General features: G+C 40.5%; 11 protein-coding genes and 1 long non-coding RNA gene across 22 annotated transcripts; 8 read left to right on the forward strand and 4 right to left on the reverse strand.

Moving 5' to 3' along the window:
• Positions 1-25296: 25296 nt before the first annotated feature.
• On the reverse strand, positions 25297-100876 carry mettl15 (methyltransferase like 15). The gene is made up of 6 exons (XM_049595790.1): positions 100814-100876; positions 94527-94760; positions 57277-57413; positions 41975-42166; positions 37154-37332; positions 25297-26304 (listed from the first exon to the last, which is right to left on the reverse strand). The coding sequence occupies exons 2-6, from the start codon at positions 94758-94760 to the stop codon at positions 25874-25876; spliced, it is 1173 nt and encodes a 390-aa protein (XP_049451747.1). The 5' UTR covers positions 100814-100876; the 3' UTR covers positions 25297-25873.
• Positions 100877-100906: 30 nt separating this feature from the next.
• On the forward strand, positions 100907-135070 carry kif18a (kinesin family member 18A). 2 transcript variants are annotated; one of them, XM_049595639.1, is made up of 18 exons: positions 100907-101088; positions 102866-103211; positions 105218-105375; positions 105586-105690; positions 106239-106349; positions 106634-106831; positions 110720-110896; positions 111003-111077; positions 111191-111291; positions 116200-116362; positions 116966-117130; positions 118151-118272; positions 118416-118693; positions 121182-121238; positions 127751-128132; positions 132587-132679; positions 132886-132983; positions 134281-135070. In XM_049595639.1, exons 2-18 carry the CDS (start codon positions 102896-102898, stop codon positions 134415-134417), a joined length of 2736 nt encoding a protein of 911 aa, XP_049451596.1. In that variant the 5' UTR covers positions 100907-101088; positions 102866-102895; the 3' UTR covers positions 134418-135070. The 2 variants fall into 2 exon arrangements, with proteins under 2 accessions (XP_049451596.1, XP_049451587.1); XM_049595630.1 differs by having other exon boundaries at positions 100908-101088; positions 132883-132983.
• A 1045-nt stretch (positions 135071-136115) lies between these two features.
• bdnf (brain-derived neurotrophic factor) lies at positions 136116-180943 on the forward strand. 10 transcript variants are annotated; one of them, XM_049595862.1, is made up of 4 exons: positions 136116-136235; positions 136804-136910; positions 161731-161818; positions 179523-180943. In XM_049595862.1, the coding sequence occupies exons 3-4, from the start codon at positions 161765-161767 to the stop codon at positions 180351-180353; spliced, it is 885 nt and encodes a 294-aa protein (XP_049451819.1). In that variant the 5' UTR covers positions 136116-136235; positions 136804-136910; positions 161731-161764; the 3' UTR covers positions 180354-180943. The 10 variants fall into 10 exon arrangements, with proteins under 10 accessions (XP_049451819.1, XP_049451828.1, XP_049451836.1 ...); XM_049595871.1 differs by lacking the exons at positions 136116-136235; positions 136804-136910 and adding an exon at positions 150413-150428; XM_049595879.1 differs by lacking the exons at positions 136116-136235; positions 136804-136910 and adding an exon at positions 162246-162362 and having other exon boundaries at positions 161732-161818.
• Positions 180944-183977: 3034 nt separating this feature from the next.
• lin7c (lin-7 homolog C (C. elegans)) lies at positions 183978-192875 on the forward strand. Its single transcript, XM_049595962.1, has 5 exons — positions 183978-184180; positions 185482-185600; positions 185719-185790; positions 185934-186143; positions 188024-192875. Exons 1-5 carry the CDS (start codon positions 184144-184146, stop codon positions 188189-188191), a joined length of 606 nt encoding a protein of 201 aa, XP_049451919.1. The 5' UTR covers positions 183978-184143; the 3' UTR covers positions 188192-192875.
• A 4059-nt stretch (positions 192876-196934) lies between these two features.
• On the forward strand, positions 196935-199611 carry rplp2l (ribosomal protein, large P2, like). The gene is made up of 5 exons (XM_049596000.1): positions 196935-197001; positions 198279-198402; positions 198510-198558; positions 198933-199025; positions 199494-199611. Exons 2-5 carry the CDS (start codon positions 198280-198282, stop codon positions 199568-199570), a joined length of 342 nt encoding a protein of 113 aa, XP_049451957.1. The 5' UTR covers positions 196935-197001; position 198279; the 3' UTR covers positions 199571-199611.
• A 5257-nt stretch (positions 199612-204868) lies between these two features.
• Positions 204869-209101, forward strand: fth1a (ferritin, heavy polypeptide 1a). Its single transcript, XM_049595976.1, has 5 exons — positions 204869-205163; positions 206451-206556; positions 207401-207547; positions 207871-207996; positions 208618-209101. The coding sequence occupies exons 2-5, from the start codon at positions 206455-206457 to the stop codon at positions 208774-208776; spliced, it is 534 nt and encodes a 177-aa protein (XP_049451933.1). The 5' UTR covers positions 204869-205163; positions 206451-206454; the 3' UTR covers positions 208777-209101.
• Positions 209102-210888: 1787 nt separating this feature from the next.
• mcee (methylmalonyl CoA epimerase) lies at positions 210889-216114 on the reverse strand. Its single transcript, XM_049595990.1, has 3 exons — positions 216027-216114; positions 213534-213874; positions 210889-211249 (listed from the first exon to the last, which is right to left on the reverse strand). Exons 1-3 carry the CDS (start codon positions 216052-216054, stop codon positions 211097-211099), a joined length of 522 nt encoding a protein of 173 aa, XP_049451947.1. The 5' UTR covers positions 216055-216114; the 3' UTR covers positions 210889-211096.
• Positions 216082-222353, forward strand: mphosph10 (M-phase phosphoprotein 10 (U3 small nucleolar ribonucleoprotein)). The gene is made up of 11 exons (XM_049595672.1): positions 216082-216229; positions 217620-218274; positions 218353-218534; positions 218628-218793; positions 220314-220455; positions 220640-220707; positions 220813-220950; positions 221032-221142; positions 221347-221454; positions 221540-221770; positions 222069-222353. The coding sequence occupies exons 1-11, from the start codon at positions 216144-216146 to the stop codon at positions 222216-222218; spliced, it is 2037 nt and encodes a 678-aa protein (XP_049451629.1). The 5' UTR covers positions 216082-216143; the 3' UTR covers positions 222219-222353.
• A 1647-nt stretch (positions 222354-224000) lies between these two features.
• ist1 (IST1 factor associated with ESCRT-III) lies at positions 224001-231620 on the forward strand. The gene is made up of 10 exons (XM_049595802.1): positions 224001-224093; positions 224694-224794; positions 224917-225097; positions 225227-225314; positions 225436-225519; positions 225628-225738; positions 225832-226014; positions 227540-227641; positions 228166-228211; positions 229667-231620. The coding sequence occupies exons 2-10, from the start codon at positions 224704-224706 to the stop codon at positions 229837-229839; spliced, it is 1059 nt and encodes a 352-aa protein (XP_049451759.1). The 5' UTR covers positions 224001-224093; positions 224694-224703; the 3' UTR covers positions 229840-231620.
• Positions 231621-235843: 4223 nt separating this feature from the next.
• LOC125900794 (uncharacterized) lies at positions 235844-241125 on the reverse strand. Its single transcript, XR_007450879.1, has 3 exons — positions 240923-241125; positions 240688-240772; positions 235844-238244 (listed from the first exon to the last, which is right to left on the reverse strand). It is a non-coding gene; the product is annotated as an uncharacterized LOC125900794 (long non-coding RNA).
• A 4945-nt stretch (positions 241126-246070) lies between these two features.
• pkd1l3 (polycystic kidney disease 1-like 3) lies at positions 246071-260970 on the reverse strand. Its single transcript, XM_049562601.1, has 14 exons — positions 260856-260970; positions 258863-258921; positions 257741-257803; positions 256727-256885; positions 256527-256639; positions 256270-256393; positions 256058-256180; positions 253775-253994; positions 253353-253534; positions 252998-253228; positions 252279-252380; positions 250805-250983; positions 246361-246507; positions 246071-246200 (listed from the first exon to the last, which is right to left on the reverse strand). The coding sequence occupies exons 1-14, from the start codon at positions 260968-260970 to the stop codon at positions 246071-246073; spliced, it is 1947 nt and encodes a 648-aa protein (XP_049418558.1).
• A 1680-nt stretch (positions 260971-262650) lies between these two features.
• dhodh (dihydroorotate dehydrogenase) lies at positions 262651-281996 on the forward strand. The gene is made up of 9 exons (XM_049595765.1): positions 262651-262767; positions 264745-264957; positions 265052-265251; positions 271884-271966; positions 272391-272578; positions 274633-274746; positions 277046-277199; positions 277294-277453; positions 279550-281996. Exons 1-9 carry the CDS (start codon positions 262750-262752, stop codon positions 279707-279709), a joined length of 1290 nt encoding a protein of 429 aa, XP_049451722.1. The 5' UTR covers positions 262651-262749; the 3' UTR covers positions 279710-281996.
• The last annotated feature ends 6362 nt before the right edge of the window (positions 281997-288358 follow it).

The following is a 288358-nucleotide window of genomic DNA, read 5'->3' on the forward strand; positions in this document are numbered from 1 at the left end:
AGATTACGTGTGGTCATATGCCTACAAAGTTGCGTGGTGATTGGTGAAACCCTTGAGATGTTATACACCTTTATGTGATGAACCACGCCCTCCGCAATATTCATTGCCTTATAGAAGCTCAGTTTTAGTTAAGTTTTCCAACTTTTGCCAAGAGGGAACTTTAGATATTGGTCCCTAGATTATGTTCACTGAGTTTCATGCAGATCGGTCAAACTTCCTAGGAAGAGATCAATTTTAAGTGTTTCTCAAAAAAATAAAAATGGCGGAAAATCTGTATAACTGGAAGTTATGGGTTCTTGAGGCGTGTGTTCCTCATGAGGAGAGGCATCTCTGTGCAAAGTTTCATGTCTCTACGACATACGGGGCATGAGATATGCCCATTCAAAGTTTGCAATTTCAATCGGTTGCTATAGCGCCCCCCTTTGGCCAATTGATGTAATATTGCTTCATTCACATCCTCCCATGACCCTCTACCACTGTGCCAAATTTCACATGGATTGACCAAGTCAGTGAGGAGAAAAACGTGGAACAGACACACAGACAGAATTTTCGTCATTATATAGTAAGATGCTATTGACTATTTTACAAGGGCATACATTTTTCTAGGGCATACATAGCAAATGGCACCGTTTTTAATTTAATGAGAGTTCTTCTTTGATCACAGGCATATTTTTAAGGTGGCAATTGCTCACAAGGACCCATTCTCTCTGACGTTGATACCTTTTACCCCCATTTACAGATTTGTTAAGCGTGTATAGCATTTTTCTAATCGTATTATGCTGACAAAGTTTGCTCTGAGTGGTTGTTTAATTGCTATTGTATTTTACCTTAGCCCTATAATAGTTCCTTTAGGTGTGATTTCAGAAAGTTGATTAGGACAACCTGCTTTTTTTAGTGCTTATCTTTCATTTTATCTGTTTACTTGTACAAGTGCACTTTCCTTTTACAAAACAAAGCCATATAAAGCTAAACAGTTGAGTTGATGTGTCTGCCTTAAACCGGTGTTCATGTCAGAGAGCCACATATGCTCAAATCTAAATACAAAAGTGTGAATATTCCCAGACGGCGTACAATACATGAAATACAAATGAGGAAGTTGCCATGTCAGAGCTTGATAGATGGGATAAATACAATGGTTGAATGCATCTTAAAACCAATCAGCAAGCAAGGGCAGACAGAGAAAAGAAGTGAGTCACGATTTCTATGCCTGTCTTTGCCATATATTGGGGAGTGCATCCTAAATAACATGGAAGCTATAAATAGAAAAATGTGTAAATGGCATCTCACACACACACACACACACACACAAACACACAGACACACACAAACACACATGTTGTGCATTTTAATTGTCTCACCGTTTGAAGTAACTCAAAGTGAATATGTGATTTGTCAATTGATTCTTTTTCTCCCAGGCTATGAATAAAATGCTTTAATTATTGATGCTCTGACGTCAGATGTCCGCTTGAATGTTGTATGTGGTGCAGACCTCTTTCTCCGGGCAAGCTACTTCCCCCACCTCGCTCTCAACCCACCACCACCACCACCACCGACGCCACCGCCACCACCCCTCCCCCAGCAGACACCCTCATGCTCCGCCTAGCTGAGCATGCTCTACCTGGCATGAATGGAACTTGAACACGTTGCAGGCAGCTTGCAGACAGGCATCAACCAATTGGAAGGAAGTTAATATAAAAATTAAGTTCTCCATATCTGCCACCCCTCCCCTCCATCCACTGCAATCCTCCCCACCAGAGGCTTGTCTGTGCCGTGCCACCGTAGCAACTGGTATCTCTAGTAAATTGCATTTCCAAAGAGCTGGCTATGTGTGGTCAACACAGGCTTTTATATTCAGCTTTTTTTTTAAATGCTGTGAAAGTTTTTCGCAGAAATTCTGACAAGTCAGATTCTGACAGTTGCTGATTTTGCCAAGATTAAAATCTCTAGTCCAGACATGTCCAGAAAAAAGAGGTGTCGTATTGATATTCTTTTCAGTTCTGCTGTGTGCTATTAGATGTAGAGAAGGAAGAGGAGAAATACAGACATCTCATATCAATAACCTCATGTCCACCCTGTTAAGAACACCACTTTTAAGACGAATTTTTATGTTAAAGGTCCACTTTGCGGGATTCAGTGGCATCTTGGGGTAAGGATGCAGAACTGAACCTTCTAGCGTGTGCCATGTGTGTAAGGGAACTGGTGGCCAAGACAAAAATGAGAATAGCCCACTTATGTGCAGCTGTGGAACATCTCAAGAATAGGAGTCTCATATATATTTTGTGCAGGACATGTGCAGTCTTCAGCCAAAACAGACAGTGAAAATGAAAATAGTCTTTTGATTATCAGATCGTCATGATGCCAGCTTTTACTGCAATAAAAAAATATAATATAATATATATATATATATATAGATATAGATATATTTAACTCAACACTTTTTTTGTTGACTGACTCCCTCCATTTGTTAACACAAGGCTTTTCTTTTTATTTATTCTTTTTTTTTTTTTGTTTATTTTTTTATTTGATAGGGATGATGCAGTTTAACATAGTTCCAAAGCAAAGTATGGGACTGATGTGTTGCACAGAGCGTTTATAGCTATTGTGAATTTTCAGCTATTATCCCTGGTTGGGCCTTTACATGTAGACCTAAAATGTGTTTTAAAAATGTAGTTTTTATGAAGTATTTGCAGGACCATGTTGTTGGCAATGCAGTGGCTTGCAGGCTCCATAAATTAGCTGAGCTTTTAATTGGGGGAATACAGTACTCATAGCAGCGCCACAGCCCTTCAACATCTCCGCTGTCTGTATGAACACTGCACGTGTGCAAACCACAGCACTTCAGTGAGGCTGCCATCACGTACTGCCCACGCAGACAGTGTGACCCAGGTGACAGAGCCAGTGTTAGATTTGTCCGTTTTGGGCTACTGTAGAGACAACATGGTGGACTTCTTGGAAAGGACCCACTCTGTACTCTACATAAATATAAATTACTCATTCTAAGGTAAAGAAAACACAATTATTTTTGCAGTTAATTATAAACTAATGAAAACATAGTTTATGTTTTATAGTTTACTACATTTTGGTTATTGTAAGCATATACATAATGAATACATAAAAGGGATTAGGGCTGCATCTAATGGTTATTAATTAATCTGCTGTTTATTTTCCTTAATAATTATTTGGTCAATAAAACATCATAAAATGGTGAAAAATGAGCATTGCAAGTTCCCAGAGCTAAAGATGGTGTCCTCAAATGTCTTGTTTTGCCTGACCGACAGTTCAAACCCAAAGATATTTAATTCAGCAGATGATATGACACATACTGCACAGTAAAGGCAGCGTATTCACACATTTAAAAAAAGCTTAAATAGAGTATGTTTGATTTATTTAGTTTAAAAAATACCTAAAATGGTCAAACAATCAAAATAGTTGCAGATTAATTTTCTGTCGCTCGATAAATCAAAATAATCGACAATTGTTTCAACCCTACTGTGACCTGACACCTGCCTACAATCACACTGAAGTGAAAGATGTAACGTGTACTCCAATACATAGACTGTCATTAAGACTAATTTACCGCTACTTAAAAACAAAACATTGTATTTGTATTTACTAACATCTGGTTCAAATGTTGTCACTCGATTTAGTACAAGCTGAAATAACTGGTGTCGTTCTGATATGTTAATGATTGTGATATTAAAAGCCAGTAGTTCATGTTTGGAGGATCTGTTTATCCTCATTTTTTTTTTTAAAAAAAAGATTCCCAATCAGTGCTGGCTGTTAGTAGGGGCCCTGGGAGGGTTAAGCACTGAAGGTTTTTCGGGGGAACTAAGTGTCTTAGCGGTTCCTCAAAAATATTTCAAGTGTTGTTCTGCTAGTGATGGGTGAATCATCACAGCTCAGATCTGCCAGCCCTGATCCATCACTAGGAGTATATTCTGCATTAATGAGCTCCCTATCAGCATAAACCTACACTGCTAAGATACAGAAGCGTTTGCTCTCTTAACCTGTACATGGTTAGGTCTGGAGGATATTAGAGGATGTTGGTCTGCTGCGCTGTTCTTTGTCTAACTACCAGTGTCAAGCAAAGGTGTGACTCACTGCGTTTGCACCACCAAACTGTGCTGTTGTTTTTACATTATCAATACTAAACAATCACTTTCATAATGTCAAGATATCTAAAAAAAAAAAACTTTCTCACCTAATGACAAACCTCAGGACCTCTCCTGCATGTTACCTATTTCAGTATCCATCTTTAACTACGTTATAAAAAGTGAGAAAGCTTTCACCATCATTAGATATAAAACATTTCATGCTTGATGAGTACCCACCCTAAAGTGTGGAGGGAGACAAAGACAGACAGGCAAAGCTAGGACTGGCGTATGCCATGGATGTGAAGAGATCCTCTTGAGGAGGCGGAGGGATGGAGGGAGGCAGAGGCACATTGAAGCAGATGCAGAGAAATGTGAGAGGGTGTCAGTGAGACTGGTGATGACGCGCTCATGGCTGCGGAGAGCTGGCGAGGCCGCGGCCCTGGCTCTGACTCACCTCATCCCCACGGGGCCTCCTGGTTGACGTCACTCAGCGTGCGCTGTGGCATTTCTCTGCTTCAACTTCTTTGTGAGCAGCAGCCACACTTGAGCCTTTCTCACATCTGAGAGACTCTGAAAAAATGTGCATTTGTCTATCTGTACAGTATCTATCTATCTATCTATCTATCTGGATCTTTAAATCTTTCTGCCTCGTTGTTTATCTCTCCCTGTCTGAACACACTACCACAGCTTTGTCTGTTGTGCAGTTCTTTGTCTAACTACCAGTGTCGAGCAAATGTGTGACTCATTGCGCTTAAACCAAAACACAGTACACTCTGTACATTATCAATACTTGACTATAATTTCACAATGCAAAGGGATCTGACAAATGTATTTTGTCTCGTGTAATGATGACAAACCTCAGAACACTGACTGTATCTTACCTCTTTATTTTAGCATTTATTTCCCTCTTAACACACAGCCAAAGCTTGTCCACAGGTGAAGCAGGTGAAATAATATAAATATTTTTCTTATGGTGAAAAAAACCCCAAACCCTATACATCTTTTATCCATAATGGCGTGAATAATGGAGCAGTTGTTGCTCAGAACCTTCACCTTCTGCTCTCGCTGCAGCAGAGCAGTACATATTTTACAAATTCAAATATGCATGCACAAAAAGAACCATACAACTTACAGATTCCTGCCATGACTTACAAATTGTTATTCAGTCACAGGCGCTCCTTTATGCTTTTCTTCAATGTAAATTGGCGGAGCAAGTTGAAAAAAACCCCCACAAGGATTCTACATGATGGGTGGCTGCAACGAGCAGCACACCTTGCTCTGTTCTGCTCTCACCTCATGGATGTACATGAAGTCCTGTTGGCAGATAAATCACTAAGGTGCAGCTGAGAGCAGTAGGTGGAATGTTGCATCGCTCCAGCAAGTCATTAAAGTGGTCTTTACTTTATTTCTGAAGACCATAGTAAGGCATAAGTCCTGCAGGTAAAGAGAAAAATCTGTTTGCAGAGGCAAGAAGTGCAGGGCTTCAAATTCTAATCTGATTTTAAAGCGTAAATTTGCTTTAGGGCAGTATTCATATGTCATGTTTGTTTTTTGTTTTTGTTATTGTTTTGTTTTGGGTCTGTTTTTCAACTTGGATCATTTCCATGTTTCAACTTCAGGGAAAAAAGGGGCACACAATTCATTTCTGTTGCTATAGCAAGTGTAAAATTCTATCTGGGTGTTTCTTCATGTTATGTTTATGTGTGTCTGAACATGAATCACTACCAAAACAATGAACCAGTCATCCAGAGATTCAGACAGTGAAAATCTGCTCTGCACGCTGACATGGTTTACTGGCCACCACATTTAATTTTAGTACATTTCTGGATCGGACTCCATGTTAAATAATATGTGTAATTAGTGATATAAAGCGCACAGTCATCTGCATATACACATTCACAGAGCTCTGTATAAGGCCACCTGTGTGTTATCAGGGCTGATAACAGAAGACAGTAAGAAGCAGGCACGCATAAGAGCATTAATAAGTCACAGATGTTATTATCAAAATGCAGCACTACTAATGCCAGCTGCTTATGAAAGTTTAAACAATTGAAAACTATTTGTGAACAACATTATTTTTATTGCTGCAGTCACCACAAACTGATATTAGTTTGGGGTGACACAGAAGTCTCAAAACCTGCAGATGCTATTTGCACCTTGGGTGGAGTAGCCAATGGCTATTTGTACCTGGGTGTATATTGCCGGGCATCCTAGCAACTTTGAAATATGACATTGACATAAACCTGTCTATTTAGTTATTCTGCTAACTTTTGTGTACAATGTGTACATTCAGTGCTGCGGCTCGCACACGTGCTGTGTTCACACAGACAGCACTCCCTGCTGCGGCACTGCTTGGTGTTATGAGTATTGTATTTCCACAATTAAAAATCGGAACAATAATTAATGGAGTCGTGCAAGCCACTGCATTGTCAACAACACAGTTCTGCAGATATTTCACAATAAAAAGCCTTGTGTTAACCAATGAAGGGATTCTGTCCATAGAGATGTTGTCAAAGGGCTTTTATCCCTACTACCCAATTACAGCACACAGCAGGATCCATAATAGCACATTGTAGTAATGGGTATAAATAGCCAAATAGCTGCAGTGTGATTATTCTCACCTGGGTGCAAACAGACACCCCATTAAATTAAACCAGAGCTATCTGTTTGTCTCATACCACATAGGGAAAATGAAAAAAAAGTTTTGTTAATATTATTTTATTCAAGTTAAAACATAAAGAGCATAAACATTGAGAAATCATCCCTTTGAACAGAAAAGGAAAAGGACAAAACATAAAAACACTAACATAAATTTAGTTGTAAACAAGCTTATTTTTTAAAATATTTGGTGTTAAGGGGAAACAAATTGTATTTGAATTTTTTTTTTTGAGTTTTAATGCTTTTTCATTACATTTCGGGCAACACAAAATTGTTTGTGGGTCTCAACAACATATAAAATCTGGCAACACTAAACTGAGATCTCATTGATGTGTCTGCCATGTGACCGACATGAATAAAGCATAAATGAGCTGTTCTCATCTGTTGCTGCCCAGAAGCTATAGCCCTGAGCAACACTGACCAAGAGGAGGATGCACCACTTCCTACCCAGCTATGCTGCTGAGGAGAAAGCAAGGGTGGGGGTGAGGGTGGTGGTGGAGGAGAGCCAGCCAACACAATACTGGCTTCAGTGTAAAGCACTGGAAGACACACACCCACAGGTTTATTCCTAGTGTCACGCAACCGTCCAAAGGACTCCAGAAGTGCGTCACCTGTCAAGAATTAGCCACCACACCCTAACAGCAAAGCCCGAGTCAAACGCCTCTCACACCCACAAATTGTTTCATAGTGCGAAGCAAAGACCCAGAAAGACATGGTCACAAACAGACCACACACATCCTTTCTGTCTCTATATGTTATGGCAGTATATCCACCACAGCAAGTCTCACACACTACCTGTTTCTTCCTAGTGGGGAGCTGCAGCAGGATTAGGATCCTACAGGTCTCCAGGGACCCAACACAAATGTTGCAGGAACAGGATGTATTTACTCTAATGCGAGCAGAAGTGGGCGGTCAGCATCATAATTGCAGGATGAAATTTCATATATGGTATAGGAATAAGAGAGGCTGTTATTATCAGGCAAACTTTGCAAGTGAATGTATCATCTTCCAGTAAACTGTACCCACCTAAATGTGATCAATATCCTGTTTTATATGTTGTGTGTAGATGATTTAATTCTGTTAACAGTAACACTATCACTGCAGCTCTGAAGTCTGACACTCAAACATCTGGTTTGTATCTATCACCAGAGGAAACTGCGTTAACTACCAGAGAAGCAGTGAAAACAATCTGTAATGTTTTTATTCTGTTTCAGCTCCTACTGCATTGTTTTGCTTTTTACTTTTACCAAACCCTGCTGTCATTTTATGTCTTTAAAGAGCAACCCGGTCTCACTCCGAGGTTGTTGAAATCTAGGGCCTTTGGCAGTGACTTCCAGCATCAGACATGAACGAAAAAGCTGTCCTTAAACATCTACATGATTGGCGGCCGGTCGCCTTAATACTTTAATGGTGCATAGCGACGTCAGGGGGAAAATTCAAGTACGATGGGTGGGTCTAATAAACACTTATTTTCACCTGGGAGAGCGGTGTTCACGTCCCGTAAGATTATAAAGCCAAACCCTGTTCTTTTTTCCTAAACCTAACCACATGCTTTTGTTGCAGTAAATCCAACCTTGTGCATTAGTTGCTTATGGAAACAAGAAAGGTCAATTCCGGTGTTGTTCTGGCATAGTGTGTTTATTTTGAAAGAGACTTTATGTAAATGGTAAATTTGTTGTGAAAACTGAAATGCATTTTGAAAATGTAACAGGCTAAAAATACCACAGCGTCTCCGAAAGTCAACAACCAACGCACTCAAGGTACCTTGCACGTCATATCTGGACGTGGAAAGTCCTTGACGAGGTCGGGGTGAGAATGTGTTGATTGCAATTCTTCAGATTAAAATATTTTGTTATGTGATGGGGCCCACAGAGTTTTAATATTGATGTTCAGAGAGGAGTGAATCTTTGAAGAAGATGAAGAATGAAGAATCCAAAAATGGCGAACATTTATTGTTCATGCTTATTTGCCAATTTAACTGCAGCGTTGGCGGTGAAAGCAAACAATCCTGCCCGCACACTATTAACTTATCCGTTTTCTTTTTTGGATTTACAGTCCATAGTTAGCCTAGCTAGGGAAACTCAAGACAAGCCACCACCATTGAGGTTTGGCAAAATTTAGAGGAAAAGGTGCCAGGTCATAGATGTATGATGCACATTTTAGTTGAAGAAATGTTAAAACATTTTTTTAATCAGCGCATAGGTTCCGCATTTTTACAACTGGGGAATGTAAAAATCAGAACAATGATTTATGAAATAGAAATGTTTAAAAAAAATAACATTTATTTGTTATGACAAACCCACTGTAGAGGGGATAAAGAGCCACATGTGGCTCTGGCGCCACAGGTTGCCTTCCCTTGGTCTAAAAGGACCAATAAATAAAAACATAAGATCAGTATAAAAATGTATGAAGGAGCCAATCAATGGAGAGCTCTAAAGGTAATTTGAAATTAATTATATTATGATCTGGGAGCTAGGACTGGTGTAAAGGGAGGTCAGTAGCCTTGTGCTGCGTTCTGCACCAACTGCAGCTACACATTTTACTGAACCATTAGGATAGAGAGTTGCAGTTATCAAGGTGAGATGAGATGAAGAGCTGATCTATTGTTGGCAGTATTTCTGAGTTGTAGAAAGCAACAGTGAATAAGGCTCAAGGTTCAAAAACATTTACCAGCATTTCAGTTTTTCCCAACTTTACGGAAGTTAGATGACATTTAGTCTAAATTGCAAAAAATCAGCTTTCAGTTTAAAACAACATATATACCTGGGTGTCATCAGTATAACAGGAGTAGACAACCAAATCACTTTTTGCCCTCGCTGAATCACAAATCTGAAGGGCAGATGCAAAACTATAAATGACACTTTAGGAGTAGGATGATTTCAAAATTTAAATTTGTGAAAAAATGTTGTCCCTTTCAACTTTTTCTAACAGTTGCTTGGCAACCCCTTTTATAAATGCTATAAAGGTGCCCAAACAAAGGGTGGTGTGAACAGCTGAAGGAACATAAAGTTCTTTGACCCATGAGTGTTTGACTTGACTTAAAGGTGCAGTCAGCAATTCTGTTCCAATACATTCTTTATCAGAATCAGCAAATAGCTCATCACAGTCCGCCAGCAATCAGTTCTGTGTCCTTGTAAGTGGCATAGTGGCTTGAACTGAGCCATACAACATTATGTCAGCCTCTCTCCCTCTTTCATGTCCTCGCCCATGATGAACGGAGTGATGCCTTGATAGTAATGAAATGTGAATAACATCTGAAATACAGAGATTCTGAAGGAGCACTGACGAGAGGGGTGCATTTGTTCGCGTTTTGGAATCAGGTATCTTTCTCCAGAATTGCTGATTCCACATTTAAGCCTTTGACTTTGACTTTGCAGCATGCACGTAAACATTGTAGAATGCTACAGATCCAAGCTGTACTCAGGTCCTGGACCATCCATTTCATATGCAATGAAAATACCTGTTGAAGGGATTCTAAAGTCAACACAGTAATATGAAATTTAACTTAAAAAATGAGCATCAGCATTTTGTTCCCTAAGCTGAAGTCAAGCCCCGAGACTAAATCAAGTAAATAAGGCATTGCAGTGGTCCAGACATGACCACACAAAAGCAGAAATTTGTTTTGATGATTTTAAAGAAGGTCAAACAATGGTCATGTATTTCAGAGGGAAAAAAGGGTTGAACTTTGAGTTCTGAATGTTTCTGCAGGCTGCTTTTAGATCAAATACTTTACATGCTGGTATATCAACCTTTCAACAATTCTCAGAGACTGTCCTCCCAAGAAGAACGACTGCTTCGGTGGTTTCAGCACAAAACATCAAACTTAGGCCCAATCCCAATACCCCCCCTTGTCCACTACCCCTAGCCCTTGCCCACTACCCCTTGGCCCAGCAACGAGGGGTATGGGGAAGAAATCTTTCCCTAGGAATTGGGACACCACTCACTACGTCACCACGTCGGTTATGCTCAAGCATATGGAACTATTTTAAACAGGCAACCGGCATCTTCAATGGAGTCTCATTCATCCTACTGATCGCGTTTGCCACATTCATCATGCTTCGTTTGTTGCTAGCTAACTAGCTAACCAGCTAACATTACGAGGCAGCACAGTTACACTAGCTGTGTTATCGTAATGTGAAAAGTCAGACAATTTTGCAGAACAGGACAGATAACAGACACCAGATAGCGCGAGCTAGCTAGCTAGCTAACAAGCAACCTGATGACGGTAACGTTAGCTATGTATGAACTTTTTTCCCCCGTCTCTTGTTCGGTGGTAGCCATGGCGACGTCTGCCCCTTGCTGGCAAGTCAGCATCTGAAATCCCTCGCTCCGAAGGGCTAGTTTCATACCCACTACCCCTCGTTATGCCCCCTACCCCTACACGCAAAAAGGAATTGGGACACCCCTACCCCTCGCGGGAACGCGCAAATGTAGGGGTAGGGCCAAGGGGTAGGGCTAAGGGGAGGTATTGGGACTGGCCCTTTTACACGGAAAGCTGCTGTTCGTTTCCTATTTCTAACTGTCAGTCAACATTGTTTTTTTTGGGGGGGGGGGGGGTTAAGCATGACCACGATTGTTGACCGACTACCATGCCACAGTTATATCGGACGTTTTCTCTCCACACTTATTCCACTGAATATGGAACTATGTTACATACTATTTCAGGGGTGCAACATTACGGTATGAGAAATTATTAACCCTGTTAAACTCTGACAGTCGATGTTATTGTACTGAACTTACAAGCTACTCTCCACCAGCTGCTACAAACTTACAGCAAACAATGTAGAAAGGGACCATGATAGGTTGAAAAGTTGGTCCTGAGTAGAGTACACATCAGGTGTGTACACTAGTGGACCGCTCTTTAATGTGCCTCCAAGGAGCTTTTAACTGGTTATAAACCAGTCTCAACTTACTTTTGCTTCTACATAGACAGCAACGAAGCCTGCCGCAGACAGCCACAGATCCAGCTTCGCTGCCATCTTTGGCCCACAGTTGGAGCTCCAGCCCTGACAGCAGCAGCTCCTCCTCCAGCCAGGAGCAGAGTTTCACCTCGCTGCTCCACCAGTCCCTGCTGATAGTGGTCCCAGGGGCATCAGTGTCCATCTGCTGCACCATTTTCTACACTGTAGCACAACAAAAATATCATGAAGATGATGTTGTAAGAGTACTGCCGCATATGGAACAACATTACTAATGTTAAAGCTGAATGGGTGGTGGTGGTGGTGGTGGGGGGGGGGGGGACAGGCAGTTGTGCTCAGGAACAGAACATCAATCACACCTAATATGAAAACGCCCTAAGTGGACATTGAGTTTACTGTAATTTACTAATGTGTTAATTTTTTGTGAAATTATCTTTCACATTCAACTTGATTATTGACTCTTGATGTTTGACATTCTTCTTTAGAGCAGCTGCTGACGCTCAAATGATCTTAGATAAGGAAAAAGAGTAGAAAGAAATACTACTACAGAATATATCTACAATGCTGTGAGCTGCTCTGCCAGGAAATTACCAAAAAGGCAGAACAGATCTGAGTCTCAGTCGTGTGTTTACATTGTCGCAGCAAAATCCACAAGCCAACAGGGCCCACACTGATAAGATAACTATAAAACAAGACTGGGAAGGTTTCCATTAAAGGCTGGAGTTAAGGTGTCTTGTGTTATAGAGTAATTTACACTTGCACAAACTCTATCATTTTAACCCCAGGGTGACTGTTCGGCGTGTGACCTCTGTTTCACTGTCATTCTAGAGAGTGGTGCTTCTGTAAGAGCCAAATGGACGACTGCTGGGAATATTGCAGGCTTGTACCCAGACAGGCAATTTTCCCTACGGTGGGATAATGGCAGTAAGTGGGGGGGTGGTAAGATTTAGTCATATACTGTACACCTACTTGGAGGGTGGTGATTTTATTCCACTGCCACCATCCAATATATCGCCTCATTGGTGTTGATTACAGACAGCTCCTGGTTTCTTGGTTTTGCCATCTCACCTCCTACAACCTAATTTGAAGGCAGTTGTTTCTTTTTTTTTCTTCTTCCAGTGTAATTTTATCTCTCTCTTATTTTGTTATTTTACCACCATATAGGAAAAATGCCAGTTATTTTCCTGGTGGAGCAGAGCTGCTATGAACCAACTAAACTAAATGTAGGAGAGCACAAAGTAAACCACAGATACTGTACTGAATGCTGACCTGCCTTATCCTAATCACTGACATTTATTTATTATTACCACTTCTAAATATTGAAGGAACTGACAGCAATTAATTTTACTGAGATCGTATTTATGATTTAATGCAACAAATAAATTGAACTGATTAATTGAAATATCCTGACGACATTATAGAGTCAAGTCTTAAACCTGGTCTCTATCTTTTGGTAACAGTTTATGATATTTCTACACATTCATGAAGATTAAGATCTTTTGGTATGTGTTTACATAAAAGCATTTTGAGTATTTAAATACCAAAATCCATCTCATCTCTCTACAAAAGTATTTTACACGATCTATTCTGCAGTCAGGGATATAGACGTCAACATTTGGATGGATTATCTGCATGCCAAAATCTGATATTTACATTTACACCTGGTATTTCTAAGCATTCATCTACATTCTCCCTGCACAGTGATCGCATCATGATATGCAAATTCGCTGGGCAGAGCTGCATCAACAAACATGACGCATGAAGGTCAAGCTTAGTGATGTGGGTTACTCTCGATGGACAGTCATGACCTGCGAGTGGAGGGTTATATGACAGTAGGCGATGGTTACTTATCCTTGGAGAACTTAAAGTTGAAGTATTGCAAAAAAAATCTGGTTTATAAATAAAAACCAACTGCAAGTGAATGAATCGTGCAGGCAGGTCTCATTCACTGTTCTCACTTAAACCTATAAAAAGTAATGCACTATAATTTGTATATAATTCACAGAATGGTGAGCCATGAGGCTTTGATCACAAGACCTCTGTGCTGCAGGCTGTCCTCCCTTTTATGTTGGGAGAAAAGGAGGAAGTCAAGAGATGTACAAGAACAGACAAAGTCCACATAGGGAGACAGTCGTGTTTTCGGAAGGGTCAAACAAACACAGGACTTCGACCCAATGAGACCACTGGTTGTGTTCCTTGTGAAACCAGTAGTCAATGTTATTTTAATACACATAATGTAATGTCAAGTCACAACACCCAACCATACTTTTCCTAAACTAATCTAACTGGTAGGGGCACAAATTAGCAAAATATCATCTGAACAATTATGTGAGGATACGTTGAAGATCACAATGTACACAAACTGTAACTTAAAAATCTTTAAAATATCTCTAAAACTTCTGTTTCACTGGAGGGATGCAAAATGGCAGCGGATAAAAACATCAAATCTCATCAAACTTGGCTTTACATTCACACAGGAAGCAAACTCCGGGCTCTCAGGTGAAAGTCAGGGGTTGTTGGACCCATCCACCACCCCTACCACCCACCCTACTCGGACTTTTGCCGCCTTAACTTTCATTTTTGTTCTGTCGCATTTCTCCCTGATGCCACCAGGCACTGTTGAACAATAATGGCAACCAGTCGTGTATCATGCCAACGTGAAAAGACGGCTTTTCTTGTCAGTGTCTCACGCCGACACTGACCAACGACTGCTTCTGAGTAAGTTAGGTAAAATTGTGGCCAAACTGTAAATTTTATATTCACACTTTGGATTACTTCAAGAAGGTTCTCTCTTCTTTTTGAACAAACAACATGGTTTATACAATTTAGATTTCACCATCTAAAAGATGTGGGGGGAGAAGTACGGTACATTACATATATTGTTTACATTTATGGGGACTCCCTCTTGGCTGTGACAGGGTGTGTTATACAGCAAGACAGAAATGAACAGGTGCAACACTACACCTGTTACAGGAGGCAGCAAAGTTGGTTTTGTGTCTCTTCTGGCTTTAGACTTTGGGGTAGGTGAGCTGACATCAGGTCACCCTGCGCACCACCTGACACAGCAAGTGGTGCTTTGATAATGGGTCAGACATAACGAAGAGGCTGTGATCAGCTCCGGGAAACACTAAACACCTCTGATTTATTTTTGGCAGCTTAAAGGTGATGAATTTGGGTAAACTCTAAAGAGGGTAGGACTTGTAATTAATCCTCTCAATGTCATATTTTAATCCCTTGAACTAAGTTTCAAATTGAAAGTCAGCAAAACGCAGTAGTAGACCCTGGCTGTGCACCATCACGCTATTATCCAACATGGCTGTCTTCTTTCACAGTTGGATCTTCTTCCCATGAGACCTGCAGGCCCTGCGTCAATCACAACAATTATTCAAATAGCCTTGACCTCAGTGTTTTTCAGTGAGAAGTCTTTTTATAGCAGGCGGAGCAGCAGAGATGGGCGGGGAGTGAGAGTAGGAGGGAGGGGAGTAAAGATGTGGATAGAATGAGCTTTCTGTGGCCGCCTCAGTCTGTTCTCCAACATTGTGAAACTCATACATTCTTCAGTCTGTCAGAGGGGGAGCCACAGGCTGACGCATGTCTCTCTCCTCACACAGACAGTTAATGGTCACAGCGCCTGGCTCGCTTCTCTCTGCCAGAAATGGAGACATAACAAAAAGCTACAGTCAGAGGTAGATGAATATCCAGAGGTTGTGCAAAGTCATTTACTTTTTGGGGGAAAAATGAGTTATTGCTTCATGCTTTAGCCTACAGCTCATTTTTCTTCCTTTCTTTTCAGGTGTCTTATTTTTGTCTTTCTCTTTTGTTAGGTTTGCTGCTCATCAAAATCCCCCCAAACAATCCTCAAGAATAAACATGAGCTGGTCCATCAAAAACTACACCAACAACCAATTACTGCAAGAATTAAATGATCATAGTTTTGAATAGTGTTTTAAAGGAATACTTAAGCGACAAAATGGGCATTAGCATAGTAATTAGTCATGACATATAACCTTGAATTTATGAAGAAAACTCACATGCCTCCATTGATTGATTTGGGTCCACATTTAACAACGGCAAAACCTTATCAAAATATCTGTTTGCAAACCCGCACACAACTTGTGCAGTATAATCCAAATCTCATTTATCCAGTTGAATGCTCAGTACTTCCCCAACACATACATTTTTTAGTGACAATGCATGTGCTTGGGAAGTACTGAGCATTCAACTGGATAAATGAGACTTGGACTATACTGCACAGGATGTGTTAGAGTTTGTAAACAGATGTTTTGATATAGTTTTGGTTGATTGATATGTTCGCCGTTTTCTGCGGCAGGAAACGAGACAAACAGCCTGACTGATTGATTTACAAATGGTCATTTTGTGGGTGAGGTTTTCCTTTACACCTCACATTTACGGAATATTCTGAAGCCACAGAGTGTTACATGCAGTGGCATAAGGAAGATACGACGGGCCCCAGTGCACACTATTGTTATGGGCTCTGGTGCATGCCATTGTGCATGTATTGTCTTGACACAAATAGAGACTTGACATTGGACAACATCAACATGCATATTACCCAGCGATCATTACTGCGTATCTGACAAAAATATCAAAGAAAATCAATCTTTTAATTGAACTGACTATTTTAAAAAAGCAAAAAGAAAGAAAGTAAACCATGACATAGAAAGGTTTGCCATTTTGAGGACATATATGGCAAATGGCATCGTTTTTAAATTAGGAACATTCTTTTATATCATTCCTCTTTTAACACAGGAATATATTCAAGGCGACAATCTGAATCACTTGCAAGGGCTCGCTCTCTTGCAAGTGCCCCTCCAGCCCACGGGCCCCACTGCCTGCACTGTCTATATTATGCAATAATCCAAACAAGGTCAACATAAAAGAAAAAAAAAACATTTAAAAACACACAAAAAATCAGGTTTTATATCCAACCTCCTACTAGCAGATCAGCTGCAGATGTAACAGAATTAGGTCTGAAACTTTATTTTCAATATTGATATGATTAATTAATCTACACATTATTTTTTCAATGTTTTTTTAAGTTTATGATATGTCAAAAAATATTAAAAACAAAACAAAAAAACAACAACTGCACATCACAACTCCAGAGTCCAAGGTGATGTCTTCAAACGCTTTGTTTTGTTCAACCAAAAATGTCAAATGAAAGTAACATATCCTCTAATGTGAGAAGCTGGACTTGTTTGTTTGTTTTTGCTTGAGAAATTTCAGTTAGTTGATTATCAAAATAGTTGCAAAATATTTTTTTGTCAATCAATTCATCATTTCCACTCTAAACGACGGTGCTGCCTGGTGTTCCCCTTCATCAGCATATCAGAAAGAATATCGTCATTGTGTGTATTTGCAGAACGTTTACCACCAACATTTTTCCATATATCATATGTATATTCTTATAGTATCCCTGCAAGTCAAGGCCTTGCTTTATAATCACCCACAATACAGATGGAATAATATAGAAATGTTCAACAATGATCAATATTCCTCATGTAAGACCTCTGACATGAAGATAATTAATGAGGGCAAGATGTTAAGAACTGTTTAATTACTTCTGATGACTGAATACATTTACATTCTCAAAAAGGTGGATCAAGTTTCATTTTCTCCACCATATCTTCACAACTATAAGAACAGTGCAGAGATAATTATAGGTTTTTAGTTTTTACAGAATATGGGAAAGATTTTGTTAGTGGTCAAAAAGAAAATTTTACTGTAAAAAAAAATCAGCACAAAACAAAAAACAGTGTTGCCTCCTCTTACATCAAGTTGTACAGTACAAACCATGTGGATTCAGTTGTTGATGGCTGCGTGACACATCATCGTTATCATCACTTACAGTACAGAGTCTTTATCTGCCTTTGTTGTTATTGTTGTGTTTTGTCTTTTCATCTGTTAGTGGGCAGCCGGAGTCTTTGTGTCTGTCAAAACACACCCAGAAGGTTTATCCTGTATGTGGTTCAGACACTGATAAATGACAGTACTTCCTTCTTTTGGCTTTTGTTTCTTATAGATTAATAAAAAAACAACTTAAAACAACTTTGGTAGCTATTTGGACTTTTGATTATCATCTGTTCACAAAACATTATTATAGTTATTGATTAATATGTCAATAATTTAGTAATTTAGTCTGATCAAAAGTCAGGAACAAAAATATATCTGTTCATTACCACATTAAACAACAACAGCAACAACAAAAACTCACATCTGAGAAGCTGGAAGGTCAGATACAGAACCAAAAAACTGTTGTATACACACACAGACACAAAACACTAAATTCCTGTAAGATTCAATGTCAGCAGCCAATTTATTTGTTATTTTTTTCTTACCTTGTATTCATCGACTTCTGACTCAGGCATTTCTTATTTCCCACAATCCTTTTCAATTCTGTCTTGTTGTGGTGACACTGCTCTCTGTAAATACTTGGATTTCACATAGTTCAGAGTGAAATAAAGAGGCACAAATCGAATGCTCAAATACTGACACTTTTCGAGATTAGAGAAAAACATACTGTGCAAGTACATCAGAAAGTGACGGGAGTATGTCACATAACCTGGCCTAAGTACATTAAGTTACGAGAGGTACACACTGACTTTTTGTTTCACTCAGGACACAACCGGAAGTCTCCCAGGTGAAGGTCCTGTGTTTGTTGACCCATTTACCACCCTGACTTTTCCCGCCCTTTATACCATGGCCACAACATCATCCACCACCCACTGTGTGACATCACAGAGCTAGAGAATTTAGGCCCGTTTCCACTGAAGAAGTTCCTGGTACTATTTGGGGGGCAGGAACTATTACAGAATGTCCTCTCTCTCGGCTCTCTCAACCGCCGTGTCTCCACTGAGAGAGTGGAGTCGGAGGAAGGTTCCTGTAAAGTTACGGGCTCTGGATGTGACATAATCGTTGCGCGACCATTTTGACCGGGGTGACGTAGGGACGCCGTTAGCCGATAGAGGTGTCTGTAATAACTCACTAAATGGCCCATGAAAAAAATATTTTTTCCAGCGGATGTCTTAGTTACAACATGATTGAGCTAACTGGAGTAGTTTCATGTCGTATCCGACAACGGGAGGCTTTTAACAGATGACGTCCTGATGTTAGCTTTGCTGCTGCTGTTAGCTGTCCCTGTCAGCTGCAGCCACTGATGTTTTCTAGACATCGTGATTTCCCAAAGCTGAATAAATACCACACATAGCAACACAAAACTGCTTTGCTAGCTCAATCATGTTGTAACTAAGATATCCGCTGGAAAAATATTTTTTTCACGGACCATTTAGTGAGTTTTTTTACATGGCAGTAGAAGCTATATGAATGAGCTAACCCTCGTCTGCTGAGTTTTAAAAATGCTGGCTATTTTGTTGCTTTCTGTTGACACTACATCCCTCCTTGAGTATACCCAATCAGCACCAAGTAATCCCCAAGCCCCAGCCAGGAGTCTTTCGGGGCCCTTCTGACTACCTACTCCGAGGCAGGGACTTGTTTAGCCCCTGTAAAAGTTCCGGAACTCTGTCCTTCGGGGGTGGTTCCTGCGGTGGAGACACGCACCAACGGCTCTGGCCCCGTAAAATTACCCCGAAGTTCCTGCGGTGGAAACGGGCCTTTTGTGTGTCCATCAAAACAGGCATCCTTACTGACTTTCCATTTGCACTGTTTCCATGGTGCCTGCACATAATTTCAACATGGCGTAAATGTCATAAATGTATTAAGAGGTCGTGGTCATTTTTACATTTCTGTGAGACAAGGTTAAGTGGGCTAGGACCAAAGCTAAATTTGGCCAGTCAAGTGAGAGCACCTGAGCTGGTAAGAGGCTCATGGAGGACAGGTGTGTGAGCGTCATACTTGATCTGTGATCACTCCTGTGCACATGCTTGCCTGGGTCCTAACAGTCCAAGGGAAGTGGCAGAGGAAAGGTCTGAGTGTCTTTTAATATTAAACTATTAGTTGTATTTAAGTAAATTGAACTTAATAACGTGTGGTTTTATCTGTTAGTGACTGTAGCAACTGACATGCCGTTTCCGAGCATCCAAAATTGACGCTGAAGGGCTACCTGCAGCATCAGAGCTTGACACATAGGGACACTGACCAAATGTCTGTATTTGATGAGTTTTGAATGAGACTCTTTAAGAGACTGGCTCGTATGTTGAGACAATAATTAGTGTAAGATAAGATTTATTTTCGTGAGGACGTATCCAGTAGATTGTCTTGTCTTTCTCTGTTTATTATTTTAATTTTGCTCTTTACGTTAAATTTGGAACTATTTAATATCGTGCACCTTACATGCAGATGATGAGAGTCATGATTAAGTTTGGTGGAGTGATATATTTAAGATGTGAGATGCAACTATTGTTGTCAATGTTAAGTTGTCCTACGTTCTTTTTCGGACATTAAAAAGTGGATCAAGTTACCCAGAGAAGCTTTGATAGTTAATTCAGTAGCTATTAAGTGTATAGGTAAGACAGCAGAAAGAAACCTGCCTTTCATTAGCATATAACAAAACAAACCAAATTCCAATTTCAATAAGATGTGAGAAAGAGCAACACTTGAGGAGGCAAAAAAAAGAAGAAGACCTGAATGAAACTCCTGAGCCACAGGTTGGCCGTCCCTGGTTATCATCATTCATAATTGTTAAGTGTCATTTGAGGTAATTAGTGAGACTGTGAATGATTGAGTCTTCGCTGATGTACTGAGCGAACACTCGCAAGCTGGATTCATTCACTGTGTCCACCTCTGTGCTCCTAAAGCCTCAGTCACACCTGCTGTTGACACCAGTGCTGTGCACGTCTCTAAAATAAAATAAAGACACCATTGTTGTGTTTTCTGTTGTTGAAATAAAACAGATAGAGATCCGAATGTTTGTTCCTGCATCAGGTGCAGACGCTCGTCCTGTGTCTGCAGGTTTGTTAGCAGCAGGTGAGATGATGCTCAGTGTGTCTGCCTGCAGTTTCAGAGAGACGTGATTCAACAACAGTAGCTATTAGTTACGTACCTGGTAGTCAATTTATGGATTGATCCAAGTCTACAATAATAGCATCGTCTTACAGTATATTTACTGTTATCTGAGGTTACTGTTTCCATGGCGATTGAGAATTTGCAGTCGTAGATAACAATAATTTATAATCACTGATGTTCCTGTCTCACCATCTTCTTCTCCTGCTTCGAGCAACAAACATCAAATGTCTTATATACTGACAACACAGAATTTTAGATGAAAGAGATTAAAGAAAAATTAACAACTTTAAAGAGAGTATTTTGGTATGTTTACATCCCATCAGCCACCCTGACACTGGTTATAGCGGAAACTGCAATTGAGTCTGTCTCTTGCCGCAAATAAACCGTCAAATAAAACATTTGCCTCAAACATGGATGAGACATATTAGAGTTTTAATGCATGTGAGTCTTTTGAACACTGTGTTACGATAAAAAAAAAAAGAATATTTAAACCACAAATTATTCGCTCATCCACAATATCCAACCAGAACATAACTTACATGATATGTAACACAGTAATACCTCGATTAAAAAAATACTCAAACGGGGGTGCCGGTGGCTTAGTGGTAGAGCAGGCGCCCCATGTAAAAGGTTGTTGCCGCAGCGCCCCAGGTTCGACTCCAGCCTGTGGCCCTTTGCTGCATGTTACTATCCATTAAAGGCTAAAAAGCCCCAAAAATATCTTAAAAAATAAAATACAATTAAAAAAGAATCAAACGTAGAAGTCCTGCATTCGTAATATCTTAACTTTTAATGTCTTAACTTTTTTTTTTTTTTAATGACATAAGAATTACTTTCAAAATGTACTTAAAGGTCCAGTGTGTAGGATTTACGGAAACATATTGGCAGGAATGGAATATTATATGATAAGTGTGTTTTCTTTAGTGTATAAACCCTTGACAATATGAACTGTGTTTTCATTACATTAGCTTAGCATTAGCACATTAGCATTAGCATGAGCTGTTTATATCTACATAAGGAGGAGGCCCCTGTCTACAGAGTCCACCTTGTTGTATTGCCATGTTTCTACAGAAACCCAGAATGCAAAAGCCAACACTGGCACCAGAGAGGGCCAATCACGTTTTGGTATTTTTGCATTGCCACTGCAGCTAGCAGCCTCTCCACGACAAGACAAACAACGTTGGAAAAACACTAATTTGTAAAACCCTATATTTGGTGTTTTTACCAGTTGCAAAGCAAATGCAACACATTCTCACTCCGACCTCATCACATATCGACGTTTGGTCATGGACCACATTCAAATATGATGTGTACCCTAGGTATGTTGGTTGTTGACCTGCTGGGACTTTGTGTCAAGTTCTGCCTATTCCATGCGTTGTCTTCTTTTAAGATAAACTCATTCAAAATAAATGCCCTACATCAGTACAACACTGCAAACTGATGTACTTTTTCCTTCAACAACTGACACGTGGTTGGGTTTAGGTTGGCTTTATAGTCTTATGGGACACGAACGCCGCTCTTCCGGTTGAAATTCGGGGTTTCTTGGACCCATCCCTCTCCGTCACCCTTCGGCGCCTTAACGTTCATTCTTGTCCTGACATGCTTTGTTCAGTGGTGTCTGATGCCGGAAGTCACTGCCCAAGTGCTGGATTTCGACGACTTCAGAGTGCGACCTGGTTGTTAAATCACCTGGTGTTATGCTAGGCAGCACCTCCAAGATGTTGCCATGTTGTGATCGCAACACAAATTCAGCCAGTCCCTTTGAATTCTGTGTGACCTTGACATTTTTATCCAATCACAGCAACTTTGCAAATGTGACTGCTGTTAGCGTCATACAGCTAACTTTACCCAATGGCAGGTTAAACAACAGTGTTGAGCTGTTTTGGTGCCAGTGTGAGATTGTGGGGACCCTTAAATGGCTCGGTGTCGATGTTAACTGCTTCAGCACACCTGGATTGGCATCAAGGCGCACTATTTGAGAACCACTGGTATAGCCCATGCAAACTGGACAGAGATAGCAAGAGATTAGCTCATGGAGAGGACCCTTTAGCTATTCTGTGCAGCTTCAAACGGCAGCAGCAGCCAATCATTGGCAACCAGCTGTCAGTCCCCACAGACAACCCTCCGTAAGGGAAACACTGAAAAATTCATAATAATACGCTCTGCAATTTCCTTACAAAAACCATCAGTAAACATCACAACATACATGCCAAAAATTCAGGCATTTCCAGCCGCAATAATCCCCAAAACAGCCAGCAAAATCTTGGCGGGACTGACAGAGGCTAAATGTAGCCTTGATCCGCTATAACTTGAAGCAGACAAGAGGAGCAGATACAAAGTTTTAGTGATCTCACTTCTTTTAAACTCCACACCCCCAGATTTTTTTTTCATTTTCAAACCTGTGTCTTTGTGTAAACGCCTTTAGTTAGATTTCTTCAACATGACGACACTACATTCTGCATACCAGGTAAAATGGTGGCAGTACAAAAGACCACTTATAAATACCAAGGCTAAACCTTTCAGGAAAAAAACATTCCTCATTAAGAAAGATGTCACTAAAAAAAATGAACATCTCCCCCGTGTTTCTTTATTCTTTCCTATTTATATGAACACTTTTACGCATCAGTGTGAGATGAAGTCGTGAGTAACATCTTCTAACCCGTGTTCACCTCCTGGTACATGGTAAACAGTATGATTCAAGATCTCAGGGAAATAAAATAGAAACAAAGTATGCAAAAGATTAAAAGTCACAACATATTCCACATCCACTGATGTCAAAAGGGAGGGGCATTCAAACTCACGATATGGCATCATTTCATATTAGATTAAAGCAGCATATAATTTTAGACACTGTTAAATGTTACTTGCGCCATTTAGTTTCCAAGGTAACAGGGAGGGTATATTTAGAGTGCACTAAACTGAGACAGAAGGAAAAAAGTGTTAATAATCTTGATGGAGCAATTACAATTAGTCAAAGTCAAATAGTAAAGATCAAAACACCTCATCTGCTTACAGCTGAAGGTGAGACAATGCTCAAGAACAACCACTCAGCTCATTCAGCACCACTTCTGACACTTGCGTCATTCAGTATTTAGTGGCATTACTGATTCATATGGTACAGTAGAGGTTTCACTTGAGCGACTCATCAAGGGAGGTTCAGGGGAAATACAGACGTCAATGAGAGAAGGTGTTTTTTTTTTGTGTGTTTGATATGTTGAGATCTTTGGAAGCAATAACCACCCACTGTGCTGCCAAACATCAGCAACGCAATAAAATCAAATTTACTGAAAAAGCACACAGAAATTAAAGTTTTAATTCATCACAGTATCGTCCAGGGTCATAACAGCTTGTAACAGGTTGTAATTTGAAATTGGGGTGTAATGTAATTGTAATGAGAAACTTGTGTGTGGTTTCATGTATATTTTATGACGCAAAAGGAAAACGACACAAAGGTTACACACTTTTATTTGGTTTTTACTTCAAACTTAAAGCTGTCACACAATTTATGGCTCTTACTTTAGTCTGGGTTTCTCTGTGTTAACACAAGGTGAGAGAAAGACAGAATGATGCTGCCCAACAGGATCGGGATTCAGACGTCGTAACTTCATACCTGTAATTCTATTTAAAGTTTTTCCACTGGGAGTGAAACTTTAGTTATATACAGTGTTGGGAAGGTTACAAATGTAATAGGTTACAGATCGTTTCCTTTTTTTTAAAAAAAATGCAATAAGCCATGTAACTATTTCAATTACATCCTCAAAATAATGTCTCTCATGTTTAATGACTTTTTGATGTCTTCTCTTATGTGCCTGATTGTGGTTGCATCAACTCACCTGTAAACATTTCCTCAGGTTTGACGTTGAGCATTTCAGTGTTGACAGCATTTTCCCTGCTGGTAGCTTATGGCCCTGGTCACACAGAAAGCGTTTTAGCAGCTTTACATGCCTTTTTGTAATTGATTTTAATGAGAATGAAGCTTTTTGCTCGCTGTTTTTGCATTGCTACACACCTCGCGTTTCTGCGTTCCAGGTGCCTGGCGTTTTTGCCGGAGCGCTCTGAACTGCTCAAGTTGAAAAAACTTCAACTCGTACCGGAAAAGCGCCCAATGACATCTCTTTTTTCCCATTGTCCAATTGGATGATTTGAGAGGCGGGCCTTCTGTGGTGGTTATGTTGTGAACAATGGACAAGAAACTGGTGGTAGCAGCTGCTGGATACCCAGGGCTATAGGGCACAATGATAGGCAGCAGGTTGTCAAACTGCCCCAGTCATCCTAAAATATGCCTGGAAACAGCCATCATAAGGCGAAGCTCCTGGACCCACTGGTGGTACTCCCCGTGATCCACCCCCTTTTTTAGGGTCTCATGTACCCACACAGATCTCTGTTTCCCTGTGCCCAACAAACTATTTGCTGACAGCCTCTCACCCCCAACCAGAACTACAGCAGGGACCCTCTGCCTGTCCATTTTAGGAACTAGATATTTATTGCTGTGAAATAAATAAAATAAAAAAATAAATGGTAGATTGATTACACAGGAAGGTTAGAGTAAAAAGATGATGGCACGGTTGCCTGGCAACAACAAAAAAGCGCAGCAAGCTTCTTTTTTTTTTTTTTTTTTTTTTTTTTTTAAAAATGTGGCATCCAATTTTTTTTTATTTTTTTTTTAAAGGTAGTGCAACGCGCCTCATGTTTTGCAACCTTCAAAACGCTTTCTGTGTGATCGCGGCCTTACACTGTACAGTAATGTAAAACCCTTTTCAGATTTCAGAAGGGAAATATTGTTGAATGTCTGGCACTGAAAGGCGTTCCTGTCTGACGACGCAGCCAGCTGCCTTGGCGTAGTCGGCTCATTCACACTCAAGGTGCTCACAGCAATGTGTATTGATTTGATTGGCAGATGAATGGTGGTGCAAATTCAAATAAGAAAACCAGCTGAAAACAACACTCAGACCTGGAGTGCAAACTGTTGAACGAATGGAGCCTGTCTGGATGTAGAGACAGCTCATTGTGAGCCATCCTACCCTCAATGGTGTTGCACTTAAATCTGTCCCAACTGCTTGGCTGACCTGCGTTGTCCAGCAAGAAGTCAAAAGAAGGCATCTCTGCACAGTGAAAAAGAATAAATGGTCCACATATAAGCTTTTTACAAAAAATATATTTGGATGTACTAAGTTTTAGTTGTAAAACTCAAATATGTAAGCAAAAATAAAGAATTTCTGTTTAACGTCTCATTGCCACCCTCAGTTTGGCGGAGCGTCCTCGAGGATTGTCTTGTACGTCGTCCTTTTCTGGGGTGACCACCTTTTTTCGCACAGGAAGCCAATAAACACTTCCACCACCTTGTTTTTCAACCATCAGTTTCTCCTTTCGGTTGCCTTGTTTCCTCGGGCTGAAGTGATACTGATCTAGATTGGACAAGTCGTCTCCCTGGAGGAAACGTTTGACCAGTCTGTCTTCTAGCGAATGAAAGGTGATCACACAGAGACGTCCTCCAGGTGTCAGTGCCGCCTGGGCAGCACGCAGGCCTGCGTGTAGCTCGTTCAGCTCATCGTTCACAAAGATACGCAGAGCCTGGAAAGTCTTAGTGGCCACATGTGCAGGTCGGTGGAGTCGGTCCTTACGTGCATAGAGAACAGCTGCAGGAAACGATCCTAGAGACAGAGAGACGGTCAGAGTGAGTGGATCCTGTAAAAACTGGATTATTTAAGTCTAATGCACTACGACATGTTGCTGTTACTGTATTTTTACTGTTGTTTCATTTGAATATAAAATTATTTAAAACAGAAGGCACATAGAGTAATACAAAAAAGGGAAAAGGAAATTCTCAGTGTAAACAGAAAAATATTTGGAAATGTGAAGCTAGAGAATGAAGATTTACAGCTTTAAAGAAACATAAAAAATTAGATCTGAGCACATGCAACACTGCGGGAGACAAGAGGAGCAGATGAATGACGCAAGATGAGCGTGATTACTTTTAACGCTACGACAATAATTCCATTAATTGACTAGGCCATCAACAGAAAGTTAAAACTATTTTGAGAAGCGACTGATTGTTAGTCAACAATCAAACTGATGTTCCGGTAAAAACAATTTGATGACATCACCTTGGACAATAATAAATTCTGAGGAGCATTGTTCTCTATTTCCTGATATTTTACTCACCAAATGACAAACAGAAAAGCTGACAGTGAGCATCTGTCGCTTCAGTTTTGGAGCACTGTTGACTTTTTTCTTCCAATTCAGCATGTTAAATTAGTGGCAGAACCCATTGGTGAATGAAAGCACTTTACTGTGCAGTTCAGCTTAGTGTACGTGAAGAGAAAAGGAAACGAGGAAAGCAAACAAATGGCTAAAGTCAAGAGGGCGTGGGATTTAACAAAATTTTCAAAATTTGTTGTTAATACGCTAACTGGCTAACTAGCATCCTGAATCCATCCTGTCGATCTTCCAGTTTCCCTTTTTGAATGACAAATACAAACTACCACCGCCTCCTGGAATGGGCAGTTATTTCCTCTCACGCAGGCACAGAACGCACATGATAGTTAGCTTTTGGCTAACTGTGGTGTGTTCAGGTGCAACTTTTTGGCCTTGACACGGGAGACATGAGGCGACAGCCTTCATTGCCACTAGTTCTTCAGTGTCTGTTTGGTGTGTCTGGGCCTTTAGGAGCGGTAGTTTGGAATATCTAACTAACTCTGGAGAATCTTCAGTTAATACAGTGTTTTTTTTCTAATCAACATAATGAAGGGGCAGTCATACTGAATTTCGCTACCCGTACCCCATTTCTGTGAGCAACGGAGCAAGACGTATTCGTTTCCAAAAGCAAACTGACCCGTCTTGTTCACTTCGCATCTGTGACTAACGTGCTCATAATCAGTCTGTGCCCAGCACCTTGAATGTTCTCTCACCTTAACCATGTATAGCTGTCTGTATTCCATAACATCAGAGGAGTGATGTAATACAGCGCACAGTGAAGAATGCACAGTGACAGAACAACCATTGAACAAGCTCACGGTTCAAGAGGTTCAACTCTTCAGGTCAAGACTACACAGCCTACATCCATCTGAAGGATGTGAGACACTACAGTGAGATCAGCAACACATACACATTTTGGACAGATGAGAGCAATCATCTGAAGGAGGAGTGAAGGAGGCCATCTGGGTCAAACTGAAACAACCACCCATGAACACAATGGTGGACTGAACCACCACTTATCAGCTACCACACGACCAATCCAAACCTTCTTTCTCTCGTGTGACCTAATAACTCAAATATGACCTCAGTAGCCCACAGATGTTATCAGTGTATGGACAGTCTGACTCACAGGATGCGGGCTGTGCCTACACGCCTGCCATCAGCCACCTGTTTCAGATGGAATTCTCCTATGCTTCCGCTATCTGCATGTTACCGTTTTCAAAATCCCTGTTGCTATATGAAAGTAGTCTAACAAAGCCAAACATACCTCCACAAGAGTCTTAGCACTGTGTGTGAAACAACAAGAACCTCCGAGCACTGCCCATGTAGTTCTATGCGTCCTTTACATTGGCATAGATACATCCACCAAATGGCACGAGAGTCAAAAGTTTCACAACAAACAACAAACAAGGCAACGCTGGACATGGTTATAGTAAATTACCTTTAAACAAAAGAAGCCTGACAAATGGAGGTGGTCTGAGGCCATTATAGACATCATGACATATGGACTGAGAAATCTTTTCATTACATTACCAATTTGTTCCGTTCCACCATTTTACCATTTTTAAAATGGTAGGGAACTGCACTCTCAGAATGGCAGAGCGTTCTCTAAGCAGTCCGTCTTTAGAGATGGAGCAGTACAGCGCCGAGCGGAGTGAATATGGGATTAACTTAATCGATTGTTAGTTCATATAGAAATATAATGCCCAGTTTCTACGATCAACAGGGGTCTCATTTTAGTGTAGAGCGTCAGACTGAATGTACGAACGCACCATGTCAGGTCACTCACTGTCTGGGATGGCGAGTGTTGCTTGAAAAAGTAAAGACCGACCAACGGGACCAGACTGGCCAACCTGTATGCTCTCACTCAGTGGATGGATGATTTGACAGGATTGCTGAAGGTGTTGACGACCGGCTTTGTAATTGATAACTACGCCAATCGTACAAAGGAGGACGACACTCTTTCTTCCAGTTTGTTTTGCGATCCAAGCTAAGGTTAGCTAATGCGCTAAAAAGTTAGCATCAAGGAGAAATCCAATATTCCTCTTAATATCTCCCCAATTTCTGATTAGGTGGACATGATAACCCACATAACGTTATTCATCCCTACAACAGTAAATACTTTTCCCCTAACCTGATATGATGGGAGCATTTTTGATGATCGCCTCCGTCCAGTCCTTTCATCTTATATAGTGGCAGCTACTATGTGTTCAAATACAAGTTGAGAGTTGATTAATTTTAAGACTCCTGTGTAGCTCACAGCCCTGTGGTGTTGAGTCATGTTTTGCCTCCAGCTAACAAACTGACATCATTGTGACGTCGGCCCTAAAGGGTCTATATATACTGCTCAGTTATTTATTGCACCACACTCAGACTGCAGAGTGCTGTCTGGGCACAGACGGAGCAGCAGAATGCCAGACGCAGTGACAGTGAAACCTCACTGTTCATTGCGCTGGGTCCCAAAGTTTGGTTTCAATTTCTTCTGCAGCAGCTGCTCCTCTCATCTATCATTCTGATCTGATCAGCTCTGACCTGATCAACTGATGCAGAGCTAATGCCAGACACAGATTCTGTATATGTATCTAACATTGAGCATAAATGAGCCCCTAATGATCAATGTGGCGTTTTCTTTTTTCTTTTGCAGGGGTTTACTCATTTTCATGCCAGGGCTCACCTCCCACCTAAAAAAGTTCCCGACACTATTTTGCAAGGGCACTATTGCTGCATTCATGGTGTACAGAGATGCAAAAAACCCAGAGCATTTCTTCCCTTAGTGCAGAGTTATGATGGGTTCTGTCAGACCTTTCTCCAGTGCTGGCACAGCGCAAGATAGGTCCAGCTATGTGAGACTAGTGTGTGGATAACACAAAAGAGGATGAGATTCCTGAGAGCTCCACCAATCAGAAAAATAAAAAAAACCTCTTGAATGAAAACATGAAACTGATTTAGCACTTGCAGATATGCTATCTTTGGTGGACTGAGAATCATCAGACATAGTAGGCCAGTTGTGTTATTAATGCAAAAGGAGTCATTAAATTAAACAAACAAACAAAAAAGAGATGAATAGACGTAACAAGATGAAGGACAGAAAATATAGCTTATTGAAAAATACATCCAGGCTGCAGCAGGACTGAGCGGCAGGTCCATCAGAGGCTCCGTGCAGAGCAGATGGAGTGTGGAGATGGTGTTGATATGGCTGATGTGTCACTAAAATACCGAGGTAAATGCGGCCAACTGGCTCTCATGATCTCTCAGTTCACTGAACGCCAAGTTCAAGTTAAATCTGACGGAGCACAAAACGATTACACGACAACACCGTGATCTCTGTTTAAAAATAACAAAATACTGCATTTTTTGTAGTTGTTGCTCTCTTGCTGCTGCACTCAGTCTTGTTTTCTGTAAAATAAAGGGTGATTTATGTTTCTCTCCACCACCACAACCTTCCTCTGTGATACTCCTGAACAATTTTCCATGCAAAACATTTCATATCTCCTCCTGTATACAATGCATGTTCAGTTAAGAGACAGGCATTGCCAACTAACCAAGATATGCAGTAGGGAAATCTGCACGTACAGGCTTGTGCACCTGTTTTATAAGTAACATGCAGGATGCAAAATGCATTAGAATTTATGCACAAAAAGGTGAATGAATGCAGACATTAGAGGCTAGGGCCCAAACTCTGACTAACAAAGGGACTGCAAAAACTTGCTGCAAATTAAAGTTGGGGAAACATTAGCTTTATGTCAATACGTCCAACTCATAACCCCCACACAGACAAAAGAACAATTAGACACTTATATAGACCTAAAGAGAAACTGCAATAAATAGAGAAGTGAGTGATGTGGCATTTCTCTCCTCCTGCACTAAACAGCCCAAGGTGTGACTCACACTGCAATCAATACAATGCCTGCACAGCAAGGACCAGCCCCGGTCTGGCCTCACCAAGCCATATGCTCTCTCTCTAATTCATCTTTCAAAGGTCCTACAGACAGATCCAGGGAGGAATGAAGAGATTAAGATGTGTACATAAAGGGAAAATCAGGTAGTTAAGAGGGAACCACAACATCGAATGTATTAAATAGGAATTAACATTCTCCCTGTATACTTCCTTTTGGTTGAGCCACATCGTAATGTGCTATGTTTGATGCTTGAAGCATGCATCAACAAAGGCAATAGCACAACTACATCCCACAACAAGCTATTTGGACAACAACAACAAGAGTGTTTGATGCTTTGGTGTTACTGGCCCAACAAAACGCAGGAGTTTGTTCACAACAACAGAATAAATGAAACAGCGAGCATTGACACAACTTTGTTTGAGGTGGCACAACACATGGGACGATGTATTTGCTTGAGTTCAATTTTTTCAATTTAAGCCAGACTGAAAAACTGTTTGACTGTTGAGAATGAAGTGGCATCACCACAAATCAGAAGTGCATCAAATCAAAGTGTTTTGTCATACCAGGAAGTTGCTAAGTGTACTCCATTTACACGTCCTTACCAAGTGGATGGTGCTAGATTAGGCCTGCAGACACAGTTACTACTTGCAGGACTAGCTGCTGTAGGTGGTGAACAGATTCATAACATGCTATCTAACTGGGAATGTGCTAGCGCCATACAGGCGCAATCGCCCACTAAGCTGGTCAGTGGTTAGGTAGTCTCTATATACAGACTCTACATTCAGTGAATGTAGAGTCTGTAGGCAAACCCCGGAGATCTCGCCTTCGGAAGAAGAGCGGAAGAGCCCTGGTTTCCGGTTGTAGGCTGTCTGTAGTCCGCGTAATATTGACCAATCAAGTTTGAGCCGGCTGCAGTTGTTGCCAGGTTAAACGCTCCGTGCGGTGAACTAGTGAGGTGGAACATAATTGGCGTCAATGCAAACTCTGAATCCATCGCAATGTTTCAGCATATTTACTTACATATAAACGGAAGTCAAAAACGGAAATTCGCCTTCTCCGCCCAAATCAAACCGGAATGCCAAAAAAATCAGGGATCTGCCCCCAGAGGCTGTATCGCCGTCTGCCAGAAGTCAGACGCTGAATACAGCCGATGGGTTCCGAGAATGGTGGTTAGGTAGCAAGCTAGTAGCTTGTACCACAGGTTCCCGTCTCATGACTGGCACCATTACACCTCTTTTGTAAAGAGCTTTATGTAAAACTGGATGTTGCACCAGAGCTAATATGATAGCTTACTCCACTTTGAGCTTTCTGGCTTTTTGTTCCTTTGATGCAAATTCCATCCATCCATCCATCCATCCATCCATCCATGGACCCCAGACGTCCCTCTCCCCAGCAACATTTTCCAGCTCCTCCTGGGGGACCCAAATGTGTTCCCAGGCCAGATGAGATATGTAATCCCTCCAGCGTGTTTTGGGTCTGCCCTGGGGCCTCCTATCAGTGGGACATGTCCGGAACACCTCCCATGGGAGGTGCCCAGGAGGCATCCGATCAGATGTTCGAACCACATCAACTGACCGCTTTCGATGCAAAGGTGCAGCGGCTCCGAGCTCTCCTCCAGATGTCCAAGCTCCTATCTCTAAAGCTGAGCCCAGCCACCCCACGGACGAAACTCATTTTGGCCGCTTGTAGACGTGATCTCATTCTTTCAATCACTACCCAGAGCTCATGACCACGGATGAGGGTTGGGAAACCAAATTGCCGATCCACCTTTCGCTTCATTCTACCCTCACTTGTGAACAAGACTCTGAGATATGTATGAAAACTCACACAAATCAGATTTGAATATGCGCACCTAACCGACTGATTAAACTTTACAAACCAAGGGGACAAGAAAACAGTACAAAAGTACAAATTAATTATCAATGCACATTAGCTAATAAAAGATATATTGATGTATTGTGCATTCAAATCCAAGTGGGAGACTTTATATTCAAAATGTAAAAACACTTGGTAAATAGGGTGCTTCTGTTGCTCCTTTGTGGAATTTTGCAAATGGTTGAATTCCTCTAAATGCATTTTAAATTAGAAGTGAAAGCTGACGTGCTAATGTTGAATTAATTCAAGTGTTTTACTGTTCTTGCTTTGGGTTGAAATTAACGTTAAACAGCTTGTTGGCATCTCTGCGTCCATGTCCTTCCTACCAGGTACTCAAACACACACACACTTAAATACAGGGTGATTTTGCCATTTATTGGATGGTTGTGCTGAATGCGTTTGGTGCTTTGATGTAGTTAAATTTAGCTCACTTGACTCCTGCTGTCAGCGTTCAGCAAAGTAAACAAACTTTCACTTTAGTTAAATGTTGGATACATTTTCTGATACTTTCACAGCTGCATGACATAGTTATGTCTCCATGGCTGCCTGGGCCAACCATGGAGACATAACATGGAGTTCTGAGTTACATTTTTCAGTCAATTGCATGATTTTTCATCAGCACATTAAAGGAAAGCGCCCCTCCAACCCAGGCGCAAGACACATAAAACTCTTGCGAAAAGGTTCTTGACTAAAACTTGATTGTAAAGCAAAGCTATGTTTCTGTTTAAAGAATCCCGATCAATCATGAAACACGCCGCAATAACACAATGGGACCACTACGCACAGCTGTGGCTATTTGTAGAAACGTTATTATCACATCTATTTGTAAAGCATCCGACATGTATTTCACTCATTATTGCTGAATGTCAGAGAACATGTCAATGATTTATAGAGCTCATATACATACAGACTTAACAAAGTGCCTCATGGTAAATGATAACATGAACATTGGCGCTGAGCACAAATCGTGTCCAATATCAACAGACCTCTCTGGGACACCGGGCTGGTATTTACAACATACTGGATAAACAGTTGATAACAAATGTGCTCAATATAGATAAATCCCAACTAGAGACAGAACGTGACTATAGGAGTCTTTGAAAGTCTACAGATACAAAAAGGTTTGAATTTAATAAAGGAAGGGTTCTGTAGAAAAATAGTTTACAACACATCAGGGATAAATCAGCCTGAACTTCCTGAAATCTGAGTCTGGTCTCCTTCAGCTGTCCTAAATCTACGTGTTGTGCAGAAAAGAAAAGCAGTGACTAAAACTCTGTGTATGAACAAAGATAGGATTCAGCTTTTGTATTATTTCCATCACATATGGATATAAAGTTGTGCATACATATGGCTCTGCTTGCTTTACTACTTCTTAGACCTGTCTACGAATAGATTGGCAAAGAGGGATTGTGTTATGTTGGTGTTGTGTCGGTGTAACCTGACATCGGCAGACCAAATCGCAAATGCGAGTTAGTCTGGAAGGTCTCAGTTCATCTTTGGTTTCCAAGGGGCGTTATCAATAACTGTTGACCAAAATGCCACTGGGCATAACTGGATAGACCTACATCCAATAACAGCAACGAAAACAAGTGACGTAGTGCTGGATCACGGAGTGATGGATTAATGTAAACAGAATAAAGGGTGCAAACATGTCATTTTGCCATCAAAATTTGACTTCAGAAAGTTCCACATTAGATCCAGCCATCTTGGTTGTTTTTGAAAATGCCTCATTTGCACTCCTCTATAAGGGGCCGTACACGTGCCACATCTCTAACCGCCTGGAAAATCCAAGGTCGGCGGTGGGTGCTTCTCTTGTGCCTACTCTGTGCCAGCTTTCAAGAGGACATAGGCAGGTTGCATCTGAGGTTGCAAAACAACCATAACCAGCACCATATCATAGCCTATTTACCAGAAATCCAGAGTTCAGAGCTAATTTTCTTCCAGGCGCTGTTTTTAAGTGTGTATTAGGTCTAAAATATTGTCCCTGGGACGGATGTAAAGCTCTGGGTGGCCCTGCACTACAATGATCTGCCTCTTCTCTATATTTGTCACAGCTTGATATCTGCGGAAGAAGGCAAAGATATCTGCTGGCTGTGATTTGTTGTTCCTCATCTCATGACATGCAGTGCACGGAGCTGTGTTCCACAAGTTGAACTCTGTTCATAGTGGGACGGCTGCGTCCTTGCAAGTTGCAATTGAGCATGCCTGACGCTAGTCTACACTGAAATCAATGGATTTAAAGGTGCAATTTGTTTTTGTCATTTGTTTTTTGGCCCCTAAGAGACAAACTGCACAAGCTCAAAATGACGTGTAAAACGCCAGGGCTCTGCAAGCTGTTAGTCACACCCCATATCAGAACGTCTGAATGGGAGGGCGACCAAATGCATCTGTTTAAGCAAAAAAAACATAAGCACGCAGATTTGTCTGGTTCCATAGCTAGCTTCTGTGAAGCTCATATTAAACTAGACTTTACAAAGTGCTTCAAAGCACAATCAATGAAATTGGCTAACAACCTAAACAAAGATATGCTCCAGATATGTCTCATTTAAATTTGGCTCCAGATGTGTATACTACAGCTGTTGCAATAACAGCAGCACTGCATTACCACACTATTGACAAGCCAACCACAGGGGATGACAAGCAACCACCACTACTGCTATGTTCATTGTTTCTTTTTATAAGAGAGTGACGCACATTTACACTAGGCTAGGTGTCTATTCGGCACTGAAAAACATGACCGATTGAAAAATATTCAGCTTTGGGTAAAATGCTGCAACTGCTTCTCACAGCCGCTTTTTTCCCAGCTGGCCAATCACAGTGGAGGAGGGGTGGGACAAAAACAACAATGACCAACCGTCACATTGCGGAACAACAGGAGAAATGAGCACAAAACCCACACAGACCTGTGGGTCCGTGCTCTCCCCCTACAAGCCTTCCCTTCATCCAGCGCAAGTATTCTACCATGGATATTCTGTATCATAGCAACCCAACCTAACACCAGGTACTCCAGCTCCCCCCCCCCAGTCCAAAGACATGCTGGTTAATTGGTGACTAAATTGGCTGTAGGTGTGAATGTGAGTATGAATGGTTGCTATCTCTATGTGTCAGCCCTGTGATAGTCTGGTGACCTGTCCAGGGTTTACCCTGCCTCTCGCCCAATGTCAGCTGGGATAGGCTCCAGCCCCCCCGCGACCCGTAACAGGAGACGCGGTTACAGAAAATGAATACATGAATGAACGAATCCTAATGAAAGCTTATTTATAAAGCACTAACAAAACAAAAAAGAAACAAAATGGCGGTAATACCACATATCGTGCTGTTGAGCCACCCTTAATCGCCACAGGCAGCCACCTGTGGGCAAACAAATCAGTCTCCAGCGTGCCGCTGTCCAGCAACCTCGAATCTGTAGGAGAGGGGGGGCGGACACGACTCGCGGCAGTATTTTGAATTGGAGTTCAGTAACCGTTTTGGCCACATTCTTACATACAGCGCCTTTAAAGCCCAACTCATTCACAAACTCATGCTTCTGGATGCAATATTTTTATATTCCTCTCCAATTTAATTCAAACAATGAATCAAATACCAAAGCAACCAGTGGGTGCTGATGCAAACAAATATGCTAATTATCCACCACATTATTTGTAATTTTCATCTAGAAAATTCACCATTTTGAATAAATTTTTACTGCTGCGCAATGTGTAGGAGAACAACCTACACTACTAAAAAAACTAAGTGAGAAGAAAAAGACAGCATGACCAAAAGACCTTTTTTATATGATGCCTCAATGCCACCAAGTCCCGAAAGTGGTTCCCTCCCACCTTCGTTATTTCTCCTGTGATCTTTAAGTTTATCCTGTCAGCGTGAGTGTCACAGTTGTTCATAGAGCCCCCCTGGAACTTTCTGAAATCAAAACCTCTTGGATTGTTCCAAATAAACATTGATGGTGACTCGCTTTGCTCTTCAAAAAAGATCAAACAGCTGCTCTTACTCACACCTGTTCTCCCAGGGTGACACTGACGCACATACTGCTCTGTGCAATAACTACTGAAACGACATCTCACTCGTTCAGCAGCTCAAATGTGGAAGCATACGACAGACAAAAAAAAAAAAAAAAAAAGAAAACAATCAGTGAGGACAAACAATGTAATCTCGGCTTTATGCACAAATGTGTCAGGTGTGTGTGCATATTTGTGAGCAGGGAAACGGGGGAAAAGGGGGGAAAATAAAGCAGCATGGAAGGAGAGAGGGAGAGAGAAGGGTTAGTGTGTGTGAAATACTGTTTGTTTTAGCCACATTCTGTTGCAGCCACCTTCAGCTCTGTCTTTGTCTCAGCTCTCTCAAAGGAAGGTGCAGAAGAAAAGCACCCAAAACAGAGACAGGAGAGAGGATGATGACTGAGGTCACAGTCCACGTAATTTTCTGAGACAAATACGTCCCACTGGGAGACAGCCTTAATAACTCCACTCGTGTTTTATTTCCCTCGCAGCCTCCAGAATGCTGCGGGGAATTAATCAGGATAGTGTCTAGCTACCTGCCACCACGCTGGCCAGCTGCTGTGTCCGGGTGATGGGGTTGACACGGCGTGCCTCCACAATGGCTGAAGCTATTTTCCTGGCATGTCTTTCTTCCCCATATGCAGTGAGGATGGATGCAAGAGCCTGTTGATCTAAGGTATTCACAACGTCAGCAGCGCAGGGCATGTCGGGGTACCTACGCACAAAGAGAAGCCCAATTAAGCTGCTTGACGTCACGTCCTTGCTGACAGTGGCGAATCCTGACAACTCTGAGCTACAGCTGAAAAGCTTTACGGCTGACAGTTATGAATAGAATGATTGTGAGGGGATGAAAAGAGAAATGCAGCTTGTGCAATAGCTTATAATGGGGTTATCTTAGCTGGTAGCTTTGCACATTATACTGACCTTGTAAAGTGATTCATATATATTTATGAATTCAGTCAAGAAGCTATAAATTGCAATGCATATATGCCTATACATACCTATCTATCCATCCATCATCTATCTATCCATCCAGCCATCTTATATATTGCTCATATATTGCTCATATAAACATGCATCGCATACACGTGCATATACATAAACACGTGCATGCACAGAGAGATTTAGGATGATGCTGTCATGATTCAAATATAATGAAAATTAGCCACATGCTTTTTGTTCTCTTTTTATTGCTGCAAAAATAATATTCACATTAAATTGTGGAAGCACTTTTGCATTTTTGCACACTTATTACCAAGATTAAAATGCAACTTAAAGGTAAAGCTCGACTGATACAGGATTTTTGAGGCAAACACCTACAGCGATAATTCAGTTTAAAGGTCCAGTGTGTAGGATTTAGGGGCATGTATTGGCAGAAATTAAGTGTTTAATATTCATAACTGCTTTTTTCCCGGTAAATAATACCTTAAAAATAAAAATTGTTGTGTTTTTGTGACCTTGGAATGAGCCGTTTATATCTACATACTGTGACGGCCCTTTACTACAGTTTCCCGTGTCCTGGTAGTGCTGTTTTCTGATTGTGTTTTGCAGGTACTAAATGAAGGTGTCGTTAGCTGGACGAGCTCCACCTGAGCCCAGTGTGCGCCGCCCTTAACGACCTCCATTCTTTTGCAGTCCCTCTCTCTTCCCTCACAGGCACAGCTGCTGTTCTTTTGGTTACTACAGACGTTTCCACACACCCATACATGCCTACATTTCACATGAATTCTGTTCTTTATGTTACTTTATATAAATCAAAAATGTTTTAACTCTTTTGTAAACATGCCTTTGAGCCGGGTTGTAACAACTGGGTCCTCTTCTACAGAGTCCACCATGTTGTTTCTACAGTAGCCCAAAATGGACAAACCAAACACTGTGTCTAGATAGGGCCATTTGCATTTTACTGTTAGCTATTGTAGTTCTCCTTAATGTTTGGCACAGAGGAGTTTGTTCTTTCAGTTCTGCAGCCATACTGCAAAATGCCACTAAATCCTACACGCTAGACCTTTAAAAAAAAATCTGTTACTAATATATCAGCCGAAATGTATTCATCTAAATACACACAGAACAAAAACTTTTTGATGAGGATCCATTAAACAAAATCAAAGCAGGACATTTTACAGTTGAAAAATAAACTTGCCAGTGCACTCTGGTGGACAAAGTTTTAACTTTATATATCTACACCTTTTCTTTTTATATATGGACCAGTATATACACCAATATGGATGGATGGATGGATGGATGGATATAAACTTACATATACATACATACAAATTTGCAGCATTTGTAGCATTGTATTATCATTTTTGTGGTCATGCATCCTCTGTCATTAATTCAATTTCTCATTAGCATTTTAAAGGAACACTTCAGCTGTGTTTCTCTGAATTTGTGAGGAAAACTTGGTTTTTCTCGCATGTCTGCACAGTGAATGAAGAATCCAAAAAACGAGCTGGTAGGCGGGATTTCAATGTAGTGCAGAGCAGAGTTCAAACACACATGCTTCTTCTTATGTGCTACTGGTACGTGCATGGGACTGTTTATGCAGAACTCTTTTAAATAAGATAGGACGTTTTAGTGAGCATACCTGTGTTATAGAAGAACTTACCATATGACTGGATATATGAAACTTGGATAATACTGCACGAGTTTGTAATTGCATGAGTATATACTGATTTTGATATGGTCTTGCTATTGTTAAATGCCGCTCCCCATGACTTCAGTTCCTGAAGAATTTTCTCTGTTTTTAGATTCTTTGTTCACCGTAGAGGAATGCGAGAAAAAGTGTTTTCTTCATGAATTCAAGGTAACCCGGGGTGTTGGAGGTGAAGTGCTCCAAAATCACCCATATTCAGGATTTCCTTCTGTTATCCCATTGGGTAAGGTATGATTGAGAAAAGAATGTGGTCAAGGCCGAATGTCAGGAGGAGGTGGGTAACCATTTGTGGTCTTTGATGTCAAACTCACAAATTTTGTATACCTAACCATGAACCTGATGTCCTCCTTTCTGCTTTTCCAGCAATACAACATCATTTTTTTCTTTGCTACTGTAACGTGAGGGTTTGATTTTGTGGTGACTGGAAACAGCAGGATGGTGATGGATAACTCTCTCAAGCAACATTTTACAAAAGCTTCACAAGAACAACACTTCCTTGTTCCTGACTCACATGTCACTGAGCGAACCAATCAGAGGCTACGAGGGCTTAAGCTGGCTAAATCAAATGAAAAAACACAGACGTAGATTCTGCAGATTATTCTAACTGTTTTAATGTCACTGATGAGAGTATTCAAACGTAAATAATTCACTGTGTAGACATACAGTACAGGCCAAAAGTTTGGACACACCTTCTCATTCAATGCGTTTTCTTTATTTTCATGACTATTTACATTGTAGATTCTCACTGAAGGCATCAAAACTATGAATGAACACATGTGGAGTTATGTACTTAACAAAAAAAGGTGAAATAACTGAAAACATGTTTTATATTCTAGTTTCTTCAAAATAGCCACCCTTTGCTCTGATTACTGCTTTGCACACTCTTGGCATTCTCTCCATGAGCTTCAAGAGGTAGTCACCTGAGATGGTTTTCCAACAGTCTTGAAGGAGTTCCCAGAGGTGTTTAGCACTTGTTGGCCCCTTTGCCTTCACTCTGCGGTCCAGCTCACCCCAAACCATCTCGATTGGGTTCAGGTCCAGTGACTGTGGAGGCCAGGTCATCTGCCGCAGCACTCCATCACTCTCCTTCTTGGTCAAATAGCCCTTACACAGCCTGGAGGTGTGTTTGGGGTCATTGTCCTGTTGAAAAATAAATGATCGTCCAACTAAACGCAAACCGGATGGGATGGCATGTCGCTGCAGGATGCTGTGGTAGCCATGCTGGTTCAGTGTGCCTTCAATTTTGAATAAATCCCCAACAGTGTCACCAGCAAAACACCCCCACACCATCACACCTCCTCCTCCATGCTTCACAGTGGGAACCAGGCATGTGGAATCCATCCGTTCACCTTTTCTGCGTCTCACAAAGACAAACCAAAGATCTCAAATTTGGACTCATCAGACCAAAGCACAGATTTCCACTGGTCTAATGTCCATTCCTTGTGTTTCTTGGCCCAAACAAATCTCTTCTGCTTGTTGCCTCTCCTTAGCAGTGGTTTCCTAGCAGCTATTTGACCATGAAGGCCTGATTCGCGCAGTCTCCTCTTAACAGTTGTTCTAGAGATGGGTCTGCTGCTAGAACTCTGTGTGGCATTCATCTGGTCTCTGATCTGAGCTGCTGTTAACTTGCGATTTCTGAGGCTGGTGACTTATCGGAGGCGGATGAACTTATCCTCAGAAGCAGAGGTGACTCTTGGTCTTCCTTTCCTGGGTCGGTCCTCATGTGTGCCAGTTTCGTTGTAGCGCTTGATGGTTTTTGCGACTCCACTTGGGGACACATTTAAAGTTTTGTAATTTTCCGGACTGACTGACCTTCATTTCTTAAAGTAATGATGGCCACTCGTTTTTCTTTAGTTAGCTGATTGGTTCTTGCCATAATATGAATTTTAACAGTTGTCCAATAGGGCTGTTGGCTGTGTATTAACCTGACTTCTGCACAACACAACTGATGGTCCCAACCCCATTGATAAAGCAAGAAATTCCACTAATTAACCCTGATAAGGCACACCTGTGAAGTGGAAACCATTTCAGGTGACTACCTCTTGAAGCTCATGGAGAGAATGCCAAGAGTGTGCAAAGCAGTAATCAGAGCAAAGGGTGGCTATTTTGAAGAAACTAGAATATAAAACATGTTTTCAGTTATTTCACCTTTTTTTGTTAAGTACATAACTCCACATGTGTTCATTCATAGTTTTGATGCCTTCAGTGAGAATCTACAATGTAAATAGTCATGAAAATAAAGAAAACGCATTGAATGAGAAGGTGTGTCCAAACTTTTGGCCTGTACTGTAGATATGTAAATAGTTCACAGCATAGCTCACCAATAACTCAAATATATAAACTTCACCTCTGAACATTACAGCACTAAGGTTAACATTAAAAAAACAAAAATATTCGGGTGTTTTTTTTTGTTTTGTTTTGCTTTGCTTTTTACTTATTTAACAAATCAGTCATAGAATTTTTCACTTATTGAATTTTTATAAACAAATTTAGGGGACAAAAAATTGCTGCACTTCAACGCCACTGCTTCAGTGAGTTCTGAAGCAATTTCAAGGCACCAGTAATTCTAAATATCCAGCACTTCCCAACATTATTTATAGGGAAAATTTTGCTTTTTTAATGTCCAGTTTTGTTAACACAGCACAATTAATGAAACAGCAACCCACCAGTCAGTCACACCTACTGCATGTTGCAAATTTCTTACCTCTCTCCATCCATTCTCATATCCAAAGGCCCATCCTTGCTGAGGGCGAAGCCTCTCTCCGCCTGATCCATCTGCATGGAGGAGCAGCCAGCATCCAACAGGACAGCATCAATGCTGCCTGGCTTAATGTTCATGTTGGATAGCAGGGCGTCGAGCTCACTGAATCGGCCAAGCAATGGTTTCACGCGGCCACTGGAGAAAGAATTAGGCAAAGGAATAACGCAATTTGATATTTGTGTGTCAATTCATATGGCTGCTGTCAAAACACTGTTGTTACATGATGGATTTGGAAAATCAATGCTGAATTATTTCAGTGATGTTGAGTATTTTAAAGGTTCAGTGAATTCAGCCCACTGGCAACATTTGGGAGGTTGTATTAAACTAATGATAACATGAGAAGACGGGGAAAATACTACACTTCGTTGTGATGTCTGTGTGACTACGAGCTAGATGTTTTTAGTTCAGCAGTTTATCAGTTGAATAAAACACAATTTAATACAATAAAATATCAAAACAGTTTCAAAGGCATGTCAGTGATTACAAGTTTGACTCTGGAGTAGAAAACGCCTTTATAAATGTTTAAATTGTGGAGAAAGTATTTCTAGTATTCAGTTCCATATCTTACAAAAAAAAAAACCAAGATCTTAAGCCCAAACATGAGCTGAGTTCCTGAGTGATTTCTCTGGTAACAAGCTCAAATCTTACAGAATTAGTCCTTGACCAAATAATGCAGTGCGGGAGGAAGAAGGGAGTTATGTAGCTGATAATAAAAAGTGGCTATCTTTCAGTGATCATACAGGAAGATGGTTCCACAACTGACTCAGTGAGTTCTGTAATAAGAAGAGAACACGTTGGCAACTTCATGACTGCAAGATAATAAAGAGGATTACGATGCTTTTTCATATTTTCTGTCCTACATTTAATATTGGAATGATTGGTGTTTATACTGAACATCTGCAAAGTTTCAAGTAATGAGGTAAACCAACACATTCTCACTCCGATCTCGTCACATATCGACGTTTGGCCATGGAACGTTCACGTCCAGATACGACATGAGAGGTACCCTGGGTGCGTTGGTTGTTGACGTTCTGGGACACTGTGTCGAGTTCTGCCTGTTACATGCATCGTCTTCTTTCAAAATACACTTCCGTTTTCACAGGAAATTTACCTTTTACCTACAGTCTATTTCAAAATAAAAGCACTACGTCAGTACAACAGCCTGAATTGACGATTTTTTTTCCTTCCACCCACCCTACTCTACTTTTGCCGCCTTAACTTTCATTCTTGTCCCGCTGCGTTTGCTCTGACGCCGCCAAGCCCCACTAAACTATAACGGCGATCGGCAGTGTATTATGCTGATATTAAAGGACGGCTTTTTTCGGCAGCGTCTGATGCCGCAAGTCACTGCCAAAGCACCAGATTTCGACGACTTTGGAGTGAGACCAAGTTGGGTAAACCTATGAAAAAATTAGCAAAGACCTCACGTTTCAGACCGTTCTGAATACTCTGTTTACATTTACATTTCATGTTTTTAACTAAATGTGTACTGAAACTTTTTTGTACATTTCTGCTATTTACTAACAGTGGATGTCGGACATCATGTGAACCATGTTCTGTTTGACACTAAATAAAGTTAGAGGGGTAAAAAAAGAGAAAACCTCGCGGGTACTGGACGTCAACATGGCATAAGAAAGATGTTGGACAGATGTTGACGGTTGTTTGGAATAAATATCGAGTTGGCAAAATTTGTAATGTTGGGGTGTCGGCAGTGTAGTGGATAGTGCCGACGCCCCATATACAGAGGCATTGCCTCGCTGCAGCGGTCACGGGTTCGAGTCCAGCCTGCAACCCTTTGCTGCGTGTCAGTTACCACTCTCTCTCTCTGTCTCCCCATTTCACACACTGTCCTATCCATTAAAGGCAAAAGCCCACAAAAATAATCTTAAAAAAAAAAAAAAAAATTGTAATGTTCACTGACATTAGAATTTCAGACTGCGTGAACAATAACATTATGACATTTTGTACTCGTTGGGTTTTGGTCTCCAGACCTGATGCTGTATCAAGATCACGCTGGCACGAGATGACTGAAAGATGTTAGATTCTGGTTACTTAACAACACAACTTAAAACAGACAAAGTGTCAGCTGTCCATAGTATTCTACATCAAATTGATAATGGCTTCTCATAGAAAATGAATGGAAGCTGGCGGCTTCACCAAGCATGCCACATTCTGTGTTTCTACACCCGGTTATACACAGCTGCTACTGAATGGGAAAGCAAAGTCCCCTCTTCAATTAATGGGAAATATTGACACTTTTCCATGTTTCACAACATCATACACACATTGTGAAGAAGAAACACGTGCCCTCAACATCCAGAAAGTCAAGGTTATGTTAAGCCAGAGATGGGACCAAGTCACACATGTGCAAGTCTCAAGTAAGTCTCAAGTCTTAACCTTCAAGTCTCAAGTAAGTCCCAAGTCATTTTTTCTTGGGCAAGTCAAGTCACAGGTTATGTCAAGTCAAGTCAAGTCAAGTCCTGTAATAGGTCAAGTCCAAGTCAAGTCACCTTATTATTGTAATTTTACCTGCAGAATCTGATCTTAATAAAGTGAAAAGACAAGATATAAGTAACTGTCAGTAAACACTGACTTGACACACACACACATACACACACACACACACACACACACACACACACTCTAACCAAGGCAGCGGCCAAAATCACCCATTTAGCTCATTTAACCGTGTTGCTCGTTCATAAAACGTACAGCCGGTCTTGTGATGAACCGGTCGGAATGTTCGCTCACGTTTTCTGGGGTTAATGTTAGCAAATAAATTAAAAGACAAGTTCCACCAAACCACTCTCTTCTGCTTAGATGAGGGGATTTTACATCTCACATCGATAAAAACTTTCTGACTCTCTGACTTTAGTTTGATATCTAGTGTCAGAAAAAAATGTTGCACGTTTCTAATTTGTCTTTAGCCTAGCTAGCACGCATTAGCTCAGAGGGCTTACTTGGCTCATGAATGTGTAGTTGAATATTCATATTGAACAATCAAATCTGTTTTGACTGACACTTCTGAATCGGCTACAGCCCTAACATTCTCTTTCGCTCAGAATAACACGGCAAGTTCAGCTTATGTCAGGGTAGCAGTTGTTCGCTTTATCGTACAAAAGAAAATTTATAGCTATAACCTGAAAGCCACACTTGGGTAAAAGTACAGATTTCTTACCAGAAAATGACTCTGGTTAAGTTAAAATCACCTATTAGAATATGACTTGAGTAAAAGTCCTAAAGTATCTGATATGTACTGTACTTAAGTATCAAAGACTTGCCATGGTATGAACAGTGGTTACATGAGCCTCAAAACCAGCAACAACTTAGCTGTGAGCAAGAGTGACTGTCTGCTATTGACCAATCAACAGACTGCAGTGTTCACAGCTCCACGCAACTACAAGGCTGCAGTCAGAAGCCATGTAAAGCTATCAATTGCTATTAGCTTCCAATTCGTAATTGCTCTATTGTTCCTCTATAGTGTCATTTAATTGAGTTTAGTTTATGTGTAGAAAAGCAGCACCAAAGACTGACTTTAATCATTGCTTCAAGCACTGTAGCGATACCAATTAGAAGCATCTGTATCTTAAAAGATATTGATTAAAAAAAAGGTATCAATAGCCTTCACTTAGCAGACATTTTATTCAACTTGCCCCTTTTATGAACACAACAAGTCCACCCTTTTCAAGACTTACTAGGGGCATGCAAGGGAGAAAAACAAATTGGCAGGTCCTCTATTTCAAAACCCACTGAAGACAAAATGGCAAGGGAGCATCTCACCCACGCTGCCAGGGCCTTCCTTTGCTTTGCTGTTGTTATTCACTATCCTGCACAGTGATTGATTTGTTGAAAAATCTATAGCAAAGGCTTTGTTGTTCTCTCCCATCACCTGCGCAATCCCTTTCTGTTACTGCCTCCTCAGTAGCACTCTAGCCACCTTCTTCAATTTCTAAATTTTTTGGTTATTCAAAATATCAACTGTTTTTTTGGTGAGAGTTTACAAAGTTTTTGTCTCATTGGTTTTAGAACAAGTCAGCCATTTTTACTGTGGATGATGATTATGTTGCCTAAAGACTAGTCCCGAACTCTGTCTGTTAGCTTGTTAATGTTGAAAATGCTTCTCTAGACCAGTGGTTCCCAACTGGTGGGTCACGGTGACACACGTACAGCTTGTGTAACATATTTTCTCTGAAGTTTTGAGCCCACCTCCTGACAGAAGTTGGATCAACCAATCAGCTTGCTAAATGCACAGGTGCGCCCTACGCATTTTTAGGATTTGGAAGGTGCATGTATTGGCCCAGGGTGGCACGGTGGTGTGGTGGTTAGCACTCTCGCCTCACAGCAAGAGGGTTGCCGGTTCGATCCCGGGCGTGGGAGCCCTTCTGTGCGGAGTTTGCATGTTCTCCCCGTGTCAGCGTGGGTTCTCTCCGGGCACTCCGGCTTCCTCCCACAGTCCAAAGACATGCAGATTGGGGACTAGCTTAATTGATAACTCTAAATTGTCCATAGGTGTGAATGTGAGCGTGAATGGTTGTTTGTCTCTATGTGTCAGCCCTGCGATAGTCTGGCGACCTGTCCAGGGTGTACCCTGCCTCTCGCCCGATGTAGCTGGGATAGGCTCCAGCCCCCCCGCGACCCTCAAGAGGATGAAGCGGTTAGAAGATGAATGAATGAATGTATTGGCCCCCTTACAGCTTGCAATAAAATGTGTCTTGTATCCAGATTGTATCGAAACATGATTTACTGATTACATTTACACCTGGTATGAACATGTGCTGATGTCAGTGTTGTAAGACTGACTTACAGCTGAACAGTTTTAGCCACCATTTGCTGACACTGCTTCATAAATGTCTCAGTTGCAATATGACTTGCCAAGTTATGCTTGTATACTTTGATTGGACCAAATGCAGTTGCTTGGGCCTTGTCTTGATTCTGCCCCCCGATAACAGAAAACAAAAAGAAGTGTTTGTTATTTAACAATTACAATTAATTAATAATTAAAATTAATCAAAATAAAGATTACATAGGGTACACATTGTGACATTGCCTATATTTTCAGGCCCAATACTGGTGTAAAAAAAAATAGTTTTCTTTGTTTTGTGTGTCAGAGCCTGTCAGAAAGATTTACAAGGCAACAGCAATGTGCACAAGGAAGAAACAGGCCGACTTGACTGTACAGACATTGATGGACAGGAATAATACGTGGGAGATTCCTCAAAAGCAAAAGGAACAGATGAGAAAGAGACCACCGTGTGTCCTGTGGCTCCAGCTTCAGGTAAGGGAGAGCAGCTGCTGCCTCGCTGGTTTGGAAGAACTGTCTTGAGTGATTACGTATTTCTGTCCACGTAGTTGTTGTATGTGGACTGAAGCACAACTGCATTTAAATTCAAGCTCAAAGTGGTCACAATGCATTCCTTATCAACAGTGGAGGTGGTTTGACCAATCAAATCCCAATCCTAATCCTAATAATTATATGAGCTAGCAGCTAACAATTATCCACTTGAAGTGAACGAGTGGCTCTGGTGTAGGGCTGTACCATATACAAAGAAAAATCATATTGCAATTATTTTTGACGGATATTGTGATTGTGATATGAGTTGCAATTTTAGAGGGAATGTTAATTTTTGCATTTAATTTTCACTGAAAAAAAAAACATAAAAATGATGATGATGGGATTTCTTTGCTGGGGTCCTTATCAAACAAGCAGGTTCCCTTACATCTGGAGAATGATTTGTGCGCTGAGAGACATCTCTGTAGCACCACAAAGCTTTATTTGTGACGGTATATTATGACACATTTTGCTTTTCTCAATACTGCACTTGATCATATTGCAATTTTATTAGTACTCTGATTACTTGTGCAGCCCGACTGTGGTGTCTGAAGATGTCAGCAGAGGTAAAGCAGAGAGGGGAGGGCAGTGCCCACTGGTGAAGCCATGAGCTTTCCAATGAGTCTTACACAAGTTAGGGCTGTATTAACGATTGCTGAATTCCTGGTTTTATTAGGGCTGGGGAGTAGAAAGAATGTGAGTCGGACTATAGCTGGTCCATGAAGAGCACATTCTCTGTTTAACTGCAGACACATTTTTGTGGTGCTATCAGCGCCAGCCAGCATACTGACTGGCAAAGGAGGGTTAAGAGCAGTGAGTTAGGCAAGAGTGTAGCGTCAGACTGAGCCGGACCTCACAGCTTTATTGGTAGGCAGCTATGGGAGGAGCTTTTGTTGCTAATGAAGCTGTGTTTTTAACCCTGCCTAGTTAATGTACATGAATGGGGAACTGTGAAAATGAACAGACTGATGTAACCAACATTCTTATACAAAACAGACCTCTGCCTTTTTATTGTATTTGCATAAATCATTTTACACACAAATAACATTTTGAACCCTTGTAATAGCTAGCTATTATCCAATACTGAAAGCTCCATCATGCAAATCAAAGGCTTGCAATCATGAAGTGTTTTAAACAAATGACTTCTACTTTTTAATTATTGGAAATTAAAATTCTGTAGTCTGTGTGTCCGCCCACACGCAGGTGATGAACATACCTTCCACTAGACACTGCGACTTCTTCACCAACACGTTTTTGTAAGCCACTGAAGGATTTAAAAATATGCAAAACAGTTACATAACATTTCTAAATTATTAACTTCTTTATGTGGCTTAGACACAGAGTTGGAGATATAAATGCCTTATGTAAGGTCTTATATTATTAAAGAGGACAAGTTTCAGTGGTGTATGTGCTGAGGTCCAAGTGTGGGCTCATAATTGCTTAAGAGATCTGAGCTATTTATAGTTGTATCACCCCACAACATTGACATCATGCAAATTTTTTGTTATTCTGGCATCTCACTGGACCACCCTAACAGTGAATATGATTTTCCCAAAACTCACACAGAGACAGTCCAAAGCTTTGCAGATGGAATCACGGGACATGTGAAATGAAAGTGACAAAGATAAAGAGCCAGTGCTGGTGATACCAGTGGAAGTCAATGGTGAAAAGAACCACCACAAAAAAATGTTTATATATTCCCATTAGCACTGTAGCATTGTCTTCTAGTGACCAAACCAGGTACCACATAAAACTAGAAGCTACGAGTTTAAATGAAGACATTAAAATTCCCAGCTTTTTAAGAAGTTAGCTAACTCTCAAGGTGTGTTCATTCACAAAGTGACGTGAACTTCGGCACACATCACTCACACAAATTTGAACACTGGACAGTTTGCAGTCCTTGTTGATTTTTCCCCAAACAGCTAATATGCTATGACTGTACATATTTTCGGTTTTTAGCTCTACACATTCTTACTCACAAATCATCAAATACCAACGCTTGGTCAGTGGCCCTACACGTCAGACTATGGCACTCTAGATACCCTTCCTTCGTCAATTTTGGACACAAAGGGACAGTGTGTCAATTTCCACTCATTACATGCACTTTGTCTTTTCAAAATAAACTTCCATGTTTCACAGGAAAAGCACATTTCCTGCTTGTTAAATGCATGCCATCTCCTTTCAAATAATCTTAGAACGCAGGTAAAAAATATTCGTTTTTACATTTACTTCCTCAGGTTTAGCCAAGAAAATCATGTGGTTAGGTTTAGAAATAAGCTTCCTACAGACTGTGAGACTTTAGCAATCCCATAAGTTTAGTGCAAGCTACACTGTGCGACATGAATCTAATAACCTTGGGTATGACATCATCTTTGATGTATGCAGGCTATATGATGACGATGCCTACTGAATCGCAGGCTACAATGTACTATGCAATAGCTTTTTATACTGAGTGTGTAAGGGTGCTGCACGGGTTATTACTTCTCCAACTGTGAGAAACAACACAAAGGATCACGTTATTAAACAACCTAAAGTTTTGTGGGCACTCTGGGTACTGCGGTGTGTCTGCATGTGTCACTAGGTCGCTCACCTGGCAGCTGCATCTCTGCCGCTATTTCCTTTCATGCTTCATTTCTATTAATGTGACCATGGTAAGAACTGAAAGACACGTTATACAGGCAAGACTTCTGCTGCCGTGACTCCACAAGGTTATCCTCTTTGCTGGGATCCCATACATTTATTTTTGTGCGTTTTGCCTCCATGGTGAGCTGCTATCTGTCTGTTTGTTTGGGTTAAGCACCAGTGCATCATTACATGCTGTGTTTCTATTGGATGGTTAGCAGAAGTAGGTCATAACAGCGATCACACAGTGAGATGATCACACTCAGAATTTTATCCCAGGCTGTCTTTGATCGCAAGACTGTGACTATGGCCATCCTTGAACTTCTCTCACTGTGCAACGTAGGACCACCATTTTAGAGCAACGACTAAAGATATCGCCACGTTTCTGTCATGTTGGTCATCTTGAAAGTTAAGAATTGGCTTCAAGGTTCTCGTGTTTGCGTACAAAGCCCAGTCCTTAATGGTCTAGCCCCATTCTATATCGCAGACCTTCTATCCCCTATTCTACGCCCAGGTCCCTCAGATCAGCTGACCTGGGGCTCCTGGCTGTGCCACGCTCCAGACTTTAGCTCAGAGGTGATCATGCCATTGCTGTGTCTGCCCCCAAACTGTGGAACAGCATCCCCTCCCAATCAGATCTGCCCCCACCATTGACTCATTTAAGTCCAGGCTCAAAACTCACTTTTATTCATAAGCGTTTGAGTCCCCCTGATGTGGTTTTCCCTTTCTGTTGTGTCTCTAATTGTGTGAGCTGTGTACCTGACAGTTATGTTACCTCTCGTATGTGTTTTTTAGCGTTTTATTCCTTTTGTTAAGTTTAGTTGGGTTGATTTGAATCTTTTGTCTGAGACAGTCCAAATTTTAAGAGTGTATACCGGGCTTAACGTAAACGTCACATGACACACATCACACACTTCACATGACCTCATCATAGGCACTGACAAAGCGTCGGTAATTGACAACTTGGGAGTGAGACCGGGTTGTTTAGCTAGAAAAAGGAGCACCGACTCCAGTCTATCCCTTTTTTCTCTCTGTATGTTTATAAAGCCTCAGTATGAGTGATTTTTTTAGCTCCAACGGAAACAATTTCATCTTGCACCGACACGTCTTAATGCCAGGCTGCGCTGCCTTGTGTGAATTTGAGTCTAATGGTTTATTTCCATTCCACTTCCAATCGCACAGGTCTAATATTCGCCTCACGTTCTGTCTGAACACTAAATGAGTCTTGTTTAAATTATGATCAAGATATTTTCGAGTCAAAGAGAGTACAAAATGTCGTGTAAGTGTTGAGACTTTGAATCTGCCGAACAACTTAACAGATACTATGAAGTTTAAGAGCTACAAAACTACAAGGTGCCGTTAACCGAAAGAAATGAATAATCCATTTTGATCCAAAGGGTTAATCTGATATATTTCACTATATCTACACTCTGCAAGAAATTTTTATCCAACCAATCTTAAAATGTTTCAAAAGAAGTTGGCAAAATATCTTTTGCACAATGTGTCATTATTGTCACTCTTTTGTTTCCAAGGTCAATATAAAACCTTGAAGCTCAACTGGTTACTTTTTATGAAGCATAACATTTGGCTAGATTTTAGTATTTCCTCCCTTCACTAAATATTTCCTTGCATTCATCAGGAATAAGACTACACCGAGTGAGGACACCGGGAACCTTCACTGCAGACAGTTTGAGCGCATGCCCGTTCAACACGATGCTGCCTCTTCACAAATCAAGCCTGAAATATTCCCTTGTGTTGACCACTCACTTCCTTTACCTGCGCAAAGCCTGAGACAAGATGCTGATTGATTGCTGTCAGCAGGGGAGCAGAGATGAAAATATCTACAGTCCAGAGAAAAAGAAAAAAAAAGAAAGAGGCTACAAGCACAAGATGAACACACACACACACACACACACACACACACACACTAGACTTCAACATTTAAATTTGTGCTACCTCGGTTAACCTGAGGAAGGTTATGAAACTTGTGAATGTTGTGACTAAATGGCTGTTAACTCGTTGGTGACATCGTCTTCTTGAAATGTCATCAATAACTGTTAAATGTTTCTCTGCCGTTTCTCCACTTTTAGTTTAACATCTTTGTTTCCTGGTTCAGCAGCTTGCTTCTGAATGGTAGTTTGGAGATGTTGTCTCACAGATGGGTAAAGTTTACGGATATGGAAATCTACACTTCTCTGGGTGCTGTCTGTGATGTGTGATTGATTGTCTGAGGTCACTAATCAGCTGGATAGAATTGGCAGAATGGCTGACTTGTGTGTTGTGCTGAACAATGGAAAGACTTTGACCCTTGGCTGGATTTTTTTATGGTGACAAAACCAGACCAACTAATTCTATTTGAAGACGAGTTAAGATATTTTCATGCAGTGTGCAATTTATCCAGGAGTCAACACAAAACTAACTGGGCTAGGGTTATTTGACTTTGGACTTTGACTTTGGACTTGGGCATGCATGAAGAAATGCAGCCCTCTAATTCATTTGAGTAGAGTCGGTCTGTTTATTTTGAGGAGGTGCTGACAATAGACGTAGTTACCGTGACGTCACCGATTGCTTTGTGAACACTTGAAGCCTTGAGTTTGGCCTTTTGGCTGTTGCCATCACTGTGGCCATATTACGATGAGAGGGTGGAGCTTCGGAGGAGCAAGATGTGGATCTGACTCTGAAGCCGAGGTGTAGCCAAGTAGAAAGCCTGTCACTCAAAGTATTATTGGAATCCTTAATCATACGTAATTTCAAGCCTTAATAAAAATGTGAACAGGTGACATAAAAAACCCCCCCCCCCCCCCCCCCCCATACAGTTGAAAGAATGAATGAATGGGGATATTAGCGATAAACCGCTTTTTTTGTACCAGGCTGTAAACATGTTTATTTCTGCTGGAAAGCTGAGCTTTTTAATACGGGGGTCTACAGGGATTGACTCATTTCCAGAGCCAGCCTCCTCTGGCCTTTCGAGGAACTGCAGTTTTTGGGACTTGGCATTGGCCTAATTTTTCAGCCTCAGGGGATGTAGCTTGGTGCCTGTGCAGAGGGCTCTGGCCAAATGATGCAGGGTCATCCAGAAAAGAGGCAAACAGGTTCAAATGTTGCTGCAATTCAACAACATTGAGCTTAGCACTGCATTGGCTAATCACATACAGTACAGGCCAAAAGTTTGGACGCACCTTCTCATTCAATGCGTTTTCTTTATTTTCATGACTATTTACATTGTAGATTCTCACTGAAGGCATCAAAACTATGAATGAACACATGTGGAGTTATGTACTTAACAAAAAAAGGTGAAATAACTGAAAACATGTTTTATATTCTAGTTTCTTCAAAATAGCCACCCTTTGCTCTGATTACTGCTTTGCACACTCTTGGCATTCTCTCCATGAGCTTCAAGAGGTGGTCACCTGAAATGGTTTCCACTTCACAGGTGTGCCTTATCAGGGTTAATTAGTGGAATTTCTTGCTTTATCAATGGGGTTGGGACCATCAGTTGTGTTGTGCAGAAGGCAGGTTAATACACAGCCGACAGCCCTATTGGACAACTGTTAAAATTCATATTATGGCAAGAACCAATCAGCTAACTAAAGAAAAACGAGTGGCCATCATTACTTTAAGAAATGAAGGTCAGTGAGTCCGGAAAATTGCAAAAACTTTAAATGTGTCCCCAAGTGGAGTCGCAAAAACCATCAAGCGCTACAACGAAACTGGCACACATGAGGACCGACCCAGGAAAGGAAGACCAAGAGTCACCTCTGCTTCTGAGGATAAGTTCATCCGAGTCACCAGCCTCAGAAATCGCAAGTTAACAGCAGCTCAGATCAGAGACCAGATGAATGCCACACAGAGTTCTAGCAGCAGACCCATCTCTAGAACAACTGTTAAGAGGAGACTGCGCGAATCAGGCCTTCATGGTCAAATAGCTGCTAGGAAACCACTGCTAAGGAGAGGCAACAAGCAGAAGAGATTTGTTTGGGCCAAGAAACACAAGGAATGGACATTAGACCAGTGGAAATCTGTGCTTTGGTCTGATGAGTCCAAATTTGAGATCTTTGGTTCCAACCGCCGTGTCTTTGTGAGACGCAGAAAAGGTGAACGGATGGATTCCACATGCCTGGTTCTCACCGTGAAGCATGGAGGAGGAGGTGTGATGGTGTGGGGGTGTTTTGCTGGTGACACTGTTGGGGATTTATTCAAAATTGAAGGCACACTGAACCAGCATGGCTACCACAGCATCCTGCAGCGACATGCCATCCCATCCGGTTTGTGTTTAGTTGGATGATCATTTATTTTTCAACAGGACAATGACCCCAAACACACCTCCAGGCTGTGTAAGGGCTATTTGACCAAGAAGGAGAGTGATGGAGTGCTGCGGCAGATGACCTGGCCTCCACAGTCACCGGACCTGAACCCAATCGAGATGGTTTGGGGTGAGCTGGACCGCAGAGTGAAGGCAAAGGGGCCAACAAGTGCTAAACACCTCTGGGAACTCCTTCAAGACTGTTGGAAAACCATTTCAGGTGACTACCTCTTGAAGCTCATCGAGAGAATGCCAAGAGTGTGCAAAGCAGTAATCAGAGCAAAGGGTGGCTATTTTGAAGAAACTAGAATATAAAACATGTTTTCAGTTATTTCACCTTTTTTTGTTAAGTACATAACTCCACATGTGTTTATTCATAGTTTTGATGCCTTCAGTGAGAATCTACAATGTAAATAGTCATGAAAATAAAGAAAACGCATTGAATGAGAAGGTGTGTCCAAACTTTTGGCCTGTACTGTACATGCAAGTGCACATTTCTGGTGGATTACTTTGTAATGTGAAGGCTCTCTTCCTGCTGTTTACCTCACTATTGTCATGACAAAAGATTTAAAACAAAAAGTTGCCACTGCCATGACTTTATAGAGTTGCAAATAGCTGGTTGTATCATAAACTGTTGTGCAGAGTTATGGCGTCTGGTAAGCCTTTACATTAGGGCTGCTCCATTACGGAATTCATAATTAGGATTATTTTGGTCAATAGTGAGATCAGGATTATTTAACACGATCGCTCACTGGCCAAAGGCTGAGAGTGAGTTTGGGCTGTAAGGGAAGGGCAAAAGCCCACAGCTGTATTTTTAACACTACGATAGCATCACTGTGAAACGGAATGCAGCACAACAATTGTTTTAACTTGATCATCTTGTTTTAATAAGCATTGGAAGCTAAAGGCAGCACAGTCGTGCAGTGGTTAGCGGTGTTGCTTCACAGCAAGAGGGTTCCTGGTTCAAACTCAGGGTGGGGAGCCCTTCTGTGTGGAGTCTGCATGTTCTCCCCGTGTCAGCGTGGGTTTTCTCTGGGTACTCCGGCTTCCTCCCACAGTCCAAAGACATGCAGGTTAATTGGTGACTCTAAATCGGCCGTAGGTGTAAATGTGAGCTGTCTGTCTGTCTCTATGCATTAGCCCTGCGATAGTCTGGCAACCACTTGCCGGATGACAGCTGGGATAGGCTCCAGCCCCCTAACAGGATAAGTGGCTATGGAAAATGAATGAATGAATGAAACTGAATGGAAGCTAAAATTCGTAATCCAGCCCCACTTTAAATGTATGGTCTGTTTCGCCAACTGGACTGCCTGGATTTCATGTCATCCTTTTTATGTCTCAGTGGTATCTTAAACAAAATGCCACTGAAACACGCAGCCCCCTGCAGTGCTGTTTTCAGTCTGAATACATATTAACAATGGCATTATCATCTTCCTACATAGATAGCTACCTAGCTGACATGAAAACATCAAGTTATGTGCTCCTAGCACCTGATAGCACCACTGAAAATACATGCAGTTTGTTTTAAGATAGGGCCATAAAATATTTTTAGATAAGATGACAGAGAGTTTTCAGATTCTACTATCCTGATGTGATACCCAACATGGCACTTGTTGATAATGTGAAGTCAACAAAGTGCACAGGGCATGCAAACAGTTATTAGCATATTTCAGACAGCTTGTGTGTGACCCTGTAAACACACATGAAAATCCAACGTTTGCCTGACTTGACTTTTCAAAAAATGCTCGGTGCTTTTTCAGATTCATAACATTCATTGTGGGCACAACTCCTGCGTAGCTTCAGGCGCAGGGAAGTCATAGCAACAACAAGAATGGTGAAAAGCAGAGACGAGCGAGGCTCCACAGGCAGGAGACAAATCCCATTAAAGACATAGGTGAATATCATTCAGGGAACAGAGGGTTACTTTCATAAGCTAATGCTTTTAAATAAACGTTGGGAGGTGAAATGATTCTTTTTGTACTGTAAAACTGAGTTCACATGCACACCGACACTCAACAGTTTGCACTGAGGTTATACTTTAAGACATGGGAGTACAGAGGAGAGAGAAAATCCTCTAACCCTGTTGTGTGGATGCACTGCGTAGGCTGCCAGGGTCTTTTACTCAGGCTCCCAATAATATTGGTTAATTGCTAGATTTCTCTAGCTTCTCTCAACTTGCATCACGAGTAGGCGTGGAAGAGTTTACAGCAGGGGTATATTGCTGCTGACAGAATACAGTGTTCTCATTCTCTCTCTCTCTTAATTGTCATTCCCTGCTCACAGGCACATTTCACTGGCAGATTCCCTTGAGAGAGGTTTCCCCAGAATCTACGTAAAAGGATTCCTTCCCACGCCATGGTCTTAGGAACATCTCATTTTCATCCTCCCGCGCCTTGCTCATGCACACACACACTCCCTCTCACCCTGGCATTGTGTCCTCGTGTCTCCCTGTTCTCTCACTCTCATGTTTTCATTTTCTTTCTCTCTCTCTCTCTCTCTCTCTCTCTCTCTCTCTCTCTCTCTCTCTCTCCACTTTTTAACTTCTCTGGGCTTCTCTCTACCCCCCCTCCTCATATCTTATAGATCCTCCGTGGGAGGCAGCATCTCCTTCACACTGCAGGCGTGGGCCCTTACTCTGACAAATGACATGCCGGGCCCACCAGCTTTGCGTGGGGGGAGAAAAGCTTTAAGTTAAGAAGGAGGAATGGATTTGATTGGATGTTGAAACTCAGGGGCTGTATCTTGGCGAGCAGTATTTGATCGGGCTCAGGCGAGAAGTGAGAAATACAGGGAGAGTGGCGATACTATATCACACCTACAGTATGTTTTAAGAAATAATGACCACAAACCAAACACTACTCAAAATGGTCAAGCTGTCAGCTGCGACAATAAAAATTTATGGTAAATTTATAAACATGTGTCTAGACGGCTTACAACATAAGCTCTTCCTTGTGTTTTGGTCTCGTTGATGTTTTTCAGTAAATCACTTACGAGTGTTCCTTGGCTAAGAGCTGGGCCAGAGAAATGGCAGCAGGATCTCGGTCTAGAGCCAGGACTGTGACTTCAGGAACCATATTCAGCATCGCTTTGGTATGACCACCACCTCCAAATGTCATGTCCAGGACCACCTACATGTGAAAAAACAAGAAAACAACACATTCTCCTCACACCAGGACTCCATATACACAATTAATCATCATCTTGACGTCACAATGTTCATTCTTCATTTAAGTGTTTGATTCACACGAACACAAGTGTTACCTTATATCTGATTTTTCTGAATCCTTTTTATCTCAGGATACTTAAAGGGACAGTTCATCCCAAAATCAAAAATATGTGTTTTTCCTTTTACCTGTAATGACAATTATCAATCAAGACTTTTTTGGTTTGAGTTGCTAAGGAGATATCAGCCAAAGAGATATAATATATAATGACACAATGGAACTAGATGGCACTCGGCTTGTCATGCTCCAGCCCAAAAAAGATCAAACTGAAAAACTCAACAGCAACGTGTCCTTCCAGGAATCAAGAAGAGACTCTGTTCTTTCTAACAAACTACACCAGCCAACAGTATTACTGCGCAGAAGGAAGTTTGCATCTTCTCATGCCCGAAAGGCTCACGCTCATGACAGCATGGGACGTAAACATTAATGGTGTCCTCCTCGGCTGAGCTGTAATGCTAGTTAGCTCAATGGTGATGGGTGAGCTAGCAGTAAATGCACACTTCCTTCTGCGGGGTAATACAATTGACCTTTCATTAAGCCCCGCACCTTTGTGATGGTCCGACAAGCTGTCAGAGTAAGCACGGAGCCCACACTGTAACGAACTGTGTCTGTGTTTGAAGGATATATCCAGGATGTCAAACTGACTCAGCAGCAACAACAGGTTAAAAAGACAAAGACAGTTAGAAGCTAAAGCCGAACTATAGGCTACAGATCACAGTGTAAAAGTGAACCACCACATCACTGCTGATCGCCACACAAGACAATGAATATGTAATATTGAACCAGCTGTGTGGCATCGCAGTGCGTGCACGTGTACGTGTTTGGCTTCGCCCCCGTGTTGCTGCCAGCACCTGGACCTACGCTGCCGTACAAGCAGGGATCTCCTCCATGGGAAGTCAAACAACATTCATCTGCACACGCTGTGATGACACACAGCTGGTTGAATATCAGCAAAGTTTCCTTGGTCCCTTCACTGGTTCCTGTACAGCGGGGTCAGTCTTTTTCCAACCTCTCCAGGCAACGAGTATCATTAATACACGATGTGCCCCAGGCACAACATTTAGCTCCAAATCCACAAAACCAGCCTGAAAATGAAGGAAATCTGAAACGACTGCTGTGTTGTTGTGGGACCCTGGTCTGAGCTGGCCTGATACTACATTATGATTGGCCAGTCTATGTCTGGGAGCGGGACTTAGCAAAGGGACAGTTTGTGGGGGTAGTTCAGCTAAAAGAAAATAGTCCCTGAATGAAACTGCTCACAACAAGGTCTGTGGATTATCTTGAGTAACTGGGTCATGATTTCTGGAAAGAGATTTGGGGGTTTTTCAGATGTAATTTTTGGGGCTGTGAGCACCACAAGCCAAGTGCCATCCAGGTCCATTATATATAGTGAGCACAGACGTCTCTATGGCTGATATCTCCAACACTCAGCAACTCACACCAAAACAATCTAGACTAAAAAATAGCACTACTGGTTAGAGGGAAAAAAATATTTTTTGGATTGTGGGTTGTACTGTCCCTTTAATGTCAACATCAACACTGAAATTATTTCAAACAGACAGGCCTGTAAGTTTAAAGGCTGACTTCCTCAATATATATATAGAGATCGATAAAGAAGGTTGTCTTTGTACTTAAAATACAGAAGTGTGATGCTCAAAAATCAAGTATAAATCATTATCATTGTAAATTTCCCCCCAATTATATTTATTGGACTTGTTTATTGTTTCCAAGTTAAAACTATGACATTCATGTCTGGGCTCATAACAAAATAGATTTTCAGGTTCCAGTGCAACAAAAAAAATTTCAATCAACATATGTTATTGCAATATTCTGTTTAATAGTTACACATCCTGTATGAGAGGCAAACATTAAGGTTAATAATCCTCTAAAATGTCTTTTTATGTTGTTATTTTGTTCTGCCGTTTGACAGATTAAACATTTATTGTGGGAACAGCTCATCCGACAGACAAAAACCCAGTGACACAAGCTGAACATGACAGGGCCAGCATTTGTTTAATCACTACTGAAATTAGCTATAATGTCTTCCAAGTTCTGGTAAATGTCGATTTTATTTCCCTTGTTTTATTCTGAAGTCCCACAGCAGTGTTTCTGCAGGCCAACTAAACCATTATTTATTCCCCCCTTCAGTAACCAAACAAAACAAAACAAATCAGCGGTGAGTATTTCCTTTCACATCCCTTCCTGTTCGACTAAATCTCTCCTGCTTATGAAAACTCAGGGATTCTCTTTTTAGTGATCGTGGTTAATAACGGAAACGCAACCGTACAATGTGATGAATCAATCGATCACCTGCAGAGCTGAATCAGACAGATCCTGATGGATCTCATGTCATGATCAATTAAGTTGTGAATTCATGGTCTGAACTTGCCTGGGAACCAGATGGATCTGGGAGGTTGTGGTGTATTTGCTCTGGCAGATACTGTAGGTCTGGTCCTCCCCAGCCTGGTCAGGCCAGTGGCCTCAGATGTGCCTGGCCAATCACAACCATTTAATACATAGCGTGTTTGAGACGAAGACCATAGAGTTCTTAGGGCATTTTCGATGCAGCTGATGTGGAACTTTCTGTTAATGCTGCTATCACAACAGTACTAAACGAACTAGGAGGTATATTTTCGCTAATTGTACTTTCAACAGGATTTGGCAAAAGATTAATATACCAACTCCTCTACCTCCACTTTCTGCAAGCTGAGATGAGCATCCAAGTTCTGCCCTACTGTGCTATGACTGGCCATCTGCACCAGGCAGACCTGGTTACTGGTTTCCTAGTGTGAAGACACATGTTGATAACTTGTTGATAAAGCCTCCTGGGTATTAAGAATGACCTGAGAGGTTCCAGACTTGTACGTATTTGTGATTTGATCTGGTGATGTCAGGCTAGGTCTGAAAAGTTAGCTCATTCAACTTTAGTTATGGTGCTCTCTATTTCAACTGCAGTGGTGAACCATCATGGTGCAGGAAACCTGTAAACACACTGTACACTAACTGTCAACTCTTAACCTTCTACGGCTTTCAGGGTTTGTCACATGCTCTCATGCTATTTAGAAAAAAGACTAAACACAAGTCCTTGATAAGAATATATTGCTAGCTAGACCTTTTTATACCTTAGCAGGTGTTTCAGAATGATAAAAAATTGAATGTTGGAGATAATTTGTCTTTCTTAGAACTTTTAAACGGATACAAAGATTACCCATATGCAATATTATTGGTATTATATTACTACTCTATGGGAGAAGGTCTCATCACTATATTTGGTTTTACTGACTCAAATGTAGCAGAGGAAGAGGAAGTTTGTTTTTTCCAACTTTAGTGAGAATATTCAATTAATTCAATACATAAAGTGTAGAAGGAGAAGTGGTTCCACCTATTAATTCAGTTTAGTAGAAAATACTGTACGTGTGACCCAGGTTATTTGCTGGACCTAAACACCTCACATGCAGACTATCCAAAGCTGTTACATTTACCAAAGTTCCCTTAACGTCTCATATGCAGACTTCTGTTACTGTAAGTGACAGAAAGCTCAACAATTCAGCCCGTAATGACAATGTAACACATTGTATCACATTCAAAGAATAGATTAAATATCCAGCGCACTCATATAAGAACGGGGAAACAAACAGAATACTAGGTATTGTTTTAATTTATGAACAATCCTCTGACAAAATCAGCAGAGGGAGGCTCGTAGAAACAGCTGCTGCGGCACGTCCTGTGTGGCGCATGCACCAGCTACGTCCTCTAATGTTACCCCCACGTGGGACAGACTTCAATGGAGAGAATAGATTTATTCCAACCAAAGAGAAATGATTAAGCATTTACATGGTTATTAGGCACTAAAATTTTCCTACTGAACATATTATCAAAGGTTCACACCACCAATCCGACTGAACATTCCTTTGGGGCCAGTCTCTTCTGATTCAGATGGTTACATGAGGCATTGTTATTCTGAATGGGCTATTATTCTGATTATTAGTGAAATAATAGGGTCCATGTAAACACACCTAATGTGGCTAGGGATGCACGATTCATATCAGACACCTGATACAATGTGTGGCAGTACATGTGTTTTTAATCTTGGTTTGCAAGCTGCCAATAAACACAGAGAAGAACAGCAACAAATGCAGCTCGCTGTCAAGAGGGCAAAACATGTCACGGTGTGGACGTCTTTCAAAGTTCCAGAGGAAGACAACAGGATTGTGCTGAGGGTCTGATCTTTAACTGCTCGACACAGGTTAGACAAAGCTGCTAATTAGCAGCAGCGGCTAACATCCAACACCAAGCTTTTAAAAAAGGCTCGACTCTGTTGTTAAACTTATTTATAACCACTAGCCATGTGATGCTACAGTTAGCAATTATTTGTGTTGTCACCTCTCTGGCTGTGTGTGAAATGCTTGTTTGTCTGAGTTGAGCGTTAATGTGTGAGGTGAAACAATAGCGCATCTCTGTACTGCTTTAGCCTGGAAATCCAGACCCAAATCTAGAAAGATTTAGGGTCTGGCTATGAGTAATGAAAATGGCCCAACTCGAGGGGCAGCATCAAGCATGCATTTGAAAATATCACTGCACGCAATTGGATAACACTACGACCAATCAGAACAACACACGGGGTGACCATATCCATAGCTTAGCTACCAGCGGAGCTAAGTGGTAGATTAGACTTTTGCCGTATCCAGTCGAATCTGGTCAAAACAGCAAAAACGTCCTTCTTGCAAAGGAAAGATTTGAGCGCCATCTTCTGTTCCTCTTTTAGAGAAAAAGCCAGGTCTAACTCATTCATTGTAGTGGCCAAAGCCGTTTCAAACAACTGGTGTTCATCCGTAGCCATCTTGCAATGTTTACTGACTGATTCCGGACTCGGTCGTCGCAGCGCTGTCGTCATCTGTTTAGCTCGCCTCTGGCCCGCCTATATCAGATACACCTCAGCTCAGCTACAAGGGCATGGGTAATGAGCATCATTACTGATTGCCAGAGTGACTTGCTGAGCAAATTCAAATTGTGCTCTCGCGAGAACTCTGGATTTCCAGGGTAGTACTGCTTGGTAGTTGTAGGCTAGTCTGTTGTGGGAAGGGGAGATGGCATCTGGGTGGGTAAAAATGCAGCGTGACAATATAAACATTGCATACACCAGATGTAACGTGGACCTGCCGATGTTCATATGAGTCAGTTGTCGCTGTTTGTCTCTGTTAGTAAAGACTCAACTCTGCAGTGCAGTTTATACACTTTACTGATACACCAGACATCTACGAAGTAATACTGGGCTTCATAATCTCCCTCTCTCTTACCGTTAACTATGAATTTGATACTGATTAAAAGTACTTTTACTTTAACATCCTTATATTTATTATGTTCATCTGTAGTGTAAGGTTGTAAGGGGGCAGGGGTGTTGAAGGTAGACCTAATGTTGGCAAGTATCAAGAGTCGGAACTGTTCTTTGTTTCCACTGTCTTAGCAATAGTAATGCCAGGTCGATTTGGTTAGGTCAGAGCTATGGAATATTAAATCATCCATATTTTCTCACTAAATCTTCGCCAATTCTTATGCTCAGCTGTACATAATAAACCAAACAAAATAAAAAATGTGAAATTATCGGTTATCATATCGGTTATCGGCCATGAGAAGCAGGTATTTATCGGTTATCGGTATCGGTTGAAAAAATCCATATCAGTGCATCCCTAAATGTGGCTTTAATTTGTGGGGAGAAAAAACATCTGTGGTCCATTTGAAAATTTTAATTTTTTTTCTAAGACAGAAATTAAATCTGTTAATAATAAAAAATGAATTCAAAAACTGTTCAGTGTTAGTGCTGCTGAGGAGTATTAAAACCATTTGGTTCCTCCTGAAAACAATTTGTCAATTTATCCTAAGAAAAAACAAATGTAAAAACGCCACTGGATGTCTGCTGAAGTAACTTTTAGGGTTCAAAAGAAAGACAATCACTCTGTAGGTAATAAGGTTGAAAATCAGCAAAGGATGCCTGAACCTTACACTGTATAACATGCACTTTAATGAATTCACATCTTTAAAACTGTGTGAACAGCTGCTTCACAATATTCTTGCATTTGCATGTCAGTGAGTTACAGGCATGTATTAATTGTTAAACACTATTTATTAATCAGATCATGAGAGGGAGGGAGTGAGTGAGTGGGAAAATGCTTTATCAAGGAAATGTCCAATACCTGCCAACCACTCTGCCGCCGCAGCTTTGCTGTTAGTCAGGTAGCTGTAAACTCAGCTGTATCCAACATCTCCAACCCAGACATATTTCCTTATGCATTTCCTGACTGCCACGGCTACAAAAAAAACAGAAAGAAGTCTCAGCTGTGCACTGACTGAACAGTCTGAGATTGTTTGAATAACTGGTTGGATTACTTTTTATTTTTCAAATTCCTGCTCTGTGATTTATTATAATGTCAGCAATTGGTAGGGAACAGATGTAAAATGACAGAAAAGGAAATGCCAGCTATTCCCCACAAAAACATTAAACATGTCGATCGATAGTGACGTTGAAGGTGGGGTGTGTGCGTGCATGTGTGAGGGAAGAAGTGATCAATGGCGGTTCCCTCTCCTTTCCAGCGCACAGCAGCAGATGGGGAGGGGGTGTGGGCTAGTGGGATGAGTCACACGCATAATGAACTTGCCTGTTGTGCTATTCAATACAAAAAAAGGAAAACGAAAACAGAAACACAAACAGCAAAGTAGGCTGGGTTTTATCGAAACAGTCGACACAAGCAACCAGGAGACAAACCGGTCCTCCACTGGAGTGTGCAGCACTTGTCACAACAATGTTTTGTCACATCTTGAGGAAGCTGTGGCCGAAAGAACAAAAGGTAAAGCCTGTTTGTTTCACCGGTGCAAATGACAGAACACACTGCCAACTGATGCTCAATATTCTTCAAGGTGGCTGGTTGGAAATATAAATACTGTACGTTCATTCACATTTGTACCACTGCTGCAGCGTGCAGCAGGTTCAACACAAGTTTCACCCCTCACTCACACACACATACACACTCCAAATAAGCTAAAAAATTAAGTGCGTGCAACCAAACATGGAGAATTGGATGTTTACAAGGTCATTTATAAGGTAAATTGAAAATCTACTTCCCTCACCCTGAGGGAAAACAAGCTTCTTCAAAAAGCCCCGAATGCTGTTGTGAAAATCCTCCCTCTTTTCCAAAAAGCCTGCAGCTTCTGCCACCAGATGGACAAAACAACTTCTTGAAAAGATTTGGTGATAATGGGCTTGGCATTTGCGATGATGATTGACACCAAACTTGGGGAGTGAGTCATTCCCATTGATATTTCATACAGAGGGGTGACAGCGAGCCTCTCACCTACACCAGGGCTTCCCGGAGAAAGCAGCCGACTGGAATCGAGCCAGAGCACAAACGCGGGTCATCTCAGTCTCCAAACGCAGAGATGATACTTAAAATAAAAGTAATTACTGTAGTCTGTGTTTTGTGTTCTGTTTGGGGTGTGTAATATCTGCCTTTCCCAGCAGAGGGAATAGGAGAGTTAGGAGTGGTCTGAGTGGTGCAGTCCAACAGTGAAGCTGCAAGGTGCTATAATGCAGGACACTTCAGCAGTCACCCCACAGCATTCTTAATGAGAGCTTTTCATCCCAAAAAGAAAAGGTAAACATATTATAGACACTCATTTAGTATGTTAACCCCAAAAAACAGGTAAGAGCATCTCTTTAGAGAGATTTATAAACATATATGACGTGGAGAAAAGTGTGATTTTTGCATTAATGACAATTTGCAAACAGCTCAGTAAATAATATCCTGGCTATGTGGAAAAAAGGGGCCTCATCTCAAGTCTTCTTATGGTTGAATTCATTAGGAAAAGGGGAACAGGAACCTGAGAGAAGGCTGAGTACTCACCTAAATCCTACTTGTGACTCCCCAGCCCAGGTCAGTTACAGTGGGGGATCTAAAATGTCATTGAGGGGAGTTTTTACAGATCTTGTTACACTAACACACAGACCATTAGTGAGACAGATACACAGGTACAGGATCGCTTTTCTTGTCGCGTCCGTTGCCATGGCAAGAGTGGAGGTAACCGGTTTGCATTTCTCTCTCTGTCACACAAAGTTCATGGCGAGATACAAGTGCAGACAAATTTTTAGTTTGCGCCGTGAGAGCTCGGTGTGAGCGGGTGAAAGTGGAGGTTATGATTAGGGGAATGATGATGGTTTTAGCGACTGCAGAGAGGGGTGAAGTGTCGACATACGTGGCTGTTGCCGTTGTGCGCTTGACTCCTAACATAAATCTCACACTTAAAACTGTCGCTGTGCTTAAGCTATATTATTTTACAATGAAATAACTTTTAAACTCCCCTATGACTGTTTTAGTATTGTCTGTTTTTCTTCATCCTACCTCCACATGTTGAACTTGTCTTTGAAGGGGTGTAAATAACTTCTCCCTCTCTCTGCTTAATTTTAAAGGCTTGTGATAGGTGTGTGTCGTAGTCTAAGGTGAAGGTGGGGGTGGGGAGCACAAACAGATGGCCAGTGAGAGCAGACAAACTCAAAAGGCATGAAAGCTTCCTGCAATTACTCTGTCAAGAGATTATTTTGATGGTGATCAGTGATGTCTGAGATGCACGCGGCCTTTTTGCCTCTCCTGTCTGAATTCAAAGTGTGCTGCTACCTGTGCGTCTCAGAGTCAATAAGAGAGGGTGAATGAGTGAGTGAGTGAGTGAGTGAACAAGTGATACACAAAAATATTGACAAAACTCTTCGCCCGAGGGCTGCTTCCAAATGCCTCTGTGTATGTTAAGATAATCTCTCTTTTGTCGGAGGAATGCTGCAGAGTTACGACAAATACTTTCATTCCTCATCTATTCACTGCTGTTTGCACTCTTTTGGCTCGAGTTTAAATAAAAGGCACTTGAGGAGGTATTTGAGCTAGTTAAGACAAGAAATGTCTATATGTGGAGGAAAAAAAATGCTCATTTGCCTCCAAAAACACCCACTGAACACTGAAGTTTGTAGGTCACATGGAGAAAGCAGAATCGACAAGGCCAGTCCAGAGTTGTCAGTATATGTGCAAGAGACTTAAAAAATATTTTAGCACTACTTTTTTGAAGTGTCCCCTGCTGCGTATGCTAATTAGAAACAGAAATTAATTATGGGAATTTCATGAAGGGCCCAGCTGTTACAGAACTTTGTCAGAGCTCACAGAACGATCATTAAGTCATGATGTTATTCCAGTGGTATGAGCTTAAATTCTTTGCTCATCCTGTGCACCAATAAGGAAATAAGGACAGTTCTTGTGTGGGGCTTGGGTTTAGTATTTGGGGAGATATGGTATTGCTTTAGTTTTATTTAGAGATATGCAAAGCTTGTGGCTATGAGTCCCTTAATCCTGTTTGTCCAACTCTTCAGTCCACAGGTTAGTGTCATTAAAAGATTATTACCAGGAAATTCAGTTCTAATATACATGGCCCCAAAAGGATAAGCTCTAATTTGGTGAACGTTATCATGCTTAATTGTAGGTGACATATGATTAACTGTGTGCTGGGGCACGAATAAGTGAGTCTAAAAATCTAAGGAGATGGTAAACATGAATATGAGAGTAAAATCACTGTAAGCCTGGAGGGAATTGTTTGCTTGTGTGTGTGTGTTTCTGTCTGTCCGCAGCTAATCTCACAAACTACTGGACCAATCAGCCTCATATTTTTGTGTGCACGTGTACGACTGTATGCCCAAGGACCTCTTGAGGTTGATTCACAATTCCCAAAAACTTGTTTTGTTGACTTTTTATAAAGTCATACGTGCTGACTCCTCACTCTTCTTAACTGGCTGGTAGGGGCCACAAGTTTTCCAAAAATTGGCTCAGCTGTTGCAGGCCAAATCATTATAATTAAAGTATTCCAGACATCCCTTTCTCCAGCGACACTTTCTAGCTCCTCCTGAGATAAATTCCATAATCAGTATATAATGATCCACCAAAGTTAGGTACAATACAAGATGAATAAATCCCCTTTTGTTGTTATCTTCGCTGCCATTTTGACTGTAAGGGAGCCTGGAGGCACAATTCCACCAGCCTTGTATCCCCTTTTATTATTTTACGTACATATGAGCTCTTTGCGCTCCAGCTGTGACCTGATTTTGTTCCGTCCATCGCACGGTGTCCTACCACAACATGGGCATTTGAGAGGCGGAGCATTTTGCCTTCCTGAGTTGGTTGATTTGGTCATTTTCCCTTGATATTTATCATTCTATCACCAAATAAAGAGACTATGTGATTAACTGGGATTGTGTTTATTGTTTTTATCGCCCACTATGTTGTGCTGTAGGCTATGCACAAAGTTAATACTGCTAAAAGTCCAGTTAATGATATGGATCAAAGATTTGTGGTTGTATTTTTGTCATTAAAAATACATTCATCCTTATAATTATATCTATATTTCACCACGACTCAGTCAAAATTAGAAGAGGCGTGTAATTTTATTAGCTTCTGGGACGCTTAAGAGTGCGCTGCCGTGCGTCCGCTAGATAAGAATCTTCTAGAGCAGCTGCGATCAGCTCAGGGAGCACATGGCCGCCTGGCACAGATCTGCACTGAGCACACTTTTCTAGTTTATGTGTTTGAAATTTGATTCAATTTGTCACACTTGTTGCATCTGGACTCTACAGACATGGATTCTCCTCCTGGCCCTGAAGAAACTATCTGCTGCTTTTAAAGACATTGACAGAAGATGACTTGATTAAATGCTACAAAAGCCTGACTTATGTTGACCTGTGAATAATGTATTTATTCTACTTTTACGTCTTTTGTTTTTATCTCAGTGCAGCCACTTCTTTCACATTGCACCCAAATCGCTGAAGTCAAGTTGAACCAATTGACAATGGACCAAATGCACAACATTCATGTCTATTGTATTTTTAACGAGATTCAAGGACAAATAATTTATATTTTCACTTGTTTTTATTTGTCAGTGTCTGTCTTGCACTATGTCTGCACTATTTCTGTTGACTTTGTTTTTAAGCAGGCTGGGTCCTACTGTTTGTTTTGCTGGAAAGTCTCACACACCTACCAACATGTGCACACAGGTAGGGCGAGTCTGACAAAGGTTAACACTGCTGGGGATCAAACGAAAATCTAATGAAGGCATGATGCTACAGACAGGGCTACTATGTAAATCCTACTGACATGTTCACACACATTTCTGAGAAGTTCACCCTTAGCTACAGTTGCAACTAATGACTCATTCAACGATTCATTATCCCCAGATGATACCAGACCCAACGGGATGTCTTCAATCGCTTCTGTTGTCCTGACAATTAAACAAAAGTATTCCACTTGGAATTAAATGCCACTGTTGAAAGCAATAAAACAATTACCATTTGAGAGCATGATGATTATTCAATTATCACAGCTTTCACCATTTGATTTTTGATTAGTCAGCGCCGATCTTGAGCCAATCGATCATAAAACACTGCTGACGTGATTTTGTAAAGGAAGCAACAGCGAGCTGCGACCGCAAGTCAGGCATCTTCCCCTGAGGAAGACGCTTGGGAAAGAGAGCGGCTGAAGAGCCATAGACTAACAGAGACTGGTGTAAATGTGTATTATATACTGCACAGCCATATCCACAGAGACACAGAAAGAAATGGGACTGTGTAGCTTTCAATGGCAGCCATGGACAGTGAAATTGAGGATGACTGAGTAATACCAAACATTAAAGTAAACAGCTGCTACATGTTGGACTTTCTTCACTGAGCTTTCTTGACAAAGTCACAAATACTGACGAAGCACTCTTGATTATTTAACCAGTGCTTTGTCTTTTTAACTGGAGACATCCCTTTTTTGGATTGGCTGCGACATAGGACATAGGCCATTGGTCTACAGAAGTGTGTGCTCTCAGTGTAGTATGAGGCAGAGGACATACTGGAAAACTATCTAAACAATTTCAGGAAGCTGGCTAGTCTGTTTGTCACAGTGTCTCCCAACACCATATATAGCAAATTTCAGGCACAATCTGGGCTGTTATGAAACACATAGGCATGGTTAAGTGTCTTCATGTCCTCCCTGGTGTCACCTTGCTTTAAGCTCAGGAAAGATTCATATAGGTTCACAGAGCCGTGGACATGAAGCAGCTTATTAACTGTATCTGTGGAGAAGCAAGTAAATCAATAGTGTTGATCAAATGTATGACATTTGCCACGATAAAATATTGTTTAGATCTACCTAAGCTGCACAACTCGGTGACATGAAATATCACTACAGTCAGTGAAAACTCCTTTATTACACTTCCTACTAGGTTATAAGAAAAGTCACTTCACAGACACACATCAGTTAACACCAGAGCAACACACAGTGTCTTTTGAATTAGATTTGTCTGTTCAGTATAACAGTGGTGCAGTGGTTAGCACTGTCGCCTCACAGCAAGAGAGTTCCTGCTTTGAACCTGGGGTGGTCTGCATGTTCTCTCCGTGTCAGTGTGGGTTTTCTCCGGGTACTCCAGCTTCCTCCCACAGTCCAAAGACATGCAGGTTAATTGGTGACTCTAAATTGCCCGTAGGTGTGAATGTGAGTGTGAATGGTTGTCTGTCTCTACAGTGGTGGAAAAAAGTTTTCGGACACCCTTAAAATTTTACACAATCTCAAATATTATCATGAAATATTTGTGGAAAAATCTTTTTTGTGTTTCAAAAGGTGTGGCTGCATTAGACAGATACAAACAAATACTAACTATACAAACTAACAAAACTAAATTCTTGACAGTTTCAATATGTCAGTTCTCAACATTGTCGGTATCAAAGCCAACAAATAACAGAGAATGTGTTCAGAACTGAACAAAAAATAAATAAACCATCACATCATCAAATTAATATTTAGTAGTCCTGCCATTGGCACGTAGTAGAGCTCTAATCCTGGCTGGCATGTTCCCCACGAGCCTTTCACACTGTTGAGGGGTAATCTTGTCCCATTCTTCTTGAATTACTGCTTTTAATTCTTCTAAATTCTTTGGTTTATGCTTTGAAACAGACCTTTTGATAATCCACCACAGATTTTCAATGGGGCTCATGTCCGGGGATTGAGCTGGCCACTCTAAGACCTGGATACTGTGCTCCTGCAGCCAAGTTCTGCTGGCCTTGGATGTGTGGCAAGGGGCATTATCTTGTTGAAACATCCAGTTTTTACCTCGACGGAACAGTGCACGCGAAGAAGGGAGCATGTGGGTTTCGAGAATGGTACAATACTTGGTAGAGTTCAATGTGCCATCACAGACAGTGAGATGACCAACACCAGCAGCACTTATGCATCCCCAAACCATGATACTGCCTCCACCATGCTTGACAGTAGGTACTGTACATGCTGGAGATAATGCTTCGCCTAGCCTTCTGCGTACCCTCACATTAGTAGGAGGAAGATAAAGCTGGAAACTGGACTCATCTGACCACAAAATCTTCTTCCAATTCCTGGCTGTCCAGTTCTTGTGTGCCTGGGCCCAACGACGCTGGGCTAACCTCTGTCTCTCATTGATCAGGGGCTTCTTGATAGCCTTGTAGGACCTTAAGCCATGATCTAAAAGTCGGCCACGTACAGTGCGGGTGGAACACTGGACACCAGTTTGGTTTGACCACTGCTGCTGAAGCTCCTGTGATGTCATTCGGCGGTTTTGCCTGCACATGCGGATCAGGATGCGGTCATTTCTTGCTGAAGAAACCCTTGGATGCCCAGATCTTGGTTTGTCTTCCAAGCTGTTGGTTCGTCTGTATTTCTGCAGAGTGTATCCAACTGCTGAAGGACTGCATCTGCACTTCCTGGCTATCTGGCGGCAGCTGTACCCCTCCTGGCTGAGAATCTTTATCTTCAGGCGTGTTTCCTGTGTTAGGTTCCTTGTTTTAGCCATTTTTGTGTCTGAAGAACTTTCAAATGTGCTGGCTTTAGGTAGACACGAAGCTTGGCAACAAAAACTGTGTCTTTTAATAAAAAGAACGACTTTCATCACTGGTACCAAAATGACCCAATATTCAAAATTTCTTATGTATTTTTATAGAACCAATCAATTTTAAGTTTTTAATGGCTTTTTTAGGATTTATTTAGTATTTTGGCTGTGACTGTACTTAAAGAAATTGCACTTGAAGACCTAAGAATGATTCTTAATGCAATATTTCACAAATGCATGGGGTGTCCGAAAACTTGTTTCCACCACTGTATGTGTCAGCCCTGTGATAGTCTGGCGACCTGTCCAGGGTGTACCCCAACTCTCGCCCAATGTCAGCTGGGATAGGCGCCAGCACACCCATGACCCGTAACAAGATAAGTGGTTACAGAAATCAATGAATGTTCAGGACAATGATTTGACTATTTTTTCTTTTTTTTGTAGTGTTTGAGAGTTTGAATGGGGTTCAGCAGGATGTTCAGGGTGACAGCGACGTTTACATAATATAGTAAACAAGCCGAGTTAGCCCTCTGAGCTTAACGATGGATCAGACAACATTTTTTGCCGACACTAGATAGAAGCCGCCTCTGTTTCAGTCAGACTCAGCTTGCCTCTGTAGCCGCAGCTGCCTGTACCGGAGAGCAGTGTGAAAGCAAGGCGCCGCTCTACATTTAGGGACCAAAACATCCACAGAAGTACACAGCACACTGACTGACAAAACAAACCAAAAAACAGACTCAACTTGAGAGAATCTCTGTTGACTGAGGAGTCTCCAACTGATTACAGCCAGAATACACAATAACCTGTCCTGCTTAGACGTAAGAAACCCGCAGCTATCCAAGCTAGTCCCTGGTTTGCCATGCAATACATAGGTAATCCCCCTTCAATATAATAACATCAACAACATGCTTGACTTACAAAATCTCTCTACTTACTTTAACAGGTCGTAAATGTGTACCTGAGCATGAATGCGCTACATGATTTGCTGGTCTCTACATCAGGAAAAAGAACCAGAGGATGAAGCTGAATTAAATTTGACAAAATAGCAGCAGAATATTTAAACAAAAACAAGAATCTATCTCCTTTAAACAGCCTGCTACACATGTATAGAAATATGTATTTTAATGGTATGCAAGAAAAGCTATTAGCTTTTATTTTACCAAAAGGGGAACGAGCAGGGACTCTCGTTAATGATCCTGGATGACAACCAGACTATAGTGAATTGAAACTTAATTAATCTAAAATAATATCATGACCAGCTGTGGTGAAGGTTCGAGACTATCAGTAGATCTTCCTTTTTTTCAGCTCAGGTAGATAATTTTTAACATTTTGTACATAAGTGTGCCACAATCACTGTCCAAGGTGCTGATCTGGGGACAGACAGGGATGTGGGAGCTGCCACATTGTCCCTTAGGCTGGGTAAACTGGTGACACTGTGCTCGGGTGGCAGCAGAAATCAGCAGAAACATGTCAACAAAACTAAACATGAACATCAAACTTTGGCCTGATACCACCAGAGGAGAAGATGTATGTATGGTCATGATGGTGGACTGCATCTAAAATACAGATTCCTGAACAACACAATGATATGTGGTGATTATTTATCACTATTTATGGTCAGAGACACTGATGCCAAGCTAGAAGCCCTAATCACTCCAAATTTAACAGATAGTTGGGTTGTTGTCTGTCTTACTGGAATGACTGCATTCAAGACTGTTGCTTTAACCCCCTTGCAAGCCCATGAAAATAGACTTTGCAACGTTATCCAAGTCCCTGGAGTTCATTCTAGATGTTATCAAAAACACCAGTCCCTCCCTAGCACCTTCAACCACATGATGTGTTGCTCAATTTTGCAGTGATCTTGCATCAAATGAATCTGAACTGACAGAAGTGACGGTGACAACAACCATGCCGATTTTGATCTTGAATGATCCACCCGTGCTCAGTATCTCAAAACACCAAACGTGCACTGTAGCAGCCCAGGATGGCTGAAAAAAAAAAAAAACGCTAGTCCGGGAAAACGACAGCTCCTCTGCCATTACACATTGGATTACTTATTTTTTGGATGTCATCTTTTTGAAACTTTATGGATTAATGGTTTTAAGGTGAGTAGTTTTACAGCTTCATGAACGGCTGCTGATGTATGATGAAGTGTCGAGTGATTTTGTAACCTCCCCTCACTCGACTCACCTCAAGTCAAACGCCACAACATCCTCACCCCCCCACATTTTCTTCCCTTTCCTTCTCTTTTATATACTCTTTTTTCCCTCCCCACCACTTTCAGATAATTCATGCCAGCACTGCCTTTGATCTACGGTTACATTTGTTGTATTTTTCAATAAAAATCTGACTGCAAAGAGGAAACCCCCGGTCCCTGTCCTCCTCTACATAAAGCTCATAAAGCCCATGTCAAGCATCCGCCCACTTTGAGGAGTCCTGAGACTGGCTCTTACACCACGGTGGTGATGAGGACATCCCTGGAGAAACAGGGATAGCAGGCACTTGTATCTTCTGTGAAACTATGAGCCAATAACTCAATATTTACTGTACGTGGGCAATCCGAGGCAACGATTAGTCTTTCTGCCGCTTTATGGGCTGCTTGCATTCTGAAAAAGTAATCTGAAAGTAATTGCATTTAAAAAATGATGAATTCACGGAGCTTCTCGCAGAACTATTTTGATAAAGCATTAGATTTTCTGTTAAAATTAAAACATTGTTTAATGTGCATACAATAGCAACTTTAAAATCTATTGTGGAGCATTATTAAATGTGTGAGTTTCAGTGTCGTTTGGGGCCACTGCATGACCAAAACATCCTGGCTGCAGAGGATTATCAGCTGCACTGTGAGGTCATCACATTATCAAGCGACAATCTGCGTGTCAAACTGATGTCGATGTGGCATTTTTATTTACCTTGCAAGTTCTGAACCTTTGCAAATAAAGTGATTTTACAGGGGATGGTGGAGCATTGTGGGGATCTGATTTGGAGGCAATGAGTGACAGCTGGGAAAGAACTGATTGGACACTGAAAGAAATGGAAAGGGAGGGACCTCTACTGTGTGCATGAGTCATCACTCTCCACCCCCACCCCCCAGCCAAACTGTCTGTTTTTGTCTTGCAGGTTGGAGATTTTTACTGAGCTACATTTTCTCTGCTGGAAAGATTCATTTTCGCATAAAAACTGAATGCAGACTTTAACAAGCAAATTATTTGTGAATAACATCATGAGTCAAATTTGCAGGTGCATTACAACAAATATCCAGTGACTATTAAAAAGAAATCCTAGATATAAATATATGTGTTTAATTATAACAATGCCCTGTTAATGTTACGGTTTATTGCAGCAGTGTTGTACATCAGGGAGCTCCTGAGTCTGCTAAAACAAAGAGACTAAAACACATTTTCGACATGTTCCTATATCAGCATGTCTGGCTCAAACTGTGAGGATTTAATACCTAAAAATGTATGAGAAACAACCGAATGTACAGAACAGATTCTTCTATATACTCAGCACTGTGGCTGCAGGATACACGTCCTTACATCAGCAGACTACAGCCTCTGTAGCTGTGGGAGACAGTCGTTAATGATAATCAAATTAATGTTTCCCACAGTCTAACAGGTTAGTTTGGGGTTGACAACGAGGGCAGGAGGGTTACGATGTGGGAAATCCTCCTCATTACTGTGATTGGACTATTAAAATCCCAATTGTCACAACTTAGCTGGTTTTTAAATGCGGTGGTGGAAAGTAACTGAGTACATTTATTCGAGTACTGTACTTAAATACAATTTTCAGGTACTTGTATTTACTTTCTCTGCTGCTTCATATATTAACTTGATAGCTTCAGTTATTGGTTACTTTGCAGTTCAGTTCAGTTTATTAAAAAATAAATCAACTGCTAAATTATGATGTATTATTATAGATGAAGCTATCCAGCAGTATATAAAGTAATTGCAATGATCTCCACCTTTACCGGCTGCAACATTAAAGTGATGTACACATTAATGCATCAGTAACTGTAACCCAGTCAACACACTCTCACTCCCGACTTGTCAAATACGGACGCCTGGTCAGTGGCACTACACTGCAAACTATGACACTCTAGGTCAGTGGTTCCCAACTGATGGGTCGCAGTCCAAAGGATGGTCGCATGTCCATTCTGAATGGACCGCAAGTGACTCACCATGTCAAGTTCGTTAAAAAAAAAAAATCAAGCTTTATTTTGAAGTACAGTGAATTTCCGGCACAGAACTTTTATTTTGAAGTGCTGTTTCCTGCTGTAGAGTGAGTGACTGACAGACAGCTCCTTGACAGAGACAGCAAACTAATTGGACGACGACATGGCCAAACGCGAGTATGACACTGAATATATTAAACTTTGTGGACCTTGAAGTAATGACGAAGGAGAAATATGGACCTCTGGCTGGACCAGTTGGGAAACACTGTTCTGGGTACCCCTCCAGCATCAGTTTTGGACGCTGCAGAGATGGTGTATAAATTCATTCTTGTTACATGCTTTGTGTCTTCTCAAAATAAACTTTATTTTTCACAAGAATTGTACAGCTTCGGGGCGTCGGTGGCTTAGTGGTAGAGCAGGCGCCCCATGTACAAGGCCGTTGCCGCAGCGGCCCGGGTTCGAGTCCAGCCTGCAGCCCTTTGCTGCATGTCTCTCCCTCTCTCTCTCTCCCCCCTTCATGCTTCACTATCCTGTCGATTAAAGGCAAAATATGCCCAAAAAAAAAATCTTAAAAAAAAAAAAAAAAAAAAAGCATTGTACAGCTTAAGGGTTAAATGCATACTGTCTCTTTCTAAAATAAATTTAAGACTGTTGCTTTCAGGTTTACGTCCTTCAGTTTAGGCAACAAAAGCATGTGGTTGGATTTAGAAGATATCATGGCTTGGCTTAAAATAACTAAGTTTGTTACTGACGTCATGTGACATATGTCACTAGCATAGTATGCTACACATACTAGCACACTCTGGAAATGAACAGTGGTCTCCTGGGTTAAAGTTTGTTTGGCCCATCCACCCTCTTCACACTACAGCAGATGCTCAGCGCGTCAAAAAAATGACGTTGCCCAGTGCGTCTTATATCACCGCTAAAGGGTGCCTTGGTGCATCAGTATCTGACGCCATGGGCCACTAACCGAGCACTGGCTTTAAGTACATTTTGATGCCAATAATTTTGTAATTTTACTTGTAACTGAGTATTTTACCTTGTGGTGTTGCTACTTTTACTCAAGTAAAAGATCTGAGTACTTCTTCTACCCCTGTGTAAATATACACGAAGACTATATTTCTGCATCTTATTTGACATTTTCTGCAACAAACTCAGACATTATTTCATTCTATTAGTAAAAAGCCAAAGAGAAGCTTTGGCAAACATACAGCTGCAATATTAAAGTCCTCCTCCACACAAAAATCTGTTTTGTTTATTGTTTCTTCTCTTGGATGTTTGAGCTCCACTGTGCAGAATGACGTATGTGCAGAGTTTGACACTAGAAGGTTGTTTTCATGGTTATCTGCTGAAGAGAAAAGTGTCTGTGTGCCCACTTTAAATCAGAGTTTAACATGCCTACATATGAACATGATTATGTGACGTCACAACTGCTTAGGATGCCAATAGTGGTCTAGTATTCAACTTACACAAGTGTGATGTGAAAATATGAATCCTCCAATGCGCAATGAGACTGGACTTTTCAGTGAGGTGGGGGACAACTTAACATCTCAAAAATATTCGCATATTCATAGATTCTGGGTTTTCCAATGAGGGAGAAAGAGCAGATGTAATTTTAAGAATTTTGCCATACATAATTGAATCTTTTTTTTCTTGTAGAAAATTCATAACAGACATAAATTATTATTGAACGCAGAGTATTTTCATGTCTTGAGACATGTCTGGAGGGGATCTTTAGGAAGACCAAATATGCTCCTACAAATCACAAATATGTTAGGCTTGATGAGGCTCTGGGGCTGACCAGGAAGCTGCTCCCATTATGCAACTGGACAAAAATAAGGTGGAGGTACAGTGGAGGTACAGTGGAGGTACAAAGCCTTCCTGTTTTAAAGACATAATGCAGGAATTATCAGTTACTGTTTGTGAACATCACAAGTGAAAGTTAAAGTGAAAGTGAAAGCCAACCCCCAGTTGACTCTCTCTATATTTGCGCTATTTCGGTGCTGTGTCTGCAATTTTCGTAACAACCTTTTTAAACTGCGACCTCACCTGAGCGCTGTGCCCAGGAATGTCCTCAACATAGCAGAAATTACAAGAAAATAAGAAAATTACTTACACTGCCTTTACACAACAAGGGACACAGCAACAGGCTACAAGTCATTTTCAGTGGAAGCTGGTGACATGAAGCAACAAACTGACGCCCCGGCGCTTGTCAATGCTAACAGGCTTTACACGCTACAAACGAAAGTTGAGCTGGCCTCAAATTCTGTCAGCGCTCCAATGATGCGATAAAGCAATAACCAACCATGATTTGTTTTTAACTATAATGGTGTGTTATTTAGCTAAGTTAGCTGATGCTATGCTAGCTTTGTGTGCACTGTGGTGCACCTGAATGCACACAGTTGGGCAGAGAAATGTGATGTTAAAATCAATATGCATAGATATGTTTATGATCAAATACAAACCTTAGATGATGTTCAGTTGAGTTGTGGGTTAAAGACAATATGCACAACCTGGTCTCATCAGGAAACGCTGTATATCGCCCCTCTACTGCCCTGTGCGTCACTGCCTCTAGCTGTGGCACTGAATGTAAACACAGTCCATTTTAAGCAGTTTGAATGCTCTCATCTCAAAAAAAGATGGATGGCACAACAGCTCCCCAGAAGTGAGGCCAAAACATCTTTGCCCCCTGCTGGCTGGCTGCAGTGTAGGTCATAAACCCCACCCCATCAATTTTAGGATTTTAGTAGTTGGGACATGGACCAAATGAAAAACGTCGAATAAAAATTTCCCAAAGACGGTTTCTGTCATTTAAGGTAGTTCTTATCATGCTGCTGTGATTTCAAGTGTTTGTTTTTCTGATAAGTTTGTTTTTTAATAAGTTATTTGATTCTTTGAGCAGGGGGTATGATGTCATGACTGACAGCTGTTTGTGCCAATCAATGTGTTCGCAATCAATGGCACTACTCGCGACTGGGACGGATGGGTATATGGGTGGGAACTTGATACCGCGGCTCCACTTCCCAACCGCTACTACGCAGACTCTGACTCCAAAAAGCACAAGATGCCAGCAGCTGCATCCAAAATATTTTGACTTCATTTGGGACAGTGGGAGGAAGTGGAGATGCGTCATCCATCTTTGTATACACTCTATGGTCTCAACTGAAAACAGAAACTTCTTGTTTTCAGTCTGGTTGTCTGACCTCATACGCTGCTTTTCTGACATGCCTACAAATGTGTCATTGTTAAAACACGAAATATAGACTGCTAACTTCCAGTGGATAGGAAACGCCACAAACTGTGACGGAAATGCCAAAAGGCTATTTCTTTGTTTTAACAGGAAACAAAAATTAAGGTCAAATATGATGCGGTGGATCTATTCAAAATGATTACATGCTTCATTGCTCTTCTTCACTGCTCTGAAAGATTTCTCCTCACTGTGACACTACTGTCAATACAGTGGGCCAGGGAAACAATGCAAAGTATAGAAAGCCCGAGAGAAAGCAGGAGTGAAACTGAAAAGAGGGGGTGGAATCATCTAACTATATTCACAAAATGTAAAGAAGCATCAGGAAAGATGGCTTCCTCTCCTGAAGGTGAATTTCATGGTACTAAAGGAAGACAAAAGAAGAACAGGGCCAAGTCCATTAGGGAGTGCAAAGAAGAGTCAAGCTAAATGAAGGCTTCGTTGTTGAAGGCATGGTAATAGGGAAAAGACTTCTAGAGGCATTTAAGAAGATGCTTCCAGTAGTTTGAAGACTGGGTTGACAATACAATATGTAATGAAAGGAACTGGGGAAGGGGGTGGGGGCAATGGAGGTGGCATGGTGGAGGGGGTGGTGCAGTGCTATGCAGTGATTTTTGATAGTTGCCGTGGGCCTTTCCATGATATTATCATCAGAACACCAATGTTTTGTACTTATAGTGCCTGTTAAAAAGAGGTGGAGATTAAATGAAAAATGTATGTTATATCACATCCCAAGCATTTTGTGCACCTTTCATTTCATTCATTCATTCATTCATTTACCGTAACCACTTATCCTGTTAGGGGTCGTGGTTGGGCTGGAGCCTGTCCCAGCTGACATTGGGCAAGAGGCGGCGTCCACCCTGGACAGATTGCCAGACTATCACAGGGCTGACACATAGAGCCAGACAACCATTCACGCTCACATTAACACCTACGGCCAATTTAGAGTCACCAATTAACCTGCATGTCTTTGGACTGTGGGAGGAAGCCGGAGCGCCTGGAGAAATCCCACGCTGACACGGGGAGAACACGCAGACTCTGCACAGAAGGGCTCCCCCACCCTGGGTATCAAACCCCCCAACCCAGAGTTCAACCCAGGAACCCTTTTGCCTTAAGGCGACAATGCTAACCACTGCATCACCGTGCCATCCATTGTTTGTGTGCACCTATTTAACAATAGTTGCCTCCCCTCCAAAAAAATACAAAAAATAAAATCCAATCGTAGCCTTATATCAAAATCCAATCATGTTTTCTTTTCGTTAAACAAAATGTGCACCAACCAATTTCAACCAATAACCATGACATACACCCATCAATCCATGTGCAACTGTCAGCCACACAGAGCTAAGACTAACTTAGCTAGCTAGCAACAGCATGCTACATTTATTCTGAGGTAAGGTATTGAGGTAAGTGGTATATGTGACAGCTCCAGTTTATGTGCTAGGCATTTAACAGTGGACTGCTAACGTTACACGGAGCATGCAACAAATTTTGTCAGAGTTATATCCTGCCTGCCTGCCTGTTTTACTCAAAAAATGCACAACAATACTAAAGCTAGCCGCTCCTCTGAACTCTGAAGGCCCCAGAATGTACCATATACTGATTGCGATAGTGTCAAAGACGTTCTCATTCGTTCCTACAAATCAGACATGCAGGCAGCAATTCAGAGATCTACACTCGGGCTCTCACGGTATTAATGTTTAACAGTTGACAAATTTCAACAAATTTCACACAGTCCCACAGTCCATACCTGAGCTGGCACAGAACTGAAGTTTGTAAAGGTGGAAATGACCAACGGTCAGACTTTGAGCTGCCACTCAGACAAATGATCATCAGCCGGCCCCGAGCTTTCAATCTCTGACATCAGTCCTTTTAGCCTTTGGGGAGTAATGGTCAGTCTCAGGAGCCTTGGGCTGCCTGGAGGGAACATAAGCTTGTATGTGAGTGGTGCCTTTCAGCGGGATGCTGCTGATACAGTGAAGCGGAAATTTACTACATCAAGCACTGCTGCCAGTGTGCATATATTTCCTTCAGGTGCTCATCAGCAAGAGGTGAAGGTGTTGTGAGCCAAAGCACATCTGGCCTCTGAAGCATAAAGTTTACAGAGTGCTGACCAGAGGATGAGGCAAGCCTCGCAGGAGTTAATGTTAGAATTGATGCTATAATCTAAAAAGAAAGGCTTTCCCTCAAATGTTTCGGAAGGAAGAAGATTGTGCTCATCATTGTTTCCCGTTTTAAGCAAGGTGTCTGCCATTTAGTTCATATAAAATCAGCTGAGCCCGAGCAGGGACACTCCAACACTGTGGACGAGGACATGGTGTAGGAATAGTGAGAAGGGAGCGAGGAAATTTCTGCTACTGGTTTAGGTCAGTAGTGTCATGTAGTGTCGAGCGGACATGCTCTTCCCTGCCAAATTAGTCAGGAAACAGAGTAGGCAAGGAGTGGGAGCACTCCAGCTGAGAACAACAGCACTTCATCTGGATGCTGCTGGGAATATAGATAATGTTGGTTACACAGATAAGGTCACCGCTACTGACTTTTATCAGAAAAGGTGCAACAGCGCTTTAAAGATCATTTAGATGCAGGAACACATGCTGAGAGAGACCAGAAAGAGAAACCACACCTGTTTTAAATTACTTTCACTTTAAAGTGGCCGCGAGACCCAGGTTTATGATACTGTTCGGAGGGATTTTTCAACTGGAGTGTCAACGACAATCATTTTCCCCAGGTACAGAGTAGAATTACCCCGTTTGCATGTAACTTGCATGTATTCAGCTGGACAATGCAGAACCTTCTCATGACACTGCAGTTGAGTTAGGGGCCCATTTCATCACATGTGCACGTGCGATTTATCATTTCCTCTTGCAAATTTTGACCTGTTTCAACTTCTAATACAAACGCCATATTTTCAGCTCACACCAGGTGAAAACCGTTTCTGAAACTTGACACTGCCACAACTTGCGATCTGTGTGTAAGCAGTGCTCACAAATGGCTTTTGTGAAATGGGCCGCACCTTTGATGACACTGTACAAAAAGCAAGTGTGTGCTGGCTAGTGTTTGCTGATCAAGACACTTGCATATACATCACATGCACTTCACCACACATCTGTAGTGTTCACCATATTGCAGTTTGGTAGCAGCGCTCCTAAGTGTGGCTGGGCTTGCAAAATGAGATCGTTGTTAAAACACAATTTTGTCGAACATGACAAACCCTTTACTGCAGCTAGGTATAAAAAATGACTTTTTCAGTGATTGGGTGTCAAACTCGGGCCCCTGACACACCAAGCCAAACAGTCAGCCGTCAGTCAACAGTGGGCTGTTGGTCAGTGTCTGTCGCCCTAGTTTTTGTTGTGTTTCCTGCACCGTTGGCACTAGTCGACCCTTGTCGGCTTTTGTCGGCCAATTCAGCATGTTGAATCAGCGTCAGACAATGGATCTGGCAGTTAAGCTCAGTGCATGAGATGAGAAACGGAAGTGAGGGAAGCAAACAAACGGCTAAAGCCAAGACGGCGTGAGATCGAAACTTAGGTTAGATTATTCTTTTAAGCTCTTGTGGTTTGTGATAGTTTGTATCATTGTTGACAAGAGCATGGTAAATGTCCTTTGCTCTTTCAACATCAGGTTGTGCTGTTAATGTGCTAAATGGCTAACTAGCATCTTGAATCTGTCCTGTCAGTCTTCCCGTTCCCCTTTTTTAAATGATGCAGACTACAGAATACAGACTACAGAATACAGACTACCATCACCTGCTGGTATCGAGAGTTGTATCATTTCAAGAAGGCGCAGTACAAACAGGCTAGTTGGCCATTGGCTGTAGTCTTTGTGGTATGTTTAAGTGTAACTTTTGGACCAAGACATAGGTGACATGAGGCTACGCAACAGTCGGCCTTTGTCGCCACTGGTTATTTGATGTCGGTTTGGTGTGTTTGGGTGTTTAGTTACAACAAGTTGTAAAATTCACATTCATCACATGCATCATTCACACGCATCAGACTATCAGGCTGCATGGCGTTACATCGGACGCTCTCTGTCCACAATGGATCCATTAAATATGGAACTCCGTCATGTCATGTAAACAAATCAGACTAAGGTCGGTGAGTACATACAGTACTTCCTCATTATTCATACTCACAACAATACTATCACAGGTAACGCTAGTTAAAGATATTGTTGTAGCTTCTGTACTATATCATACCACCATTTCCACTTTGTCAACCAGGCTAGCTCTGCTGAGCACCCTCTACAATTCTTAACAGAAATGTTCATCTCCTTGGCGATCTCTGTCCAGGCAGATGCCGACTTATTTAGGTGTTTGTAGTGAAATAAGGAGGTATCGTGTAGGTAAGACCTCATTTCGACCTCATGAATCAGCCATTCTTCGTCTACTACAGCGCTTTTAACACAAATGACAGGAATAAAAATAGAAATGGAGCATCCAACAAAAGTTTAGCTCAAAATGGCGCGCCGCATCGCACTGCATTGTGCAGCATTGCTCGCTGACAGTTTGGACAGTTCAATAGAAAACAATGCAGTCAAACTGATTTAGTCGTTGACACTGACTCCCAGTGCATCCAGAACACTAAAATGTCAACATTTGTGACAGATCACCCTTTCTGCAAATTTTCACAGTCGAATACTCTGACTAGAAGTGTAACCTTTTGTTAAAACTAGAATTAATCAGAAAAATAAGAATTAAAATCCCAATCCATATCTACCTAAACAGTAACAGTGATAAACAGTAACTAGACTATGTGATGAATGTTTTGTTATATAATTATCCTGAACATATTTAAAAGAAAGACCACTGAGATAATGCAGTTGGACCTCACACAAACACCAATTGAAGATGTGTTGCAGGAATGAGTCATCTAAATCCAGCTGTCCACAGGGCATGTATCTGATTAGCATACCCACACTCACACACCAGGAACAAATGTAAATATTGCAATAAAACCTGCTCTAATAGTATCAATTCGGCATCGAGGATGGCTCCCAGTTTATTTTTTACTGAGTTAGGCAATATTGGACGCATGTGAGTATAGAGTTATACAATTTCAATAATTGTTATTAAAGCTACATGCAAATATAACTCTCAGTAATTGATGTTGTAGCAGCACTCTGCTCCAGTTTACCCCTGTGCCGTGCTGTTATTTGATGTTATGTGCATGCATCAGTTGTAAAGAGATTTCTCCCCCTCTTTCTCTAACACACACACACACACACACACACACACACACACCACACACACACGCACACACAGTCAATGTTGTTATGGCAAATTCAATCAAACATTAATAAAGTGCAACATTTGGGAAAGTATTTACTTTTAGTGGAGCATTTAAGGTTTATTGGACAATATACTGCAGTACTGTAAGCTGTGTGAGAGCTTTGTAACAAAACTGGAAAGGTGAACAAATATAGTTTGGAGGTGTACTTGAGCGAAGCTATGATAGCCTCCATCTGCTCAGGTAGGCGCAGGACTGTTTGCTTTATTTGTTTAAGTTGTTGTTCAAGTGAACCTGAAGCTGAAGAATGTGCGATGAGATGAAAGGGCCAAAACAACTCTACAGGACAGTGCGGTGAAGCACCCACAAAGGGGTTGTCTGCTCAGCAAGGCTGAACGATTTGGCGCTCTGTAGACTGAGGCACCCCATTTGGCTAATGAAGTCCCAGACTGTCTTCACACCACACCCCCACCCACCGCTCCACTATGAAATGTTCTACTCATGAAAGTAATGAGGCAGGGAGGGAGAAAGACTCTTCTGGCCACTGATAACCTCAGACTAAACTTGCAACCTTACGAGACAAGGGCCTAATATCTGGCCGTCAATCAGCCCCAGCATCCCTGGCTGGAGTGTTTAATTACAAGGATCAATTATTTACCAGCCTCCTCTTTCACTACTCAGTGCTCCCAAAAAAGGAGTGTAAAGAAAAAAACAGAAAAAAAAACCCATTAAAGACTGAGAAAAGATTGTGGTGGTAAATTTACGACCAAGAAAAAATAAGCTCCTTGTACCAGATAACACAAATATTGTTAATTCTGCGCCTTTATATGACAAATGAGTTTGTTTGTGCCGTTACGCCTTTGCAAAGAACAAGAACACAAAACAACTTCAATATGTGTTGTCAGATTAATAGAAATAAAATGTCATTCCTGAGCATGTGCAACTCTCTACAATTAAACACAACATTTTACTACCTATAAAAACACTTAGAGTTGAAATTGAAAATAAAAATAAAAGGCTACAATAAACTTTTGGGTGCATGTTCATTTACAACAGCAACAAAACTAAAACCATTGCATGCCTTAAGAGACAGTGACTGAGAAACTGTGTAAAATTCTTTCATAAAAACAAATTAAACTGCATTTAAAGAAGCCTGTCTTATTAAAGTTAAGAAGTTATTTGCAAAAAAACAAAGATGCAAAGACAACATCTTCAGGGTTACCGAACTCCCTGTACTTCATATTTACTTCTAAAGCCATTTCTTGACTTCAGCTGCACGGCCCCAAACAGCAACTGCGAGGCTTTTAACTAATTTGAAGAGACAAGATCATATTACCCCTTTGCTTGTATTCACAACAGCGCTTCACCTGTCTGATGCTGAGGATATAACACAAACGCTGCTCATGAAAAAAGGACCTTTTATCTGAAATAGAGTACATTTCAAACCCTGCTGCCCATGCACAATCAGAAAGAGAGTGTATATCACACATATTTAAATTACCTTCAACTGTTGCCTGCCACTTTTACAGCAGAGGTTTTATAGATTGTATATTAGGTTTCTAAATAGCCTTGCACAATAGTACTCCCTGTGCTGGAGACTTAGAGGCTCATTTCTCACCTCAGCTGGCCCAAAATTCGGCTGTAAGTCTTCAAGCTAATTTAAAGAGACAAGATCATATTAACTCTATCTATTCCCCTCTTTACAAGCTGGTACACTCAGTACCCGTCAAAAGATTATCCTCTGCTGACATCAGCACTCTGATAGGGGACACATTTGAAGATATGCTGGATTAAGTTGCATCAAACATTCATGCCTTTTTTCTGTGAGCTACAAATTCCACATCAAAACGCATGTAATGTAAAAACATTCAAATGACAGATAAAACAGATGGTAACTACTTTTCTATGTCACTCAGCCGTACACTACTTCTCCTAGTTAGTGTTTTATCTTGCATCTAAAAATGCAAAAAAGAAAACAACATTGAGAAGCAGCAGCTGGCGGAGTGTTTTGTGGTCATCTATCCATAGAACAGAGTGTCTCTTCATGTGTCCGAATTACAGCCAGCCAAATAACCCAAATAACAGGGGGAGTGAAAAATGCAGCACTCAACTCAGTCTGCTGTGGTTCAGGCCCTTAACAAGCTACAACACCTGTGATTTGTGGTTTTCCTGTTTTGCTGTATTTTTGTGCTAGATTTCCATTGTCATCATGAGACTAGCCTGGTTTGTGCTATTTATGGAGTGCAAGCTCCACATCGGCGACCACCTGCTTTCCACGTAAGCTGGCATTAATGCTTCTGTTACTTTCATGACGGCCCCAGACTTCTGGGTTCCAGTGCTTTGGTGGTCCTGAGAAAAGTAAGGAGTTTCTCCATACTGTTGTTGCCTTTGGATTTGCTTAGATTAAAGATGCATGACCTGAATTAAATCATCATGTCATCCTTATGTAATTTCACACTGAACAAGCATTAAACAGAAACTAATGACTATAAGCAAGATGAAATGTGTGTGTGGAAACTCTAAATGACTGATGCTCACATTTCAAAAACATAGTTATATAAATGGCAACAAAAATTATACTTAAACTCAAATTATATACTATAGAACAAAGTCATTCATTTAACATCAGTATATCATAAAGCCTGTAACTGTCAGGAATAATAAACTCCTGCCACATCATTATCATCATAAGTAACCAGTAGTTACTATTTGTCTAACTCTGCTTAAAAAAAATTGTTGATTGTTGAAAGACTGTGGTATTGATCCAAAAAAGTAGGTTTAATACTTATGGCCTCATTAATTCCACAAGGGGGAGTGTGTTGAGACTGAAATGTAAGAGTAGGCAGCTCATTTCTCCTTCTACAGCAGCACAGGGTTTTTCCCCTGGACTCTCAGCTGATGGCTCATTAATCTATTCTAGAGGAGGTCCCCTACGCAAGCAGCCTGCGCCAGTGGAGGACTCCTCATGCTTCGCCCTTTACAGCACAATTCTTTTACTTAACCATGAGTAAGTGACCATGAGTGAGCTGGTTTCATAGAAGTTTATAACAATGAAGCCTAAACTTAACAAAATGTGGTTGTATTATTGTTGCTTCAATGATTGACAGAGTTTAAAAACTCTATTTAAACTGTGTTTTGTTTTGTTTTTTCAAATACAACTGAATTAAATTCAATGACTTGCTGTAGTTTAGAGGAGCTGCTGGTTCTGCTAATTCCAGTGAGTATCAACACCACAGTGTGCAGCTCTGTACACCCTCTGGCTCATTGTCTTAGTTTGGCAGACTGTCAGTAGTCACTCCCAGGTCTCAACTGCAAACATATCAGGTAGCAATTAAAAAAACAAATTATTTAAATGACTGGTACAATAATTTGGTGAGTAGTACCACTACTCACCAAAGTAACTGTTAAGATCATAGGAGTTGTAAGCCATTGGTTTATCCAGATTAGCTACTACTTTATTTCAAGGTAGAACCAGAGGTGAGTCCAGAGGTGAGCAGTTACTTTAGCTAATAATCCCTCACTGTGCAACAAACTTGTGCAACACCCAACTATGACAAGTAGGTCAAAGATGAACCAGGAAGTCAGTCTGTAAACGTCACCGATCATTGATGTATTGAGATCTGGATACAGAGTGGGAGGCGGGGCCACATTCATTCCTAGGAAGTTGCCTAGTGAAATTACCTGGATCTTCTGCTCTGCTTCCGCACTGTGGGACCCACAGAGTAGGTGCACGACAAACTTTCAATGGTCTAGTCGCTAATGTCCACGTTAGTGCTCTGACTTGGAGATGGAGATAAAATGATTTAATTGCGCAGCTCTTCTAAACTTTAAAATGTTTTCTAACATAATAGATCAAACCTCGACAGTGAAATGAGTTATTTCACCAGGGTTATGGCACTCGACAATTGTTTCCACTTATTTATAAATGTCTGTTTCACAGTGCAAGTCTATGGGAAAAAGACTTTTTTCAGCTAATGGCATCATGTAATGGACCAGGAAGTTGTAATTGCATAGCTCGGCACTGTTCTTGTGGGCTTGGAGAAGTGGATACAGCGTTGGAAGCAGGGCTCCATTAATTTCTATGAAAGTTGCTCAGTGAGGCTAAAAACCAAAAATGTTCCAATTCTGGGTGTAAAATTACCTGGATCTTCTGCTCTGCTTCCGCACTGTGGGGCTCATAGAGCAGATGCACTACAGACTTTTACTGGCCAAGCAGCTAACTTGAATGATTTAATCGCGCAGCTCCTGAATAGATCAAACCTCAATAGTGAAATGAGTCATAAAGTCAGTCAAAAAGTTGTCCCCACTTATTTACAGATGTCTCTTTCACAATGCAAGTCTATGGGAAAAAAGACTTTTTGATTAATGGCACCATGTGACAGACTAGGAAGTTGTAATTACACAGCTGAGCACTGTTCTTGGAGGTTTGACATGGATGTATAAAGAGAAGTGGATACAGCATTGGAGGCAGGGCTCCATTAACTCCTATGAAAGTTGCTCAGTGAAGCTTGAAGCCCAAAAAGTTGGATTTATGGGTGTAAAATTACCTGAAACATCCTCATCCATGGGCCCATAGAGCAAACGTGCTAGTGCTTCCTTTAACCCCACCTTCCAGCAGCTCATCCTGCTCTTCTTCCCCAATAAGGGGCATTTAAGTATTTCTACTGGGATGATGACGTACCAGAAGCTGTAATTCCACATTTCGGCCACTATGTCAAACTGGTTTCACAGCCCTGAGCTGTTCCTGGAGGCTTGGAAAACTGTGATGGATGTTTACAATGGACAGTTTGAGTATTGAATTTACAGTCTGCCTGCATTTTCTCTCACAATTAAGTTCAGCTAATTTGGACCTGTGTTTACCAGTGTTTGCATCGTCAACAAAAACTACGATGAAAAATATTTGTTGACAACCTTTTTTTTTCCTTGTGATGAAAATAGGGCAAAAACTTCATTGAAAGAAACCACTTAAAATGAGAACTATGATGACACGGGTAGTTCGGTAAACCATCTAAATCTTCCTCTAGACGCTCTCTAAATGAATATCACTACGTCATGCAACACTGTAGCCTCTCCTCTTGAGCTAAACCCTGACAATGGACTGCAATTCAATGACAACGAGAATGAATCCAGCTTCTGAATGATTTGCTGCTCTGGAGTGGAGAGCACAGGGAGATGTGGTAATGCTAGGTGAGTAGCAATGACAGACAGAGAGCAGTTCTGCCAGAGTTTAGCAATGACAGCTGGACTTATTGAGGAGAGTCCGTCTGTTGTATTACTGCAGAGCAGTGTCATGGACACTGTGTGTGTGTGTGTGTGTGTGTGTGTGTGTGTGTCTGTGTGTGTCTGTGTGTGTCTGTGAGAACAAGTAAATAGTGCCTTTAAAACTAGCCTCGCTACAGACAAGAATGGCACCTGTAACCATGGTAACTCTACACAACAAAGATGGCAACAGCTGGAGCCTCAAAATGCTCAAAAGACATGAAAATGAAACCCTGCTCCATCCCAGGAACTGTCAAAAACAACAAAAATCAAATTTCCTGAATACACACATTCAAATTGAAAAAAAAAGAAGTGTTTCCAGTTCTGTAACGTCGTGTCCCTGGGTGTGCGCTTTCACACTCTCTTCCTGTATGCTCAATATGCGTCAGATAATTAATTTACCCGTGAATCTCACATCCTTCCTTTCTCATTTCCTTTTTCGCAAACATCTTTTCCACAATGTAGTGCATCAAAAATTACACGTAGATAAAAATGTGATCCTAGTTTCAGATTTTGAAATGTCCCAGCCATCCAGTGCCATCATAGAAAATCTACTGGCCAATAATAATCCTTTAGATAACTAAAACTAGTAGCAGTAATTCGTAGCTGTGTATTTTGGTGTACGCAGCTCCTTTCTCCACTGACAAAAGCCTGTTTTACAGAGATTGTGCTACAGGGCCGCTACAAAGTCCCTTCTTCATGCCGCCTTTGCATTTTTACACAGAACCAAACAATGTTCGCATCATACCAATCCAGTGTATGATTTTAAACAGCATGCCACCATTGCAGAATCAAAACAGGCATGATGAGCGGGACATCTAACCCAACAGCATCGTCCTGTAGTGTAACATATAAAATATGCATCGGTAGCACTTTATAAACAATAACAATGGCTTAACATGCCAAGAACAATCATTTACTTCCTTTGTTATATGGCGGCTAATGATGTCCTCTGCTAAGAGGGTAATGAGCTCCTGCACCTCATTGTTTTATCAATTTGCAGACACTTTCTGCAAATGTCTTTCTTCTGTGAGTTAGCCGCTGACTACTATGAGCTACTTTTTAACTCTCCTGCGGGAGGTTGCACGCCTAACAGGTCATCAAAACGTCACACCCGTGCTGCCCATGATGTTGTCCCGCCAGATGTCCTGTTTATACAGATGTCGTTTCAGCGCCATCACTACCTCCACTCCTGGCTCACAGGCGAGACAAATCTGTCCCCCGTTTCGCGTGCTCATACCTTTTATACAGAATGACGAGGCAAAATAACACCGTGATATTCCCGCCTTGAACAAGCAGTGTAAAAGGGGCTAATGACTCAAACATGGAGTGCAAACATAAATGGAATAAAAGCATGTTCAACCTTTTCGTCTTGGTGAGAGAAAAGTTATTCTGTTTGGTGGTAAATGTCCCAACTACTTTTAACAAGATTAAGGCTGCATTAACATTTCAGGGCTTGATGCTCAATTCAAAATTCTATTTCCATTTGTGAGACAGGCATTTTGGAAAAAGAAATGACACTGTGGTGCAAGTATTCATCTACTGAATGATTTGCTGCAAAGGTCAAATGACAATTAGTCAGATGTTGAGGGTGAGGGACAGCCAAGTCATAGCTCTATTAGCAGCTATTGCTAGTAGTTCTGCAGAGATAGATGTGTGTGTGCAGGAGAGGGGTCCGAAGTGGTGGGTTGGGGTGACTGGTTTTACAGAGGAACAGTTCCTCCAAAACTTTAGGATGTCCAAGCTATATTTCAGTATCTCTGTCAGTGCCTCAAAGCAAGACTGTCATGGCAGGACTCAAAATGTAGGCAAGCATCCGACAGTTGGGCTCTATTGGTTGGCGAGTGCATGGGGCAGCTGTGGTACGGCTAAAGCAGCATTTTGTAGTTTCAGCTAACCACTCCAACACTGTATGGAGAATGACCTGCTGGCAATCTGTCTGACATGGAAAAACCATGGCTGTATGGGGAAAAACATATATGAATTCTGACATGACAGTTCTCACAGCAGTTGCATGGCCACATTTAGGACCACATATGAAAGTGGTCCAGAACCTGACTGGGAAAATTTGGATTTCTGTGTCCACACTACTCTGAAAAAGTCTGATCTGTATCACATTTGCTTGTAATGTTAATGTAGACTAAAGCTGAAAACACACTAGCGCCACCACATCAAGTGCCGCCGCTAGCACACACTGGCCACGTCGTGCTGCAGCTCATCAACACACAGCCACTCAAAGTTATTACTACTTTTGCTGAAAGATCTGTACTTCCTCCACCAATGCTTTCGCTTAAAATCATGTGTGGACAGCCCTGAATTAAACTTGATTTCTCACCTGAAGAGCCAATCTCCAGACCTATGACTGGCGAGGCAATATCTCTTTGGCCATTGTCTTTATAATGATGGGATTGTGAGTTGTTTAGCTCTGGATATTTCTCAACCTCAACAACAAGTCTCTCCTTACCCAGTCTTCGTCACACACAAGACAGCAACAGCAATAAAATTCTCTATATACATCAATGGTGAGGAGAGGAGTCGAGCTACATAGGAGCAGAGAAAAAGAGCTGCTGCAGAGAGGGAGTGGAGGGAAAAATGTATTTAATTCTGGGGTCGGCGAGGCTGGAAATAGGACAGTGGCGTGAAGCGCCACAAGGCAGTGGGTCCAGGAGTGCCGACTTGTGTGTTTTGGCTTTAAGAGACTACAGCCAATCGTGGCTCTGTGAGGCTGCACTTAGCCACTGCAGTGATTTGAGCTAACTACTAACATCAGAGTGCTAACACGCTCACAGTGAAAATCACGATGATGATCCTCCAGGGGACATCATCCAGGAAATACAGCAACGTATATCTAAAATATTTCCTCATGGTGGCACTAGAAGAGAAGTCAGATGATCACCAAAATCACTGGGAGTTTTGCGCCAATCAGTCTGGTAGATGTTGAGATATTTTGCAGGACAAGCAATTCTATGAACTGCTGATTGTGCTAAATGAAAAGTCGGGGTTCATAGAAGATACGTATTTATTGTGAGGGGGGCCATGAACACCTGTAAAAAATTTAATGGCAATCCAAGTTGTTGAGGTATTTCAATCCGGACAAAAGTGATAGACCAACTGAACGACATTACCATCCCTCGGGCCATGAAGCATGGCTTAAAATCATTCCCCAACTTAAGTTTTAAATCCCATCCAGTATACTGCTTCATACAGAAAGACATTGAAACAATGAAGAAAACTTAATTGCATGGGACCTTTAAGTCAGTTAGTGGTGAGTGGTGTAGTTAATATATGCTTTTAATGGGGACATATGACAAACTGTTAATCCAGATCCAACAAGCGTGACGCAACAAACACCATTTGTAAAACTGTGAAATTACAGCCTGGTGTAAACTACCAGTGCAAATTAGCTACCTGTATACACATTTACAGTCAGATGTCCTGTGTGGGAGGCAGCAGGGCACTGAAAGGCTCCATTTACACACTTCAGTTTAACTGCAGTATTTGCTCTGACACCCATCATCGCTTAAGTACTCATTCACATATACTCTGCTCCAGCTGACAAGAGCAATTACATTTTGGTGATTATTTTACAATAGCCAAATTATAAATCTCACTGCCCTCAGTGATTTAAGTGGACATTTGTCTGATATCAGGTTGGGTTTTTTCCCTCCTCGCAGCCCTGAGCTGTTGGTGTCACCATCACTTAACCACCACAGATTTGACTGCTTAAATGACAGCTCTGTCAGAGAGTCGTGTCAGGATTCAGATTTTTTTTAATGCCTGACTGAGACTGACAGAGCATGCGGCTGTCTCCACAGAGTCATAATTTAGCTATATGAATGTGTAATATGTGTCAGCACCTTAATAAGGTTGTAATGCTGCCGTGGCTGTAGCGCCAGTGAAACTGCAAGATTACATATGTGTCATCACTTAAGTAAATAAATTACCAGACATCTGCAGTGAAACAACACTTAAAACACGACTCCTGAATGTGACCATACAGCATTTCCACAGAGCGTCACACTGAGTGAGGTCTACAGCATGTACTCTGCAAAAAAACAAAATCTATCAAACTGTTTTTAATAGCATCTGATTGGCAAGCTGTCTTGGGACAGTTGGCAAATGGGCGGGCAGCGGAGGAGTTTAGAGGTGCTAAAGTTCAGGCAGGAGCGACGCAGCACCCTGTGTCCTGCCAACAGCCTTACAGTGGCGCAAATCCTGACTAAGTTGTTGACCCATGGCCCCCACCTGTCTTGACCATGCATTATATAGGGGGGGGCATCACTTCCCCTCCTATGCTGCCTGCCACACCAGAAGGCTTTTGACTCATGCCCATCTGTCCTGGTAGTACATACATTAAGCGAAAGCCAAGCTGCTGGCACCCTGTTCGATTCATGTGTGCCTTTATAACAACAAGTTGTTGTACGGAGTGTGAACAGAATTTTTACCTTGGCAACAAACATCTCGGTGAAGAGAAAAATTACCAGTAGAGGTCATTTCTAATAGCTATCTCCAGACTGCAATGAGATACTATTGAGGTGTTATGATGCACACATTTGGAAAACAATTTCTCAACACTGGTGTTATTTAATTTTTTATCCGATTCAAAACCAAATAATATATTTGTTACTAAACTAATACAACAGCCCTGTGAAGATTATAATGTACACAGTTGTGGATGCTGTCGGGGAGGTGTAGATTCAGCTCTTTTAATTCAGCTGTACTTAGTGGTGGTGGTGTATCAAAACATGACATTGAAAGGTGTTTTAAATGTTCTGACACACTTTAGAGGAACAAAACATGAGAAACACCTCTCAGTATGAGTTTGCATGCCTATGCCATTACCACAGCAACCAAGGCAGACTGTATAACAATGCCCTAAAATAAAAATACAACCTAATCACTTGCTGATATCAGCGAGGGCAGTCAGTCCTTGAGATTCAGTTTAGACACATCACATTTGCCTACAGTCTGAACACATTGTAGGGAGAGTTTTAATGCAGAAATACATCAGTGGGTGAATGCTTTCTATTGGCAATAACAGTAACAAGAAAGAAGTAAAATTACACCATCGTTTTGGTTGGAATACTTTCACACAGCACTCATTTGGTCTGAATAAATCTTTGACTATTAAAAAGAACATTTATACAAATACACAATTTCTTTCAGAAAGCTTGCACAAATAACAAAAGATGCAAACATACCTGACCTGGCTGGATGTCTAGGTAATGGAGCACTTCTTTGAGCATGACAGGTGTGTGAGGAAGCTTCTCTGTTGAAGACAGCTCTTCAGATCTGTCCAGGGGACCAGGACCAGAGGATGCACAAACTGTAGAAGAGTGCAGGCTTAACTTCCAAGACCTCCATGCTCTCCACACGGCTAGATTTGTTTTCCGTAATATTGGACTGGAGCGCACAGCCATGTGAAAAATCATCATCTATGGAGGAAACACGAGCAAAGTTATGTGATGATACAAGCAGAAATATCCCAGTGTAACCATAGTGTAACAATTTAAGCCAGTTCAGAGGAGCGGGGTTTAACACTGTTGAATATGGGTGAGTATTTTGAAAGTGAAAGTAAAATGGTGATGGAGTTATGGACTTCTAATGAAGAGGTGACTGTGGATTCAAAATTAGCTGAATAGTTGGAATAGTTACCCAGTATAATTATTTGTATATAGTAGGTCTACACAATAAGTACAAAGCATTAAATACCTTGTGCTGGAATTTTTAACATAAAGGAATAACGTAAAGGAATACTTTAACCAAAAAAAATGAACACTTGTAAATCAGTTAGCCATGCCATGTTACCTTGACTTTGTAAAGAAAACCTTGTTTTTCTTGTATGCCTCCACAGTAAACTGTGAAAATACTGATTTATTGAATGACTGGGGACCAGATTAAACAACAGCAAAACTATATCAAAGCAAGTGTTTGTAAACTCTCTCCCAACTCGGCGGTATGATCCAAGTCTCATTTATCCAGTCGTATGCTCAGTACTTGGCTAACACATGCATTTTTGCCAGAACCTTACTTTGTAAGACTGAACTTAAATTGAAACCCATCTACGCTCTCTTCAAAGCCAGACTCCAGTAGTAATGCTGCGTTCACAATACAAACAACACAGTAACAGGCTACAATTCATTTTCAACAGAAGCCAGTGACATGAGACTACAAACGGACACCCAACACTTGTCATTGCTGACAGTCGTGACACGCTACAAACAAAAGCTGAGCTAGCCTCAACTTTTTTCAGTGCTCCAATGATGCAGTGAGGCACCAACCAATCATGGGTTTTTTTATAACTGTGGTGCTGGGTCACTTTAGCTTAGTTGGCTAATGCTATGCTAGCGTTCTGTGACACTGCAGTGCATACAGGGATGCAACGGGGGGCAACGAAATGTAATGTTAAAATGGGGCTCAGACACTGATTATAAGCAGATATTTAATGTCCAAATACACACTTTAGATGATGTTTAGTCTACTTTCGGACAGCTAGCAGACACAATGAAAAATTGTGATTCCCGCACACACTTCTTTACCTTTGCATTGATTTATTTTTAAAAAATGTAGACATTTCGGTCTCAAAGACCTTTCTCATGACACACAGACACATACCAGCCAGTGGCAACGTAACTTTGTTAACAAGCCCTTGCACAACACTTCAACAGCAACACGGCGATAAGGTAGCTGCGTACACCGCTGCTCAGTTGCTCGTGTATGACCGCAGCATAACGTTTTTTAGGAAAACTGTGTGAATTTGGGAAGTAGTAGTAGTAGAGTGTAAATGGCTGTTTTCATATCACATGCTGTTCTTAAAAGTGGTCCCCAATCAATCAGTAAGTCAACAAATTCGCCATTTTCTATGAAGGTATGCGAGAAGAACAAACTTTTCTTCCAGAATTCAAGGTAACACAGCATGACTAACTGATTTAACAACTGTTATTTTGTAGGTAAAGTATTCCTTTAAGCAGCTGGTGTCCAACCTGGGGTGTCCAACCAAAACAAACGTGCATCACAATTTTAACATTTCAAGCCAGCTGAGATCACCCTGAAGGTTGAACTCCTCCAGCAGCACACATCTGTGGCTCATACTGCGCCACCACCACACCCCACAATAAGAGTAAGTACATCTTTGGCTAATTAGTTCAACATTTTGGCATTTTACATGAACAACACTGCCCGCAGTGAGCTACATGGTTAAAAACGTATTCAGGTGTTTCCTGGCAACAAGATGCAATGAAAATTAGAGCTCAGTTATTGACGCATGATTCTAATGAAATAGGAATATGTGCAGGAGCTGAAGGAATTCAACAAGTGTGCGCATGGTGTCGGTGAACGCAAAGCAACATTTAAATGGCAGCAAGGAATTACACAATATTTGAAGAGATGGCAATAAAAAATTGAGTGACGCTGCATGATTGCTGTCAGACTGTGGGGCATACCAGATGTACCTTACAGGAATCAAAATCAAATTTTTATTCACATTATTATTACATTGCCGTGCACTGCTGTGCATCAAGATGTAAATCAAACATTTTACATCTTTCAGGTAAGGTAAGCTATCCTTTACCAGAGGAGCACAGAGGAGAATGAACGATGGACTGTTTTGAGCATACTGCACATTTATTATCACTTATGAATCATTTTGTGGTTATTTTTATCTTTGCCATGGTTACAACTTAATAGTACCTTTGTCTCATAAGATACAGGTCTATTAAAAAGCCTGTCCCCTCTGTTCATTCCTTTCCAGTACCATAACTTAGGTGAAAGGTAGGGAATAATTACAGGGATAGGTTAACAAGAACATTAGTGTTTAATTCAAAGTGGAAACAGATGACGTTTCAACTTTTCCCACCCTAACGTTTCCGAGTGATACTATTGTTGGTGCTGCAGTTGCAAGGACAGCTGGATCGCTTTTCGTTTTCCCCAGAGCCTAATAACTACCACAGTTACATCTGTTGTTCCATTGGTGGTAGCTACCAATAGCTACTAGAGAAAACAAATGCGCTACCCTCTGCCTGTTTTGGTTGCAAAATGGTTGAAACACCTCCTTTGTGCCATACACAAGCCTTCAGACAGAATGCCATAGTGAAAGCGAGACTTGTAAGAAAGCAATCAAATTGCAAATGGTGTCATTATTTGAGCCACTGCATTGTGCAATCAACATTAACGTCATAATGATAACTCGGAGGAAAAAGCATGTCTATTTCCACCATAGATTGTTAATAAAGATGGACGACATTACAGCCCCCCAAAAGTGAAGCCGAAACATTTCATTAGCCCCCTGGTGGCTGGCTGCAGTATAGGTCATAAAGCCCGCCCCCTCCCTGTTAGTGGATGGGACATAGGCCAAACTAAAATATCAAAGTACACATCAAATAAATTTTTTCCCAAAGATGGTTTCTATCATTTAAGGTTGTTTTATCTCACTGTTGTATGTTCAAGGGTTTGTTATTTATTCTGTTTATAGGCTGCACATTTTTTACAATTGAGAATGTAAGAATCAGTCAAGGCCCATGATGATGAAAAATGAAAATTCAAATGTTTTTTGAAAAATAGCCGTTATTAATTTCTATGTCATTTTTTGCCAAAACCACAGGGAGCCACTGGAGAGGGGCGCAGGTTGTCTACCCCTGGTTATCATGGAGAAAATATGCAAGAGCTGTGCTTACTTGCACATGCACACGCTAACCTTAAGAAAAGGGTTAAATTCATCTCAAAATACAAACATAATTCAAGGCAAGTGAATGTGCTAACACATACACACACAGACAAACCATTTACATACATAAAAACCAAGTAGCCTATGACCAAAGTGGTGGAAAGACCCAAGTATTACTAGTAACAATATCCTCCTGGGACCCTGTGTCCTCATATGTGGACATTTTTGGTCCACATATGAGGTCCATTTTGGGTATACTGAACCTTATACTTCATTCTACTTAACTGACACCTATTGTGTGTTACATTCAGACAAAACTGAAGTTATTGTTCTTGGCCCCAAACAACTCAGAGACTCTTTATCTGATGACATAGTTTCTCTAGATGGCATTGCTCTGGCCTCTAGCACTACCATAGAAACCTCGGAGTGATATTTGATCAAGCTTTGTCTTTTAATTCTCATTTAAAACAAACCTCACGGACTGCATTTTTTCATCTGCGTAATATTGCAAAAACTAGGCCTATCCTGACCCGAAAAGATGCAGAAAAATTGGTCCACGCTTTTGTTACCTCTAGGCTGGATTACTGTAACTCTCTATTATCAGGTAGCTCTAGTAAGTCCTTAAAAACTCTCCAGCTAATTCAGAATGCAGCAGCACGTGTACTAACAGGAACTAAGAAACGTGATCATATTTCTCCTGTTTTAGCTTCTCTGCACTGGCTCCCTGTAAAATCCAGAATTTAATTTAAAATCCTACTGTTAACTTATAAAGCTCTAAATGGTCAAGCTCCGTCATATCTTAGAGAGCTCATAGTGTCATATTATCCCACCAGAACACTGCACTCTGAGAACGCAGGGTTACTCGTGGTCCCTAAAGTCTCCAAAAGTAGATCAGGAGCCAGAGCCTTCAGCTATCAGGCTCCTCTCCTGTGGAATCATCTTCCTGTTACGGTCCGGGAGGCAGACACCGTCTCCACATTTAAGACTAGACTTAAGACTTTCCTCTTTGATAAAGCTTATAGTTAGGGCTGGCTCAGGCTTGCCCTGTACCAGCCCCTAGTTAGGCTGACTTAGGCCTAGTCTGCCGGAGGACCCCCCTATAATACACCGGGCACCTTCTCTCCTTCTCTCTCTCTCTCTCTCTCATATTCTATTACTGCATCTTGCTAACTCGGCTTCTTCTCCGGAGCCTTTGTGCTCCACTGTCTCTCAGATTAACTCATATTGCAACGGTGCCTGGACAGCGTGACGTGTGTGGTTGTGCTGCTGCCGTGGTCCTGCCAGATGCCTCCTGCTGCTGCTGTTATCATTAGTCATACTTCGACTGTTATTATACACATATGACTATTGTCACACATGTATACTGCCAGATATTAATACATACTTTCAACATATTGTACCACAGTAGCCAGAACTATAACTATAATATTATTACTTTCAACAATGTTGTTGTAAGCTACTGTCATTACCTGCATCTCTCTCTCTCTCTCTCTCTCTCTCTCTCTTTCTCTGTGTCTCATTGTGTCTTGTGGATTACTGTTAATTTGTTATGCTGATCTGTTCTGTACGACATCTATTGCACATCTGTCCGTCCTGGAAGAGGGATCCGTCCTCAGTTGCTCTTCCTGAGGTTTCTACCGTTTTTTTTTCCCCGTTAAAGGGTTTTTTTGGGGGGAGTTTTTCCTTATCCGCTGCGAGGGTCATAAGGACAGAGGGATGTTGTATGCTGTAAAGCCCTGTGAGGCAAATTGTGATTTGTGATATTGGGCTTTATAAATAAAATTGAATTGAACTGAATTATTGTCCTCATTTGTGGACACTTTGTGTGCCATCTAGTGGTAGTAAGAGCACAATACACTAATCCACGTAAAAACAAGATGGCCGCCATCTCGGCCAAGTCAGACTGCAGCCGATACCAACAAAAGTGGACAAGGTCCAAAACCTGATCATTTTATAAATGAAACATGTCTATTTATGATTAATAAAGTTTGTAATTTGATATGGCAACAAATTTGACTAATTTTAGCAACAGTAACAAGCTATGAGGCTGTTAATTAGTACATACTTGTTTGAGGACATCAGGACTTTATTGTTGTCTCGTTTAAGGACATCGGGACTTTATCATCGCTGGCAATATTGAGGTTTTTTTTTATACTTATCAGGTCCTACTGATCCCAAATAGCTAGGAGAAATTAAAAAATGGATACCAAACAAAAGCTCGGGTCTCACAAGGATATTTAACACAGATCAAAGTGTTAAAGGTTTTCAGTGCAAGTGCAATTATTAATCTATATACGAGGTAATCTAAACATTTATGGAATATAAATCAGACTTCCTCCTATTTGTTTTAGCTATATAAAAGGTGATGTAAAACACAATCCTAATGGAAGCAGCCTGAAGAAGGGCATGAGGTCGATGATAATCTTTAAGCTTTTTGAGGACTTGCCCAGTATTAGCTGTATTAGGAACCTCTGTGTTTAGCTAAACGTTTAGCTTAGCTATATCTTAGAGATGGCTCTTACAGTTAAGAAGTGTTATGCAACGTTTAGTACACCATTCGTTGCTCTTTATCACGTGTGTGTAGTAGTTGTAACGTTGTTAGATCAGCAGTGGTTGGGGCTCTTTACACCTGACGAGAGAGCGTTGCACTACATATTGTTGCTATGCCACCATGTTGGATGACCGGGCGCTGTTAGCTACACGAACCCTCAACAAATACACGAACGTGAACGCAACACGACATTCAGAAACATTTAAAAATGTTTAGCTAAGGTGAAGTGTGACAGAGAAACGTGTCAACACCTCAGGGAGTTAACTGTAGCTTACCGTAGTAGACCAGGGTGTAGCTCCACCTTCCGCAGCAGCATGTCCGGCGCGTCACAGTGATCCGCCCAATGACCGGCGGCTCACATCCAATCTGCTGCGACCGAGGAAGAAGGCTTGTTTTTGAATTTATTGGCGCTTGTCGTGCTAGCTATGACCGGGCCGTCTCGCTATATCCAAGCTAGTGGAATTATTTCATCAATACGAGCTGCTTGTGTCTCACCAGAAAACGTTACCGTGGTCGCATAAAATGGAAGATAAACTCTAACTGACAGAAGGTAAGACATAACCGCACCCGGCGAACTACACGTAAAGACAACAAAGCTAAGTTACCGTTAGAAGTTGAGCGAGGAGCTAGCTAGCTAGCAGTTAGCCACCCCTGCCAAGTCAACGTTGGCAGGTTAGCTTTCAGTTGTTTCGCCTTTTAAAACGCCCATTGTAATGTGCATTTTGTCCCAGATATTTGCTAAAATGCTAAATAGTACCAAACTCGCAATAATAAACACCATTTTTATTGTGACTTTTTTGTTACTGGAGTGTAGTTTACGTTACTACTCACTAACGTTAGCTGTTTGTCAAGGTTTTAATGTATTATGCCGTTATTAAGCCTCTTTGTCACAACTAACCTGTAGAGTTACTTCTTGGCCTTTAGCAATAGAAACTGCTACCTAGCTACTATAATGTTAATGCATTAATTTCGTTGTATTACGTAGCAATGAAGCATTTTAATTATTTTGTAAACCGTGCAATGGCAGTGTACATACATACAATGCTTGTGCATATACACATTGCACAACCACATATAAACACTTAGCTGCCAAACCCATGCGAAGTATTGATACAACAGAAGTTTTTTTGTGTTGTTCTTGCTTTAATAACGTTATGCCAGATAGATATGCTAAACTACTAGTTAATTTATCCCATTTTCTGTTACAGTAGATTAGAGCATTTAGGGCAAGAAAAAAGCAAATGAATATGCAAAACCTATCAATATCTAATACTTATAAACATTAATTTAAATGAAAATACTGAGGGACCTTTTATACTGTATGTATATGCACGTAAAATAGACATGGTGCAAGTGGTGCAAAATTAAATGTGAATTCTACTGCAAGATTATAGTGCAGGTATGGGTCAAGTAATTTAATTTTAAAGAGGGTGAGAGGTTAGGCTAAATATTAGATTATGTTAGCTGTTGATCATATGTCACAGTGCAAAGCAATACAAATCAATAGCAGTGAAAACTACAGCCTCTAAAATGGCCATCAACTTGAATCAAGACATCTCTAAACAAAGCAAAACATTTAAGCTTCAAGAGGGTAACATTAGGATTTTTTTGCAGAGCTGTTGTGTTAAAAGCGCATCTTCCAGCCCTTTAACAGGACAGCCATGGTTTAGTTATGCAATGTTGGCCTGTACTGATTTTAAATGGTGAAAATATGCTCTACGCAACCAGGGATGCACGATATTGGATTTTTTGCCAATGTGTCGATGTGTAATAACTCATTTGACCAATAATCGACAACACACCAATATCGATATATCCACTTTTCCCCTACTTATTTTTAGTGATCATCAATCACTTCTGTAGTGGAGATAGCTTCATATTATGCATACATACTCTTATCATGATATTTATTCATTGTGCAAAATAAGAAAAAGCATATTGACCAGTTCTGATAGTTCATTTTAAAGCCGATATCGATGACGTGCTGATATTATTGTGCATCCCTGTATGCAACCTGTCCAAAAGCAAATGTTACCTGCATGTTTATATGATCATCTAAGAATGAGGTTCTGACTTCACTGTGATTAGCAAGCATATTAATATTTATCTGCAGTTACATCGAAGATAAGTCAGAATGAACATTTTAGGGAGGCTGAAGAAACTTGTTTACTTAAATCGTTCAAAAGTTCCATCGCCTGCTGTTTTCTGTCTCTTATACTGTTTCTCTCTCAATTTGTGTGATTTATTGAGCATATTATTAAAAATAACAATGGTGTTTGCAATTTGCAAAATGGAAAATGTAGTTACACTTTGTTTTTGTTTTTCAGTAACTCATCAGTCACTGCAGAGGGACCACAATGGCAAGTGACGTGTGCAGCCATGTAAAGGTGGTTGTTCGGGTGAGGCCGCCCAATGAGAGTGAGAAGCAGGAAAACTGTCGAAATGTGGTCCAGGTTGTTGATAACCACATGCTCATATTTGACCCCAAGGAAGAGGACACATCATGTTTTGGATCACAGAGACTACGAAACAGGAACATCAACAAGAGGGCTAACAAGGACCTCAAGTTTGTTTTTGACCATGTATTCGGAGAGGACTCTACTCAAGATGACATCTTTGAGAGCACAACTAAAGGAGTATTGGACGGTGTAATGAATGGATTTAACTGCACAGGTAATAAATGAACATCCAAGCTGTGTGTTGACACTGCACCAGGCTGCCAAACATGTTGGCATCCCAAAATGGCAAAAAGAAACAACTGCATAGTGCAAAAATTAAATAGTAGGATATACTGTACTAGGTCTGGCATTGTATCAGATTTTCACGACACAATTATCTCGGCCAAAAGAATTTACGATAATGATATTATCGCAATATCTATTGAAAATTTAAAGTAATAATAAAGCTATCAATTAATTAATGTTAAACTTTGTTAATTTTGAGTTTTGTCTCTTTTTTGGTAAATAAATTCTGATCAAAATACAACTGTTGGAACGGAAATTACGTTAGAGGTGCTGGATAATTTACCCAATACTATCGTGTGGATCAATAACAGGGACAGTTAGTGTGTTGGTCCTGTCCAGTTATGCTGCCAGTTTAGGGAGACGCTCTGCTTTTGAACCTGTCTGTCTTACCAAAGCACCACGTATGTTCAAGAATACAGTAGCTACCCTACACTACAACTTTCAGCCAGCACATCCATGTCAATTCACTGCACACAAACAACTCCTGCATGTAGTCGGCTGCTGTGGCCAAAACCAGGAGCGGTCTAATAAATAATACTGTTTCATAATACGGCACAGCCTTCCTCAATAGATCAGAAAATTTATTGCAAGGTGACGCAAAAGTATTGCGAGGGAGATCAAGTAGTACAGTTAAAAAAAAAAACAAAAAAAACAAGTCCCATGAGCCTTTGAGGCCTCCAAAATAATGTGAGGTAATATGTTGTGGTAGTAAACTTTTTGGATTTCTGACCGCCTCTCTTCAACCCTAGCATGACCAAACGCTGAAGTTCAAATGCAGTTATGAGCCACACCAGCACCTCTTAAGAGCCGTGATTTTAATTTAATTATTTTTTTTTTCTCAACATGGCTCGCTGACTCATGCTGCTGTATCATTAATTGAAACTGCTGGCTGCTGTTAATTTACTTTGTGTGCTCCAGGGTTCACTTGCTGGTCACTAGCTCACAACGATGCACAGTTCCAGTGTTTTAAATCAGCACAAATGGGTAAATTTGACAGCTAGTGTACCGGCTGTAAACAGGACTCGAAACAAATTTGGCTTTAGAGACTCATCATTGATCCATTGAAAGATGCCTGGATCAGCTGAAAATGTTGATCCTGCTGAAGAGTATTCACTCAGCTGACAGTTTATCAGGTACACCTTGCTAAATGTAATGCAGTCTAATACAACCATCCTGCAATAAATCCCACCTTCATGAAGGACATAATGTTCAGTTTGTGTCGAAACAATTTTAGAGAGGTGTTGATTCAACTTTACAGTCATTTTTGTAGGATGTAGTTTGTGGTGCTGTTGAACTGTATTGCATTATATAGAGAGGTGCTTTTGTTATTTAGCCTAGCAACACTGATATTGTGGACAAAATAGTGGAAACACATTGAACAGCATCACAAACTGCAGCCTCCAAAATGATCATATAGTTGGATCAATACCTCTCTGTGCAAACTGAACATTATAACCGTCATGAAGGTAGGATTTATTGCGGGACAGTTGTATTAGTGTGCATTAGTTGTAGCCAGATGTACCTATTAAACTGGCAACTGAATGTATAGTGAATGTAAAATGCTAACATTTACTTCCTAGCTTGTCTTCAAGAACTTTAGAATCGTATTTGGTTCAGTGGTGTGACTTAAAGCTTGTCATTTAGGTGCTGTTGTGACATTATTACGTACTGTAGGCCTGCTTTCAAATATCACCTGATCAAAATATCTTCATTTTTATTGGTTCGGCTCACCTAAGCCAGGCTTTCCACAATGAGCGCAGCTTTCCTGGGCCTCAGTTTGAAATATATGTTTGATACTTCCATTTTTCACATTGCAGTTTGTAGTTATGCTCTATCCAGAGGAAGTTTCATGGTGTAGCTGCTGCTGGTGTTGCGATAAGCACTGTGATTTTATGTACGTGTTATACTTTATAGACATTTGTCTTTCAATTGCAGTGTTTGCCTATGGTGCTACTGGAGCAGGCAAGACGCACACTATGTTAGGCTCGCAAAATGACCCTGGAGTCATGTACCGCACCATGACAGAGCTGTTCAAACGCATGGACGATGCCAAGGAGGAGAAAGAGTTTGCTGTTGCTTTCTCCTATCTCGAGGTGATTATTTGAATGTTTATTGCTTGCATTGTTCTTTTTGTTCTCCAGACTAGTGCAGAATTTGTTAATGCATTGTGACAAAGTTATTCTCTGATGTCGTCTCCTATCCCTTACAGAGCCTTAACCACATCATACATTTTTGACTGGTCCTTTGGGATGGTTTTGATAAATTTGCAGCTGTTTGCAGTTATATTTGTTGTTTGTTTATAGGTTTACAATGAGCAGATCAGAGACTTGCTGGCTAATGTAGGCCCTCTTGCAGTCAGAGAGGACAGCTCCAAGGGAGTGGTTATTCAGGGCCTCACACTGCATAAGGTTGGTAGCAACGTGGATCATACACACTCCCACAGAGCATCATTGAGTGCATTACAGCTAAATACAGGTGTCATTGCAAAGTCAGTTTATTACAGCCTAATTCTGATTTCAATTAGTTGCTTTTGCAATACATATTGTAATGTTTTAATAGAGGAAATACAAAAGGAGATGACAAGAAATCAACTCCCCTGGAGGCACTGATATTTAGAAATGTATTTTCTGTGTCAAGGAGGAAAACAGTTATGTCAAACTATGACTATGTGTATGCAGATGTTACAATTCAGAAAAAAAAATCTCTATCAGCTTCCTCTCTCTTAATAAACAAAGGCTGTGCTGAAGAAAACATTTTTATTGTCACATCTTTTTAGATTAAAAATACTGTCCAGATATTTTTCCATAAAACTGGGTTAGATACACAAACTATTTTTCCTCACTGTTCTGTTCCTGCGGTTTGCAAGTACACTGTGGTGGTTCCAGATGGGGCCTTTTACTGGGTCACACACCATCGATGACGTTGTCTTTTTTAAATTTTTTCCCCTCCTATACAGCCCAAATCTGCAGAGCACATTCTTGAGGCTCTGGATTCTGGTAATCGCAACAGGACACAGCACCCCACTGACATGAACGCAACCTCTTCTCGGTCACATGCTGTATTTCAGGTATTTCAATGCAATGTTATTAAAGTCCCAAAGGACTATTAGCCTCTAGCGTGATGTCATGACATGGAATAAGAGCATAAAAAGAAAATAATTAACCAAAGCAGAAGCATAAATACCAATTGCAAATAGTTCCCACTCCACAATTATAAGTGGGCAGTTACTAGTATCTTCAGTTTATAAGATAATAAATATTTGAAGTGTTGTTTCACTATAAACATGCAACAAAGCATCACTCTTTGCTTCCTCATAATCTTAAATGGACCGTTTTGTGTTCTTTTCTTCAGATATATTTAAGACAGCAGGACAAAACGGCCTGCCTCAATCCTAATGTCTGCGTCGCCAAGATGAGCCTGATTGATCTGGCCGGCTCAGAGAGAGCCAGCGCCACCAACGCCAAAGGGGCTCGTCTGCGGGAAGGTGCTAACATCAATCGCTCGCTCCTTGCCCTAGGAAATGTTATCAATGTTCTTGCTGACCCAAAGGTGAGTTGATATTACCCTGTATATACTGTAGGTAACAGACAGTGTTGCAAAAGTACAGCAACAACCACGTGAAGGAGCAGGCTTTGTTTTTATTGGTTAAATCACAGTCACCACTGACACAGATGAGTTTTATATTATCAGTGTTCAAAACAGGGCACAAAGTCAATGCACAGATTTCTGGTGCACAGCTTAGACAAGATGTACTGTTTTTTCCCGTGCAGTTAAGTGGCCACATTATGCATCATAAGAGACATAAAGGTGTTGTTGTTGTTTTTCTGAAGGTCCATGGTGAATGAACCAGAGTAATATCCATTCATGTTGTTATGAATGGTGTTTATATCTGTGTAATTTAGATCTAATGAATACTCTGGTCAAATAATAGTCAAGGAATGTAAGTCAACATTTTACACGACCGGTTTATGTTGCAAACACTGTTCACATTTTCCAAGATCGTTGTGCCCCAGTACCAGGGTGCCCACTTCCTAGAAATTCTTAATTGTTTTGGGACTCCGGATAACAACATGTGGACTTGTTTTTTTCTAGTTATAGAGAAATCAGGGGAAAGGGAGAAACTGGAAAATGTGGTCTCCCTTTAAATGTTTTAACGGTGTTTCACATTTTGTATTTGCTTGCAGCAGACTGTCAGAGGTCTCAGTGACAACCTGGAAGTTGAGATTAGCGATTTGCTCACAAAAGAGTTAACATTCAAACAGTGTTGTGTGCTTGATGTTGTAACATTTGGAATTTTGAATGCACAGAAGACACCTCCTGGTTAACGAGGACAGCTGCGCACAGCAGCATCTGTTAGTGTCTGGTTAGCGTGGTGACAGATGAAATGCAGCTTCATGATTCACTGCCTCGTAAAAGTTAGAATGGTGAATTATTTAGGAACTTTTAAAGTAATGTTACATAATGCTTTATGTATAAGGAGTTATCAAGATTCAAGCATTTAAAGTGATAAAAATAATAAAATACACAGACAGAAAAGCAAATTAATAACTAGCTCGACACCAATAGCAAGGAGAAAACACAAGATACTTTTGGATTTACCAGAATTTTAGATTCTGAGTAGTTTGTATTGATTTATTGAATAGTTTGGACCAGCTACAGATTGATGACAAAGAATGTCACAACACATTAAAAAATGTATTGCATGTTGATTTGTCCAGACAGTGCACACATACAGCAAATGTGCAGACTTTTAACCAACCATGTTTTGTATTTAGTTAATATATTAAATCATCAGCGTATATGGAATTTTTACGCCATGTTCTTGAGATTATTATGGTTATAGGTATATGAAGTTGAGCACAAGCCTCCATATGAAACAGAGAGCCTGGGAAGTGGAGAGTCAACTGAGTATTTGGGTATTATTTCATTCCAGTTGCATACATTAACCTGTCAAGCAGTCTTCTCATTTTACACACCGGTCTCAAGGGACGAGGCGCAAGCAGGCCACATGCATTTAGGAAGTGCTGTGCAAATGTACCACGGCCACGTTGAAACGTGATCTGTCTTCAACAGGTTATTTCATTCTTGCGTTAAAACTGCGGCCAGTTGTTTTATACGCTACTCGCCATTCTCAAGTGTTGCAGCCATGGAGTCATAGTTTGATCAGCTCAACCTACAATGCCCACCAGAAATCTCCACCCTATCCCTGTGGTTATTGGTACTCCAGTGTTTACTGTTGGCAGACAAGGAATTCATGTTGTGGCCATTGTTTACAGGAAAGAATGTCCCCACTTGTGTCTTAGCTGACATGCCATTCGTTTGAGTGAAGAAGAATGTCTGCTACATCTGTTTGGGCTGTTGAGTATGTCATCTTCATGCTATGCTGCACAGAGGTTTTTGTTGTAACTTGTTTGCCTTAGGCAATGTCCAAACCAATGCAGATATATTTGCCGCAGCAGTCTTTCTCTCCATTTTGGCCTTCCATCTACATGAGGCCTGTGTGTCCCACCCACAAAAAAAGGGGCGTTTTGAAAATGTTGTCCAAAGCGGATACATTTGATTGTGCCAGTCGTGCTGAATGGTGCAGACAGAAAGCTGAGCTTTCACTTGTTTGTGATTGTCAACATTTTAAGATGTCAGGTTCCTTGCAGCATTGTTAGGAAGCAAACTGTCACTATCGCCAATCTCTCAGATTGCTCAGGTTGTATTTAGGTAGTAAAACTTATAAGGCGTCAACACTCCAGCCCTGGAATTACTGTTAACCTTCATTAACAAGTGACATTTATGACCTGTGTTCAAATGAATATTTTATGTGCTTGCTCTTGTTTGACAACTTCTATTTTGTATTGTGTGTTCTGATATAACATTAAACACCATAAGGGATCGTGGAGAGTAGAACCATATGGCCAACGCACAACCAGACATGGCCCCGTGTATCACTGGGGCACTGAGTTTCTTTTTGAAGCCAGCACTTGTTTTTCTTGGCTGCTTTACACATCCCAGTCACACCAGAGCAGGTCTAGCCATTCACCTGAAAGGCCCTCTTTATGCAAATACATACATCATTTCCATTTGCAAAGACCAAAGATGTTGTGGTTTGTTTTTTTACTGGTGGGAGGCAGATATGCGCTTCCTGTCCCTGGTCTGCTGGAAATTAAATGTAGAAGAAGAAGAAGAATTGCGCTTTCATGGAAAAAAATTAGTTTGCTAAGACCTTGGCTAGTGGGCAAAATAAAAAATAATACATACAGGGTCTATTCCTTGGTGTGTTTCAGGCAAACCAAATTACTCAATATGTTTGACACACTTGTTATATGTCTGTTTTTTAACAGACATATAACATATAACATACAGTACACCAGCTGAGTAGGCAGTCCTTTAATGTGGCCCAGGACACATTAGCGTACACGCTGCAGAAAAAATGTGGCCATACACGCCCCAGATCACCCTGATGTTGTCTGAGTGACCGGATGTCAAGACATATGCATTCACACCTGTACCTAGAGCTGTATAATTGTGATCAGATCACCCAAAACGCATCTTGATACCAGATGTAAACAGGGCCTTAGTTGCAAGGGATCAAGTTACACTGAACCTGTGACAGATTTTCTATTTGACCAAACTAATGATGTCAAAACAAACATTTGATTTTACTTTTAAATACCAACTTTGCTGAAAGAATATGTTTGAACTCCTCCTCTTATTAAAAACGAGATTTCTCAAATTGTCACGGCGATCCTGAAACTCACTGGACCTGACATGAACTATAACCAAGGTCGTTGAATCCAGATGTAGGCTAGGGTTTTTTCCAGGGAGAAGTGCAGGCACAGCTGCTAACCCAAAAAGAGATCATTTTACACTCCTTTGTTACTTAACTTTAATGCGACTTTCTGCAATCCCAATGCCCACGAGATTGTGACTCACCTAAGCAGCTGTAGTCTATCTAATACCATTATTACAGACTGAGCTGTGTTCACAGACCAGATGCAGAAAGGCTCCAGACTGGTTTTTTTGTGGATGGCTGTTCCCTGTTTTTACTCTAAAATGAACACTCCATACTGAATTTTGTTACCTGTTAGGTTTATTGGTCCCCACCACACAGTGTAATATACTAAGCTTCTCTCGTGGAGCTTGTCCAGATGGAGAATGCATATTAAGGCACACTTCACATTTGTGCTCTTCTGCATGCCACAGCAATAACACACTTTTCTTTCTTTAATTTTGATTTGTGTCATGTCTGGCAGAAGTACCGAATTCCCAGATTCTGTGTTTGTTCATTTCAAACTTTCATTTGATGTTTTTTCTGAGTAAACTCAGTGGAACCACAAGAGTTTCTTCACATTTCCTGAGCCACTTGTCTGTGTACACTTTAAGTAAACCCAAACATCAGATGTTCTCATTTCTTGGGCTAATGTTATCTTTTCTCATTTGTTTCAGAGTAAGAAAACTCATATACCGTACAGGGACAGCAAGCTGACGCGGATACTTAAAGACTCCTTGGGGGGCAACTGCAGGACGGTTATGATTGCCAATGTCAGCCCCTCGTCCAAGTCGTACGATGACACCCACAACACACTGAAGTATGCCAACAGGGCCAAGGAGATTAAGTCCTCGGTTAGTATTAAAGTTATCCTATAGTTTATTTTATTAATGGATGTGATTCTTGGACAATAGATGTATGAATTACTCATTACATTTTCTCTCTTCCCTTACTCATCAGCTGAAGAGTAATGTTGTAAGCCTGGACAGTCACATTGGCCAGTATGTGGTGATATGTGAGAAGCAACGGCAAGAGGTAATATGAAACAACCAACACTTCCATGCTCATTTTTAAAAAGAAATCCAGCACATCTCCATATTTTTTCTCATTTCTGACTCCTATTTCAATTTTGTGTTGCATTTCTAAAGATTCTGCAGTTGAAGAAGAAACTAAAGGAATACGAGGAGAAGAACATGGTGCCTGGGGCTTCTAACATGATCTCTTCCCAGAAACAAGCAGAGTTCAAAGGGTAAGCATGTACATAAGTGTGATTCAGTGTGTAACCTGAGATATATCAGTTGTTGCTTCTTTATGTGTCATAAACTCTTTAATTGTAAACATTGTAATTGGAATACAGGCACTAAATGCACGCAGACAGAGGAGCCTGTGTTTCCCAATATATTGCACAGTGGTGATTCATTCATGGGACCTGTGGTTATACAACTGGCTCTGGTGGCTCTAGATCCATAATTATTTAATCTAGTGCAAAGGTGCTCAATTTTTTTTTAGCCAAGGACCCCTTACAAGATAGAAAAATATACCAGAGACCCCCTCATGTACGTCCCTTAATAGGGACATATGCCAAGAGATTAGTTAGATTAGAGCATAATCTTGTTTTCTTATTTCAGATAAAACATTAAATTTTTGTTGAACCATAAAACCCTGGTTAAAAAATAAATAATAAAAATGTTTTTGTAGATCATTATAATTTGAAGAACCTGAAAACTATTCATGGACCCCTGTTAAAGTACTATGTACCCTTAGTGTGGGGTGCAGTGGTCCAAGTTGATATTCCATTTTAGTGTTGTTTATTTATTTATTTATTGTCATTTATGGTACAATAAATAGTCCAAACTTAGATTTTATTTAGCAGTGAGCTCTTTATGGTATCTGGCGCCTCATAATTTCCAAGTGCCAGCAACCATGTCAGTTATAAAGGGATATATAGACATACAGATTTTCAACTAGGTCTGTGTCACCGTGCTGTGGGGAGTGTGTGCAAATGAACGATGTTCAGCTTCCCCTCGTGCCGCTGGTGAAATTGTGGATCATCAGTCATTCACACCATGGTGATGCAGACCTGGTTGAAAATTGGACATAGTATCCCTGTATCAGTATTTACTTACATTTATATGTTGACAGTGGCAGCCAACACTTTTAAAATGGCAGGTTGGTCGTACTTGTAGCAGACTTTGTACTGTAGCCTTTAGTTGGGAGAAGCAGAAGCTCCTCTCCCTGCCCACTTTCGCCAACTCTTCCTGGGAGTTCCCAAGGCATTCCCAAGCCACATGGGATATGTAACTCCTTCAGTGTGCTCCACATCTGCCTGGGGTCTCCCTCCAGCAGGACATGCATGAAATACCTCCACAGGCATCCATGGAGCATCCTAATCAGACACCCCAACCAAATCAATTGGAGCAGCGGTTCTGCTTCAGTCTCCTTCTGCATGTCTGAACCCCTCACTCTGTTCCCAAGGGGCGCATGTACCTTGTGAAGAAAATTCCTTTTGGCCTTTTTTATCCATGATGTCATTCTTTTTGTTAGTACTCTGTGTTCACAACAGTCCTTTGCAGTGTCTGTGTTACTTTCTCTAACATACCAGTCCGCCTGTCGGTCTCATGCTCAATCTTCACTCATAAAACAGAACCAAAGATATTTGACTTCTGTCATTTGTGGCAGCAACTCATTCCCAACCCAAAGGACCCAGTCTATCATTTTCTAGAGCATAGTGCCGTCAGACTTGGAGGTGCCTAACACTTGGCTACAGACTACCCAGTGCTGGAAAATGTCAAAGTTTGATGAAGCTACATGTAGTAAATCATTGGCAAAAAGCAGTAATGCAATCCTGAGGTCACCTAACTAGATGCTCTTTGATCCTTGGCTGCACCTGGGCATTATGTCTGATTTCAATTTTGTTATGGTGACCTATGATGTTTTGATAAATACGTTGATAACTCTGGAAGAGATCTGTGATTGTGGACAAACTGTTGTGGCTGGAAATTATTAGGTAGTGTTTGGATAGCCTGTCATCACCCTTTACATCCAAAAAAAATAATAATGTCCTAGAGTTCAAGTATAGTTTTCAACCAGGAGCTGCACTTTCAAGGTATGGTGCACCAATGAAACGTTGCGAAAATAGAAGCAAAGCAACTTTTTTTTTTTTTTTTTTTTGTTACCCAGAGCAGTTCTCCGTGCTTTGATCAGTAACTCACAGTGTCAGTGTGGATATCATTAGTTGAAAATACCAGCTGCTGTTTATTTATTTGTTTGTGCTGCCACACTCACAACACAATGCATTAGTGGTGTTTTTCACTGCTGACCTAACCAGGGTGTACTGGAAACAAACTGTCAGAATTGGTGATCCAATGCCACTGTGAGAAATTGCTGATAAAAGCCGCAATCAGTTCCCATACCCTGTCTACATCGGCTTAAAGCACCCCAAGGTGACCTAATATTTTTTTTAACAACTTGTTTGTGTTGCTCCTATGAATTGCCATCCCACGAAACGGGCACGTGAACCTCCTGGAAAACTGTCACTTCCTGGAAAACACTGCATCTTTATAACAGCCTAATGTCCCTCTATATTTCCTTTCAGAAGAAACTAGTAGTAATACTGATTAATGGAAAGACAGCACGAACACGAGATTTCCATATTTTATTATCAGGGGTTTTTTTTGTTTGTTTGTTTGTTTGTTTTTTTGCATGGTTTTGTGTAATTGTGATATTTTTATACTGTGATACTTTTTCTAGATTCACTCCTGACCTGCACTGTAGTCAGTGGACCTGCACTGAGCAGCCAGATACTAAAATATTGATAAACAGTGTGTCGGTAATTAATTGAGCTTTCAGACAAATTTAAGGTCGAGAAAGCTTTATTCTAGTTTTACTTTTTGTTTTGCTGTTACATGCTTACATGTTATTCGTTTAAATTGAAACAGAATGACACATTTAAAAACACTGTTTAGGACTGAGTACTGTTGGTTTTCAATCCAGCCATGTAGTCAGAGACTATTTTATGTCTTGGAGTACAACCCAGATGTACTGTGAGGCCAAAGGATCAGGTCTGAAAATAGCTTATAGTGTTTTTGTTAAGGAAAAATAAAGCAACTTAATTTCTACTTTCCACAAATACACAATAGGTACCTCTGTATATAACAGTATACAAGTGTTTGATATAACTGCTGTAATCAATGTTGGCTTATCTTGTATTTAAATGTAGGGTTTTAATTTGATAGGGACAGCTGTGCAGTGCCTTTATTTTAATCCAGATGATTCATTCACATTAATTTGTTTTACATAAATCCGATTAATCACATCCCCTCTAGTCATCTTTGAGGCACACAGTAGCATCGGTTGGGGTATTTGGGTTGGGGGCGGGGGGACACAGAAAAGCTGAATGAGTCTGACTCCCACACATTTCATTCACTGGCATCAGAATTCACAACTCGCACAGTGAGAGGCTCTGAATAGAGGCTGCACGCTTCTCACGCTATTAAAAATTCAGCAGTCTAGCAAGGCCACGACGTCTCCTACGTCACTGGAGTTACATTGAAGAGTGCAGTCACATTTCAGCGACAGCTCTCCAGTCTTATTTACCTGCATGCCTCTCCTGTCTCTCCTCCTGCTTTAACTCAACCAGACAGCCACTTGCATCCAATCTGAATATCACCTCGACTCTGTTCCAGGAATGCATATATACATCATATCGCTAAGAATATCTTTCTGGCTTAGTCTGAACAGAAATGGCAATTTACAGAAGCTCCAGATTATAATAAAAGGTTTACAGCATGATTTAATGATTGACTCACACCTTAAAGTATAATTAATTGTAGAGAATAACAATATTAGTCATGAAAACATTTGATGTCATTAATTTGTGTACTTTTACATAATCATTATTAGGTGTGCTACTGTATTTAAACTGGTTTCAATTAAAGTATTAAATCTGACCTTTTTAGGATGTGTTAAATACACAAATAAATGGTCTGTAAGAGCGCCTGGCTCAGCATTTCGTGTAATTTGCTCCTTTCATGTGGCAGAACAGCTTTTAATCACATCTGGCTTGAATCACTGTGATAATGGCGACGTTTTCTTGAGCTGTGTTAGACTAAGAGGGGTTTCTAATATACTGTGTCATGTATGTGATTCAGAGTTGACATAAAAAAATCACCTTTCAGTGTAACACAGTCCAAAACAACACCACTACAGCCTCATAATGACCAGGGCTATATGAATGCTTCAGTGACAGTATCATCTAAAAGTGAGCATTAGAGCTGCACAAAAATAGCCTATTGTAGTTTATTCATTAGACTACACATGTATTCCTGTTTATCTACAGGGTTTCCACGCTCAAATTTCATCAACTAATTTTCATGGACTTTGTGAAATCCTTGAACGTTTATGAAAGGTTATAAAATTTAGTTGTGTGTAATGAAACTAGGAGTTACAGTAATCTTCCATGGACAATCTGCGTCATACCATAACATATGACATGGAAAATGAATCTCTGTTTTTGTAGCTGTTGAGGCAACGTAGCTCTAACGTGCCGATGTTTGACAACATTTTGTTTACCACTGTGTACGTCTTTATTTTCTCCCTGTGCTCCGTCTCTCCCTCCTTGTATGCCAGCTAGTATGTTTTATTAAAACAAATCAGATCAAATTCTGTTTAGAGAAAAATAAAGTTCTGACTGCGTGATTAGATATGTAGGGTCACGAATCCCAAAGTTTCGATACGTATACTGTGCCCCTCTACTAGTTTTAAATTCTACTGCATTTTTTTAGACTGAATGGTCATGGAAATTTTATTATGGGTCAGTGAAAAGTCTTGGAAACTGTTTGGGAACTAATTTAAGGGGCCAGTTCATAAACTTTAACAGTGTGAATTCCAAATATATTTACATGTTATTGTAGGGTAACCCTTTTGTTTACATTAGAATCATCGATTCCTCCTTTAATGGCAAAGACGATGGGACTAGAATGACTGGATCTTTCAGTGTTATGAGATTAAACAGCCAAAGTGATTTTAGACCATTTGTATAAAGTTTGATATTCACTTTTGTCAAGTTCTAATTTCCTAATTCAGCCCTTTTAAGCTGAAGCTTGTAACATTTGAACATCACTCTTCTTTCTCTCCCTCCCTCTCTCCCTCTCTCTAGGGTGTCAGAAGCTCTGCAGCGAATCTTCTCGGGCCGGGCCCAAATCAGGAAAGAACAGCTGGATCTGGAGAGGCAATTGAAGGAGAATGAGCTGCGCCAGCGCTACAGTGAGGAGGACAACCTGCAGGTCCAATATTTCTGTGCCAAAGACAAGACTGAGAAGGTAGCTGATGCTTACGCTGCTATCCACAGATTCCATCATCCCCGCAGAAAAACAGCTGCTGAGTCATCATTTCACTTCTCTGTTCTCTATGGTTGTCTTGGCCTCTCATTTACGCCACTACAGGACAGGGTCACTGCTCCCCAGCTCCTGGCTCCACTCTGCCATTTGAGTCCCAGTGTTAGTCCCAGCTGTAGCTGCCATTTAAAGTAGAGAAAGTGAATTTTGAAGAATTTTTGGCACCAGACTTTGCAGAGTGGTTCACTGTCATCCAAAACAAACTGTGGGAACAGATCACCTGGGAGTGGAGCTAAATCATCTGTGTGCATTTGAAAAATTTTATTAAAATATAGAAGAAGATAAATTGTTTCAGATTAATCTCTCCAGCAATGACGAACAAATGTTTAATATTTTAGATTAATCTATATTGCTCGACTGGAGCCTGGTTGCCATATTGCAGCTTGCTGCTGTAATTGTTATTTAGAACACTTCTTCCTGCTCTTCACTACATGCACAATTAACTGTGTGTCATACTAATACTTAGACAAACAGTAGACTAATCATGACATCACTTACATGACATTTTGTTGTCGTCGCTTTGAATAGGCCACTTGCAAGCACGAGCGGAAGATTGCCAGCTTACGCACTCAGCAGCAGCACATTCGGAAACGTCTGAAGGAGGCAGAAACACGTTTCCTGGACAATGACAGCTGGCTTCATCGTGTCGAGAATGAGATTAAGCTGCTGAAGTCGAACGATCAGGCCTCAGAGGTGAGTAGAACTTGCTGACCCTTTTGCATTTACTGGTGTATAGATATATAGACTTTACATACCTGTTGTTTTGTTTAATCATTCTAATTAATGGTTTAAAAAAAAAAAAAGAGTTGCTTTTTGATTATAACAGCTGCATGCAGGAGAAATTGTCCTGTACTTGGGGATGATTTTCCCTAATTGAAATTGTGTAAACCGAGTGCTTGTAGCCATGTTTATTCAAATTCCAACATCACTTGGCACTGACACTGGCGACAGACTACATAAATTATTGTGGGACTCTGGACATCAGATCAGTAGATGCGAACAGCAAGTAAAACTAGATACCAAATTACATAACTCAGGGGCCGGATGAAATAGTTTGAGTTAATGTAAGAAGACAAACAAGCATGATTAGATGTAGAGAAAAACTTCATAATGTGGGTTACATCCTTCAAAACTCATCGCTTGGTGTTTTTTTGTTTGTTTATTTTGGAAGGTAGGCTGTGTTTCTACTGGTGTCGTGACTGTCTTTGTTTTCTTCCCATCTGTTCTCCCAGTAATTAGAACCGTGCTCATTTTATTTCTCCAGCTCACTCGTGGATCACTGAAGAGAATAAATCAATACCCTTTACTCATCCCTCACACAACAGCCAGTTACCTAAAACCATGCCCATGTTATTTTTTTCTTCTTTATCCTTTCTTCCAGGAACTGACCCAGAACTATGACGCACCCACCGGTCAAATGTTCTCTCTGCTGTTGTTTCGTAGTTTCTTTACGTCAGAGTCCTTTTTTTTTTTTTTTTTTCTCCCCTCCCTCTCTCCTCTCCCTTACCCTGAGCCGAGCGCTTTTCTGATGAAACATGGATGAAAACAGAACTTTGCATCTTCTCTCTAGTATCCCGACCACCAACCACCTTTTGTGTCTTTTTTTATTTTAAACTCTGCCTACCAGCATGCTAATTTAACATACTGTTATGTTAGACTGTCCATTGCCTCATCATTTCTGCTCTCCAAACTCACTTCTCCCTCCTTGTTCAGGTGTTAGAGAAGGGCCTACACTGCCACAGACTTGAGCTGCAGGTTAATGATCTCAAACAACACATCAAGCAGATGGTCGAGCTCGCTGCACTGCAGGATCAGGAGAATAAGCGCATGCAGAAGTAAGTTGACAATACCAAGAACCAGTTCTTCCTGAATTAACTATTACTCGGTGCAGCTGAAGAAACTGTGCTTCACCTCACTGTGACTCGTAGTTTTTCCCTGAAGTAATGTCTCAATGTTATTTTTTCCCATCACATTTCAGAATGGTGAACATCTTGTTGCCAGCTTATAGTCGGCACTACTCTATGTTGCGTGAGACCGGGCAGGTCTCAGCCGCAGATGAGCAGGAGAACCATGAACTAGAGCACCTTGTGTTGAGGGAGAGAGGTGTGGTCTGGGCCGACCAGGAAGAGATGGAGCAGCAGCTGAAAGGTAAAGGGACTGGAGACAAGTCACAGGAAGCAATTGAGGCGGGCCGCAGCGAGTTGGCACCGGTCCTGTCTTTCTCACATCTGCTGTACCACCAGAATAGCCCCTGCAGTAAGTCATCATACTCTTATCATCCTGTTTATTCTTCTGTTGTTGTTTATTCTGCATATCTGTAGTTGGTTTGGTTGGATAAACTAAGAACTAGGTTTGAAAATTTGGTGGGGCAAATTCTGAGTATTTACATTATTGATTAATATGCTAATCTTTTCATTTTTTTATTCTTTTAAATTAATTATTGAGTTGTTCAGCCTAGAAGGAAAAAACTATAAAAAATGCCCATCACAAAATTCCAGTGCCCAAAATGATGTCTTGAAATTGCTGTTTTGTTTTGGGGGTTTTTTTCTGACTGACAGTCTAAAGTCTAAAATTGATTTTTAAACTGTTGGTTTTGTGATGACTACTTTCATACAGAAAGCAAATATTATGCGGCAAAAAAACAACATAATGTTTTGGGGTTTGTTTGTTTTGTTTGTTTGTTTGTTTGTTTTTTTCTGAAAAGAGATCAATTTTTGAGGGGCTTTTTCACCACACATAAAAGCATCAACCGATCACATTGTGCCTTCATACGTAGGAGCCTTTCAACCATGACAAAGGCAGCACATACTAGATCTACACCTTCCGTTCCTACCATAGACTGTATAAAATAATGGATGTAGCTACCTTGACATCACCCATTGGTTTGTGGACTGCCGTTCTGAAGCCTCAATTTTGGTTGCTGAAGATAACTTGTCACCAGATGATAGCCAATTCCAGCCAATGCGTTCCACCTCTTCACACATACTGTTTACCTGCTGTTTACATGTAATCAGTCAGTACTACTCATACTACAACCTGAATTTCTCTTCCCTTCTCCTCCAAATTCTTTAGACATGGCAGATATCTGTTTACAGAGACTAATGTAGGAGTAATCCCTCCAAGCAAAATAAACTCAGGATTGAGACTGTTCTAAATACTCAAATGTTTTTCTCTACTTTCGAGACAAGCTGACATCAGTTTCGTGACGGATTTCTTTATATGGTCATCTGCTCCAGGCACACTACTGCATGTGTTTACATTACATAGCCTACAGTGCTACATGTAGCTACATGCTAACGTCAGGAAACATGTGATCTTTGTTGCTGATGTTGATTTCTTCCCGTCTTTGGATCATATTACTGCTGCAATGTGTCCAACTGTGAAGATACTGTTGTTTTTTTATTTGTTTGTTTGTTTGTTTTTTTAGTTTATGTTTATTTAAAAACGGACAGTGCAAATTAATAAATACACATGGTATAAAAATGCCAGATTTAGCTAAGGGGCTATTTTCATCTATTTTTTTAAATTGGTGATATATAATGATCGACAGTGCTGCTATTCTCTGTTACAGTCATTCCCCCGGTTGCAATGACACCAGTCAGAGAAGGGTGGGCTTCTTTTTTTATTTATTATTTTTTTTTAAGAGAAAGACACTACAGTGGACTATTTCCAAAATAGTAATATTATTAAAAATAATAAAAAGCATGAACCTTAGAATGAGCATAATAGCTCCCCTTTAAGTAGATAACTCTAGTGTCCTGTATGGTAGTTCAGCGAGTTGCAGTGTATTTGGCATCAGTCCAGGTCTAGTGTGTATTGTGGGACCCATGAGATTGCACGGTTCATTTTTAACTGTCATCTCTGCATGACCTAGCAGCACCGGGCCCTCATGACATATAAGATATGACAGACAGTGGAGCACAAACCAAAGCTGGCTAACAATACTGTGATAATGTCTATCATGAACGAGACAGTAAACTGTGCACCTATCATTCTGGATTCTTTCAAACTGTATTACAGTTGGCACTTCCTAGAAGGTGTGTGGTTATTTTTGTTTGTTTGTTTTCCCCCAGTTAGATTCATTATCAGAAACACAAAGAATCTGACAAATCCTGACTACAGATACTTTGTCAGCCTTCTGTGGATCGTGGATTAAAGTTTAAAAGATTATAACGTGCTTGTGTAAGACCAAAACACTCCAGGTTGATTAGATCTTTGTGCAATTCATTTTGAATGAATGCTGTTTCTTCTGACTTCATGTCTGGGCCACGTTGCACTGTGCATCATTCTTTGGCTTTTGTGTGCGATTTGATTTTCCTGAACATCGTACAAAACCCAGATAGACTCTTTCTAAAGAAAAGATAGCCTTACAATCTGTTCCGCTGGTTGAAATGTCTGGTACACTCTGCACAATGAAAACTCCTTGAATCATAGCTCTTTTAAGTGTTGGAAAGTGTTTCACCTTGGTGATATTTTTTTTTTTTTTTTTTTTTACATTTTCATGTCCAAAAGCAGCATTTGATTCAAAGGGTCAGGGAATAGTTTTGACTGACTTTAAAACTCTAAATCACTAAGTAAAAGTAAGTAAGATGGTGCTTTTCAAACCTTTACTGATAATGTGACATTTTTAATTGCACAAATCCACCTAAAGGTTGCAGAGGGTTTTCAAGCTTTGTGTTGTTGTAGGTGTGAAGTGTTGACGTTGCTTCTCCTTGAATGTCTTTTTTGATTTTTTGTTTCACAGGTGCAGACGGGCGCACAAAAAGAACATCACTGTGCAACGCTGCTCCATCACCAAAAGGTAAATCTACTCTGCTCTCTCCCCCCGTCATGCTAACATACTGTAGTCATTAATCTAAAACCCCTGCATGCCTGTTAATCCCCCCTCCCCCTCAATCATTCACCTCTCTCCTTGTCACCTTTCACTCAATCCATCACACTTGGCCAAACACCCGTCAAGAGATGATGCTACATTTTATTGAAGCGAAACACGCGGCCCATAAAGTTGTGTTTTTAATGTGCCATATAAATTTTCCAATTGTTTTTGCGCAAGCCCAAATTCTCACTTTGCCGTGTTGCTTTTTATTTGCTGAACATGTTTTTAGCTGTTTAAGTAAAATGACTTGTTCAGAGTAGTAAAATACACAATAAAAGTCAGACATGTAATATAATTTGATTTATAGTCGTGCTGCAGACATTCTGTCCTGGCCAAAACATGAATAATGAAATGATGTGAATACTCGCAACCAGTTTTATAGAGGGAAAACTGTACACATGGAACCTTTGGGGAAATGTAACACAAAAACCTTTGTGAAATATTGCAGTTCAAATTGGCAGTAATGATATTTACTGCAGGTGGTCTACATTTCATTGAAACATATTGTGGGAAATTTAACTTTTGAAAAGAGTACTCCTGCCAGATGACCAGAGTTCCTTGAATGGAAATGAAACATTAAAGCACCAGGGAGTTTGTCACTACCACTATTAAATTTCCCTGCAACTTATTATAAAAAGCTTTCTTTCTGTTTGGCCCGTCTGCCCGGCCCTTCTTTCTACACGTCAGGCCAGTTGTTTTATTGTTTTTTTCCCATTTGTTCATTTATTGTTATTTGCTCGCAATTTAACTTTTCTGTGCCACTACATTTACGGTCGTCTTTCGACAAGTGTCAACAACTCCAGTTGCTCTAATTGTTTTACGATGCTGAACTTTATATTTAACCCCCTAAAAAACCTGAATGGCCAAACTTGAACTTTATTCAGCATTTGACACACCCACAGTAAAACTTTGGGTGGATTTGTTATTTGAAGTTAATACTTTTTACCCTCCGCTAATAGAGGAATACTTAATTAATCCCTGTCATTAACAACTAAATTAATCAAGACCACAAAATAAAAGTCCCCACCTCCCTTAAGCTAAGAATTTTAGATACAAGAAATAACTATTACAGTGTATCTTCAGCAGTAGTGGACACAGATATACAGTATTATAGCGATTATATAAAGATATACTATGCAGGATTTTCCTAAATAACAATGACATTTGTATAGAGAAATAATCCCTCTCAGTCATCACTTATGACCCACTAGAAGTGTGTGGTGGTGCATTTTTCTGCAGAGACTCTGCCCTCTGCCTGTATTTTCTTATTTCCCTCTTATTTTACGTGTCTGAGAAATTTATGGGTGTGTACCTCCAAAGCGCTCAGGTGAGGTCAGGGCTTTATAAAAAGGTAGTGACCAGGGGCCAGACCCTAAGCAGCAGGCATCCAAGAGACACAGTGGCAAAAAAAAGGAAAAGAGAGGGAGGCGAAACACCAAATGAGAATGAAACTGGGGCTGGCTTTCACTGGCAAGTGAGTTTGCACACAGTAGCAGACAATTCTGCATTGTATATCTTAAATATTATGCTATACCAATAATATCTACATACATATATACAGCAGCACCTTATGAAATAATTCATTTTCCAGGCATGTGTGCAGTTTTTTTGCAAGCCTTTAAAGGCTTAACAATAGCTTTATGTTGAATCACTATATATTAAATAAGTGTCCTTACATCACAGTGTTCCTAATATTTAGATAACATAGCCACAGTTTCATCTTTCCATTGAAAATCATAACTCTGTACATCCTCCTACATTATGAATTCACAGACCCACACTTGCATCCCTGAAAAGCACCATGTCCATCTTAATGTCAGAGCTACCACTCATACATGTATGTAACACACACATACACACACAATAGACACAACTTTATACATGCTATACAGCATTATCAGCCATGCTAAATGAATTGTCAGTTATTAAATATTATGCATTTGAAATGAAACAGATGTTTTAATAAATAAGGCTTTTATTTAGAATTCAGACGAACTGCTCTGATCTTGTCCTGACGCTGTTTGTCAGTCCCTTACTGCTTCCTCAGCTCTTAATGGTAGTCACTGCAGCATGTTATGAGAAATAGCTCCACCCTGCAGCTTGCAAAGCCAATCAAATTTCATTGGTTTTAGAGAGGGTTGGGGTTTGAAAGAGCATTAACTCTTTGTGGGCTGTTTAATAATAGCAAATCACACAAAAGTGATCACTTTGAAGGAGCATTTCTGCACTCCACAATTTAGTGTTGATTTAAAACATGTCCACACATGCATTTATTAATAGCTTTGTGATTTTTCATTCAGCTACCTCCCACTGCCCCCTTTATGCTGTTCTTTTTATACTCCCGTTCGATCCTCTATCTCTCACTTCTCTCTTATCTATTTTTTCCCTCCTTAGATTTATGCTGTCCCTTTTTCTTCAAACATCTGTTAGTCTGGCTTTTTCCTCCATTCTACCTGTCCTTTTCCTCCTACCCTCAAATGTTTTTCTCTGTCTGTCTAGCATCTAACCCCCCCAATCCCTCTTGAGCTTCATTCATGAAAATGCAGATCCACAGCAGGGCAGGAAAAAACGTCAACAGACGTAAACTCCCCTGCTCCACCAACCAGAAAAGGCGCACTATAAAAAACAGGCAGCAGCAACCAGGCGACCCTAATTCAGTGCAGCCTCCACCAGAAATAGCAACTCATGCATGTATTAATCCCCTACAAGCCAAAAATATGTGATTGAAGGAACTCTGCTGCCATTTATTGCTAGGGACAACTCCTCTGCCACAGAAAAGGGCTATTTATCATCGTCTCCTCACTCGGTGTGCTGTCTGAGGTCTGACTCACATTTGCTAAATATTGCATTTTGGTATTTAAGGTAATGTCTAAATCAGTCATTCACCTTTGCATTTAGTGCTCTCACTTCCTTTATGTGCTGGCATTTTTCCTTTTTAGCCCCCTCTCTAACCCCCACCACACTCCTGTAGGAAATGCCATGAGTGTAATGGTGTTCATAATGTGATGCAGACACCGTGATTTAACCTCATTCTGCTCTGCAACCTGTACTAGTTAATGTTGCTGTCGTCTTTAATTAGGCTAGATAATGTGGCAAAAAATGACTGGATAAAATTTTTCGAATCAATTAGTATTTACAGTGCACACATTCGTATATAATTTGGCAATCTTGTTTTAATGTTTGAGATTAGTAATTTTGAAGAGGCTTCATTTTGATTCAGGCTTGGGGGGGGGACGACATGCAACAAAGGGCCACAGGCTGGATTTGAACACGGGCCAGCCACAACAGCCTTGTACATGGGGCGCCTGCTCTGCCACTAAGCCACCAGCGCCCCTCAACCAGTCCCTCTGCTATTAAGCAGTATATTGCAAATATTATTCACTATTTTCTAGCATTAGCTTTCTGTCAGTACTCAACTGCTCTTCTACCTACAGTTTAGACAGAATCACTGTGACATCATGCTAATGACAACGATTACTTCTGAGTAGTCAATGGCAATCAATTTTAATTGCTGGGATATTTAGTATATCGTCAAACGTCTTAATTTCTGTTGTCTTTTTCAGCTGTGACTCTAACATTGAAAGACAAATAGTTAAACACAGTGATCCAACTATCTAAAGTTTCTGCTGTGCTCATATTATGTATTGTGTTGCTAGCATTGTTGATCAAACAAATCTACTGGCAAAAAATCTAAGCAATACAGTGCTCCAGGGAAAATGTTTTTCTGTAGGCCAACATGGAAGTTAGCTTTGCCATGGTTGCCTCATCAAAAAGCCTGTGGGATTTTTCCATTGGATTTTGGATTATTGCAGAAAATAAGCTCTGTGACAAACAAACATAAATGATACGTACAAGTTTCATTCATCAAGATAATCTTCACAAATTAACACAACTTCCATGATTTTTGAATCCCAAATGCAATCACCAGAAGTAAAACACTAATGTTAGGCTATTAACGAACTACACTATGGTCATATGATTTAACATTCCCACCACAACAACGCTGCAAAGCTGTGGTCGCTGTGATGATGTTCTGTAGTCTCATTTAGCAACTTATAAACTGCCTTTTTAAGACACCTAAAAGCTTCTAAATACACAGTGAGCTTTTACTGACGTGTTTTATGTCATAGGACAAAACATCAAGGTCTCTTGGGCTTGTGTTAACCACAGACCTCATTTCAGGCATCTAACCCAAAACCCACTGACTGCGAGACGAGGGAATTGGGAGTGCTAAAATGCTAAGTCATTTCTGGGAAAGGGCTGTCAGACGGTTAGGTGAGGGCTTGAAAATATTCTAAATATAGCATACACTTAAACTGATATTGATTTTTTTTTTTTAGGTGGCTGGTAATTAACCAATTAAGGCAGCATTTTCTGACCAACAGAGTCATCAGTCACACTGGTTTTGAACTCATAAGAGGTGCTGTCCTTGCTAGCTTTTTAAATATGAGAACAGTACCAATTTGCAATGCAGTTCCTTCCTTTAAGTTTGGCTAACTTACAAAATACATGTTAATACAGCTTATATTATTATGAGTGTCTTATTAACAAGTAGCATGCTAACAGCATTGATCATGTCCTTGATTTTACAGGGGGCAGTTGAGTACAGAGAGTTGGGATTGACAAGTTGGACATTTTATGTTTTATGAGGGTCTTCTTTGCAATAGTACACTGCCTGAGAGCTTGCCATGTTATTAAATTCTTACAAAGTCCAAAAAAACCCTAATTATACTAATGCATACATGTTTTTCCAGTCGCATGTCCCATCAGATACAGTCGAACCCTGGAAATGTCAAAACACACAATTCTGTAGTTCCTGGCTAGCTTTGTGAACTGGTGACCGGCTACCTACTGTTAGAAAGCAATGCAAGAGAAAAGTCTTTATGTCAGAAAAAGAAACTAACAAAAGAAATGGATATTTGCTGTGTCGAGTCCCAGTAATGCATCTGGCTGTCACAGAACTGCTAGCTAATATTAGCACACGGCTTTAGGGCACATTTGTCGCCCATGACTTTATTGTTCCCTGGTACTCACTGTGATGGTACATTTTAACATCATGGGAGCAACAAACTAAGTACCCTGTGATATATGAACATACATTATTTATATTTTTGTATTTTGAACCTGCAACATCTACAGCAGCAGCAGCACCTATATTTTCTCCTTTCAAAAGCAGAGTTCAGAGAGTTCAGAGTCGTGTGTTTGAGCACCATGTTTTCCTCAGTTTCTAAAAAGGAGATCCAAGCTGTTCACAGGTAAAATCCTTGAGCTCTGGTCTATTTATAAAACGCAGTGCTTTTTAGGATAATATTGCATGTCACAGCTCCATCCTGACATTGTAAAGTTTATATGTACAAGGAGGGTGCTGTGATGTTTAATTGCCTTGTGCCATGCATAATATCTCCAACACTACTGATCACATTTTGATGTAACTTAAGGGAACAATCCATCTCTCTTCTCTGTTGTGACATTTTTTAAATTGCGCTTTTTAGCCTAAGGCTGGCACTTCAGCACTTATTACTGATTACTGATTTAGTCAGGGGGACAGCATCATTTGGGGAGGGTATGTTTACTGTTGCCCTGCTTACTTTTTAAAGTGGTTTGATTTGCTTTCACTTTCAAAGCCCTCAGTTGTAAACAATGCGTTGATATATGCACTTCAAAGATAGCTTGTTAGAGATGCTGGCATCTGCAGAGAAGGCTTGAAACAATGTCAGTGGCAGAGATTATGTTCTGTCTCTTAGCAAACCTTTGAGTCACAATGTAACATGTTGATGTAGCTGCCAAAGCACAGCCTATGTCATGTGACCACACACAACGTTTGGACCTATGAACACTGGGCTGCAGATAGAGGCAATATTTTATGAAAGAAAATGAATACAGGGTATAGAAAGCAGAGTACAGAGGCATTCCCCTTTCAGTCTGCTCCAGTCCAATTTGGCTGTCATCTGTAATATTTTTTTATTTGCTTTATGATAAACAGTTCCTTATTAAAAACCCATACAAGTTAAGGAAATAGTTCACCCCAAAATCAAAAGTACATATTTTCCCTCTTACCCATAGTGCTGTTAGTCATATCATCAGTAGAGATGTCTGCACCTTCTTGAATATAATGGAATGAGATGGCACTCTTGGTGATCAAAGTGTCAAAAAAACATTTGAAAAATTCAACAGTAATGTCATAAAAACACAAATCTCTTATGCGAAATAACCAAAACAGTTCTAACTTTGGTGAAAATGTGTTTTCGTAGGACCATATCACTGATAGTAAGAAGTTGTTTTCAAGGTTTTTACTCTGTTAAAGTGCCAAGATCAGCTTTTTTCAAGCTTAATCTGTCTAGGTTGTTTATTAATGTGCATTGTAAATTAGGTTGAATTCATTTTATTGCTGCTTTGTTTATCTTCTATTTACTGTTAGTGATTGATCTTTATTTTAGGTGCAGGAAAACAGACAGATATAAAACAGGAACCACTTCCCAGAATGCCCATCAGAAGAAACCTGTCCGCATCACTTCCACCACAAAGCCCCCGTGCCACAGCCAAGGCCGGAGCGTTTGAGGAGGGCATGTTCCCGCTCCAGTGCACGCCAGAACCTTCTCAAAAAACTGTTCAGGCCCTGCCACTGAACTCCTCCAGCGCCATGGATCCCAACATGACGTTTGAAGTTCTGGACAATGATGATCAAACTGCAGCTAATGCAACCATCATAATAAGCACCGGCAGTCCCTGTCGAGAATCAACGTCCACAGACTTTTCAGGCCCCAGCCACCTACTCCATCCTCCCAAGGCGAAGGAAGGGAACCAGATTCCTAGCAAAAGGTTAGAAATATTCATGTCTTCAATGTTCTTTTGGTTTTAAGATGTTAAAGAGTGTAGACACACTTCATGTGATTTCAGAAGATGTTTCCTCCCTTCTGAGAGTGCGTTAGATAACACTACAAGTCATTTCTCAGGTTGGCTTGTTGTGTGGATTACAGTTCTCTTGACTCTACACATTCAGTATATTGGTTCTCTTGGCAGTCCATATGGCACAGCCTTTTAGCACGTTGAAGTAGTTGTAAACGAATGCATCGATACACCCACATACCGCCTACTGCACGCCTGTGGTCCCTCCAAAATTTACTGCTACAATAGCGTACACTTCTCTCCACATAAACAGGAAATATTGTGAGAAAGACCACGGGAAACACTCCTCTTCACGGGAGCTCAGACACTTTGGGGAAGAGGAAAATACTGCTGTCACAGCAGAAACCCAAACTGATATAACATCACAATCTGACCGTAGACATACCATACATTTTTATAAATCAAGTTCAGAGGGAGAAGCTGCAGCAGCTGCCACGAAGTATCACAACCATTTGTCGCACTTTCTTGCCTCCTGTTCACAAGACAATTTATCTCAACATGCACCTTCCAGCGATGCAGAGTGAGCCAGGGAGTGTTTTTAGCTGCCCCCCTTGTTAAAGTGTTACAGCAGACCTACAGCAGCGGCCAATATTAGCATAATTATACAGTTAACCTCCATGATATACAGAGCAGTTAGTTGGCAGCAACAAATACATTTTTGTCCAAAACATACGCCCTTCATCATGTTTTAATTCTGAGTTTGTGAGTGCGATCTGAATTGTATGCTGTTCCTTTTTACCTTCAGTAGGTGCTGCAGCTGCCCTTAAAAAGTATGTACTGTTGCATGCAGTGTGCACACAATGGGGACATGCTACTTCATAATATTACACCCTGAACTTTGACCCTCTCGCTTTTATATCTGTTACCTTGAATATATATATAAAAAAAATAAAATTGGCATTCACCAAGTTTGCCAGAGATGGAGATCAACCTAGAGAGCTCTTCTTTTGGTACTTTGCATTGTACGTGGTTAAAAGTTATAACTCCACAGATTGTAGAATCCAGCTACTTCTAACTGCTTTATTATATTTGCGACAGTGAAGTTACGTCTGTAATTCTCTGTCAGTTATTTTTATAGTTATGTCCTGTTGTTGTTTGTGATATTTATGATTATTTCGTTCACTTAAACGATCAATATTCCTATTATTACTATTCGACCAGTCATCAGTTACTTCAATGCGCTGTCATTCATCATTGTGACCTCTAACAGCTGTCATCTGTTTGCGGCTCAGTCAATGTGACATACAGTCCGCTGCGCAATGGATTGTGGGTCAGAAAAGCCAGAGAGGCATGCTGGTTTCCATACTGCAAAATGGGACTGGATGTAGTAGAATATCCTGGTATTTTTGGCAGACTATATAGTATGGTAGTATGGGTATTGGAACGCAGTGTGTCTCTAACATTAGCTTCTATCTGATGTCACACACATGCCTTTGTATTTCTCAGTTATGTTGTACTTCTCATTCTTCTCTGTTCTGCTCTCACAATCACCCAGGTGTCTCGCACATCAAAGGTTTATTTGAGCTAATATTGTTAATGTCTTGACAAGCAAGCAATTGTCCAATCAGTAGCCAACAGCTTAGCAGCAGATAATGTTTTGATCCCTAAGTTCTTGTCCAGACAAGAGAAAAAGAAACACAAGTTAAGTTGGTTAAACAGCCGCATAGATGTTCACAAAATCCCTTTTAAAGTCAATATCTCCAGCACTTGGCAATTCACACCAAAACAATTATGACTGGTTGATGTTTATTAATGTGCATTGCAAATTAGGTTGAACTAATTTTATTGCTGCTTTGTTTATTTTCTGTTAACTGTTAGTGATTGTTCTTTATTTTAGGTGGAGGAAACAGGCAGATATGAAACAGGGACCACCTCCTAAAATGCCCATCAGAAGAAACCTGTCTGCATCACTGCCACCAAAACACTTTATATAATTTATATTCCAATTTATTTTGTCACTTTTGATGGGCTTCGAGATTTAACAAAATAAAAGTATTCACAATTCCTTCTTTATGTGTCAGCTAGCAATGAGGTGTAATGAGGGCTAAAATCTAAAACCTTCATCAGGAATCTCTGAATGAGTTGTTCTGAAGCTTTAAATAAGAATATCAAACACAAATAACGGATGTCATTAACTTTTTTAATGGAGTTAAAATATCAGGGACATCCTTATTTTTCTTGGTGTTTCTTAAGAAATTTGTACAGATGGAAAAACACTCCTTATGTCGCGCTTGCTAATCTTGGCAAAATGTCTATTTTAAAAAAGCACGGTAATTAAACATTTGTTCAGTATTCATGTCTCTTAAACCCAGGTAATTCCTATACCACACATTTTGAATTAAACATAACTCCCTGAAAGCATAAATTAACCGAATTTTCAAGCACACTTCTGTGCAATAAACAGAGAAATATACATATATGCATATTATATTTAAAAAAAAAAAAAAAAAAAAAGAAGAAGAAGAAGAAGAACATCTATTGCATTTTTCGAATCAGTTCCATAAAATGTTTAAAAACAATCTGAAAACACGTCCCTCTGGCTGCCCACTGAAAGTTTCAAAGCAATCGGCGCATTGTGTGTAAAAGACGCTCAGTCTGGATGGCAACGAAACCATTCAGAAGTGGTAAATCCCCCAAACCTTATTCAAAACAAGACAGAGACTCGAGTGCAAACAGTCTAAGTATTCTCCCCAGCAGCGAGTTTCCAGACTGGAACATTGGGCCAAGAGGCTTAAGTCAGCTGAGAAGTGGCAAACAGAATAGGAAACATTTGGAGCCATAGCAGCAGACAGGGTTTGTGTCAGTGAATGATGCTTCAAGCAGATGAGCCTTCACGTTAACACACTGAGCTTGTATCAGTTTATTTGTTCCTTACCAACCTCCAGACCAAAATGCATCGCCTCAATCAAGGAAATGGCATTTGTCTGGGAACATTTGTGCCACCCTGCAATAATACTGTATCATGAGGAGTTGTTTTTCCTAACATACTAAAGATTGGGGCTAAGCCGGGCTTTATAAGAGCACTTAGCACCTGGTTACGAAGGTTGTCCGTCAACCGACAGGTCAAATCTCAAAGGAAAGCTACTGCATTTAGATAGCAAGAAAAGGCATTACCTTTTGTGAATATTTCTCAGTACAAGGCCATTGAAGATGGTGCTAACAGTGTAAGGCCTCGATCAGACAGAGCGCTTTTTGCAGCTGTCCTTAGCTTAACTGCTATTTTGCTGTGAAGTAAACTCACAGATCTCTACCTACAAAATCTGCATAAAAAACTGAGAGGCAGAGGGCACCTGTTCTGGCTCAGATTAAGCGTGACAGGCTGCTCCCAAATAGGATGTTGGTCACAGGGAAATGGATCCATGAGGATATATGAGACCCTCAGGAAAAGGAGAAATCACAGGGAGTCCCACCAGCTGGTCCAAGAGCTAGCTAGCTATTAGTTTGACTCTGGTAACTACAGAGAAGTGGGTGAGTGGCGGTTCTGCGGACAGTGTTCATGCAAAGTGTAGCAGACGGGCACAGATAAAGAAAAGGTTTTAATCGCCAACAAAACAAATGTAGAGACCTGGCTGATCAATAACAAGAAAGCTTATAAACAGAAGGGAAATTACAGGTTAAAGTTAATTACATAAAAGTTGATACAGACTTTAGCAGGTTGATTTCCTCGGGTAGGTTTCCAAACACAGTTGCTACATGTTAGATGCCACCAGCAGCTCATAGGACTTGCTCAGTGTCATGGTCAGTCTACAAACATTTGGCGCAGTGTGGTTGTGTCCTGCAGCGGAATATGTGCTCACTTTGGCATTGCTTTTGGGGCCAAAGCTAAACCCAGTCAGCAGTGTACTGGTTGCAGCTTGTCCTCAATCTTGGGTTTGTGAATTTAAACCTCACATCAGCAAGTATGAATCTGCTCAAGGGTATTTAGCCACAGACTAATTATAAGAGGCTAAAAGATGTTTAATTTAACTTCATGCCAGATCTGTCTTTTCCTTGGCTGGAGTCGGTCAAATATGAGTTTTATGGATAGTTAATATAACAATTCTGAAATTAGGATGATGTGAAAACAGATACACTCACAATTGATCCCATCTTGTTACCTGGAGGTGCCACAAGAAAGCAAAATGCCGCTTCAGATTTATCTGAGAGACAACAAAGTTTGCATATCCAAATTTGTGAATGCAGGTGCATTCAAACGAAGCATCAGATATCAAAACTTCAGATTTGTATTCACGTGGCTTTTGCAGTACAAACACAAACAAAATGATGAGTCATAAGGTATTTTATTCATTAGTCATGATATTGAATACAAAGGGAAATGCTCATGAGAGGTCCAGTCAGTCGTGGTAACATGAACCTCTGCTCTGTAGACAACAGATGCCGTCTTTACAAGAGGTGAGACGAGCCAACCCAACCTACATGAGCATGACGTCTGCTGCACAAGGAAAGCGTAAATTTAACAGGTAATGTGCCTCTGGCTTTTTTTTTTTTATATCCATGTAAATGACCTTACTATTTCGATATATTTATGATTATTTGAGACTAAATCTGTCACCAAAATAACAAAACTAATAGCAGGCTGTGAGTGTTATCTGGAGGGAGTCCTATTGATGTTGTGTCTGAATGCATTTTTTTTCTTTTTTCCTGTCCATTTTATTCACTGTAGCAGCATCAAAGCAGAGTTAACACAGGGTTTCTCGGCACCGAAGCGCATAAAGAAAGACCCCTCGGTGGCCCTGAGACCACTCAGAGTGCATCGCTTTGCTGGTAAGTGTCAACACAGACCAACACAGATGCAGAAGAAATCCAGACACTTAAGATAAAATGCATATACAGTGATAACAAATCACACTACATAGCGTTAGGACCAGGAGTTCAAATGTACGTAAGACACTTTGAAAAATGTGTTTTCAGTTAAATTTTAATTTAAACAACTGTCTTCACAGCTGAGAACTGCTGTAAAGTCTATGAAAGTATAATCTCTCAAGACAGATTCTGCAATTTACTTTGTAGAATCTGTCGGCAGCCCTGTGTGAAAGACAACTAGAGAGGGGGGGAGGGCGGGGCTTTGAGTTTGAACGATGCTGCGCTTTAGCCAGTCACAATGGAGGGGCGTGGCCGAGACGTGCAGGTGTCCCCAGGAAATACGTACCTACGTAAACAGCAAGCTCCGCGTCCATAGCGACCGCTCCACCCAAAACGCCGTCTCGTCAACGTGAAAATTTTTTTTTAAAAATTCCAGTGTATGTCTGAGTTACACCATGATTGAGCTAACTGGAGTAGTTTCATGTCATATCCGACAACGGGAGGCTTTTAACAGATGACGTCCTGATGTTAGCTTTGCTAACTGTCCCTGTCAGCTGCAGCCACTGATGCTTTCTAGACATCGTGATTTCCCATAACTGAATAAATACCACACATAGCAACACAAAACTGCTTTGCTAGCTCAATCATGTTGTAACTAAGATATCCGCTGGAAAAAATATTTTATTTACGGACCGTTTATTGAGTTATTACCTTATTTTTATACAGTCTATGGTTATTACAGACACCACTAACGGCTAACGTTAACAGCTAACGGTTAGTCCAGCTGATCTACAAAAACCATGTTATTAATTACAGAACGTGCACACAGAAATAGTAACGTTTGTTCAATCATTGTGTTTATAGACTTAAACATCAGATTAGTCTACACGGTGATTATAGTGATGTGGAAAATGTGATATATAGCTAAACTCTGCTGGTTTTCTACCCGAAGTATTTGTAAACAACACAGCGATTTCCTGGGGGCACCGCAGGAAGTGAAGGGCGTGAGCGATTGGCGAGGCCCCTGCACTTCCGTTAGTCGAAAAAACTCTGGGCTGTGCTTCTAGAGGTGGGGGGGGGGGGGGGGGGTTACCGATGGATTTCCAGATTGATGAAAGTGCAACTGATTTATTTTGTCTTGTATCTCTTTAATAACCCAAACACTGACTGTTTGTTTTATTTGTGTGACGCTTTATTTGTTCAGAGCCATACTTCTGTTTAATCTTGATACTACTCCTTGTTTGGTGTCTGTCGTCAGGTTCAGAGGAGAACAAGCCTCGGCGAGTTGTGAGGAGCATTTCGGAAGGAAACCTCAACCTGCTCGAACCTCAGAAGTCCAAGTCCATTTTCTATAAAACGTCCCAGCAGTTAAAACGAGTGGCCAAACGGATGTAGCGCAACATCGTGTTTGTGTCAGTCTATTACGCCTTTATGAAGATATTCACTCTCTATCCTCTTCAAACCTTATTCATCTTTTCAAAATGTTTTCTTAAAACCTAAAAAAAAAGTCTTCCACTGTGTTGGACGCTAAGGTAATGAGACACATTGTAATATAAGTTGCACTATTTTGTTATTGTCTTTGATTTAGCCTCAGGCTGCAGTGGAATTTTACTTGATTGTATATAAGCATTGTATAGTTATCGTTCATCTCTTTAGATTGTTCTTTTAATTGTTTTAAGACCTATTCTTTCTCATTTCTAAACTTCTAGATTTGAAGATATATTTTAAAACATCAGTGTCACACTAACAGCCAGAAATTAAACATGTCCTGTGGATGCTCTGTGTTTTACATACTTCATTTACTTTGAACTTTTCTCTAAAAAATGATCAGTCCAATGGATGACCACACTTCCCAGGGCAGCTAATATCAGAGGTAGGACTACACATGACAGCAAATGGAGGTATGCCTGAGAAAAGAAAACTGAAACTGGTCTACGCTGATCTGTTTTTATTTTTTATCCCTTTTTTTGTACAGTTAATAACTTAGGGTTATAGATAATTCATAATAAAACTACCTATAACAGGATCTTTGGCTGTTTTTTATTAAATAAATCCCTTTCTAAAATGTACCATCTGCTTTTTTGTGCTATTGATGCCTGAGTGTGGTTTTTGACGAAGTTATGGTTACAAGATGTTCTGACGATAAATAAGCGATGTAAGAGAGGCTCAGGGAAGGTGAAAAATACAATGGCAAGAAAAATTGAATTGACCCAGGAGTCGCTCAGCATAACTCAAAAAGATAACTTCTTCGTTGTCTTCCTGTTGAAAAGCAACTGTTTCATATGCCTTTAGGAAAAAAGGTGAGCTCTGAATGCAGTGATTGATAGGATGCCATTTGTCTCTACCAATGCCTCGTGGGGATTGTGGATGATAAGTGTATTTCACCATTCAACACAGCACAGACTCCACAGTCAATCCTGACAGAGGTGTTACCACTAACTCAAACACTCGCCTCCAAATCATTTATAAAAAAAAAATCTGCAGTTGGCAGGGTGCTTATGAAATGATGGTGGAATATCTCACTCATTTAAAAAAAAATAGCTATTTTGACATTAAAGGGACAGTTCACCCCAAAATCAAAACTACATATTTCTCCTCTTACCTGTAGTGCTGTTTATCAAGCTAGATTGTTCTGGTGTGAGTTGCTGAGTGTCTGCGATATTGGCTGTAGAGATGTCTGCCCTCTCTCTGGTATAAGGGGCTGGTGCTGGTTGCTACTTTTGTGCCATTTCTGTGCGAGCTTTCAAGAGGATGGCGGGAGGTTGTGTCCAACGTTGTCAGCAACCTTAACATTTACCTGAAATCCTGAATGTGGCTCTGGCAGCCCTGCACTGAAATGATCAACTTATCCATATTTTTCCGACTGATATTTGCGGAAGAAGGGAAAAATATCTCGCAGCTGTGATTGGTTGTTCCTCTTCACATATGTAATGCATGCTGCTGCATTCCAAAAGTTTAATCAGTTTATCGAGTGTCACTCTGGTGTTTGAGTGCATCTACATTGAAAACAATGAATTTGAGGGCGCAAAACCACGTGGCATGTGTGCGACAACATATCGAACTAAATGGCACACGGCTTGTGCTCAAAGTGCCAAAAAAAACATAGATTTGAAAAACTCAACAGCAATGCTTCTTTCCAGAAATCATTACCGTCATGTAGGGACTATTTACTTTCTACCAAACGACATCCGTCAGCGATATCACCGTGCAGAGGTAAGTGTTTGTCTACTCAGCCTTCTTTATCACATAAACACAGAAAAATGCACTTAAAAAATACGTTAATTCACATTTGCAAATTGATTTGGTGATGCCCAACTATATTTTAGCATGTCCCTAGTGCAAAGTACTAAACTGCAAGAACTATATGCCATAAAAATACTTAAAATATTCTTTAATTGTTTTATAGAGCATTTTCACAGTCTGTCATCAATACGGAAGTCAACCATTTTGGAGATACTGAACATTAGCAATCCAACTGGACCGCAGTTCTGAGCACACACGCAGAAACCATTAATTAATTTTTTTTAGTCATTGAAATCATTTTGTAATCAATATTTTGTGTCAAATTTTAGCTTTCTTCAGTAAGACGCTGTGTAATAAGCAGGATAACGTAAAACAAGCAGGTCTTTACTGTAAAATGAACCCAAATATGGTGATGCAGGACTTAAATAAACCGTTCATACATACTCTTAAAATAAAAACATTAATAAACCTGTGAAGTGGAGTATGTAGTGCAGGATTAATATGTATGATCTAATGTCTGATCCACACTTCAAATCAGAAGATGGCGGCAGTGTACCTAATACAATGGTGGCAGCCCACCATTACAACCCAAGAAGAAGAAGCAGAAGACATGTTTTTGGAGGGAGCTGAAAGAAGGAAAGTATGGTGAGTATAAACCTTTACTCCTGTCTTTTTTCCAATGTTTCATAATTTTAATCACTTTAAATTTTCACCCTTTGAGGTGAAACTGAAAAAAGTAAAAAACATATTTGATGAAGCTCTCGTTATCTGTCGAGGTAAGCTAGCTAAATCTGGAGCACTCAGTAAGCTAATGCTAACTTGACCCTGTTCTTATTTAAAGCAAAGAAACTCTTGATTCCTGAAGAAGTTACGTGGTCAAAAAGTCACTGCATAACATGAGTGACCCAAAAAGTAATAAATGTTTGAAATAGTGAGTAATGATAAAGTTAGTTTTAAGATATAAACAGTTTTAATTAGCTAAAAGTAATGGTTAAATAGTTCGTTAGCATAACTAGCATGTAACAAGCTAGCTTAGCGTAACACACCTCTTAGGAGTAGAGTGTTCTGGTTTGGCAGTGGGAGAAACAGACAGCATGGATGCACTACAGTTGTATTGTTAGCTTATGTGACCATGGAGATTATAGTGACTGCCGGCTTGATCGCAGTTTATCCATTAGTGAGGTGCCTTTTACAGTTCTTGAGACTAGCTGTATTTTCCAACGTATTTCAAGACGTACATACCTTGGTACTTATGAGTCACTATTACATCAAGCATCAAGGTAAGGTCTGTAAGAGTATTAAGATAGACTGAAGACAGCTGATGAAACTGGAGGACAAGAATTGCGTAAGTACAATCAGCTCTTTCGTACATTTATGTGAAGGGCCGGATGAGATCCTCCAGCGGGGCCCTTCGTTTGACAACCCTGGTTTAAATAGTGAGCTTAGAGTAACAATGATGTTGTCTTAAAGTAACAGATAAATGGTTGAAATAAATACGGTAAACTTTCAATTAAAAGCCTAGTCGCAGTTAAACACCCAGTCTCTTTTACTAGCCCGGTGTGGCTGCACATTTTGACAAATAAAAGCCTGTCTCTATTAGAGGCCTGGTCTGGTTGCCAAGCAGTTCTTGTTTTTTAAAGACATTCCTCTCATGTATATAACCTCCAAATTATGTCCCTGTTAAGTTATTCATATTATTTAGTCCATAAGGGTCATCAGATAAAATAAATGAAAAGTTTTTCATAAAAATTAATCCAAGTAGTGAGTATTGTTTTAACAGGATAAAGTGGTGTTGTGTCGGTGTGCCGGATGCCATGACTCACTATCTCTGACGTGCTGTCTTGTCAGAGCTAGATCAAATGAATGATTCATAACTGATATATTATCTGAAGCCTAATTTATCATAAAAGTAATATTCATACTGGTTTAAATAAACCATTTCATTGTATTTCCAGATCTTTGCTGAGCAACAGTTTTGCATAAAAGGAATTAAAGGCCTGTCCCAAATACAGGCCTGTTGATATTAGTGATTTAAGCAAATAATAGCCCGGGCTTTTAATTAAAGTTTTACTGTAACTGAAAAGGATAAACAGTGGAATTATTTATAGCTTGAAGTAATGAATAACTGTTGAGATGGCTAAATATAAAAGATTCAAAAAACAGTACGCACATTCAAAAACAATAAATTCTGGGTGCAGGACAGAAGAACAAATACAAAAATACAAAGACATGTCCAGACACCAGAAACTGCTCATTTTGGAAATTTTTATCGCATCACCACACGTGACGTTACGGGCACCAGCTCCTCATCAGACATGAACAAGAGAAGGAGACACACCTCCATATCGCCCAACAGATCATGTGATAACACATGTAGCATATGGAAACCAAGTACAACACACTGCAAAACCAGTACAAAATTACACTACAGGAATACATTTACAAAAAATATATTTACAAAACATACAAAAGACTAGCTATGCCACCTTGAATGTCACATGACTGAAACATCAGATAAAAAACATCATGCAAATTCAAGGTGAAACTGTAGAAGAAGATATATTTATAATTCATATATTTGTAAAAATGTTTTGATTTTTTTTTTTTTTTTTAAATAGAGGCACCTCTAATATTACAAAAAGTAGTGATACTCAATGAGAAATACCACAGCGATGTAATAAAAAAGCTTGAGCAGCATGTAAACATGTTTCTGTTGTGCACAGACCTGTTTTTGTATTTTTAATAATAAAAGATATACAGTCAAATGTCCAGCTTTTGCCACTCCAATTATTAGCAGTATGAATGCAACCTTGACTAAAGACCAACAGAAAAGAAAAATGTAACAGTATCAAGTTTAGGCTGCATAATAAACAGTGTTAAATAACATCCATTCAAGAGAACATGTCTGTGTTGTGTGTGGGGGGGGGGGGGGGCTGGGAACCTCTGTTAAATGCCACCTTTGAATTGCATTTCAAAGCTATTTTAGGCTTTCCTATTGTTGCATTTTTAGCTCTGATCAAATGTGAAGAATCGGCGGGAACAAGCTTTTATTAGCATTCAATACTAAAAACAAATGTCAAAAAATACCTCCTGGATCTATGATGAGGGTGGGACCTCATTGCTCTGTCTGGAGAGAACTAGACTTGTCACTTTGAATTCAGTCTTGCAACTTTCAGTGGCACAGCATTCAGTGTGATCTTTATTTTTAGCTCAGGAGCTCAATGCATATATCAGCACTGTACTGCGCAAGCACTGACACCCTCTCATGCTCTCATTCACAAGAATCTCTTCATTGTGTGTGTGTGTGTGTATGTGTGTGTGTGTGTGTGTGTGTGTGTGTGAGAGAGAGAGAGAGAGAGAAAGAGAGACAGAGAGACGTTGGGAGAGAGTGTGTGTGCGCACACGGGGAGGCAGGTCTTGGCTAAAGTTTATTAACTTTCTCTTAGCCAATGGGGCTCCTTGTGCGTTTTTCCTGCTGACCAATGGGACAGATTGAGAGGTTGGAGGTGGGTGTTGCTTAGCAACTGCAGGTAGAATCTCAGATCATGTCGGACCCATTGTTTTATCTTGCCTCCCTGAGAGACATTACATGCTATGTGTTGTGATTTGTTAGTAAAAAAAAAAAAAAAAAAAAAACCTCTGTGCAAATGCGTCACAAAGTTGTTAACTCTATTTTTGTATTGTTAAACAAAGATCACAGTGACTTTAATGGCATTTCACCCTCAAGTCACAGCACTTTTAATTGATTCTCATGATGTTACTACATGTAGCTGTCTTATATGCAACCGCCAAGTCACTGGAGCATGCACAAGTGGATTTTGATTTTATTGTTTTATTTTTTACTCCTGACTACAGGGATAATAACCTTTTCTGAACCTCATGCAGCGTCAGAGTCGAGTGCTTATAAACATAAACAACAGACAAGGCTGCTAAAAACAAAGATGCCACTTGTAGATAAAGATAAAACATTTGCTTCTGAAGCAACACTTGACCTGCCACCCTTCCACATACCGTCAAACAAACACACACACACAAAACATAGATGCAAATGATTATGATGCTTTATTTTGATTTGGATTCAAGAAACCTTGAGTGTTGACCCAGATGTAATTGGGTGCATGCTTTGGTAAATCCAGTGTTTGAAAAGAGCCTTTATACTTGTGCATGGCCATGAAGCGAGACAGCGACTACCACATACAAATATAAGCATATGATCCCTCCTACAATGTTCCTGACTCCCACAAGGCAGCACGTCACAGCTGTGAACTTTTCGTCCCCCTGTCTACTTAGATGACCTGATATCTTAAAGCAATATGTCACAGTGGAACAACTTGTGGAGAGATGACCAGCCAGTACTGTCTGTCCTCCTACCACCAAAAGTGTCGCCTGTTGGCTTTTGTTTTAGCCTAAAATTATATGCGGTCGCCTACGTCGTCAGCTTACTCATGTTGATGTGAACAGGCTGAAAAAGGAAGATTAATATTTCAAGTTTAAATAGTGCTTTGTCAAGAGCAGCCTTGGTGTTTATTATTTTATGCTCCTGTGCTTTTCTTTCATGGGTGGACACTAATGCATTTGTGGACAGTTCAGTTGAATTAAAAAAGATTAAAGAATATACACTAATTTTCAGTCAAAAAATACAGCATTATAAGCGAGGCACTTAAGAGCTGCTTTTTGTCATGGTCCCGTCCCGTGATGGGTAATGCAAATATTTAAATGGGGGTTATGGAAATTCCTGGGATGCACCCTGGATTTGGCATGTAAAGCAGGGAGAAGCAAGAACATCGTTGTTTACACCATGTTCTTCTTGTGTCCAGTACATGTGACGGTAGGAAGCAAAGGAATAGACATAAAAATATAAAATAAAATAAGCCATATTGTCCACAAAATTGGAGCACATTTTGGAGAGATACTTCAACTCTAGAAGCAGTCAGATATAGTGATTCTGGATAAGGTAAGCCCTAATAACTTACACCTTTACACAGATTTAACTATTGAAAAGATTAGTTGATTAATTGATGAGTCAGTCGTCTGGAAATTAATTGGCAGCAATGCTGATAATCCAGTTACTGCTTGTGTTGTTTATCTTCTGGCAAAACAAGACATTTGAAAAGGTCATCTTGGATTTTATGTGAGAGCTGAAGGTGATTGTGATGGGCGTTTTATACTATTTAATGACATTTTATGGACCGAAACGTCATTGGATTAAGCTAAAATTGAATCAACAGATTGTTCAACAATGAAAATAATAAGGTTGGGACTCACCAGTGACCCAAGATACAATATTATGATGATATATAAGTCACGACATGATAATATTAGGATTTGAAATGTATTGCAATGACTAGGGTTCAGCTGAATAGTCGAATGAAACGTGTATCCGGTACCCATAATGAACATTTTATGAGTATCGTCCCAGCAAAATGTGTCAATATTTGTACTCGCGATGACGATATATCCTCCTCTGGGTAGCTTTAATCAGTCTTTTTACCATGTGATCAAAAATGATCTGAAGATCAATCCTGAGGTTGTTCTGTAAGCAGTTTTCTAATTATTAATAATTAAAAATTCTGATCAACATATAAGATTTAGGCCGAGGGTGGATTTATGTATGTGTGTCAGCTCAATGCGAAGCCTATGATGTAGCCTACGCCGTTGTGAGCACTTATACTTGTGCAGTGGTGTGTCTGTGCCACTCTGCAGTTACACCTCCAAATCACTAGTGGGCAGCGGAGGTTTCAGTCTGTGAACAGCTTCACAGACAAAGCACTCGCTTTTGTTGGACGCGTTTTCCCCGTGAATACAACATGCTAATGTTATTAGCACAAACCTATGGCATTTTACATTGTATAAATTAGCCTAGCAACCAACGGAGATTCCCTCTGCTCATATGAAGCCAGGATATATCATATGCAAGCAGGGCATAAAATTAACTTTTTACCTCATCTGCCATTGGCTAGTGACCTCCAAAAATGTACCGGCCAAATATATTTTTCACCAGCCAAATAAAAAAAAACATGCCTTGTTTGACTAAAAATAATTACCTTACATTTTAAGTATGAAAATCCAACTTTAGGAAAATCCAACCCTGTCCTCGGTATGGGGGTGTAAGTCAGCCATGACCGCGGCTGGCCAGCCTCGTTTCCATTTTTCAATAAAACACCGTGCAACATTTGTACTCCATTTAACTGTCTGTTGTTCTTGTCCAAGTCCAACATGTTCATCTTCGTTTTTCCTCTTTTCTGGTGGTGGCTTCACACCAGGAATGTGTTGCCACATCTTTCTCAGAAGTTACCATAGAAGTTCCAGTAGCTGACGTCATGCGTTCCCGGCACACGTACAATAAGCCTTGAGGATCAAAATAGTCTGACACAGCTGGCAGAAATGGTCGAAGTACATATAAAAACCCACATGCAATTCAAAATTTTCCATCAGTGACTGGCGGTTGTGTGTTTCTGTTTTACATGCCAAACTCATTTTTTACCCGCCATTGGCACTTGGCGGGTATTAATTTTACATCCTGTATGCAAGACTTAAAATGCTATGCTTGTGGAGGTTTAATTGTCTTCACAATTTATTGTTTCTTATCTGTGAAATAAAAGTAAATAGAAGCATTGTTTCCACTGAGGGAAATTGTTTCAGCTTACAAAAATGTGCTTGGTAATAATAAATAGACAGGAGGTCTGCGTTGCTGCAACATGTAGCCACATTTTTGGTGAGGTGCATCTCAGGCTATGGCGTAGCTACAGCATATCTTACGGCTTAAGTACGGCATCAATTCAATGCAGAGGTATCCACGGGCTCCATATTGGCCCCATGCCAATTGCCCACATGGGTTATGCTAGGGCAACCTGGGTACCAAGTGGGAATGGGCCAAAAAAGGGCATCTTATCTGTGGCCCACCAAATCCTCCCTTGTGGATAATTGACATGGGGCCAATATGGAACCCATGGACAATCCCATATAGAACCTATTTTTCAGCCTATTTACTACCCACATAGGCCCCACATACAGATGCTGGCTGGGTTGTTAGGCCCCACCCATTTCCAATTTAAGTCCAACCCACATCACATTTAAAACCCACCCACTCTAGGTACAGATAGGGATACAGAAAATTTAGTGGGTTGACTGGATACGGATACAAATTATGGTGTACTCTATCATCCCTAAGGATAACATATATATTGCGATTATTTGTCAACATCTGTTTAATCTAAGAAGATAAAGTTTTTAATCTGTTCATCTCACTTCAGTTGTTTTTATTGCAGCAAAATGTGTCTTAGAGACTTATAGACTGAAAAGCAAAGGAGTTTATTATTCTAATAGGCTATCAAAAGTTAAATTTGTATTTGCTATATTAATCTATATAATTCAAAAATCGATACATGGTGTATGCGTATCAATACAATATTCGCAAAGTATAATATCGCATTACTATGCTGTACTGATCCTCGCCCACACCCCTAGAAAATAATCACTGGTTTTGCATTGACAAAAATCCAGGAACAGATTTTGAATAAGCACTGGTGGCCTGAGATGATTTGTTTTTTTTACATAAACATGCCATTTTTAAAATGAGTGCCCATTTTTGTCTGTGTTGAAAAAAAGGATTACAAAGAAGTTTGTTGTTGTTTGGTTGACTTTGAAAAAAATTAGGCCCTGTCGATCTGAGGTAACAACAAACATCCATCCTCAAAGGACATTATGTGTATACTGGCTGTCACATACAGAAAGGAAGAGACATCAGAGATGGCACACTGATTTTTATTCTCAGTCAAATGTTACCAAAGGGATTATCTTGCAAGAGAAATTTATCTGAATACATGTACAGTATGTTTAGTGTTTATTTGACATCTTCACAGTTTGTTTTCAGGAATGTTTCACATTATAATCTCCCTCCACCATTTAGTCAGCAAACAATTTTTTGAGAGGAGACATTGTGGCAGCAAATACCTGGCTCCCTTTATCAATACACAGCTGACTGTTGACAGGACCTTGTGCGGTGGTTATAGTGGGGGGATGGGTGAGATTTACAGTTTCCTTTACCAGGTAATGTCTCCTGTTGTGAAACAATGTGACAGAAAATCAGTACAGCTGTGATGGCTCAGCAGTGTTCTTTGCCCCTCTACATTCTCCTCCAGGAGCTTATCCAAAGCCCACCTCAAATGTACTGTATGTAGCCTGTGGATGACTCATCCTCAGGAGAATGAGCTGTATGGTGCAGGTAGCCTTGCAAATAAACATTTCACGATTTGCAGAGTCTTCTTAAGTACTTTGCTGACTTACCGTCTGAACCCACAGGCTGCAAATACAAACTCTGACAAACCAATTCTGTTTCATCCTGTCTGTAAGGAAACGGCGTAAAATATCCTCCTGCGCTAATGTGTCCCTTCCGTGTTACACATGTAATGACTATATCACTTAAAACACACACAGCAGTGAGACATCGGTTAATGCTCCAGAATTTTTAGTCATTTTGTTTATTGAAACAGCAAATTTGTCATCATTGCAGCAATTGCCATGGAGACAGGGTTAAGTCCCAAACCTACTGGTATTATACAGTGCATGAGTGTATGCTCATTACCCTTTACCACAACTTCCAGGAAAAACTGCACACTGAGTGACTCCACCTCTTTAGGATGGTTAGGGAATATGCAGACATTTAAATGATATCTGCTTCCTGGCAGCCTTTCACACATATTTCCTTCAAACACCCCATAAATCCTCCCTTGTTCCTCGTTCATTTTGCAGCTTCTTGTCGTTTTGTCGTTTTTGCTCGTGCTGTTTTTATCATCAAGTTTGTCACTAACGGAGAGATTCCCCACCCGATGACCATGTAGCTGATATTTTGCTTCTATGAGAGCTATGTCTAAATTAATTTGATTTGAATTACACTTTATTAATCCCAGTGGCAGTGTTCCTGGGGACAAACCCTATTTCTGAGGCCGGGACTGTTAAGTGGTAGGAATACTATGCATGTCTTCGGGGGCAAATAATATGAGTAGTTTTTTTAACATTTTTGGCTTGTGACCCGTTAAAACAAAGATACGTCCATTGCATATGTCTATGGGTTATGACCATGGCAACGGAAAGGATGATTACACCTTCTCAGACTGTTTCATTTGGAGGCTTTAAAGGGATACTTGGTGATTTTCAACTAGCTTTGTATCTTAACAGTGTGAGTAGTGTGTGTAAATGAACTGTGGTAAACTCCCAATTAAAATCATTGGATTTTTGCTAGCTCTGGCGCCAAGATTTGAAGCCAATTTAACATAGTGGCCAGATATGGAATTACAACTTCAGGGTTCCATCACATGATGCCATGGGGCGCAAAACTTTTTCCCACATATTTACATTGTGAAAGAGACATCTATAAATCAGTGGATAATTTTTTTTCAGCATATCAACCTGACTTATTTCACTTTTGGGATTGAATCCATATGGTGTGATAACATTTTGAAAGTTCAGAAGAGGTGAATGATTAAATCATTTTATCCACATTCAAGTTAGCAGAGGGCTGAACCGGAAGGTAGCCACTTAGTCGGTAGAAGTTTGCCACTAAAGCCCCGTTTCCACTAAACACTTTCAGTATGGTACCTTTTAGAAGCAAAAGTAACCCTTCAGACAAAGTACCTAGACCCTAGATCTGTTTAGCATCTTATTTACACTACAAACAGTACTCTTAAATGTGGGTGGGTTTGTTGTCACTCAATGCTCCATCCAACACTCACTGTATTTCCCCATCACCGGTGATACAGATGGAAATCTGCACCTCATTTATCGTCCACAAAGTGGGGTTGTACTTTGACATTTTCAGAACAGTAGAACAGGCTGGAAAAATAGCGGGTTTGTGCATTTAGTCCTCCTCTGGTAAGCGCAGGGGTTTAGGGTTGCCGTAGCCCACAGGAACGACTCTCCTCAACTTGATTTAAGGTGATGTCTTCCGCTCATGCATTGAGTAGCCTAACATTACAAGTAAACGTTCCACCCTGAAAGTTGCCAGCAGTCGGCCCAGTGAATTAAGTTATTTTTTCTCAGCCTACAGCTGCTGTGAGAGGCAGCAAAACATTCTTTCATTTTATAGTTAAGGTCTACTACTTTTCCGCGGAAGCGGAAAAAAAATGCACCGAACTGGATTGAACCATACTGGACTGCTTGGTGGAAACTGAGCTTAAGTCTCTAGTTTGCTTGCTCTATTGGCCCCACAATGCAAAAGATCCGGGCAATTTCATACCGCAGAAAACAAGCTTTATTGGCTTCATGAGCCACTGAACAATTTTTTTAGTAATGAAAGAGGGCCCGCCTTCAACACTGTATCCAGTTCTCTTTATACATCCATGGTTGTTGCTCAAACTACAGATTGTACCTCTATATTTTTGTATGCCCCCTACCACGGACACAAAGCGTATAAAAGCAGATAATGAGAGGGAGACCCACCCCTCTCTCTTTCCCTCCTCACATCTTCAAAAACATATTTTAGTGCACTGTTTGGCTGTAATATGAAAATTTGTGAACAGGAAGTGGGCATCATACCGTTTGCTGTATTGTAAAAAGGAAGTCTGAAAATACTGAGATCAAACAGTAAAACTAAGCAGTGTTGATTAAATATGAACCAGGATTCTGTTACTGCGTCTCCTTTTTCTCACCTGTAATGCTGTCAGAAACATATTTTAGCTCACCGTTTAACTGTAATTTGAGATCATTTGTTACCAGCTGGCCACCATATTGTTTCCTGTGTGAAAGTGGCCAAACCTGCATTATGTCATCCACCAGCAGGAGCATTTATTGGTCCAGTGCGGTGCTGTGCATTTTGGTAGTTGTGGGATTTTACCTCTTCAGTAAAAGTGAATGCCACAGCTCTTTTCCTCTGTTTCCTCTGGTGATGTAGCACCAATTTCACTGGCGTCTTTCTTCTGCATGGACATCCCAGTTTTATGAATAGACCATCTTTCCAGCAGTGAAATACTTCTAGTGTTAAAAGCATTCACAATAAAAGGCAAATATGACAAGAAAGAAACACTTTTGTATGGTAAAAAAAAAAACATATTTTTTCCTGCTTCTCTATCCCGTTAGACAACTCTTGAACCCTCAGATTTATCTTGTAACCTTTGTGAGGGTTCAGACCCTCATGTTGTTTTGACTGAGGACCTACATTCTGTAGGGTGACAGTGCTAAACTCTAAAGCAACCCTGCTGCCCACGAAGTAGAAAATGTAAATCTCTCACACACTGCAGTGTAGGCGACTGCCTGCCTGTGCGCTGGGGTGTGGCAAAGTCAATGTGTCAGTAGTGAGGAAGTCCACCTGCAGGGGAAAGTGTAGCCACAACACAGCACCTCAGACTCTATTATCCATCCTGACATCCTTTTTATTCTCCAATTGGAAAAACTTTTTATCCTGTCTGTCCTGTTTCAAATGAAGTTAGAGCCAGCACACATCCGTGTTACACCCACACTGATGTTTTCACTTGTTTTGCTTGATTAGACCTCCTCTCAGGACCGTGTGGGCGTGAACAGGCTGCGCTTGATTCACATCTGCGTCATTTTCCTGTTAGTTTTGTTGCACCTGTTCAAGTACATGGCCTTTGTATCTCATTAGTATGTCCAAATGGTTTGGTCACCTCAGGTAATGAAAAGAAGGTAATTTAGTATACTTCCTCACTGTAAATTTCAGTGTTCTCGGTTACGCAAGGCTCCTTGATAATGGGTATATTTTATCGCCTTCAGCTTAATTAGTTCATCTACATTTCCTAGAAATCCTGTTTTTTTTTTTCTGTCAGCTCACAATGACTGATTACTCTAAATTTTACACCTGCAAGCCTCAGACATAGTGGGTGTGGAGAATAAGCAAGTCTGAGAAGCAAATCAGATCTTAGGCAAAACTAAAACTCTTCTTCGTTGCAATTGCCAGTAAAATATCTCACTATAGTTGTAAAATTGATCCAAAATTGACCCAGAATCTGAAAGGTAATATATATGTATAGGTGGCATATTCATCAGGTTTAAGATTAGACAATCACAGACAGGAAAGGTGAAAGAGAGAGGGGGTATGACATGCAGCAAAGGGCCATAGGCCAGACTTTAACCCAGTCAGCTGCAAAGGACTCTGCCAGGTGAGCTAGAGGTCACCCACATGTAACATTTATATGTACACAGGTTAATATCATTAACTGTTTTCCAAAAAATAAAAAGGAGAGAGAGATTTTCTTATGCAGTTGCTTATTATTATTTTATTTTTTTACTGATTTTTTATAACTGGGAGAGTTTTATGCCAAGCCTTGAAAGTGCTCTTACTCTTACACCTTTTCACACCGGAGACAAAATGAAAAAATAGGACAAAAGTACAGAATGTTCATTAAAGACTTTTTACATTCAAACCTTTCACGCCATGAATAGTTTGCATTCCTTTCATTCCACCGAAAATTAAGTTTGCACGGTGACACAATCATCAATTCATCTTCGTTTTTACTATAGTAAGCTTACACTTAACTCTGGAGACAGGCCTGTTATCCAAGTGTGCAATACTGCGTAGAAAAGTTACAGCGTGGTTGTATTTTATGTGAGTGGCATTGTATGATGAGTCTCACTGCTTTCATCATTCATGACTGGACAGTCTAGATTTGATTATCATATATAGGCTATGTGTTTGTGATACATACAAGTCTTACTGGTAAGTTCATGATAGGCATCTTATAATTCAGGGCCTCGATGAATTTCTCTAGGACAGATGGTGATCTCACCTGCTTCCAACAACAATTGTAACAATAGTAATTCTGTCAGGACCACTTTAGTCAAAGAAAACTTCCATTAAAATTTCCATTTGCAGTATTACATTGGGCAGTATGGCTCTGTTCTGGGGCCTCTCTGTCTTTCCAAGGCCTACACAGAAAGCCCCTTCCACACGCCTATGTGCAAAGCCTTAAGGCAGAGAGAGCACACCTCTCTGCCCTTCCACGTGCAAACGAGGAAAGCCTGAGGCAGAGAGAGCAAACCTCCCTGCCCTTCCATGCGCCTACATGGAAAGCCTAAGGCAGGGAGAGCAGCAGCAAAGACCCTGTGGAAACAGAACAGAGCAGCATCAGTGACAAACAGAAATGACACTGATAAGTCAGACACAGCATGAAAAGGAGGAGCTGGGGTGGAGGTGGGTTGCAAAGCAGCTTGCAGAGGAAGCAGCAACAGTAGGCAGGCCAGAGCAGTTTAAATAGGGCGCTCTGAATGAGATTTGCCAATTGGTTACATAGAATGGAATCATGTGATCTATCAGCTGACTCCCTTCCATCAGTCAGCTGCTCCATCAGTTGATTGGGCTGTAGCTGAGATGTGAGCTGAGCTTGACATTGTGTCCTGCCTGAACTAACGCTATGCTCAATTAATTATAATAACTAATGTAATGCTATGACTTATCCTATACGGTCAGGTTTTATAGTATACCTTCCACAATGATGACATGTTATTTCTGACACGTATAATGTCCAAAGCATAATAATAGCTAATTCACCTCGAAATAACTGGTTATATATTACATTGATAACAAAGTATGTTTACTCCTGTTTTGGTGGCTACTCACCATCACAAGCAAGTTCAGTTGCTACATTGCTTATTTTCCATGTTTTCCTTATATTTATTTTGTTAATATACTCTTTATTCCATTTGTCAAAGAGGGCGCTATTTTGCGAGATTAATATCCATGTTGTTATATGATGATATTAAAATAATTATGGCATAATGTCCACAATCATGTGAGCAAAAGTCATTACTATATTGGTTGGTTTGTGTTTATTGGCATCCGGAATTTAAGTCCAGTGTTTTGTTGATCTCTTTGTCGCTCAACATCAACATCACCTGACTTCCTCCATTACTCCCTAAATAATCACTACAGCTATAGTGCTTTATGTGAATGTTAATGTGTAATTTTGGGGCACCTGCTGAAAATACTGATGGTGTCACTCTGTTTGGGAGGGCAGTGACGAAAAACACCTGAGGCAGTGCAGGGCTTTTTTACGTTGTATGTATAGCACGTTATGATCAATAAGTCATGAGGAAATAATTTCAAGACATTAGCATAAAATTACCGACAGCAATGAGGCCATCATCTTGACAACTGCAAGTCTCTCCTCATCTCTTCTCTTCTCTTTAGTTTACAAGTTACTGGGCATTTCCCGGGTAAGTCTTCTCATGGTTCAAGCAAAACTGAATCTGGTGGATTTTCTTGAGCTGTTGGGTGTTTTGCAGTTACTGTAAGAATACAGGACGTAGATGTTTGTGTACCTGTGTATTCTTACTGTTTCTTCACGTGTCATTGTGTCATACAGATTACCATTAATTTATCATGTTGATCTGTTCTGTATGACATCTATTGCACGTCTGTCCGTCCTGGAAGAGGGATCCCTCCTCAGTTGCTCTTCCTGAGGTTTCTACCGGGTTTTTTTTCCCCATTAAAGGTTTTTTGTGGCGGGAAGTTATTCCTTATCCGCTGCGAGGGTCCGAAGGACAGAGGGATGTTGTATGCTGTAAAGCCCTGTGAGACAAATTGTGATTTGTGATATTGGCCTTTATAAATAAAATTGATTAATTGATTGACATGTGGGATTTCGTGTCCTTCTGAAGTGATCGTATTCAAAACTTTGTGAGTTCATGTAACTGGCATTTTAAAAAATTTCAGATCCTATTTAAGTTATCTTTTTAAATGTGTTATCAATTTTTGTTGACTAGGGTTTCGTTGTCAAAAAAAAAATAACACAGTGTTAAAGTGTTTTAATCCACTTAAATGTTATGTGTACTTATTTTAAAAGGATTAAGGGCCTGTGTTTTTTCTAAGTGCTGCCATCTTTTACCAGTTGTTCCCAATCAGCACTAAAAAGTGACGAGCATCATTTTTCAGATCGCTCAGGCTTTTTTTGTGCAGCCGCTCCCTGCGCTTCTTGTTGAAAATTTTTGAACTTTTCAGAAAGACACTGGTTACAAAACTGCCGGTCCTTTAGCTACTGCATGATACGTCACTCAGAAACTATCACAACAAAGACAGAAAAGCATCGAGCCAGATCAGCCTGGTGCTGAATATTACAGGTGAGTGTTGTGCTTTTATCACTGTATGCATTGTAGGCTTGTTAACTGAGTAGTCCTTCTGAAAATGTAGCGTTACATTAGCTACCAAGCTAACGTTAGTGTCAAGATGTTCTCAAAGACACAAAACCTGCATGTAGCATGTCATTTAAAAAAAATGCTCTTTTATGATGCATCCCCAGCACCCTGCCATGGCTTTTCTGCTGAGGAAAAATACTAACATAGACTAATGGTGTTCTGTACACTTTTCGCCCTTAAGTGCAAGTCACTGAGCACTTCTCTGTTGTTAAGAGTCAGACAAGTGCGTTTGTATGCTCATTATCCAGGATTATACCCGTGACACAGTCCACTCTTTGACTGATGTTTCTTGGACCAATAGTTTTTGAGACAAGAGGGGAAAAGTAACATCTCCTCCTCTGATTTATAAGATCAGGGGCGATCAATAGTGTTCCCGTGCAGAGCGCATGTAACATGATTTCAAGGCAAAACTGTCACAAAACACATTAAAATATCTATTATCATTATTTACTCCTTATACTATCTTTTATTTTAAGTGAAGCATAATCAATAATGTATAATACCTATGAAATCCTATCATCATTGCTCGCCGGATGATGTGCAAACTGTGCAGACTTGACAGACGTGCAGCGACAGCTTAGGTTTGTAAACTTGATGTAAAATTGTCTCAGTAACATTGCTTTTAAAATATAAATAAACAATAATAATTAAATAACCCCCAAACCTTAGCCCATTTTAAAGCAAAAAAAGGTAACACATGTAACAACTTATGATACCATAATAATCATTTCAAATAGACTAGCCTAAATTACCTCGAAATGTAAGTTTTCACTGCTCTAGTCATCTCAACTCTCAAGCTGCGGTTGGGACCGGAGCCTTCACTCCCTCCATTATCAAGCGCTGTGGCGCACCTCACAAACTTACTGACATTTCACAGGAACAAATGGCGTGGAGGTCTTTTGCTCGGCCAGGAATGATAGAGGATAGAACAAGATGAAACACATATAAGATGAAACACATATAACATCTAATCATTGCCTGGAAGTATTCATTCAGCTATCAGCCAAAAAAGGTCACCTTTACAGCACATTGTTAGCGTATGCAACACGAGGCTCATGCCCCCTTCCCACTTACGTATGTGACTGGTTTCTGTAGATCCGTCAATATACAGATGATGCCTCTGGTATCCAATGCAAGGAGGTACATTGCTTCACGGATGGATAGAAACCTGATAGAAACTACCTGTAGCCACGGGGGCGAGGTTAATGTCTGTTTTTCGCCATCCAGTAGTTTCAAATATACGTTTTGAACATTACTGGGACAAAAACAGGACCAATACTGCATGGCAGCAAATAAATGACGGTGTTGGCCTGCCAGGTACGTGGCATGTTTTGCGAATGATTTAATCAAAAAGAAGTATGAGTGACTGAACGAGTCATAATGACGATCTGACTCTATATGACGTATAACCATATTTTAGCAGAATAACATTACTTAGACTCATAATGTGTTAAAACTAGATAAACACGTTATTTTTAATCAAACTTACCTGACAATTAACATAGGAAACTGAATTGAGGAAAATAACCTGTTAGCTAGTTAGTAGCCCGTTAGCTAAACTAGCACACTGTCGTACGGTCTCTCTGAAGTCCACCGCAAACGTTCAATTTCTTGAGTGTACTCGAGGTAAATCCTGGACCGAAATATTACGGAGGGGAAATAGAAACGAATGGACTTCCAGCTGACTCGTCTCCGTAGACATACGTAAGTTGAAACAAGGTGTTTTGTTTTTAGCTCAGGCGCCAGCTGGCTTGCTTTCTTGTAACTTTGCTGGCTCCACTACTAGTGCCACCAACAATCACATTGTCAGTTTCTGGTGTTACAAATAAATCCTTTCTTTGGCAAGTTGCATGTGAACAGAGCTGGTAACCTTTTGAGGCCTTTTGTGATTGTGCATAAGTCAGGCGTACCACTGTCATGTAGCCTACGGGAACATATTTTAATGTTCACATTTAGTGTAATTTGAGAGTAATGTCGCCCTCTATGCAAACGTGGAATCTCTCTCATGGCAACTGAGCCAGGATTTAAAAAGTATATGAAAATGTTCTTTTTTCTATTCATTTCTAATTATAATTCTTGGTGTTTTTGTGGGTTTATTTATGCATCTGTTTCCTTTTGCCTCTTGTATAAGGTATTATTACACTTTTAAATGCCCCCTACTGTTTCCCATGGTAGAGTTTATAGGTTTTATAGGTTTTTTTGTTTGAGCATTTGTGACATTACTAATCAAATGACACTTAATGACAACAATCATGAACAGTCATGAAACTGATTCATGATCATGAGCGTTTTCATGATAGTGCAATGCCAGAATTGTGCAAATAACGTGTTATCATGGATATTATAGTAGCTATATGTGGGCTGGATTTCTACAGTTAGAGCTTAATTAAATTTTCTCCTGCACATCCTACCCTTTAATTTTAAAATCCTGCAAAAAAATTGCACCTGCTTTGTAGAGATTTTTTTTAAAAAAGTTCCACTTAAAACCAGCTTTCACAGTGTGTGAACTTTAAGAAATCCAGCGTAACGCACAACCATCCACAATTTCATATCTCCTCCCACCTTTTGTGCGTTCCTCCCTCAAAGTAACATGGGAGGGAGGGAGGGAGGCTGACACGCAGATGGCGTCTCCGTCAGATGACAGGAAGCTGCACTTCCAGGCTGGAGCGGCTGTTTGATAGATAACACGCGTGGCTCCGGGCGCACAATGAGTCTGAAAGACTCAAAATGTGGACCTCAGTCTTTGTCTCTCTGACACACATACTGTACACACACACACACACACACACACACAGTCTTTCGTACTGTACACACAAACACAAAAACTGGGTCTCTCTTTCTCCCTCTCTCTCCAATGATTAAAAAACAATATCCAGCTTATAACTGCAAGTTAGTCAGACACCCACACTCATTTGCAGTGAAAGGCAAATGACCCTGGTGATGAGTCATTGCATTCACTCAGAGACTTGCTTTATTCAACATGCTGAAATCTCTTAAGGCAGAGTGCAGCAGTGGTTCTTGCCATTGTGCCTCTGAGTGAGCTCAGGTGTGCCTTGACGTTTTTTCTCAAATGTGGGAAAAAAAAAAAAAAGAAGTCAAAAATAGCATGAAACGTCATTAAAATCCTGTGATATCAGACTATGAGTTCCCAGCCACACACACTCATACCTTGCAATTAAAAAGGGCTCCCTTCTCCTGTGAACATACCGGGCTTTATATAATATTTCCAGCCAATCAATAATTAGGTGTTCCTGGGAAATTAGTTTCTGGGTAAACATGTCATTATAATGAAAAGAATCCAGACTGGCAGGAAGAAAAAATGTCCTCTGTACAGCAGCTGAAAACTGCTGTGATAATTATCAAGGTGACAATGGCAGCTGTATTTTAGTTAGTAAGCATTTCACTGCATGTACAGTTACAGTCAAACTGTGAACACTGCTGCATTTCTTCTTTTCCTCAACCAGAACTCCTCAGTAACTGAACCAAATGTATTATTAATCAGATTTATTAATCCGTGTTTTCTCAGTGGAGACTTGATTGGCAGCTGCAATGATTTCCTGACCACCTCTTAAAAATGATGTGTACTCACAAGTTCTTGCTGCGTGTTGTCACCAAGTTGTCGATGTTTCCACCAATGCGTGAGCATAGAGAAAGTCTGAAAACCTTCTGCTTAATCATCTCCTGACCCCTCAGATTTAATTTCTTTCCTGACCCGCAGGTTGGGAACCACTGTTGTAGGTCACATGAAAACGTGTTTTAGTAGACTCTAAATAACTAAAATTATTATTATTATTATTATTATTATTATTCCTAGTGTCATTCTTATTATTATTATTATTATTATTGCATTTTATTTTATTATATTTATTTTGTTATTATTGTATTCTGTGTTTTATTTAAATTGTATTTAATAGAGATAATTGTTAACTTTTTGAGCAAGTACATAGAAATAATTATTATCAAGACATTTGTACAACTGAAATAATGTATACATCAAAAATATTGTAATTAGAGCTGAAATAATTTGGGTATTAATAAGTTAACTGACAGAAAACTAACAATTCTTTATTGATTAATAGTCTAAATGACCAAAAATTCAATGGTTTTAACCTCTGAAATGTAATGATTTGCTGATTTTTGTTGTTTTCTGGTTGTAAACTCAATATATTTGGATTTCAGTCCAAAAAAAAAACAAGCAATCTAGATTCAGCAACATGCTCTATGGGAATTTCAAATCAACTGATAATGAAATAGTCATTAGTTTCAACTTTGATCAAAATAGATAAATACTATATAAACATAAATATAAACAAGATTTTGCACGGGAAACCAAATAATTTTGATGTATGTTCAGAGTAGTGTCAGGGTGTGCGCAGGCGATAAGGCGACTTTCTTTTTATTTTTATTTCTCTGCACAGTAAACCAAGTGATTTATTTCACTGGAATGTAAAAGATGCAGGCAACAGATGTTAAACTAAAATGGACAAAGATTACAAGAGGCAACAGAGAAACGTGTCCAGTCTGTCTGACCAGAGTTTGTACAAGACTTTAAAAAACAAAAAAAAAACCCTGAATGAACCTGAGACTCATTTTTGGGCATTAGGCCTGAGGGCTGCAAGTGTTATCTGGCTGCATCAAGTTTACTTTGTTTAAGAAAAGAAAGAATAGTGGAGTGTATGGGGGAGGGAGTGTAACGGGAGTCTTTAACAGGGAGTAAAAGGGACTGAAAGGATTTTGATCCAGTGATATTATATATCTGTCCTGGTCAGGGCAGACAAAAGCACACAGCAAACCACCAGAGAGAGAGCAAAGCATGTCATCTGAATAGTATGTCTTCTTTGCAGTGTTGTACATCCAAAGGCTTTGTGTGCCTGAATTTGGCTGGTAGAAGGCACAAAGGAGGCAGTTTGTTCGCCCCTGACAAGTGTGCTTTTATTTGCAGCGGCCCTTTGATGTATAGAGAAACTTTGGCTGGGATATCCCTCGCAGACAAATGCACGAGAAATCCCACTCCTTTGTATTATCCTTAACAATTCCCTCACCATTCACTGCAAAGCTTTTATTCCCTTTAAGACCTTTATTTTAAACTTTGTGCCTACTGTCTGTCTGTCAACTGTAATGGGGAATCTTGTTTAACTTTATTGTACATAGGAAAGTGGGGGGGGGCTGACGGGGAGTCGGGGGCATGCAGTTCAGATATGAAAAAGCATCACCTGACCATGTGACATTGTTTATCAAGAAAGTCTGGTGTTTATAATGCATGGTAAAGAGGTGTAAAAATATAAAAACGTTTGATAACAACAGCTAGCAAAACAGTCCTATCACAGGGTCTGTTCAATGGCTTTTTTGGAGCTTTTAAACATGTCTCAAACTTGTCTCTGGCAGGTTGAGTTTGCTGACGAATGAAATTGTCGATGTTTAAATTTTGCTGAGGAGTTAAAAGAAAAAGTTCAACATTTTAGGAGAGCTACATGCGCACTTGCTTTTTTGCTTAATTAAATAAGATTAACTCTAATATTTCTACAGTAAATATGAAGCTATAGCTAGCAACCAGTTAGCTTAGCTTACCTTAGCTTAGCTTAGCATAACAAAAAAAACCTGTAAAAATGAACAGTGTTGGGCCTGTTACTCAAAAGATGTAATATTTTACTCATTAACCGTAACACTTTTCAAAAGTAATAGTATTACTTTACTTATTACTCCTTTCTAAGCTAAGCTAAGCTAACCCATTGCTAGCTCTAGCATAACAAAAAAGGACATGTTAAAAGGAACAATGTTGGGCTCGTTACCCAAAAACTTTAATGTATTAGTCAATAACCGTTACTCTTTTCAAAATAACATAACTTTAGTTATTACTCCCTGCTAAGCTAACCAGTTGCTAGCTGTAGCATAACAAAAAACAATGTGTAAAAATGAACAGTGTTTGGCTTGTTACTCTAAAAATGTAATATAATACTCATTAACCATTTCACTTTTCAAAACTATTAATATTACTTTAAAAATTAGTCTACTCATGTGATTGTTATATTTCATGTCAGTAGTGATGTGATAACAAAAGTAACATTGTAACAATTTGTTCGCTTTTGGTGTAACTGTAATATTATTACTGAAATTTTATTAGTAATTGCACTAAAGTAATATTATTACTGTCCTGCCCAACACTGAGAATGAAGCATTGTAGTTTATGGGTGAGTTACGTGCCAAACTATGTAAAAGTCCTTCCTTACAGTGGACCACCATGGGATCTCATCTCTGAAAAAAACAGGATCAATAGTTAATGTCAAGATACAAATAATTTTTCAATCCCATTTGAATAGTGCCATGAATTAGCCTACTGATATGATGTTTGCAAGTCAAGAAAGTCGCAGTTTGTCATAAAACTGTTTATGTATGAGACCATGGAAATACATAACTACAAAGACTGCACAAGTCCTGCAAGTGATATCATAACTTTTTTTTTTTTTTCACCAAAGCTATGATGCCTGTGTGTTTTGTACCATGATGTGCTAACACGAGTAGTGGTTCTTGCTTGTTCTTTCACATCCCAGCTGATTGAAAGACCAGGAGTTGCTGGATAAAACACATCAAGTAAGATAACGTCACATTTATGCATGGAACATAGTGGTAGCTAAGTTAGCTAGTTAGTTAGCTAGCTGGTGTTGGTGACATATCTTGTGCAAGACAAGCGAGATGTAGAAAATTAGGCCTATTGGCCTATTTTTTCCTTTTTTTGACATAGACACATAACAGAAACCAAAGTTTCTGATAAGGATTTCTGTTTTTAAACGGGGTGTATGCGACATTCAGACTCTATCTATGATTCAAAGTCTTGGGCAGGATTGTCTGCACATGGTTCTCAACATGGTGCTGGCTGAGTAGCAGCTAACGGTGCTCAATAAACAGCACCAACAATGGCAACGTTGCTGACAGAGCTAACATTGTTAACCTGGGGAGAAACGGGAGGATGCTGTGCTTTTGCAATGACGCTATCCTGATGTCAGTGGCAACCACCATATGAGCCTATTGCAGAGCGGCGTGGGTTAGCACACATACACACATGCACAGGCACTCGCATGCATTAACATGCACATGCGGCTGATACCAAGGAGCAGAGAAACTCAGATTACAACACAGAGAGAGGTAGCGTGACTTCATACCCTGCTCAGGGCACCATTACTCTGTTTTGATGATTTGAATGTCGTATGCAGCTCGATTAAAGAATTGAGCCCAAGCAGGACATTTTACAGTAAAAGAAAAAAAACAAAATACAATAACTTGGCAGTGAAGTAAAGGTGACATTTTCTAATTACCTCAAACATATCTGCTGCATTTCTGTACTGCAGTTTCTTGTTAACTGTCAGCTGGTTGACACAGTAAGGTAATATCATCCCAACAAATCTATATCGATCTAGTTCTGTTTCAAACTGGTCCTGAATCAGGCATCCGTAAGGATTTCTCATCTTTCAAACTGGGTCAGCAAATTTTGTAAATGAAAATTTTGTCAATGAAAATTCAGAAAATGTAGTGGCATCAAACTCTTTCATAAATATAAGAGTCCATCATACCTCTTCTGTTTAAGGTACACACTGCGATCAGACACAGTAAGGTTAATCTGTATTTAAAAGGGAAATCAAATTACATTATCTAAACTCACAGAGAGGACCATTCAGTAGCTGTGCTGGTGTTTTCAAATTTCCACAGGTCAAACTCTATCCACCAGTGAAGCTCATTTGATCTGTATCAAAAGCTCCAGAGCAGCTACTAAACTGACCTTGTGTTGAGATTGTTTCCTCAGCTGCTGTTTCCACAGTGGAGAATGAGCTTTGAACCCCAAATTACACAACGTTTAAGTAGGTGTTGCATAATGATTTTCCAGTTTATTTGAGTGTAACTCCAAACATTCACTTTATTAAACCCAGTTATTTAACCGGACAAGGGAAAGAAAGAGTTCACACACTCACATCTGGGAGCTGGCCAGTCTTACACAGTTGTTACTGAGCAGTTGGGACTTGACTCTGTGCAGCAACACTTTGACAGTTGCTGTTGAGGCAGAGCACAGTGTTACTTCCCTACGCACTTTTCGTCAGTCAGTCCGGGGATTTCAACTGCCAGCCTCCAAGTCACGAGCCTCCACCTCCTCTGCAGGCTTCTGCTACTGTCTTTTATATCAGACGACCAGTAAAAAAGCTCTTGACCCATCCATTCCTGGGCGCCCACAAGTGCTTAAGCAGATAAAGATTATATTCATCACATAGGCATTTTAGTATGGGGTCAGAAAATAGGGCTTTTACATAAAAACATAGAAAAAAAATGCTTTGTTTTAAAGCCTGAGTAATGCTGATATGCGGGGTTGCTGACCTTGTCTGACTGTGTATTTTTAAGTTGGCTTACACTGGATTTTACAGCGAGGTATTTACAATGGTTAGTGGTTATACTGGAAACTTATACACCGACTAACTGTTCTGACAACCTAAGGTAGCCTGTGTTTGCTCATTGGAAGTGAAAGAAGATGTTTGTGGGCTCAATGTCCAGTTCAGAAATCCATTACAAGGTCAACAGCCGTGTGCAGCTTCAGTCCACCTCGCCGGTGTCAGACTGAATCACACAAAGTGAATATCTGTACTCACAATCTACCACCTACCTCCTGAGTATGCATGCAGGATTGCTGTGGAATGACTTCTGTACATCTGCAAGCTATAAAAATTACCACACTCTTGGTATTTTACTACTGTGGTTGTCATTTCAGTCTTTTTTTTTTTTTTTTTTTTTTTACATTATGGTATGTCTGACTTCTCGAATGCACTGTGGCATGCAAATAGGATTATTCATGACCAGTCACAACATCAATCTGAACCATCACACTCTGAATGCAGACAGATTTAAAGGCCCAGTGTGTAGGATTTAGGCAGATATTTTTTGCAGATACTGAATATAATAAATATGTTTTCTTTAGCATATAATCACCTGAAAATAAGAATCATTGTGTTTTCGTTACCTTAGAAAAGCTATTTATATCCACATAAGGAAGCAGGTCCTCAAACAAAGATATCGCCATGTTGCACCGCCATGTTTCTACAGTAGCCCAGAACTGACAAACCAAACACTGGCTCTACTGAGGGCCATTTGTGTTTTCAAGTCCCCGCATCTACCACCACAACTGCTCCTTTATTTTGTGTTTTTGCCTGTTCAAATCACCTGGTCCATTTGTTTTGGAGAGGAAGAGACTCTCCAAGCGTCTGGATCGTAGGCTGTATGTAAAGATGGACGGCATGACAGCTCCCCAAAGTGAAGCCAAAACATCTCAATTGCCCCCTGGTGGCTGGCTGCAGTATAGGTCATAAACCCCGCCCCCCTTCATGTTAGTGGGTGCGGCATGGGCCAAACTAAAAACTCAAAGTACACACCAGACACATTTTTCGCAAAAATGGTTTCTGTTATTTAAGGTAGTTCTTATCACGCTGTTGTATGTACAAGTGTTTATTTTTCTGATTAGTTTGGTTTTAATTAGTTATTTAATTCAATAATTTGAAAACATGATTGACAGCTGTGTGAGCCAATTGGTGGGCTCGCATTCAGTGGCACTGCTTGCGATTGGTCGGACAGGTTTATGGGTGGGAAATTTGATATACGAGATCGCTATTACGCAGACTCTGGCTCCGAATGATGTCACCAAAACAAGATGGCAGCAGCCATATTCGGGATATTTTAGCTTCTTTTCTGTACAGTGAGGGTAAGTGGAGACCCGCCATCCATCTCTATATACAGTCTATGGTCTGGATCTTAAGTTAAGAAAATGGGTGAGGACACCATCGCAGATGCTAAGCTAGCAGCCCATCTCTGATATGCCAAACAGCATAGCAGAAACACGTGAAACTGCTTTATTCAGTGTTTTTACTGGTTTTAATCACCTGGTCTGTTTATTTTGGAGAGGAAGAGAACTCTGGACAATTCAGCTCACAGTGAAAACCTCCTGAATGTCTGGACCAGAAAAAGGTTAGCACGCATAAAGTTATCAGACAACAAAGGTTAGCACTCATGAACAGGTCCTAGGCTAGCGGCCCGTCACAGATATGCCGAATAGCATTGGACAAACACTGAATCATAATATGAGACTGCTTTATTCAGTGTTTCTACTGGTTTTAATCAACTAGGGTGTTTGTTTTGGAGAGGAACAAACCTCTGCAGATAGTTTGGCTCCTGGTAAAAACCTCATGAACAATGAACACTGAAGGAATTCTAACCAGGAGAAGTTTTAGCTGGTTGCAGTCTGTACTTTTCTTACACTCTGTTCCTTTAAACATTTTTGTTTCTCTTTTCCTCGTAGAGTTCAGCAGAAAAACTGGGAAGCAGAGACAATCATGAAATGTGACCATCCCTGCCGATGTGTGTTACATGTATGTGCTGCATCGAAGGTCAGTGCCTCACACTTCTACTGTGCAATATTTGGCTGATCATAAAGGGGCTACCATTTGCAGAGTTGCCGTGCATGCAAAATTTCAGGTCACTACCACTGGGAACCAATAATGCCTTTGGCTAAGCAACAAGATGCAAATACATCTATTCAAATTCGCACCACTCCATAGACATTCAGGCTTACACAAACACTCACACACAATCTCATCTCAGAACACAATGCTGCAGATTTGAAAAACAATTGTACTGCATTAATTTCGATCATGAATAAGTCACGGTCCGGGGGCGATATTTGATCTCACACAAGTTTGGATCCATATTTCTGTGTTCACTGTTTTTGTTGTCCAAGAAATCCAACTTGTCGAAGATATTCTGGATAATTTAAATGCATTTTTTTTGTGTGTTTGCTCTCCTCGTTGCCTACAGTAGTTTGGCAGTCTCTCAGTCCAGTGGCAGGCCCAGATTACCCGTCTCACCCAGGCAGTCATAAAGCTAATGGCAGACAGGCAGCATCCTCCACTCCAGGCTGTCGAGCAGACGGAGGTTAGTCAGAGTTAGGAGATCAATGCGCTTATATGTCACACCTAGAGCTCCAGATTCCTCCCCTCAGGCACTAAAGACAGAGTTTACATAGTCACCTGGTGTTTAACTGGTAAAAGATGGTCCGGAGAAGACAGATGATACGGCGCAGCAGCAAAGCCAGATAGAAACCCTCAATATCACACCAGCACATTGAGTCCAATTTCAGCCTGCCAAGCCACTGGGGCAACCCAAATCTCATCCATCCTGACACTGTCCATCACACTATACATAGAACGGCGAAATTAGCACAAATGCAGAGCTCGCCATCAGTTTGAAGTATGGTGGCAGTAGGGCGATTATTTACGGGGCTGCATTACTTTCTGAAGACCTGAGCTCTGAGTCACCGACCGAGCCTGATAATTAATTCCACACTCCACAGAAATATTATGAAGCTGCACGACAGAATGACAGATGTACAGCAAGAAGCACATTGTCAACAGGGTGACTGGATTAAGCTATTTTGACTGGTTCATTATGAAGAAATTATGGTTTCATGTAAATTAATGTAGACTTTATATATATAGCACATGGCAGTTTATTTTTTAAGAGCTACAATTTGACTGTTAAAGGGTGAAGACAGGAGATGTGAGGTAACAGTAGTTTGATTTACTGGTGTGTAATCAGAGTATTTGTTGTTTTCTGTCTGCTCTTTGTTTGTCCCAGAGCTCAACTTCCTGTAGATACAAGAGGTAGGGGGGGGGGGATCTGACAGTAAGAGATAACCTGCCATCAGCAGGCCTTCTATTTTTAACCGCAGGTACTAGTAACACATGACGTGGGGCTCTTGTTATCAATATTTATGGAACAAAGATTAAGACAGAGTAATGATACACATAGCCACCGACTGAATCCATCCTCGCTTAATAGTTGTCATTACGGTGACGGGGGGGAAAGTGCTGATAGACTCAAAATTTTAGGCTGGCACTCTACATTTTAGTAATGATTCCAGAGACCAGACAGGGCCCAAATGTAATTAGCAGATGTAAACAGGGAAGTATGATGACCGCAGTGTTAAAAATGGCTTTAACAATACTTTTCTTTCGTGGGGGGCGATTCATTTTGTACAGTTGTCATTTGAGAAGGTGGAGCCGGCTTTCATTTTGAGGCTTTTATAGGCAGACTGTTGGATTAAATCGCATAAGATCACATCTTAAAGGCGGGTTGCTGCGGCTTCGGATGTAAAGACAGAATAATAAGAACAAGTGGTAATGAGCCAGCCGCTAAAGAGCGACCATTCCCGCTATTATTCCTACATCATGCATCTTCTTCACTCTGTTTACTGTACCTAATGAATATCAATATCTATACCGATCTCAGTCTTTCTTTACAGGCCACGGAGATCAGTAATGGTGCACATTCATCTCCATATTTATCCCACGGTGCAGCCCGTTGGCTACACATTTTAATAACACTCCCTCTGCCAAAATATATTCCACTCAAACACTTAAAAGTTCCAAGAGTAAGCTCAAAAGAGGTGAAGTATCTTGGCAGACCATAGAGCAAAATGCCATGCAGTCATATGCAGCCCAGGGGATGAAGTGATTGATCTGTGACCTCGGACTCAGCCATAAGATATTGTGGTGAAGAGTGCGGGGGAGGGCATGGATAGTGGAAAAGGGACGAGCATGAGTCAGTAACAGAGTCTGCGAAAAGCTGTGGGAGCAGAGGAAGTGTTAACAACATCACAAGTAGGAGCAAGTCAAGTTACCACGTCAGGAAACAAAAAGGACTGGGAGTAGGACGATGGTAGGAGCCCGAGAGGTGACGGGACACATACATCCTGATCATTTAATCATGTGAAGCGAGCGAAAGGGGATTGTTCATCCACAGCATGCTGTCCACGCCGAGCTGATATGTGTTACCTCTCTCTTTACGTCACTCCCTTTTATTAGTAGCCTGTAATGAGTAGCCACTGTGTGAAAAGCCTACAAAGGAGTGAGTTCAAGGATAATAAGCTATGTGTGAATCTCAAGTCCAGCACTTGTTGCCTGTATGGTACATGAAAAAGTACATATTTTTCTCCTTGGCGAATAATGATTCTAATTTTATCTGATTATGCCATCTTGTGTCTTTGAGACAGAAATGTATTGACAAAAACTGCAAGGAAAATAAGGTTTTTTTTTCCATCCTTTGGCCACTGCCTCTACAAGCAAAGATGACAGAGTACATGCGTAGTCAGACAAAATTAGAATCAAGTGTTGGCCAAGAAAAATACTTTTGAATGTGTCAGAAGTTTGGTGGTACAATATTGACAAATGACACTGACAACACAGAAACTTGCATAATTTTTTTTTTTTCCCAAAGTCATAATGTTGCTTAATAATATTCAAATCTTGGCACATATATGATGAAAAAAAGAAGGTGTATCCCCTCCTTTAAAGCCACTGTGTGCCAGAGGAGCAGGTCTGAATGGCATCGAGTTACCTTAGAGACTTTGATGAGCAGCTTCTTTTTTATAATGTTTTGTGTGAGAAGTCCAAGGATGTGTCAGATTGGTGCCATTGTCTCGTTGCAGACGCACGCCTACAGGTTCCAATAACGCGCCACCCATGCGGCGTGATTTCCATAAACTGTGACAAAAAAAGTAATTCATACCACAAGAATGACACTTTTCTTACAAACACTCTAGAGAAAGTTTGGGATGCTGGCAAAGAGTCAGGCAAATATCACCTATTACTCATGTTACTTAGTACATTTGGGGCTTCACTTGCAAGCACAGCGCTTCGTCACTGCATAACAATCAGATGGCTGAGTGTTGGCAGTGCAACTGATGGAATTTTACTGAAAACAGATTTCATCTTTGAACTTCCAGATATTCCTGATCGAAAAGTACCATCCCTGGCTTATAACGCTCTGGTCGCTTCTCTCGGTGTGATCACGCTTCTGGAGGACGTGGATTAACTTTTTTTCTGTTCTATCTGTTCGGGGGAAAATACGCAGCACTTTAACAGAATTTGGCAATGTAAGTATATGGTGAGAGTGTTTGGTCCAGCAGCAGCAACAACAACAAAAAAAGGGAAAGCGGAGGGGGGGTTTCTTTTTGAGCAGCAACAAGTTCCTCAAGAACTTGACAGGCAGACACAGGGGCGCTATTAATGTGATATTTGTTTTGTAAAAGCGACCTGGCTGTGCATCGAAAAGATCTAAATGACCAGTTGTGCGTATGCGTAATAGGCCTATGGCCCTTCGCCAAAGAGGGAGTTAACAGTCTATAACACAAACACGTGAATATGGATATGTCTCAGAAGTTTTTATGTGTCTATGATTGTTGCTCGATGCGGATTTAAAGATTTGAGGCAGTGAAGGAGCGATCAGTCAGGGACTGGTATCCCCATAAACTTGGATTGCCGTCGCTTATTTCAATCACGTAAGACCCCTAATGGCGTTGTCCGGGCGAGGGTGTTACGTAGCCTATATCTGTACAAGCTTTTCTGACAACCCAGGCTTGTTGATATTTGTCTTTACTGTAGAGCCACCAAGGTGTTGCCTAAGAGAGTTTAAGCACGCCGACATTGCAAAGGGTTATTAGATTCATAAGTCAGCGAAGTGGTGGGCGATCTACTGAGCACAGCAGAAGTTCTCATATGATGACTTCAAACAAGACACATTACCTACCAGCATCTGTTGGAGTGAGTGGATATTAAGACACTTCTATCTCCAGGACAGCGTAGGGGAAAATGGTAAGTAGCAATGGAAACACACAGCATATAAAGGATGATTACCAGTAAATAGTCGTGCTTGCCATTTAGTCTGGCAACGCATTGCTGGAAGGGTTGGACTCAGTGGCTACTTGAGAAACTCAGTATCGAGACCCCATGTCTGATGAGGCTGATGTTGACAAAGCTTGTGTGAAAAAAAAGATTGTGTGGCATTTCTTCGGCTCAGGATATGCCGGTACAGTGAGAGAGGTAAGGAAATATTACATTGTGTCTGCGCGCAATGTGTGGATGTGATGTAGGCTGGAGTCTTGGAGGGCTGCTGTGTGTTGGCAGTGAGGGCTTTATATTTTATGCATGTATGTATGTTCTTTTTGTGCGGTGCCCATGTTTAAAAAAAGCAACATGTGCCACTTACCTGTGACACTTGCCATAAGCATGACATTAAGAACAATGGGGCTCTGTATCAGCGGTGCCGGTTGTCATTTGGCGTGAGAGTGGAGGCTTTTTTTTTCTCTTATACAGAGGCGACTGTACACTGAATTGAACCGGCGTTTGTGATATAGGTGCTGTTATCTGGAAGGAAATGTCCGACCAACATGTGATCAAATATTAACAGGGCTGGTTTGGCAAATACACGTGACAAGACGCGGGGAAGCAGCAGAGTAAAAAAAAAAAAGGCAGTTTAAAGTGGGCACTCAGACAAAAGTATATAGATATTTTCTTGGCCCCTCATAGTTACCCTGGCTGTGTTATGCTTTCAGCACGTTGGACAGAGGCACCGGAGTCGTGCATGGACTAAACCGCCGAGTGGACGTCAACTCTCTTTCTCTCTTTCCCCAGCCCCCCTTTGCCAAACCTGGGATTGTTTTTTCAACTTTTGGTAAGCTTATTCAGAGGGAGCCTGTGGTCTGTAAACGGAAAATAAACGGGATTTTAAAGAGAAAGAGAGAGTGGGGGAAAGCAATTTCAAAAAAAGAGGAAACAGAGAACACACACAAAAAGCGCTTGCCATTTTAAAAAGAGCTTGTGCTTTAAGATGTGTTTTTTTTTCTAGAGCATTGTGAAAGTTGAAATGTTAGGTTCGTCTGCTCTTTTGCACACCACATTCTCGGTACCTATAAGCCCCCCCACACTGCGTTAAACTTTGGGACATGCAAGTCTTGGTCGCGGAGATCTAACCACGCACATAGTGGTTGTCAGCCCTTGTAAAGGTAAGAGCACAATCCATTGTTTTCATGTCACTCTTTTGTTCTTGTCGTCTTTATACGGGCTTCTTCTGGCTTCTCTCAAATGAACTTCGGCTTTAAAAGAAAAAAACTACAGCATGCAGCCCTTCGCCTTGGCAGTGTGTGTTTAATTGTGGGCATCAGTGACCGAAATAACTCCGAAATGAAATCCGATCCAGGTGACCAATATCTCGTACATCCATCTTCTCCAACCCCTCTCTTTTTTTCTTTCCTCTAAAAAAAAAAAAATTGGAAGTTATATTTGTGGAAGATTTCGGTGCGTGCACATTCATGCGGGATGTGAGTCATGTGAGGCGTTTTTAAAATTGGGACGCGTTTTTTCGTGCTTGGGGGATTTTTTAAAACACAGCTTTTTGAAGCGGTTTTTTTTTTCGGAGTTTCCGAAACACTGCCTGCTGCAACATAATTTGCGTAATCGTTGCGTTGTGCCTAATCATGCTCCCAATATGGGACTTAAGACGCTGCAGTGATCCTTCCAGCCTGCACGAACTGGAGTACTGATGCTGGTGCATATCATAAAGATGTCAGGGGAAACTATCTATCTATCTATCTATCTATCTATCTATCTATCTATCTATCTATCTATCTGTGCGTATTTTTCTTGTTTGGTCTGCTGCATTCATGTTTTGTCTTGATGTCAAACCCTCTGGATTTTGTTATCGACCAAAAATAGCCCTACTCTTTACCCCTCCACCCCCCCCCTCCTTCCCTCCCTCCCTCCTCCCCTCCCTCCATCGCCCCCCCCTCCCGTCATCGCCATCAAATCACTTGTGTTTTTACTACGACCGCTCCACGGTTTCATTCATAAGGTGCTTTTCACTTCACCTGCTACCCTACCCCCCTCTTTTGTCCATGCACGGCTCCGTGTCGACCTGTCAAACGCAGGCTACGGCTAAATACTGGGAGAACAAGAATAAAACAATCATTCTCGATTGCTTTGGCTCGTGTGATTTGCCGGGGTTTTGTTTTAAACGCCACAGCGAGTCACTTGTACAGTACAGGCTACAAATTGTTCTATGATTTCCTGTGCAAAATTACAATAAAGATGGGCGTGGTCAAAATGCATCCACTGACAGATGTTATGGCTGAATGTGATGGAGAGATAAGATGGCTTGATATGCAATTGTTCGGGAGGCATCGATTTTTTTTCTGTCTTTCTTCCTCATTTTTTTAAAAAAAAATATTTATTCCATATTAAGGCACGCGTAAAGTCTTGTCACGTGAGGGGCTGTTAGATTTTAGATGCTCATCATCACACAAAACAGCTCTGGGATTTTATTTCTCTGCTCTCCTGAAGGACTTGTAGCCTAAAAAAATTCGTCTCGCACCGATGCAGAAGCGGTGGATATTGTCTATTTCCTCTCCCTCACTCTCTCCCCTTCGCTATCTCTCTCGTCTTTTTTTTCTCCTCCTCTGGTCAAAGATTTAAGATTTCTGATCCAAGACGAAGCAATTGCATGGCAAAACAACTGCAAGAGAAAAAGAGAAAAGCCCCCAACGCCCACTGGCAGTCCTGTTTTAATCAAGACTCCTCTTGCAGGCTGCATTATTTTTTATTTTTTTTCTCAAATAAATACTCCAAAAACGAATGCATCCAGTAAACCCCTAATTGCATTTGAATTGTGTGACTTCTCCGCTGGCGTTTTCGGTCATTTTTACCCACCAGTGTAATGCGCGCAGATCGCTTTCTGCATATTATAGCCTATTACTCCTCATTTTATATGACAGTGAAACCAAAATAGATCATATTACTTATTAGGCTGCCCGACATTCATAAAAATGCTCCTTTAATAACGGGCTGCGTCGCAACTGTAATAGCCACGTTTCCGGCTCATCAGCACCACAAAAGCGTTTATTGCACAAATAATGATGAATCATTAATTTACCTAACGAAACGATGGGCGTTTTAGTTTATATAAGATGTGGGAAATTGTGATACTTTAAAGAAACACTTGGCCTTTTATTCACAGAAGGCGCAGGAGAGGCTGAGGCTTTTTATTGCAGCGTCTTTTTTCGGCTGTACTTTGTTTATAAATATAATCTTTTTTTCGCAGAATGCCTATTTTCTGGCCATGTAGCAGTATTTTTAATATTATTATTTTTTTCCTACTGAGACGTGGGATTATGGTGTGGGCGTGGGCGTGTTGGGTGGAGGAGGAGGGATGAGCGGAGGCGGGTTAGGAGGGGTCTGTGGGGTGGCACGACACACTTTGTATGTATGAAGGTTTTTTTATAGCACTTTTCTGCAATGTACGTCAGCGGATCAGTCCATAAATGGGGCTGCGTGTGTTTGTGTGCGGGCGTGCGCCTGCGTGCGCTCGCCACTGTGTGCGTGCGTCTCCGCGTGTGTTATCTTTACCGAGAATCTCCCCTTTCTCTCTCTCTCTCTCTCTCTCTCTCTCTCTCTCTCTCTGCACTCTCAGCTCTGCAGAGTTGGGGTGGGCGTCAATAACAAACCTGATGGTAGGTTTCATTGCAAAAATCAAATGAAATTCTTTCGGTATAGGCCTTGTTTATTTATCTAACGACCAAAAAATAATAAATGCATTCTGCAGGAATAAGGATTAACACTAATATGGTACTGGATTGTTTCATAATGTGCTTTTTTATAGTGTAAATGTTGGCCTTTGTGTCGTTTCTTTTTTTTTTTCTTTTTTTTTTTTTTTACCGATGCGATCAATTCATGCACTTTGGGCAGCTAAAGGGATTTGGCGAAATCTGGTTTTCAATTAAGGACGTTCAATTTGCCTTTAATATAAATACTAGGTGTGTCTCTTTAATACAACTCGATATCGGGGATCGTGCTCGCCACACTTTGCCACAACGTTTTCATTCATGAAGTGCAATAACGTGTCTGTTTATCCAAGCTGGTGTCTGATATTAATTATAAATAGGCTATTGATTATTTCAGGCTATAGATGGCGGAAATCTCGACACGCGGCTGGGGCGGGCGTCACGATATATTTAGAGGCGGGGGGGGAGAAAATTAATCATCTTAATCATTATGGAAATGTAGGCTACATCGCCCGCCGCCGCCACCACCGCCGCCGCCGTCGCTGCTGCTGCTGCTGCTAATGCTTTAGTCACCACCACCACCATCATCTTCATCACCAACACCTTCATCCAATTAACAGGCTTGTTTAAACAAGTTCTGGCAGGAGGCGAACCTTTAATTCCGAAAGCCTTTAATTATCAGTTATTCGTCACAGTGGCGTGATGGATCCCACGATAAGTTATTAATACACAGTGGATGTAGTTAGTCTGACTGTAAAGACATCTTATACGTCGGATCACTGCGGGACTACAAGGATTCATGATGCTGTGTGTGTGTGTGTGGATGAGTGTGTGTGTGAGGAAATGTTCGATCATGCCGGCAAACCATTCAAGTGTGTGTCTCAGCATGTGAACATGCAGCACATCACTGAATCCGAGCAACTTCCAACTAGACAATAAAACATGTTTGTATTTTCTGGATGACTAACAGTGATGCTGGTGCTGCACTTTTTTAATATACAAAAGGGAAACTGTCTAATGTATGTCCCTTATTTGGTGGAAATAATAAAAGATGTTGGTGTAGTTGCATATGGTGGCAGGGTATGTGATATAAAACCAAGCAGCAGGCACATTCAAGCCATTGATTTAGCCCCCACATCAGCCTCATTTGTGTAGCAAATGAAACAATGCCTGCTTTCTGAGTTCTCATAACAAATATTTCAATGTTTCCAAGTCATTTTGTGGCATGATTAGTGTGTTTTCATTCAGCAGTGAACCATGCAAAGGTTATTGATGCTGTGGTGATATTGGATTGGGGGGGTAGGAAGGGGAGGAGAGGGGAGGGAGGGTGGAGGCATAAGCCGAGAAAAGAGACAGACAGACAGAGACAGAGGGAGGCTTAATAGGCTATGGAGTGATTTGCAGTCTGTGCCACTATAGAAATAATGTATCAGCTGTATGAGGAGAGGATGTGGAGGGGAGGAGTGTATGTGAAGCTCAGAGGACTGGTCCTCTGTGTCTGCCTGATGATTACAATAAAGGTTATTGTCATTACAGGAGGGATGACATTAACTCCTCACTCCAGCGTGTGATTATAAAAAGGGGCCCTGTGCTGGGTTTACCTGTTTACCAGTCTGGAGTTTTCTCAACTGTTCTCCAGCTCGCCCCTCGTCTCGTTTGACGTCATCCAAACCAACCTGATACAAAATGTTTTCTCAGTTGATGCGTTTGCTTCTCAAAAAAAAAAAAAAAAAGGAGGAATTGCAATTTCACTTTGATCAAAATACCCTCATCGCCTTCCTTTATTCCCAGTGAAAATGACATTTCACAAAATGTCATTTCGTCCGTGTTACACGGTCCCCCCCCTTCTCTCTCTCTCTCTCTCTCTCTCTCTCTCTCTCTCTCTCTCTCTCCCTCTTTCGCACAAGGAGGCATAGTTCTACTTGTTAAGTGAAGCTTTCGGCAGTGCGGACCTGTCAGCATCGTGCTGCATTTGGCAAGAGAAGCCTTGAAAGGTTATACAAGTGTGTCGTGTTGTCAGCTCCTGTGGTTGTTTCTTCTTTCTGCTGCACAAACAGGCGTGAGGGTTGTGAGCGGGGAAGATGTGAGGAGATACTTACCCAACTGTTACTGCCAGTCACGTGTGTTTGGCCATGAATGCGGTGATTAAAACTGGTCATTTGCCACCTAACATGGTTCCTCACCAGCTCCTCGGACAGTTTGACTCATTGTTCGTGGTGTCGAGAAATCTTAAAGAAGTCCTAAACCTCAGTTTGGATGGAATAGTGGTTTAGCAGTTTTCACGAAGACTCCTGCTGCCTCATAACTGCTGTTCAGTTTGACCCTAAATCGGATGAGTCAAAAACATCCTTAACACTGCTCACAACTCCTTTTTTTGCTCCCAGCTATTAAACATTTTATTTGGTTCATTCAGAAATCCAGTCCTCACATGCAAGCCAAAAGACTTCTCTCGATACGCCACCTTCAGTTGTGTTGTATTAGCAGAAATGAGAAAGACCATGTTGTTGTTTTTGCTCTTCTAATGAGATGCCAAGTGATTTATTTATGAATTACTTGTTTGGAACAGCCCCCTTGTGCAGTGTGCATTTTTTCTATCCTCTTTGGAGTCATGTCGCTCAGTGATTGCTGATGCAACTCTTTGTCATCCAGAGTTTGCCCTCACCTCCTGTGAGCCTTTGGGGAGGGCTATATCTATCTTGGCATGTCCCCGGGTGTGTTGGAGGTGGGAGTGACTCATTAAGCAGGTGTGAGCATCCACTCCCATACTGCTACATGCCAAACAAGAGCTCTCCAGCTCATAAGCTCGTGCAGGGAAGAATCATGATGGCAATATAGCAAACACATCACAATAAATCTTTGCACTGGATCGGGGCCAAGACACAAGGATAATGAGCTGCTATTTCCCCATTATGCTCACTCTTGTATTCATCAGAGGTGGAGTTTCCAAACGTTCATCACCCATTGAAAGGTTGTGGCTCCACTGACGTTTTTATTTGAATTCTGCATTATAAAGGGAATGAATTGTTCCCCAGTTTGTTCCTGACCAGGAGGAGGAGGGGGGGAGACAACAGAGGAAGCAAAGTAGTTTCATTCTCTGAGAGTGAGCTCTGTGTATATCATTTAAACGTGTTTGTTTAGCTGACATTTGGTAATAATAACCTGCAAAAGCTGGTTACTACACTGCAGTGCACTTGCAGGGGAGTCATCCATCTGTTGTGGAGATGGCTCACTTTAAAAGCAAGTAGAAGCAGAATTGTTTTCAGTAAGTTCACATCTTTGTTAGCCTCCAGTGCCTGTTGCAATCCAAATGTTTCAACACCACTTTTACAGCACCAAAAATGATAAGCCTCCTCTAAGCTGATATTCAGGGGTTTATAAATGACTCAGGATTGCATGTTATATATATAGAAGACATTACAAGAAGATTGTGAGCATCTTAATGTCGCTATATCAAGCATAGGATGCCTAAAATTGATTGAATGTGTACACTTTACGGACAAATATCTTCCTTCCTGGAGCTTATTTTGATATAAAGTACACAACCTCCTCACTCTCTGCACGCCAGCACATGAAATGCTTATTTTTAATTCCCTGAATATCTAATTTTACACAAATAGGCCATCTCTAAATGGCACGCAGTGTATCACGACTTGGTGGAGACGCGCTGTTACGCAAAACGTTACCAAAAAAGAAATAAATAAGCCACCTCTTTGGCCTCAGTGAGCGAAATACGGAAGAGGAGAGACTTCGCTCGTGCTTTATATATTGCCAGACATTATGGTGTGGACGCAGGCTGCACGGTATGCGGACAAACAAAAGCACATAATGCACGCTGAAAGCGCATTAATAGTTCCGCCTCGGGGCTGTTTAAACAGGAGTTTGGCGGCGACCAGTCAGCCAGCGGCAGGTCACATGTTGCAGCGTCATTGTGTAGTAAAGTTACTGTAGTTGCAAAGAGGCTCCTCATTTCAGCTCCAGAGGTCTCTCATCCCGTGGTGGTGGTGCTGCTGCTGTTGCTGCTGCTGCTGCGGCGTTTTTCAGCATGCGACAACTTCAGACGATCTCCAAAGGAGCCGTGCAGCCATGGGAGTGCATTACCTCATCCATGCAATTTCCACCATCAATAATTTAATCTATTTGCTCCAAAGCTGAAGAGATATCCTGAAGCTTGTCGGGAGAGTACAGAGAGGAAAATATCGCTTAAGTAAATTACTCAGGGAGTTGTCCAAAACATCCCAGATGACACTACTGTCCTGTTGAATGGTCTGTTTTACGACTGGGCAGTGAAAGGTATGTGTCGGTTTGTTTTCTCGGTAACTTGTTTTACGCACTTTGGGTTTTGTTTGATGCTGCTTGAGAAAAAAAGACAAGAGGTGTGTGTGTGTCTATATGTGTGTGTTGGGGGGGGGGAGGAGGAGGGGTGGGGGGGGTGGGGGGGGCTCTAAAAGTAGCTCGATCAAGTCCGGTTATCCTGCGAACAGACAGCGCCGCAGCCCGAGAGGGGATATGTGTAACCTTATCCTCTCGTTCATTAATAAAAAACGGAGTTATTATGTTGATTGGGTTTCCAGTGGAGAGCACGAGCTCAGCAGATGTAATCTCTATGAGTAAAAAAAACCCCAACAACTCTTGTTTCATTATTAGGGCAGCCTGAGCAAATGTGGCTTGTTATTAGTATTTCTCGTAAAGTGGAAACAGTCCAGCAGCGCGCCTCTTTATGAAATCAGCCACGTTTGAACATTTAACGGCAACTTTCTGCTCATAAATAACTCAATAAACTCTTTGTGCAGGGTGTTAGTCAATATTTTTAATCTCAGACCCTCCTGCACGTCGAGCACACACACAAAAACACTCCAGACAGTTTTTTTGGTACGGTTGTTTAGGAGGAGGGAAAAAAAAAACTTTGATGAACTCATTAAGACTTTATAGGAAACCCGAGACCTAAACGCCCAGCTAACGTCGGCCAACATACACGGTTGGATCCACTTCTTGGTGTTTTGTGCTCGCTCTGAATAACTTCAAATTACCGGCCAGCATGATTAAAACAAAGTCCCATTTATAGAGTGGTGGAAAGCTGGCGCATTTTTGACAGCTTCGTGTGAAAATATCTGGATCATAGCATTACGCACGGGCTCGGTTAGATGATGGTTTCATGATGAATTAATGATGCACTTTTTCCAAAACATGCACATTACTGTCAAATTTATTGTCAGAGTTGTGACTAAGCAGCATATAAGGGAACTTTACAACGTATTTACGATTACACACAACCCAACCTGGCACCGGCTGTGCGTCCTGGAAAAAGACTACGCTTGTGTTCTATCTATCTATCTATCTATCTATCTATCTATCTATCTATCTATCTATCTATCTATCTATCTATCGTGTTTCACAGGAGGGAGGGAAAGATGGAAGGAAGGTGGAGGGAGGGAGAAACAGAAGGAGCTCGTATTATTTCACGGTCTCACCCGCCATCTAGTGCGCAAAGTGTGGAACTGCAGCTCTGTTCATTTGGAGCCATAAGACTGCTCGTTATATTAGTGGTTTGGTGTCAGAGCTGGTGATTCATGGGTTAAAATTAAATGTTTTTGTGTCAAGATTATAATTGGAAATTTAAGCAACACTGACAAATTAGAGTTTTGCACATTTAAGGAATATGAGTGGCCTCGGCGATGATTATAGTGTATGTGTTGCTACTGTAAGTCTTTCAATTGTCCACTGTTGCACACAGTGTGGGAGGGAAGCAGCGCCTCATTTGGATAGCACGGATCACTCAGCAGCTATTTGAATGCCGGCCCTTTCTGTGGCAGAGGCCGGGGTTGGCCTGGAGGCCAGGTATAATCCCTCGGTGATGCTCATCTATTACTAAACATGCTCTGAAACTGTGTCAGATTGAAAACAGATCTCAAGGAAGCGAGCTTCCACATGTGTGAGCCATTACTGCAGACAACTCTAATTGCCTTTTTCTAAGTGCTGCATTGTGGCACACAAGGGGTCCACGGGTAGAAATTCTGATATGGTGTGCTGCCTGTTTTTCCTTCTGAACATTTGGCACCGTGTGCCGTACATGTCGAACGTGACAAAACATGTTGCTAGGTAAATAGCTCCAACCCAACACGGTTCTTGAGGAGCTGAACAAAGACGGATGCCCACAAGGGAGCAGTGGTAGCGGCGGAGAGCAAACGTTGCTATAGGTCACGCATTTCTATTCAAATGCAGTGGGCACATTTCCCCTCCTTCATCTCTCCTGTTTGATGTTTATTTCCCTTCTAACGGTTCCTAAGATATCATGCACGCTGTTCGTGAAGATGAAGCCATAAAGTGTGCTGACATGTGCGGCGAGGCTGGGGAACGTTACTGAATGTGTAATAATACTAGCCGTGCTAGTCCTTTCATGCTTTAGAGAAACTTTTCAGCATCTGTCAAAGGAGGTATTTATCACTTTAATCCCCACCTGGCACAAAGAATAAATGTGAGGGTAAGTTACATATCCCCACCATACAGCCGCGCTCTCAAAGCAGATGAACAGGTGGTCATCTAGAGACGTCAAAGCCAAACAGTAGACAGAGTCCACACACTCACCTGCTCCTATTGTTCTGGGTGTTTCATGCTCTAGGCGTGTTGCCTTGCATAAAGGCGTGTTTGCAGCGGTTATTGCGGGCTTTATCGTCCTGTTATCTCATGTTAAGTGATTTTTGGTGAAAAGAACTGTCATACTTGGACACTTTGTTTATGATGTGACACAGCTGGATTGGTGGGATGTATCTGGGTTTTATTTCAAAATGGCATTTTAAACGATAACACAAGACACAATAAAGACAAAAGATGAGAGATGAAAGAAGTGGCACCGAGCCCAGCCACCTCTGTGTGTTAGATATTTTTATAACCAGTCGTCACACGGCTGGTCCAGAGACTCCGAAAGAGTACATTTTATTCCAAACATTCCTCCATATGTAGTTCCTCCCTTTGCTTTATTATTCATGCTCATTGTGTTAACTCGCAAGCCGCTTTTTCATTAACTGCGAAATCCAGCAGTGCACATAAAATGTTCCTTCACTGGATGTATAAAACAAGAGCAAACCAATCAGTTGTCACATTTAGCCTCCAGTAGATATAAGCCAGAGATTCTCCGCCAGTCCCACAGCAATTAAATGATTCATTGGCTTTATCGCATTTTAACAGGATGTTGATTGAGAGCATAAGCCATATTGATTGTCCTGATGGAAACAGGAAATCACAGAGATAGAAATAAAATCATTTGTTGTTCCGGTGTGAGGATACCCGGGGGAGCAGCATGCAATTGCACACTGTTGAGTGGCATTACCCCCAGCAACCTCCTCCCCTCCATTCTCTCCCCTATGGAGACCTGGAAGAGACGTCATCCGTGGTTGTTATGCTGCGAAATGACGCTGGCACTCTCTCCACCCCCTGCTACTGCAATATTACCCCTGTGGTCTGTTACGGAAGATGCAGCACTCTTCGTCTGCACCATTTCCAGCATGAAGTTTGACGCCTAACAGTAATCAGCCCTCTGCCTTCATTTCCGTCATGTGGAAGTGGAACCATTTGAGCGCGATGCTGATAATAATATCAGCCTAAATGCATCCTACACATAAAGCTCGTGACTGGCCTCGATCCCGTAAACCTACATGATTTTCAGTGCTGGGAAGCCTCGCAGAGAATTCTTGTTACTGTGACCGAAAGCCTTCACAATACTGAAGGGTTAATAAGCTCGATGAATATGCTTTTATTAGCAGGGTTTAATGAAAAATAGATAATCAACTCCTTATTCCTGGCTTTGCCCTCATTGTTGTTTTAATTGGTGAGAGGAAAAATACCCCCATCTCCCTGCAAACACATACAAGCCAGCCCCTCCCCATGCCCTCCCCCTAACACACACACTCACACACTCTGGAGGTGCACGTCACTGAGCTCGGGGAATGAGTGGCTCATTAAGAAGAAGGATGTGATATTCTGAATAGAGACTGTGAGACTCCCAGCACATCTATTTATAGACAAGATATCTCTATGGCAGTCACCGTGGTGTTGGTTAATTGCAGCCACGGCCCCTGATACCAATTAAGAATGAAACAAATGCATTTAAGGTGGGGTTTTCGCTCCTCCCTTACTGTAAAGGTCCTCGTGTCCGTCCTGAGTTGGAGGCAGGAGTGTGTGTGTTTGCTCGCCGTGTTTTCCTGTATCAAGTTGGGACATGCAGAGTGCAGTCAAAGCCTCGGTCAGGCTATTTTTAAATGAGCCCCTGTGGAAAGCAAGATCTAGATTTTCTTTTCATTATGGTTGCTTTTATATCTCGGGCTCTTGGATGTCCACCAATTCATTGATTTTTTTGCTGTGAATCTTAGAGCTTCTCAAAGGTAAGGGATGCATATGTGCTCAGGCGATGTATGTACAGTATTTCAGCTACACCTGGCTCCTTGTGGCGCTTTTTTTTTTTTCTACCCCCCCTCCTCTCCTCTCCTCTCCTCTCCTCTCTTGGCACTGCTTTGCTTATCTTGTGAGTTGCTCGGGATCGGTACTTCACAGTGCAGGGAGGATGACACATCTTTCTGTCATTCAGTTTCCTCATGACATCCTGTTAGTTCATCCTGCAGTGCTCTCACCATCCACCTGCCAAAAACAAACAGTGTCCCTCAACAAACTCCTGATTCCCGTGCATGTACTGTACGGCTTTAGTATCAGACCTGTCTCGCTGCACAGACCGGTTTTTTAAAAAAGATAAATGATGCTGCAGCAGCGGTGGTGTTTGTCAGAGCTGACACAAACACAACATTTCCCACTCAGTCAGTCAGTCAGTCAGTCAGTCAGTCGGCGCTGGCCATGCTCCCTTAGTTTTGATAATGGTGATTTTGTTAGTGGGGTAGTGTCATAGTCACGAGATAATACATGAGCTCTTCAAACAAACAGAACAAACAAAACCATATCCTTATGTCAACACGTGCAGAGGCTTTCCAAATTTTGTGCCAGGTTACAATTGACCCTCACGTGGCTAGAGCCCAACACGCGTCCATTCATAGATTATAAAATCTACCAGTTCAGGTAGCTACTCACCTTAATAAACATAAAGTTTAACAACATAGAAATCCACCACGTCCTTTATAGAGTTAAAAAAATAGGGTCTGACGTTGTAAAACTGACAACACAATGATTCAGGCAGTGAGGGATGAGTGACAGCTTTGCCCATTATAAAACAACACATCCTCGCACGCTCTAGAAACACTCTGTACAGTTTAACACAACAGTAAAAAGCTCATAAATAATAACAAGCCTGTAAGGATGTAGTGACATCTATTTGTGTGATCTTATCTTTTGTAATAAGCACTCTCTTTGATGCTCAGCACAGCTTTTGTGCACGGCTGCCAACAAATAAAAATCGAAGCCAGACCTCACATAGGAACAGAGTGATTACAGTTTGCAAACAATTTGAAAACACTGATGACACAGCGCCAGTATCAGTTTAATAAGAAAACATTTTGTGATTATTCCAAAGCGACTGGCTCTCTCTCTTTGGCGTGCAAAGAAAAGAGTGGAGGGTGTAAATAAGAAGAAAGGCTCACATGGTGCATTATGGATCAAGAATAAGCTAACTTCATTGAAAATGCTCTTTGACTAACGGTCTCGTTCTCTCTCTGCCCCTCCCCCCCCTCCCCTCTTGTTTCCTGTCTCTTTCTCTCCCCCTCCAGTTCCACCAGGTTAGAAGAGTGATGACCATCCTGTTCCTTACTATGGTTATTTCATACTTCAGTTGCATGAGAGCTGCGCCCCTGAGAGATGCCCCGGGCATGCGGGGCCATCGGACGGAAGGCTACTTGGGCGCTGCTGCGACGGCCGCACGAGGCCATGGGACTCCACAGAGTGGTGGTGGGCCAGGCCAGCGCGGGGAACTGCCCTCACTCACAGACACGTTTGAGCAGGTGATAGAGGAGCTGCTGGAGGTGGAGGGAGAGGCGGCACAGCTGGGACAGGGGGCTGATAAGAGCCAGGGAGGTGGGGGCCCGTCCTCTGTGGTCGCCGCAGACACCAAGGATGTCGACCTGTACGACTCGCGGGTGATGATCAGCAACCAAGTGCCTTTGGAGCCGCCGTTGCTCTTTCTCCTGGAGGAATACAAAAACTATCTGGATGCCGCTAACATGTCCATGAGGGTGCGGCGACACTCCGATCCCTCGCGGCGCGGAGAGCTCAGTGTGTGTGACAGTATTAGCCAGTGGGTGACAGCTGTGGATAAAAAGACGGCAATAGACATGTCTGGGCAGACAGTTACCGTCATGGAAAAGGTCCCTGTCCCCAATGGCCAACTGAAGCAATACTTTTATGAGACCAAATGCAACCCCATGGGGTACACAAAGGAGGGCTGCAGAGGAATAGACAAGCGGCATTATAATTCCCAATGCAGGACAACCCAGTCCTACGTGCGAGCGCTTACCATGGATAGCAAAAAGAAGATTGGCTGGCGGTTTATAAGGATAGACACTTCATGTGTATGCACATTGACCATTAAAAGAGGGAGATAGTGTATAAAATGTATAGATTTTATTGAAGAGTTTAAAAAAAGAGAATAAAGAGAAAATATCTATTTGTATATATACATAACAGGGTAAATTATTCCGTCAAATGAAAATTTTATGGACTGCATGTAAAAAAAGATGAAGTTTATACAGTAAAAGTGATACTACAGTCTATTTATTGAACATATTCATGACCTTGTAAACAATTAAAAAAAATCTGATCAGTCATTTGCGCCCAGTTTAAATTACTATATCACATCCCTCAAGACATTGTGATTTGTTTACGTTGCCAAGAATTATAAAAATGAAGGAAAAAAAACAGGCAAGGAATGAGAGAGGACAGTTCCATCTTCAAAAGCTTGCATGCTGCTTCAATTGTGAATCGAGAAATTCTCCACTTACAGAAAAAAAGGATATGATGCTGACCAAAAAAAAAAAAAAAAAAAAAACATTCCGTTTACATATTCAGCAGAAAACAATTTTCCTCTCAAGTAATTTATCTGTTTACTGTTCTAAACTTCTCAAGGTAATGTTGGACTTACATACTATGTCAAGGTGCTGTTGTCAAAGCTTTGCTGTTTATTTTTTTATCCCCACCAGAGGACAAGATATATATATATATATATAAAAAAACTATATATATATATATATATATATATATATATATACACACACACACATATATATATATATATATATATACATATATATATATATATAAAATCTATTCATTGACATGTTTCTGGGTTAATATTATTCATTTTGTATGTTGTGAAGTTGTTTGCAATATTAAACTGAAATATTTGAAGAAATAAAAATGACTATAGGCAACTGAAAAACAAAATCAATGTCGATAAAGTTTCAATAGTGCACCTCAAGACAGGGTAAAATTTATTATGCAGGCAGGCAGGCACATACACACACACATGCACGCACACAAATGCTGCCAAAGAGCGGCCAAATTGAAATCACAAATGACCAGGATGCTCAATATATTTAACAGGCTGTGACAAAATCATGTATTTTCAGTGGCACAGGAGTCGATGCATTGGGTGATACATAGTGACAGCAATATTACAGTGGTATGGGTGGAAACGATGTATAGTTTGCAGCTTTGAGGAGGTAAATGGTGGTAAAATGCTCCTGAATCAGCTCCTGCTCTCCACCAGCACATTACTGACACAAACCTACTGCATGTCTTTTGATACTTTGGTGTTTACACACAGATTTTTAGCGATTTACTTAGTTGTTGCGCCAGCTGCAAGAACTACAAGAACATAACATCACAAGCGCAGACTTGACAGTGATGCATTCACCCACACATACATGGCATCCGTGTGCATTAGAAACATACACACCCAACATTCTCTCATCGGTGCATGGTAATCCCATCTTCAGATGTTCTACAAAAGGACAATCATCACAGATTTTACTCAGCTGCACATTTGATCAGAAGGAAAAGCCTGGTTTGGTATCTGGGTTAAAAAATGACTGCAGCTTCGTGTCAACATTCCCTCCAGCAGATTATTACTCATAGTGAGAACCTCTTGCTTGCCAAGTCTAGATGCCATAGTTTAAGGTCGTAGTCGGATGACAATAAAATCTACTCAACTTTTCATCTTAACATCATAAAACACTTGCAGATACCTATAATATGACATATTCCAAGAAAGAAGATACAAAGCTTCATTTGTGTCACGTGATCCAACCATCTCATTTTACTTCTTCATCATCAACCTGAAGGTAAGTGTGACCTCTGAAGAAAACCACATCTGGCATTTGGAGATTTGGAAACAAGATTTTCACGAAGATGTCCCACTTTGTTCTCTATTTGTCTTGGATCCTCCAGAGGAGGCTGATGAAGATGCTGTGAGTTACTTTTCTTCTACAGAAGCATAAATGAATAGAGTCTCTGCAGCAACTCTGAGAAAGATGACAAGCATGCAGTACTGTCTCTTAAATGATCTACTGTCATGAATCTCCCTGTAAAAGGTACGGAGGTCATGGCTGCACAAACCGAGTTAGAATTAAGTTATTGTACGGCAAGACTTGCTTTTCACAGAAAATCCCCCTTAAGATAGAACTGGAATAAATTCATAAAATTCAAACAACGTGTCTGAGCACTAACACATCCTCAGCATGCAGGACAATGAATCAGTCCTTTTGCTGTGTATTTTAGACGAGGTATTCTGAGCTGCTCAGTCTATCCTGAGTATAAGCTTTGAGGTATTTTTGTATAACAAAGCTTAAATTAAAGAAAACTGTCATCCACTAATCACACAGTTATTAAAGTCGAGAACAACTGACTCTGAAATCAGAGTAAAGCCCATACTGTCTTTTAAAGATATCATGCATAAATCATGCATGTGAGTAGATTTTACAGCATGATGTTGTATTTCTCTGACCCTGAGCTGCAACTGAAGCTAAACACTAAAATAAAAGAGAGAAAAGAAGAACAATTTTACAAACACAATGAATCTATTGCAGCAAAAAAAGGACAATAAATGCTGCTGCTCCACTAAATAAGGGTATTACATTCAAGTGTGCTGTGACCCTGGCCACGTCCTGCTTAGTGACGTCACAGCAGGTGTATTTCATCAGCTGTCAAAGGCAAACACATCATCAACCAGGGTGTGGTCAGAGGTGAATCATGCTTGAAAGTTTCAGCCCACAGGGAGCAGTGCAGCAGCAGTGTTCTGCAGACTTATGTGCTGGAGTGTGAGGATGTGCTGCAGTCAGCCAGCAGAGGGCAGCAGAGAGGACATTCCTCCCAGGTGTCAGCAAAGAGCCAAAGAAGCTTCTGGCTGGTCCCTTGTCACCAATACTCAGGACATTATGTAACAATCCCTTGAGCTGTGGGAATCCATGTAGAGGTGCAGCATGGCTGATGAATGAATGATGCACTAATACACAGGTGATTGCTGAATGTGCGATGCTGAATAGTGATATTAGACTGGGATCATAGTGGGCACCTTTTACCTGGATGCTGGCCCATAAGACATCAGTAGGGTGGACACAAGGCACCAAAGGACAGCACCTTTCAATATTTCATGCCAACATTGCAGAGAAGTTACACAACCCAATACCTATATTTAAACTTGAGTCACTGCACTGTCCATACAGTATACGGGGTACATCCACCCACCTATCAATCAAAAAGCCAGTGGAATATACAGGAAAGTATACCCACCTCTGCCTTGGTAATCTACCCATCTACCAAAGAACCCACCTCATCAACTACCACTACACCACAGGCAGGATGCAACACTTAGAGTGGGATGTCACCTCAGAAATGAAACATGCACCAAGGCACTCAATGTGAAAGAAGGAAGAATCCTCAAGATAAAACCTCCATTGTCCACTTCACTAAGCAATGGGTGATATGGTGATATACTGATATTTAGACAGTATTTATTGTATATTAAATAGTGCTATACCTGCATTTATAAAGTATTACATAAATACCTAATACATTCGGTATTGTTTGTTAATTCTCTAAAGAAAATACTGTTTTTGACTTACTCATGTTAGTTAGGGAAGAGGCCTTCAGTGCTGGCTCATCAACATCCAGTGATAATGAAAAACAACACGATGATATCGCAGGGTGTTTCACTTTACGGGGCTTACCTGAACGCACCATGACACTGGCAGCTAGCCTAGCCGGCTAACTTTGCTAATCTGATTTATCGTCTCGGTTAAGCGCCCGTAACGTTAGCCAGGATTACCATATTTAGTTTTCCATATCTAGCGTTTAACGCAATATCTACTTGACACCAAATAGCCAATCATTCCCAGGATGGCATCGCTTGGGGAGCCCGTGCGGTTGGAAAGAGGTAAAGTTAATTGGCTAGCTAGCGTTAGCTTAGAAATATTCGTTTTGATCCATGGAGACATTAAGCTAGCTTAGCTAGCGTTAGCCACACAGAGCCAGCAGTTGCTTTTTGACAGCAAAATTTCTTTTATTTAAGCGACCAACGTTGCGTTAAGGATGTCTTGTTGATAGCCGATGTTTATGGCTTTATAAAACTGTAAATGTCTAATGCACTGAGCTAAAGTAACGATGGTTATAAGGGCTACATTGTTTTACTTAGCGCACTAGCTAATAGGCTAATATTAGTAACAACAGACCGATCAGTTAACCTAACGTTAGCTTGTATATTGAAGGTGTAACGTTTGATAGCATAATATAATTTAGGCTTTATAAGCGACACTTAATTGCACCATTTCGATCACAACCGGCAGCAAGGATGGGTAGGAGGAAATATTTATATTAATGATGTAGACTTGTTTACAACCTCAGTTTTCCTTTAAACAGAATGGTGACTTTAGCTCGTGTTGTGTCTGCTAACACACTGTGGTCTTTATTTTAACAAGCCCTCACACATTTAAGGTTTAACGTTACTGTGGCTGAAGAAAAACACAAGCAGTGTACATTAATGTTTAATACTCTCTTTGTTTGGTACACTGAAATGTTAAAGGAAGCTAATTATTTAATTATTATTAGCTACAGTAGCAATTAGCACAGATGGAGAGAATGACAACAACTCCTTATTCTCACTATTTTAATTTAGATAACTTAAGACAATATTGAACTTAATGGGAAAAATTTAACAGAATATTGGAGGACACGTCTCACACTTGTGTTTGTCCGTATTAATGTAATTTCACATGGTTATTAATTATGACAGAGCAGCTGATTATATTTGTCCCATCCCCTCTGTGGTGGCAGAGGCAGTCACTCATTTGTAAAACAGGAAGTTAATGATATGCTGGCATTGAAATGTACTGAATGAAGGTGCAGTATATCTTGCTTTGGAGCATAATACAGTGGAGGCGTCTGTAGTAGTTATTTTTATTTATGATAAATAAACAGTGCCATGAGCCAAGACAAGCTTAATGTGTCAGCATTTATTTATGTTAATTGACAGAAATGAACCTAACAGTAAGTCATTTCTGACGTTTATTAAGTGTCACCACCCATCATTCACTAAGCTTCTTCATAGTTTATTACTTTTTAGTCTTACGTTCGTACAGATCGAGTACTGATGTTCATTCAGCAAACAGTTATTACCCATGTAATAATCTCCGTTTGCAGATATTAATGAAATCTATGCGTGTGTGTTTTTGTTGACAGATATTAACCGTGCTGTTGAACTGCTCGATAAGCTTCAGAGGACAGGGGAAGTGCCTCCCCAGAAGCTGCAGGCACTGCAGAGGGTGTTACAGAGTGAATTCTGTAACGCTGTCAGAGAAGTGAGACACTTACACATGTTATTCCTGAAACACTTAACTGTGTGATGGCATTAGCTCACTCTGTCCTTTGATGTCAACCTTAAGAGTTTATATATATTGTCCAAAAATGTCTCCTCAGGTTTACGAACATGTGTATGAAACAGTGGACATCAACAGCAGTCCTGAGGTCAGGGCCAACGCCACAGCTAAGGTAGACCCAAGTCAACTACAGTCTAATAACACAAGCATCTTTTTCAAATCTTATTTTCATGGAGTTTCTTTAAAGGCTTTCTCCTTGAATACTTATAAATAGTTTATTTGCAAATGTTGAACAACAACACTGTTTGTTTGCAGGCTACAGTGGCAGCTTTTGCAGCAAGTGAGGGACACTCACACCCACGTGTCGTGGAACTGCCCAAGACAGAAGAAGGCCTGGGTTTCAATATAATGGGTGGAAAGGAGCAAAACTCACCTATATACATCTCACGGATCATCCCGGGAGGCATTGCTGACCGACATGGAGGCCTGAAGAGAGGCGACCAGCTTCTGTCTGTTAATGGGGTGGTACGCTCAACTCACAGAATCATGACACACACTTCAGTCTGATGACATGAACACATTTAAGGGACAATTAGTTTATTTCCATATACATAGTTACACATAAAGCAAAAAGGCAAAGCTAATGGCTAGTGTCATTATTGATCAGGTGATAAATGAACACTTCAGCAGTTCACCTCTTGAATTCACTTCTACATCTCAAGTTAAGTTATTTTCATTCATACAGCCCAGAATTACAAATCACAAATAGGCTCCAAGGGGCTCTACTATCTGTCCAGCATACAGTTCTCTCTGTTCTTAGACCCTTGATTCAAATGTGGAAAAACTTCCTAAAAAACTTAAACGGGAAAAAATACCTCAGGAAGTAAAACTACAGTAACAAAATCATGGAAAGATAGCAACGTATATGATGAATATGGATTCAGAAAGATGTTGAGCAATGACTGATGCCGTCAAACATATCTGAGATGTGAGCCATATATCCCTCCCTATGGCAGCGTCCTTTTAATAGCTCTCCCTACATACTGACATGACTGTCCTATTTAAAGATGCAATGTGTAGGATTTGGTGGCGTATAGAATGCAACCAAGTGAATACCCATCTGCTCGCCATTCCTTTTCCAAGCATGTAGGAGAACCTACGGTGGCCTTCAGGTGTTTCATTTGTTGAAACGCGGTGGTCCAACATTGCGTGCTCTGTGGAAGAGGACCCACTTTCTCTGTAACTATGAAGGCTCATTCTAAGTTAACATAAACACAGTGTTTCTTTCTTTCAGGTGATTATGCGCTTATGAGAACAGAGTTATGAATATTGTATTCCATTTCCAATCCTATGCACTGCTCCTCTAAGGGGCCTGTTTTTACCATGAATCCTGTCATTCGAATGTGTAGATTTGAAATGACATACTCGCACTGTGATTGTCTCGACAAAGCTCGCCTCTGTTTCCTCAGCAGAGAGCTGAATTCTTCACGTTTAGCATCCTCACCTTCAAGGAGTACAGAGATGTCTCCAAACAGAAATTTATTTTCAACCCTTGCACACTCACATTTGGCGTAAAGCAGTTATCAGAAGAGCTACATCCAAAGGTACCCTGTGGAGTATTTCAGCAGTGCCATGGAGTAATGTTTTTAAGAGATGGTCTTCAGCTTGTCAGCGAGGACATTTAAGCATGCCCCCGTGCATGTAAGTGACACATACTCAGTCCTGCCAATGCTTTTACGCTACTCCACTGATCGGCAGTTGGTGGTTGTAAGAACAGTAGCCAATAGATGTAGCAGTGCGCCAACAAAGAGACGAGAGAAGAACACCGCTAGCAGGCTAATGTGGATGTAAACAATGTAGGTTTCAAATTCTTTAGAAAATTGGCTGTTTTACGAGGAGGGAAAATGCATTCAACATGTTTATTAGTCTTCAAAGATACAAACAATGTGTTTTGTTGACAAACAGTGAATGTAGACATGCAGTTTGGAAAAGAACAAGAACAACAGGGTTCTTTTAAGGCTCTTCCACATCAGCTATAGCGTCCAGCAGATGTGCTTAGTTAGTTTAAAGGATCAGCCAAAGACAATCATCCAATTGAATTTGTTTATTGCTCAGTTTGTTCTCTTATTAAAATTCCCAAATTACAAACTTTTATTTGGTGAGTTGATCCAGGCTGGCAGACCCGACACTGGAGTTATGTTCACTCCAGTACCCATAAAGTTTTGAGGTTATAGTTTCTTCCATAGTCTACGACATAAATTCTGGATGTTGTGCTTAACAACATGCCCACAGTATATTGCTTTTTAGATTATAAACTAATAAAAACTGTGGACTTTATTACAGCTGTTATGCCTCTGTGTAATAAAGATCTTACAGTGAGTTTTCTGTGTTTCTGTTCCCTCCAGAGTGTGGAAGGTGAGCACCACGAGAAGGCTGTGGAGCTCCTGAAAGCAGCTCAGGGCACAGTGAAGCTGGTAGTAAGGTACACCCCCAAAGTCCTAGAGGAAATGGAGTCACGCTTTGAGAAAATGAGGTCGGCAAAGCGCCGGCAACAGAACAACTACCCCCAGTAGGATTTTTCTGTGTTGATGCCCAGCTCCCATGTCTCTCCTCCTCTAGCCTTCTGGCCATGTGTTCTGGTCTCTTTCTCCCTGCCCCCCAAAAAAGCATAACAAACACACCCCAGTTTAGTTTCAGCTCCCACTCACACATACTGTATTTTGTGCTTTGATCTGTTTTCTGTAGCATTTTTAATATTCACCATTGTTACACTGGACACTACAGCTCTAGACAAACACTAAATGATCATGATTGTCAGTGTAGGTGGTCACTCACACTTGTGCATTATTTTTGAATTGACAATTTGAATGCAACTCTGCTTTTGAGACCAACTACGCAGTTCCTTTGACTGGAAAGGTAGTGTTTTTAATTCTTTTTATCACAGCCACTACCAAGTGCCTCAGGGCAAACACATTTATCTCCATGTCCTGTGTTCACCATGACAATTTTCTTTTTTAACGGTTTAAAGTCAAGTACTGGTAATTAAATGCTTGTGGCAGGACTTACGACACGCTTTGCATCTGTTATTCTCAGAGATCATTTGATTTGATGTAAATACATGATAGACATGTACAACCCTTTAATTGTGCAAAGTTAAGAAAAAGGTACAGTTTTGTTTTTGTTGCTGCTCTACAGGCATGTCGGCAGTAGGGAGGCTTCGGAGGAGTTGATTTTAATTTGTTAAAAAATCTAGTTACATGTGGGATAATAAGGGAAACCACTGAAAGGACATTTAGAATCAGAAGTGAAGGATTATGTTGTTATTTTTCTCTGGGCTTTTACCTTTAAAGTTCTGAAATGTCACACCACGCTATAAAAAGCCCAGCAGGTACTGTAAGTGATGTAATGGGGTCTCAGCAACTTTTGAACTAAATTCCTGCCACCACAGAGACTCACATTTCTACTTTTATCAAAGTAATAAACCTTTGTAAGCAAAGCGCTCGCTGTCAGCATGACGTGAGATGAAGCTTCTGATTAATTTGTCTCGACATAAATCAGGAGTGTACTGTATGTCATGTTTTTCCTTTTTGCCAGGTTCTTAATGAGAAGTCGGTTACTGAACATTTAGCTTTGATCTTTGCTAAAATCTGCTTGTTTGCATCATCCAGTGAAAGATTAAGACATTCATAATATCACACAATCTGATAATATCAAGCTTTAGGTCACAGTAATGCTTAATGTGAGCTTTCATTGTTGTTTTGATTGAAATGGCAGACGTTGATATCACGGCTGATGAATTGCTCCTTCATATCCAGACATTACAGTGTTTAGGGGATCATGCTGTAAATCTGCTGCATTGATGCATCTTATTCTGCCAGTTTATAACAGTGAAGTCAATGTCAACAATGTCTTGCAAAACAAAAGTGTGTCTTCATTGAAACATTCATGTCATTTTAACTTTTTTATCCTGGGTAGTACACACACTGGGTCTTTAACTGCCTGGAAAACATGAAGTTAGGCGCTGGGTGCTACTCTTTTGCCAACTTTCAAGGGTGCAGAGGCAGATTGCGCCTGATGTTGCAAGGCATCCATAACCTTCACTAGCTTACTCACCAGAAATCCTGAGTTCAAAGCTGATCTTCTTCCAGGCATTGTTTTTTAAGTGTATATTAGTCCTAAAATATTGTTTGTGGGACAAATCGTAAAGCTCTGGGTATCCATATTTATGATAGACTGATATTTACAGAAGAAAGGGAAGATATCTGCATGCAGTGCGCTTGCTGCATCCCAAAACTTTATCTCACACCCTGAAAAACAGGCACCCAGGAACTCTCACCCTTGAGTTCACTCTCCGCACGTCTACATTGATATCATTGGATTTGAGGGTGCAAAAATCGTGACATGTGTACAGGCTCATTAACATCTTTAAAGACAAAAAATAATACCGGTGCTAGGATAATATTTAAAGAAAAATGTCTGACTTTTTTTTATGCTTGCCAAAAGCAAAAAGCACACTCACTACATCTCAGTAGTGTAATAATAACTTAAACCACTTTCTCACCTGTGTGTCACTGCAGGTTAATTTACATACCTTTTCTTTGGCATCGCAAACAGTCCTCTTTGCTACATTAAAGTCTGCAATCTAGTGGCACTCATGTACTCTGTATGTAATACACAACCTGCACAATATGTGAAAACAAGAATAATAATGACTAATACTGCCAAACAGTCGTGTTTGTTCTGATATGCGGTTTTAAGCGGGCTAATGTCAACAGTGTCAGTAATCCTCAATATGCTGTATATTTAGGCTTTCCTCACACATTTACAGCACTTACAAAGTTTTTATAGTTTTAAAGTGTTTGCAGGATGCATGCTTAGCCATCGTACAGATATTCCTTCTTATGATGTGGAATATTAAAGCTTAGGGCAACCTCTCCTGTTTGAGAAGCCCAGATCCTACCCTGATACCTGCATGTCATTCAAATAAGTCCTGAAGTCATGAAAACATCAATTATTCAAACAAATAACAACAAAATGACCCCAGAACTAATTTGATTTCAGAGATTTAGTCACTAAAGTGTTTTGTTTCCATGGTAGATGCAGTATGATGTATATAGCATGATGTGATCTTGGCTTTGGCTGACTAAGCCATGCTATTGACCAGTCTCAGGATCAACACATCACATCACTGAGACAGGACGGTTGTAATGATGACAGTAGATGTGGTTTACCTAACTGATGTATAAAAATAAATAGATGGTGGATAAAGTCAACAGAAACACACGGCAGTAGAATAAAACAGGAAAAGTTTGCTTTCAGTGCAGCTTCAGTCTCTCTTTGAATGGTGTCCTCAGCTGTTTAACCATTCTTCAGAAATTAATTCATTTTTAATGCAGTGTAATGTTCATTAGATATCCAGTTGAGTGGTGACTCACATGACTTAATGCCTACTTAAATAGCTGTACAGTTTTTGTCATCAGGGCATCTGAAATTAGGTCACTGACTCCCTCTGTAGCTACTTTTGTGACGTACTTACTTTTAAATTTGGTGTTTTTGTGTCTTTATCCACCATCTTGTCACATACAAAAAGGGGAGCTGCCTGTGACATCAGCAGCTCATTCAGGAATATTGTCCACAGGTACTTTTGGCATTAAAAAAATATACTTTTGTGCACTGAAATGCATCAGCAAGTGCTAAAAAAATACTGAAGTTAATTTTTTCCCACAAGAGTGAGTGTCAGCCAGTAATTATAAGTTGTAGTTAATAATTGGAACAAAAATTGAGGTCAAATTTAGAGCAAACAAATCGCTCTTTGGCTCTTTGCTTTTGCTTTATACACTCTGAACATATGTCCATCATTACCATCCACCTGTTCCTTTAAATATCAGGTTTACCTGCAGGATTATCTTCACTCAAGTCGGCAGAAGGCATTTTAATCAAACTGTATGTTACCTTAATATTACTTTAAATATTGCAAGAAAATGATGGTATATGATGAGCACATGGCCCAGGTGTATATCAGCACGTGTGCTCCCTGTGATCCATTACTCCTTATGAAAAATGCTGAATTTTGGGACAAAGTCTAAAACAAAACAAACACACAGTTCCGCAAAAACTGAATGCAAAGTCAATTATCTATGCAAGGTCATTTAAAATCTTTGGAAATATCTTGTAATGGTGCAAACTAGTTGTCATTTAACTGCAGTGAGATATTGGAAATTACCGCTTTAAGGCTGTGTGGACAAAAGTTTGTGAACGCTGCACTTAGACACATTGGAGAAACATAATCTTATGATGATGTTTATTAATGTAACATTCTCATACTGCTCACAATCAAGTAGTTGCAGTGAAATTTTCCAGGTGATATTAGCCTTGCTATCTAATTAATGATTGTCAGGATGCATGGAGAGGAAGAGGCTTATGTGAGCGCGTGGTTAGTAATAGACCATTCCATAGGCTACTTTGAACATACTTTTGTTTTGAGGCAGAAAACTTAGCGGAAGAGTCGGGCGTGTACATAAGAGTCGAAATGTCTTAATATAATGTATAGTTTGTCCCTTAATTGTGTTTATCCAACACTAGCTAGCTACATTCACTGCTTACACACACACATGAATAGTAAAATCAGGAAAAAAAATGTAACGAGACTTGGTATTGATATTGCACAGTCACACTCTCCACTGAATGTCACTGACCATCGTCTGACTTAGTTGCAACGTTTTGTGAAGGTCCCTTCAACTTTCTACCCATTTTCCTTGTCTAAATATTGGAATGGTCAATAGAGTATTTTTTATAATAGTTTTCTTTTGATATTTTTCTCAATTTTTATAAGTGATTTTCCTAAAAAACAAATACCAGGAATGATTGGTACTTCCATTTTGACTGTGTACCAGGGCCATATCAGCAAAGCCTCTCTGAAAAGCGGCGCTGACGCAGGACTGACGTCTCTCGACTGTGAGATCTCACACACTCTAAGAGATGAACCGTCCCGCGTCAGAACATCTTTTCTGGGATCTGAACTGATTTTTCTTTTCTTTCTAGTACCAAGACCAAACTTACAACATTTGTGAAAACTTTGATAATGTTTTGAAATGTTTTAGCCGGTGCTTGTCTAGGATTATTACCTGTAGACTGTGTTGTGTTATTTTGTGTTTCTTACCTAATTTACTATGTTACATTGATGTGGAATGTAAAATGTTGTGATGTAGAACAAAATAATAGTTGGACTAAAGGCTAAATAAACAGTGCTTAAATTTATGACTGTTGAAGGTCATCTTTAACATCTTTTACACTGGCTCCAAACCTGGGCGTCCCAACTCCAACTAGGGGTCTCTAAAGCTTCACATGGGGTCACGAGGCCTTTTTGATTTTAGGAGGTGCAACAAGACTTGTCTCCACCAAACACTTTTCAGTATGGTACCTTTGGATCCAAAAGCAACCCTTCAGGCATGGTACCTCGACCCTAGGTGCACCTAGAGTTTCCACCGCAAACGATACTCATACTTAACGTGGGTGGGGTTGTTGTCACTCACTGCTTCGTCCAGCACTCACTGTATTTTCTCTTATTTATCAGTCAGCACGTCGTTTATTGTCCGAGGTTGCACACAGACATTTTCAGAACAAAGTGTTCAACTTTGGCTTGCAACCCTTTGCTGCATGTCATCTCCCCACTCTCTCTCTCTCTCTCTCTCTCTCTCTCTCTCTCTCTCTCTCCCTCCCCACTTCACACTCTTCACTCTGCCCTGTCCATTAAAGGCAAAAAAAAGCCCCAAAAAATAATCTTTAAAAAAGTAACGGTCAAAGTTTTCATAAGTAAATGTTCCACCTTAAAAGTTGCCGGCAGTCGGCCCAGGGAATTAAGTTATTTTTTCTCAGACCACAGCTGCTGTGAGAGGCAGCAAAACATCCTTTCATTTTATAGTTGCAGTCTACAGATGTATGCAAAACGCAGTGGTTACATGAGCCTCAAAACCAGCCACAACTCAGCCCTGAGCAGAGTGACCGTCCTCTATTGACCTCTATTGACAGACTGCAGTGTTCACAGCTCCACCTTTTAGTACCAGATCTGTGTGCTAGGTACTCCAACAGAGGGGGGACCAAAAATGGGGACGGTACGGAACGGTTCCACTGGTACCATCCACGACTTTTCACAGTGGAAACAGAAAAAAATTGTTGGGTTTTTTTTGGGCCCATACCTGAGCATTTCATTTACACATCCCAGCTTTTAAGCCATTGCTCAACAGCTGTGGGTCGGTACAATCAATGGCAAACACCGTATTTACTCTTTATACCATGACTTTCAAATGTATTAAAGAGTGGAATACTAGAATGTGATATGAGCGTTACAGTGTCAGTCATGTGGAATTTATGTAGACAGTAGGATCTTTCATTTACTGCATATTCATATGCTTGCTTGTGTTAAATGACATCATATATAAAAGGAAATACATTTTAAAACTTTAAATTTCTTCGTTTGGGGGAACCCTCAGACCCCCCGGCAGGTTTGGTCCCCGCCGTGTTGATTCCATGGCTACGGCCTTACGTTGTATTGACCATAAACTGGAGAGGAAGATAGGCTTCCTCATATTTTGGGTTCACCCCTGTCATGAATCCCTCGTATTGTTATTTATTTATTGATGTCACTCAAAAATTAATGATGGCTGCATTTCAGCAATTATTGTAATGCAGATACTTTTAATGTCATGTGTTACACCTGTCACAAAACTTTTCTCTCATGTTTTGTGCATTGGCACTTTGTGAACCACTGATTTTTAAATTTTAGATTGTTATTTTTTTAATTCTTGAGACAAAAGTCTTGCTACATATAAAATTGGGTTTTGGCGTTTGGTGTCTCTTCCATCTGCTGCTCCTGCTGATGTTTAAGCGTCCTTACAGCATTTCCCACTCTGGATATAGTCATGTTTAAGATGTTACTTTAACCAGATGCATCCATACGTGCTGTAGATGTCTGGAGGAGCTCAGTGGCAGATCAGTGGCTGGTTGCCTGGAACCAAACAGTGCATGTGACAGCGATTCATTAGAGCTTGTTGTTCACACTACAGCTTGAGAGCAGAGCACAGCTGCTGGTTTCTCATGGTGTGGACCCGGTCCATTGCAGAGAGTCACGCGAGGACGGTTCACTCCGTCTTTTCTGGCAAGCAAAGTCAATCACAGCCGAGAGCGAGCCCAGCAGCAGCAGCGGGGGCCGAGGACGAAGCAGGAGGCCTAACTGGATCAGCAGCCAAATCAGCAGTGGGAGCAGACAAGGAAAAATAAATTGATTCATGTTAGTATACTGCACAGTGAAACACATATGCACTTGCACACAGAGCCTGTTCAGAGGGAAGAGACGGCAGAATGTAGAGGTAAGACTGCAGCATTATGGAAGCAGCAATTCTACCACAAAGAACACAATTAATTAAAACACATAAACATAAATTATAAGATATATTCTCATGTGAGGATTATAAGATACCTGTCTGAGAAAACTTCCTCTCCACACACTGCAGCAAAATCTGTGAAGACCCAAATTACAGGGACGCAATCCAGGAGAGATTTAACACATAACAAGAAAACAAAATCAGAATGATGACTAAAACAGCTTCAATGAGGTATCCATGTTACTTTTTTTTGTCTTTATTATGGCAGCCCTGAGGGCTAAAACACTATAACATTCCACAAAACACAATGACATGTCAGAAAACTCTACAGCATTACAGTTAGAGTCTCACCAAATGCTTGTTTCCTCTTATGTCATTGTTGTGTTTTATGAAATATCATTGCATTAGGGAAACTTGTTTTTTGTAATGTGTTTTGTAAAATGTTGATGTGTTTTGACCCTCAGGGCCACCATTCTTTATACTATCAAATACAATCTCATGGAATAACATGGAAGAAAAATGCAACATTTTAATATTGCTGCATAGTTACACAAAAATAAACTTAAGGTTAAAATTTTAAGTACAAAAAAGTGGGTTGCCAACTATTTATCTTAGAAAAACATTAAGTTAAATCAGATACATTTCTCTTGTCATTGCTTTTTTTGTATTCTTGCATTTTTTATTAAAAAAATAAATGTTTACATCAACAGCATACATTTTTTTAGCTCCTTGTCTTTATTATGGTGGCCCTGAAGGCTAAAACACATTACAAATACAGTCTCACCAAATGTTGTTGTGTTTTCTCTTTCACCATTGTTTTTTAAAAATAATTGCATTTTAAGAAATGTGTGGTTTTTTTAAAATGTGTTTTGTGAAATGTGTTTTTTGAAATTTTTTCGACCATCAAACTTTATTGTAACAAAAACAATTTACTGGAATAACGGCAAACAAAAATGGAACACTTTAATACTGCTGCATCGTTACACAAAAAATACAAAAAATAAACTTGAGGTTAACCTTTCGAGTACAAAAAGAAGGTAGACAACTATCTATCTTGGAAGATCATGAGCTTAGAACGCCACATTCAGATACATGTCTCTGGCATGCCATTGTTCTTTTGTTGTATTCTGGTGTTTTTAATAGAAATAAAATAAATGTCTACATCAACAGCATATATATACTCTGGGTTTTTTTTATGGCGGCCCTGAGGGCTAAAACAATACAGCAACTTCTAACAAAACCCAATGACATATCAGAAAACACAACATCTGAGAAAACACTACACTGTTACGGTTAGAATCTTACCAAATGTTATCGTGTGTTCTCTGTTGTCATTGTTTTTGTAGATGTTGCTGTGTTTAATGTAATACCGTTGCGTTTCATGAAATGCGTTTTTGTTTTTTTTTAGACGTGTTTTGTGAAATATTGATGTGTTTTCTGACATGTTGTGCTTTGACCTTTAGGATCAACTCTGTCTTGGAAGGTCATGAGATTTAAATGCCTCATTCAGAAACACTTGTTTTGCATGTCATTGTTTTTTCTGTATTCTGGTGTTTGTAATAGAAATAAAATGTGTTTTTACATCAACAACAGACACTATGGGTGGGGAACCCTTTTTTTGTGAGTTATTATATAAAAGAGAGAGTTGCCCTGTCTTTGTTTAACAGTTCATGACTACACAATAAGATGTCAGCATGCTTTATGTATATATTGATATTGAATTTCTACAGTAATGACATTAAAACTCACAGCTGCTGAGTTTAAATGGAGGACACTTATTTTAAATCAGGTTGTTAAACCAGCAGCTCCACAAACTTGAGCCACATTGAGGTGTAACGTTTCCATTTGACACTCCGGAGCAGCAGGCAGCGATTTACCCGTTGTATCCCTCTTTTACTGAACACGAAGAAGAAGCGAGGTTTCTTCCGCCTTCTTCCTGTGACGTAACTTCCTTTCTGTCCGTGCTAAGCTCCGAGTGAACACGCGTTCGCCTTCTAGCTCAAGTGAGTGTCTTTTTTATGTTGTAATAAATGTGTTAACCACCGAGAGGATACTCGGTATATCCCCATAAATAAGTAAACTTTAAACCCAGTTAGTTTAAAACATCAAAAAGCGGCATATTAGCGAAATTAGCTCCTTTTTCCCACCGTAACGTCGGTGGCGGCTAACGTTAGCTTGTGACAACGGGACTGCAGAACACGCCGCCACATGGGTGTAAAAAGTGCAGTTTCTCTTGTCACGTTTAAAAAGACTTAGTGGAGTAAATCTAAATGGTTTTCATTTCAGTGACTTTCTGTTAAATACCTCCAAAGATATAGTTGTCGCCGTTCACTCAAAGACCTGATAGATACTTTGATGTAGTGCCTGTTCACCTCTCCTGCGGCTAGAAAACCAGCACTTCAGTGTTTTATGACATACAGTTCTCATGCTAATTATAATTATTGAACTTTAAAATGACTTGACATTGAACACCTTCAGTATGCGAAAGCGTGGCCATATTAAAACTTGCCTATACTGTAGGAAACAACCTCAGGAGAATATGCTAGTTGCTCAATATTACTTAAACTTTCTTTGCTTGCTTTTAAAATCACAGTAATATTTAAGTACATATAAAAGCACTATCATAGTTTTCCTATACATTTACATCATTCCTAATTGTAGCCTATTTCATAATCAAGAATAAGCCATCAATAAAGTGTAAAGGTTTTGCCTTCAGTTACTATACTTGAATCTTTAAAAATATCTTTGGTTAAATCTGAAACTTGCAACACCTGCGAGAAGGTTTAAGAAATTTTCAGAACAATTTGACAGTAGTTTAAAGCAGAAAATCAGAATGGAAGTGTTTACAGCTAGCAGCAAGAAATGTTTAATCTGTTATTTTTGCTCAAAGAGGTGCCACTAAGCACGTAAAGACAGTGCAGGTTTTGTACGTGCCACATTTGTTTTGATGGTTATCTTCAATCTATTTAGAGTAAATGTTTACTAAGAATTTCTGTACGTTATCACATTCGACTTTGTTCTGTCTTTGTTGGGATCATTTACAACTGTATTAGAAGGTGGCCAAACTTGTAAATGTCTTTGTGTGTGCTCTGATTGGCGATGTCCATTAAGGCAAGGCAAGTTTATTTATATTGCACAATTACAAAGTGCTCTACATGATCATCAAGACAAAGTACAAAGACAACATTTTAGTCGTGTTTAACGTCTTAACAGACATTAAAGAATAAGACTAGAACACATCTACTCAAAGTTTTAACTTTTCTGGTCATCGTTTTTTCAGGATGCGTTACGTTGCTGCTTACCTGCTCGCTGCCCTCGGTGGCAATGAGAACCCCGACGCCAAGGACATCAAGAAGATCCTGGAAAGTGTTGGCATTGAGGCCGATGACACACGCCTGGACAAGGTACAGAGCAGCTGGCACTTTGTTGTGTTTCTGGTGTTGTGGCAGCAGTTTGACTGGCGGCTTGTCATTGCCTCTGTGATATTTACAAATTTGATTTCTCTCAACAGGTCATCAGTGAGCTGTCAGGCAAGAATGTGGAGGAGGTGATCGCCACAGGTGAGTGTGCCCTTTTGTCAGTGTTTTTGTGCCTTTTGTGTAATGATAAATTTAGATTTTAGTTTGAAATCAGAACAGTTTCCTCACCGTATTAACTACAGACTAGAAATGCTTAATAACAGGAGTTCTGTGTAACAACAGGCAGAGGCAATAACTGTTAATTTCACTTAGCCACAACATTAAAATAGATTGAGCACATTCTCACTTTGAGGCCAGGAAATGGCAGCATTTAAGCTATGTTAGAGTTTTACTACACGACTAAATTGCCAGATTATATCTAATAACATACTGTGTGTGACCTCTATCTTGTTTCTGGCTGCTGAGTGTCAATGTTATCACTTGTGCTTTATGTCTGCCAACTCGTGTCTCCTCAGGTTACGGTAAACTGGCCAGCATGCCAGCAGGCGGTGCCGTGGCCGTTGCCAGCTCTGCGGCTGCTGGCGCTGGCGGAGCTGCTGCCCCTGCAGGTGAGCTTTGCAGCTTAGCACCTTGTTTGTCAGCATCCATGACACTTGGCATACGGTGCCTTTGCCTTCACCTTGTATGTTAATATGATTACATGCAGCCAAGTCAGTTAGTCATCAGTAGTTTTTCCATTTAATTTAATTATGTAACTCTAATAAGTCATAAATTAAACCTGACACTGTACCTTGTGGTCATGTAGGTAATGTAATCAGTCATAGATTTTTTAAATTTGTGACATTAATGTGAGGGCTCAAAGGTGGGTCATTTTGGAGAAATAGAAGTAGCATATTTGTTAGGAACAGTACACGGCTTCACGTTTATAAAACCATTTGGCATGTAAACCCAACAGTAATTGAAGTTTCAGTGACTGCATGAAATACCTTCATGGCCTCATGAGCAAAGCTGTTATTAAATATGTTTTGGTGATTTGAGCAGGAAATAACATCAAGTGCCCTTTTTTTGTTTTGCAGCTGAGGAGAAGAAGGAAGAGAAGAAGGAGGAGTCTGAGGAGTCCGATGACGACATGGGATTCGGCCTGTTTGACTAAACTCTTTTCAAACATGAATAAAATTTATACAAAACACCAAACTGTTTAAATTTTTTGTTTCATTGCAAAATGTCCTTCAAGTAACTCAAATGTTAGTGGTGTTTAGGAGGTTTGAGAAAGGTGTCACTGCTGAGGTAAAGCATGAGCTGCCTCCTGGAAAAAAAATATAAAGCAGCCACTTGTATCCTAAGGTTTTCAATTCAACAATAATAAATAATGGTAGAAACCTCAGGCAGAGCAACTGAGAAGGGATCCCTCTTCCAGGACGGACGGATGAGCAATAGATATCGCACAGAACAGATCAAGAATTAATTTGAAGTCATCCATATGAAAAAATGATATATGAAGCGAGAGAGACAAAGGAATTGAGGCACACCAAGAGAGATGGATGGAGAGATACAGGGCATATAATAGCTACTATAACATTAATTTTAGTATAATTAAAATAACTGTGGTAACGTATGTTGTAAGTATATATTAATATATGATAGTATATGTATGTGACAATAATAATCATGAGCTACCACCAATAGGTGCTGTAGGACACCAGAGCAACTGCCAAACTATCAGCTGGTTATGGACTCATGAATTATGTAATAGAGCCCAGTGCTCAGCAGATGGCGCTGTTGTGTGTACTATACACAGGAGTAATGGAGACACTGTTAAAAACATCTTGAATTATACATGATAGATGCTGGCCTCTACAGCACACTGTGCAGGTGATCTGCCGGTATCTGGTTATGATAGGGATTCTTCAGATAAGTTACATCAGACACATTAAACACAAACTGATTTTCAACTAGACTGCACAATCACCATTTGTAGAAAGGAAATATATGTAGGTTTCACTACCACAGCACCCACGAGCAAAATAATTTGGCATGTGATTACTTCCTAGTGAAATGAGATGATCTATAACAGGGCTGCTACTCGGCTGTTGCTGTGGCAACTCATTGTGTTATGACAAATTCATATCAGCAGTCAACAGCACCAAGTATGACAACTTTAGATCTGAAAGTCTTGTGTGTGAGCTTCAAAAAATAGATTTTGTTTCAATCCTTTTTGGGATAAATAAGGTTTGAAATGTTGATGTGAAAAACTGACAGCTGTCCAACTTATCACTTTATCACTCAGTGAAATTTGTGAGGTTTGTAGTGTCAGCAGCAATCAGTGAAATCGATGAAGAGGAAAGACAAACCCTCACACAAGTTTTACAAATGTCAAACCAGGTCACTAAATATTTGTGAGTCCACATCCTGAATGTCAGTTTTTTAACACCAGTAATTAATAGGCAAATCATTTCAATAGACATAGCGAAGTCTTCATAAACCCACTTCCTCCTCCGCAGATGAAGTGGGACCCAACCACACTTCACATGTGCATGTTGCTTGGATCTCCATAGCAACAACAGATCATTTATCGGACTTTCCATTGGTCTTTGTGCAGCGTGATTTCTTCTAAATGCCACTCCACCATAACTGAAGATTATTATCATTAGCCTATATTATTATTATTATTATTATTATTATTATTATTATCCCATGGTGTGTTACAAAATCTGAATGACTAAAATAACCTTTAACGGCACACTCGCAGCTGTCATTACCCTTTGAGAGAATGTTGTGAATTTTTTTATTTTGTTTTTGTAAGAATAGTACTCACACCTCAGGCCTTGAATTAAAAAGATATCTAGTAAATGGGTCTTCAGGAAAATTAAAAAAATACATTTTTTCTATACTGTGTTAGTCACAGATGTCTTTACAAATATAGGAAACTGACTTTCAGTTTATGTATTTATAATTTTTTGGTTTTGCTAACGTTCCCCAGACTCCCCCACACCAGGAACTAAAACCACACACACACTCCTTCAAATGTCATACAGTTGTTTAGTCATATAGTGACCTCTGAGTACAGCAAGGAGCCAAAGTCCTGTCCCACATACAGTACGACCCCACCAGTATTTGATTTAGGAATGTACAGTGTAAACAGAGTATCCAGATCACCTTAAAGTGGCAATGGGAATTTTATTTATATAGCATTTCATTTCACATAAACTCAAAGTCCCTTACCTTGACAGACAATATGAAAGAAAACAAGAACATTGGAGGCATAAACAACGCAGATAAGAATACAGGATGAGTCATTGACAGTAAGACAATCAAACCTCTGTGCTATCAAAAAAACAAGTGTGATTACATGAGTACACACACACAAACACACACACTCTTACGCAGGTTTGCTGGACCTGAAGTCAGCAGGCAGCTTGTTGGCATCACAGTGACTGAAGGCACCTTCACCAGAACTGGATCTAATTGTGGGTACAGCTGGAAAACCCCTGCCTGTCAACCTGAGAGTTCTGATCAGGTTGTCATCGAAAACTACATATTAACACAGGGCTCTTCAAGGGACTAAAATCCAGTATAAAAGCAGGACCCTATTATTTCAGGAGATACTGTCCTTTAGTTGATGGATACTTTGTCAGCAAAATAACCAATAAACACACCACCGTCGGTCACACAGAGAGGTGTGAACGTGAGGCTTTGGGTGCTCAGTGGCAGCTGCTCATTCTGCTCGGCTGGTAATCGTGCCACAGCTATAACAAACCTATCTGTGTTACAGTGTGAACTTTGAACGTGGCAACCAGCACAGTATGTCCCAGAAAGCCAATTAGTCATGTCCTGATGTGTGACTATAAGTGTTACTTCATCCCTAACTTTCTGAAGTTGTCTAATGAGCTGAGTCATGTCATGTGTTTCAAAGCTGAGTCATTAAATGGGCCGCTCTGTCTGAGTTTTTTATGTCAAAGCTCTGAGGATAGAGGATGTTGTGTGCTGTAGGTTGTTAGTCCTCTGCTCTGATATAAACTTGTGATTTAAGGGTATATAAACAAACTTGCTACATAACAATGTAAAAATACTTTGATACAACTTTTAAGATTTTTACTAACGTATAACCAGCACGAAATACCTAACGTATCAAAAGTACAATTAGTCATTGTGCTGTAAAGCTTCTTTCAGATTGTTATATTACCTGAATATTTCTTATTAATGCAGGTTAAGCATTTTAATGTTGTAGCTGTCAAGGTGGGCCTACTTTAACTGCTTCATACGCTACTTGATGGTTATTATGTCATTCACCTACTGACTTGTGAATGATGAACTTCAATCAACAGTAAGAAACTCAAGCTGTCAGATAAATCTAGTGGAGTCAAAGGGACAATATCTTCCCAAGTACAATGACCAGAGGTGAAAGAAGTGCTTAAGTTACTTAAGTAAAAGTAGGAATACCACTGTGTAGAAATGTTCTGTTACAAGTGAAAGTCCTGTGCTCAAAATGTTACTTTAGTATTAGCGTTAAATATATTTAAACTATCAAAATTAACAGTACATTCAGAGTGAAGCATTTCATAACAATGTACAGTATATTGTACTGTCAGATTATTATTGATGCCTTAAATAATATCGACCAATTTATTTTTCACATGATATCATAAGGATATGAATTAAATGTTTAGATCACTTTAATGTTGCAGCTGGAAAAAAGGGAGCTTTATTAGTTGCTTTTATTTTGTATTAATAATCTGCAAATTAATGAAAGCTTTAAAGTCAATTTAGTGGCTTAAAGAGTGCAAAATTTCCCTCTACATGTTTTTGGGTAGAAGTTTAAAGTAGCAAAAATTGAATTATTTAAGTAAAGTTTACAGTTTACCACTGTATATAAGTGTGGTGAAATAGATGTAAAAAGTAGCATAAAATAGAAATACTCAAGAAATCAAGAAAAACAGAATTGGTCTTTAGTAGAAGTACTTTCCAACACTGCAAAAAAAATAAAAAAAAAAGGCCTCTGAAACTTAATATCCTCCTGAAATCTGAAGGAAAAAAGGTTTAATTTTGAAATTTTTAAATATAATTTGATATACGTTATATAATGTAAATTATGTAATATACATTTAGATTGAATATCAATATATTTAATATAAATTCATATAAACATATCACAACTATTTGTTTCTATACATATTCCTATATATATTTTATAACACCAATGTAAATCCTTTCCACAAAAAGTAGCTACATTACAGTACATTAAATTCACTTCTGAGAAATGTAATATTAAAGGTACTGTGTATGCTTTGATACGGTGTGTGTGTGTGTGTTTGTGTGTGTGTGTGTGTGTTTGTGTGTGTGTGTGTCTGTAAACCAAATTTTTTTTTATATGAAAGATGAGACTATGACAGACTGTGAACAGTATTCATATCAATCAGTTTAAAAATAGAATGAAAAAATACTTCTTTAATACCTACAAAGATGAGGAAAATGCTGAGTAGCCATATATACATATATATTATCATTATTATCAACCCCATCCGCTTGTACGTGTGCACTGGTTATGTGAATGCCATCTGCATTCCTATAATCTGCACAACTAATTCAGGAATTCAGATAATATTTTGAATATCTTTTGTACTTTATGTCTTGCATAATTTGTATAACAAACTTGAATAGTATTTTGTATGTCATTTGAATCTGAAAATTTGTACAATCTGTTAATTGTACATATATTGTTTTGATGCGTATACTGAAGAATGTCATTCCGAGCCAGCAAATGCTTTGCAAATCTCTAAGCATCATTATCAGTGACCTATACCAATAAATATGGGAATTTAAAGTATGTGATTTCAGTAGCTTAATCATTTGTCAAAGTAGGCTATTGATATCAAAATACATGTCATGTGTCACTATTTTCAGTTTGTGGAAAAGCCCCTAGCAAATGTCTTGGCACAATTATCAGTAACTTGTTACCTTAAATATGGACATTTCAAAGTTGTGATTTCAATAGCTTACTCATTTATAAATATACTGACGTCACATCACATGACATGTCTCCGTGACATCCTGTCGAAATTAGATGGTGAGGGAAAAAAGCCCATAGGCAGCCCGTAAGCATTTCACGTCTGTGAGTTTGTAAAATTAGTTATAAAAATGTAAGAAATCATGGTTATGAATGATATATTTCCTTACCTGCGCACATTTCAAGGTTGTGATGTCAATAGCCTGCTCATTTTTTGGCAAACACTTTTAAAATCTTAATAATACAGTTAAGACTGTTATAAACAGAAAAACAATATCCTCATGAAGAACAGACACAATATATTTCCTTAAAACTTTTATTACTTTTCTCCTCTTCTGTGTGTTTGCTGCAGAAACAGTATAAATACACCACTGTAGATCCGCTCGTGCTGCAGCCTCCATGCCCCTCCCACTTCCTGTGACGTCACCGTCTATACCAACTGTCTGCTCAGGCCGAGTGCGCACACAGTCGATTCCAGTTAGCGGACAGTGAAGGTTACCTGCTTCAACAGTGCTTGAACGGCAACCTTTCTACTGTCTTTAGACCCTAATAATCGCTCTGATCATTCACGCCATCAATCGATAACAACCAAAATCGAAATTTAATTATTTTTAAAACATCAGCTCGCTAAGTTATCCCAAACACGTTTAGCTTGCTAACTAGCTAACTGTTTTTGCTAACGGCGCAAGGCACTCGGACAGCTTTTCGACCTCCTCACGACGAGACCTGCGACTGAGATTTGGTAAGTACAAGTGTGTGTGTTGTGTATGTTTGGTTTTAGCTGACCTACACCGACGACTACATTAACGTTAGTGTGTGTTTAGCAGACGTTAGGTAGCACTGAGGCGGTTGTTTATCTTCTTGCCGCCGCCGCCAGCTCGGCCTGGGCGCAGTTGGCTCTGCGCCTTCTGCGTAATGTTTTCAGTGCCAAGCATGGCACACAAACACTGGACATACCAGACAAAACAGTACTTTGTTTGCGTATTTTAACAGATGTGACTTTGAAATCGTCTCATGTACTTTAATGGAGTGTGTGACGTAGCAATAAATCCAATTGGACCTGGTAATGATTTATTTTCCCCTGAATTTCTGGCCCTTGTTAGCTTTTACGTCCGTGGCAAGATTTGCCTTTATATAAGAAGGTGTATGTGTGCCAAACCCAGTGATACGGAGGAAATGAATAGGTCTGGCACAGTTTGCTATGTAATGATACCTCTGCTAAAGTTAGGGCCCGTCCATTGTCATTGTTGCGTAACGATAGCCTGCATACTTTGTGCTGTTTTGATCATTGCTTCACCACAACAGGTGTTCCGCAATGAGGACAATAATATTTTTTATTTATCATCAACCAACTCATTCTATTGTTTTTTTGTTTCTTTTCTTGACAGATCATGAAAGTTGCTCTATGGTTTTAATATCTGAAGTTAAACGTACAAATAAGAAAACATCCATTGAGACAGATTTTTTTTTGCCAAAGTAAAGATCATTTTCACACCAAAGAAAGTCGCATTCGCCGCAATGTCCAGTGTAAAGTGATAGATATCACATAGAAAATGATAAGTATAGGCAGGGCAATATTAGGATAAGATGCTGTTAAGCTATTGCGATGAGGGCTCCAACATATGATGATTTTCTTCATCAATTCAACGGATTTAGTCTTGTCTTAGGTTGTTTTTATTTATTGTTTAGTTTGTAAAACATCACAAAATATTGCCCTTCACAGTGCCCCAGAGCCTAAGGCGATGTCTTCAGATGTTTTCTGTCTGACCACCAGTCCAATTTTCAGTTTACAACAGTATTAAATAGAGGAAAGCAGCAAAACTTCACATATGAGAAGCTTTAATAACGCAATAATTATCAAAACATAGATTCATTTTCTGTTTATTCGACTGATTTAATATTCGCCTAATCAATTCAGGTCAACTTGTGATATAAATTGTAGTACACAGACATTATGCTACACATGTACGTTGTGTCATTTTGAGTCGAGTTAGTTTGCCAACTAAGGATTTTGTTTGTTGTGTTGCAGAACCATGAGTTCCCAGGTGAGACAGAACTACCACCAGGACTGCGAGGCTGCAATCAACAGGCAGATCAACCTGGAGCTGTACGCCTCCTACGTCTACCTGTCAATGGTGAGAGCCCCATAGGTTCATAGAATAAAATGTTTGGGCAACTGAGTGATCAAAGATGATTGGGAAAATCCAGAGTGGAACAGATGACAATAGTATATCGTGTTAGCATAAGGAGAACTGTGTCTACCCGTGATACTGGTGCCATTTATTATCGAGAAGTGGTTTTAATTCCTCTAAATCAGACTGTGCTGTGGTTACGTGACTGCTGAGCTGAGCAGGTTAGAATGGTGGGTGATGGTAGTCAGACAGCCACTATCAGCAGCCATTCCTTTTTTAAACATTAGCATGTTAGACATGAGCTTTTAGGCGTTTGAACCGAGGTGGCATGAATGTCATGTGGCAGAGTTATAAAGCAAAGGTTGAAGTTCCCTGTGAGATTGCCCTATGTACAGAGAGAGGGCAGGGAGTGCATCACCTGACCTTAAAAATGTGTTTCACGCTAAGCACAGCTTTCACCTATCAGTCCAAAACACAACTGCGTATATGAAGGGGTTTCTACATCTTATGTATGTTCTATTTTTATTTTTAAACATTCTCTCTGTCTGCTTTTTTCCCAGAGAGGATAGTTCAATGAATATACATGTTTGTTTAGTTGAGATGCTTTTGAAAGTTTATTTGCCATGCCTCTGCGAACTCTGCGTTACTGATTTACAAAGAACAAATAATGAACATTTGCTTTTTTTTTTTTAACAATAGTAGCAGTAGTAGTGTGACCTATATTAAGCTATCTCAGAAGCCATGTGTTTGCTTGTTAGGTTTCAGCTACCTCTCAGGATTTATTTTTGCTTCGCCTAAAGCTTTCCAGTTTTTAAAACATCACCATTCCCCTCTTTCCTCCTCACAGGGATACTACTTTGACCGGGACGACCAGGCATTGCACAACTTTGCCAAGTTCTTCCGCCATCAGTCGCACGAGGAGCGCGAGCATGCTGAGAAGCTGATGAAACTGCAGAACCAGAGGGGGGGGAGGATTTTCCTACAAGACGTCAAGGTACGAGCTCATATTGGATCATTTGTGTTTATGTGATAGTAAATTTGTTTCACGTGTGTTTTAACACGTACACTGGGTGTGAGATTTGGAGCTCTGGGCTATCACACAACTGATGTAGGATGGGCACCATAAGATACAAAGGGCGTGCATATGCTGCACCACTTATCTCTCCCTGACACACAGACACAACCCATTAAACGTTAAACTGCAAACCTACTCTGAAATAATCAGAAGGCTCGCAGCAGTCTGGGTCAGGTCGTTGGCCTCCTGCCTCGCATTAATGAGTGTCTCACTGTTGTCCTGACCTGCTTCGTTCTTTGCAGAAACCAGAGAGGGACGAGTGGGGCAGTGGTGTTGAGGCACTTGAATGTGCCCTGCAGCTGGAGAAGAGCGTGAACCAGTCACTGCTGGACTTGCACAAGCTCTGCTCTGAACACAACGACCCACATGTGAGTATTAAATTGCGTCTTGATGGTTGTACAGCAAAGCACTGTGAAATTTTAGAGAACATCAATCCCAAATTCTCATCAGTGAAATAAATATCAAGTATTTTATTAGGTGCATTAGCCAATTCAGGTACCGATGCATTTAGCTCTTGCAGACATAGATCTGAGCACAAGCACCTAAAACATACATATTGGTTGAACACTTGTACTTTAGAGATTTGTTTGTTGCAGTTAGCTGCAAATTCTGCAGGTTTCCTTTTCATGTTTTTTTCAAGATGTGAAAACATCTGTCAGACTTTGATGTGGCCTTTATGGGATTTACACAGTACAGCCGAGGTGTTTTACAGCAAATGTGCTGTGCAGCAGATTGCTGACCTGCCATTTTGTTTTTAATTAGTACTCAATATGAGCTTTTTTTTTCAAATGCAGTGGGTTTGAGTGTTGTTTTGCATCCGTTTAGCGAGTGATAGCGAGTTAAGTATCAGTTCCTGATTTGCTCGTGTTTATTTTACAGTGCTTCAACAGGTGAATGAAAAGGAAGTAAAGTCAGTTATAGTATTTCAGGCTTTCTTCCAGTGGTGAGTGAGCTTCGACTCTAATCTGATTTAACTCTCTGTCTCTCAGTTGTGCGATTTCATCGAGACACACTACCTGGACGAGCAGGTGAAGTCCATCAAAGAGCTGGCAGACTGGGTGACCAACCTGCGCCGCATGGGAGCCCCTCAGAACGGCTTGGCCGAGTACCTGTTCGACAAACACACCATGGGCAAAGAAAGCAGCTAAATCCGTCCGGATCACATTTCCTAAAGCTTTCTATATATGTATATTTGTATCTTGCTTTCAAATGTTTTCCAAATATCAAGCCATCTGCATGGTACTGGCTCGACATTTAAACCTATATTACTCATGTGGTTATTGCCATTCCCTCCACATCATAGCTCAATAGTCCCCTGATCCCAGAGCTGTGAGCTATTCCACTCAAAGCCCACTCTTGTATCTTGCACTTCTCTGTCTACTGTCAGCTATGCCTACATCATAACTATGTACTTGCTGTTTTATGCCAGTAGCTGTTAATCAAACTCAATAAAACGAACCCTCTGGATTCTGATCCTTCTCAGTTTTTTAATGTTGTCACAGTGGTTTGAGTTAAGCTCTGTATATGAAAAACATGAAACCTACCCACTGATGATAGTGGGTAAAAATGGTTGATACTAATTTCACTTCCACTTTCAGAGAAAACAAAGCCAGACAGTCAGGTGAGTAAAATTTCAGTGGGCAAAGTTAGAACTCCTATTGAGCCTTAAAATGTAGGATCAGCTATTGTATTTAAACCAATAGACAGCAAAACGTTCTGGTAGTTGAGGGAAACTCAGGTTATCGAGAAAATAATAATGTTTACCTGAATGTGGAGACTGTAATTACTGTTCCTCCGAGCCTGTGGGCTCTGGAAAATATACACCAAACATCCAAAATAAGCAGCTTGAGGTGAAACTAATTATGATCATCTGCAGTTTGTGTCTTATAGCTTTAGCAGAGTGTCACTGGGCTTTTTTGTGCCAGTACTTTAAAAATGTTTACTGACATCAATTGTACCTGTTTACATGTTAACTGCATATTGTGTACACTTTATTGTTGGAACAATGTTTATGATGCACTCTTGGTCAGGTTGGTCTTGAAAAAGAAATCTTAATCTTGTTTTATTTGGTTAAATGAATAGATAAATAAATACGTTTACCGGTATATAAGAATTACACTATGTAAGTTGATTGTTTGGACAGTCGAGGGATTATAAAAAAGTCGCGCAATCAGGGGATTTCCAACTCAGAAACCCAACTTTTTGACAGGAACTGTAAAAAAATATTCGTGCATAGACGTGCGTCACCATGAGTTCCCCTCTTATGTAATCATCAGACATCTATTTTCTTGTAGGGATTCAGACTGTTGGTGCCTATGGTTGGTGAAGTAGAATTAACAACCAACAGCACTGATAGCAAAACTGTTAGAATGTGTTTTGACATGGTTTTAAAAAGTACATGATCAACAATTGATTTTTAAAAACAAAAAGCAACACAAATTTTATATGCCAAGAAAATGTGTCTTTATGTTGAGTGAATGTCATCTGTGTTACACATGATTTGGGAATTTTGGCAAACTTCACTGTAAAACTAAAGTATGTTGGGTTTTACCTGAAAGACAGATGTTTTTAATATTTAATACCCTTTCACGGTTAAAAATTGTGCCAAGAGAAGTACAAAGATAACATAAATGTAGCCCAGGGAGACTCCATTTGCTTTGCCCGGGGGCCACTTTTGCAAAATGACAGTTGGCCCGGAGCGAGACGCAGCAGCCCCGCAGAGGTCAGGTGTATGCAGGAGTGTTTCTAGGAATTGAGGTCATTCAGGGCTCAGACAAAACCTCTGTCAGGGGTCTAGGGGATCCTCTCTTGGCACTAAAACAAATCCTAGTGTGCATTAATTTATTTTCATGGTGAAATACAAAATGGTTGGGGGACCTGGCACCCTATTGGGTCCTATAGTATTACTGATGTAGCACCCTTTTTTTTGGAATCAGCAATAATATAGTGGAATTAAAATAGGTTGAAAGTACCACAAAAAAATAAACAGTATCAGTCATCGGTGGTTACTGTGTGCATTTGTCTTGCTGTATGTTGCTACAGGATAAAGGAGAGAAGACAAGTCGGTGGTAAATGGACTGCACTTCTGTACACTCAAAACGCTTTTATACTACGTCACATTCAACAACTGGTGGCCGAGGTTACCACACATGGTGCCACCTGCTACTCAGTAAGCATTCACACACACTCACACACCAATGGAACAGCCATCAGGAGCAATATGAGGTTCAGCCTCTCGCCCAGCACACACTTGACACTCCTTGAACACCACACTACAGTTTATTCCCAACACAACAGGAAAGTCAAGAGCAGATCTGCGGGAACAACTCTGAGGCACATTTCAAAATGAGAAGATCACAAACCTAAATGCCGTGAAGACAAATATTACAAAATCAACATTTGTTTTCAAACTGTGGAATATATAAATGTGAATTAACAGCTCCCACAATCGGTGTCAGACTGAGGTGTTCACGCTTCTTCGAGCTCCACCAGCACACCGTCACAGTCTTTAGGATGAAGGAACATCACTGGTTTCCCATGAGCACCTATCCGAGGCTCTGCTGACAGAGTTCTGATGTTCTTTGCTTTCAGGTCAGCTATGGCAGCATTTATGTCGTCCACCTGCAACCAGGAGGAAAACTGTTAATCTTTTTATAACTTCAGTCAGTCTGATATAAAGGCCAGTCGTCACATTTGACAGTTTAAGTAGTCTGACAATAATTTGAGCTTTGGCACAAACACATAACCACACTTTTTTGTGTGTGCTGAGTGGGACATTTTACAGTTCACATATATAAAACATGTCAGTGCTCTCTGTGCCCGCCAGTGTCTAATACAGTTTAAGGTCATGCACAGAGCCCATCTGTCTCAAGTAACCCTGCCACGTATTTATCCAGATGTGAACCTCAGTTGTGACAAATGTTCAAGAGGTGAGGCGTCTTTTATTCACATGTATTAGACATGGCCGAGCCTTGAAACAACCTTATCCTCAATCCTTAGCTTTGACCTGCAACCCAATCCTCTGGTCACCCTCTTTGGCACCACCAGAGAGGATGTGTACACCTGACTCCAATCCAACGCCGTACACTGTCTTTTGCCTTTCTGCGGCCAGACGGGCAGTTCTAATCAGATGGAGGGATGCTGCCCCGCCCACCCCTGCACAGTGGCTGAGGGACATTATGTTCTGCTTTAATCTTGATAAGATGCGCTATTCAATTTGTAACTCAGGTAAAAAAAAAATTCCAAAAGGTTTGGGGCCTCTTTCTGAAGTACATCCAGAGCTGTCAGTTCAACTGAAGGTTTTGTGTTTGTCTCTTGTTTCTGCTGATTTCTGTCAGTGTGTACTTCCCCCACTATTCTGAACCTGCCTTTTACACAGGCATCCCTCCCCCTCTCTTTAAATATTGGACATGACTTTCAGCTCATCTGTCTTTTTTTTTCTTTACTATTCAGAAGAGGGAGAACCGTCCTATCAACACTATTCTGTGAATATAAAAAATACTCTATAAAAACACTATAACATGACAAATATGAACGATATAGCTGCTTTAAGAATGACAAAGCTGTATAGTCTTGTGAAGAGTGTGTAAAAATATCAAACAGGCAAAATACAAACGTTCAAAGTATAGTGAATAACATATATGTAGTGTCTTAGTCTCCTACTAAAAGATACAGGCTGGAATTCAGTTCTTCTTCTCAAACAAAGGTGAGACAAATAATGAATTAATAATGGATACACTCCATTCAGGTGTGTCAGTGTCATCAGAGCCCTGGTGTTGGCCTTGTTCAACAGTGGTCCAAGGTCCAGGATTTAGCGGCCTCTTGTGGTGAACTTCTCCTGTGTGCCAAGTGTTTAGGAGAACCATGGTGGGTGATGCAAAAAAGCAAATACCACTGTCTGGAGTTAATGGTTGTTTGTCCATTCTGGGCTACCGCAGAACAACATGGCGGACTCCGTGGGAGACGACCCACCATAAATGTAGGTATAAACTGCTTATTCTGTTATTCCTTTCCCACCAAAATTAGTTTGTGCATGTGGGTTTTTTCAATGTGGGTAGACCAGAGCCGTGAACGCTGGCTTTGCAGAAGAGGAGTATGCCTTTGTGGGGGGGTTTTTCCCTGGTGTGTCATGTACGGTGTCACATACTGACAAAAAACAGGTTAGTAAACAATAGAAAGCAGCATTGAGGCCAGTGAAACATGGAGACAGACGGAATTTTGTGGTGGCCTGTCACTGCATCACTCTGCCAATGGCGCTAAAATTAGCACATCTACCAGAGTGTGGTATTCACATTACTGCCAATCCAAGCTGGTTGGGGCTGGAGCCGATACACACCTGTAGCTACAGTTATCCAGAGAATGAATGCCGATTGTAACCTTTTACATTAAATACAAAAGCCAGGTGTTAGTGGGTGTTAATGGGTTTATTTTATCTAGCAGGAAAGGGGCTTAAGGTGACAAAAACAAAACGATATGTACAATTTCTGCCAATAGATCCTACATACAGGACCTTTATTACTATTATTTTGTAAATCATAGGTGCGTAGGATAAAATTCTTACTGTATTAACACATTACGTTTTGTTTTCAGGGTCCTTGTATTATCTGTCACACTGCCATTGCTTACTGATGACAGAAAGAGCCATTAATAATCGAACACCCATCATATTCCATGTAAGAAAAGTCAAAATGTCTGCTGTGAAAAACTCTATTGCGCACGCTGGGTCACTTACACACAGCTGACACAACAGAGCTTGTTTTAATGCCATTAGTTACACTTGTGCTTATTCTGTTACGACCGATAGCAGTGTTTGCAGTGAGAAGGTTCTACTCAAGCTTATCTAAGGGTTAAAGTCCGACACAATGCTGAGCGTAAACCCTGTGACACAACATCAGTGCCGCCTCACCTCAATACAAATGTGATGCATCCCCCCAGACTTGTTCTTCTGTAGGAATCCAGCGATCGGGCTCTTCTCCCCCAGAGGATGGAGCAGCTCCAGTTTAGTGTTGCCGAGCTCCACAAACACCGTGTAGACGCCGTGCTCAGGCAGGGGCACCTTATCACTCACTGTGGCACCCAGCACGTCCCGATACAGAGCCGTGGCCTTCTCCATGTCAGGGACAGCAATGGCAATGTGGTTCAGCCTCCCCAGCTTCCACACTGACCCAGGGACGCCCTGCCGGAGGGGTGCTGTCGTTGAATGGGCCCTCATGAGTGTTAGACGAGAACATCTGGAGAGACCTGCCACTGAATGAACACATTAAAATTTGGTGAGCTTAGTTATAGAAAATATGTTAGAACATTAGTCCTACAGGTTCCTTCTCTTTTCCCTTCAAGTAGCTCCAAGGTTGCAGACATGGGCACAAATACATCAACAAGTATCCTGTTACAAATACTTGCTCATCAAATCTATCAAATGAAATACCAAACACTGACAGAGAGCAAATGTATTTAATCAAAATACGAGTAATTTGTGATCTGAAAATACAAAAACACATCCTTTACAAAGGGATTTTAATCACATTTCAGACATTTAGTAGCCTAAATAGAGGCCTGTCTTTAACTGCCCACACTGAAAAGATAAGCTCTGCTACTTTCCCACATCATACATTTAAAGTGGCCAAACAGGATGTCTTGGAGGTGTGAGGGTGCAACTTCGGGAATGCATGCTCAGGGCCGGTCAAGCTTCTAGACCAAACAGTACATGCCACTTGATCCACTTGCATGTTGCCAAAGACTATGATTATGCTAACTGTTGAACTTAGGGATGCACAATAACACGGGCACGTCATTGGTATCGGCTGATATTGGCTTTAAAATGAAATATCATTATCGTCCAACATGCTTTATTCTCAATTTACACAATGAATGAATATTACATATATATTTTTTTATTTTATATACTTTATTAATCCCCCCGAGGGGAAATTCAGTTTTTTCACTCTTTTGTCATTAACACACAGGTCCGAAAGACACACACATGCACAAACAGGACCTATACATGCACAAAGTAGAGAGATGTCAGAGTGAGGGGGCTGCCTTGGTCAGGTACCCCAAGCGGTTGGGGGGGTTTGGTGCCTTGCTCAAGGGCACCTCTGCAGTGCCCAGGAGCCAGCCACCAGTCCATGCTTCATATTTGGTCCGGACGGGGACTTGAACAAGTGACCCTCCGGTTCCCAACCCAAGTCCCTATGGACTACTGCCGCATACACTGAAAGGTATTTTATTTCATGTCTCCATCTGCTGGTGGACCATGATGATGAAAGTATGCATGCATAATATGATGTTAATTCCACTACAGAAGAGACTTGATCAGTAAAATTAGGTAGGGAAAAAAGCAGATATATTAATATTGGTATTGGTTATTATTGGTCAAATGAGTTGTTACATACTGGCATATTGGATATCTGCAAAAAAATCCAATATTGTGCATCCCTAGCTGTACTGTTTTTTTCCCACTATTAAAACCTGGGGATAAAAATGTATTTATTTATTTATCTTTTTAAATTTAATTTTATTTCAGACTAAAATGACACTAAATAATGTATTTTCAGTATTTCAAATACACAAACACAAGCTTATAAAATATTTTGTTACAAATCACCTCTCTCTTTTTTCTGTCCAGCAGATACAAATCACAGAATACTCTAAAGTAATCAAATAAATTTTTTTTTTAATAAATTCAACTGAAATACTGCCCATCTCTGCAATGTTGGAAATATCTTTTTACTCCACACTTTCTGACATTATCACATACACAGTATATTCTACCTTGTTCCAACTCTTTAATTAAGCTGTGTGTTGTATGTTTACAGATAAAGACATGTTTTTATGGTTGTGCATAAAGAAATAAAATGTAATTTTATTTTCATGGCTGCACTTTATTAAACTGAAATATTGTAGATGTATTGTGCACCGTTTTACACACATTGTTCCCTCAAATTCAGCCTGACATTTGGTGTCTTTGGAGTCTCGAGTAGATTTTAAAACAAGGGTCTGTGGGTTTGAACAATGTTTGGCTGCATAGCATTTAATGACACAGTAGCTTATGTTAAAACACATCTGAGTATTTGGAAAAGTACAGCCATGGCATTTTGTCAAAAGTTTAAGTTTTAAAGTCTTGGGGAGTTCAGTTTATCATTTCAGATGAGAGTTGAAGTAAACATTACAGTACAATGGTCAATCTTCAGACAGAAAGCACACAAACACGAAAAGTACAATGTGCCTTAAAGCAACAACACAACAAACCCATGATGTGACGTTAACATGTTGTTTAACAGTGACGCAGCTAATGTTCAGCATTGCTGCAGTGTTGTTAAAGCCTATTCAATAAATCAGAGGACGACCTTGCTAACAAACGCACGTAGTAGTAGTTAAATAATTATTGACACAAACCAACCTGCAACCTTCAGCGCGGCGGACGCCATGTTTGTACCTCGGAACCAAAGCAGCGGCGGAACAGTTCCTCGGAGAGCCTGTTTACCTGCGACACACGGTCACACATGTGGGGACAACGATGGCTAGTGGAGATGTGTGGAGCGTGCTGGAGGAGTGTGTAAAGACTATAAATGCCAACACATCACAGCCAGAGAACTTTCTGAGGCAAGTGTTTGCTGTCTGCATGTTTGTGTTTTATTGACAAAGCTGTTAAATGTTGTTTACGCGTGTTTGAAGAGGTTCAGCTAGCTAACCGTTAGCTAATGCTAACTGCATGCACTTCTAGCGTTAGCACCGGGTTTCTTTACATAGGTAGCAAGCTGTCACAGTCAACCTCTTGGATACAGAAGAGTTTGGGAGGGTTTTTATTTCTTTACAAAGTCGCTGTTCTCATGTTGTGGTAACGACATGTCTTCAAACGGACGACTTGTGTAACCTTTATCAATGGGGACCACAACATCCACACAAAGTTCCATTAGCCTGCATCTACACTTCCTGTCTGTTAGTTTACTACACTTTAAACAGTGCCAATGTGACTGAATTCAGCAGCTGACCTTACTGCATTGACACAGCTGTGTTTAGAAACAACCAGTACAATATAATCAAATGCTGCATGTGATAGGGATGATGTGAGTGTGACACACGACATTTTGCAAGACAACTAACAAAGTATAAGTGTACCTAAAGAGCAAAAACCCTTAATGGCAAAATGCTTCTTATGATGCAGGACTTGAGGAGTCATATTCTTAATTTATTCACTAACTTCATGCTCATCCAGTGTCCCAAAACCTTATGGATAATTCAGATGTAACAGTGTAATGTAGGGCAAAACACACACTGCATCACGTGTGTGTGACTGGCCTCAAATAGATTTAAACTAGCAGTGCACAAACCTGATAAAACTTGTAAATTGGTGGTTTAGCCACCCAGATTCTGACGCAGTTTGTCTGTCAATCATTATAATAATCTAAAGACGTCTAAAGATGATGTCTGGTCAACTTTGTAATTAAACATAGACTATTTGCAGTGTGAAATGGCACCTGCAAGTCTTTATTTATCATTTATATCAGTGGTTTTTAAACTTTTTGTGCCCAAGCCACAACACATCTGTATTTATATCTGTGCACAGTAGCCTCTATAACATGTGATATCACTTTTGTCACGACGTAAATGTTTGTTTTTATTTACTAATGTCAAATATCAATTGACAACCAACCATTAATGATTGAATATTTATCAACAAAACGATTCCAGAATTCATTTTAAACTTTTTAAAATTACATCAAAGCACCCATAATACATAAATTTAAACAGGAAATAATGTCAGATAATGTAAGATGTCACACACTTATAATTCCCTCACGTAAACTGTGAGGAATAGGTTCCCCTTCTTTTATTTATTTTTTTATTTTTTTAATGAAATGAAATCAGATTACATTTTTTAAGGTAGAGTTTGCCTCTTTGTTAGGACATGGGTGTGCACAACATACTGATACTGATACTTTTAACACAACATCAGACTTGCCATACTGATTGTGTGTTTTCACCTTCTCAGCCTTCAAGATGGAGTGGCAGCAGACTTCACCTCTCTCACTAAGACCCTGTATGACCTCCACAAAGCTGAGGAGCCTGCAGATTACAAAGGCAGCCCGCTGGGTCAGCTGGTGGTGGAAAACTTTGATGAAGAGCAAATCTGGCAGGAGCTGGAGCTGCAGAACAACGCCATACTGAAACACTTAAAAAATGCAGCTGATGAGGCTTTGTCAGATGAGACGTTAACATTACTGGCAGAGGAGGAGGAAGATGTAGAGACTGATGATGATGAAGAAGAAGGAGAAGAAGAAGAGGAGGAGGAGGAACCACCCAGACAGTCTAAGAAAATGGCTGTGGAGGCTGAGGACGGGGCAGAGGATTACACCGATGAGGACTCTGATTTAGATTTTGATGTGGATGCTCTGGAGAAGCGAGAGAAACAGAAGAAGGAGACTGGGAGGAAAGGCTCCAAAACAAAAGTGGTTCCCTCTGAGGTTGATGACAAGTTTTTCAAACTGTCAGAGATGGAGTCGTTTCTTGATGATATGGACAAGCGAGAGGGGAAGGAGGGCGAGAATGAAGATGAACTAGACTATTTTCAGGACCTGCCCTCCGATGAGGACGATGAACTCGACTTAGAAGAAATGCTTGCTACCAAAAAGAAACAGAAGAACACTGTATGTATTTTATAACCTATTCCCACCTGTTTTTCTGTCCTGATGGTGCAGAATATTGATTATTGTTTATATTGACAGGCAAAGAGCTCCAGGAATCTCAAGTACAAGGACTTCTTCGATGCTGTGGATAGCGAACCAGCTAAAGCAGATGACCAGTCAGATGGCGAGGATGACAGCATGGATGGAAGCCGGGAAGAAGGTGAAGAAGAAATAGATGACGAGGAAGATGACTATGATGGTGAAGAGGAGGGTGACGATGAGTAAGTGTGATTAAAATGATGTAATGCATATTAATATGTGTGAGAGAAGCCCGTATGGTTAAGTCCAGCATGTTGGTGTTTACCTGTTGCCAGGGAGGACGAGAGGACTCAGTCCAAAGCATCTCATAAGAAAGTGACCTTTAACCTCTCCGGGGACGAGGACAGCGAGGGAGAGGACATGGAGGAGATCTTTGGAGGAAAAGCGCAGAGCTCAGCAAAGTCTGAATCAAAGTCATCATTTGAGAAACGGCAAGAAAAGGTAATCAGTGGGTGTGTTTTACACCAACTGTAGACCATCAGTGTGTTGATTTAATAGTGCTGCTTGGCTTCTGTTCTTCTGTAATGCCTCAGCTTTTAATTTAGTCTTAACAAGATGCAGCCGTACAAGAACAATAACTAAACAGGCACAAACTTACAATAGCTGCAACCAAGTACGTGCATACATTTACACGTAGCCCCTTTTTGCCAGTTAGCATGAACACAAATACAAAACACTGCAGCTGCTGAAAGGTTTGGGGAATTGACCCCAAAAGATACATTACTGATGTTATTCATAAGTGTTTGTGAAGCATTTACTAGATCAAAATGTATTCTTTCTCATGGCTAACTGAACATTGAACCTATAAGGAGGGTGCTGGTCAAATTATTACCATGGCTGCACCTGAGATTTTAACCACGTTTGCCCTGGTTGCACAATTTGAGGACAATACTTTTCATAGACTGATGTGACATAAGAAGACTCTCCTCATCCATCCATCAATTTTAAACCACCTATGTGAGGCCAGGTCGCGGGGGCAGCAGGCTGAGCAAAGCACTCCAGACATCCCTCTCCTCAGCATCGCTCTCCAGCTCCTACTGGGGTGATCTCATGGCGTCCCCAGGCCAGATGAGGTACATAATCCCTCCAGTGTGTTCTGGTTCTGCCCCGGGGCCCCCCCACCAGCGGGACATGCCCACAACACCTCTAACAGGAGGCGCCCAGGAGGCATCCTGATCAGATGCCCGAACCGCATCAACTGATCCATTTTGAGGCAAGGGAGCAGCAGCTTTCTACTGAGCCCCTTCAGGATGCCTGAACTCCTCACCCTATTTCTAAGGCTGAGACCAGCCACCCCTTTGGCCGCTTGTATCTGCAATCTCATTCTTTCGGTCACTACATAGAGCTCAGGACCATAGGTGAGGGTTCTGACGTAGATGGACCAGTAAATTGAAAGCTTTGACTTCTGGCTCTGCTCCCTCTTCACCACACCAGTCTGGTGCAGTGCCCATATCAGTGCAGACGCCACACCGAACTGTCGATCCATCTCACGCTCTATTCTACCCTCACTCGTGAATTAGACACGGACATACTTAAAACCTTGCCTAGTTTATTAAACTAATATGTGTAGTAGATGATGATTGCGATAGTAAATTACAGTGGTCTTAGAGAGCAGTAAAAGATATACATTTCTTTTTCTCTCTGCTTCACCCTTTATGTTAATGAGATGGCTTTCAATTCAGACAACACTGCTGCATTTAAAATATTACAGAAATGTTAGTAGGTTTGGTCTAGTAGGATTTCTGTAGTGACTTTTACATAAAAATGACCAGGAAGCGACTTGTTAAATTGCAATCAGATTAACATAAAGGTGCGCTTGTCTGAAAGGACCTGAGAATCCTCAGATTCACGTATGTGTTCCTCAGACTGGACCTCCTGGACTGTGTTTCATGTCTCACCAGTACCTGAGGCAACACGCCCTAATGCTGATTGATATATCCTACTGTTGTTTTAACCTGCAGATGTCAGAGAAGATTGAGGAGCTGGAGAAAGCCGCTCTTGCAGCGAAGCCCTGGCAGTTGTCGGGAGAGGTGACAGCACAGACTCGCCCAGAGAACAGCATGCTGGAGGAAGATGTGGATTTTGAGCAGACGTCTAGGATGGGTGAGTGACTCTCCTTCTTGAGTGGGTTGCATTCTCATGTTGGCAGGCAGATGACTGAATGTTATTTCATATTAATACGATCATTTAGTAGTAGTTTAATGATTTTGGTTGTTTAATTACAGCTATTAAAATGTCTGTATGCTATTTCAAATCAGACATCAAGATTTTATATTTGCTTTTTCAGCCCCTAGTGTCACAGAGGAAACCACACTACAGCTTGAAGACATCATCAAACAGAGAATTAAAGACCAGGTTAGTCACAGTAACTTGTGTCTTTATATTGTCTGAAAGACATATAGGGTGTTCATTTTTGTTGCCTGATTTTAACGCAGTACCTTTGACCTGTGTTTCTGTAAGGCGTTTGACGACGTGGTCCGAAAGGAGAAACCCAAAGAGGAGGTGTTTGAGTACAAGAAGAGGCTAACACTGGACCATGAGAAGAGCAAGCAGAGCCTCGCGGAAATCTATGAGCAGGAATACCTCAAGCAGAATCAGGTTTGACTTTTATCTTGTTTCCACTGCTTCTCCAGCACATATGAACCGGTGCTGCATCCATCCCTTTGTTCCTGATTTCAGACAAAGACGGAAGAGGAGGAGAACCCAGCTCATGTAGAAATTCAGAAGCTTATGGACACACTCTTCCTGAAGTTGGATGCTCTCTCTAACTTCCACTTCACACCCAAACCAGTAAGTTTTGCCTTCTGTAAAGCACCAACTGAGAGTTGCCAGATATGCTTAAAATATTGAGACTGACTGTTTTTTTGAAAGCATTTGAAAGATAGTGTGGTTAATATATAACATGCCATCCACTCAAAAAAGATGTTTGTAAATAGAGACGATGGATAAAATGGAATAGAAACAACCTACACTCATGTTGTCATTGATCCACAGCCCGTTCCTGAAGTCAAAGTGGTGTCTAACATGCCGTCCATCACAATGGAGGAGGTGGCTCCAGTCAGCGCTAGTGATGCTACGCTGCTCGCACCAGAAGAAATCAAGGTTTGTCATTAATTAATTTTTCAAACATTTATTTTGTTATATTTAGAAACAGTACATGTCTAACAATACTCTTCTTTAACTGAAGGAGAAGAACAAAGCTGGAGATATTCTGGGTGACACTGAGAAGACGTCAACAGACAAGAAGCGTGAGAGACGGCACAAGAAGACGGTGAAGCGTCTAAAGATCAAGGAGAAAGAAAAGAGACAGAAACTCAAAGAGGCCAGTAAAACAGGGGAGAACAAAAAGCAATCAAAGGCTGAAGTCGCAGAAAACCTGAAGAAACTCGCTAAAGGAGGCAAAGCAACGATACTAAAGGTGAGTGTTTAGAAAATTAGCATAGCCTGTCCAGAGTTCTCAGTACAGGGTTCCCATGGGTCCTTGAAGTCCTTGAATGTTTGTGAATTTAGGGGGGAGAAATGGACAGGACTTTTACTTTTAACTGAGTACTTTTACATTGTTGTATTGTTACTTTTCCTTCTGTGTTAGTTGCATGTGTCTGCTTTCACTGCCTACACACGTCACACCTTTAATACCAAAAATAACCTTTATATGAATTTTTAGATGATCCCTTATTGCCGTGATGGCTCATTTGAATTGGTGCTCTCTGTTTCAGGACGAAGGGAAGGACAAGGCTCTGCGGTCCTCTCAAGCCTTCTTCTCTGAGCTGCAGGACCAGGTAAAGAGTCAGATCAAAGGCGTAAAGGACCAGTCTTCAAAGAAGAAGAAACACAAAGAGGTTTCTGTGAGCAAACTCAAGTTATAGTAACTGTGATGGTTTGTCGTAGAAGATCGACTTTTTATTGTACAGATTCTTTTTTATGAGAAAGCTGATATATATTAAACCTGAAAGTCCGTGTTAGATGTGTCCATTTTCACCGAAATAAATCAAGTGCCCAGATGCGTTTGTGTTTGTTTGGCTTTTTCAATTGTAATAAATGTTCATTCACATGAAAATATCAGAGCGTTTTTTTGTGGAAACATGAATGTACAGTGTCTGTGTGAAGATCAACAGTTTTTTTTTCTCATTCAAAAATACTGAATTTACTCACACCTTGCAAAGAAATCGCGAGGTACAAATACACTCTTTTAGTTGTCAGTTATTATACTATATTATTATTAAAAAAATAAATCAACATATAAACAGTACAGTGGAGGCTGAGCTAATTTTATACTCAATCCATCACATGTCAGAGGCTGATGATATGTTTTGTATTTAAAATCTTTGTCTGCCATGTAGCCAGTAACTATGGCTGTCACATAAATGTAGTGGAATATTTTCCTCTAAAATGAATTTCAGTGTCTTGCGCAATATTTTTGCATGTTGGGTATCCAGTACATGTAAAGCCCTTTTTCTTCTGCACAAAAAAAAAGTTAACATCTGGGTTTTCAACGTAATGGGAAAAGTCACAATCAGCATTCACACCTGGGTCAAATGACTCTGCAGCAGTCCAAGGTATTTATAGGCTCCAGTCAGCATTAATGGAAACACAACACACTGGTGACTGCACTAATTTTAGCCCATTAACTGGTGAGATGCAGTGACGCGCCACCAGAGTACCATCCGGCTCTGCCTAAGCAGCACTCAAACATCGATCCAAATTAGTCTGCAATGTGTTTGAAAGAGAGATCTATAAAAAGAAGTAACTGCCAGTGAAAGATCTATGAAAAAAAGTGGCCACCATAAAGTTTTCAAGGGCCTCCATGCTGCTTTCTACTCTTAACTAATCTGTTTTCTGGCCTGTTTGTGGCATCAATCTTAACACGCACAGAAGGGCGTACTTGTCAGGTCTACTGGCAGTGGGAAAGGAGTCCATATTTATCACTTGCACTAACTTTGGTGGAAAGGGGAGTATTAGTAAATTTAAAGAAACATGGGTTTATTACATATTTATTTAACTGAGTGGTGAATAGAATGGGGATAGTTGTATTCATTCATTCATCTTCTAACCGCTTCATCCTCTTGAGGGTCGTGGGGGGGCTGAAGCCTATCCCAGCCTATCAGCTGACATTGAGCGAGAGGCAGGGTACACCCTGGACAGGTCGCCAGACTAACCAGACTATCACAGGGCTGACACATAGAGACAAACAACCATTCACACTCACATTCACACCTACGGACAATTTAGAGTTATCAATTAACCTAGTCCCCAATCTGCATGTCTTTGGACTGTGGGAGGAAGCCGGAGTGCCCGGAGAGAATCTATAACTAATAACTAAATCTACAACTAATATACAACTATCCCTGGGATAGTTGTATATTAGTTGTAAATAAATTTGGGAATTTGTTGAAATAATACATGAGTTAAAAGAAATGTAAGAAAGGGGGTAGGGACATATATGTAATACTTCTACCTACTCCTTGTCTTGTTTGTTTTTTATTATAATTTTGTTTTTATTTTGGTTTGAATAAAGTCATTCATTCATTCAAAAGTAAAACAAACAAATAAATACTATAAGTTATAAATAGTACTGCTTAAAAACAGTGCTTGACTCCTGTCTGACAGAAACTCTGAAGGCCCCGCCTCCTGAGATAAAATTCCCATGACGTCACTGCGGATTATTGCGGAAGTGAAGCAGGCGACGAAACCCAGACAGAAACCCAAATAAGTTGGTGTGTACGCTTCACTAACACTTACAGGTAAGTTACGGGCTTTTAATTAATCGCTTTAAAATGATCACATTTTTCAAACTACTTCGCTGTGTCTATCGGTGTGTTGTGATTTTTGGCTAATGTCTAGCGGCGGCTAGGTAGCTAACGTCAGTTAGCACAAAAACGATGACAGAACAGAAGACAGCTAACAAAGCAAACGCGAGCTAACATTCGTGTTTAGCGACACAGACACAGGGTTTGGTGTCTAAGCGTGTTAGTAATAGTATGGTGTTGTAAATAGGTGTAAGACAAGAAGTTAACTAGATAATACAGTGACGTTTAAAGCAGCGTGGCTGGGGTGGCTGTGATAGCTTTCCGTCGCGTCAGGCTAAAGCTAACTGTTTTGAGCTGTTGCACGTCTAAGGTTACACAGTTTTCGTTAGCATGTCATCCTTATGTTTTCGTGTGTTGTTGTATTTGTTTGGGGTTATTTGCAGAGTCATTGTGTGGCGATGGGTTGGTCATGCTCACATGATTTAGTGACTCACAGGATCACAGATGGGGGCGAGGTTAGATGGACTGTGTAGGTTAGTGTTGTTGGTATGCTTCCGTGTATATTGAGCTCCTCTCACACTCTGCCATTCACAGATAGACTATCATGTTGCTGGGCGGAGGATTCAAACCAGAGAGGCTAAGAGTCAACCTCAGACTGGTCATTAATCGACTCAAACTCCTTGAGAAGAAGAAAAGTAAGTCCTGGGCTGAATACAAAACCTGTTCCTACCCCAGAATCAATGGGTTCTTGTTTCATTTTTCTGTCCCTCCCAGTAATGACACCTCTTTCTCTCCCATTCACAAATGTGAAATGAAGCTGAGCTTGCTCAAAAGGCAAGGAAGGAGATTGCAGATTACCTGTCATCAGGAAAGGATGAGCGGGCACGGATCCGTGTGGAGCATATTATCAGAGAAGACTACCTGGTGGAAGCCATGGAGATCCTGGAGCTTTACTGTGACCTGCTTCTGGCTCGCTTTGGCCTCATTCAGTCAATGAAGTGAGTAACGTAGCCAACAATGTGCACCGTAAGCAGTTTTATTGAACACACTGATGAGCAGTGTTCATTTACCATGGGAAATATGGCGGTTTAATAACCTTTCTGTCTGTTACTTGTTTCTATAATTAGGGAACTGGACCCAGGCTTACAGGAGGCCGTGTCCACCCTCATTTGGGCAGCGCCTCGTCTCCAAGCAGAGGTGTCTGAACTACGAAATGTATGTACTGTCTGGATATAACGTAGTGTTGGGCGGCAGTGCCAACAATATTGACTAAGCTCTGTCCGTTTACTCCTATTATTTCACTCCTGACAGTCGTGTCTCTAAATGCTTCTATCAGGTATCTGACCAGCTCTGTGCAAAATATAGCAAGGAGTATGGCAAGCTGTGCAGGACAAACCAGATTGGCACAGTCAACGACAGGGTAGGCAATTTTTTCCACTCACTGCCCACGAGTCTGTTAAAGAATGCACAAACCTTTGGCCTAGTGTCTCTTTAGCGGCGTCTAACCAAATATCTGATATGCTTCTAGCTGATGCACAAACTGGGCGTGGAGGCCCCTCCAAAGATTTTAGTGGAGCGCTACCTGATAGAGATCGCCAAGAACTATAATGTGCCGTACGAACCTGACGCCATGGTCCGGGTGAGCACGAGAGAATCAGTTATCACTCGTTTTCAAGGATGACGTTATGCATTGTGTTTATTTACCCGCTCATCCACCCCTGTCTCTGGGCAGCCTGAGGTGTGTCCTGGAGAGGAGGCAGACCTGATTGACGTGGACATTGACAGGAAACCTGGAGGAGGAGGTGGAGGTGGTGGAGGTTTTACTGCTCCTGCTGCTGCTATGCCTATGCCCATGCCTATGCCCATGCCCATGCCTATGCCATCAGCTTTCAACTACCCACCTCCCAAAGGAGCCGTAAGATTCCTTTAAAGATCCTATTTTTATTGTTTTGTTGTAAGTTGTTGTAAGCCATTGTGGGTGAAATTTTGAGTCACGGTACATATTGTCATTTCAACCAACCATGGAGTACAGTTACCTGGGATGTTTGATAGTATCTTGATGGTCATTAACTCCTCAGAGTTAAACAAGCAGTACTTAAGTTATTTCAAACATTTTTATATTACAAAATATCTCTATAAAAAAGCTTTGGCCATTCTTATGACTAGTTTTAAAGGGACATTTCACCCATATCATTAAAAAACTTTGGCTACCAGCCTACTACAACAGACGTTAATGGACTTTTGTATTTGGTTTTTAAAGCATCGAAAAATGAACGTTGGAAAAACTCAACAGCTCAACATGTTTTTGTTTTTTTTTTTTCCATAAGCAACACTATGGCCCATTTTTTGTTTCCAGCTCATACAGGCGTTACACCACAGCTTTTCAAGTGAATTCACTTTCACCAACAACTTTCTAATACCGGAATAAAATCACGAGAGTTTGTCTGTGATCTTGCTCGTTTTGTTCAAGATGGTCATAAATACGGGTGGGCAATATGGTCCTGAAATAATATCCAGATATTTTAGGATATTTTTGCAATAACAATATTCTCGACGATATGACAAATTAGTACTAAAAAAAGAATCACTTGACAACACCGACTCCCGTGTGCGCACGACGAGAGAGAGAGAGAGAAACGCTGTGCTGCTTCCAGAGGAGCATAACTCGTAGGAAGTTGCAAAACAGTCTGAGAAGTCTGCAGCTGTTCATGAAATATTAAAGGCGCCCAGGCCTAAGGACGCCACAGTTTATTCGGCACAAAACTATAACGAGATGATATGACACACCCCCAGTCATAAAACTCATTACAGGCTGTTTTATATCAGTCTTTTTCTCATCTTGTCGTTCTGATAAAATCAAACATGTTTAATAATACAGAACTTTTTGATGTGGCTCATGCAAGTAGTGAAGTTCAATGATGTGAACATTGTCAACAACCGATAAGTGCACTCTCTCCAGCATCAAATGTGAAGCAGCAAACACGGGTAGACAGTGAACAGGGAGGGTACTCCAGGGACCCACGAATGTGAACAAGTCTCAGTTCTTTTGTACTGTGGACTTTGACGTGTCCTCCCATATGAACCACGATAGATTGGAGCAGCCCTGTCTTTGTAAAGACTCTAGTCTGACACCCTCTCACATCTAAAAACAGTATGTCAGGAACATTGTCTTTAGATGTGAGAGGGTGTCAGACTTAACACTTTAAAAAGTTTTTTCAAAGTCTTCTAGTGTACAGTGGGCTATAAAACTGCCTGCAGTGAGGTCTGTGGATTAGTGTGGGGATGTGAGAAAGATTTTTTACCAGCAATTATAGCACCCAAAATATGATGTACGGTCCCAAAACAATTGTACTTTGTTACCCTTACTTAAGATGGTTTTAAAGAGATGAGAATGTCGTCTGCCTCCATCAGACTTCTACCTAACTGTCGTTTTCCCCCAGGAACCGTTTAACCCTCCTGTTGGAACCTACAGCAACTTCCAGCACCCCACGGGAGGAGGGCAGCCCCCTCAGCTGCCCTCTTGCCCCCCCACATACGAGTCTGTAAGTGACCCAACCCATCCCATCCATGCCCCCTCCCCGTTCCCACAGATGGACAGACGGACAGGGCAGGGCATCACTCAGGGAAGGCAGTTCATTCGGCTTGCTTACAGTTTTGCCTGTCCTCTACTTTTTTAAACAGTACTTCCCAGAATAGACCCAGAGTCTGCTTCATTCTCATCGACACAAGTAGCATGAAGTGCTGATACTTCACTAACTACTAACTTTGACTTGATCAATTACTCTGAATGGGGCTGAAAGGAACAGATGACAGTGCTAACTGTGTTTTAGAGGGAGCTGAGGCTAGCTGAATCATAGGCTGTTTAGGTGTCACACTAAAGGTGATGGTTTCTCAAACACTCCCCTGCAGTTCTCCCTTTTTATTTTCTTACTGTTTGTTTTTACTTTTGCATTGTTGAATGCAATTGTCAGTTCTTTTAAACACTAACACATATGATACTTACAATACTTATTTTATTTCAATATGAAGTTGATAGGAGTCCTTTAACATTTTCTCTGTGTTTCAGATTGATGACCTCACTGACAAACCTTCTGTTCCTTCCCAGGCCGTAGGTGAGTTCTGCCGACAATCACCAACACTTAATGGATAAGGTTATGGGATATTCTATATTTTTGTTGGTCAACAAATCCAAAAAGACAAAAACGGTTTTGTAGTCTGTCTTGCAAGCCCATTTATTCCTTCTGAAGACGATGGTCTTTAAAAACAGGTCCGAGATATATAGTCTTATTTGTATAAACAGGGCGGCAACAAGTGATTAAAAAGTCTTAAATACACTTTAACTTATTTAAGGCCGTAAAAAGTATTAAATTGTTTTAAATTCAGATTGAATGGGTCTTTCAGTCCAGTGACTCAGAGAGTTTTCAGTGTTGGCACTACAGGAAACCTAATTTATTTATTTTTTTTAATTTAAATTTTTATTTAAAACAACATTGGTGCACAGTTCTTACAGCACATCGTAGTTGCAAAGTGTTCTGTTTTTTGTTTGTTTTTTCTTCCCTTTTCTTTGAAGGTAAGATAACCCAACATTCAAATACTGATAAAACATTTGTTATGTGATTATGCCTTCAAAAATAGTCATAGTGGTATGATAAACAAACATATTTCAACCCATGAGAAAACTTCTTGGTAAAAAATAAAATAAAATAAATAAAGATAATAATAATAATAATAATAATAATAATAATAATAATAAACATTATTATTATTTAAAAAAAATATATAAAAAAAGATATTTTTTTTTTAAAAAAGGAATAAAAAAACATATATAAAAAAATTTTAAAAAATTGGGAAACATAATTTTAACAGCAGAGAAACACTATTGGACTGAGGAAGAGACGTCCACACAACACAAAAGCAAAACCCCTAATTTTCCCCTCCAGTGTACCAGTGACTACCACGTGAAACTATATTGGTAAGCTTAGCCCTTATTTAGAGAGGTTTTAAAGGTCTTAAATTTAACGTGTTTATACATGTAGACACTAAAAACAGCAAAATAATTTCCTTAAATACATAGACACTTCAGTTTTTAGCAAATGATACCTAAATAAGAGCAGATAGTGTTTTTGTATTCAGAAGCGGATTGCTTTAGTGAGTATTTACTGCAGCAGGAAGGTGTATGTGGTATTGACTCAGAATAAACTACAGTGCCAAATGTTGATGTAAATGAAGTCACCCAGTGAAATGTGATGCTCACTGATTTGTTTTTAATGATAAGGTCTGTGGCAGAGGGGAACAAGCTATCATGCTGTGTCAACACAGGCAGGACTTAGGATCATTTCGTCGTTGGTTTTGGTTTAAAAAAAAAAAAAAAAAGCATAGTACTAGATTTATCCTTGAATTTTTTTTTAACTATCCCTCAGGTGTTTCATGTAAAAACACCATTTGTTCTGCTGACTGACTCCAGCCCTTTATTCCACCTCATCTGTTGGAAACTCACCACTTTTGCCATTGTATAAACGCTCAGATATGTTGCTGCTTATATTAAATCGAATACCATATATCACCAGGTCCAGGTCCTAGCCCTGCTCCTCAGCCATATGACAACAACGCTCTCCCAGAACTCCCCTCGGTTCCCGACACACTCCCGACATCCTCCTTCGGCGGAAACACCACCACCTCGGACGACATTGACTTTGACGACTTAACACGGCGGTTTCAGGAGCTGAAAAAGAAGACATAATTGCTATATCACTGGTCTCTTAACACAAACATACACATGCATACACACACACACAGACACACACACACACACACAGGCCTGTGCCGTCACCTACGCAGCTTAGGACAGGAAATAAAAAAAGGCTCTGAATCAGTTTTGGATGGTTCTCCCCTTCACCTTCCATAGTGAAGTAATCCGACAGATATTAAACATACATGTATCCTTACCTCATTGTATAAACATTAGTTAATAGAAATCTGATTTCTGGTGGCAGTACCAGTGACTACCACGTTTTAATTGCTTTCTATAGGACACTTAATATATATTCTTACATACAACCGTAGGTGCTGACTCCTGGTTCTTTTCATTTAAGGTCACACCAACTTTTAAATTTTCCCATTTGTCTGTGTGATGAACTATAACCAAACTTAGATTTTAATCGTTGCTTTCGCGGGGGGATATTTACAGTACATGCCTTGATTCTACTTTGCACATGCTGTGTCGCTGTGATCTTTGCCACTGTGTCACTCAATCCTGTCGCAGACCAGTCAAACAAGTCGGACCGGCCGCCCCAGTCTGATCAGGAGCTGGCATTCACGCCAACAAAGGGTGCAGGTTGTTTCTGAGGTGAGGCTCCGAGAATACCCCAAATTGTTTTCGCGTAAAGGTATCGGGACAAGATGGAAGCCATATTTTCAGTGTCTTGCACAGTCATGCAGTTTTGTCACTGTGGAGAGGACGCTTTAAAACACTCCGTACACTTTCAAGGTTTATTCATATCAGAAAAAAGGAGAAGCTCATGGTGACACATGTCAGACCTGTTACAGGGGTGGTGGGGCACAGATGTAAAGTGATAAAACACTGTATGGAAATCTGTAATATAACACATGTACGATGACATAGATAAACCTATTTACACGAATGATTGAACTGTACAGCAAAAACAGTTTGGTAGTCAGGAGTTGTTCATTATTTGACAGATCTGTTTTTTTAATATGTCTCCAAATAAAGTTGTTTTTGCCCCTTTGATTGCAGTCGTACCAAATACCTGCACCTTTCTTATTGTTGAAGTACCTGATTTAGCCACACAATGGCCTGATTTGATTGATTATATGTAAATATTGATCCCAGAGGTGATAGGTTTGTGTTGTCCCCTTTGATCGTGTGTGCATGTGTCTTATACTGTATGTGCACCACTGCATTTGCCTTAGTTACCATCTCTCATCAGAGGCCTTGCCAGTCTGTACTAGGATTATGCATTTGTTGTCCATCAAGACTGGATACATGTTACCTGTAGTGTGTCTCATTTGATTAGATTACACTTTGCTTTATTTGCTTTGCCCATAAACAATCTTCTGAAAACCTGCTGAGTTGAAATTTGCTGATTTGAGGAAAAAAACGTCAGGCAATAGAGTTCACGGTTTCAATTTCCTGTGGAGAAAGGGGAGTGAGACGGATTTATTTGTCGTACAAACCACACCCAGCTCTGCTTGCATGGCAAACATGGCAAATAGACGATGGCCTCGCATTTAGTGATTCAGCAATCTCTGGAAAGCAAAAGAAAAGCTCCCAGCTGGGTGATAGACACAGTTTATTGATGATGGTATTGAGGTTTTACATGTGTTGGAGAACGTAGAGAGATTAACACTACAGAACTGTGATCTGCTCACTGTCTTTTCTATGTTGGACTGTTCTTTCATGCAAGGATCGAGACACAAAATGGTGTCTTGTTGCAAAAAAGAAGAGTTTTTTCCACTGTATACCAAAATAACAATTTAATAAAAGATTATTTGGAACTGGAAGGTGGTTGGATTTTTTTAATAGTAGTGCTTTGGCTTTTTATGCTGTAATGTCAAATGGTAACCAGCAGGGGTCCTCAGTGTGAAGGGAAAGAACTTATTTAGTAGCAGTGACGTTCAGCAAACCTTTATTTGTTGATAGAGTGTCTCATGTGTTGTTGAGATTTATTTCTTTCAATATCAGATCAGTCACCTGTTCACCCTCTTCATGGATCCGAAAAGTTTTGATTTGACGATCCTGCATCATATTGAGACATGTTTTACCTGCTGACCTCTAAATTTATGATGATAAACTCAGACTCAGCAATTTCTTTGAGAGAGCACAATTAAGGGCGGTGGGGAAGGTGGTCAGTTGCAGCAATAGTGTCTGTGATTCTGTTGAGTCTGCTGGACTCAAACATATACTTTATTTAACCAGGGAGTCACATTGAGATTCATTTTATTTTATATACTTTATTAATCCCCAAGGGGAAATTCATTTGTTTCACTCTGTTGTCATATACACACAGGCCTGAAATACACACACATTCACAAACAGGACCTATACACGCATTAAATTGAGAGATGTCAGAACAAGGGGGCTGCCCTGGACAGGCGCCCTGAGCAGTTTGGGGTTGCTAAGGTGCCCAGGAGGTGAACTAGCACTGCTCCAGCTACCAGTCCACACTCTGTATTTGGTCTGGACAGGGACTTGAACTGATGATCCTCTGATTTCCAACCCAAGTCCCTATGGGCTGAGCTACTGCTGATTAACATCTGATTGACAAGTGAGAATAAAATACAGAGTAACTTTTGAGATTAAAAATCTATTTTTCAAGAGTGTCCTGGCCAAGACAGGCAGCAATATAAGTTACAGACGACATAGAACAAGAATACAGAATAAAAATATACAGCTCTAAAACAAGCAATATAAACACAAATAACATTACTACAAAGAAAATTCAAAAAATATGTTAATATACACTAGAAGTGAACCATAAAAACACAAAAAGGGCAACTACACATGATTACAGAGACCAGCTAAGACACACTAACATTGGCATATAGAAGATTGTGAACACAAATCCTGCAACAGTGCTTTGAACGGCTGAGAGGAACCACAGAATGCAACTCTGTCCTTCTGCAATACATTCCACATATAAGGAGCTGCATACATAAATGCTGGATGACAAAGATGTATAATAATGAAATAGCAAGGACAAAATATACATTCTATTGTGACCATCGGAACGGACAGAAATGTCATGTAGTGTGAGCCCGGCATAAAATGTCCTTGGTGTATGTATGAAAAAGAATGAAATACAAGCATATTATATCAAATGTATATGTAAAAATATACATTTATGTAAGCAACTGCATGACAAAAAATTTAAATAAATTAAAGCGTTCAGAGATATCCTTGGAATAGGCATGAAATAGAAATTTAAAAAAAAAAAACAACTCGTGGCACATGAGGCATTTTAAAATGAGAATCTGAGATAATATTTGCATTAGAGGCTGAAGAGTGAGACTCTGAACACTGTGGGAGTTATTTGTCTTCATTATTATGAGTGTGTAACATCAGTAAAAAGAGCAGTCAGTGGCTGCAGCTGAGGGGAGAGTCTCTTACATAATCCGCCACAGAGTTTTGGTTTAAATACTCAAGTCTAGCGTTTGCTGAAGAGTGAGGTGCTTTCTTTGTGACCTAGCAGGACATGCATTTATTAATTTATTACACTTAACTTTTATTTTCAACACAAAACCCACCTCAATCAGTTGTCATTGTATCACCACTACTCATGTGCTTCTACACATTCAGAAACACATCTGTTTTCATGGCATCAGCTGCACACGGACAGTATCGATCAAACTTCTCTCCACTGAGGTTATGTAGAAGTCATGTCCTTAACCAGTCTCGGTAACGGTAGAATTACCGGTGTCCACTTAATGTTGAAAACCAGTCTTTAATTGGAGCTTGGCCTTGTGCTTTCCATCATATATACACTCCTCAATCTTTCCCTCCATTGTTGGACAGTTGGTGGTTTTACATTTCTCTGGAGTGTCTCCCAGTGTAAAGAATACTGGCTCTAGAGGCAGGTCTCCCCCCATGATTTGCTTAATGTCCACCTTAATGTCATTCCAATTTGGGAGAGCAGGACATTTTAAAGGAATACTTCACCCACAATGACCATTTATAAACCAATATTCATGCTCTGTTACCTTGAATTTATCAAGAAAACGTTGTCTTTCTCGCATACCTCCATGGAAAATGCCAAGCATATTGATTTAGTGAGGTCAAGGTGGACCAGTTTAACAACAAAGTGATATCACAACACCCATTTATAAATTGTCTCTTTATTTCTTTTATAAATTTTATGTTCAGTACTTCCCAAACAAGTGCTTTTTCTAAATGTCACATATCTGTTTTGTGGCCCGGTGACCCCAGCAGATTCAGGTTTGTCTTCGAGGCCACTGAGCCAAAAACAGCCTTTCTTCACGTTATATAATCGTTTGGTTTCTCTAAGCTCCTTGAAAACATTACAAAATCCACTGGCATTGAAAAATCACACCGACCAAACTGTTCATTATTAACACAGAACACACAGTTGCATTGACATCATCTCCTGCTTTTACTCGGTGGAGGAGTGCATCCGCCAATTACTGTGGCACAAATGTGGCTTGAGCCACTCTGCTGTAGCACTGTGTGAAGACAAACGATGGCTGCTGATACAACAAGTGTCCTTTAGTTGGCTTATCACACCAGTGTTGAGATGATAATTTCACAGTTGCACTAGTTTTCTGTGTCCTTGGTGATGCCAAAGACCAGCTATCTAACGCAGGTGATGTAAGCCTCGGTTGGCCAAACTGTCAGAGAAGTGGGTCAAATACTGTTAGTGTGTATTCATTTTGATGTGATTAATCTACTGACAAGCATTAGATTGACTGCATGACACAAAATAAATGTCCACTGAACATAATTTTGGATTAAACCACAAATACAAGCACGGAGATGTGTCTTCAGCACCCAAAAGGTACTAAGTGTGAACAAAGTACAGCTACTGATGGTGACGCTAAAGCTAAACTGTAGTAGTGACTCTGATGATTCCACAATTTTCTTGCATCATCTGATATGTTAGAAAGAATGCTATTAAGGTTTTTGTTTTAGTTTTGGTCTTTATGTGACCCTATCCATTGTGAAATCCACTATAGAGGAGGATGTCTGTAACATCTATCAATCTATCGACCATTTGACCGACATCTCTAAGCAGAGATATAGAGATGTAGGTAGATACAGAGATATAGCAAGAGATAAAGATAAAGATAGATATAGAGATATAGACAGATATCGACAGACATAAAGGTACAAATTATGAGTTACTGACAGAAATAAACATACAGAGCTAGAGATATATAGAGAGATAGAAAATCAAGACTGGTACAAATGGTACAAACACCCAACAGAATCCTTACTGAGTTGCAAGAGTGTACTCAGAGTCCACAGGAACACCCCTAACAATGGATGCTGCGCTGAACTCAGCCAATCCCCCTTCTCATTAGGTCACAAAAAAGAGCAATCAACTGCTACAAACACCTAAAAACAAGAGACCCCAACTCCTCTCCTCAAGGCTCCCCATTGCCAGGAGAAGTCCTCTCAGCTAGCTGGTCCTGAGGCTGACCTCCTCTAACAAGGCCTCAGGACAACCCTCACACAATCCAGCCCAACCAAATTATTGCAAAACAAAAAGAAAACTACATCAACGATTGGACGTCTACCACACAAACCCAAAACAAACTGCAATGCTATGTGGCCCTAAAGAGACAGTATATGATGGCAAACTATCTAACCACTGTCACCGATCAGAAACTGAGAAAGATGCTGACTGTGTACAGACTCAGTGATCATAGAGACGACAGACACAACCTGAGACAGGTGGAGACAGAGCAACATTCCCTGCTATATATTCCTGCACATAAGAAAACACTAGGACAAATTTCTTCACAAGAATGAAGAAGAAGATTTTGATCTAGACGAAAATGCAACATCTGCTCGGAGTTTAGTCAAGCAAACCTCATTGACTGCAATATCAATAGGTATAGAGGTGTAGAGATAGAGATATAGACAAACAGACATGCAGACAGACAGATCAAATACATTCCGATATCATATAAGATCAGTTTATTCAAGTTCACACATACAACACATACAGTATCACTAAATTAAAACAATAAATAAATATGTGGTTAAATAAAAGCACAGAAGGTTTTAAGACAGGACATTAAAGTGTCTTGTATTCCCAAACCAGAAGCACAAGTTAGTTGTGCTGCATAAATCATTCAAAGGGAGGACAGACTGAGTCACATAGAAGTCGGCATGTATGATAAAAAGTCATGACATGCACCTTCAGCATGTATTACGGTGACATAGAGGTGAAACGGAGAAAAAAAAATCAATCAATTAATAATCAGCTCCCATATGTGCAATTACATAAGAGCACCTTCCCACTCTTTTCAAAGTGAAAAGCCATGTTGGTGAGCAGTCGATGGTCGGCTGTCAGACACTGTGATGACTAGTCATGCTGACAGCATTTGGCTTTTGAACACTGGTTGATATTTTAATAAAAAATAATTCATGCCAATAATAAATATCAGAAATGTTTTATTATTTAAGTGTAAAAACAAAAAAGATCCAGTATTTCCTCCCTTTTGTGAGTCTTTGAAATATCATTTTAATAATAATGGAACACTAAAATGCTCCAATAAAACCCAAATTAACTTGGGTAGCAAGAACAAAATAAATATGTATTTTCTTCACAGATTTTTTTTAAAGACTTTTTAAAGGTATATCTGCACAGAAATTTAACAGTCCTAGCAGGACTTCTATTCCAGTACTATACTGAATTTAAAATAACTCAGACAGCTCATGATCGGTCTTGTGTCATATCGGTATTGACAGCATAAAATGAACATGTATCCACAGATGAACAAATGCTGTTTAAAATAAGCAACCAGAGATTTTCTTTACAAAAATATTCAGCATCATGGACATGGGTGGATTATGAAACAGCGGGCCCCTGGGGCCAGGCATGTGGAAGGCCCCACTCCCTCTCCTTCATGGGAGGAGCAAGACACAGACTTTATAGTTCAGCCTCTTACTCTTCCTCTCTGATCTTTCCGTGGTTTTACTTCTCTCTGTATTTATTGTGTGTCTTTTTGCTGTCTTTTTGAGTCTCTTTATAGTTGCTTTGCATCTCTGTTATCATTGTGTGTCTCTTTGTGGCCATTTTGAGTCTCTTTGTAGTCATTTTGTGTCTCTGTCATCATTTTGAGTCTCTCTGTCATCATTTTGAGTCTCTTTGTGGCCATTTTGTCTCTTTGTGGTCATTTTGAGTCTCTCTGTAGTCAATTTGAGCCTCTATGTAGTCATTTGCATCTCTGTCATCGCTTTGTGTGTCTTTGTGGCCATTTTGAGTCCCTTTGTGGTCATTTTGAGTCTCTTTGTGGTCATTTTGAGTCTCTGTGTAGTCATTTTGCATCTCTGTCATCGTTTTGTGTCTCTTTGTGGCCATTTTGAGTCTCTCTGTAGTTATTTTGAGTCTCTCTGTAGTCATTTTGAGTCTCTTTGTAGTCATTTTGTGTCTCTGTCATCATTTTGAGTCTCTCTGTCATTTTGTGTCTCTCTGTAGTCATTTTGAGTCTCTTTGTCATCATTTTGAATCTCTTTGTAGTCATTTTGTATCCCTCTGTCATCATTTTGAGTCTCTCTGTCATTTTGAGTCTCTCTGTCATCATTTTGAGTTTCTTTGTGGCCATTTTGTGTCTCTTTGTTGTCATTTTGACTCTCTTTGTAGCCATTTTGTGTCTCTTTGTAGTCATTTTGAGTCTCTTTGTAGCTATTTTGTGTCTCTTTGTTGTCATTTTGACTCTCTTTGTAGCCATTTTGTGTCTCTTTGTAGTCATTTTATGTCTCTGTCATCATTGTGTGTCTCTTTGTGGCCATTTTGTCTCTCTGTAGTCATTTTATGTCTCTGTCATCATTTTGAGTCTCTTTGTGGCCATTTCTGTGTCTCTTTGTAGTCACTTTGAGTCTCTTTGTAGCCATTTTGTGTCTCTTTGTGGTCATTTTGTGTCTCTCTGTAGTTATTTTGAGCCTCTGTGTAGTCATTTTGCATCTCTGTCATCGTTTTGTGTGTCTTTGTGGCCATTTTGAGTCCCTTTCTGATCATTTTGAGTCTCTTTGTGGTCTCTTTGAGTCTCTACCTGGTCGATATGTGTCTCTGAGGTTAAGGCCAGATCGGGCCCTGACAGTTTGGGCCCCTGGACCTGTATACCCGTTCAGTAATCCATCCATGGTCAGGAATAATAAATGAGCTGGAAAAAGCAACACTTTGACAAGCAAGAGTTATTTAATTACCCATTTACTCTGACTCACCATTTCAGAAAACTTTCTCGGGCTGTGCACATATAAAACACCAGAGTGAATTTTATATTCAAAATGTTAAAACTTCCGATAAGTGCAAAAGAGTGTTTACGAAGCGTGGGTGACGTGGATCACAGCTGGGCCCGTTGGAGAAGACAGCTTATCCCGCTAAATGCAGCCTCCTCACAGTGTGTCCCTGCCAGAGTATCGTCTACACTTGTCTTGTTGCTCTGTTAGATGGAGAAGACAGTGCAGTGAGACTCACAGTACTTTACTTCTCTTAAACTAAAAGGAGGATGCACTGATACACTTAAGAGAGAGGAGTCACTTGGGAGGAGCACAAAACTAAAAGGGTCACTAGTTTGTAGTTGCCAAAGCAAATATTTTTACTGTTTCACATGCATCATTACATAAGAGCTCTCTGCAGTCAAGCTGAAACAAATGGAATGGATACCTCTGTCTTCTTTATGAATAATGAATAGGTAGTTTGGACTAAACAATTTATGTGATAAATGAGATTTGGAGGCAGTTTATCCCAAAAGCATGTTCTTTTCCACTCAGGTCTTTGACTAGATCGGTTGTCACAGACATATTTATTTTATGAAAGTTTTTGTTTCGAGTGACAAGCTTGAAAGAAGAATTTTCATGCTTTTTTTTTTTTTTTTTTTTTTGCCTTTTTTGCCTTTATTAGATAAGACAGACAGACACAAAATGGGGGAGAGAGAGAGAGAGGAGATGACATGCAGCAAGGGGCCGTGGATCTGACCCGAATCAAGGCCACTGCAAAGGACCCAGCGTTCATTGGATTAAACAACACCGGCAACCCGTGGAATAAGATTTTTTGTAATGTAATGTATTGAAACTAGTTAATTATTCCCCTTAGAGTTACAGTGTTATTTTTCATTATTATTAGTCTTTAAACCTGTACTAAGTGAAATGTTGTCCACTTTGGGAGCAGCAGAAACGAGCTGTGAACACCATGTGGACATTTTAAAAGAGCAGTGTGCAAGATTTTGGGGGATTTAGTGGCATCTAGTGGTGAGGATTGCACATTGCAACCAGCTGAAACTTCTGGTTAGGATTCCCTCAGTGTTCATTGTTCAGGAGGTTTTTACCAGGAGCCATATTATCCACAGAGGTCTTTCAGCCTCATGTAAAAATCAGTGCTGTTTGCCTTGTCATGGAGGGACAGCACACTATGGTGGCTGACACAAAGGCCCTATCTAGAACAAGTGTTTGGTTTGTCTGTTCTGGGTTACTGTGGAAACATGCAACATGCCAGACTGTGGATGAGACTCCAGGCCCACAGGAAGTGCAACGTAGCCAATTTCTGTAGTGGCCAAGCAGTGGTACTACAATTTTCAGGGTCCATCACATGATGCCATTGGGTCCGACTTTTTCCCCATAGACTTACATTGGGCCACGTCTGTGAATCATTGGATACATTTTTCTGAGTGTCACAACTCCCACTAAATGACTCATTCCACCATCAGGATTTAATCCATTCAGTCCAATAACATTTTGAAAGTCTAAGTCTAAAGTCTTAGAGCCACAAGATTTAAGTACTTTATCTCCATTGAAGTTAGCAGAGCGCAACACTCAGGCCAAGTCAGGCGCTCTGCTGGTGAAAGTTGGATGCCTAACCATGCTTGGCTGTTAGTCCCAAGTGCACTTCTTCTATGGGCTCAATGATGTGGAAGCAGCGCTGATCATCAAGGTAATTGCATACTGCGGAAATGGAGCTTCTTTGGCTTTAAGCACTGAGCAACTTTCATAGGAATTAACTGGGTCAATACCATATCCAGTTCTCTTAATACTTCCATATGAGACGTGCTCCGAATGTAGTTTCAAACTCACAGACTTATTCTAAAGAAATGAAAACTTAATGATTATTTTCAGGTGATTATACAAAGAAAACTTACCTCTTATATTACCCTAAATCCGACACACTGGACCTTTAAACCTTAATTGTGAACGTGTTAGCAAACAGTTGCTTATTTACACATCCAGCAAACATGGAGCAACTTGTTTGAATATAAGTCCAATATTCAGTCACTTTTAGCTCTGTTTTTCGTCTCTACCAACTCCTGAGGGAAATATATCTCTCTCTTTAGCAGGTAATACTCCACCATTTTCACCATTACTCTACCATTTGGTGCTGAGCAGGAAGTGTACAGTGGATTTTAGGGGCTTTCATCTGTTAATAGCTGCCTGTTACATCTGAAAATGTATTTTTTTCAGAGCAGTGAGCGAACCAAAACCATAAATTTGTGAGTCGTAAAACAAAAAAAAACAAAAAAAGCTCTGAGGGAACTGCAGAGTTGGGTTCATTACTACAAGTAGCGGACACAATAATCATTTGACCCATTGAAAATATAAAAACATTCATCATACCAGTTTCAAGGTTGATGGAAAACAGAAACAAATAACGAAGATGAAAAGCTGCTATACTGGTTACTTTCAGTACTAAACATCACAGGTATCAGATCAACAGAAACTATCAAAGACAAAGGAAAGAGCTATGAACTGCTTACGTAATGCATGAAACACTGTTTCATAAAGAGCAGATGTGAAATGTTTGAGCACCGTATTTACAATGTCTTACTAACAGCTAGGAACCTGTTCACGCCAAGCTGTTCTGGTAACAGATGGGCTGCGTAATGCTGTTCTTACCTAACATCACCTGCTCAATTTCCTCAGTCTCCTCCACGGCTACAGGTTTTAGCATCAGGGCAAAAAACACAGCAATGCCGATCACCTGTGGACAAAAACAAGCCACAAGGAAGCAGTTAACTTAAATGTCATATGTCATATTATTCTTTAACAAGTGTGCCATGCAGGAAAAAGTATTTTTTCAAACAAAATGACTTTATAAAATTTATATTTGATACACTTTAAGCTTACTCACTTTGAGAGGCTGCAGAATAAAGATGCTCTGGAAGAGAGAGAGGCCCAGAGACATGACCCACTTGACTGACTTTTCCCTGCCATAATCCAAGCCGTACAACAGGGTGAAGAAAGTGGATACTCCACTGATGGACAGCAACAGGAACCAGCCCAGGAACACACACCACCAGGGCAGCCAGCAGCTCGCCGACTTCTTCTTCTTCTTTACAGGAGGCGGGCTGAGCCAAGGAGAGGGAAGGAATGAACGAAACACACAAGATGTTCCAGTTAGATAAAACCAGTCATATTTCTAGTTTACATGAATATTTCAGTGTCCGTTTGTTGGCCTGGAGTGCTGACCAGTAGGCCAAGTGGCTGCTGAAGACCATCTCAGCCTTGCGGACCAGTATGTTGGTGACGTTGAGGGTCTGCTGATACTCGTCTGTACTCGGGAAGTTCTTTACATCCAGTTTCTCGAGGCACATCAGGAGGTGACACAGACCAGCCAGGAGGAACTTGCTGCAGTACACCCAGTGGGGGTCACTCTCACTCTCCCCTTTGACAGGATTACACACAGACCAGCGTGTCATTACAGTACATTTGCAATTTTCTGCACAGTATATGCACTCCAATATTCAATAATGCACCAAATCTGTGCCCCTTTAGATCCTCTGAACAAATGTCTTTTAACTAAGGGAGATCTTACCTTTGTGGAAGCTGCTCCAAAGCTTTGGAATAGCCTTCCCCTCTCAATCAAATGCTCCCCCTCCATTATCACGTTTAAGACAAATCTTAAAACGTACATGTTTTCAGTGGCCTTTGGTTGTTTGTAGTGGTCTAAAAGTTTAGTATTTTATAAACTTTTTCACCGGTTTTATTCTGTTTATATTTGTGTACATGTTATATTGCTACATATTTGTGTGTCAGTCTTTTATTTTGTACAGCACTTGGGTCAGCTGTGGTTGTTTTTAAATGTGCTATATAGATTAACTTGATTTGATTTGAAATCCCATTCATTAAAAAAAAAAAAAATAGAATTACTGCCTTGCGGTTGTATGCATCTGCAAACCTGTCAAGTTACAGTTACAGTTTACATCCTCGTCTGTGAAAATATGGATGTTTCACACACATCTTGACCCTCAGCAGCATATATGGTCTATACATTCAGCACAGTTTCAGGGTGGGCACCCAAGATTAGTGTCAGTATCTGACCAAATGTCTTCCCCTCTGTTCCTGAGTTATGACATTGAGTAATGGCCAGAAACATGTTTCTGAAGAACACTATGATGTCACAGTGATGGTGACCTTTAAACTTTTGGACATAAAATGTAATCAATTCAACATTTTATCCTATTAGACATGTGTGTGAAATTTTGTCATAACATAATCAGTGTATGAATGATTACGTTATGGTGAAAGACATGTTTTGTGGGGGTCACAGTGACCTTGACCTTTGACTTCCACCCACCAGATTCTTACACTATTAATTCCAAGTGGACGTTTGTGCCAAATTTGAAGAAATTCCCTTAAGGTTTTCTTGAGATATTGCGTTCACCAGAATGCAATGGACGAGGCCACATTGACCTTGACCTTTGACAACCAAAATCTTATCGGTTCATCCTCGAGTGCAGAAGAACATTGGTCCTAAATTTGAAGAAATTCCCTCACAGCGTTCTTGACATATCACATTTATGAGAATACAACCGATGGATAGAAAGACAATCTGAAAACACAATGCCTCCAGCCACGGCTGTTGCTGGTTCAGAGTTATAATTAAAGTATATGTTTCTGACCTGTTTCTCAAGATTCACGTCTTCAGTATGAATTAATGGGCAACAAACAGGCTGGTGAAGCTGGGTAGCAGTCAGAGGCTGACTCTGTTGGTTTGGTCTTTTCATAGGGTGTGTTGACAAAAGTATACAATATCACCAGCCTTATTGTTTCATTATACCACTTTGGCGTCTTATTCATTCACTTTCCCCATCTCAGCCCTGTTGGATTTTTTGTTTTAGTGTAATTTCAGTGTATTTTAATCTTTAACCTTGATTATACAGACAGTACAGAGGGCCTTTTTTTTCATTTTATTGAGTCAGGTCAACAGGAGTTAGTCAATGTTTGATACATTTCTGTTTAAAAAAACCCTAACTATAAAAACTACCTTGCATAAGCTGAATGAATTCATGCACCCTGTCCAAGGCCGGGCAGAGGTCAGCGGTGGACTCCAGCCTGTGCATCTCTGACATCTTGTTCCTCGGACTACTGCTCACTGCAAAAATCACCTCCTCTGTATCCTAGGGATATTCGAGTGATGCACAACAGATACCAAATGCAACCATGTACACTGTTTGATCAAACACATCAAGAGAAGGAATACATGTTTTACAGTAAAAGTTCAGCAAAGGTCAAAGCCACACAGGGGGCGTACAGCAACTGCAACATAAAGTGAATAGAAAATGTGTTCCTGGGTTTCCAAGGTCAGTGATGAGGCAAGCATCAAAGCCACAGAAAGTTGTGCTGAACATGCCGTCATACCCCAGAGATTAGATAATGCAAAACACACCTTCAGAATAGATGGAATGGTAACTGCAGGGGGTCTCAAGTTCTCCTCCGGGTCGCCTTTTTTAGATTTTGAAATCATGCGAGGTCTGATGCTTCGGAAGATGGTGATGATGAGGATGTTTATTGGAAACATGAGAAGACCACTCTGCACCCCGACCATGAGCTCCTGCCAGGTGATATGCAATGAACCTGGAGAGGCAAAAAATGAATAAATAAATAAATAAAAAACAAGGACACAGTGTCAGTGATGAGAGGCAACTAAAACCTGTCTGGATCATTCAGTCAGCACATTGGTTTTATGACTTTTATCAACCTCATTAAAGCCCTGATAACGTCTGTACGCTACCTGCTCAACACCAAAAAGCACACAGACAAAGGTAGGGGTGAATATTGTACTTAATTATTAGGCAGCTAAATAAGCAAGTATTTCCTCTGGAGGGACTCATCAGGCGGCCAGGAACAAGACTCAAAAACAGAATCTGATGTCAGGTTTACACGTTTTACATCATAAAATCATATTAAATTTGGTGTTTTAAAATCTCATGCTGAAATGTATTTGTAATTCAATATAGTTAACAACAATCCATTTTAGTTTTGCATAGTGGATACACTTCCATTTCTAAGTATTATTTCATTTTACCTAACAGGCGGCACAAATGTCAAATCTCAGACACACACACACACAGAGGTACACAAAGAAAGCAGCAGCTTCAACAGTGCCTGAAGGTGGTGACATTGACATGTGTAGGCCTGCAGGTTTTACTGCCACTGTAGTCTGAGTGGGTGGAAGTTTGCTGCAGAGATCAGCCTCTCATTGGGCGGAACAAGCCACCCGCTGAAGTCCCGCCCTACCACCTCCGGTTGCAGTTTTCAACACGTCCTTTACTAACTTTTGCAGTATTTGATCTTGCGGGGATGTAGCCATTTTTCTGCCATGGTTCGCATCCTGTAGGTGATATTTTTGTGGGTGTGTTACACCAAAACCTCTTTCCCCCCGGCAATATTTTTGCAAGCGCACCGTTGCTGTGGCACCACCAAGAACGATTGTGATTGGTTGAAAGAAATACAAGCAGCCGGGACGTTTTTTCTCCAATCTTAAAGTGAGAGTTGGCCCAGCCAGATCTTTCTTTTCTTGAGAAAGGTCTGGTGAACGAGACTACTGCCACTGTCCAGAGCTGGTCTGAGGCTGACCAGCCAGCTCCCTCTTGTGGACAATCTGCATTCAGCTAAATGTGAATGGGTGATTTTGTAAATAAAAAACATGCAAACAAAAAAAGGCAACCTCTGGTGCTGAAAAATGACGTTATCTCTAAAGCAACAAACTGCAGTTCCATGAATGGCCACTTGAGGCTGGCTGTAAAAGTGAGTCAATCTCGTTAGACACCCATTTTAAATACCAAACTTTAAAGTATAAATACACGTTTGCAGCCTTGTACAAAAAACAGTTTTGGTTTCTGTAGCTAATTTCATCATTCATGACAACTTTACAGGGGATGGCTTTTTACATAACCATTTAAGGCTAAAGCTACGCATAATTAAGGGCAGGGCTGCTTTGAGAGACAGGCTGTCTGTGAGGCATCAACACCATCTGTCTATGAGACAGATCCACCCCCTTGCTTCTCCACTGCTCCACCCTCTTGTCCAAATTTCGTCACATATAGCTCCAAATATCCAAATTAGCAGCAGCCAAAATAACGAACTTGAGGCTTCAAAACACGGATGTGTGAAGAGAACTGGATACAGCACTGTAGCTGGGCCCTGTTCATGCCTGTGAAAGTTGCTTGGTGGCACATAAAGCCAAAAAAAGCCCATAGAGCAAGCGTGCTAAAGACTTCTGCCAGCTGAGAGGCTAACCTCTGGTTTAGCATTCTGCTAAGTCAAATAAGGGTAAAAAAAAAAAAGGGGGGGGGGGGCTCCTCTTGATTTTCAAAATAACCAAATAGACCAAATTTTGATCGTGAAATTCTTGGGAGTAGGGACGCTCAAAAATGTATCCACTGGTAAACAGACATCTCCTTCACAATGTAAGTCTCTGGCATCACATGAAAGACCCAGACATTGTGATTCTACAGTTTAGCCACTACAAAAATTGCCTTTAAAGCCTGAGGCTATTCCTGGAGCCTTAACTCAAAACAAGAGTCAGCAGTACTCAAAAGTTTGTGAAAGCTGCTTTAGTCCCTCATCCCACACATATTCAGTTATTGCTGTGGGCCTGTGCTGACACCTCCACACTTAGAAATGTTTCGGGTACACATATGGAAGCAGAGGTGCTGAAGAAAATAAAAAATGAGACAACAGGCAGCCAATTAACTTAGTTCTCACATTACGCCCTCTGCTCCAGCTCACGTCTTGACTCCTACCCTTTGACCTTTCTCCAAAACTTTGAGACCTAAAGAAAACAGCTCATTATATTACATTTTAGATGTTTGCTCAGTTTTATGATCAGTATCGTAACTTTCTTAAAAAATCCGTGGGCTTGTTGTGTAAGTGACCTTTTATTCTAGAAACATCTTCAGATGCCTGTGAACCAGCAACAGCACTGATAAATCTAACAAAGATTAGCTTTCTCTCTGTGAATTAAAATTGCTCTTCATCTAACTAACAGCTAAAATCAGTCACCAAACTGGAAGAGCACTGGTGAGTCCTCATCTACAGGAATGTTCCAGAAGGCGATGTTGATGGCCATGGTGCAGAGGAGCAGGCTCATGCAGCAAGAGACCCTCTGGGCACGTGTGAACGGACTGCGTGAGGGAGGATCCACGATGGATACCCAGATGTGTTCATCCCTAAAGCCAGTCGATGTTCTGCTCTGGAAAATATTCCTGGCAGAGAAAAACAGAGACCCATCATGACACTTCCTCCAGAGCTGACTTTATTCCAGCAGTGTAACGTGGTTCTGACCTGAAGCTGGCAATCTCGTTGTTCTTTGCAGCATTGAAGGTTTTCTTGGTCATGTTGTCTCCACGGTCGGCACTCAGCCAGCAGTCACAGAAGAAGTGAAACACGTGTCGTGTTTGGAGGTCTTGTATGGTCACCTTGTTTATATACCTTTTTATAAGGGGAAATCATAAAACAACAATTATACATTTACCACACAGGCTGTTTATGTGAGAAATGCAAATGTTAGATAATATTTAAAGGTCCAGTGTGTGGGATTTAGGGGCATATATTGGCAGAAATGGAATATGATATAATAAGTGTGTTTTTGTTAATGTATCATCACCTAAAAGTAAGAACTGCATTTTACCTTATCATAAGCTGTTTGTATCTACATAAGGGAGCAGGTCCATGTCCATAAAGTCTGCCATGCTGCACCGCCATGTTTCTACTGCAGCCCAATACAGACAAACCAAACACTGGCTCTAGTCAGGGCCATTCCCGTTTTTTTGTTTTTTCTCGATCACTGTAACTAGCACCCCCTCTGCAATGAGTAGCGCCAGTAAAACACTGATTTTTTTCAGTATTTTTACCAGTTTAAATCACAGAATCTGTTTGTTTTTAGGAGGATGTGGATAATGTGGATAATTCGGCTCCCTGTAAAAACCTCCTGAAAGTCTGGATCTAACGATATCAGAGAAAAAAGGTGAGCAAACATTAGCAGGTGCTGAGATAGTGGCGCGTCTTGATGAGCCGGACAGCGTCAGAGAAACACTGATTTGTAACGTATATTAATAATCAGTGCTTTAAACATTTTTAATCACCTGGTCGGTTGGTTTCGGTGAAGGAGAGACCTCTGCGGATACTTTGGCTCCCGGTAAATCCTAAAACACCTGAACAGTAAACATTGTTGGAATCCTAATCCTAAAGTTTTAGCTGGTTACAATCTACAATCCTCACCACTAGATGCCACTAAATCCCCAATAATCTTACACACTGTTCCTTTAAGCTACGCTAGTATGGAGTTAGATTTGTGTCTTTATTACATGCGAGAAAATAAATGATATGAGAGAGAGAAAAAAATGAGAGAAAAAAATGAGAGAAAAAAAATATTTGAGAGAAAAAGTTTTCACGCTGATAGCAAAAAATAATAATATTGGAGACTAAAAAAAGTTTTGAGAGAAAGTATTTTGCCATAGAATATAAAATTTTTTTTTCTGAGATTTAAAAAATGATTTCCGAGAAAAAAAACCTCTCTCTCAAAAAACAAATATTTTTTTTTTTTTTGCTATCAGTGTGAAAACATTTTCTCTCAAAAGAAATTGTTTCTCTCAAAACATTTTTCTTCTCTGCTGTCATGTCGTTTTGCTTTCGCTGTGAAAATAATGTCATGGGCAGGGCCACGTTCCTGTTGGCCAGTCTCAATCGAATTGACAGCTGGGTGAGGATTGTCTTGGGAGTCGAATTCAACTGAATCATTAATCCACCATGGTCAATTCACTGACATAGATGCGTTGCGTTATTTGGGAGTGGAGACTCCAATGTTTGGGTAAGAGGATGACACAGATGATGAATGATTGAGAATGAGAATGAGAGTAAAAAAAAAAAAGTTTTTTGAGAGAGAGTTTTTTTTCCTCAGAAATCATTTTTTAAATTTCAAATTATTAACTTTTTATATTCTATGACAAAATACTTTCTCTCAAAACTTTTTTTAGTCTCAAACATTTTTTTTTCTCTCATATCGTTTATTTTCTCGCATGTAATAAAGACACAAATCTAACTCCATACCCTAGGCAAGTCTGCAAAGGGAAGCATCAAAAGAAGAGGATTCTATATCCATATTTGTATATATATCATATATATATACAGTACAGGCCAAAAGTTTGGACACACCTTCTCATTCAATGCGTTTTCTTTATTTTCATGACTATTTACATTGTAGATTCTCACTGAAGGCATCAAAACTATGAATGAACACATGTGGAGTTATGTACTTAACAAAAAAAGGTGAAATAACTGAAAACATGTTTTATATTCTAGTTTCTTCAAAATAGCCACCCTTTGCTCTGATTACTGCTTTGCACACTCTTGGCATTCTCTCCATGAGCTTCAAGAGGTAGTCACCTGAAATGGTTTTCCAACAGTCTTGAAGGAGTTCCCAGAGGTGTTTAGCACTTGTTGGCCCCTTTGCCTTCACTCTGCGGTCCAGCTCACCCCAAACCATCTCGATTGGGTTCAGGTCCGGTGACTGTGGAGGCCAGGTCATCTGCCGAGGCACTCCATCACTCTCCTTCTTGGTCAAATAGCCCTTACACAGCCTGGAGGTGTGTTTGGGGTCATTGTCCTGTTGAAAAATAAATGATCGTCCAACTAAACGCAAACCGGATAGGATGGCATGTCGCTGCAGGATGCTGTGGTAGCCATGCTGGTTCAGTGTGCCTTCAATTTTGAATAAATCCCCAACAGTGTCACCAGCAAAACACCCCCACACCATCACACCTCCTCCTCCATGCTTCACAGTGGGAACCAGGCATGTGGAATCCATCCATTCACCTTTTCTGCGTCTCACAAAGACACGGCGGTTGGAACTAAAGAGCTCACATTTGGACTCATCAGACCAAAGCACAGATTTCCACTGGTCTAATGTCCATTCCTTGTGTTTCTTGGCCCAAACAAATCTCTTCTGCTTGTTGCCTCTCCTTAGCAGTGGTTTCCTAGCAGCTATTTGACCATGAAGGCCTGATTCGCAGTCTCCTCTTAACAGTTGTTCTAGAGATGGGTCTGCTGCTAGAACTCTGTGTGGCATTCATCTGGTCTCTGATCTGAGCTGCTGTTAACTTGCGATTTCTGAGGCTGGTGACTCGGATGAACTTATCCTCAGAAGCAGAGGTGACTCTTGGTCTTCCTTTCCATGTGTGCCAGTTTCGTTGTAGCGCTTGATGGTTTTTGCGACTCCACTTGGGGACACATTTAAAGTTTTTGCAATTTTCCGGACTGACTGACCTTCATTTCTTAAAGTAATGATGGCCACTCGTTTTTCTTTAGTTAGCTGATCGGTTCTTGCCATAATATGAATTTTAACAGTTGTCCAATAGGGCTGTCGGCTGTGTATTAACCTGACTTCTGCACAACACAACTGATGGTCCCAACCCCATTGATAAAGCAAGAAATTCCACTAATTAACCCTGATAAGGCACACCTGTGAAGTGGAAACCATTTCAGGTGACTACCTCTTGAAGCTCATGGAGAGAATGCCAAGAGTGTGCAAAGCAGTAATCAGAGCAAAGGGTGGTTATTTTGAAGAAACTAGAATATAAAACATGTTTTCAGTTATTTCACCTTTTTTTGTTAAGTACATAACTCCACATGTGTTCATTCATAGTTTTGATGCCTTCAGTGAGAATCTACAATGTAAATAGTCATGAAAATAAAGAAAACGCATTGAATGAGAAGGTGTGTCCAAACTTTTGGCCTGTACTGTATATGTACCCATATTTGACCTTTTTTTCCTATTTTCTTTTTCTGTTATATGTTTCTGTACAGATAAAACTTAAGCAATGGATTGTATTTTTATATGATGTATGTAATTTTAATGTTTGTTTAGTAATTTCTCGTTTTAGTGCAGGATGTTTTTTTTTCTCTGAACACTTGTGGAGGTGTGTCACCTTCAAAATGGCCTCTCATTGTGAGCCATTGCTGTTCCCCACCTGCATTCACTTATTAATCAGGATTGGGTGACACCCCCTATCAAGCTTATAAAATGTTTTGCTTGACTCCTGTCCACCCTTTTACACCCTGATGAAGACCTTTGGGTTGAAACCGGTCTGTGTATTAATGTAGCCATGTTACTCAAATAAAGGCTTTTTAACTTAATTCAAGTGCATCTGTTCCTGCTCCACGCATGAGTACCTTTTCTTCCCACGTGCTGACCCTTATCTTCAAGAGCACATGCGTTTTTTTCTCTTGAGTGTTATATGACATAGACAGTCCTATAGCACACTGCTACCTCATTCGTCACCCATATTTGTGTGTTGCGTATTTTACTTTGAAGTTTCTTTGAAGATTTACTGCCAATATTAAAGATAGCAGCAACCTCTGATGCTGCATTGGTAGTCTTATTGGAAGACCAGTGCTGTATATTGCTCAAAGCATTTTGTGTGATTCTTTATAACCCCTCTTATTAGACTACAGCTGTTCTTCCCCAAAGTGTGTGTGCATGCATGTGAACAGCCTGCTGGGAGTGGTCTCTAATGAGAAATGATAACAAGGTAGTGCTACGTGACGACAAAGGCCTGACATTTCAAAGTGTCACTGTGAGAAGCCAAGACGAGGCAATAAACACTACCTGTACACAGCTCTAACAACCCTGCTTATGTCCTCACAGTGACACTAACCAATTATCCAAGCACTGAAGCACCCCTGCTCTGATCTGGAGTAGCACTAAATGTATAAATTGCTTCTCCAGTACCATGACGGATGACCTCCAGAATTGTCGTGCTGCAGCCTGAGGTTTCGCACTTCGCCCAGTGGGAAGGGTGTGGCCAACACGAACATATCGACAGCTCCTCTCTCAAAGACAGGCTTGTCAGGATCTGTGAGGTTGTGTGTGTCACTCTCGCCCTGTGAGCCAATCAGCTTCACTGTCACCTATAGGACAGCACAAAGGGCACATATAACAGCACTGGTTTCACACATCAGTGACCTGAACCAAGACTGTGGAAAGCACCACACTGTAGTGTCAGAGTAACCAGTATAGCATTTCATTCAAGGCTTTTCAATCATTTCAGTTTCTTTTAAAAAGACTAGTATATGCTAGGTAATCTGCAACGGTAAACATTTAGTCATTCTATTTATATGAGTATTTTTATGAAAACAAATCATTCATTGTATTGAATTTCAGTTATTACCTCTCTGTATTCTGATACATTCAGGTGTTGGTGGGGAATTTGTGAATATGTTTTATTGATTTTCAAAGTCTTTATCCCACAAAAAAAAAGAAACAAAACATGTATATTTGACGTCAAGTCATCCATTCCTCCCATGACTATAAAAAAACACCATTCATCATATATGTTGACAAACTGAAATCTGTATCTCTGATTCAATGTCTCCCACCTTGCCCATCCACCCATAGGATTTCAGGCCACCTTTATAATACAACATCTATAGGTACCACCTTATTCTTTTTTAAGGGGCTCCTGTAGTGAATCAAAAACATCAAAAAAGGGTCTCCATATTTTAATAAAGGTTTGTGAGGACCTTATGAGTTTTTGCTTGATTTTTTCTAGCTTTAAGAAATACATAATATCTCTGACCCAATGAGAAAAGCATGAGGGAGCACGATGTTTCCAGTTCAAAAGGATCAAGCATCTTGCCAGGAGAGTAGTAAAAGCTATGACCACGTAGGCTTTGTTTGGTAAGATAGCATGGGATTCCTTCAAAGTTAAACCAAAGAGTGTGTAGACTGGGTTAGTGTCCAATTGGGCTTCAAACATCTCACTAAAAACTTTAAAAATACTTCTCCAGAAGATGGACAGATCTGCACACAACCAGAACATATCCTCCTGAGACCCTGTGTCCTCATATAAGGACATCACATCTTGGGTTTACTTGAACTTACACTTCATTCTGATTGACTTAGATCTGTTGTCCTTGTTCATTGACATTTTTTTGTGCCATCTAGTGGTAGTAAGAGCACAATACACTAATAAATGTAAAAACAAGATGGCAGCCATCTCTGCCAAGTCAGTCTGCAGCAGATCCTGATACATAAGCGGACAAGGTCCAAAACCTGATCACATGTTATGGTTGAAACTTCTTTATTTATGATTAATAATGTTTGTAGTTTGATATGGCAACAAATTTGACCAATTTTAGCAACTGTAAGAAGATAAGACACTGTTAATTAGGCTGTACTTGTTTGAGGACATTAGGTTACTTACATTGGCAGTAGTCCCAGCGTTCTTGCGATGACCAGTTTGGACACCGATCAGATAGTTGTAGTGAGCGCCTGGGTGGTTGTCCTCCAGCAGGGTCAGCTTCCTCTGATAGTTCAACAGACAACATTGTGGTGTGTAAATATTAATGTGTTGGCAGAAACGGCTGCATTTTGGTAGTGGGATGAATATTAAGAGTTTATTTTCCAAACAAAATACACACCAGTTAAAAAGAAGGAAAATACTTTATACTTCTACTCTACTACATCTGGAAGCCAATATGTGCTTTTTACTCGACTACATCTACTTCACAACACGATTTACTAGTTACTTTGCAGATTGAGATTATTATCATATTCAAAAAAATAAATTAGGATGTATTAATATGGATTAATCTACCCAACAGGATATAAGACATTAGCCCCACCTTTACCAGCTGCAACATTAGTGATGCTTACAAATTAAAGCTTTCATGTTATGAACCACTGACATGATATATACTGTATAAATCTGGGCCTAATGAGTACATTTACTTTTTTGTACCTGAAGTATATTTTGATGTTAATACCTATGACCTTTTAAATGCAGGATTTGTAACAGTATTTTTACTCTGTTTTATTGCTTCTTTTATTAAAAGACGCAATCGGTTGAAACCTCACGCTTTAATTAATAACAAAACAAATATGAAAATACATTTTTTATGAGTGCCGTTTGGAGAGACTGACCTTAGAGCGAGACCTGCGGTCAGCATAGCAGGCCCACAGCAGAGTCACCAGGTAGAGCCCAAAGAAAGCACACAACAGCGCCAGCACAACATAGTTCTCAGACAATGTGCTGAACAGCTCAGCTGTGTGAGATAAGTCCACGTGGTTTGGCATCACAAAGAAAGAGCTCCCAAAGAGAGTGAGGTGGTTACACAGACACTGCGTTCGCTCTGGAGTGCTTTTGTCCCCCACCTGAGACAAAGACAACACATCACTTCCTGACATGCAACTGCTGGTGCTGCCAGAACATCACTGTACATGCAGAGAACGTAACAAAGCCACGTTCATCAGACTTTATCCAGGTGAATAAACTCACCTGGCAGCCATCAGTGGTCCATATCTCCCTCTCTGTGTTCCAGTATAAGCACTTGCTTGTGAAAGAAGTGATCTTCAGCGTCAGACCAGGCTCCCAAGTGGTATTAAAGAGTCTGGTGTCAACATACCAGACTCCAGGAGTCTGCTGTAACATCTCAGGGGTTATCATCCAGCGATAGCCATCTGTTGCAAAAATCAGCCGACGTATGTCTTCATAATCCAAGAACCAATTCAAATATATCTGATGTAACAATACATGACATACTTGGGAACACATACGTTTATGCTAAAATGGTGTCTATTATTATTTTGTGCTGTTATTATACCTACCTGGATCACAGTGGTCTGTCTGCTACACAGTGTTACAATAGATTTCTTAAATCTATGGCTAAAAATCAGAGGTCAGGCAGCAGTGACACTCACCTGTTAGGCTCAAGTTGGTTGTGCTGACAAAATATGTATTGTTAGGAGGTGACCCCTCGGACAGCTTAAGAACCAATGACACATTAGCACTGGGCTCCACGTTTAGGAAGATGGTCACATTAGGGTCTGAGACGTTGATTTGAGTTAGTGCTTTTGTGTTTTTCTCCAATGTAACAGTGCTGTTAGTCAGTGCTGTCGCATTTGGATGAGGCAAATAGATCTGGAGAAACCACAGAAAGCAGTTTAGGATTACTATTAAAATTGAACTTGTGGATATATATCTTAGTTAAGCAAAAATGTAGCCTTAAATCACATGTTACATCACACCAAAGATTTTTAGTTGCACAGTTAAGAAAAGGTCTTTTTCCTTCAAACAATACAGTTGGCAGATTCAGCAATATTCAGGATGAAAATAGACTGTGTCAGCTCTGTGGTGAAGTGAGTTTCATTTTCCTCTGGACCAGAGGTGTGGACTTGAGTCACATGACTTGGACTTTCATCACAAATCTGATGACTTTAGCATTGACTTGACAATATCAAAAAAAGACTTGCAACCTCAATTGAATTTAAAAAAACACCAATGACTCGTGACTTCGATTGGACTTGATTCTTTTGACTTAAAATTATTTTAGACCTTCCTCAAAGATTGAAAAGGGTGTTATTTATGACATGTGTCATGAGTCATTTTCTGAAGTAAATAACATTAATGCTATTCATTCCCAGCAAATTGACACTTGATTCCCAGAATCCACATTGTTTGGTTGAAGCATCCAGTCAAGTTGCTGGAGAGAACCATGAATAACTAACGTTACATTACCAGCTGAAAAAATGATACCAAAGATGATTTCATATTAGTGTTGTGTCGTTTTCGAACGAATCGTTAAAAAAAACGAATCTGTTGAGTGAACGTACTGAACTGAATCGCTTCTGAAACTGGTTTGTTCATTTCTCAGTTCAGTTGAGCTAAGCAGCGAGCGCGGACCGATTCAGTCCATGCAAACGATGAATCACTCGCGAGTCGCGAGGCAGCCAGGGTGAAGGGAGGGACTGCCTACCACGTGACAAATCACTCAGTGAACGAATCACTCAGTGAATGACGTAACCCCGATCCCTGAGTGATTCAAATCATTTCTTCTCAGCGATACACTTTCATAGGGACTGTTTTCTCCAAGCTAACGGCTAATGTAGCCAGGAGTAAAGCCACATGAACACAATCACATACCTCCCCATTGTTTTAACAGACTTAGTTTCCAGATAAACAAACTTAAAACGTTACGCTGGCCAGTAATGAGACTCACCAGCGCAGGGCAGACGAACCTCCTGCCAAGCACTGAACTATTGGGTGAACAAATCTTTTTAATGAACTGATTCTAGTGATTCAGCCACATCTAGAGAACTGCTTTGCCCATCACTATTTCATATGTGTACAGAAACTACATGGTGGTCGAGAAAAAGCAAACTGCAGTATGCAAAATGTGTGGGTCGAAAATAACAGACAGAGCAGTCCAAAGACATGCAGGTTAACTGATAACTCTAAATTGTCCGTAGGTGTGAATGTGAGTGTGAATGGTTGTCTGTCTCTATGTGTCAGCCCTGTGATAGTCTGGTGACCTGTCCAGGGTGTACCCCAACTCTCGTCCAATATCAGCTGGGATAGACTCCAGCCCCCCTGCGACCGCTAACAGGATGCTGACTTTGTCTCAAAAGAAGTTGACACTGACCTTGATAACTAGTAGCTCTAATAGCATTTACTTAATTAGTAATATACATTTTTTGTTGTAGACATAAAGGTTTAAAAATATGATGTTTGTGAGTTATATAAATTGGTTTTCTTAAGCTTTGGACTTTGTGACTTCTTCCTCTTTGTATTTTTAGTAATATTATTATATTAACCACCTTTTGTCCTTCATTTGGAACAGTCAGTTCTCCTATTTTGTGGTTCTTGTCACTGCTGACTCCACTGTTGATCTGTGAAAGGTTAGTGCTCTGATATACAAGGTGTCCCTGGCTGCCATCAAGGAGCTTCACTCTCTGTGTGGTCACTCTGACCAACCTTTCCATTACTGGCTGTGTCCTGGTTTATGTAACATGTCAATCACACTTCTGCCATTTTGAAAACTGCACTGACTGGCTCATTGGAGGCACTATAATGTTAAATATCTGTATGTGATGCACAGTGTTCTGTAAATGTCACCTTTGCCTCCCCTTTGCTTGCCACCTACACCCAAAAAATTAGCACTATGGCACTAATGACACAATACCCAGCTCCCATGTTGGCTGTACCTCTATCATCTCTGTCAGGTTTGTCAGCTTTATGTCTGAGACTCCATCGGTAAGTAAAAGGCTGCAAAGAGTTCCCGAGATGTTGTCATCAGACGGATGGGGGTTCCTTGAGAACGTAGCCATCTACGGAGGAGAAAAGCTCTGTTGAAAAAGCTGCAGGTGACAATAAAGATGCAAACACACTTACACGTGATGTTAAAACACACACAGACCTGAGCGATGATTGGGCTGCGGCCTCCAAGCTGAGACTGAAATGCTGCAAGTGAGGGGAGTATGATGAACTCACCGTCTTGCTCTGAGCCCAGCACGGCATTGCTGAGATCAGCAGGTGTGTGACTGAAAGGAGGGAAATAAGTTTTGGTTTTTAAATATGCTTGCTGCCATATTTATATGGTTACAAATGAAAGACAAGTTGCAAAGATGTTTGACGAAATATCTGATGAGTGATACTCTGACAGAAAATACCTACCTGCTCTGATAGATGGTGCCTGTTGAGTGCCTGATGACAATTCTCTGTGAGGTTGCTGAACCCACGAGTATCGAGACCGTGCGAAAGATCTCAAAGACCTCCTCAAACAAAGACTGGAGAGGGGAAAAAAATGCAACGTCACTTGACCGTAACAACCATGATGTGACAAAATGAGTACGATTGCTAAATGCAGTACTTACCGTAGGGTTTGGGTTAGTCTCAATGTCGCATTTGTTCATTGACAGAAGGAGGATGCCGGTGCTACAGTTGATTATGTGACTGATAGTGTTGTTGTTGTTCAAAGCATATTGTGCACTCAGACGTTTAGTGCCTGCCAACAAATACTGAATGAATTTGTCCTGTGAAAGGGAAAACATATTCATTAAATATGCCATGACGTGCTCTCAGCATAAAAAAGGTGACTAATGTAACAGCGATAAAGTACTGTAAAACTTCAGTTAAAAGCCTAGTCCCGATTGAACGCCCAGTCCCTTATACTGGCCCAGTGTGGCTGCACATTTTGACGAATAAAGGCCTGTTTGAATTAGACACCTGGTCTGGTTGCCAAGCAGTTCATTTCTACAGAAGTTCTTTGGATGTATAAAACCCGACTGTTGACTACTTACTTGAGATAAAGCTAGTTAGCTGTTTAGATCGCACATACAAATATAAATCTTTAAACATTTGTCAATATGGAGATGCTACACATCGTTAGCTCGGCTGATTTCATTTTACTGAACCCATGAGCACCAAAGAAGAGGAAGTAAGTCATTCAAATTTGCCGGCATAGGGAAAAAAACAAGTGGTGACTCCCTTCTTCCTGAGTTGTCATAAAGTCAGAATATGTGTCCACTCCTCGATTGCCCAGTAAGTTATTTATATTCCTTTGGATTTAACAGGATAAAGTGGTGTTGTGTCGATATGCCGGGTGTCGTTATCCTCAGGTGCCATGAAACGAGTGTCATAACACATGATATGTTATTTGAAGTCTAATTATTATACAAGTAATATTCATACTGGTTCAGATAAACAATTTGATTGTATTTTCCATCTTTGCTAAGCAACAGTTTGGTGTAAAAGAAATTTCCCCTAGAGACGCCTGTCCCAAATATAGGCCTGTTGAGTTCAGTGATTTAAGCAAATGATAGCCTGGGCTACTAATTGAAGTTTTACAGTAATACTTTCTACAGACTTTCCAAAGTAAAGGAACCCACCCTGCTGTCGTCTGTTGGCTCCCCCATCGTCGTTTCCATACGCAGTAGCTCTTTATCTGCTCCCTGTGTCGGAGGAACAGCATTTATGAACTTTCTGAGTACCTACTTTTCCTGTTCAATGGTCAAACCAAGGTTATTAACTAAAACTTAACTAAAAACTAAAACTAGGTGTGGAAAAAAACCCAAACATTTTAATTAACTAAAATAAAAATGAAAAATAGACTTTGGAAAAAGTGAAAACAAACTGAAAAGATATTGTGCACTCAATAAAGTAAAATACAGATATGCAGTAAATGTCTTTTGTTTTAGTCTTGGCCAAATTTGTCACCACAGCAGGGAAGAGGAAAAGAACCTTTGCTCGTTGCCAGGCAGCCAACTCTGCATGGGTATGTATGCAATACATATTTTATCAACAGAGTAGCTAACTTTGTGTAGCATAGCTTGTGTGTTAGTGCACGTGACCTGTAGCTGCATGTTTTAACATTTTATTAAGACCTACATAATGACTACTGTATTTTATCTATGCTTACTTTCTATTGCTACTCTGGATGTCTGCATGTAATGCTAAGCTACTGTATGTGTCGGTGCTTCATGCCGTCTTGTTGCTTTGCATGGCCTCTATTCTATCTCAAGAATTTCTGTTTGCTGTAGTTAATGCTGTCTGTATGTAACATCTTGCCAAAGGGCTGCAGTTGAAAAGTAGCCGGCAAGCTAACACTGGCACATTTACAGAAATGTTGATTAATGTGTGTTGTCCCTACAAAAACAAATAAATTAAATAAAGGAGGCATTGGTGCATGCTCACAGAGACTGGGATGTCTACATGGCTGTCAGTCAGTAGTCTTCACAAAGTGTTGTGTTTGTGTTTCTGAACTTCTTAAATCTTACCTCTGACAAGTACCACCCACAAAGAACTAAAACTAATAGTTAAACTAATAAAAATGAAACTAAAATGAACCTTTTTTACAATAAAAACTAAACTGAAACAAACAAAGCCACCCTGAAAACTAAAACTAAAAAAAAAAACAAAAAAAAAAAACACAACATAAAAAAAGTGAAATAAAAATAACAACCAGTGAAAAATACAAAACTATAATAACTCTGGGTCGAACGGTCTCTTACCAGGAGGAGGTTGTCAATGTCTGCAACATGCACAGCCATGTTCACATTCCTTTTGTGCCCTGAAATCAAAGTGTGTTTGAAGATAGAGAAAGAAAAAGAAACAGATGCACAAATTCAGTTTTATGTCTGTTGTTCTTCACTTTCTTTATGCTGATTGAAACGATGTCATACATAATGTTTCAGTCCAACTTACGAGATCCGGCTGCATTACTTAACGCCGCCCGGTACTGCAGAGAAAACATGAACAGAAGTAACATGAACACTCAGTCAAGATGTTTATACGGCTTCTTTCAAATGTGAAATGTTTCTCTTACCTTTGTGTTTGATGAAGAACTAAAATCTTTAAAACAATAAGGACACTTTTAATAAACAATATATTGCGTATAAAAAAACAAATAATGAAATAAAAAAACTTCTCTTAGTTATTATGAATGCAGGAGAAGGAAAGAAGGAAGAAAGCAAGGAAAGACACAAAATTCAAAGTAGTGAGTAGGAAGCTGTTGATGCATACTGTGGGTGCAGAGGAAGCCTCGCCTCTGGTTGCAGTCAGATGTTGGGACGAGCTGAAGAGGATTAAGCTTCATGTATGTGCAGTTGTTCCTTGAAATGTCAGCATTTTCTGTTAAGGGGACAAAAGCATTAAGAAAACGTAATGTTTGGGACACTGCTTTGGGTTACAAGTTTGTTAGCTGAAACCCAATAAAGACAAAAACAGTTCAGCTGCAATTATCAAGTATTTTTCAGACTTATCAATTAGATATTGAAAAATGCCATCACGTCAAGTTACCAGAGCCAAGTGTAAAGTCTTAAAGATCCTTGTTTTGTCCTTTTCTAACCAACAAAACCATCCATCCATCCATCTTCTAACCGCTTATCCTCTTGAGTGTCACAGGGGGCTGGAGCCTATCCCAGCTGACACTGGGTGAGAGGCAGGGTACACCCTGGACAGGTCGCCAGACTATCACAGGGCTGACACATAGAGACAGACAACCATTCACACCTACAGCTAATTTAGAGTCACCATTTAACCTGAATGTCTTTGGACTGTGGGAGAAAGCTGGCGTACCCTGAGAAAACCCATGCTGACACGGGGAGAACATGCAAACTCTGCACAGAAGGGCTCCCACACCCAGAATCGAACCAGGAATCCTCTTGCTGTGAGGCGACAGTGCTAACCACCACACCACTGTGCCGCCCCCCAGCAAAACCAAAACATATTTATATCCAATGATATCAAACCAACGTTTTCATATTGTAGAAGCTGGAAGCTGTTTGGTATTTTTTCCTGACCAGGTTTATCAGTTATCGGTGTTGTTCATTTTAATGAGTTTTCTCCTGATGGACTAATTTTTAGTACCAGAGATCATCTTAGTTTAGTTAATACATGTCACAAGATAACTAGTGTCAGATATTTAAAAAGTGGACTTTACATATAAAATGTGCTGACAGCTTTAAAAGTGTGAATGCTGTACTGACATATTTCCAACATATTTTCTGCCTTACATAAGAATTTTGTTGATTTTTATACTGCATTTTGGCAAAACTCTTGTAGTGCTGTTTGTTTAAGACAAGAAGTTTGCCATATTTTCTTAGATAAAAAATATATATATTTCAAAAAATTACAAAAACAATGAAATTAACATTTATATCCCCCAGGGGAAAATATCAAAAATTAGTGAAAGTCAGATTTTGTTTGACTGCATTACAGCATTTCAAATGAAATCCAGCTTTACTCAGGGCAAAAGAAAGTCGGAAACCCTGGCTTTGTGAGGTAAATCTGAGGTATTTTATGAATAAATATAAATAAATATTATTTCTAAGTAAGAAGCATGACTTTCCACAACTCTGCATGTACAGACAGAAAGGCCATTGACACTTCAATTCAAGGATCACACGTAAAAAACACAATTAATAATTTAAAAGAAAACGTACACCAGTAAAAGGAAAGCAGTGTGTATGTGTGTGTGTGTGTGTGTGTTTGTGTTTTACTCACGTATGGTGGGGTCCTGGTCCTGCTCGTGGACCCCCTTCCCCAGCCACCAGGTGCAATTGCTGGTGCTTTTCTCTCTGGTGATGTTGTTCAGGAACATTTTAATCTGGCTGTTCATCACCCTAAGGAGCTCCCCTCCTTGCCTTTCACAGCGACTCCTGGCTTGGGACCAAGTTTTAGATACTCGCACAAACTCAAAACGAACATTTTTAAATGTACACGGTGCAGGGCAGTCATTGTAGTCCGTACAGGTCTCAGATATTTCTGGTAAAGATAGAAATCCAGCTGAAATCCACAAAAAGACACAGGTTCGAAGTAACACAGCCATCGTTATGATAATGTACAGAGCTAAAGCACATAGTGTTGCAGGGACTGAGGCTGGAGCTGGGCAAGATCACTTCTGTCCGTCACATGGAAATCAGAGAGCTTTCTCCAAAGAAACTCTGCATATGTTCTTAATACATTAGGAAAATCACGGAGGACACTCAAACAAGATGCAAAGTGAAGCTGGCATCACCATAGGTCACATAAACTGAACCTCCTGTGGTGACCAAGGACAATGTTTCAATGTTTCATTTGTTGTCAACATGAATAACATACTGTATTATATTATCATGTGTAGGCCTATTGTAATGATAGTATCTTAAAAACAAATATCTTATGCTCAAATTAAATCATCCTAAATACTCACTGCTTCTTGAGAAGCACCTTAACTTCACTCTCTGCTAAGTCCCGCCTTCAAATGCAAACTGCCCAATCATTGTATAGCATCTACGAGGTTTGACGGCTCTGACAACTATGCATATTTCAGCCCTCAGGCCTTCTTCAATATCAACAATCATAGTCAGACACAGGAACACTGATTTGAGCCCACCAGGTACAGGCCCAGGGGCCTAAAGTGTCAGGTCCCCCCCCCGTCCTTCACCTGTAAAATGTCACTCAAAGAGACACAGACGCAGGACACATAAAACGACAACACGGAGACACAAAATGACCATGAAAAGACACAAAAAACACCACAAATAGACACAAAAAAGTTAGAGAGATGCTTAACACCTACAGAGACATGCAAACAACAACTAAAAGAGCTGAAACAACTATAAAGTCTGCGTGTCATGCTCCTGTATAAGAGAGGTGTTGGGGCCTTATGCACGTCTGTGCCCAGGGGCCCATTATCTCATCATCCACCCCTGCTGAAAGTGATTAGATAATCATGCTACACCAAGAGGCCTTTAAACAAAACCTTTAAACAAAACAGGGACAGGAGCAGCTAATCATATTGCCACAGACTCTCATGGGATTTGTTTCAGGATTTGTAGGGGGCATGTAGAGATACTTGTTACCCAGAGAGGTTGGAAGGATATAGCTTACATGTTTTGATGTTATACTATGCCACACCAGCTGCTGAAGTTGTATTTAATGTCCTGCTTTTGCTGTGTGTGAATAAAGACCTACCCTGCTTTACAATAGCTTACTTTTACACTGTCATCTGTAGGCTTTAGTTACTTTCTCTAACTTTTAAACCTGTTTTCTTGGATATATTCTACAAACGCATATAGCAGGCTCTTCTGTCTGCTTCTCTGTGACATCAGTTTTTCGTTTATCCAAAAATTAGATCATATTTCATCAGGAGTAAAGCTGAGCTCTGTTTTCCCTCCGACAGTTTGACAGACTTCAATAAAGAGGCGGCCTTAGCGATCTCCTCCGCTTTGCTTTTGACGTCACATAATGGCAGTATCGCGAGACCACCAAGCGTTATTGAAGCTCAATGAAAGCAGACTGAGATATCGCGAGATGATGTAGAGGAAGCTGTTACCGCATGTGTTCCATAGTACGTTTGTGTAACATGTTAGGAAGAACCTTAAATGCCCTTTAATGCAATGACAGAACTGCATCCATGGCGGGACAACTGAAGGTAATCTCAAAGACAGTCTCATATCCTGTCTTCCCTTTTTGTGTTGGACAGTCGGGTCATTTGAAACGTTGCTAACTTGATGAGACAGTTCCTGTTTGCTAGTTAGCTGTGTTGCTCCATGTAAAAGTAACGTTAGGGTAGAATCACTGCAGGTTAGTTTAGCTGTGGCGGTCTTTGCATTCAGAAACATGTCGTGGTGGTGTCTTTGCCAGCGGATTTAACGTTACTTGCCCTCTGAAAAACTGGGCGGTTATTGTTAGAGATAGTTAGGATTATTTGGAGTATGTTAAGTTTTTAACTGTCAAATAGAGACGTTACTAAAGTCATAGTCTTCCTGCAGAGTAACGTTAAGTTACCTCTAATCACACATCAACAGTGGTGGACTGTAACTAAGTGTAAATACTTAAGGACCATCCTCAAGTACAATTTTGAGCAGTGCCGTACACAGACATTTTTCAGGGTAGGTGCTGAAGTGAAAAAAGGGCACCCCTTCTAGAAAAATGTTTGCACACATGCTGAAAAAACATTTTGTGCACACACAAAGTTTCTATAGCCCCGTTTCCACCAAACACTTTCAACGTGGTACCTAGACCCAAGGTCTGCTTAGCATTTCCACAGCAAACAGTACTCTTAAATGTGCGCAGGGTTGTTGTCACACATTGCTACATCCAGCACTTACTGTATTTTCTCATCACCTGTGACACAGATGGAAGTCTGCACCTCGTTTATGATCCACAGAATGAGGTTGCACGCCAACAGTTTTCAGAACAAAACAGAACAGGCTGCAGTGAGAGTCTCTCTCGATTTAAAATTCAAAAATAGCAGGTTTGTGCATTTAGTCCTTCGCAGGCAAGCTCAGAGGTTTAGTGTTGCTGCAGCTCAGAGGAACGATGCTCCGCAGTGCTTTTTATTCTCCAAGAGAGGATCAGAATATGTGGGAAAGCAATTTGGCGTCTGTCTCCTCTCACACCAGGCAGTTGATGTGCCCGAAGCTACCAGAGAGTTGGAGGGAGACGTTGGTTTTACACCACACTAGCTTAGTTGTTGTTAGACTTAATAGTGTGTTATTACCTAAGTTAGGCTGGCTGTATCGAGATGCTTTAGTAGTATGTTTAATTTCACTAGAGTGACAATACAATACCAATACCTCTTGATCTGGCTGTCCGTGAAGACAGGTCAGAGAGATGTGGATGCTGCTTAACGTGGTGCTAAGCTTGTTTTGACAAGCAGAGTTAAAGAGGGAGGGGCAGGGACTAGACTCAAATGCAGTTGTGGTACTTAATACAGGCTTTTAATTGAGAATTGATGCCATGGGACAACTTACAAAATTAAAAAAAAAGAGAGAGAAATTTTATTGTCTTTGCACAGAATGCAGGTACCGAGACAAGTAAATGCAGTTTGGCATCGAAGCAGAAGTGCAACAAAAGCAGTCAAGTGCAGCTTAATGTAAATATGTCCAGTTAAGTCACATGGTTGGATAGTGTCAGTCTTTAAAGCAGCTATAATCAATATTGGAGCCAAATATTTTCCTCAGGAGTTGGAGGAGACCAAAACAGAGTGAAAACAGAGTGAATATTAAATTTAGATTTAGATCCACCAGGTGGACTGAAAAACAACTCAAAATAAATGATGATGTTGCTTTGTGCTGGATGTGGAAATAAGCAACAGGTCACTAACAGGTTTCCCATGTCAACTTATAAGGTGATGATGTGCCAATGGTGTGTCACAACTTCACAACTGCCATAAGCAAGGGGTCAAAAAAAAAAATCAGTTATTGTAGGTTAAACCTCATTGACTTCAAACACAAGCGACACCAACAAAAGTCTGTATACAAACTGTTATTATGGAAATTGTGCAGCTACAACCATCAGTGTTTTCACTGAAGTATCACCAGTCTGTTCACAGTATTTAATGTCTGGCATGAGTCCTTTTGAAGGCTCAGTTTTATGTATTAACATTTCATGCTTTTGTCAACAGAAACAGTTAAAAGAAGCCGTGAAGATCATCGGCTCAGGCAGCCTTCTGTTTGCCTCCTACCTCACTGCGATAGGAGATGAGCGTTTCTATGCCAATCAGTTGATGCCCCTACTGCAGAGGGTTGTGGGAGCAGAGACGGCGCATGTGCTGGCAGTGAAGATAATCGGTCTGGGTCTGGTTCCTCTTAACCGCTACCAGGACCCTGCATCATTGGTAAGCATTTAACCTCGCTTTCTTCTCATGATTATTTCCCAGTGACCCCAGACACCTTGAGACTTAGGTCTTTTTGTTTTAAATGATTCTACAGGAAGTGAACGCCTTGGGATTAAAGTTCAGAAACCCGATTGGGATTGCAGCAGGCTTCGACAAGCATGGAGAGGCCGTGGATGGGTTGTATAAAGTGGGTTTTGGCTTTGTTGAAGTGGGCACAATCACCCCCAAACCTCAGGAGGGAAACCCCAAACCTCGAGTGTTTCGACTCTCTGCAGATCATGCAGTTATTAACAGGTACGTTTTTGATAACTTTGTATAAAGGCAGCTCTGTCTCCCAAGAAATTATGTTTATATACAACTGATTTGAGACAGCAAATAATTTTTTGTGGGAAATGTAATGCCAAGTGAATTAATGAGGGTAATTAACACACCTGGAAAGGTGCAAAAATGTACAAATTGGACGTATCTGCAAATTTATTTTATTACCTTTTTACATTTTACAGAATCAACTTCCTTCTCTAACCTAAGTGCTTTTATTGGCTAAACCCTTGGACAGGAGTGTAGATGCAAACCTGGGATTCTGATGTCACAGTCCTGCACTTTGAATGTCCACCATCCATCCCAGCCACCTCCCTGCAAATCCAGCACAGTACATAAATGTAATGTTTTATTAACGCAAAGAAACAATGTCGCTAAAAGTAATCCTGGCAGCAGTGGTGTTGACACAACGCCATAATTATGGAAGAATTTTTTTAAGAAGAAGATATCCTTTATTAATCCCCAAGCGGAAGTTAAATTTTTTAACTCTTGTCATGTACATGCCGGCCCAAAATAAACACACAAACAGGACATATACATGCATTGAAAAGAGAGATGTCAGACTGAGGGGCTGCCCATGCACAGGTAAGCAGTTTGGGGTTTGGTGCCTTACTCAAGGGCACCTCGGCAATGCCCAGGAGGTGAACTAGCATCTCTCAAGCTACCAGTCCACACTCCATATTTGGTCTGGAAGGAGACCTGAACCGGTGACCCTCTGTTTCCCAATCCAAGTCTCTATGGACTGAGCTACTGCTACCTGAATTTAGTAATATACAAACATATTGTTTAGGAGACAGGGTTGCAAAGAGATAAATCATGGTTTATGCTCAAACTGAATGTACACAATAGTACTACTCGGACGGGATTAGTTTTACATAGGGATGTGGACTAATGTCAGTTTACCACAGGATGTCTGTAATATAAATGTCCGATTCACACGGGACAAGAAATCTCCATAATTCTACCAGAGATGGGAGTGGTAACTCGGTTTGCGCCCTGGCGTCACCTCCCTGTCGGCATGCGCGTGCTACATTGCTTCCTGTAAGCATCAGCTGAAGGATAACAATAATTAATGATTAGCCTAATATGAAATATTGCCCATGATCAGGATTGTGTGTACACAACGATTAGCAATATGGATTTATATTAGGCCTACCTAACACAACCAGAAGTCTCGTGGCTCTGAAAAGTGCTTTCTTCTCGACCTTTTTGCTTGGTCTCCCACGTAGAGCTATGCGATCATTAGAAGAATGTCCACTGTCACGACTGCCGACATCACCGAATGCTTCTTCAAGCGCCTCCGTCGTCGGAAAAACGCGGAAAAATATTTGTAAATGCGGAAAAATGGTTGTAAACAGGACGTGACGAAATATTTACATGCATTTTTACAGAGGATCGTGTTTGCACGGGATTAATATTACCTGAGGTATTTTTTCCGGACCGTTTTACAGAAGGTAAAAGTCGGTGTAATTTTTACTGACGTTATTGGTAATGATTACAGACATAGCGTGTTCTGACGGGACTAAAATCCCTGGTAATAATTACTTTACCCCTAAAGTAATCCCGTCCCAGTATGGCTAATGACAGGCAGGGCTGGGCGATGTGGTCGAAATTAAAGGTATACTATGCAGGATTGTCGGTTACTGTTTATAAACAGGCACACCAGCAAATGTAAAAGTCAACCTCTAGGGGGCGTTGGTGGCTTAGTGGTAGAGCAGGCGCCCCATGTACAAGGCTGTTGCCGCAGCGGCCCGGGTTCGAGTCCAGCCTGTGGCCCTTTGCTGCATGTCTCTCCCCCTCTCTCCCCCCCTTCACGCTTCACTGTCCTGTCAATTAAAGGCAAAAATGCCCCAAAAAATATCTTAAAAAGAAGAGAAAAAAAAGTCAACCTCTAGACTGACACTAGTTTTTCATTTCACTGTATTTGCTTTTTTTTTTTTTTTGGTGTTGCGTGTTTTTGATGCCTGTTGCTTACGGTCTTGCACCTACTCGCTACCTTTTTATAAAGCCTCAATCATTAACGTCCCAAGCACAGAAAATAGGGCAGGCAGAGGGCAGAGTCTCTGCTGAAAAACACCACAACACACATCTTGTGGGTCATAAGTGATGATTTAAGAGGGATTACTTCTGTATGAGACTATACATTGTTTTTTAGAAAAATCCTGCGTAGTCATTCATTCATTCATTCACTTTCCATACCCACTTATGGAGGGGGGCTGGAGCCTATTCCAGCTGACATTGGGCGAGAGGCAGGATACACCTTGGACAGGTCGCCAGACTATTGCAGGGCTGACACATAGAGACAGACAACCATTCACGTTCACACCATAGTATATCATTAATGTCAAAGTATTTTTTTATATTAAGATAGACTCAGTTGTCAAATTATTTGGTGTTGGACACAAATAATTAGATTTAAACCCTCGTTGGATCATGTTAATGCTGATTTTGAGTTGCTTGCTTTATAGTAAAAATTCATGACTTTTTTCTTTTCTTTTTTATTGAACGTGTTATGTAGCTTAACACCCTACCTTCATGTAACATCTCACAAAGACTGTATTCAATTTATATAACAGTAAATGAGTCACATTAGTCAACAGCAGGAGACGGTGATGTTACTGTATAATATTTTTTCCCACATGGCTGTGTACGTTCAAAGAGATTAAGCTGCCTACAGGTTTGCTACCAAAGGATTCGCATTTACAGAGCTGTGAATAAGAGTTCATGGGTTAGCCTCCTTTTCTTTGCAGATTTCATTTGCAACACAGATTTGAATGGGCTCAATGAAAGAAAGCTTTCTTTCCCAGGTCTTTCCAGATTTCATTTTAATATGTCATTATACACAATACAAACTGGTAATTTATGATAATTTAGAATAATGAGTTATTGCATCAGACCCTGTGAAAACCTTTGCCAGTGGATCTCCAGCAATTTGATTTAAATATTCCATACAGATATTTTCATGTCAAGGATTTGGTATGAAGTGCACTTCATTAGGTAAATTATAAGGATGACCTAGTTAGGTATAAATTATACAGCAGTACAATATTTCCACAAAATATTCTTGTGTAATTGACAAATGGAGCAGGAAAGCAAACTTGTATAATGCAAAAACGACACCTCTCAGACAAATTGCTTTATATAATTCATACAGTATCATGCAGATATACAAACAAATTAGAGTAAACCCGCCTGTCAGGTTGTTGTAATTATATGTGTTGTTTGTATTTTATAATAAGAAATGTCACATTACAATGACATGAATTTATCATGAGACTTAATCCATGGTTGTTAGAATGGCACCTCAGAAATCACAAAGGTGGCTGAAGATTAAGCAGACAAAGAAAAACATTATGCCTTATGAGGAATAATCCAACATCTTGAATTTCACTTCGCAAAGTGTCTCTGGTAGGGATGCACCGAATATTCGGTAACCGAATATATTTGGCCGAATATTGCAAAAAAACACACATTCAGTATTCGGTGGAATAAGTGAAAAGCAAGGCCGAATAATAGCGGCGTGTTTTGATAACATCAATCAAAAACAGCGTGCGGTGACGGACGGAGTAAAATGTCGGCAGTGTGGCGATATTTTACTCCGTCCGTCACTGCACTCACATTTGCGACTAAAAATAGTTTTGTTCAAGCAAAACAAATCATTCAGCACGCTGTGCGAGTACAGATTTCAACCAGCAGCAGAAACGAAAGGCGAATCCCGCCGGTTGTGGTTTGAACGGGGGTCACAGACACAGACAGGAATGTATTCCTGTCAAATACGGCGGCCATAGGCTTACCGGTAATGGAGAGGTCCAGCTCCAATAATGTCCTCTTCTTAGCATCATGACTGGCCAAAAGTACCTAAACAGCAGAGCCGTGGCAGCACACAGGTATGTGAGGTGTCAGAGGAGAAACGAGCCGTTCACATTTCTCTCTTTGTAGCAGTTAACAGCCCACAACCTCACCGCACTTTAGGGACTGTTCTCTACTTATGAAGGGACTGTTCTTTACTTGTCAGGGGAGGAGGGTGGCTGGTTGATTTTTATTTAATTTATTTATTTATTTATTTATTTTATTTTGATCCCCCCCTATGTTAATCACTTATTGATGCTGTTTTTGAAGTATGAATAAGTCAATAAGTAATTTATTCCATTGAAATATCATTGATGTATTATAGAAAAGTGATTTATCTTTTCATAAATGACAAAAGGCACATCTGCCTCATTTTCGCTGTGGTATCATGATACTACTCAGAACCATGATATTTTCACTGGTATTGTACCGTGGGTCCCAATTTTGGTACCGTGACAACACTAATCTGGAGGGGGTTCATTTGCAAAAACGAATGAAAAACTAAACAACGGTATTCGGTACTCGGTATTCTGCCAAGCGTTTAATTTTATTCGGCTTCGGCCACAAATTTTCATTTCGGTGCATCCCTAGTCTCTGGGTATAGGATTCTATCCGTGTTACATCCCCATGTAGACTAGGGTCTACATCCGATCGCCCATTGGCGATAGAAGGGTTGTTTCACGATGTCTTTTTTAAATGACGATGCAGTCGCGAGGTGTGGGGGGGGAGACAGCGCGTGTGTGGAGCATGCTGACGAGATCGAGGCTGAGGCTGCTTAGTGAGAGAGCGGGGAATGTCCGCAGTCATTCAGGCTTTCATAGTCGAGCGCAGTTCCGCGTTGTAGTTTCCTGTAAAAATGTCCGGAGCGGGAGCGGAGTCCGCGTGGTTGTAAAATCTGAGCTTTGCGCGCACAGGGCTTGTGGACGTCCGCGCAGACCTCCGCGGAATCTGTTCCATGTATGTTCCGCCCGAGTATGTTCGGGCCTTAACGCGCATGTCGCGGAGCGGTGAACAAACCAAACAACACAATGTCAGGAGAAATTGAAAAGATATGCCGTCTATGTAAAGTCAACTTGCTAATTAAGAAGCCATTACATGTTCAAGAGCTTTATAAAGCTGCTCAAACGCCAAAGAGAGGCTCTAAGTGAACGTTTCAGCGGCGACGCGTAATGACCCCCCCCCAGGCGATGACATCGTTCATCGGCGATTTCACTAGATGGCGATAGGACGATAGGATATGGACAAGATCGCCCAACTCTAATGTAGACACAATCATACAGTTACCATGATGCTCATAACCAAAAAGCAAAATTTAGTGGAAGCACAGGTAAAGGGCCACCTGCTGGACATTATGTCCTGATGCACCTTGATTGTGCCATCGTGGCAGCTGCAGGTTCGTCAGCTCCATTAATTCCGGAACAGTGCCCTCTTGAATTTGGGACCCCCATGCTCCTTAAGAAGCACTGAGTGGATGTATCCACAAACGCTCTGAAGCTGACTTCCACAGGGTACTTGACACCCAACCACCCCGCCTCTTTGCACTTCACTGTCAGCTCTGTGTGCTTGTTCCTTTTCCCTTCCGAAGGCCGCCTCTATCCCCCACTCCCACAGGACAGTGACCTCAGCCATGATCACTGGCTGGGATGTGGCGGCCCATGGGATGATGTTAGGTCACAGAGAAGGTGTGGTGATCTCCATTGGGAGCTTAAGCTGCCAGTCAAGATCCACTCTTAAGTTCCATTCACACCCAGGTTTATAGGACTGATATATAGGACTCCCTCTGGTAGATGTTCAGTTCTAGCCGCTGTGGTGTTGATGGAAGGTCTCTGCGGTCACTCTCACCCTGCATACCTGTAAGATTTTCACCAGCTTCCACAGGACTCAGACATGACATGACCCGCATCGACCCCGAGCCAGTGCTCTTGTTTTTTTAAATGGACAGGATGTATAGCAGGCTGGGGTTCGGGGCACTGCAGAGTTGGTGGATTTCATCTGAGCCATACCACAGGTACAGGTAGCTGGGGATTGGTAGAGTGTCCTAAGCGGACCTAATGAGGAACCTCAACCTGGCTTGAAGTATCTTCCACATGTCGGCCCAACTTATGAACCTGTTGACCACTCCCTCCCAGGCTATCTAGCGTCCTCCATCAAATGAAGAGGCGGCTTCTGGGGGTCGTCCCCCAGGAAATGTTAAGCATCCAGCACTTCATTTCCTACATTCTGGTGAATTTTAATGCACCAATTCATGGTGGTAATGTCTTTATTTATGTAAGAGAAAGCACAAAACTGACATTTCAAAATGTAAGAATATGATTGAATATAACGCAGTGAGGCTTTCAGGCATCAGCTTACCTCATTCAGTGGTGTCTCTGCTGAGTCAACACATGTAAGCATCATTTTACTCTTCAATCTGAAGAGTGGAAGCATCTCTGATCGTGCATAATATGGGGTTGTCTCATATTGAAAAATAAATGCGCTGTCCCCAGTCAGTATGAAGTGCAGTTTGTCCCATATTTTCGTGCACAGAACCGTTAGTATGAGGACAATGTGAACGGGTCGCTCAAATATTGGTAGCTACAATTCTGTCCTCCCAAAAGGGACATGTCCTTACCGTCCATGTGGAAACCTACGCTCGTTAGTACAGTTATTTATCGCTGAAAATAAAGTATAAAGCAGGAGTTACAAAATGATAAAAACAATTCTAGTCGGAGTAGCATGTGTAGTAATGTGTGTGCATGCATGTGTGTGCTTCTCACCAGATATGGGTTCAACAGCTGTGGTCTGGCAGAAGCACAACAGAGGCTGAAGGCCAGGGGCGACACGCAGCAACAGCTAAGTAAAGGTTAGCAGGCAGCAAGTTCTCTTCTCAGCGGGGAAAAATGTTTTAGTTTTCCTTTTTAAAAAATTTAAGATGCTTCAACTTTTAATGGTGCATTAATCTGTTATAAATCTGTCCTGTTTTTCTCTGGTGTGTGTTTATTATTCATTAGTTGCATAGTTTGTTAAAGGAAGCCAAATAACAAATTGGGGATGTGGTTAAATACAGTATTATATTCTATTTTGCTGATCTTTGCCTGTCCTTGACTCACGTTTTATTGTGTCTGATCCGTACCTGCTTACAACTCATGTGGCACAGCAGCAGCCTCTGCCCCAGTTGAGTAATGCGTCTGGTGTTGCAGTCTGGGTTTGTGCTTGTTTAAACTCTCCTCTCTGTGTGTGTGTGTGTGTGTGTGTGTGTGTGTTTGCATATGTGTCTGTGTTTATAGCTGGCCTTCCCCTGGGCATCAACCTGGGGAAGAACAAGCTGTCCCAGGACGCAGGAGCAGATTACCTAGAGGGGGTGAGAGAGCTGGGCCCACTGGCTGACTACCTGGTGGTGAACGTCAGCAGTCCTAATACACCAGGTCTCCGGGATCTACAGGGGAAGGCTGAGCTCCGCCAGCTGCTACATACGGTAGGACTGTCCAAATGTGCACTGAATTCATCGTCTGGCTCCATTGCTCAGCCTTTTTCCCTCAAAAACTAATTGAATGTGCATCTAAATTACGAATGATACAAAGACATCATCATATACAGAAGATCTTAATCAAAATAAAATAAAAACTAGCCTCTATGTCTTATTGATTTCATGTCTTATATATAATGTTACAGTGTCGAATGTGGCTCCAGTTTTAAACGATAAGGTAAACATATGTAAAAATAATCCTAGTGAGCAAAAACCTCAGGCTTCAGACCGATCCGAACACTTTGTTTCCCACTGGTTTCTCTACTCTGGTTATAGTATGCTGGGTTTCCTTATATGGTCATCTCCAGGCATGCTTCTGCAAGTGTTTACACTCTGTAGCCGACACTGCTACATGTAGCTACATGCTAACTTCAGGGAAGCATGGAAACTTCAGCTCCATCCATAAGGACCTGGTTTAGGAACTGGAGGTTCACTGGTTCAAGGCACCGAACCCCTTGCTGCCTTGGGCGCCCGTCCAAAGGCAGCCCCACGCACTGATATCTCTCCATTTAATGCATGTATAAGTCCTCTTTGTACATCTGTGTGTATTTGGCGCCTGTATGTATGACAACAGAGAGAAAAAATAGAATTTCCTCCAGCGGATTAATTAAGTTTATCCTCTTCTTCTTCCCGGCCTGCACTGACAGTGAAGAGGCATATGGAAGACTCGGAAACACTGACAAAGAGAGCAGACTAGGCTTTTTGTGTTGCGGGGCTCAGAGACAGGCGCTAAATGGAGGTTCTCAGACAGAGGGTACAGGTACATGTGTTCCAGCACAGACTGAATGAAAAATAGCAAATTTTTTTTTTTAAGCATGTAAACAGGGTGTCTACAGGTCCTGAAAGTCTTAAAATGTCTTAAATTCAGTGTTACAGCAATAAGGCCTTTAAAGTAAGGTCTTAACTATTACAAACATTTTATCTAATTTCATTTATCCATTAATTTCTTTTTGTGAGAATGAGTGAAGCCTCTCTGTGTGAAAATTCACATGTTTAATGTAACAGATCTTTAAAAAACCAATACTGTAATTTTACTTCATAGTTGCACTTACCTGTTGGCAAAATGTAGACTGACTTTACTCACTCAAATAACCATATTCCTACATAACACTAACGCATATGCACAAGACCACATAAATGCTGGTTGCCTGCAATGCTTACCTGCGATGTTTAAATAAGTAAAACATAATTTGTCAAAAAATCTGTCCTAAATCTGGTTAAAATGTGTCTTGAATGCGTCCTAAAAGCAATAAATTTAACTGCCTGATACCTGTAGACACCCTGGTAAACATGTTGCAGAAGCCCCAAATGCAAACCTGAAAATGAGCATCGCAGGCGCTCTTCAAGGTACATTGTGCGTGCAAAAAAAAATAGCCTGTTTAATTAATTGATATCTGCTCTGCGATTAATTAAAATAATATTTGCACTGTGTCTTTACCTCAGTCTCTACTCACTTCTACAGCTGTAACACAGCCCACCCCAGTGAAAAGTGAACACTGTTTTCACCCACAGAAAAGGCAAAGATGAGTCAGAACCTGGTTAATGAGTGTGACAGAGCAGTGACAAAAGATGTGATGAATGCCCCTCAGCCTTTCAGCAAAGTGCTTTAGGTATGATGCTGAGTGAAATGGACTTGGCAAATGGACTTGCGTAGCTCCTTTCATGCCACCCGACCACCCGAAGCACTTTTGTGCTACATGTCACATTCACCCATTCATTCACACACATATTTATAAAGCGGTAGCCGAGGCTATCATACAAGGTGCCACCTGCTGCTTAGTTAACCATTCATGTGCACTCACTGTGCTGTGGTCAGCAATTTGGGCTAAGTACCTCGCCTAAGGACACTAAGACATGTAGACTGGAGGAGCCAAGGATCGAACTGCCAATCTTCCGAATAGAGGACGACCTTAGTTTGACAGTGTTTCTGACTAGTCTCCAGTACTTGTAGCTCTCGCTGCCCCCTCACACGATGCACTCACATTCTCCTACAATCTGCTCAGGTGCTGAAGGAGCGCGACGCCCTGCAGGGAGACCGCAAACTTCCGGTCCTGGTGAAGATCGCCCCTGACCTCACTACCCAGGACAAACAAGACATCGCCGATGTCGTCACTGAGGTTGGAAGTTATTTGTTGCAGTCATTAATGAGATACTTTGCTGATTTTCAACCAGCTTTGTATCATAACAGTGTGTGCAGTATGTGTATATGAACTATAGTGAACTTCCTCCGTCTTTCCAGCTCCCATATCTCTGCTCATTTACCAGCTCAAATTGCTGACTCTGGGTCTGTTGCTTGTTCTACAGATTGTACGTCTGCATTAAGACACAAAGAGAATAGAGGTGGATGGCGACAGAGAGAGAGAGAGAGAGGCCTGTCTCCCTGTTTCTTTCTCTAACTCAGACCAAACTCAGATCAAATGGTACCTTAGCAGTACAGTTACCAACCACCATCTTGTTTCCTGTTTCAAAATGAAGTCACTTACGTCAGTGAGGTTCATTGCATTCTGTTAGTGTAGGTTTTCTACTTCTTGAGCAAAAAGCAAATGCCACAGCACTTTTTCTCTGTTTCCTCTTTTCATGTTGCACCAATTTCAAAAGCATTTATATAGACAGTCTTTCCAAGAAGTGAAATACTTCTTAAAATTTTCTAACAGGACATTTATTTTTTATTTACTGGCTTGTTCTTAGTTTATTTTTTCTTGAATTGAATATTTAGTTTTTATTCCATGAGATTTTTTAATTCTGTAATATCGCCATATTTTATTTCAGCTTTTATTATTTTTATTTTTTTTTATGGCAAATAGAAAATAATGTGCAGGTTTAATTCAGATTGGATTCTCTAGTCAAGTCAGGTCAATTTTATTTATATAGTGCTTTAAACACAAACAGAGTTGATTCAAAGTGCTCCCACAGCACACAGAGAGAAAAGCAAAAATAAAAGAAAGAACGAAACACAAAAAAATGAATGATCACGGCAATAAAATAATAACAGTAATGATAACCATTGCACAGCAAAAAATCTGTATCCTTGTTTTTATACTATCACCTCATTGAGACAGTAATGGCAACGATGACAATCACATTATGCACAATTAAAGGCTAGTGAGTGAATAAGATGACTCTAGAAAATCCCAGTGGTCAGGGAGAATCGGATGGTGAGAGGAAGAGAATACCAGAGTTTTGGGACAGCGATAGAAAAAGCCCCGTCTCCACAACACTTGTGACAGATTGCTTTGGTCAGACAATCTCAGTTCTCTCACAGTGTGATATGGAGACAGGAGCTCTATGATGTAAGACGGGGCGAGGCTGTTTAACACTTTGTAGACAAACATCAGAATCTTATCATGTGTCCTGTCACTAACAGACAGCCAGTGTAGGGAGGCAAGAGTGGGGGTAATGTGCTCTGTCTTCTTTATGACCTCTTGTGTGTCCCTTAGAAAGTCAAACTGGCACCAGAAAATGTACTTTCTTCTTTTACAGAATTTCATCCTGAATCAGCAGTGTTTTTAAATTGTTGTGTTGTTGTATTATCCCCTCAAAAACATACAAACTTCTCAGTGGAAAAAAAGTTCAGGTCTTTCTCTGAGGTAGCATAGTACAGATAACCTGAATTACCCAGATCAGATATTCTTATGCAAACAGCACACACCCTATGCAAGGGTCTTTGAATGACATCTGGTCAGATAAACAATTCTTTTAAAACTTTAGCATCACCGAAATCTTCCTCCTTAGTAACAAAACGTAGCAGAGTTACAAAGTGCTTCAAGATTTAAACATTTTGGCACTAGGATGAAATAAATCAGGCAAATAATGACTGAAACGGAATAAAATATGCCCAAGAAATAATGAAATTAGATAACATTCATTCACTGCTGCGTTCTCACTGCTGCACTCTCACATTCTTGCTACACATGGGCACAAACACATGTGCACACACTTCTTCTTATTGTGCTCACACACTCAAATACACACCTACACCCTCAAGGCTGCAATGGAAATAAACTCTTGGGCTTTATTGTGTTTTATCCTTTTGACATAATTCATTGCTCTGTGTTGGATGTCATTGATTTAATATCACTGCTGAGCTTTCCTACATGTCTCAGCTAACTGTTTTTACTTAAAAGCCTGCCATTATAATAAGGCTCCTGTCTTCCTCTCTGCTCATCACTTGTTGAGTAGCTTTTAAAAAAAAAAAAATACAGAGAGGTGTTTTTGTACTTGTTGGAGCGAGCAGGAGACAAACCTTAATGGAAGAGTCATTAAGGAGGGAATAGAAACATATAAACAGCACTCTGTCTCTCTTGTTGTCTCAGTACATTTTACATTAGAGGTCTTTACACATATTGCCTACATACATCAGTTCTGTTCCTCATTTCCCGTCCTCTCCTTGGTGTTTGTCCTCCTTTGTGTTTGCAGCTGGGAGTGGATGGTTTAATGGTGTCTAATACGACGGTGTCCAGACCAGAGACGCTTCAGGATCCACATAAGTCTGAAGTCGGTGGGCTGAGTGGCCAGCCACTCAAAGACCTCTCTACTCGCACTGTGAGGGAGATGTACAACCTCACCAAAGGTATTTATTTACACAGCAACATCTTCTGTCCATTTCTGAGTATAAAGACAGTACATCTAAAATATACCTATAATATATGTATTTTTTTTTATAGGTAAAGTACTTATTATTGGGATAGGTGGTGTTGCCAGTGGGCAGGATGCCCTGGATAAGATCCGTGCCGGTGCATCACTTGTTCAGCTTTACACAGCTCTGGCCTACCAGGGTCCGCCTGTAGTGACGAAGATAAAGCGAGAACTGGAACATCTTCTGAAGTGAGTATGGTTGTGAATTAAGGGGTTTTCCTTTCATAAAGTTGGAGATTTTTTTTTTTCAAATGGAAGTTTGAGGATTTTTGCAGGGCTTCTTTTAAATAAAGGATAATTCTGGGTTAGTAGAAAATTGGGCGTCTTTTGGGAAATAATAAGAATAAGAATACCTCCATGTGTCTCCCTCCACCTTGAATTTAAAGGAATTGGGCCTGGTAAGTCCTTGAATTTGATGTTTAAGAAGGTGTGAGAACCCTTAGCTGCTGAAATCTGTGACTGCAGTGCTTTAGAGTCGACAGGACAACAAACACAAGCAGTTAGACAATCAGACAAACCTCCAGGTCATCTAAACAGATTTGAGAAAATGAAAATGAATGGTAATATTATAACTAACTGCCAGTTGTTAACAACAACTACAGAATATAACCTGACGTCCTGGTTCAACTTTGACCTTCTGTAATTGCTGTGGTTGTACATGCACACCGTTTTATGATTATTACGGACACTTCTGGTAACTCAGTTTTGGCTTTGCCCTTTTAATAATGTGTTTCAGATAGTCTGACCAAACTGTTGGCTTGTGTACAAACTGCATAACCATCTTGCCCTGTCTAGCATCCTTTTAGCGTTGTAACAGAAGCATTTGACAGCAAAGCTTGTGCAACTGCAATGAGACAGCTGTGCTCTTATTAATGATCCAATATGATCCATGTAAAGTGAAAACATTGCAACATATGTTTTCAGCCGGGGTGTAAATACAGACAGTGCAGGCAGAAGGCCCGTGAGATGGGGTCCCATAGACAGAGTGGGCCCTCCAACAGTGTGTTGGGTGGAGAATGGACACTTATGACTGATTGCCACCTTAGAAATATGCCTGTTTTCAAAGAGGAACTCTCATTAGATTAAAAACAACATCATTCGTTATATATGCCCTTGTAAAAGGCAAAGCCATCTAGGTCAGGTTTTTTTAATAGTCAATACCATTTATAACAAAATTATATGCTTATTCCAAATAAACTGTAATAAACTATCAATTAAACTAATATTCTTTAGTATTTTTATAATAAACAGATATGCAGTGATGATTGCTGGGTGATATGTATGTTAATGTTATCCAGTGTCAAGTCTCTGATCATCTGATGAGAGGATATATGCACGATAGCGTATGCTATTGTGCCTGTCATGATAGCGTGCTCTTGGGCCCGTCGTAACTACCTTACGCCACTCATCTTCAGGATACGCCTTTATTTTGGAACTCTGTGTCACTGTCAAACAGCACCAGGCAGATAATGGCTAGCAGCCAAGAGAAGGATGATGAGGATAATGTTATTTGCAGAAAAGCAACAGTGTGGAAATGTTTTTTGATTCTGAAAGAAAACAGACAGACAAACAGAGCACATGTCGTATGTAAACGATGCTGTTATGACATAAAATAAGGAGAGACGACGTGTGTGGCCAAGTGTCTCAGTCTCAACTTTATTGCAGCAACATTAGCTGCTCTGTTTAAACAATGTCGAGCTGAAAAAAAAACCTGTGAAAAACAGGCTGAAATTAAGCTGTGTTGTCAGGAAATGCAGTGATGTTAACTGACAGTGAGTAATAATGAATGTAATTTGTAAGCTATGAGGAGAGGAAAACTCCGCTAGCAGCTAGGCTAATTTATGCAATGTTAAAATGCTCAAGCTTATAATATGTAACTAGCAAAAACAATTGTTCTGTCCATGAAGCTTGACAGTTATTGTGGAAATTACTGTTTCGCCATTGTATATTGTATACTTTTGTTCAATGATCTTGCTGTTAATTCATGTTTTATGGCTGCTGGGAGAAGTTTGAGACAGATAGCCTTCAAGTTTTAGGAAAAAGATGATGGAAAGGTCTTTCTGAGGTTAACTTATCCCATGTGCTGTGTTAGTGGAGTTGATTCAAAGAAAACTTTACTTCGCTCTGTATAATTATTTACAATTATTTATGTTTTATTTTTTTATCTTTTATGGCTTATGGCTTTTTTATCAGTTGCTATGTCTTTCAAATGTGAAAATATGTCCTATGATTCCCAACACAAATATATTGCAAGTCCTTACAAACTTATTTATTTATTGTTACAGAGAGCAAGGTTTCAGCAGTGTATCAGAGGCGGTTGGAGCAGATCACAGGGGAGCGGACCAGTTGACTCAAAAGCAGAGCATGCTGAAAGAGGTGGTAAATGTTAACACAGACACGCAGCACCCACCTGTAGCTGCCATCTCCTCCTGTCAGCCAACATGATCCTCACCTTTTCCTGAACTGCAATGAATGTCGAGTATTTGCGTCCTTCTTGGTTTCCAGGATGAGATATGGTCCGAACTGATAGCTGCTGAAATTATGTCTTTAGATTTTTGTGAAGAGCACATCTCCACTCCTCACTTTTACTTGAAAATCATGGTAAAGTCAATAGTGATAAATGTTTGATGTTGTATTAAGAAGCTGAGGTATGTTTGTAACTATTTCAGACAGTCATCCTTTGTTACAGTGTAACAGCGATATGTGTTTCTCAAGTGCTTACTGACACCAAAGTGCTTGAACTCTTCAAACAAACCTTGCTCATACATTTTTTAAAGAGCTATACAGACTGGTCTGTGTCTGTCTTGTGTAAAGAAATTAATCTGACATGATGTTATATGGATGAAATAGCAAAACTTGTTTGTGATCCTCAGTTTTAGGAAATGTCTGATACACAAATTGAAGCATGTGTTCAATTGTTAACACTGTGTTATTTATTGCCTTTCAAAAAAATACATTATTATTGATAAACAAATGTCAAAATGCTAAAACTTAATGAGGACATGTTCAACACAGTACAGCACACAAATGCAGTCAAACACAACAACAACAGCTCAAATGTTATTTGGGTTAAAGAATCAAGATATTTATTTTTGCTGTGGTGTTATGAGAAATGATGTGTAGCGGCAAAGTTTATGGTGTTTATGAGCTCCCCGTTTAAAAAGGTACTGTACGCCAGACTTGATCAAAGCTCCGACAGAGAAGAATTTGCAAGTTTATACCATGGTAATGGCATATATCATGACTGGGTAATTGTTCTGTAATTAATTAAGACATGGTTTAAAGTAACCATACTGTTCTTTGTCTGCGGCTGAGTATCAGTACTTGGTACCTTTTAAGGTATCAAGCGAAATTACCCAGTACCAAGTAGTGTCAAAATGTCTCCGGTCAAATAACACCTGCATTTGATCCTTTTTGTGTGGGGGTCTGATTCCGGCCCATCCTAACTCACTGCCTTAACAGCAAACTTTCTGTTGCTGCCGTCTCCAGAGCAACTGTTCTCCTGATGAACGATCAATTCATCTTCCCGGCTAACATCCAACACCGAGCCTTTAAATGGCTCCAACATATTCACACAGACACTGAAGTGGCCCAACTCTCTTGTTAAAACCATTAATAACCGTTAGGTAATGTTAGCCACGTGATGCTAACAGCTAGCTCTGTCACTGGGTGGACACTCAAAACTGTTCCTGGCGTAGAGCTCACACTCTTGCACCAGCAGCTACAACTCATACAGTCTTTGGTCTGAAGTTGAGCACAGAGTAGTTAGCAGCTCAGTGTGCAGAGATGCCACCAAAATGTTCAGAAGTATGGCTATACTGCATTTCGCTTCATTCACATCATGGATATCGAATAAAGTACTCTATTGGTATCTGTATCACTTTAAAGGTACTGGTATTAGTACTGGTATCATAGTTTTTCAAACAATACCCAGTCCTAACTTTATCATGATCAATTATTTTCTTCTTTCATTTGGTTTAGTTCTGAATTTCCTTTGACAACCTGTTTGTTCTCCCTGAGTTATCTTGTGTAGATGATCCTGTGAGATTTTTAATGAAATATTAAATGATCTGTGTATTGTATATTGTGAACAAAGGATTCTTAAATAAATACATCACCAAGAACCAGCACTAAATCGATACTAGTTCCTGACTGGTCAGTAATGAAATATTGATGAGCTCCAGGACAATTGTAGCTGCTATCTGTATTTATGTAACATTAACTAATTCTAAATTCCTAACACTGCCCTAATGATGATGAAGTTGCTGGTGTCAGGTGATAACATTTAATGTTGCATAACTGCGTGTGTACATTTTGTTCTCACCTGTCATGGTTGACAGTGAAAAACATTTGAAAGTGCGGACTCACATTACTAAATGTAATGAAAGTGCAGCTTGCGTGTAAAGAGGTGTAACACCAGCAACCTCATGAAACACTTACAAATACAACATCCGATAAATCTGAAGCAGTGCAGCTGTTTGACTGTTTTAGCAAAGTGTTTATTGCGCCTACGACCTCAGTGCTGCCACCTGGCTCTGATGCTGATGGGTTTCACCACACTTAAAATGTGATTGTCTCGGCATCACTGGGTCAAAGTAATACTCGTTATCATTGTAAATATATGTCTGTAGTTAATAACTTGGGACACAGTTTCTATCAGTTTTAAGCACTCCCTCATTATATGTATACAGAAAAATCAGGGAAAAAATACATATTATTTCTGCAAAAAAATAAATAAATTGAAAGTGACTTTCTTGTCGTATCATGTCATGTCTTAACTTTTTGTACCAAATTTTGGAGAGCAGTATCAGGAAGATTATCAATATTGATATCCGTATCAATACAATTCTATATTTTACTGCACTGGCCTTAGAGATAGGGTGAGGACCTTGGACATCCGGAGGGAGCTCGGAGTAGAGCCGCTGCCCCTTTGCGTCGAAAGGGTCAGTTGAGGTGGTTCAGGCGGGAGGTGTTCTGGGCATGCCCTACTGTTAGGAGGCCACGGGGCAGACCCAGAACACAGTGAAGGGATTACACATCTTGTCCGGCCTGGGAACGCCTTGGGGTCGCCCAAAGTGTCTCTGGAATGCTTTTCTCGGCCTGCTGCCCCCGCGACCTGGCTTCGAATAAGCGGTTGAAAATAGATGGATGGGATGGACATCATTGCATTTGTTCATGTTAAGTCAGGCTGTTTTAAACATCCTATTTGTCCTGCACCAAAAGACCTTGACCCAGATGATGTAAATGTATACTTTTTGGAGAGATTTACATTCTGCCTGTGTTCAACATTTCTAAAAACTCTCAAGCCGTTGACTGCAGTGTAACACAGAGTAACACACTTGTTTTGATTCTGAGTTTGCTCATACAGTGTGGCGTCCTTAGATCCAACTCCCCAGTTTTGTTCTTGTGTGTAGGTGGAGAGCAGCACGTGTGGCGGCGAATGAATCACACAGACTGGAAAATATGCTTCAAGCTACAACTGTAATAAAACAACAAAACAAGGTTACACTGGACGAGCTGCAGCAGTTTTAACAATTACAGAGAAAATGTCCTTCCTGAACAGAGTGTGCTCAAGTGATTCTTTCTAATCAGCGGCGAACACTTTGGACTGCTGATGATTTTAGAGATATTCAGCCTTGAAAGAACTGAGATGACTTTGTTCTGTTCCTGGCAGCAGTAGAGGAAGCCCTTCAAGTCCTCTTCCCCTCAGCTGAACTCTCACTCCTCCTCTGTTGTTACTCGCTGTGGGCAGTTGTGGTGTCATGGCCTCCCAGTGGTGGTAGAGGCTTCTTCTTTTATTGTTATTCTTGGGTTTTTCTTCACCCATTGACACGTTGAGATAGCCTATCATAACACCACCTGCTAACCCCAGAATAAACAGCGGTCATTAGACATAGCCAGTGAAGGCGGCAGTACTGTGAGGATCAGCTGTGAGCTGCCGGGCGCCTCCATCCTCCTCCTCCCTCTCCCTGAGGCCAAGTCCAGACTGGCTTGAATCCCGTTTGTGGTGTCACACAGGAAGGAGAGGCATGACCTGGCTTCCAGACAAGCACAACTTTTAAAGTGATGGCCACTTAGATACATAGTTTTCTTGTATAACATCGATCAGAGCTCACAGGCAGAGCTTATCTGTCCCTCAGATAATGTTTGTGCCCTTATTTGATCCAGTCTGAAAGCTAATAGGAAAATAAAGGTCAGCACTGGTCGTATAGCATCTTAAAAGAGCATTACCCAAATATTTATGTATTTTGATCTTGTATTTTGCTTGTATTCATTAAGTCAGAGTTCAAGCATTGCTTTTTCACCACATCCAGTAGTACGACAAACCAACACACTAATGAATCTATGGAGAGCAGATGTCTTGGTAGTGTTTTTTTTTTTTTTAAAGCTGTTCAGTTAATGAAATTTCAGAAAATTGCAAGTTCCTAGAGACCAAGGTGTCTCTTTAAGTAGCTGTACAGTTGATCAGAAGACTGCTGAGACATACAAAAAGAAAATCAACAATACGACATAGCCAGTATGTTATCATATAGTTACATCAGGGACCTTTAATGAAGGAGATGTAATTCGCCCACATAGTATCATAGTATAGTATCTCTCCACCTGATCAATGAGCCTAAAGGAGAGGCCCTCATGTGCAACCACAATACCAAGTTGGGAGAACCACACCCTGACTGGTGGTAAGCTGATCGTCTTCCATTCTGTTATGTTTTCTCCCCAGCATGAGGGATATCTGGACCCAGTCTGCCTGGGGTGCACAGAGGGGTCTTAGTGGGACAGGATCACCCAGAGCAAGCAAGCTTGGGCGGAATGGTATGTCTAATTTAAGGATCATAATGATATCCTCATGTACAGCAGACCAGAATTTTTGTGCAGCGGGACAGGACAGCAACATGTGGAGGAGAGTGTCAACGCTCACCCCACACTCCCAGCAATTCTGGCTGTCTCTTAGTTTCACCCTCAGTAACCTCGAGGGGTAAGACAGTGGTAAGTTGCATGGCTCCAAGGATGGCAGTATTGTTTACTTCAGCATTTTGGTGCAAACTGAATTTCTCAACCAATGGATGGATTGCCATGAAATTTATGGTTACCAGAAAATGACATTCTGACGTTGGTATTCCCATGAGTTTCCATCTAGCACCACCAACCACTCAAAACTGAATGTACGCATTGTTTTGGTTTTTGACCAAATACCTACAACACTAATGATATTCCCATCAGCCTCAGCTGTGCTCTGTATTTGCTGCTAATTAGCATGTTGGCACGTTAGCATTCCAAGAAGCTAAACTAAGATGGTGAACATGTGTACAGTCTGACAGTGCAGCTGGCATGGCTGTAGACTCTTGTTGCATAATTAATGATGTTGATCATTTCCTGTTGATTGATTTATCTATTAATTGACTAAATGCGTCTGCATAGCCTCTTTTATACTTCCTGTCAGTATTTTAACATTGTGTGTGTAGTCATAGTATTCATACAAGATAATTTAATGCTCTCTTAACCATGTGTTTTTTTTTGCTGTCTCTTATTCCTCTTCCTTCCTTTCTTTGTTTGTTAAAGATTAATTTTAATAATAGACCATGACAGTGTACACAGAGACAGCAAACATGAGCAAGGAGTACACTGTGCAAGAATCAAACTTGAGATGCTGTGGTTGTCCGGCATACGTCAATGAGACTGCGTCTTGCTTTTTCTCTTACTCAATCCACCGTTCTGGTTCGGTAAACCAATTTATGAGTTTTGACATTTTGACTCTGATGTTTGTTTACTTTATATAGATGACATTTAAAAATATGTGATTTTTTTGTGTGTGTGTGTGTGTGTGTGTGTGTGTGTGTGTGTGTGATATTTGTTTTTTTTTCCTTGAGCATGAGATAGCAAAGCTAATGAAGCATCGTATAAATTAAAGTAACTTTATTGGAGAAACTTTATTAGACTTGTGGAGGAAGAGGAGGCTCAAGGACTAAAAGATCCAGTGTCTTTCTGCTCATTAGTCACAGAGGGTTAAATTTGTCAACTTCAAGGGCATGTTTGAAAACTTACCCTCACAGCTAAAAAAAATAATCGTTTATAACAACCCTTTTTAAACAGATTTGATAATCATGTACAAAAACATGAGAAGCCAAGTGAGTGCCCTTAATTTGACCTTAGTCGACCTTAATATGTTTGAGTATTTCAATTTGTTCAGCATTTTGTCCAAAAATTCAAATTAAATTTTTAAATTAAAACATTTTTGTGCCTGCTACAAAAATGTTGCATAATAAATGACAAAAACAAAAGACAAAAAAATCCATTTCAAACAAAATAAATAAATGCAGACAAACAAGACAATGACATATGGACGTAAACAACAGTAATTAAGATAAATACATAAAGACAACAAATTCTGGGAAGCACTGCACAGGTAGATGGCCATGTGGTTAAAGGGCTGAGAATAATGATTACTATGATGACAATTTGTTAGCTATGGAGTTTTATGGCGGCACTAGATTTCCAGTTTTTAAGTGTGATGTTATGGGCTGATTTGAAAAGTAAAGTAAAGTGTTTATCTCTTGTTTAGATATAGTTTAATAGTTTATTTTTTGCACAACTAAAACACAAATAACACTCAATAATAGTGTCTGAGCAGAAAATGTGAATATGTAATGTATAAATCAATGTTTGTGTAATTAGGCGTGTGTGTATGTGTGATACAATAGCTCAAACTTTAAAAGCAAATTTTTTTTTTTTACAAATATATTGAAATGAAAATCTGACAGCCTGAGTTGAGTTACGTAAACCCTCACCATGTCGGGAGATGTAAACCTAGGGATATATGTATGCTGCACTTTGAATGTTGGGACAGCAGCAGACCCAATCATATGCACACACACCTTAAAATTACAGAGAAAAATGTAAGTATGGTCATAAACCTTTATATAATGAGCTACATATTTAATGACAGGTTAAAATAAAAAAATGTAAAAATTGTAAAATTATGCCTTAATATAAAAATAATAAGATTTACCTTAAAATTACAGAGAAAAACATTAGAATGTTAGTATGGACACAAACTGTTATATAACAAACTACATATTTAATTACAGATAATTACTGTAATTTTACATAAAATTGTATGTATTTTGTCTTTTAAAACAATGAGAAATAAATGTATTTTGTCATTATTGTCAAAATACTTAAAATAACAGGCAGGTTGTTAATTTACAGATTTTTATGCTATTTTTAAAAAACAGAAAACTACTGTAAAAATGTAATCATTTACCATAAAATTACGATTTATTCTTACAGTGTAGATATTAATAAAACATGAGATTACGAGAACCTTTACATGTGAAAAGAGGCGAAAAGGCATATAACAGCCTGGATTGTGTTAAAAGACATTTCGTAGAGCAGGAAATAAAAAGGTTGAGGAGTTTTGTGGAAGCCAAGCACAGCGTATCACCCATGGAACACCGCTGTCACTGTGAACTGTGCTGATGGCAGCTTCGTTTTATGGGGGAGGCTCGAAAGAGTTGACACAACAGTGAATTAAGACAAATGTAGGCAAAATCTTGAGAGGAAACCTGCATCAGACTGCCAAAGACTTTAGATCGATACACCATCCTAACAGCACCGTGACCGCAAACACTGAGGAGATATAAACGCTGGAATAACTTCAGAGCGAGAGCATGAAAGCTCTGCAGAGGCAGACGCCAAAGCTCCAACTAAAATCTGTTTGAATCTGTTTACTGAAATGACCTGCAACTGGCCGTTCACAGACGATTCCCAGTTTGACTGAGCCGAACCAAATCTGTGAGGAAGGCAGAGAAAACTGCAAAATCTGTAAGTGCTCAAGGGACAGATGCATCCGCTTTGACTCTAAATGAGATTTGCTGCCAAAGGCGCTTTCTGTGTGCAAAGTGTGGGATTGAATATATTGTCAAGGCTGATATGTTGGTTTTCTTCCCCTACATACAGTGCACATGTAACGTTACAGTGCCTTGTCAGACTGTGTGTTTGCCTTAAACCTACACATGGGAACACGAGGAAGTTGCAGCAGTTTATTTTGTTGGGAGCAAGGAGTTTTGAATTGCTAAGATTTTATTTATCAACACCATTGTAATTCTGCTTATCACTAAGTCTGAGCACAGAGCAGAATTGAGGCATGTTTGTGACTCAGGTGTGCAAAAGCTCCACTGTTGCATGTTTTCCGAGTCAAAGTAAACCTGCTTAGCCTGCCTGTGTAGAGTTTATGTTGTTATAACAATATTTACCTTTGGTAACAGACATGCTGCTCAGTTGGGAAGCAGTGGCAACGACTGTCAAACATATGGCACTCCTAAAGTTTAAGCCCTTGTTGCACAGAAAGATGTTTCAGCATATTGCCAGTGTTTCCACCCGTACTTTAAATGATCATTTTACAGACATTACAAGCAGCATTGTTGTCCTACTTCTTTGTGAGATGAAGTCATGCTCCTCTCCGCCATGAATCCTTGTTCTTGCAAGTTTCTAACAGCGTAGACGCATGAGTTTAATTTCACTGTTCCAATAGATCAGACAGTTTGAAACTGCTTCTCTATTTCCATCCCTACTAGGGGCAATTCTTACATCACTTTAAATATGCTCACAGTACTTGGTTGTGAATCCTAAGTGGTCATTTGTCTCTGTGTGATGAAGGAACCATTGAATTACTTAAACATATGTGATTATAAAACTTTTAAATAGACATTCAACAATTCAAAAAACTTCCAGCGCACACTAGAGCATAGGATTGACAGAAGGTTTATCATCAAAAGTTAAAAATAGAAGGGGCGAACAACACGTGTTGTAATATAAGAAATTTTGGGGCGTCGGTGGCTTGGTGGTAGAGCAGGCGCCCCATGTACATGTACCCTTTGCTGCATGTCACTCCCTCTCTCTCTCTCCCCCTTTCACACTTGTCTGTCCTATCAAATAAAGGCTTAAAAATGCCCAAAAAATATCTTTAAAAAAAATAAATTTCTCCAAAAAAAAGAGAGTCTCATTTAGACGATGTGGCTCTAAAGAGTTATGGGTATATATCTAATAGGCCACCTCTAGGATTGCGATTAATTCTCTCAATATCTATTGATCTAT

Source organism: Epinephelus fuscoguttatus, linkage group LG2 (genome assembly GCF_011397635.1).
Source record: "Epinephelus fuscoguttatus linkage group LG2, E.fuscoguttatus.final_Chr_v1".
In the NCBI taxonomy this organism is placed as follows: Eukaryota; Metazoa; Chordata; class Actinopteri; order Perciformes; family Serranidae; genus Epinephelus; species Epinephelus fuscoguttatus.

Bases quoted from the DNA above. Each gene is read 5' to 3' on its own strand.
- mettl15 (XM_049595790.1), bottom strand. From the start codon at position 94,760: ATGATGATTTTTCACATGGCTGTGCGCTCCAGTCCAATATTACGGAAA. The intron at 57,414-94,526 runs GTATGTTTGCAT...TTTCACATGTAG, and splicing joins TAGACATCCAGCCAGGTCAG to GTGGTCCTGGACATGACATT. The intron at 42,167-57,276 runs GTAAGTGATTTA...TTCTTTCTCCAG, and splicing joins CTCTTAGCCAAGGAACACTC to TGGCCGCGTGAAACCATTGC.
- kif18a (XM_049595630.1), top strand. From the start codon at position 102,896: ATGGCAAGTGACGTGTGCAGCCATGTAAAGGTGGTTGTTCGGGTGAGG. The intron at 106,832-110,719 runs GTGAGTTGATAT...CATTTGTTTCAG, and splicing joins ATGTTCTTGCTGACCCAAAG to AGTAAGAAAACTCATATACC. The intron at 128,133-132,586 runs GTTAGAAATATT...TCTGCTCTGTAG, and splicing joins AACCAGATTCCTAGCAAAAG to ACAACAGATGCCGTCTTTAC.
- bdnf (XM_049595862.1), top strand. From the start codon at position 161,765: ATGAAATGTGACCATCCCTGCCGATGTGTGTTACATGTATGTGCTGCA. The intron at 161,819-179,522 runs GTCAGTGCCTCA...CTCCCCCTCCAG, and splicing joins ATGTATGTGCTGCATCGAAG to TTCCACCAGGTTAGAAGAGT.
- lin7c (XM_049595962.1), top strand. From the start codon at position 184,144: ATGGCATCGCTTGGGGAGCCCGTGCGGTTGGAAAGAG. The intron at 185,791-185,933 runs GTAGACCCAAGT...GTTTGTTTGCAG, and splicing joins GGGCCAACGCCACAGCTAAG to GCTACAGTGGCAGCTTTTGC. The intron at 186,144-188,023 runs GTACGCTCAACT...TGTTCCCTCCAG, and splicing joins TTCTGTCTGTTAATGGGGTG to AGTGTGGAAGGTGAGCACCA.
- rplp2l (XM_049596000.1), top strand. From the start codon at position 198,280: ATGCGTTACGTTGCTGCTTACCTGCTCGCTGCCCTCGGTGGCAATGAG. The intron at 198,403-198,509 runs GTACAGAGCAGC...TTCTCTCAACAG, and splicing joins ATGACACACGCCTGGACAAG to GTCATCAGTGAGCTGTCAGG. The intron at 198,559-198,932 runs GTGAGTGTGCCC...GTGTCTCCTCAG, and splicing joins GGAGGAGGTGATCGCCACAG to GTTACGGTAAACTGGCCAGC.
- fth1a (XM_049595976.1), top strand. From the start codon at position 206,455: ATGAGTTCCCAGGTGAGACAGAACTACCACCAGGACTGCGAGGCTGCA. The intron at 206,557-207,400 runs GTGAGAGCCCCA...TCCTCCTCACAG, and splicing joins CCTACGTCTACCTGTCAATG to GGATACTACTTTGACCGGGA. The intron at 207,997-208,617 runs GTGAGTATTAAA...TCTGTCTCTCAG, and splicing joins CTGAACACAACGACCCACAT to TTGTGCGATTTCATCGAGAC.
- mcee (XM_049595990.1), bottom strand. From the start codon at position 216,054: ATGGCGTCCGCCGCGCTGAAGGTTGCAG. The intron at 213,875-216,026 runs GTTGGTTTGTGT...GTGTTCATTCAG, and splicing joins CGCCGCGCTGAAGGTTGCAG to TGGCAGGTCTCTCCAGATGT. The intron at 211,250-213,533 runs GTGAGGCGGCAC...TCCTGGTTGCAG, and splicing joins TGCATCACATTTGTATTGAG to GTGGACGACATAAATGCTGC.
- mphosph10 (XM_049595672.1), top strand. From the start codon at position 216,144: ATGGCTAGTGGAGATGTGTGGAGCGTGCTGGAGGAGTGTGTAAAGACT. The intron at 218,794-220,313 runs GTAATCAGTGGG...TTTAACCTGCAG, and splicing joins TTGAGAAACGGCAAGAAAAG to ATGTCAGAGAAGATTGAGGA. The intron at 221,143-221,346 runs GTAAGTTTTGCC...ATTGATCCACAG, and splicing joins TCCACTTCACACCCAAACCA to CCCGTTCCTGAAGTCAAAGT.
- ist1 (XM_049595802.1), top strand. From the start codon at position 224,704: ATGTTGCTGGGCGGAGGATTCAAACCAGAGAGGCTAAGAGTCAACCTC. The intron at 225,098-225,226 runs GTGAGTAACGTA...TTCTATAATTAG, and splicing joins GGCCTCATTCAGTCAATGAA to GGAACTGGACCCAGGCTTAC. The intron at 225,739-225,831 runs GTGAGCACGAGA...GTCTCTGGGCAG, and splicing joins AACCTGACGCCATGGTCCGG to CCTGAGGTGTGTCCTGGAGA.
- pkd1l3 (XM_049562601.1), bottom strand. From the start codon at position 260,970: ATGAACAGCCAGATTAAAATGTTCCTGAACAACATCACCAGAGAGAAA. The intron at 258,922-260,855 runs GTGAGTAAAACA...CTTTGATTTCAG, and splicing joins GGACCAGGACCCCACCATAC to GGCACAAAAGGAATGTGAAC. The intron at 252,381-252,997 runs GTCAGTCTCTCC...TTGAACTATCAG, and splicing joins ACCGCAGGTCTCGCTCTAAG to AGGAAGCTGACCCTGCTGGA.
- dhodh (XM_049595765.1), top strand. The intron at 274,747-277,045 runs GTTGGAAGTTAT...TTGTGTTTGCAG, and splicing joins TCGCCGATGTCGTCACTGAG to CTGGGAGTGGATGGTTTAAT. The intron at 277,200-277,293 runs GTATTTATTTAC...TTTTTTTTATAG, and splicing joins GATGTACAACCTCACCAAAG to GTAAAGTACTTATTATTGGG.